Source organism: Durio zibethinus, chromosome 5 (genome assembly GCF_047325235.1).
Source record: "Durio zibethinus cultivar Kanyao isolate XHJ-2024 chromosome 5, ASM4732523v1, whole genome shotgun sequence".
In the NCBI taxonomy this organism is placed as follows: domain Eukaryota; kingdom Viridiplantae; phylum Streptophyta; class Magnoliopsida; order Malvales; family Malvaceae; genus Durio; species Durio zibethinus.
In genome coordinates this window covers 1,316,780-1,525,871 of record NC_143166.1, presented here as the reverse complement: position 1 = coordinate 1,525,871, position 209,092 = coordinate 1,316,780, and the positions used below count along the sequence as shown (strand labels likewise).

Genomic DNA, 209,092 nt, shown 5'->3' with positions numbered 1-209,092 from the left:
AAAAACAAAATTTTTTATTAATAAATTAAATAAAAAAGGTCAGATCGATATATAATCTTAAATGTATTGATTTTCTTTAAAATTAATGCGTATAAGCAAGTATCATGAAATGTTTGATTCATTTCCTATTTGATTCATTTTCTATTGTACAAGCAACGAACTTTGGAGGAAAGTTTTGTGGAAAAGAAAAAGTAAACAATTCATTATTTTCCATACCTTTACAAAGAACTAAAATATTTTTTTCTTTTTACTTTTCTTGAAATAATATCATGATAGTGATACAAAATATGCATAAATAAAGATTTTCAAGATTTTTTTTACTTAATTTATAAAACATATAATTTTTATTGATTTTCAATTTTTTATTTTAAAAATAAAATTAAATAGGTAAACAATCGAGTTATTCGTAAATTAATTAAGTTAATTTAAATATTTAAATAATACTCAAATTTAATTTATTTAGTATTAAACTAAATTCGAATAGTTCGTTAAAATTAATTCAATATTTTGTTTGAATTTTGAAATGAAGCTTAAATTTAAATTTGAATTGAGTTTTAATTTTAGATTCCTTATTTATGTTCATAATAATTGAGTCATTAAGTTGAGCTTAAACAATTATTTACTTTTTACGTGAAAATTTTAAAAAAAAAATTTCTATCTAGATTCAAATCAAACTCAAACTAAACCTGAATTTAATGATATAAGATTAGATTAATTTAATGATATTATCTCATCCCTAAATGAAGATGATAACTTGATAGAAGGTTATAATAATATTTTTGATTTTCTTATTTTTACAAATAATCATAATAATTAGATTTAATAATTTTAAATACGATACGATAACATAATACAAAAATAATATAAATAAAATATATGAAAATTATATAATTTAAAATTTTTATAAAAATCATAAATAAATTTAATAAAACAAAAAATATTTTTTTTAATTTTATATCAATACAAATTATAACACGTAATTTTTATAAAAAATTATTTAAATGTATAAATTATTAATATTTTATATGAAACGAATATACGAATTATTAAATCTAATAATAATATACTTAAATTTTAAATTTTAGTATTTATAAATCTTACTTCATCCTCAACTACGATTTTAATATATATATATATATATATACATTCATTCTCAAACATATACAATTATTATTTATTCAAAGAGCTGGCATGTTCTTTGTCTAGTCACAGTCCACAAGAACCCAGAAACAACTAGCTAGAAGACAAGGCCACCCATCCAATGACTATTTATAGACTAAAGAAGATTTGAATATATTTTCTCTTAACGAAAAACAAATTAAGTCCAATCCAGAATTAGCGTGAACTGAATGATGAAATTCAGGGAAATTTCCTTCTTTTTTTTTTCTTACGAAAATGTAATGTTTTTTCTGATGAAACATATGATGTCGGATCATTAGAGCTTGCCTCATTTTTTTGCGGGATGTTCCTGCGTTTGACGAGCATTGACCGAAAGAAAGACGAAAGGCACTATCACACGCGCCACCCACTCGCGTGAGGCGAAAGTTCCATTACAAAGATACGTCTAAGCGCAAACCTCAGATTACGCGGCTATCAGTTTTCAGTTGGTAATCAGTTATAAGTACGGTCAATCACTCACTTCATGGAGGAGGCAGCCCCCAGGCGACGCTAATTCCACTCCCTGGTGACGAAAAATCCTCACCCTCACAGCCAGCCCGGCGCCGACGTTGTTCATTTACTTCATGGAGGAGGCAGCCCACAGGCGACGCTAATTCCACTCCCTCGTGACGAAAAATCCTCACCCTCACCGCCCGCCCCGCTTCGACGTTGTTCCCGAAATACAAAACCAAAACCCAACGGCCGATCACTGCCATAAAAAAGGCTCAGTTCGTCCCTATGTAATGAAGGTGTATATTCTTTCTCTGGCTTTCTGCTCGAACCATATTTAGCTATGATTTTCACTGTATGCTTGATCTGATAGTGCTCTTCTGCAACTTAATGGTAACAATATAACTTAGCCTTGCCAAGATATGTTAGATCTATACATCTTATCAGTTATTTTATCATTGTGTTTTCAAATCATATGGCTTTGTTAGAACAACCTGCATAAATCAGAACGTAAACCCAGAAAATTAAGTTTTATCGATGAAATTTTTCGTCGGTAATACAACGAAAAAATTCTGTTAGTGTTGTCGGTGATGCTATTTCATCGATGATTACTGATGAAAAATCTATCAATAAAATCCATCAATATTTGCCGATTAATTGATTAACGAGGGTTTACTTACTAAATTTTCATATATCGTATCAGAATGTTTAACAATTCATTCATCGTACCGGAAACAAAGATGCAGCATATTTAGATTTCAACAATGCCATATCGCTTGACATGTTAATCACAATGGTTCTCTTCGTTTCTACTTGTTGTGTTTGGCGAAATTTACTGCAATTCCTTTCATGTTAGGACTGTTGCTGCTTTCTACCAAAAGTGAAGAAAATGTTGTTGGTGGCTTTGAAGAGAGCCATAGCATCACTTGGATCATTGTTGTTGGTTGTTCCTCTTGTTTTAATCCATTTTTACAAATAGAAGATGAGAATCCAGCTGGGCTGCAAACCGAGAGTTATCCCCATATATAATTTACAACGTAGAATCAAAGTTCATTAATTCATATATACTCCCATTCAAAGGCTTAAAAAGAAGGAACACCACAGTGCAAGCTGAAAAATGTGAACATGCATACACATAAAAAGAACTGAAAAACATGCAGGCCTATAAACATGAACCAAACATTAATGAATGGATGTATGTCTGTAGTTTATTTGTTTATTTTTAGAAGTGTTTTAGTTTAATTCATGTTAGGTAAAAAAATTGCTCTATTCGTTTGAGTTCGATTCATTTAAAAGATAGGATATTCGTGTTCGATTTGTATTTAATTTAGTTAAATTAAATTAATTCATTCGTGAATATTAAATAATATGTTCACGTATATATATAAATAAATATATTCATAAATAATAAATAAATTGTAACTAAATAAATTTAAACAAACAAACAAACAAACTTTAAATGAACAAAAATAAATCCAAATAAATATAAACGAACTTTTAATAAGATTAAGATAAATGATAAAAATATAATTTTGTTAGTAATATTATAAACGAACAACAAACGAATAATTAATAAATAAATTTTAAAACAAACTTTAAACGAAAATTTTCACGAATATAAACAAATTAAATAATTTTTTTTTCGTATTCGGTTCAGTTAGGTTAAACAAATTTGTTTATGAATATTAAAAAAATATATTGATGAAAATATATAACTTAATATATTCATGAACAATAAATAAATTATAAATAAATAAATCTAAATAAATAAACCTTAAAAGAATAAAAATAAATCTTAATGAATATAAAAGAATTTTAAAACAAAATTAAACTAAAAAATAAATAATAATTTTATTAATACAATCATAAACAAATAATAAATGAATAATAAGTTAATCAATTTTAAAATAAATTTTAAACAAAATTGTTTACTAATATAAACGAATTGAATGAATTATTTTATATTTAATTCAGTTAACAAATAAATATAAAAATATTACTTAATTATTAAATTTAATAAATGAATAAAAATTAAATATATTTCGAATAATTTGTAAAGAATCATGTTCGATTACACTCGTAAAAAACATGAAGAAAAAAACAGTCAAATAAAATTATTGGATTGTGCTTTCGGATGTTTTTCATAATGATTTTTTTTTTTTTTTTGGTGAGAGGCTACTTTTGCTTACGTAGAGATGGAATGAGTGAGCAAGTTGCCAAGCTATTCAAAGAGACCTCGGATTATGAAGTTGGAGCTGTTCGAAAATTTTTCAAAAAAAAAAAAAAAAAAGTTTGTCTGAAAATCATGCCCGTTGTAATATCTGGGGTCCACCTGATCCAGGAGCGGGGGTGTGGAGGGAGTAACTGCAGATAACAACACCAACTTAATTAATTTTTCCTTTTAATATATATATTAATATTTTTAAATTTTATTTGAATTCAACGTTTTAAAAACAATTTAAAAAATGCATTCTTCAACAATAAAATGCATTTTCTTACTTTTTTTTTTTTTTTGAACCGAAATCTTTGACAATAAAAATATTAAATATATTTAAATATAAACTTTTTAAATAATATTTAAATAAGTGATTTGATACAAATAATTAAGATTTAAAATCTGAATATAAAATATAAATTTTATAATTTTTTATTGATTAATAATTTATAAATTCAAAAAATTTTTAAAGATTTATAAAATTTTTTATAAATCGATGGTTTTCAAAATGACGTAATTTTTTTATTTTTAAACTTAAAAAAAATAAAAAATATATATACATACTTTCCAAAATTTTCATCCATATCCAAAAATTGACCCTTCAAAACCTCTTGTTTCTCTCTTCCATCCTCGGGTAAACCCCTTATCCCCCGATCACTCCCCGGCCCATGTTTCCTTTTTTTTTCATTTACACTGAATAATTGAGAAGCACCACCAACTACTTTTTTCAAAAAAAAATTTTTTTTTTCTCTATCTACCAGAATTATTATCCCTTTACCAAAATTTTCACCCATAGCCAAAAATGGACCCTCCATTTTCTTCCATCTCCATAGACCCTCCTCCCCAGCCCATAATCCCCGTCGTGGCCAACCCAACGACGACAGTTGCCGGTCTGCCTTCGAGTTTCAACCATCCTCCTTACCCAGACATGATATGTGAGGCTATTGAGGCTTTAAAAGAGAAGAACGGGTCAAGCAAAAGGGCCATAGCTAAGTTCATAGAGTCAGCTTACAAGGACTTGCCACCGACACACCCAGCCTTGTTGACTCACAACTTGAAGCGCTTGAAAAATAACGGTCTTCTGGTTATGGTGAAGAAATCTTACAAGCTTGCTTCCACCGCTAGATCTGAAGGTTCGATTCCGGATTCTACTGCTGATGCTTCTCCTGGATCCAAACGAGGCCGCGGCCGTCCTCCCAAGCCCCTTCCTACTGCCGAACCCAACTCTCAGCTGCAATCTGTTTCGGTTACCGATGGGCCTAAGACCTCCGGTAGGCCTAGAAAAAATGGGCCCGTTGGTCAACTTGGGGCTATAAAGGGCCAGGGTCGGCCACCCAAAAGTGGGCCTAAGAAGAGTCCGGGTCGACCAAGGAAACCGAAGACGGTGAGGTCAGTGGCGGGGGCTAATGCGATGAAAAGGGGCCGTGGACGGCCGCCTAAGGCCTTGAACCAGTTACCTCCACAGGCTCTTATGTCGATCCAGGGTCAACCCATGGCTGTTCCCTATGCTGATGTTACTGTTGCTGCTGCTACTGCTACTGTTGCTGATTTACCAAGGCCCAGAGGAAGGCCCAAGGCCGCAGCTGGAGCTGCTGGCGTCGTGATCCCTGGAAAGCGGAGAGGTCGACCACCCAAGATGATCACTGCTAAGCCCATCAGGCCCAAGAAAACAACTGTAAAACCAGGCCGCCCCAAGAAGGTAAAACCACTTCATTTGTCCGGTTTTTTAGTAGAAGACTAGAACTAGGAAGTGTCAATGGTATGACTGAGATGATGTTGTTGTAACTAATGTCATTGTCCTCGGACGTTGTTTTTTTTTTTCATAACAAGACAACTCATGGAGCTGAATCAAAGGCGTTAGCAGCAGCATATGGAGATCTTAAGAGAAAACTTGAATTCTTTGTAAGTCAGATGATTTCCTCATGGCTTCTAGTTTGTTACAAGCAAGCATGCCCATGCCTGGCAGTGAGATGTGTTTTTCTTTAAATTTCAAATATTTATCATCATCATGTTAATAATAGAGAAGACACAAGTGAATAGTGGTAAAGACATGTTGTGAGGGAGACAACTAGGTCAAAGGGAAGCAATAAAATCAGACACCATTGATAGTGATATAAGATTGAGTTGTAGTAGTATGTTGGTATATATAAATATGATAGTTTTATATATAAAAAGAAGAAAAAGGGAAAACTCGTCATTTATGATTTTATAATGTTGATTGCAGCAATCAAAAGTGAAGCAAGCAGTTGGAGTACTAAAGCCTCAGTTCACCGGTGAAAGCAACATCAGTGCCATTGGCGCAATCCAAGAGCTAGAAGGACTTGCAGCAATGGACATTAGTACACCGGTTAAAGAGGATGCTCGACCACCGTTGCTGCCGCTGCCGGCACCAACACAACCACCGGTGTCATAGAATGAAGTACAAGTGTATTAATCCTTTCTTCCTGTATGTTTAGCAAGAGCTGTAGAAATGTTCTGACGTAGACACAACGACATTTCTGTAAAGGGAAATAGGAAGTTGCAGATCTAATTGTTATTGTTGTTGAGGCTTGTTGCTTGTGAAACTTTTTCATGACTTTAATTCTCTCATTCCCTGTACTGATTCCAAACTTTGAATGCAAATTTGAGTACAATTTCATCGTCATTTCTACTCAATGGCAGTTGTTATTTACTGCTCATCAAGATTCAAGCATCCTTCTATACACTTGCTTCTTTAGCAATTCCTTCTGTTTAATCCGAAATACCTTCCTATGGTTTTCCAAGCATTCAGTAATCATCCATCTACTTTGAACAAAGATGTTACGTATCTAAACTTCAACATAGTTATATTAGAATCACATACGAGACCACAGAAAGAGTTGGGTTCAGTCATAAATGGCGTCTAAACGCACCTCTGATGCAATGGAAATGCTCCCTGTCACACTCTCAATGGAGCCTTGGACACATTTACATGTTTTTATGCACCCTTTGACATGTCAAACCTCAGTTCACTCTCTTATATGATGTGATTCTTTTTCTCCATGAAATTGTTGAGAGAGTGAGATGAGCAATGTAGGGAACATTTCTAGGAAAAGAGTTCTATCAAAACGTCTTTCTCCGTTTGGCAATAAGGAAAATCCGGGGATATATACAATCACACACGTGAAACAAATTTCCCTGAAAACCAGATTCTCACGTCAAAATCATACTAAAAGGCTTCAATTTCTTTCCAGTGTGCTTGTAACCGAAAGGTTGCCAGGTAAGTCAAATACCTATGGCCTATAATAAACTCATTAACAATAACCTACAAATTTAGGCCATGCATGCCACGTCAAATGTCAATAATTCTACTATAGTTTTGACGTTAGATACATCACGATCCACCAATTCAATAAAAAAAATAAAAAAAAAACCAGTCACTTATTGAAGCTTGAAATGAACAAAGTACCATGAGGGGTGCCAAATTTTCATTAAATTAAAAAAAAAATAGTGCCTCTCTCTAGATAAGGAGAAAGAAAAATCTAAAAAGCAGTATCAGGTTCTACTTCTACAATGGCTAAAGGGAATTAAATTCCAAAGCTTTTTTCACATAAGCAGCAGGAAAGAAACAAAAAAGGAAAAAGAAAAAAAGCCATAAAGGGGGACCGGGGGGGGGGGGGGGGGGGGGGTTGCCTCTAGTGGATGATACTTACATACACCAATGTTAGTATTACTGTCATAGCAAAATCTCATCCGGACATCAAACCGTTACCCCTTCAACCTTTTCTTCAGCTTCAAATCCAAGACAATCTTACAATCCAAAGGGTGATAATAAAGGTGACGAAAATGTTAGTGCTTCTGAAGAGAGCCACCGCATCACTTGCATCGTTGATGCCCGTGGTTGTTCCTGTTGGGCCAAGGGTGGTGCCACCACCAAAAACTGTTGGAGTCCCTGTGGTTGTCCCTGTGGGTGGAGTCCCTGTTGTTGTCCCAGTAGTTGGGGTTGTGCCAGTGCTACTGCCAAAATTTAGCACAAAAAAATAGAATGTTGGATGCTTTACTGTTAAAAAAAAGCCCTGGTGTATTAGAAAATTTTACAGACCCACTAGACCTAAAAGCACTCGTGCTATGAAAGGAACGTGGAAACATGCTAACATGAGAATATAACAGATGTCCAACAGAAAATGGGGAATCAAAAAACTTTTTTTTTTGGTTACAAGGAATAAAAAATACTTTGATAAGAAAGAAGACAAACAACTTCTGAAATATCAGATCATGACAGCTCACAGCTGTAAACCAGAAACAAAGATGATGCGACCAGCCTCCTTCCAGAGGAATCAAAGAAAGATGATTTCGCTATTTGGGAGGGGCTAGAGCGACTCTTTACTTAATTGATCATCATACAAATTATTTAATGAAAATTGACAGAGTTGTAAATTGCTTCTGAAAGCAAAATCCAGATCATATCTACAATGTTGGTTGTACCTAACAGAAAAATCCCAAAGCTAAGACATAAGAGAAAACATAGAGGATATTTGGAAACTTGATAAAAAATTTTCATTCAAAGTGGCAGATTCTAGTTTTGACAATCACAAGTGTTCACTGGAACATATCAGAAGGGAACTTAGATGTGAAAGCGATTCTGAAACCTCACTGCAGAATCAACAAGCTGAGAGGCATACCTTGAGGGATAGCTGCACGTGGAAGCAATATCTGCAAATTTTGTGCCAAAAAAATTAGCAAAAATCCAAAAATAAAAGGAAAGAAGAAAGAAATATGTGGTAACAGAAAGGATAGGTTAAGGGACTTACTGGTAGGAGGATTAGAACTAACTGTAGCAGCGCCAGAAAAATCACAGCTTCCTGTAACTTGACCTTTGTTTTGGAAATAACTATTGACAGCATAGTTGCAGTGATCTTTCAGAGTGTTGGGATTATAGCAGGCACCATTTTGGAGGATTGCAGTACAATCAGCTCCAGCTCCACAAGCATAATCCAGGGTCTTTTGGAGAGCTTGATCACTCACCCCATCTTTACATAAGCAATAAGTAGCACCTATAGAAAGAAAACGCAACACCCAAAACCAAAAACAAAGTTAGCTTCTAACAGCTCAATCCGAAAAACATTCAATAGCACTATGAAAAATGAAAACTTTTTTCTATTGCATTCAAACAAGAAAAAAAGATACAAAAGATTCTCTATCAAAATTCTTTACAAAAAGAGATGAAAAGAAGAAATCTTTTAAGAAACCATCTGAATATTTCTTAAGCAAAGAAGAGAACCCATATCAGAAATCTTGAGTTATGATAACTCAAAAAATCGTTATATCTAATCTGAAGTTGAAAAAGAACAGAAAAAAGTTTTAAAAGTAAGAAAGAAAATCACAAAAACCAATGAGCTTACTTGAGTGCCCAGTCATGGCAAAGACAAGCACTAGGCAAATTAAAAGAGCCATGGTTGATGCAAGATTTGGAGGCGAAAATTCGAGAAATTAACTGACTTTTAATATAGTTGATTCAAACTTCAATCAAAGATAGCAGAAAGAAAAGAGAGAGATAGAGAGAATGGAGACTTCTAGACAAACAATAAGAAAGAAAGTATGATGGTGGTCGGTGGGTAGTGACTGGTGGTAGTGGGTGTCTGTATCTGATAGATATATATATATATATATATATAGAGGGTACTTATTACAGTATACCAATGTTTATTGTATTGGATACGTTTAAGTGGTCTGGGAAACTGAGCAAAGCCCTTAAACAAAAGGTTTTTGTCATGTATTTGACTGTTTTTTCAGTATTTCTATGTATATCATCCATGTTCATATTATTTCATATATATTTTTTCTCAAACGGTCATTAACCCAAGTGAAGCATCAAAACTTAACCCAACCCAACCCAACCCGGTTCAGGTTGGTAGAGTGAAAGTGAGGTTGAAACTGATGTCCGATGGCCCTGCCATTGGGGGACCCTTTTTCTGAGATCTTTCATCAATGTGCTGTCACGAAGAACTTGCATTGCATATGTGGTGTTCCCTTCTTGTTCAACTTTTCTGAATGGCAGTATAAATTAATGAACTTTGATTCTACGCTGTACATTGTATATGGATGGATGTTGTTTCACGGTATCTCAGCTTCTATGTAACCCACAAGACCCAACATTCAAACAAGATTGTGTTAAATGTTATGAAATTCAATGATTTGTCTGTTTTGCCATTCAAATTCAACCCTTTGAAGTCTTAAGTCTACCTTGAAGGCTCAGCAATGTGCAATACGAGTCAGCACTTACCGCAGATCTAATGGCAACAATGAAAACATTTTAGAAGAAATTATAAAACTTTTGGTGTTTGGTACAAAAGAGAGAAGATTGGACAAAAAGAGAATCAAATTGATCAAAAAGAATAACTTGTTTTAATAATTAACTAGTATAAAATATGAAGATTAATAGAGGTAAAAAAGGGTTGAATCTTTTGATTTAGTCTAGTTTTCTTTTTCAACCGTCACATTTGGCCTAGAAAAATGATAAAATGTCTAAACATATAACAATCCAAATTTAAAAAAATGAAATAAAATTCACATTTATCATTTTTTCTCTCTTTTCAAATTTTAAATTAGACTTGATAATTTGTGTATCGTATCATGTAAAATATAAAAATTTATATATTCATATTATATTTTATACGAAAATTACGTGTCATAATTTATGTCGATATAGAAATGTAAAATATTTTTTTATTTTGTTAAACTCATATATAATTATTACTAAAATTTTAATTTTTATGTCTTATTTTCATATCATATTCGTATTATATCATCATATCATGCTTTGAATTATCAAATCTATTTTGAATTATTTATCATGAAATAACTTGTGATAAAATAAATAGTATGATTTAGAGTCAAATTTATTAAAATAAAACCAAAAAAAAGAGTGAATGAGCCATTAATGCTAATAATAATGCTTTTAAAATATTTAATTTTTTAATTCAAATTTATCTCAATTGAATTTATAAGAAATATCATTTAATGAATCAAATATTCATTCAAATATTAATATCTATAATATATATTTTGGTCTCTAAAACATGATCTCTTTTGAAATATATATATATATATATATAATTTCTTTTGGGGACAAGGCCTTAAAATATTGAATCATATTTCCTAAACCAGGGACATTAATTTATATATTATGGTATGGTTGTGAGGTACTCTCCATGTTTGGTGAGATGTCAGCCAGGCTATTAAACTTCATGTATTATTTTTTTTTTTCATGGAAGCATTTGTTTAAGATGTCAACCTGAATTATTAATTTGAATTGTCATGTGCTGCAGTTTTAGGTTATCATAACTTATTTTACCACTACTCTAAATGATTAGGATAACGCCCCAATCTCATATCAAGATAATCTAAAATTCTATTATAATATATATGTAGAGGTTTAATTTCAATTTCGTAAGGTACTTTTTATGGGATAAAATCGTAAGATTTTTAAGTTAAAATGAATAATACATCGTAAATTTGATGTGAGTCTCCATAAATAGTGTTAAAGTGATCACCAATCAAACAGGAGTTAAGTACTACATAATATGAGTCACATTTAAAATTCTACAAGAGTTAAGTATTATATCGTGAGAACTACCTCTAAAATCTTAACGTCTTGTATGATTTTGTAATCTATGTGTGCTTTGTGTTGAACTTGACCAACATTTAGTGTGATTCAATAGATTTGTATGTGTTATATTGAGCTTAACGGAAACATCAAATTTTAATAGGAAGAGTTTGTAATGCTCAAATCTTATATCGAGATAATCTAAAATTCCGTTATAATATATATGTATGAGATAATCTAAAATTCCGTTATAATATATATGTAAAGATTTAAACTCAAATATATGAAATGAGATAAAATCATAAATGAATAATACCTCACAAATTAAGTACAGATCTCCACTAATAGAGTATCACACCCACTTATTTTTTTCATTGTACCCCCAATTTTAATATTTTTTTAGATTAACAAATCTCTTATTTATGTAGCAAATTGCATTACATTTTTGTAATTATGTTGCTTTTCACAGTCGCCTCTAATTTAATTTAATCCAAGCACTTTTTTTAAAATTAATTTTCCTTTTTATTTGTTTTATAATTACAAATATAATTATAAAAATTAAATTGGTTTATTTATAATTATGAAAAAAATTCTTCACAAGCAATACATTTGAACAATTGTAAATTTATTTTAATGATTAGGCATAAAAGTTTCAAAAAATCTCAAACTAAACTTAAATAATTAAAATTAAATAATCATTTTATTTTTATTTATTTATTACAATCAATTAAGTCATAAAATATATATTTTCACCTAATGAACTTTTATTAGGCTAAAATTTGTTACCCGTAAACATCCATTCCATGTAATCGAGGATTAAATTGAGTGAAAATAAATATTTAAGGACTTAATTGATTATAATAAACCTCTCTTAGTTTCATGAATTTTTCAAGCTGCTTTCAATGGAAGTGAAGTTGTGTCTGGATGCATGGTAATCTTTTGATAGCTTTCTGTAAGCTGCCTTAATCTCTTCCAAGCCTGCTTCCGCTGACACTCCCAAGAACCTGAATGATCAATGTCAATAGGATCAGTTAGGAATAATATTAACTGAACAATTTTAAGTTCCAGGTTTCCATCATAATGATTTTCCATGAAAAAATGGGGACTGGTGCTTTGATTGTTGCTCTATTCTGGTTCTTGAATCATTTTGTTTTAGCCCTTGGGAGAAAACGAAAAGCTTGTGAATTAAAAGAAAATTAATTGGCTTATAAACAACACTTACTGGTAATGAGAACCAAAGGAGTCATTGAGCAAACTTGTTACCAAGGAGATTCTTTTGTTCCTCTTCTGGATTCAGCTTCTCCTTGGTTTGCTGTGAAATCGATGGCCCTCCAATAGACCCTTCATCTTCATTATCCCAGTGGATTCTCGTATCAACTCCTGGAGGTGCTCTTTGGGGTTTGCTTGGCCCTCGTGTTGCAAAAACGCTCAGGCTACTACTGCTGTTTGTCCTTCTAGTTCTTGCTCTTCTTAGGTGTTCTAGCAGGTGAGTTATGTTTTGGGGTTTGAGTAAGAGAGAATATGAAGCTTGAAGAGCAGTGGTGGATGCCATGGGATGCAACTCAACTCAAGATTGGTGGATTCTTCAGAAGTTGAGAAAGCAAAGCCTTCATTGGCCATTGCCTCTAGTTTTCTGTGGCTCAGAATTCTTAAGAGCTATTTTGGGCTTTGGCCATTTGTTATGCCTACTTGGGGAGAGAAAAAAAAAAAAAAGGACAAATTGATTTAAAGTTATAATGTTCGATTTAATTTAAATCAATTTTTTTAATTTGATATAGATTAAATTCGAATATTAAATATATATAATAAATTCATATCAAATTTAAGATCATAAAATAAAAAATATAAAAATAAAACATAATTAAATTATATATTTTTATTAATTTTTTAAATTTTTATAAAATAAAAATAGTTATTTTATAATTAAATTTATTTAAATATATTAAAAATTATCTTAAAATAATATATAAAAAATAAAATTTAAAAATTTATGAACCAAATCAAATAGATAAAATATGATTCAAATCTAATAGTATAAAAATTCGATTTGAATTCAAATCAAATTTTAAAAATTTATAATTATATACATTATAAAAAAGAATTGAACTAAATTTGATCGGTTATTATTATTCCTAATGTTACTTTAATTATATAGAGAAAAATCCAAATTTTTGTTTGTCCCTTTTATTTCTCTGCGTAATTAGGCAAACTTATATGAAAATTATTAAAATATATTTATCAATTTTAAACACAGTAAAATAATAGTAATAAAAAATATAAAATATAAAATATAAAATTTTAATAAAAATTATAAATACATTTTATAAAAATTAAAAAATATATTTCATATTTAATATATTAACATAAATTATAATATAATAATTTTATATTTTGTAAAATATTTAACTTAAAATAAATAATATTAACAACATTAAAAAATATCGAAAGAGAAAAAGTAAGTGTGAAGGGAAGGGAAAATAATTAAAGAGAAGAATAATGGGCCAGGCCCATTAATGGAACAAACAAAAGAAAATTGGCATGGGTAGTACATTTTGGATCAAACACAAAATCCCTAAGCCGAAATCGAAAGAATACAAATTTGTTCCAATTTTTTAAGTTTAATCTGGAAAATTAGAAATATTTTTCACAGACGAGTGAAAAATAAATAAATAAGTAAATAAGAGGGGATGGAGGGTGGATGTGGAAGAGAAAAAGAAGAGGAACAAGATGGCGTTTCTGTACATTCCCCTTGCAAAGCTCCGCCTTCCTCCGCCTCCTCTGTACCTAAGGTCTTTCTCTATCTCTCGGCGTTCTTCTTTTCTCTGTTTTATAAAAATTATTAATATTTTCGTTGATTTTAGTTTATTTTAAATTTTTTATTTAATAGGAGCAACAACAGGTAGAATTGGAGCTGAGGCTATTGGAAGCACTTGAAATTTATCCTCCCGTCAAATTACGAGGTACGTTTTTCGCTTTGGTTTTTTTAAATTTTCAATTGTTTTAGTTTTATTTATTAATTGTTTCTATAAAGAAGAAATTCGTTTGTATTTCAGTTTAAATTTGCAACGTTGCCATGAAAACAATAAAGGCGGAGCAAAAGGCATTATTAAATCTTACAAATTAACTGCAAAAAAAAAAAAAAAGAATTGCATTTTGTCTGAATTCTAAAAGTGAAATATTATGGAAATTTGTCTGTATAATTCAAATTGTGAATTACTACAACATGCTAGTGATAGAGAGACCTTTGGGAAGTATAATCAGGGCATCCATTTCATGCTTTTACCACGTTTCTCTACTGGTAATGGTGTGATCAATTCAAATGTTGATTTCTTTCATTTGCTGTTGTGGAAAATAGTTAAGGAATCCTTTCGCCAAAAGCCCATGTTTTGTGTTGGTCTTGGTAGTAAAAAGTGAGCTTTCATTTCCATTTTTTACTTGACTGTCTATTTGTTCTGGTAGCTTTAGAATCAATGGTGCTTGTCATGTTTATCGTTTAGGGATCTATGTTAAGCATTGAACCACTAGAGCTAGTGCAAATAACTTTTATATAGTAAAAAAATTTGATGCATTTAGCAGTTAATGTATATGTTTATGGTAAAACAACTGGGATTCATTTGCTATTTAGCAATTGGTCTCTACATGAATGCATAACTGCAAACTGATTATGCTTCTCTGCAGGCATGCATCGCCACTTTGTCCTTTATGGTCTGATGGAATTCCTGCGAAGAAGGTTTGTTCTGCCTCCTGTTCTTTGTGCTCCATATCAATCCCCTCTTTTGATGCAAAGCTTTTGGTTGATCTTTATTTTTTGTATTACATTCTCTTATCATTTGCTAAATTTTGTCACAGTCTTGACCGGCATTTTTCTCCAGATGAGGTTTTGCAGTTGCTAGATCGTTTCTACAACTTAGAAGTGCTGGTAACTACTTGTTCAATCATTCATTTTTCATGTCCATCAATTAGTTTGATATTCTGTTGAAGATGAGGTTTTGCATTGATTACTTTCTTGGACAGTTCCATATTTGTATAAATTGATATATTGATGAATGCCTAGTTTGTGATGTGATCTACAAATATGATTATGTAGTGGTTGACTGGGTGCCTAGTTAAATAATTTGTTTTCACTCATTGTGGTTGGATATAGATAGTCTTAAGTCAAGTGTGGCTCACATGTTGATAATGGACGGAACCAGAAAAATTGGAGCATGATTTTTCTTTTTTTATTTCAACAAAAGTATTAGTACCTTGCTGTGTTGTAGACTCATAGATGATGAAAGTACTTTCTAAAACACTGAAATGCTGTAGTTAATGTTTGTTGCTGCTCCATATTTTTTAAAATTTAATTCTAATGCCTAATTCAAAGAGAAACTTTCACTACCCTGATTATTTCTTACCGGATAATTTGATGTGTATTTATTTTCTGCTTTAACTTTCAACAATTGCTTTTGCTTTTGATCATATCAAAAGGCAGTTGTTGATCAGCTCTTGTTTCTTTTGTAAATTTCAGAAACCAGATGATGAAGAGTGGGATATCCTAAATCATGAGGAAGACTTTTGTTTGCCACAAAGTTATTTTGTCAAGGAAGAACCTTAACTCAATTTTGGGGGTCATCCACATTTGTCCTAGACTTTGTTCTTTACCTGATCTGATGCTTCTTGATCATATTGAAGAATATTGTAAAAAAAATAAAAATTAGGTTGCGACTTTGATGATATGTAATTATTGGCTCTAGAATATTTTGAGATCTTATTTTTGAAGAAATCCTTCCATAACTTGCTCTTACTCTTCTTTTTCCTTTTCTGGGATGACAGTCACGAGTCTTTTGGCTCTTAAAAGAGCTGACAGAAAAAGATAAACCTGGTCATGGGGATTGAGTAGCTTATTATATTGGCTTTGAGAAGGAAGAGCGCTTACTCGGTATTCAAATGGTTCACTCAGCTTTTTAGGGAAGGAATTCTTGCAAGATTGATCTTCGATATCTGATGTTTACAAAATTTTTTCTCAGATTATCCTTAAACTTTGGCTTTTCTCATCAAATTTTTTTCTCAAATTGATGACAAGCATGCTTAGTGCCTATCAAAGTATTAACCAGCCTTGAACTGGTATGTTCATCAATTTGCCATCAAACAATGCCATCATGCATGAAGATGTGATAATTTTTTTTATTCATGTTGTGTTTGTTCATGTCAAATACGTGTAAAATACAAAAATTGCCATGTCAAATAGTGTACCTATATACTTATGTATGTTCTGAATCATATCAACTTTCCAACAGGCACTTATTTCATAAAGCCTCCTTCAATTGATCAACCTGAGTTTGAACCATAGAAGCTGTAACACAATATAAGCCAAAAAACAGGGCAAACAGACAATGGAGGAGGATACAATATTAAACAAATTTAACAAAACATACATAATTTAAACAAGTATCTCATATTAGAGAACATTAAATAAAATCAAAAGCAACAAAAGTGGAAAATAACAGTGAAAGGTAAACTATGGTTGGATCAACTGATCCATTTCTTCATCTGGTTTTGGTTTTACTGAAAATGATCGTTTAGCATTGTAAAAGGGCTAAACTGGTTGATCCAATCCTCTTGTGAGAAAAGCCACAAGAACCCAGTTCTGGAAAGTACCATAAACATTGAATTGTGCTCCATGCAGGCTCCAAGATTCCTCATCAATGTTTCTGCAAAAACCAATTAGGCTTTTTTTTGTGTGAGGAAGGTGAAAGGGTAATAAAAAAATAATAAATTCCTAAAGAAGAAATCATTGCAAGCCCTCACCTCTCCTTTTACCTCAGCTTCAGCAGTAGGCTTAACATCGTCACCTTTTACACCGTCTTCACCTGCATTGGTTCATGTAATGTCTAAGACAGGACAACTGGGAGAAGAACTAAAACTCTGTCTATGATGTGATAGGAAGCCAGAAATAATGAAGGGTTAATGTCTTGATAGAATGCGATCTTTTAACTTTAAAAATCTTCAATATAGTTCATAAACTATAAAATTTTTAACTCGTGTGGTACTCACCTGGCTAGCTCCAAATAATAACACATTATTGACAAATAGGTTTACAAGTATCATATTAGTTAACAAGTTCATAATTCAGATAGCATGTTAGAAATTTTTAAAGTTTAGAGGCCGCTCAAAACATTAACCCAATAATGAACAATAAACACTTGTCCTGTGTCATTGCTACTATGTACCCTGTCTTTCTGGTCTTGAAAACTAGTCAGCAAGGTGAAGTTCCTCAATAACTAGACAATGTAGTAAAACCAAGTGATTTACTTCAAAATTATACAATACCTCCATCTTCAGGCAAATCAGAAGTCCACAGGGTAAGGTTGTCTCTCAGAAGCTGCATAATTAGGGTGCTATCCTTGTATGACTCCTCACTCAATGTATCCAACTCCGCAATGGCTTCATCAAAGGCTTGCTTAGCCAAATGACAGGCCCTGCAAGTTTCAAATAAGAAAACATGATATGAAAATGGTCAAGCAATTCGAATATGGAAAACCATTTTGATATATATATGGAGTCCATACCTCTCGGGAGAATTCATTATCTCATAATAAAAGACAGAGAAGTTAAGGGCAAGGCCAAGACGAATTGGGTGGGTTGAAGAAAGATCTGTGTTTGCAGTGGCAGAAGCAGCCTGATAGATGAAAATAGCAACAGAAAAAGAAGGGAAGTCAGCTGAGTCCGCAGCAGAAGTGAAGAGCACTACAATCAAATAGTATGATCTATGATGATCTTTATTTGAGAAAGAGTAACATACCTCATAACCTTTCAATGACTGCTCAGCAGCCTCTTTCCTCTCCTGATCTGTCTTGAACTCAGCAACATACCGATAGTAATCACCTTTCCTGAATCCAATTAAAAAAACCATTAAATTTCCTCAATCAAAAGTATAACTTGGAAATTGATAAGCAAAAGCAAATTCAGATACATGCTGAGATCAATAAAATCTCATGCCCTTACTATCCTCCTTTTATACATGCCTATGACAAATCAAATCAAATCAAGATTAGATTTTGCTACCTGACCAGAAGGATAGGTGTTCCTTGAACCCCAAGGGAAGTGTGTGCACACAAATCACAATCTTACCCAAACTGATTTACTTAGTGATGCCAACGGATCTATTCGAAGCGAATTTTTGTTCGATTGGATTCCAACATGATTTTATTAAATAAATATTTGATCCCATTTAATATTAAAATATTATTTTTTTATATTCGACCCAACTCATATATATTTAAATTCGTAATTAACTTTATTTTAAATTAATTTAATAATTTTAATTTAATATAATATTTATAAAATATTTTTTTAATATAAATTATATCTTAATTATATATAAATATGATATTTTTATTAAGTTAATATCTTAAATTAAAATATTATATAATAATTTTATTAATATAATATATATAAATATAAAATTAAATAAATAATAAAAAAATATTTTTTATAAATATACCGACTCCAATTAATTTAAAACCTGACCACAATTTTTTTTTCAAAAATATCAATATGGCTTAACTCAAAATCTAATTTTTAAAAATAAAAAATCGATTTTATAAAATCAAATCAAATCAAAATTCGACGAATTCAAATATAATTATCATCCTTAAATTTATTCGGTTCGGATTATATCTGGACCTAATACAACACTAGTTAATTGGAAAGGGAAAAAAAACTCACATCTTGTAGTAAAAAACAGTGGCTTCACTGGAGGTAGAAGAAGGGATGAGATGCTTGTCGATGATGCCCAAAATGTCAGTGCAAATCTTGGAAAGCTCTTCCTCTACCTTTTGATGGTAACCTTTGATCAGCTTAACATTATCTTTATTTCCTCTCGATTCCTCCTTTTGCTCGATCGAAGAGATGATCCGCCAAGAAGCTCTTCGTGCACCAATCACATTCTTGTAACCCACGGAAAGAAGGTTCCTTTCTTCCACAGTCAGCTCGCAATCAAGTTTCGCCACTTGTTTCATGCTCTCCACCATTTCTGTTTCACCAATCAAATTCAAACATGCATTTAAAATGCGATCACGGCTATATTTTTTATTGCGTCGTATTTATCATTATTACGGAAGATAATAACAATCATAATTATGCAATCGTGAATTTTTTTTAAATTTTCATAATTTATTAAAAAATAAAGTAAAAAAATAATTTAATATAATAATATTTATTTATGATATTTAATTTTATATTTATAAGTTAAAATTATTTTTCATATATTTTGTAATTCAAAATCAATATATTATAAAATTTATAAATATATTAAAAATATATAAATAACGATCTTAGCGTTATATTATGATCATAATTTTTCATTATATCACTATTTATGAACATAAAACGATACTATCATTAAATAGCAATTATTATATCGCATCGCAGATGCTGAGATTCTTAAACGAAAGAAATTTGAAACCAATGGAATTAGTGTTTTTGATTACCTTCGTAACGTTCAGCTTGTTCGGCGAGTTTGGCCAAGTAAACAAGAGTCTCTCTCCCGTTTTCTATATTAGACATCGTCGATATAGAGATTGAAAGAAAGGGAAAAAAAAAAAAAAAAAACAGAGTGATTCAAAGGAAGAGAAAGAAGAAAGGAACAATGAAAAAAAGAAAAGAAAATGAGGAATGGGAGAGGAAGTGTTAAAGAGGATTGTTTTATATAAAGGAGAGAAAAAGAAGGAGCAATGTTTGGAGGAGACTTTGAAAGACGGAGCGCGCTATTCGTTATTTCTTTGTCATTTCCTTTCACTTAGATTTGTTCAAATCCCTTTCTGTGGGATGGGCTTTTTTGGAATTTAATAATGCTTCCTTTTTTTTTTTTTTTGACACCTTTTACTTAATTTCTACAAATTTAGTCAAACTATTAATTTTTTTCTAGTTATTGTTTAATAATCTTTGGTTAAATTCATCAATATTTGATTTATATTCTATTCTAGTGATAAATTTTTTTTATTATTATTTAAGTTTAAATTTATTCAAAATTATAAGACAATTATTTATTATAAATTTGTTAAATTTAATATAAATATATCTATTTAACTAAATTCAAATAATTATTTAAATTTAAATTTATTAAAAAATTATAAAAAAATAATTTATCATAAATTCATTAATTCTAACCTCACTAAATTTACTTAAACCAATTTAATATATATATATATATATATATATTAATCCTTTTACCATAAAAAAAAATTCCTTGACTAAAAGGGTTCAAATTCATGAACAAAATGTTATTTCTATTTAACGTGGAGTCAAGATACATAGTTTTTATCATTTATATATATTTATTTGATGATTCATATATCTGTATTATATAAAATTTTAAAATTTATATATTTATATTATATTTTATATAAAAATTATATATTATAATTTATATTAACATAAAAATATAAAATATAATTTTTTGACCACATTAAATTTATTTTTGATCATATTAAAATATAAAATATATTTTTTAATTACATTAAATTTATATATAATTATTATTAAAATTTTAAATAATATCACTCTCAATTTTTTTTTATTATATTTATGTCCTGTCACGGATAATGTTTAGGTCGCCGGAAGTAGATGCGGAGCAGGTCCGAGGATGAAATACATTTCCAGCCCTGAGAACTGAAAAATGCACCTCCATTTATAATTTGCTTTCTCCTTTTGCTTTTGGATGGAACTGAAACCTGGTTTCTCTAACTGAAAATGTTGACAAGAAGATTACAATCCCTGCTTAAACCCTTGTCCAATCCCCATCTCCGTCTCATGGCCACCGAGTCAACTCACCCCCAGCTTAGCAAGTCCCAAAACCCTCCTAGCCGCATAACCCCAATCGACCAATCCGTTCTCCTCAGAGTCTGCACCATCCTGTACCAACAGCAGAACTCACCTGACTCACGCCTCCACTCTTCCCTCTCTTCTTCCGCTTCCTCTATCAACCCTGAATTCTTCCTTCAAGTTTGCAACACTTTCCCTTACTTATGGCGCCCCATCTATCGTTTCTTCCTCTACACCCAAAAACTCCCTCACTTCATTCACAACTCCCTCACTTTCAACAAAATGTTGGATGTCTTTGGGAAATCCAGAAACATTGACGTTTTCTGGGAAACTTGTCAAGAAATGGGAAAACTTGGTTTGGTTAATGATAAGACTTTTAGGATAGCTTTAAGGACTCTAGCTTCAGCTAGGGAGTTGAAGAAATGTGTGGAGTTTTTTCATTTGATGAATGGGTTTGGGCTTGGATACAAGTTGGAGACTTTAAATAAGGTAGTGGACAGTTTATGTAAAGATAAGCTTGTGGAAGAGGCAAAGTTTGTGACTTTCAAGTTGAAAGAGTGGGTTAAGCCAAATGGGGTTACTTATAAATGGTTGATATGGGGATTTTGTGATGTGGGTGATTTGATTGAGGCTTCAAAGATTTGGAATTTGATGGTGGATGAAGGGTTTGAGCCTGATGTTGAGGTTGTGGAGACAATGATGGAGTCACTTTTGAGGACTAACAAGTATGATGAGGCAATGAAGGTTTTCCAAATGATGAGAGCTAAGAGAATGGATGATTTGGGGCTTTCAAGTTACAGGCTTGTTATCAAGTGGATGTGTAACAGAGGCAAGATTGAGCAAGCCAATGGGGTGTTCGAGGAAATGTGCCAAAGAGGGATCCAAGCAGATAATTTGACCTTGGCTTCGATTATTTATGGGCTTATAGCAAGAGGGAGGATCAGAGAGGCCTATAGGATTGCGGAAGGGATTGAGAAGCCGGATATCAGTGTTTACCATGGACTAATAAAGGGGCTTTTAAGGCTGAGGAAGGCAAGTGAGGCAACACAAGTGTTTAGAGAGATGATAAAGAGAGAGTGTGAGCCTATAATGCACACCTATATAATGTTGTTACAAGGTCATTTGGGGAAGAGAGGGAGGAAAGGACATGACCCATTGGTGAATTTCGATACAATTTTTGTTGGAGGTTTGATCAAGGCTGGGAAGAGGCTAGAGGCCACAAAATATGTGGAGAGAACGATGAAAGGAGGAATGGAGGTGCCTAGATTTGATTACAATAAATTCTTGCACTATTACTCAAATGAGGAAGGTGTAGTTATGTTTGAGGAGGTGGGCAAGAAATTAAGGGAAGTGGGGTTGTTTGATTTGGCTGATATATTGGAGAGATATGGACAGAAAATGGCCACTAGAGATAGGAGAAGAGACAGAGTGCAATAGAGTCATGCGAACCTTCTTCAAAAAGAAAAAGGTGCGCTGCAACTAATACTATGCTTTTCAAGTTTTCCGAGACGACTTTCCTTTTCTCCGAGGCAAGCTTCATTCATGGGGTTCTGATATTTCTTTCCATGCTTTGGCTAGCCTTTGAATACCACTCAGTGATGCAAGGACTGTAAATGGAGAGCTGAAACAATTTGTGGTCCGATTTTGATCTGACCAAAATGTTAAACAAAACAAGTGTAAAGTACACATAAACCTCAAAAATCCATTGGAGAGAAAGAGACCTTGGTTGATCTATTTGTAATTATCACATTTCGTGGCCATCGCACAGCAATGATGGTTCAATACAAGGTGGAATTCAATGTCAAATAATAAAGAAATAAGCAAACTCAAAATTAAGACCAAGGAAAAAATGGATGAATAAATTGCTACAAATACCTTGACAGAAAAAAAAAATGAAAATGAAAAAGAATTGCAGTACTTTTGCAGCAAACCTCTTTTCTAATCTACAGCCCTCCAGCATGCGCCTTGTTCAGTCATTAATATCAAACCTGTTGAGACTCTAGAGCATATCTCACATTGTGATGCTGCCTATAGTTCATCCTCTGCCCAAAAAACAACACCATCAGTTCTAAGACATAATACCACCTTATTATCTTTTGACAAATACATGTGAGATGAGGCTTCTGTAATTGCCAACACCTAGGTTTTATAGGAAGTCTTAATTATCTTTGTATGTAGTATTTACAACCATTGGACCAGCCATTAGCTCTTCAGCTTGGTCCATGATACCATAGAAAACTTGAGCAGATTCGATTGCCTCCGTGAAAATAAATAAATAAAGAATGGATTCCCTTTCCCTCTAGTGTTCGTAGCATTAAAATCTGGCTAGCTTTTTATTTGCTGAGGAAGCAAAGGACAGCTCTAAGAACCAAAGGCAACTCAGTTCCAATGTCATGAGATATCAACTAATTTAAGGCTCAGCACTATGTGTAACATTTAATTTTGACCATGCATGCATGCGATAGTCACAGAAGGTATTTTGGTAGATTATTAGAGGATTACCAGATCAAAAAAAAGTTTTACACTTCCACAGTCTCGAGACCTTCTGGTGCTAGATCAATCATTTTCTCGCAAATGGTTTCTGACAGACAAGTAGCCGCTTATCACTACCATTCTGAAGGTCAATCACCCTTGCATCCCATCGTATCTGTGTAGCATGTGAACGCGCCAACTCTATAGCTTCCAATTTATCAGAGAGCACAACCCAACCCTGAAAATCAGTTGTTCACATAAGTAATAACTATTTCAGAAACTATTCATTAATACAACATATTCTAGGGCACATCAAATGCAATGGCATTGTAGGGCATTGATTAAAAAATATCAATATATTTTTGTACAGGGGCTTGTTGAGGAGGATTATGATGTTGAGTATAATATAAAAACATAAGCAAAACCAAGAAAATGGTAGTTTTTCCTTCAAACAATCTAACAAAGAGTCGAGAGGTGTCAGAGGTAATTCCAGAATAAAAACGGAATGAAAAAAAAGGACCCTGCATTGAGTTTCAAGCACAATCCCAGAAAAAGTGAAAATACCTCAGGACGCAGAATTCGATCCATCTCTACAAATAAGTCCATCAAACTGCACCTCTCTGAAGTGAGATGTGAGAGGAGCCCATTTGCATGAAGCATGTCATATGTTCGAGGATATGTTGGGAAGGGTTCACACCTGAACACCACCATATATATCAGCTAAAAAAAAAATTTCTTTCAGCATTCAATAGAATGACACATAGATGCATGTCAGAAATAACTAATCTTGAAAAACAAAAAAAAGGAATTTTTGAATATTAAACTGGCACTCAAAGAGAGAAAAACTGTACATACAGACTTCAAATGTAAATTTTATTAGCAGTCTACTAGAGTTAACCATGTTTTACTTGCCACCATGATTTGAGCAAATAAGTCAAATATAGTTCAACTGAAGATTCTTTATATACAGAAAATCATAGGAAACAGTAGTATTCAATTTTAAGAATGAATCCAAACTGAAATAAACTATTTTAACAGAATTTTTATGATCGACAAACTTTAATATTATTTTTTTCCGGGAACAAAATGAGCAAGTTCACTCCTAAAAACTTGTGAAGATATCTATAACTAAAACAAAGGTGTTAAATTTTAAACTCCAAACCAGCTCATAACTATCAACTCAAACTAATTACTTTCATGAAGTTGTAAAAATCTAACCAGTTGTGCAAAACGCCGGGAAAACCTTGGTCTAGAATGAGAGGAAGCGTATTGCGTGCCCAAACAGGCACAACATTCATCACCCACGCTGATTTCTTTTCCTCCAGGAATGCAGCATTTAAACCCCCATAATGAGCGTTCATGTCCATCACATTGAGTACCATGTTAAATGGAGGCAATGGATCTTCATCACCTGGCCTCTTGGGATGGTCAGAGAAAATTAATGGTGTAAGCAAAGACCAATAATTTTTTAAAGCTAATTTCCAAACTTGCAAGTCTTCAAAGAAATCTTCTGAACTGACTCCTGAAAGGATTAATTTACATCAATATGCTAGACAAAGACAGCCATCTACTGCACAAACTGTGGATTGCATGTCGCAACACAACAGCAAAATGAAAATGCAGCTGCAGGGAGAAAAAAAATGGGTTGGAACAATACTTTCCATGAACTTCAAGCTCCGCAGAGCTCAAATATGAGCTAGAGGACCTGTTCTGAATAGGAATCCAGCGTTTGCTGGAAGTTCCAGTAATACATGGCATCAAGGCATGATAATAGGGAGCATCATCACCTTCTCTGCAAAGGGGTACATCATTCTGCTTGCTATATTCAAGAAAAGAAATTTAGAAAGACATTAGCACAGGTATAACTGTTAAAAGTTAAGAGAACAAATATAACTAATTCAAAGTAAAAGGTAAGACAACCTAAAAACAGTTTTACTGAATTAAAAGCCTGTTCCCTAATGCAATTCAATAAAGAGTTATTCAGAGATGAGTGAAAATTATCAGTGTATGCTCACCGAAAAGAATAGCAATGTGTATCAGCAGTTTTCTGCCAGATGAAGGTTTCATCCTGCTGAGCAATAAGACTCCAACAAATTTTTTGAGTGAATTGTTCCAGTGGTGTTAACATGTTTATTTTCTTTGTACCTGTTGCACTTCCACTTGGCTTACTTGCGGGTGAGGTTAAAACAAAATAACCTCCAGGCTTGAGTAACCGATCTACTTCTATAAGAAACATCCCCTCTGTTTTACAAAGTCATAGTTAGAAAGCAAAGCATAAGTAATTTTACAAAGGCAGCTACACTTGCCTATTATTGATTATAGATAGGTACATGCACAATACATTAAGATCATACATACATCTAACAGTAAGACTTTAGACAATTCAGGCCACGTGCATTATACCTTTTCTTTTCCTTTGATATTGTCCTTTTCATCAAAGTTTGGAGGAGGAAGTTTCAGCACTCAAATACATTTCATGGCTAGCAGTATTATTAATCTTAAAGCACTGTTAACAGTGCACTACACTGTAATTTAGTGCATCCGTACAAAGCACTGCACTTTCAACAAAACAACTCTATAATGAAACAGGACATGGAGATTACCAATAAATTACAGAAAGCAAGCTTACTATTAAACTCTGAAAGTACCTTTCTTGTCCCAAACAATACCGCACTGAGCACAATGAACCATGTCAAATGACAATGATGGATATGGCAGCTGTCTTGATATGAAATTTCCAATCATTGCTGGAAGACCTCTCTCAAGTGCTAATTGAACTTGGCTTCTGGTTGCCTCATATGCAGCAATACAAAGAGCCATCAACTTTAGCGAAACTAAATGAGCTCCAAAACTTCCAAATCCACAACCAATATCAAGTACAGTGCGAACCTGTAACCAAAGTAGGAGTATTTAATACCATATAGTGCTGATTGTTTTAGTTCCCCTTGAAGAACAGACAGTATCTTTCTCATATTTGTAGGTATAACAAGCTAAAATATTTTACTCCAAAACTACCAAACTCTCAACGCTCATGGTACCCCAAAAGGTTAAAATTATAAGACATTATCATAAAACAAAATACAGACTTACACCGGCTTGAAAAAATTCAGAGTCACTTCCCAGTCCCATCATCTCTGCAATCTGGCGAGAATAATCTTTGACACCATCAAAGACTAAGCCATATTCAGAGTGAAAAGCAAGTTGATTCTCTTCTAGCAACATCATTCTAGACAGTTTTTAAAAGATTATGTAGGTAACTTAGAAAACTGTTATTGATCACATAACCAACAGAGAAAAAAGAATATATAAGCTGCTACAAAGAACATACACTAGCAAATTCTAAAAGGTAAAGTTCGTAACAAAAGGAGATAAGCCTGATACTTTCTCTACCTACAGAGCATCCAGATGCATTTAATAAATACCTCTTTGTCTTGCTTCCAGAAGAAAGGAATTGATCTTTGGTTATCTTGACATTTCCACTCCATATGACATCTCTTCCAGCAGGCCAACGGAGTGGAATCTTAAAATCCTTCGGAGGGCCAATTAAACACCACTTTCCTTGTCTTGACACTTCACAATGTCGATCAAACTCCTCTCCATCTTTAAACCCTAATAACAAATTTGCTGTGACATTGTAACAAGGAACATAATTTTCTCTTTCTTTGCCACAAAAGCCAAGTTCCCTTTGGCGACTAGCTCCAAAAGAGAGAGTTCTCAGCTCAAAATAATCAACTGCCGCTTGTTCCTTTAGCCTTCTATAGTTTGTATAAATCTCAGGTACCAGAGTGAAAGTTACAGAGTCAAAGGAATTAGAAGATGACGATCCAAAGACCGCAATTAACACAAGCACACTGACAAAGCACAATAACAGCCAACTGATTGGTGGTCTAGGGCCGAAAATGATAGATAGTTTATTGAGGCTGGGGCTTCTCATGTCCAAAGCTTTAAAGAATTGAAGTATGGAAAACCACTAAATAACCAATCCCTTTAGCTTAACATATAAGCTTCTACATATGTTACCATGAATCCGGATTAGTCCAACAAGCATTGAAACCACCTGCTCTACACTCCTCCCCGCACTGTTCTTTCCCCAACCATCACAAGCAACAGATAAACAAACAGTAAAAAATCCAAGATCACTATAAATCCACCATAACCAGTAGTAGAGAAAAACCACGAAAATCAATATGAATTTTATTCGACCCAAAATTGAACTCCTAATCCAAACCAAACCGAAATTTACCGCAGTATCTTTTACCGGCATCCAAACAGAGCCGATCGAAACTCTACTTTGAGCAATGCCAATGCCTGAGTCTCCAGCAAGTGATCAATCACATCAAGCTGCAAATGATCCACCAAAATCAGTATCAAAAAGAAGGAAACTTTGATTCTTTAACGGTCAGTTTGGTAGATGAAATGATGATTGAATCTAACAACAGTTTTCTTAAAACAGAAATTTTCTTAAAATGCAAGGCTTTCCGTTTATAGAATCTCGTTAAAAGAAAGTCAGATCCCAAAGAGGATAGCATAAAAGATCAAGATCATCGAAGAAGCATAAACAAAAAAAGAACAGAAGCCCGAAATTGACAAATGGAGAGAGAGACAGCGCGAAAGAGAAGTGATTTTGATGTGAGAAAAAAAAAAGCATTTTTAAAATTTTTTTATGGTTAATATAATAATCAGATCTAAAGGCTCTCACTGTTAGAAATGATTTTAATTAATTATGATTCATTTAATATGAAAATAATTTTAATAATGGAAATTATAATAATATTATAATTGTTACATTTTATGCGTATTTATATTGAATATATGATGATGTAGTTACTGATTGGCCCGTCGTGTCGTGATCTTCATTTTGTGGGGCCACGTGGAATTAATTATTATATTTGGCCGTCAAAAATAAATAAAATAAAAATTATTTTCACTTTTCACTTATTAAAAAAATGAGTGCCAAAGAGGCCACTAATTATGTAATGTATCCAATTATTTTGGTCTTAAAGCTATTATGTCCACTTGTCTGCTTAATTTAGCCCTTAATTCAACAGTTATCCTTTATTATTACTAGCAAAGATGTTGGTTTTTAGTCTAGTCTTGATTACATGTGTGACTTTAGATATATTAAATCTTTGGAATTTATAAATGAGGAGATAGAAATAATGATATTTACATGTAAACTATATAAAATTTATGTTAAAAGTGTTTTTAGGTTCAACAAGCATTTTGTTCTTTTTTTTTTTTTCATTAGAAATTATCAATAAATAATTAAGGGTATTTTCAGATTTTTGAGCTAATTTGACGATACAAATCGATATGAGATTTTAAAACGATGTCAATTTGGTTATCTCATCAATTTGTCCAACAAGATTCTCTCAATATTGACTTATCATTTTTCAAGTGGATAGTTAACATTTAGTTCAACTTGATCTATCAAGTCACTTCTGATTATAGGATTGACCTTGAACAGTCTAAATTGTTTAAAATCTCTCACCTTCTAGTTATAAATAAGATCATTCAGATAATATTTAGATTATCTTATACTTTTTTACTCTTTATATTTTTCTTCTTATTTATCTCTTTAGTTGATTTTTAATTTAAGCGTCAGAATATAAATGTTAGAAAATATCTCCAATATTTATTCTTAAGTGCTTTCTTTTTCTTTCCTGTAATTTTAAGGTTTTACCCCAATAATTTAACTCAGCACGTACATTTTAAAAACAAAGGTGCAATGTTTTATATTCAAACTTTGAAATTTTTCAAACTTTCTCGTTAATAAAAGAGTACCTTTATGTTAGATTTTGGCCATGGTGATGTTTATTTTTATGGTGAATAATTGTTTAATTACTATATGGCTAAAATATTAAAAAAGCTTTGAATTATTTTTTTAAATAAATTTTTAAAATTTTATTATATTTAAATAAATTTTTATGTTTTGATTTATAATCAAATAAATTCTTATTTCAAATGAAAGAATGATTCATGTTAAGAACTTATTTAGGTACAAATTAAAAATTTAAGGACTTATTTGAATAAAAATTAAAGATTAAAAATTTATTTGATTACAAAAGAAAGATTAAAAATTTATTTGAATGCAATAAAAATGTAAACACTTATCTAAGTAAAATTATAAAATTTAAGAGTTTTTTTTATTATTTTAACCTTATTATAATAAGGAGTAGTAATTTTTACTGTAATTTGATTGAAAAAACCAAAAGCAATAAAATAAAAGGGTTAAAAGATTAAAAGTTACCTTTCAACTTGTTATGCAATTTGGAGGATTGATTTGGTTCAATCCAATGGTTTAGCTTTGCTAGATATCCAATGTACCAGTAGCAGAAAATGAGCTGTGACCACTGTTATGCCCAAATATTAAGGTTAGGTTTGGATTCTATCGTAATTTTGATATGATATAAATGAATTTGTCACATTATAAATTAAATTCAAATGTCAATTTTAATAAAATTTATTTAATATAATTTTTATTAATTTTTTAACGCTTATCAAAATTCCAGGACACTATCAGATCACTCAAGATCTCATTTTCTCCCAGCAAGTTAGTGTGTAGAAAGCAGGGACAACTCAGTTTTCCAGAGACTTTCAACGTTGGCTCATTTGGTAATGCTGCAATCACTTCTCCCTTGTCCTGTTGTACCAAGAAAATCTCAGTTTTCAGGAGCTGGTTTCAATGATCCCTGCTAAAAGTTTGCTGTTCCAAAAACCCGGTAGTGCATCTTGTTGGGCTAAAAACCCAACTTCACTCATTAATGCCGGAACTGTCAGTAAAAAGCATATAAAAGGACCCGAGATGATGAGGATGATAAGAGTTTGATGACACTTTTGATCACTTAAAAGGACGATAGAGCTCAAAATTCCAACAGAATTCCATGTAGGTTCCATTGTCATCAGGTGTGGCAAAAGCTTTCCCTCCACCGTACCCTGGGGAGAGAGAACCATCTGTTCATTACTGCAATAATTGGTATTTGTTCAGCAATCAGCACCATGGGGGAATGGCAGAGCACCTGATTTATCAAACCGACAAAATCTGCAACTCATCCAGAACCCCTGCAATTATGTGCACTACATTATTACTGATTAGACAGTACCTGAACTTTCCTTGAAACAGTTGACATCAAGCACATCAACAGATCCTATAAAAGTAAACCTTGGCTTGTCGATGCTTGGTAAACCATGGCCAATAGGCATACCAGTAAGAGTTCCTCCAATTGCCTGGATAATGGGACCCAAAACCTAAACCGGCCCAACATTATGAAAGGTATAAATCATTAAATGGAAAGAAAACAAATCTAAACCCTAAGACCCAGGAAGCTGAACATTTTGGCAGACAAGCCATGGCCATGGGCAAGGTACTCTTGTTCCATGAACTTATTTTGTCTAAATATTGGGGTCCTTCTAGGACAATGCTGTCTTATTGTTGCTTCACATGTATTTTGGAAATTTTTGTACAAATTAAAGGGCATGTTATATTCATGGTGTCAGGTCCTTTCAAAACCTTAATGTCTTAGACTGTTTTATATTTGAAGTTAACCTCTTCTGATGAAGATGACTTTCCTCACACGTTTTTTTTTTTCGGGTGGAATTGTGTTATTTACAATGGAAGCATAGCCAATGTACATGACTGATTTCTATTCCTTGGAATCAAACTTACAAACAAGGGGCATCTGCGTTCATGTTAGGCTCCAAATCAGTTTCAAGGCCAGTCAGCTCTTCAACTCTTCATTTTCACATATATTTTGAATTATTTTGAATTACAAATGTACAAAATATTATTTTTTTAAAAGCGATTATGTTAATTAATTGAATCATGAATTCTATATATATTATATTTGATTCGAGCAATGTACATGAAAATAAGATCAACCCTTAAACCACTCAATCTTTATAATTCAATTAAAATGATACAAAACTGCAGATGGAGCTGTCTTTTGAATCACATCAATGGCATGAAAGTGGTCCATAAGATTGGAACCAACTTTAAACAAGGCAATTTCTCTGACAAATTCTCTTGTTTAATGTTTAACAAATCAACTTTTAGTGTCTTGCACGTCTGGCATTGAAACAGCTTCCAAATACTCTGAATATTCCAACATTTGTATTTAAAAATTTCATAATAATATAGGTCCAACTCAACCATCATAGTTCACAAATAATTCACTTCATTTCCTTCCATTTGGACTCACTAACTGCCATTTAATATTTTTTTATATTAAAATTATTAAAATTAAGAGTTTGACGTTTCAACAATAAATAAAAAAATTATTGATCTTTTAATTTTTTATTGAAGATTAATAAATCCATTTATTTACTTATAAAATATAATTTGGCTCATAAATTATGGGTTTTTTTAAAAATCTAAATTCATACTATAATTCTTGCATTTTATGAGCCATGCAATCCAATAAAAAATATAAAAAATACAAATTTGATCGTACTCTAATATTTAATTTAGTTATTGTGGATGTGTCATCTTCTTAAAAAATTAAATAAAAAAAAACTTAATCACAGCTTTACATCAACAACAATAACGCTGGCTTAACCTTTTTGCTTTTCTTGAAAAAAAAAAACTTTAACATACTTTGAACAATTAATTAATAAAATTGTCGGTAATTAAGTGTGCGATTTTGATGGGTTAAGGGAAAAGGAAAACGTGTAAGAATATTATTAATAAAAAAAAAAGTACTATGGACCGTGGACGCACCCAAGTGGTTGGATCTTGAAGGTAATTTAGCCGGGTATAAAATCAGTGGAAAGGTCCTGGATCTCCTCATTCTTCTTCTTCACCCAGATTTTCTCTTTTCTTCATTTTTATCCTTTCTTTGATCCAATAGCTCAAGACCCAGATAGGTAATTTGATCTCCACTAGGTTCATTTGTTCTGGGTTTTGGTTTTCCCTATCAAACTCTTTTTTTTTTTTTTTTCTGTTGGTTTATGTTATGGCTTACTTCATTTGTTTTTTGATTTCTGGTATTTGGGTTTTGTTATTTGGCAGATCTGTTGCTGTTTCCATTGTTTTTTTTTTTTGTTAGATCTCATTCTTAAATTTGTTTACCGAAATTCTTGTTTCCTGTTAAAAGGAATTGGTTGATTGACTGCATTTTTTATTAGCCTGTTTATATTTTGGATCTTTAGTCATTGGATCTGACTTTTCTCACCATTTAATTACTATTTGTCTTGTATTTTTTCTTGGAATTATGATTTAAAAACCCAACTTTTTTCTGAAAGAAATTCATTTTTGTTTACTTGAGAGATTGATCTCAGCTAAGTAATGTGCTTACATGCTTCAAACATTGGAATGAGATGTATTTCGGGTTTTTTTTTTTTTTCCTTAAATTGAGTGGTTTGTGTTGTAGGATATCGAAAATGGTGAAGATCTGTTGCATTGGAGCTGGATATGTCGGTGGGCCAACCATGGCTGTCATTGCACTGAAATGCCCAGAAATTGAAGTGGCTGTTGTGGATATTTCTGTGTCAAGAATTAATGCCTGGAATAGCGATGCACTCCCCATTTACGAGCCGGGTCTTGATGATGTGGTGAAGCAGTGCAGAGGAAATAACCTTTACTTTAGCACTGATGTGGAGAAGCATGTTTCTGAGGCTGATATAGTGTTTGTTTCAGTGAACACCCCAACCAAAACTCAAGGTCTTGGAGCTGGGAAAGCCGCTGATCTGACCTACTGGGAGAGTGCTGCTCGTATGATTGCTGATGTATCGAAATCTAACAAGATTGTGGTTGAGAAGTCAACAGTCCCTGTTAAAACAGCTGAGGCAATAGAGAAAATTTTGACCCACAATAGCAAAGGCATCGACTTTCAGATTCTCTCCAATCCTGAATTCCTTGCTGAGGGAACTGCAATTCAGGACCTGTTCAATCCTGACCGTGTTCTTATTGGAGGCAGGGAGACCCCAGAAGGCAAAAGGGCAATTGAAGCATTGAGGGATGTTTATGCCCACTGGGTTCCTGTGGACCGGATCATATGCACCAACCTCTGGTCAGCTGAGCTGTCGAAGCTTGCTGCCAATGCCTTCTTGGCACAGAGAATCTCTTCTGTTAATGCTATGTCAGCATTGTGTGAGGCAACTGGTGCTGATGTGAGCCAAGTGTCTCATGCTGTTGGGAAGGATACAAGAATAGGACCCAAATTCTTGAATGCTAGTGTGGGTTTTGGTGGATCTTGTTTCCAAAAGGATATTCTGAACTTGGTCTATATCTGTGAGTGCAATGGCCTCCCTGAGGTAGCAAATTACTGGAAACAAGTCATTAAAGTGAATGACTACCAGAAAACTCGTTTTGTGAACCGGATTGTTTCCTCAATGTTTAACACAGTTTCAGGGAAGAAGATTGCCATTCTTGGATTTGCTTTCAAGAAGGACACTGGTGACACTAGGGAGACCCCAGCAATCGATGTGTGCAAAGGGCTGTTAGGTGACAAGGCTAGACTGAGCATATACGACCCTCAAGTCAACGAAGAGCAGATTCAGAGGGATCTTTCAATGAAGAAGTTCGATTGGGACCATCCAGTTCATCTTCAGCCAATGAGCCCTGCTTCTATCAAGCAAGTTAATGTTGTTTGGGATGCCTATGCGGCAACAAAGGATGCTCATGGGATTTGCATACTGACAGAGTGGGATGAGTTTAAAACTCTTGATTACCAAAGGATTTATGATAACATGCAGAAGCCTGCATTTGTCTATGATGGTCGGAACATTGTGGATGTAGCTAAGCTGAGGGAAATTGGGTTTATTGTCTACTCCATTGGCAAGCCATTGGATCCATGGCTTAAGGACATGCCTGCTGTGGCATAGAGCATACCCTGGAGCAACATGTACGGTCGTTGGGCTAGAACTGATCATTGAGAGAGCGATGACTCGATTACATATATTTTTTCCCAATTACATTTTGTTTCTTCTAGTTTTAGTATTCTGTTATTTCTACATATATGGGGTTACATGAAACAGTAGTGTTTGGATCTGTCTTTAACCGGTAGAGTATCTGATTTGTTCTTGGCTTAATGTAATAAAACCTTTACCAGAGAATTTTACACCAGTTATCTTGTGCATGATACTTGTATATTCAGAGATTTCCTGAAACTGAAAGTGAATTTTTTAATGATGTTGTATGGAGATGTTACATTATTCTTGGTCATGAGGCCTCGATGAGCTATTAACAGAGGTTTTCTTAATTTCTATAGATTTTTTTAACATTTGAAGTGCTAAATTATGCTATAATCCTAGTCTTCCTCCTTCCCCCGACCAAGTTTAAAAGCCAAAATCTAAATTGAGGTTGTTTCCCTAATCTCTTGTGTTCCCCAAAATTGGATGGAATAAGGGGAAGCTGAAGGACTTTCTGTTCAGGGGTGAAAAAAAAATTTGAAAATCATTTTGAAATTGTAGTGTTCGGTTGGAATCGATTTTTTTTTTATTTAGTTCAAATCAATATTAAATATTGAATGTAAATATTAAATTTGGATTGAAATGTGAAAAGTATAAAAAATTGAATCGAATTTAATTATATATTTTTATTAATTTTTATATTTTTTAAAATTTTTATAAAATAAAATTAATTATTTTATACGTAAATATATTAAAATTATATTAAAATAATATATAAAAATAAAAAAATTTTAAATTTAAAAACTAATCAACTAAAATGATAAAATTCAATTCAAATTATATCGATTTCAAAAATATATCAATTTAAATTCTAATCGAATTTTAAAAATTTATAATACTATACATTATTCATAAAAATTAAATCAAATTCGGTCCAATCTAAATTATTATAACCTTTAATTTTTGTTGATAAGTGTATATTAAGATCGATGTCAATACTCGATAGAATCCTAATGTTTTTAGGCACAGGCCATTATACACCAAAATTGGTTGAGATGAAATGGAAACTACATTATTGGTTTAAGACATGGACAGCTAATATTCTTGTTCTTTGATTTAGCTTTTCAATTGGTTAATAATAGGTACATTTTTTATTTCATATATTTTTATTTTTATATAAAAAATATCATAATCTAAGATTAAAAAAATTAATTGTAAATGTTAAAATTTAAATTCAAAATTTATTTATTACTATATTTTAAAATTAATTACATAAAACAATTGACTTAAATTATAAATTTGGTTTTATTTATCATCTTAAATTCGAAAACTCTAAATAAAATACTAAACTTTAACCGAAAATCCTCGTGATTAAAAAATCCTTTCAATAATTAATATATTTTTAAATTTAAGTACCATTATCTGAGGACTTTTAGGTAATTTCAATGAGAACCGGACCGGTTTAGCATAAAATAAATGGAGTGAAAAACGCAAAAAGCTAAAATTAACCCAATCCGGTTTCCGTATTGGACCGCCTCGTATACAAAAAGCACCCGAACCGTGTCCTCTCTTTCCCTTATCGCATGTTTACCCCTCTTTCTCGATCCCCAACTTAGCCCGAAAATCGATCTCCGATTTTCTCCTAATTTCTTCCTCTAATCTGTAAATCACGTACATATCTTGTCGATTCTCGTTCTTCTCTTTCGATCGATCTATCTTTCTATCGCAGCCGTTGGTTTTTCGCTTTTCTAGGGTTAGGGTTCTTCGATCTCCTCGATTGTGTCCTTTTTGCTGCTCGACGTCTATGGGTTTAGTTTTCACTTCGATTTATGTTGATTTCCCTCTTTGATTTGGTCTAATTTTGTCCGATTGTTCTCGATTCGGTTTCCGTTCTGGGTTTGGATTTGTTCGGTCCTGTTAGTTTCGTTTCTCTGTAAATTCTTAGAGGGTTTCGTTGTTTAACGTTGCGGCGTTATTGTTTGGAGGAGTTTTATGCCGTAATTTTGTCGTTTCCTCGGCCAATTGGGAATTTAGGGTTAGGGTTTTCTTGTAAATTTAGGGCTTCTGCTGGTAGTCAAATTTAGGGAAACCGCCTGTTTCCATAGGGAAATCAATTTTAGTGCGTAATTAACTGCTACCCTTGTCTCAATTTAGGCTTCTTGGGCTTTTAATTGATCCCTGATTTTTTCAGTTCCATTTCAAGTAGCTTAAAGTCAATTCAACACAATTTAGAGGTAATTGATTTTACGTAATTTAAGTTTTTTTTTTTCATTTTTAAGTGGTTAATATATTAATTCTTGCTTTTATCGTTCATAATTGACTATGTTTATTTTAGTTTGTGCTTATTTTTTCAAGTGCTCTTTTTTGTCCGCTATTGCATGTACTTTTTGTCTTACTATGTGTCACTGTGCATTGCCTAGTAAGCCCTGTGATTGACTTGCATATTTATTTATTTTACCTTGTCTTCATAATTAATTGTTCGTCCCACAGGTTGTAAATGGGATTTAAGCGGCCTTTTCATGATGAGGAGCTGCAGGAACTTCCTTTCAAGAATCCAAGGCAGTTTGACTATAGCAACAAGCTGACCCTTTTTGTTGATACAATTCATTGTAGCAATACTCCTCAGAAGCCTCATATTTCAGGTAATGTCTTCTGTGACTGTTCTGCTTGTTTTCATGTGAATGATTCATATTCTGCTGCATGGTTTTAACATTGATGTGATCTTCCTCTGTGTAATGCAATAGAGGTTGAGAGTGGATTTGGTAAATACCAAAGCAATGAAGCATTTGAAAGGGGTGCTCTTAATAATGATGCAAATTTGGTTGACAAGGATTTTGAGACTAGTGCTCCCTTGTCTTTGGTCACTAGCACTTCTAGTGAGGAAGATACAGGTAATGGGGCAGCAGCTATTTCGCATGTTTCTTCAGAATATTTTGACTTTGATTTCCCAAGAACAGCATTTGCTTCTGTTGAGGATGCCTATTCTTTACTCTTGGATCGGTCTCCTCGAAGACAAGTTCCTCTTGGGCCAAATCATCAAGCCAATGTTCCATCATGGGGTAGCCACATAAAGAAGGACAAGTTTGCTCAGAATGATGCATCAGACACCACTGATAATGACAATGAAGAGATTCTGATGGGAACATGTGTCATTCCAATGCCTGACTCAGATTTGTCTGCAAACAACAGTGGCAAAGTTGGTGCCAGCAGAGCTGACTGTAGCTGCCTGGATAGGGGATCTTTTAGATGTGTGCGACAGCATGTGACGGAAGCACGAGAAAAACTACGAAAATCCCTTGGGCATGAAAAATTTGTGAAGCTGGGGTTTTATGACATGGGCGATGATGTAGCATATAAATGGAGTGAAGAAGATGAAGATATCTTTAATGAGGTTGTTTATAGTAATCCTGCATCATTAGGTAAGAAGTTTTGGAAGCACTTGTCAGTGGTGTTCCCATCACGTTCCAAGAGGGAGCTTGTCAGCTATTATTTCAATGTCTTTATCCATCAGAGACGAGCTGTTCAGAACAGATCCAGTATTCTGGACATTGACAGCGACGATGATGAGTGGCATGGAAGTCAACAGGCTTATGAAGTTCAAGCTTCAGAGGAAGATGACAATTCTGCTATTGAGTCTTTTGCTGATCAGGAAGATCTGTTAAATCATGAAGGGCAGTGTCTTGAAGATGATGATGATGACGATGACAATGATGATGATGATGATGATGATGATGATGATGAGAGTGGCGACTCTGATGGTGATAGTGGTGTTGGAGATTATAGCAATGCTGCAACAAGAGAGAATTATGGTGTAAATCTTTTGGTAAAAGGACATGTTGCTAAGTCATTTGATGAGAGCAGGTTTGATCCTGCTTTTCAACAAACAAACAAGATTTCGGGAATAGGGGAGGATTTCAATGTACAGGATGACTCATGCATGTCTTTTGAGTTTCAGCCAAATATGGTTGACTCGCATGCAAAGGCCAATTTGCATGTTAGTGGGGGGAAGACCGACCTTAACAAGTGTTTGCAAGGTAAACTAGATGGGTCTAGTGAGCTGGTGAACCATGTGTATTTATTGGATACCTGTGATGCGAAAATCTGGGATGCTAGGTATCCTTCAGCTTCAACAAAAGGCATCGATCTCCAGCCGACGTGCAACATTATTGAAGAGATTTTTGGACAAGACAGTTGGGACAGCAAGACGAGAAATGAATAAGCATCAGATGGTAGCTCTTGAGAAGTCCCGAATTTTATCCTGAGAGGAGGCTGAAATTTTGGTTTTAAAATTTTTTTCTTACTTTTTTCCCTGTAAATTCATTTACTAAATGTATTTTGCTTCAGCAGTGCTCTTAATGGGATCTTTCTGCTTTTGTAAATGGCACAGCAGCACAGCACTCTACACTCTGTGGTGTCGAAAGCTGCGGGTAGTCTTTTCTTGGACTATTTAGCTCAAATTTGTTAGAATTTTCTGTGAATAAAGTAACTTCGATTGAATGACATTGACTTGTACAAAAATACTGGTGATAGCTTATATAAATATAAATGGCTCTTGTATAGATGAATTCATTACCAAACAATATACCAATGAGAGGCTTTCTTTTTTTGTATTATTTCTTTCATCTTAATTTTTTTTAATAAGAGAAAATTAAGTTTGAAGATGGTTCATGTATTATGGTGATTTTTGGCTTTATTGTGTTAGTATCGGGGATTGTGTTTCTAGGACTGATGAAAGGCATTATGCTGGTTCTAACTTGGCCCTGCTTCTTGTTAAAACGTTCTGGCTGGTTAGACTGTAACCTCAAAGCTGCTGATTGTGCTGGTTCTAACCTGGCCTTGCTTCTTGTTAAAGCATTCCTCATTCTGACAGGTTAAGACTGTAACCTCAAAGCTGCCAACGGATAAGTTAAACCTAAAAGGAGGTTCCAAGCTCTAGTTTTGGTGACAGCTGAGTTTGGGAAGTAAGCGAGAGGGAGAAAGAAACCCTCCCCATTAAGAATAAACCTGATTAGTTCTGGTTTTCAACCGTGTTAGCATTGCGTGCAAAATGGGATGGGTATCGCGTCAACTAATAAGCCTGTCAAGTTAGTAGTAGGAAACCAACAAAATTAGACATTTTGCCAAGTCTTTTGAGAATCATCTATCAGCAGGCCAGTTATATTCATAGTCATACCTTTCAAACTGACTTCACTTTGTTGGCCTCATTATCGGTGGAATCGTCTTCTTATATCCAAAGTCAATCTAATCCGAAGGAAATCGACGACTTGGTAAAACAAAACAAGAAAAGGCTACTCTCTCCCTCTCTACCTTTAAATAACTTCAAAGGGTTGAAGGAGATTCTTACATACGATATTTTCATAATCAACTTTTACATTAGTTATGAATCCGGAGTTTAGTTCAAAAAATTTATATAATTATCTGTAAGAGATAATATTCAATAAATTTGAATTGAAATTCTAACACTTACTATTGATCTTTCATGCAAAGAAAGACTTTGGCACTAGTTTCCACCTGGTGGAATTTATGGGGCAATAAATGTTGGTCCAAGGCAAGCTTCTTGATGAACAAATTAAGTCCTCCGACCTCAGTGCATGCATAAAAAAATGAACCTAGTAAAAGAAGCTACATTGCACGACAGACATGGGGGCAGAGAATACTAAATAAAGAAAAGATGAAATGGACTGCAGCATCACATTCACATTGGAGATCAATACAAGAGTGATCTTGAATGGGATCAAAGAAAGGGAACTTGTTTATCTTTTATATTAAGGCATTTCGGCTGTGAAATTGCAGCCTGAATTTCCAAGTGGACTAAAATGGTTTTATCAGGGTGAGATTTGGCACAGCTAAGCATGGACACTATGCTTTTCAACTACATTATTCCCACTACTCCAAGCCTTGGATCATCAATTTTCTTTTTGCGTAAATAACTTAAGACAATCATTTTGCTATCATAATTTTTTTCTTGCCAATATCCTTTTTTCATGAATGGTTACGGTTTTTGACATCTGGTTAAGTTAGCCATTATAGATAATGGAAGCCAATCACTAGTGATGGCCATGATTTAATGTGTAATGCCTAATCCAATAGTAAGATGCAGACTATTTTTAATCCGAGATACATATGCCCAAAATTAATTTTACAGAAATGACTCAATTGAAAACTTAAATTTAGCTATTTATTTTTTGGTGAAAGTTTAAAAATTTTTATAAAAAAAGATTGTATTTTAAGAATAAAAAATATATTATAAGTATTAAAGTTTGAATTTCATATTTTTATGTCATTTTTTAATAATAATTGTATAAATCATTTAAATTAAATTTTGAATTCGAAAATATCACTGATTGATTATTTTAGTGTAATATAAACATAGAATTCCAAATAAATAATAATACAACAAATAGAAGAAATATATACATATATATTACAAAAAATAAAGAAGAAATGAGAAGAAAGAATAAAGAAAAATTGGAGGGGCCAACCATAATGTAACATCTTTGCATATGCTGATGTGCATGATCCCTTTCAGTGGGGGCAAATGGAGATTCTGACCTTTCACTTGTGTGAACTTGCAAGCAAGACAAAGGCATGGTTCGGCTGTCGCAGCAGCCTCAGTTTGGTATTTGCTATGTAAATGTAATCCATTTATCTAGTACTTCTCACTCGTTGGGATCCTCAACCCCCTAAAAATATGAAAAAGAGCCCTGAAATCTTGACCATTCAATCCATCACCGGATGGTTCTCATTTGAGTACACGTGCTGCCAATCTTTTCTTCCCTTTTTAATCTTTTGCTTCCATGCATGGAAGTCTCCTCCAATTACAACACAAAAACAAAGGAGAGAGAGAGAAAGAGAAAGGGTCATGGTTTTTTGCTTTGATTGTTCTTCTTATAGGCCTGTTCATCGCCATCATTAGCGTCTCGTCTCCTTTAAAATTTTGATTTTTCCATTTCAAAAGCCATTAAAGTATTTTAGTCTTTTTGTTTAAACATTGGAAGGTGTTGACGTGAAAAAAAATGGGATTTAGAGAGGATCTTTTTGTGGGTCGGATCTCTTTGTTGTACTTGAAACTAAGAGCAGTCACATCTCAACTCCTGATTCTCTTCTGATCATCTCCACTGAAACAAAAGCAAGAAACTTTGTGATCTGTTTTTTCTGCTCCCTGATCTGGATTTTAGTTCTCGTTTTCTATGCTTCTTCACCATTCAAGGTGTCTTCTTGCTCACAGCAAAGATCATGAAAAATGCTGTCTTTCGAAGATTTGAGGTAAGAAATGAGCTACTGATCGTATTTCCTTTAGTGGGTATTTTCTGTTTTTCAGTGATCACCCTCCATTGATTTTTAATGGAACAAAATCAAGAGAAGAAGTTTGTTTGCAAGTTTTGCAACAAGAGGTACCCATGTGGGAAGTCCTTAGGTGGTCACATAAGGACTCATATGAATAATGAGAATTCTGCTGAAGCAGAGGAAGGAGCAGCTGAACTCTCCATAAACAAGCTTTTCTCCAGCAGTAATGCAAGAAACATCAAGAGAGCTGCTGAGGCTGAAGCTGGTGGTCAATCTAGTTATGGTCTGAGGGAGAACCCCAAGAAAACCAAGAAGTTTTCTGATTCAGGCGACGCTTCTGCACTCAAAGAGATGATTTGTAAAGAATGTGGTAAGGGTTTCCAATCATTGAAAGCTCTTTGTGGCCACATGGCTTGTCACTCAGAGAAAGAGAGGGCCTTTCAGAAGTTTGAGGATCATTCAAGTAATAGTGAAAAGCAGAAGCTGATAATGGATAGTCAGTCAGATACTGAAACATCGGCTCCAAATAGGAGGAGGAGATCCAAAAGAATAAGGTACAAGACAATTGGCGTTTACTCTAATAATTCAGTTTCTTTGGCAAATGGTTCTTCATCTGTATCAGAGATAGAGCAAGAACAAGAAGAGGTGGCTATGTGTTTGATGATGCTGTCGAGGGATTCTGGCTGCAAGAAAGGATTGAATTCAGTTGCTGACTCTTCAGATAACAATTCTGTCGTTTTGGAAGCCAAGTCATCGTCTATTGATGTGAGGATAACTATTAAGAATGACATGAAATGTGTTCCTAACGGTGGTAAGTTTGTGAAGATGAAAAAACAAAGAGACGGTAAGTTGAAATCTGCTGAGTCTGGTCCTTCTGAGAATTCCGATTCTGGGTATTTTAGGAATGGACCCAAGAAGGTGGAATCAGATGTTTCTGTGGATGGGTTTCTCAAGAATGTTGAATTTAAGAAACTTGAGTCTGGATCTGGATTTGAGGACTTTGATGCAAAATTTAGGAAGAGTTTGAGTAAATTCAAATGTGTCAAAGCTGAATTCCCAAAGGATTTGGTTAGTGAAGTAGGAGATAATCAAGCAGGTAGAGCTTTGACTAAGTATGATTTAAGAAGAAGTGCCAAGAATGATTATCACAGTCCTGAATTTCGGTGGAACAGTTCTCCAAAGGGAAGCAAATATGAGTGTTTGACCTGCAACAAGACCTTCGATTCCCACAGGGCTCTTGGAGGACACAGAGCAAGCCATACAAAGGTCAATGACTGCAGCGAGTCAATAAATGAGAGCGGTGAAGATAGCTTAGCAAATGATTCTTTTCGTGTTCCAATGACTGATAGCAAAATTACCAAGTCTTCACATGGCAAAAGTCTAAGTACTCCTCGTGGTTCATCTGGCAATGCTTGGAAAAGAATGGGATCAAAGAAAAACAAGGGGCATGAGTGCCCATTCTGCTTCAGAGTTTTCAAGTCAGGCCAAGCTTTAGGAGGTCACAAGAGGTCCCATTTTGTTGGAGGTTCCGAGGACAGAACATTGGTGATCAAGCAAGACTCACCAGAAATGCCAGGTCTAATTGATCTTAACCTTCCAGCTCCTGTTGAGGAAGATGCAATGGGGAATTCTGGGTTCATGCCATTGTAGATTGGAAGCACCAGAAGCATGACTCTTGGCGGTGGCATGGTGGGTTTGATCTCAAAATGGGAAAATTTGTGGGCATAGGTTGGTTCATCATGATGCAAGAGATTTTAGAGTGTATAGACAGTCTTTTTTTTTTTTTTTTTTGTGTTTCTCCTTGTCTTCGGAATATTCAAGTTGGTCTTTGCTTTTGAACTTGAAAGTTGTTTTCTTTTTATTTTATCTATGTTCTTGGGTTATATCTTCATTCTTACGACTTTGAATTCTTTGTCTATTTTATCTTGAAACGTTATCAAGTTTGTTTCCTCTTGATTACACCACTTTCCATGTTAATGTACTTTCAGCTCTGGGTTGCTTCAAATCTGTCAAATAGAGTCTTGTAGGAATCAAACTCAAAGGGCCAGCGGCTTCTGTTTATGAACTTGTATGATAAAACATTTACCTTTAAATCTTTGATATTGGCAATCATATTTTGTCATTGATGTAGCCAATCTAACTGTTGAAGTGTTGTTTTAAAAGCATCAAGGACCACCTGCTTTATGAGGGAAACATTAAAGAAAGTGTCATTCTATGGAGTGGAACAGAAGTTTCCTCTAAAATTTACGTGCCCAAGAACTGGACACTCACATTTAATTGCTACATATATCTGTTAAAACTATCCAAACGTTCAGTTGGGTCCATTTTTTTCAACTCTCTTTTGAAACATACTCATGGAAATGCCTTTAATGCTCTCTTCTTTGTAACAAAGGCAAGGTTCTGCCTACAATGGATGAGCATAAGTTCCAAAAACCTATGATAGGGATGATGGGTCATAATTGGATCAGATGAACTTAGTTTATCACATTGTTCTCTTCCATTGAATATAATTCAAGAATTTAGGCCAGCCCCCATACTAGGCAGCTTAGTTGACTTTGTGAAATGAAAATGTTTCTTGTTAAGCTATTGAGGCATTGAAAGAGGGCAATACATGGAGTGGTTGGACTTACTCTTGAGCTTGAATATAAGTTTGAAGATAATGAGTTTTTGGACTAATGAGGAACCAAAGCTCATCTTTCACTTACTATTTCAAGTATTGTGGCTCAAAGGTGGTTGCATTGTCAACTACCATTAAACAAAATCAACCCAAAATCTCAATTGTTTTATGTTTCTTGTGCTTTCTACATTCTAATTTGACAGGGTGGTAGAAATTTTTTATCTTTATTCCATCACACCATGTCCCTTGTCCTTGTGTTTGTTGCTTATTATTATATTATCCTTTGATTGTGTTTGCTTGAGAGAGAGAAACAGAAAGAGCTTGGATGGGCTTTTATTTTGATGGTCATGTGTTGAATCATTAAGCAACTGATTTGAGGCCATTGAATTTTTTTGTCCTATAAGAAGCTTTATCCTTTTTGGGTCATGATCCAATCATAGATGAGCCCATTAGGAGATGATAGAAAATCAAAATTAGGCTCAAAACTTGTATTTGGTAGGGTCAAACCATCAAAATTCTAAATCAACTTTGAAAAATAAGATCTGCTGGCCAGAGAAGTTCCCTTGAACTTGTCCTCAGAGATCTTCAGATTTTTGGACAATCCTAGCACAATACTTTGTGTAGCTAATTATAAAATCACATCAAGTTATGGTTCAAGCTTAAATAACTCAGGGTTTTTTTACTTGGACTTGCTGCAGGAAATGACTAGGCAGACATTCATTGAACCTTGGTAAGAATCTTGCTCACTGTAAATCACAACAATTGTCGACTGTCTGCATAAATCTTGGCAGATCTCAATTCCAGACTTTCCAACTCTAGTTCCTATCTAGTGATCATTTAATCCTTTATAACTCATTGAATCTGGAGTACAATCGTTTTAAAAAGTGACATTCAACGGGTATGATGTTGAACTTCGACACAAATATTAATCCCCGCGGCACAAAGGATCAATCCTCCAGGTCCGGATGTCCCTGGCATATTGATGAATAATAAAGTAATTATCTTTCTTTTTTTTTTTTAATGAAAATCTTTTCTTCATGTAAATATATGTAGTTGAGATAAAAGGGTTGAATCTGACTAAACCATTATTGGACTGGGCTTGGGTACCCCATTTAACAATAAAATCTAAAATTAGAAAGCATTTAAAAAAAACTATAAATTTTTGTCTCAAATTGGGAAAATGCAACAGAAATTCAAACTCCAACGGTCTTAAAAAAGGAGACCTCCCGCAGTTTTGGAAGCTATTGCAAAGGGGCATGCTCTCTTTTTTCGGGGGGCCTCCCATTTGTTTGATCAAAGATAGAGATCAAAGAGACAACAAATCAATAAATAGTAATCAAAATTTAAAAAAAAAAAGAAAACCCTCTCTCCCTCTCTTACTCTTTCCCATTTTTTTCTTGGGTTTGTGTATCAATTTCTTTTTTTTTCTCTTCATTTTTGTTCAATTCCAAGTTTTTTTAAGGTACTCTTTTGTTTATTTTGCTTGTATTTGTTTTTTTTTCCTCTTTTTGTTTGTGGAGAATCACTTGCTTTTATGAAACAATTGCTTGTTTCTCAGGTACCATTTGTCAAAGATTCAACTTTCAAGGTGTTCCTGTCATTTTCCTTCATTGGCTTTTAGATTCCCAAACAGAAAATTTTACACTTGAGAAAATGTTTGGATTTATGAGACCTAGGCAGAAGTCAGTGGACCCACCAGCTGGTTCTGGTTCCAACCCATTTGATTCAGATACTGAAGATAACAAGAGCACTGTTACACCAGCTAGAACTTCTTCTGGGCCTGTGCTCTTAATCCCAGATTTGAATGATGATGACCATGGAAGAAGAAAGCAAACTTCAGCATCTACTAGGCCATCACCAGCGAGAGATAGAGATAGATACAAAAATGATTTCCAAGACTCTGGAGGACTACAGAACCAGACTATGGAAGACCTAGAGAATTATGCTGTCTACAAGGCTGAGGAGACAACAAATACTGTTAATAACTGCTTGAAGATTGCTGAGAACATCAGAGAGGATGCTACAAGGACACTTGATACTTTGCATAAGCAAGGACAGCAAATTGAAAGGACCCACGTGATGGCTGTTCAGATGGATAAGGATTTGCATAAGGTAAGTTCCATATAGCATGTATTTTGCTTCAAGTTTGTATACACAGATCGGCAGAAGGTAGTTGGAGAGGGAGGAGAGTAAGAGACTACAGTTAACATAATGAACACCTTTTAACCTTATAGCCTATTTGTTGTAGGACAATTTTGGTAATTGAAATGAAGCCCAGCTCTCTGATTTGCATTAAAATTTCATCATAGTCTGGATGTTAATCATTATTGGCCCCTTTAATTGCCATTATGTCAGATAATTTGTGTATTTGACATGAAGTAACATGTATATCATCTGTTCATTAATAAGGCTTTAAGTTAATGAAATTGTCTGAGACTCACAGAATTTCTAGGGCTTAAGCATGTTTTAATGTACAAGAAACTGTATACTTTTGATTCTTATAAGCTATTCATATCCACAAGAAAAAAAAAAAAAGTGGGTCAAATTAGACATATTTCCATGTTATGTATAATCTTCTGGCTTTTGGATCATATAATGTTATTAGATTTTCTATATAGAAAGACAGTCCACTACTAGGTGCAATCAAATGATCAAAAGAGCCAAGCTTTTGTCATTTTTGTGTCTATTCTGATTATTATTGAAAATACTTTGTTATTTGTCATTTAGAATTAGAAATAGACTAGCACTTTATTTTCTAAGAACAACTTCTTTTTAGCAGTCAAACTCCTATTTAGAATTCATGTTGTTGTTGTTTTCAAAAAAGAAAAAGAATTCATATTGTTGTTCTTGTGTTCTAAAATTCCTTTTAACTAGATTCTATAAACTTTGCAAATATTAGGGTGAGAAGCTTTTGAATAGTCTAGGCGGCATGTTTTCTATGCCATGGAAGCCAAAGAAGACCAAAGAAATTACAGGGCCTGTGATCACCTCAGGTTTTCTTCTAATACTATTTCTTCTAGTTAGTATTGAAGCTTCAACTGAAATATGCAAATGTTCAAAAGGTAGTTGGATTTTAGTATGACAGATCGTTTATTGCATTGTTTTGGCAGATAATTCATCTAAGGAAAGCGAAAACCGGAAGGAACAGAGAGAAAAGTTGGGTCTGGCTCCTGTACCTAAAGCTCAGCCAGGAAGTAAGATACCTCCTCCTGAACCAACTGACGCCATACAGAAAGTTGAGGTTAGTATTATGATGTGTATACAAATTTTTAGTAAAATTCTGCTTGCAATAAGATTAATTGGTTATCGAATTCCAGCTTGAGAAGACAAAGCAAGACGATGCACTTTCAGATCTAAGTAATATCTTGGGTGATCTAAAAGGCATGGCTGTTGACATGGGATCTGAACTTGAAAGGTCTGTTGTCTCTCTCTTATCATGTCCAAGTACTAGCAAACTTCTGCACTGCTTTGAAATGCTTGAATTGAAATGCCCCTTGCATTGCTTGAAATCTGCATTTCGTGGTGAACTTTTTCTCAACAGGCTTCCCAGTAGTATTTGCAATAAGCTCTTTTAACTTTTCTTTTGAGGGATATTTTCATATCTGTTGAAATGCACCATCAAGGAAAGATAATTTTTCCACCTGTTCTCAGTTACATAGCCTGTCTCATATTATCGTTCAATGATTTGGTGAGTGCAGACAAAATAAAGCTCTTGATCATCTCCATGATGATGTGGATGAACTGAACTCTCGAGTGAAAGGTGCCAACCAACGTTCTCGTCAGTTGCTTGCGAAGTGAAAAGTTGCAGAGCTTACCAAATTCGCTTCACAAACCTATATTTAGAAGTTTTAACATTTCTTTTTCCATTTTCCATCCCATCCGAGAAAACATTTGTCATTAATGATTTACTCCATTGTTTTAAGTGGAATGATACAAGATTTTTCTTCAGTGTTCTTCACATGTATCGCAGCAATAACTCAAGTATGTGCATTTTTGAGCTAGAAACAATCAAATGAGGTCTAGAATCAGGGCATTTTGGGTAGTGACTAGAGTCATTCAAGTTGAACTTACACGCCCTTGACTCCAACCTAATGTAATTTTCAGCTGCAAAAATAGGAAATCGAGTAGGTAGGAAAGAAGCCATTAGAAGAACCTTTTAGTTGTTAGAAAAAAAATTAATCCAATGGAATATGGAACTAAGCTCAATTCGTTTCTGCAATCACCTTTTAAGTGATGGTATCTAACACGTCTAGATTTCAAATATCCATATATGCAATAAAACAATATATACAAACTTTTTAACTTAATTCTATTTTACAATTTAACAAATATGTCCCATAAATTCATTTATAAGATCATGAAAGTATATATTTATATATATATATATATATAAATTAAATTTTTTTTATTTCATTCGATTTTTCACTTTTTGGTCTCCCAATCCACTTAATTATAATTCAAACATTGAAAATAAGACTAAATATAACTTCCTAATTAGGAAAGAAAAAAACTTGTCATCATTTCACTTATCTGACTGAAGGATCTTGAAGTTAAAACAAGAATATCTTGGCATCAATGTTACATATTGATTACGGCATGATCTGCAATTTAGCCAAGATATTTGGCAAATGCCATCAAGGATATCCAATAGAAAAAGTACCCTTTGTTTGATTAACCCAACTATTTTAGGTACAAGTTCAGATTATCATTTATACATACTATTCCTCTGACGCAGTTGGGTTTCCGTCAAAAAAATGGAACAGGGTTTCCAGAAGATAAAAAAACTGGGAGTGGACAATCAATGAAAGTTCAGATCCTGTTTGCTCCATGGATGTTGATGTTTCTACTTCCGAATTCATTTTTCAATTTTAATTAACATGCATATGTACATTCCATCCCCATTTATCTCGACAGCAGCAGCAGGGAAGACCTCGGATTGTCAGCACCAGGCTTGAAAAGCTATGAGGAAACTTTAACATTATTCATCAATGAACATCAACCCTGTCTGATAGTTACTGTTTTACAGGGATATATAAGGGTGGAGAAACCAAGGATGAGGGATTAAAAACTCGGAGAAAAGCACTCGGCGAAAACATGGTAACGGGGTAAACTACAATGAGTTTTTTCTGATAAGTTTTGCAATGGTTGGACTTGGAAAAGTTATAAGTAGATTCACAGGGAGTTCAAAAATTGTGCGGTATTCCAGGATCAGTAACCGTACACCTACAAAAATACGTGACTGATTTGATGAGAAATAATGAAATTTGCCCCCCTATAACTAGCTTGTCCGTGGTCAATTATATCCTTTCATGTGCGTCTTGCCTTGCATTAAAACACTCCCTTCTATCACTATCTTTCCTTCTGTAGTCTCACTCCCTTTGTCCCCCCACTAAACCCCTCCATTCGACAATCACTTTTTTTTTATCTCTCTCACGAAACAGAAGAAGAAAAGGTCTTCATTATCCTGAAACAAGCCAGCCGCCCACCATGTCTTGTTACCGCCTTTTGATCTTTATACTTCTCCTCCTCTTCCTCCTCCTCCTCCAACCTTGTAACTCAACTCCGCCTCGAACTTCTTCAAGAAACCACCCGAACCACCATCTCCACCGCCAGCAACATGACTCCAGGTTCCGTTCTTGTAGTTCTTTCTCTCGCGCACAGCAACGTTCTTTGTGTTTTCAGCTTCAAAGAATCCACAAATTCCAACCTTCCTTTCCATCATTGTCACCAAAACCACCACCACAACCGGAACTCAATGAAATTGATCCAAGATATGGTGCGGAAAAGAGACTTGTTCCCTCAGGACCCAACCCTCTTCACAACTGAAAACCTCAACTCAACCCCATCATGTCACCGTTTTGTTTATACACCATCTTTTATATCTAGTACCTATAATTTCTCCAAGATTTTGCTTTCTTTGCAATTCTTCTTACCTTTCTTGCATGGAGTTTATATGCGGCTGCCCTTTCCGTTTCCTTTACTGGATAATTCAGCGGTAACTAGCAGTCATACCAAGAAAAGGACGTAGGCGGTGATGCTCAATTTAGTATTAGACATTATTAGCTATTTTCTTCTGTTTTTTCACTGTTTCTTTACAGACGATTGCTATTTCCACACTTGTTTTTGGTCTTTGGGTTCTATCCTATTACTTTTAGTGACGAAAAAAGATACAACTATATAGTTGTTGCCATTAAAAGGATAGACAAAATTTGGAGGAGACAGCAAAAACACAAAAGAAACAAGCAAGGAAATGGCGTATCGTTGCTGTTTCTTAGTGACTGGTTCATGTTTCAAAGGGAGAAGGATCAGAGGAAGAGGGGAGTTGAATTCAAGAGAAACCCATGAGTTTCATTAATTGACATTGTGAAGGAGATATTGTTAGGTCTTGGGTAAGACATATGACTCTTTTGTGGAGCCATGTAGCTTTGCAATAAATATATTGATGTAGTCAATGTGTTGTAAAAACAAGGTTAAATCTATGACTATATGGTTTAAATTTTTGTACTTTTTCTTTTAAAACTATTACCTATTATCTTTTTATTTTTTAAAAAATTAAGCTCTGTTTGATTGATGCTTTTACAAAATACGAATGGAAAATATTAAAAAAATAAAAATAAAAACATCAAACAAATAGAGTTTTAATAATTGATAATGAAACTATATATTTTATTTTGATGGATTTTTAGCATTTCATTTACTTAATACTAATGTGATTGTTAAGAGTTGGGTTCTACTAAATAGGCTGAATTAAATTTTAGGCATGTAAATTGGATAAAAAATTAGGTGGCTAAAAATAGTCCCTTTTGATAGGAAACTAAGTGAAATCAATGCATGAAGAAATTTGGAAAAAGGCTAAGTGGTTAGCATGCAAGTTTTGCAATTTTTTTTCTTTAACTTTATTAATTATAAATGGTAAAATCTTACTCTCTTTGTCTTTATTTGTTTGTCTTACATTAACTTTTATGAAATTTAAGAAAAAAATTTTAATTTTAATAAATTTAATATAAATTAAAGTTTCATAATTTTTAATGTTAAAAAAATAATTTTAAAATATAAAAAAATAAAAGTTTTAGATGTAAAAAAAAAAAAACATAATTTTGAGACATTCCAAAAAAAAAAAAAAACAAAAAAATGGAATAGAGGAAGTACCAAATATGTATCCAAATCTATGTAATCATGATCTAGGGTTCAAGTTCAAATTTTTACTTCCTATTTCATAAGAAAAAAAATCTCATTTTAAAAGTAAGAATTAAAATCAATTGAATTCTTTTTATTATAATATGAGAGGTCAAAATATAATTTTATTTATATAACATTTATTTATATAATTATTTTTAAAAAATAATATTTTAACTATTTTAAATTCAAAATTTAACATTTATAGCTCTTTTTTTATTATTTTCAAATTACAATTTTTTCTATAAATGAAAAGAAAGTTTGGCTTATTCCCATTTTTGCTACCCTTATATAAAAATACACAAATTTTAAATCCTATTTTATGTTTGCAAGAATTATAAAATTCTTCTTGTACTTGATTTTTGTTACTTAGTTTTGCTTCCCAAAATTTGTTTTAAAAAATAAAACATAAAAAAAAAATTAGTAAAAAAAAATTAATTTTACTTATGAATTGCTTGTTAGAAATCAGTCATATAATCAGCCAATGGGAGTAAACAAACGGGCCACGTGGAACCTAACAAACAACCGACGTTGAAAAGCATGTAAAAAGCTCGGCCCACATTTCTTCGTCTCAACCAATCAGAAAAATACTAAAAAATAAAATAATAACCGACACATGAGCATAGTTTCCTATTTAGAGTAAATACGACGATTCTATATTTATATAATATGAAATATTAAAAATTATATATTTATATAATATTTTATATAAAAATTATATATTATTATTTATATTAATATAAAATTTTAAAATATATCATTCTCATTTTATTAAATTTTTTATAATTATTATTAAAATTTTAAATAATATTATTTTTATATTTTATTTTTATATATTTATATACGTAATCCTATCATATTATAAATCAAGTGGTATGCATCTCTCGAGGAATGCTTAATTAAATCCAATAAGTGTTCAATTTAAGAGTATAAATGATATATTAATAATAAAAATTTATTCGAATTCGATTTAAATAAAATTTAAATTTGATTCGATTATTATTAAATTGAGTTTAAATTTGAATAATTTGACTTATCGATTAAGTCAAGTTCAAATATTTTTATATTCAATTCGAATAACTCGTGAGTTTAATTAAATTTTTATATTTTAATAAATTTTTATTATTTTAAATAATAAATATAATAAATTCGAGTATAAATAATTAAATTTTTATTGAATATAAAAATTAAATTTATTTTTATACATTAATCAAACGAATTCAAATAATTTAATTATTATTTCGAGTCAAACTTAAACTAAAAATAATTCGATTTAATTCAAATTAAATTTTTAATTTTAAATAAAGATTGAGCTTAAATTTAATATTATGTTGACACAAATTTAATCAATTATACTCCTACTTCAGCCCAAAATCTGTTTAACTCAGATTTCCAATTTTCTCAAAATTTCCCCTTTAACTCTGAACTATGATGTCCTTCATTCTTCAATACCCATAATGTTTTTTTTTTTTTTAAAAAGGAAGAATCTGGGAAAAAATGGCTCTTATATTGGCTCTGCCATTCATTTTCTCTCTGTTTCCCGACCTTTCCTTTTCCAAAACTCTTAAACGCGACGGTAAGTTTCCTGATTTCTTTTCTTAATATTCTTTTTCTTTTTTCTTTTAATTTTTAAATTTTTTGATTTGATTTTTTATTCCTTTTTTTCAATGAATTAATTGAAAGTTATATAAAAATATCTATGATTGTTGCATATGACAGTGATCGAACCTCAAATCGGACGGCTCAAATGTCTGAAAATACTGTATGTTGCCTTGTGTTTCTCTTAGTTTAAATCAAACATTGTATGTTCTTTATTGTTTTGTTATGGAATAAATGGTAGTTTTTGTTAGGTTTTTTGAACTTTGATTTGATGCCATTTCTTTAATTTTTCTGTTTTTGGTTCAGTAATTTGAGGTGGAATAAGTTACAAGATGTTCTTAATTCTGTAAGTAAAACATGCTTTATTAGTTAGAGAGCATGTTTTATTACATGTCGAAAAGCCAACCGGTGGAGTGTCCTGTCATAAACAAGCCGGAGTGAAAATGTCACGGACTTGGAGTAAAATTAAGAATTTCAAATCGATTGAATATTAAAATTGATCTTAAGATATAAAAGTTCATATATTTTTTTTGTTGTGAGTTATTTTTTATAAAAAAAAAATTCTTAGAGATAAAAACGGATAATATTTTATAAAAATATGAACTGTAATAGATAGACTGATTTAGAACATTGAAAAACTATATGTCTTGGCGCCATGGACAGACAAGGAACGAACAAGGGGATATCGATTTGCTTAGTGGGGAGTTTCAAACAGCAGGTTGGAGCTCCAAGATACAATTTTGACTCAGAGCAAGCTTGACTCGCCTCTTTTGAACTCTTCAGCCCAATGCTTGCAATGGCATTGGAAGCAAAATCCCACATCGAGACAGAAAAAGGAAATAATAACACAATGACAACAAAGAACTTTACCAAAGCTGAAAACCCAAAAAAAAAAAAAAAGTCTCTGGCTAAGTGATTAAGTCTCTTGTCCAGATTTTGACTTTATTTTCAATTTAAAAGTTTTATTTTTTATAATTACTTGATTACATTCTTAAGTATGGTTAAGGCAATTAAGTTTGATGGCGCTACAAAGGATGTCAACATCCATTCGACATCAATAAGCAGCATGACCACACTGTGTCATCATGCAAATTTTCACAAACACCTTGTATTTAAGGGGAGAACCAACCCTGGCAAATGGCAACCCATCCTAAATTCTTAACCCCAGAGCCTGCCTGCTGCCTGCAAGCCAAGATGGTTTGCCCCGAGGGGGTGCCACCTAAGAACACAGGTGATTCGGCCTGGCTAGGCCTTGCCAAGCTGCCATGAAAAAGAGGGCAAAATGCTAATGCAGCATCAGCTTGTGTTCTCAGGTCACCCCTTTGGGGTACATCTATCTTTGCCTGTTTCTCGTGTGATTGATATTTGCACCAATGCTGAACTACTATCAGGTAAGGGACAAATTCATATTTAGTTCAATGGTAAGTACATACACTTTCACTCAAAAAGTTCGATTTATATTTTTTTTTCTAAAAAAATAGTCATTTTGTTATGATGACGACATTATTAGTAATGGGTGAACCCTGTTTGTCCTTTCTTCTTTTGGGTCCTTGCTTCTTTTGGACTTTTATTTGCTTACTGGTCAGTAAGGAGCAAATGCTATATCCTTCATACGCCTTTTATTTTCCTGTCAACTACTTCAGGCTACTGGCTGAAACTTGACCACCCATTTGTGTTACTATGACTTCTAGTCATCAATAAATTCTACACCAAGAAGGATAGTTGGCCAAACTCCTTATTGGCCGATGAGTAGAAAAACAAGAAGGTGGTCCCAATTCTATGATGATTTGTGAAATTGGGACGGAGGTTGTCTTCGCCAAGTACCAAAACTCCACGGCATAAGAACAAACGATCCTCACCCATTTTCTCTACCCATCCAGGCTTCAGCTTTTGAATTTCCAGGTTTAGCTAACATGGCAAACTCTGATGGTATCGACTCCCATCTTCATATTGCTCTCCTCCCTAGTTCTGGCATGGGTCATCTGCTACCTTTCCTTCGACTTGCTGCCTTTCTTATCCGCCAACAATGTCAGGTCACTTTAATCACTACACACCCTATAGTTTCCTCTGCTGAATCTCAATTTATCTCTAATTTCTTCTCTGGCTTTCCTCAAGTTACTGGAAGAAGTTTATGCTCCTCCCTGGCTCCCTCTTTATCCCGTAACTGCCAATTGCAATGACCCTTTCAAGCTCTAGTCTCGATCCCCTCATCTCATCTCATCTCATCTCAATCTCCACCCCTCTCGTTTATCATCATTGATATGACCTTAATGCCCTCTGTCATTCCAGTCACTGCTAATCTCTGTTTCCCTAACTACATTCTCTTCACAACACCAGCCAGAATCAATGTTCTCCCGTTTCGCATACTTCCCCTCGATTCCTCTCCAAGACTGAAGGTGGTTCTTCTCAGTTTGGTGATAGAATTAGAATTCCGGGCCTTGATTCACCGATTCCCATGTCGTCACTTCCTCCAACACTTCTAGACTCGAACAGTTTCTTTACAAAAATTTCTCGGTCAACAGTCAGAGTGTCAAGAATATCAATGGGGTGTTGATTAACTCTTTTGAAGGGCTCGTGAAAGCAATCTCTGGAGATGCTTATGGGTAGAAAAGTAATAGAAGGATTGCATCCATTGTTTCCTGTTGGCCATTTTCTGCCCTTAGAGTTTGAGGGGCAATCTTCTTTTGCACCATTGAAGTGGCTCGAGGCCCAAAAGGAAGGGTCAGTAGTTTTTGTCAGCTTTGGCAGTAGGACACCTATGTCAAAACAAAAGAGCAAATAAGAGAGTCAAGCAATGGGCTAGTGCTGACTCAATATATATCCGTCCGGGTGGTGAATAGTAAGGTAGGAGACAAAGAAGAAGAAGAGGGTTTGGATGAGGCTCTCGGACACCAGCTAATGGAGAAGATTAAGAATAATGGATTGATAGTAAAAGAACGGGTGAATCAGCAGGAGATACTAAACTCACAAGGCTGTTGGTGGATTCATAAGCCATTGCGGATGGAATTCCTGTGCTTGGATGGCCACAACATAGGGACCAGATGATCAATTCAGAGCTGATAGAGGTAGGTGGATGGGGGCTGTACATGAAGAGTTGAGTATGTTTTGGACTTCGGTGAAGGGAAAGGAGATTTGCGACAGTACTAAGGAGCTGATCAGGAGTAACATGTTAAAATTGGAAGATGCAAGAATCAGTGAAGAGGCTAGACAGGCTCTAGGGGTTGCTGGAAATTGCGAGAAAATGTTCAAGAAACTTTTCCAAAGCTGGAACAAGAACAGAATGGTATAATCAATTAGCTGATAGGTCACCATGTAAACCCAATGCTAATTGAGGAGTATTTATAAGCTTAGTTAACATCTTATTTGTGTACCTCTTAAGATTAAGTAATAAAAAAGTAAAGCTGAGAAAAAAAATTAAAAATCAATTTGAAACTTTTTCGGGTTAAAAAAAATGATAAATTTAATTAATAAAATTTAAAAAAAAAACATTTTTTTAAATTCAATTCAAATTTTAAAAATTTAAAATATTATAAATTAATCAAAATAATCAAATCTAATCTAATCTTCATTCCATTATCGCTCTTATTAAAAAATTAGACAAAATCTTATATTATTTTGAATAAGATAAAATACATTTATTATGAAATTTTTTTAAAAAAATTCACTTACCCTCTTTAATTTGAAAAATACTCTATTACCCTCATTAATGACACATTTAAAAAATTATGAGATAATATTATTTTAATATGCCTAAATATCCACTTTTTAATCTCTCTAATTTTCTATTGAAAAGCCAAAATTTAACTTAATAGCATTAAATTATAAAAGAAGGGGACTCAAACGGAATATATTGAAATTTAGAGGGCCACAAAGTTACTGACAATCAAATAAAGTTTGTTTTTTTTTTTTTAACTCAAAATACATTTCCGGCCAAAACTAGGTTCGCTGCCGCTAGCTCATTGGCCCTACAATAATAGTTGTATTTTCCACATTAATAAATAAATAAATAAAATCAAAACCCCAAACGAAATTAAAGATCATATTTTATTCCCCAGCTTCTTAATTTCGGGTACGTTCTATTTTCATAAATCGAACTATGAATTTTGATGAGTTTCTTCGAATTTTAATTTGGCTTAGTCAATTGTTTAATTTTATACGAAAACTTCGGATATAGGGTTCCCAAAACGTAATTGCTTAGTTTTTTTAGAGTTAATTTGGTAATTGTTGCTTGTTTTTGTTAAAATTTATTTAATATTGGGTATAAGGGATTGGGATTTCTTGCTTGTTCCTGTATTTTCATGGATCAAATTAAGGTAATTCGATAATTTGGGAACTTTTAAAAAGTGGGTTCTGGTGATTGATATATCAATAGGTTAAAAGGTCTTGCAATTTGTTGATGTTCATTGATAAAGCTCCACTTTTTTGGTCAAATTATAGATTTTATCGCGGTGGGGTTCCGTGTGAATTACCATTGTTTTTTAATGTCCGTTACTTCTTGTGGGTTGTTAAAGTTTGAGCTCATAAAGCACTTCGGGTTCACTACTGTTAGGGACTCTGATTGGGAGCTGCTACAATGCATCGGACAGTGGCTACGGCCACAACCAGGGGGGGAGTCCTGACCGAGAATGGGGACTCTGTTGTGACCTTGGATCAAGTCCCACGGTGGAGTGATGCAGAGTATAGGTCTTATTTGGAGTATGGGAATGAAGATCCTTCATTTTCAAATTCATATTGCCCCGATCCTTTAACGTTTCCTGGGGAGGAGAGTAGTAGCTATGGTATGGTATCGAGGTTTCCTGTTGATCAAGAAATAAACTCAAAGATATACTTGTGGAGGGGACAGCCGTGGAACCTTGAGGTTGATGCTGTTGTTAATTCTACAAATGAGGTAAGCACTGAGTTTTCCCGGCCTTATCTGATCTGTACAGATGCATAATATTTTGATGAATCGTATGAATTACTTTATCCTTGGATATGGAGAACCTTGCATTTTTCAAACTTACACATGTATGTTACATGGTCAAGTGAATATGGAAACAAAATGATGAGAAGAAGTCTGTTAGTAACATTGGATCTGTAGTGAATTGCTATATGAGGATTGAGTTGATAAACAAAATAATATAAAAAAGGACTACCTTTAAGGAGGCTTGATTGCTTATCGCATGGATACACTAAGTTGACCTGCATGTGCCTAACAACTTCATTCAAAATTTTAGAGCTGAACCCAGCTTAGTGTTTTTGTTCCACACATGAGTATATTTAATTCATTTACACTTGCATATGTAGTCCTTTAGGACCTGAACTTTCATCTTTGTATCTCTAACAATGTGGAAAATGTTGTAAATAATGTTGGAACTTTTTTACTTAACTTTTGCATGACCTTTGAGTGAGTAGCTTTGATCCTTAGTTGTTCTTATACAAGGAACTCAATTAATGTTTTAATCCCATCAAGGCTCAGAGTTCCTTACCCAGGAACAAATCATTAATTAAAGATGAAAATATTCTGATTTGTTATTTGCATGCTTGGTTGCAGAACTTGGATGAAGCACACAGTAGTCAAGGTTTGCATGCAGCTGCTGGACCTGGTCTTGCAGAAGAATGTGAAACACTGGTATGCTAAAAATTAATCGGGAAGAAATTATATGGGGACTGTTGCCATGGATGCATTTCATGATCTGTTTCACCACATTGATAGCTGTATTATAAGCTTTGTTATATCGTTTGACAAATCTTTTTTACTCTAAAGCAAGTTGTTGGGAATAAGGAAACCTGAAGCAATAATGACTTGATATACCTTTTATTGACAGGGTGGATGCAGAACAGGAATGGCCAAAGTTACTAATGCATATGATCTTCCTGCTAGGTGCGTATCACATTCTTGCATAACTTGAGAATGTATAGAGATGATGTGTCTACAAAGATATTATTAGACACTTGCATCTACTGCACTTCAATGAAGTTCTCAAGAAATTAGATTGATAATGCATATTTGTTTATATTACGAAATGTAACATTTTCCTATATAATATTTCTTATAATTGTTTCATGTGTCTTTGTTTGTTGATTTCTTCATCAATTATTGTAGAAGACTGAGGCTTATGATTGCATGATGTCATCATTTTCTTTTGATAATGCATGGGTCAGTTGTGATCATGCTGCATGAGCTGTGGTTCATAGCTCACATTTGAGAAGCTGTGCTGACTTGCTTTTTATGTTTCTTATTTTAGAATTTGAGTATTCCATTTGATTCAGTTTGCACCAAAACTGTTATAAGTTGAATTTTAGTCATGAAATCCTGTCTTGACTGAAAACTAATGGTTTTTTGTATCATATTGTTAGGAGAGTCATCCATACTGTTGGTCCCAAGTATGCAGTAAAGTATCATACTGCTGCGGAAAATGCTCTGAGTCATTGCTATCGATCTTGCCTTGACCTTCTCATTGAAAATGGTCTTCAGAGGTTAGTATATTGCAGATGCTATAAAGTATTTCTTGAGTTTGTTCATCTATCTGTTGTTTTATGGGTAAGATGTTCACTATTTTTTACATGTATCATTTGCAGTATTGCTATGGGCTGTATATACACAGAGGCTAAAAACTATCCCCGTGAACCAGCTTCCCATGTGGCTATAAGTGAGAAAATTTTCTATAAGTTACAGCTCTTTGTCTGATTCTGTTGATGTTTTGTGAACTAAAATATCTGGAATATAAATTTTTTTTTTTTACATTTTGCAATTTCATTTCATTATTATGATGCTGTTATTACAGAAAGTGGTGAATAAAAATCCAAGGGAGCGTTGAAATGTTTTTCTTATCAAATGAACAAGAAAAATAATATTATAAGATGTTATATTTTGAATGTTTGCAATGGAGTGACGCCAATTGTGCCTCTAATTTTTCCTAAGTTGACTCTTTCAATGTGCTATAGAAAATACAATGTTTTTGGTGCCATTGACTATTTTGTGTAATGTTCATTTCTTTTGATTGGCATACATGTCATCTGAAATTTTGATCGCTAATGCATGCTTCCGATAAGGGCTAAACCTCTTAAAAACAGAATTCTCTGTTCGCATTTAGTTGCCTGTGTTTCATACATGTTATTGAAACTGTTTTGGATTTTGGATGTTTCTGGGTTCAAACATTTTCCTGTTCTTCAGGGACTGTTCGGCGATTTCTTGAAAAGCATAAAGATAAAATCACTGCTGTTGTTTTTTGTACCAGCACATCATCTGATACTGAGATCTATAAGAGGTACCACTATTATTATTCATTTCTACTACCTTGCAAAGATGGCTTGCTTCTTTGGATGCATTGTTATAATGCCTTCATATCTTGAGGATGATTATTTTTCCTTGTGCTTTTGCTTAAAATGCTATATACCTAAGGTATCTTCTCATTAATTTTGTAAATTGTAGATTGCTTCCCCTTTACTTTCCTCGAGATAAGCATGAGGAGGAGGTGGCCATATCTAAGCTTCCTGCAGATATTGGGGATGAGAATGGTGAGACCATCATTGATGAGCGTAAAATCAGAATAAACCCATTGCCCAAAAAGATCCTCCCAAAGCCTCCCCAAGATCAAGTTGAACTCCCTGTAAGTGATGTAGGTTTGGTACAAAGGTTAGTTAACTCTATTTCATGATAAAATCTTTAATCTTTCCATACTTTTTTAGTATTCTCTTCTTGGCCTTAGATTGATCAATATCATTATGTGCAGATATTGTAATGTAGGTGTATCTATATCATGACCTTGTGTATTTGTTTATTTAATATGCGCTTTTTCCAAATATTTTATTGGTTAATATATCTAAGTGACTAAGTAGTTCTCAAGTGTAATAAATCAACAAGTTTCTTGTGATAGTGAATTTAAGTTATAACCAGAGTAGTCTCTATTCAATATTTTGGATTCCCTTTGAGCATATTTCTTGCTGTGGGCAAGTACCACTTGCAACTGTAGCTGTTTTAAGGAAATTTAAAACTTCTCTGTTTATCTCTTAGCCACTCAGTCACTCTTACATGTTCGCATGCATTTGCATACATGAACTAGTTCAAAAGCTACACACCTTATGAAGGGTGGTTTTGAATGAAATCTGCTTTGCTTTGCCTGTCATTTCTGGAGATTATGCATTTCTCCATCATGTTATTTGATCCCTCTCTCTCTCTCTTGCACAGATATGCACATGCATGTGGACGCATGAATACACACATAAAAGCTTTTGGTTTTAAATCTGTTGGATAACATATGTACCTAGTTGCCTTTCCTTTTCTAGAAATTATGCATTTCTTCATTTTATTTGTTGCCATATGTGGATGTATGCCTTGATATATGCTCTGACCATCTGTGAGATATGTTTTTCCAGTTTTGTGGATTTGATAGGTTTTGAGAAAGATATTATTAAAGCAAGAAGTAAATCTTGTTACTAGTTTATTTATGTTTAGTTGCTAGATAATTAGAATTTGTGAAGTCTATCAAACTCTTGCTTCTCTGAGTTTCCATGTAGCTTTGTGGCAGTTTTCATGTATTCTATTTCCATTATTGTGGTTCTGTTTTGATTTTGCTAAATGATCACAGTCTATTTGGATTTCAAGTCATTAAATGACCTTATTGGATGATGGTTATCCATTTAGGAACTCAAATTACTTGGATACATATTTGGATCCCGCTTTCATGTCCTTGATCAAAGATCCAGATCAGAGACGCCAAGAACAATGGGAAAAAACTGCTGAAGGACGAGGTGGTTGGAATTGTGCTAAGATGCTTGGACTTGGTGACCTCGGTGGACCTCCATTATCTGCTGCTGAAGAATACTCACTTCACTCCAGATACCTTGCTAAGGCAAATTCTCTTAATCTTTCTGAAATCGCAGAGATGAAAATTGTGTAAGTGTATTATGCTGATTTCCTTTCATTTTTTCCCATCTTGAGTTAGCATTCCTTGTTATTATATTTCATTATTTTTGGGATTGGTTAAACTTTATGTTTCCGTTGAATGATTGGGTTCTTTACAATCAATGTCTCTGGAAGCACGTTATGATAATGAACAAACAGTTGAAGTCTTGAGACCTTTTATGTTCAATTTTTATGTCTTGGCTTTATTAACAATATGTGGGACCATGTTTCTTTTATAGTATGAAACTCGTCAATTTCATACATTTTTAGATTTGTCCTGGTCTGAATATAAGGTTTAGACTTAGCTTATTTGTTTGATATCAGTTATCGTGGGGGAGTGGACAGTGAAGGTCGCCCTGTTATGGTTGTTGTTGGAGCACATTTTCTGCTGCGGTGTCTTGAGCTTGAACGTTTTGTTCTCTATGTTGTAAAGGTATTAACTTACTAGTTGCTTTGATTGTACTTTTGAAATTTCAAGACATAGTCTCATAGAATACACATCATTTAAACTGCTTGATTTTGGGAAAGAAATTGTGGTTATGGAGACATTTGATGGTATACTTTTATTGAAAAATTGCTTTTGAGCTAGGATCATCTTTTTGCTTTCTAATTTCAGGAATTTGAACCCTTGATACAGAAGCCTTATACTATTGTATACTTCCACTCTGCAGCATCTTTACAAATGTAAGTATTGTATGGTTATGAGAAATTTGGTTTAATTCAAGCACTTTAAAGAAACTACCAGGGGTTAAAGGTTGGTGGATTTGGCTAAATGTTTGAATTCTTTGAGTGAAAGCTTTTTGACCTATTTCTTCTTATAACAATATTTCCAATTATATGCTAATATCTTAAAACCATTGCTTTTTTAAACAATAAATTCTGGATGCCCATTTCCTTAGAGATTTCAGTATCATAGCTGTTGGCCATCATTTTTTTTCCTGGTGTGAAAGCTGATTTTATCTGATCATCAAAGGTTAAATATATTAAAAAAGATAGGAAGCCAGCCACTGTCAGGGTAAGAAACAGTGCGACACTATTGAAAAATTGAACTTGTTGTACAACTGCATGTGATTTTACTTAACAAGGATCAATAATTTCTTTTACACTTTGGACAGCTGGTCATACAAGTCATTCTCTGAAATTGCATTTAAAAGTTTCTGATATTAGATCAATTCCTAGACACCGAAAGAGATAACAAATGAGGGCTCATAAGCAATTGCATAATTAAAAATGCAATCAAACAAACAAAAAGGTTGTGTCTTGTCTTTGGAAAATAGAATCTAGATTGGGAAATTTTCATTATAATTAATACATACCTCTCTTGGTACAGCTACAGCACCATTATATGGTCTTCGTAGTAAATTGTTTTCAGAACAGTCAATTTGAATGTGAATTTCTCTTTGATACCTGCTCATGTTTAATTTTTATTCTGGAATAACCAGCCAACCAGATTTAGGATGGATGAGAAGATTGCAGCAAATACTTGGTCGGAAGCACCAACATAATTTGCATGTATGCAGCACTAACGATTCTATCTAATCTGAATATTCATATACAGCTTTAGTTTTTTATATTGTCTTATATGTTTTCTATAGGCAATATATGTTCTTCATCCTACCTTTCACTTGAAGGCTGCAATTTTTGCTCTGCAAATGTTAGTGGACAATGTGGTATGTCTTAATTATTTCTCATTGAAAAATGATTTGTCTGTTGAGGAATCTTGCTGTAACTTGATGTTCTTGGAATTTATCTACAGTTGTGGAAGAAAGTGGTATATGTTGATAGGCTTCTGCAGCTATTCACATATGTTCCTCGTGAGCAATTGACCGTCCCCGATTTCGTGTTTCAGTTGAGTGATCTAGTTTAATCTGTTTATTATTTCAAACTAAACATACCCTTGCTTAATCCTAATAATTGTATCGATAGTTCAATTGGTTTATTCAACGATTTTCATGATTAATCTTGTTTTATATGAAATGGTTGTTTGCGAGCCAGTGGATCAACAATCAAAAATCAAAATGATTCTAAGTTTCTGTCGATATGATTATGGCAGGCACGATTTAGAAGTGAATGGGGGAAAGGGTCTTATAGTAGACCCCAGAACGAAATATGTACATCATCGACCCTAAACATTTAATATCCAGTTCCACCAGCTGATCAAATGCCGTTGATTCTTGGTTTGATTTCTCTTCTACTGTATTTTGTAGATAAGTATTTCTCATGTAGAAATAATATTCTGATTTTATTGAGCAATGATTTGTTTGTTTTAGGATAAGGAACGTGATATTCTTTCTCTTGTATCATCATAAATGCTTATTAATAGTATATCAATGTGATCTGAGCTTCTGTTCGAATTCTGCAGTTGACTCTGTAACAATGTCTTATCGTCTTTCTCACAAACACATTCACAGTTTTTTTCAGATTGTTGCACCACCAATATCCTTAGTTTACAAGAATTATGCATCTTTCTGATTTTAGCTGAACTTTGTTCTGGACTGAAGTTTAACAGCAAAAACACGTTTAACTGAAGCCAGTTGCTGTTTGCAATGACCGCCCTTTACATGCCTTTATTTAGATCATTAGCTCAACACCATGCCCACTTCTTAGTCACTGGGCTTCACCATGACCCACTCCCTTCCACCAAGCTCATTGAATCCTATGCCCAAGTGGGTGCCTTTCAATCTTCAAAACTTGTTTTTCTAAAACTTCTCAAACCCAGATTCTTTCACGTGGGCTGTTCTAATAAATAACTGCTTTCAAGAAGCCATTTTTCTCTATCGTACAAAGAAAAACAAAAACCAAGTCCAAATTAGTAACTTCATATTTCCTCCCGTTTTGAGGGCTTGTTCTGGTTTTGGTGATCTGGGTTTGGGTGGAATTGTCCATGGGGCCATAATAAAAAATGGGTTTGAGAAACATTCTGTTATTCGGACTTCATTTCTTGGTATCTATGGTGAAATGGGATGCTTAAGTTATGGTAAGAGAGTGTTTGATGAAATGCCAATAAGAGACATAGTTTCGTGGAGTTTGATTATTTTGAGCTATGTTGAGAATGAAAAGTCAAGTGAAGGGTCGGAGATGTTTCGTTTAATAGTTTTGGAAGGTATTAAACCGGACTCGATACCAATGCTTAGTGTAGCTGAGGCTTGTGGTGAGTTGGGATTTTCAAAATTAGCAAGGTTGGTTCATGGTTATATGAAATGGATCCTAACTATGATGTTTCATGGAATATGCTCATATCAATTTGTACTGAGAAAGGTTTGTTAACAGAGGCATTGACTAAAGCCTGACTCCTTTAGCCTTGCAAGTTCTCTCTCAGCTTGTACAGACACGGGTTTATTTCAATTTGGAGATCAGATACATGGTCATATTATCCAAAGAGGCCTTTCAGATGAGTTTGTCCTGAATTCGCTAATTGATATGTGCTCACAATGTGGTTTAACGGAATTGGCATGCATGATATTTGATTAGATCGAAGAGAAAAGTTTTGCAACATGGAATTCTTATGGTTTGCGGATGTTCTCAAAATGGTAATTCTGTACTCGAACGGTGTTGAGACGAATGGTAGCACCAGGGGTGAAAAAAAATTTTGAAAAAAATGAAAATTGATTTGAAATTATAATATGTAATTTAGTTTAGATAAGTTTTTTTTTATTCGGTTTGGATTAAATTTAGACATTAAATATATATATTAAATTTAGATCAAATTTTAAATCGAGATGTAAAAAATAAAAAATAAAATAAAATCGAACAAAATTATATATTTTATTAATTTTTATATTTTTTAAATTTTTATAAAATAAAAATATTTTTTTAATATATAAATTTATTTAAATATATTAAAATAATATATATAAATAAAACATTTTAAATTTAAAAAATCGATGAATCAAATTTAATTAAACCAATAAAATTTAATTTAATTTAAATCGATTTAAAAAAAATGAATTTAAATTCAAATAAATTTTAAAATTTTATAATATTATATATTATTTAAATAAATTAAATCAAATTTAATCTAATCCAAATCATTATTATTTTTTATATATCACTTTCATAAGCATACTTCAAACATGCTCTAATTTGGGTTATCTTGAGTAAGGATGGTAACGGGTCGGATCGAGATAAATTTTTGTTCACCCCGAATCCGACCCGATTTGATTCAAATTTTTTTATTTTTTTAATATTCGAATTCAAACTCGATCCGATATTATATAAAACGTATTTGATTCGATCCGATCCGAAATTAATAAAATATTATTTTTTAAAAATATAAAATATTATTTTTTAAATATAAATATTTAAATATATAATTATATAAATATATAAATAAAAAATAATTTAAAAATTATTTTTATATTATCAAATCGAGTCGAATCGAATCGAGTTTATCTAAAATCTAAACTCGATATTTTTTTAACATTATTCAATTTGATTCGAAATTTAATTTAAAAAAAAAATTAACTCTATAAAATTGAATCGAAATCTATAAAAAACCGAATTTGATTACCCACCCTAATCTTGAGAAGGGAAAATGGCTTCGCCACAAGCTCCTAAGGAATAATTAAATTTAAAGAGAATAAATAAATGTCAAAAGAAAGAGATAAAATATGGGGGGCCACATTGCAAATAAAAAGTTTAGGAAAATCCAAAAAGTAAAAATAAAAGAAAAGGATGGAAAGGGACAGACAAGTAAGAGTAGCACTCAAAGGAAAGGAAAGTTGAATGATATAATAATAAAAGAAACGGTTGTTTGAAACTGATTGGTGAAAGGTGATTGGGCAAGAGCATGTCTAAAGACAAGGCAATTGACTATCACCAAAGAGATTGGACAGCAAATCAACTCTGACGCCGACACGGACGCTTCTGCTTTCTTCTGTCCTAAGCTTCGTACAAAAGCTAGATCTTCTTCATTCCCCACATTCCCTCTCCACGTGCCCTTTCTTCCGTCTTCCCCACTCTCTGTCTTCTTTCTCTCCTTTTATTAATTTTTTTATTAAAAATTATTTATAAAATTAAAAAGAAAAACAAAGTTGCACATTAAATCAGTCACATAACAGAAAAAAATATTATTATGAAATTTTGATTTTTTAAATTTAAATATAATTTTACACCCTAGTATTTAAATTTAATTTAATGATTAATAAATATTTTTTTTGTTAAAAAGTAAATTTTAAATTAAAAATTAAATATATAACAATCTCTTAATCATTAAAAAAAAAATTACAATCAATGTATAAATTTCGTATTGATATTTTAGATATTATAAATAGTGATAATTTGTGGTTTTCATGGTTACTTTGTTTGAAAATAATGAGAAAACAATAATCGATAGAGAAGTGGATGCAGCTCAACTCAACCAGTGGAAATGGAGAAATGGAGTTTGAAAAATATCCCAATATAGAAATATCAGAAGTGTTGAGAACAGTGCCGATTATCTGTTAAATTAGTTTGCATGTCATTAGAGTTAGCATTGATGGTTAGTCAACCCTAAAATACAAAGAGAACCCATATTGTTTCACTAAATTCACAAACTGAAGGAATGCTGTCATATATCTTGTAAGAAATCATGCGACATTATTAAAGGATAATGCAAGTGTAGCCAAATTTCAGGCTGAGAAATATAGAAAGGCAATCCCCAGGGATCATGATAACCTCGCTTCTCAAAGCCAGTGAAGCAACAATGACATAGTTCCCTCTATAGTATCCTCAATTAATACATTAAAGCCCGTTTCTGGAATTAGGTTAAGGCAAGAGATGGAGGGTTTCCTGTGGCACATCTTTGCCGGCGGGGTCGTCTAGTTGTCTTCCCCCATCCCACTTCAATACTATTAAGTTGCTGCATCAATGGCGTGCAAGTTGTGGCAGCTGCTAAAGCAGGAGAGGAGTTAGTTACCGACCGTCGCCTCCCCCTGCCACAACCGCTTCTAGTGGAGTTTCTTCTTGTCAATCCTGAATGCCATGAATGACCCATTGCTCTCATAAGCCCTCCAAATGTCTGAAGATCTTCTGTTACCTCATGCCTTGATAGGGAAGCAAGACCTGGAAGGATGTCCCTTTGGAAGTCCCTCCGCTGCCTTCCTCGCCTTCCCTGGCCCTTTCGTGTTCGACTTGTTAACAGAGAGGTAGTTCCTGTTTCTTCCACTTTAAAGTTTTCAGGAACCAGAGGCTTGGGCATAAAATCCTCTTCCTTGGTTTCTGGTAATTTCAAAATAATTGATTCAAAAAAATCAATCTCTTCTAAGGAAGATTCTTCTTGATCCCCATCTTTACCTCTCAAAAGAGCCTCGAACTTGCGCTCGAGATCCTCGCCGAAAGAGGAAATTGTCTCGACAAACCAATTAAGGTGGTCTGTCATAGAAGTTTCAGATGAATAGCAATTGACATCATCCAAATGAATGCACTGACCAGATGATGAGATGGCAACTATTGCCTCTACTGCACTCTTAAAAAGTTCATCCTGCAGGCAGTCATCTTTGCTTTGTTCTGATTGCAAAGGTAATTCACATGCCTTTTCCAGTAATTCTTCACCATGAATGACATCCTCAGGCTCCGGAACTACTGGAGCTTCCAAATCTATCCCTCCAGTCATCTTCATACTGGTGCTCAGAACAGAGGGTATAAAAGAAGCTTCATCCTCATCAACACTGGAGTTCAAGTCAATTTGATGTCTGAAACTTGATAACTTTGTATCTCCTTCCTTCTCCATGGCTGAATTCTCTGCAACAATGTCTTGGCTCACATCAGGAACAGTCACATCACAAGGTAAGTTAATATCAAGTAACTTATTTCTCCCCCTATTTTCTGCTTCACCTTCAGGTGGTTGAGTAACAGGTACATACGGGGAGGTACAAGAAGACTCATTCTTAGAAACATAATTCTTTTCAAAAATGGGATTCCCTAGAATCTTTTTATTGCGCAGGCATGCACTTGTTTCACTCCTGCCGGCATCAACATTATCGGAGAACGAAACTGACTTTACATCCTGTGTAAAAATTTGACTTAAACCATTTCCAGTCTCATTTTTATTGGTTGACTGCTTTGGAAAAGATTGAGAGAAGCTCAATTCTCCAGCATTCAAATCCCTTCCTGAACTTGTGGCCTCATTCTTACAAGCAGGCTTGGCTAGTAGCCATGGCAACCCTGGAAGATGGTCCTCATGCTTTCTTCCTCCATCTATTTGAGGACCTCCTTGCAAAACTGGCACATTAGATGAACTGTTTGATAGCACCACATTCAAATTCACATCACTTGTAGACTTCATATCAACACTATTTGAGAGGTTGTAGGGCTTAGTTGAACCATGACTGTTGAACTGCTCAGAGACCCCCTTACTATAATTACTACAGTTCAGATAATTGTAACTGACTGAAGGGAAGTGAATTGCAGGTTCTTTGGACCCTGATGAGGATCCATAATAAAAATCATTTCGATTTGGCAATTCACTTCCAAAACCCGGGTTAAGTCTAGAATTGCTACTCATGTGCCACTTCTCTCCAAAAATCCCATTGCTCTGGGGTGATATGACAGAACTCTTACTAATAGGACCGGATGAGCTCAAAAATGGGTGAGTCCAAAATGACATTGACTTCTGCCTTAAGCTACTGGAAGAATTTTCCCAAGAAGAAACCGAATGAGACAATGGCTTTACCAGATCAGAAGAAGCAAATGTATTCAAACTAGGTGCATTTGAAGTCATGATTGACTCCGGATCGCTGTTATTGGAGATTTCACAATTTCTTTCCAAAACTTCTAAAAAGTGAAGCATTCTTTCTCTTGAGAGATCTGTCTTGCTTTGATCAGCAAGCAAAAACATTGGAGGATCATGAGCTTTGTCCAAAGGAACCTGTACCTGTTGAGAAGATACAGGCAACTTCTGAGGCTGAAAACCTTGAGAAAGAGACTTTGAGTTGCTTTTACCATGCCCTACAAACCAAGATAATATTCACATGAGAATAATAAAAAATAAATTTAGAATTGCAATCTGAAGGACAGCCCAAATATCAGTTTTTCTGTCTACAAGCAAAAATAAAGACAACATCACATAATTTATTTTCTCCACTGACTACAAGCATGCTCAATCATAAAATTGGAAATATGACTGTCCATTATCATCCGTACAAGATGTGGCATAGAAACCATACTACTGCCAACAGGACAAAGCCAAAGAAGATACTACAAGACTTAATAGGTAACAAATGAAAAAGGGAATAGATTGCAAGTTCACAAGTAAGCATTACCTGCTTCAAGCACATGGGAAAAGAATCCTCTAGCATTTCCATTGTTCTCAACATGTATATTGTTTATGGACCTATTATCACTTTGTTGATGAGAATTCACAGAAATGTCTTTTGGCAAACCAAAAGGCTCTTGCTTTGGTTTAACAGAGAGTTCACGGCCTCCATGATAGGGGCCATGGCCTAGAAAGTGCAAATTTGCAGAACTATTGGTTTCTTCAATCTGAATAGGCTCATTCAAGTCAGCCAAACTATTCTTGCCCCTTAAATATGAATCAGATCTTGAAGCATCTCCTTGGCAACCAGTCTTCCCAACATTACCACGAAATAGCTTCACACCACTCTCAGGCCCAATTTTCCCACTTCCATTTGGAAGATAATTTGACATGCCAGATTTTGTATCATCCCTGAACTGTTCTGCTTCTTCAGTATCAATGTACTCGTCTGCCGGCAGTTGAAGATCAAACATTTTCTTTCTCACTTTTGTGGGTCTGCACTCTAGCACCTCAACATCCTTTGAATTACCTCCATTTTGGGACAGAAAGGAACCAACTTGGATGCTGCTTCCCTTCATGGAACTAAGGGGAGAATGACTATCTTCAACAACAGAAACCGATGGTCTACCAGAAAAAGAGTTTGCCACAGGGAAGCTGGGGATATGCTGTTTCTGAGCCTCTTCAGTTGTAATTTGTGAGGCTAACGGACTTGAGGATAATGATGGCTCAATAGGAATCCGATTTTTTTGTAATTCTTTCTTTTTGATTTCATCCATTAAGTCCCTTTGTATCCTGTACAAGCAATGAAGCTCAGACACCTGGATAGAGAGACAGAACTCAGATACTTAATTATCTACAAAACAAAATGAAGTATATAAACAAGCAACTCTCAACTTCATTGAAACATGCCAGGTGAAGGACATGTAAAACAAAATTAAATACAGGCACACAAACTGCAGAGACCTCATTACCTGATTCTTAAATATAGCCTCATGCTCAAGCATTGTTCTCTTCAATACGTCCTTATCATACCTAGGATATGCATCTATACTGGGCCTCGGGAAAAAGCTAGTGTAATACTGACCATTTGTCAAGGTTTTATCCCCATAACGAAGTGGCCAGCTACAACTGTTAGAATCCTCGTTGAGATCCCTCATTGAGTAATATCCTGGCAAATAGCTTTTAGATTGCACTTTTGTTCCCATTCCTGAAATCAGTACAAGTCTAAGTAATTTAGCATATGATGAACAATCATCACTACAAGAATCTTAATACTTAATTGCCTAAGGAAATTACTTGCAGTGTTATCCATTCACATAATTTATCAAACCAGACAAACCATAGACAATGGTTAAACATATTTATCAAAAGAGCAAATCTTTCTCTATATTCTCCAAGTATAAAAGCAATTTAAAGAAAAATGTGAGAAAATTCTCTGACAACGATGCATTTTGTTAAAAAGCCTGGAAGATATTCATTGTAACAGAAAAGGGCACCTTTGTACTGCTAGTGCAGGAATCCTACCCCACCTGAACCCCGAAACAAACAAAATAACATTAATCACAAGCAATTATGAGTCAGTTTCATGCACCAATGGAATCAAAATGAACCTCAGGTTTCCAGGACACTAAGGTGACACGAGAGCAAATACTATAACAATCATAAGTAGGCTACAAAATCCAGGGAAAGGGTGGCATCAATTATGTTAGTCGTGCCAGAGATCAACTTAATTTCTTGATTGATAAGTACTCAATAATAGCAAAGCAAGCTCAAGTTGATGAGTGGAGAACTGGAAGATGAGATGATTACAAGAGCCTGCATAAGGAAAATTCTGTCTCCACAAACTCATTGATAAATCCCTAAGCACTGGCAATATGTGAATACATGAAATACATTGTTTCAGCCAAACGGCAAATTCATAAGTAATGCCGCCAAGGAATATAGCCATTAAACCAAGGAATCATCACACCTTTCTTTGGTAGAAAATCTCCATAGACTAAATACATTGTTTCAGCCAAACTGTAAAAGTTTTTGCTCTATCATCTATGGAAAAGTACCATAATCATAAATTCATAACTAACCACCAAAAGCAGACACGTGTAACCAACATTTAGAAGTATAAAGTAAGCTACAACATCATCAATTAATCACCAAACCCACTTCATACAAGTTGAACTTCCCAGATAAAGACAGAATTTTGCAGAAAAAGGTGCTGACAAAGAAGGAAAGCTGGGAACCCTAGGATCAAGAAAGCAAAATCCTATTCTGTTTGTTAAGGAAGGGGAAAGCAAGATGCTAAAATTAGTAAGCAAAGTTAACAGAGTAGACCCACGTAACTAATACCTAAACTAATATGAGATATTAGCAAATATTAACATCTGAACATATCATTACAAAAGCTATGATCATCCATCAAATCAAAAGTACCATCAACCCCAATCCAGAAACCACAAAAATAGAAGCTAAAAAATCCTGATTAGATGAAGCAAAAAATCAGCAAACATACAGTTAAGAATATAGGTTTAATTAACTCAATTGCGAAGTAACCATAACCCCACAATTTATCAGACTTAAAAATAAAAGAAACTTCAGCAAAAAAGAATAAATAAAACCCAATTAACCAAATCATAATATAATATATATATATATATATATAAAATCAATAAGTCAATTTACCAGAAAGTGAAAAAGAACAATTTTACCTCAGACCCACATCCTCTAATCACCTCTCCTTCAAGATTCTCCCATGGATTTTGCTTTATACTTCCCCATCATAGATAATTCACAGCTTCCAAACTTCAAAGATTAAAGCTTTACAACAACAACAACAACAAAATTACAGTAATCAATACAGCTAAAACAACCAAGTGGGTGTTTTTGTAACACCGTTAAAGGTTAGATTGTCATCAGGTTGAACCAAAAAGAAAAGCAGGAGATTTCGCTCTTCTGGGCCAAACCTTTCTGTCCCTTAAAAAAAAAAAGATACCGTTTAAGTTCTAATTTTTATTTTTGTTTCCGGAGAAAAACCTTTGCTGTGGCGTGCGTTAGAGAGAGAGAGAGAGAAAGATCCCCGATAAGCAATCTTCACACAAACAAAACGGCCTTCTAAGAACGTTGACATGAATTTTGTCAACATCTGGTCTCCTTTTATTCTCTGCTTTTCCTTCACTTCTCTCACAATTCTGTTATTTCTCAATATATATTATTTTTTTTGTTTGAGTAACTATAAAGAAATGGCCTAGATTCTCTTCCTCTTTCTTGCTATTGGTACAGATATTTAACAAAATAATATAAATTCATTATGACGAATGCTTAATTTAATATTAAATTTAAAATTTAATTCAATTAATTCATATATTTATTAATAATATTCAATCAATGTGAAATTTTAATAATATTATTAAGTATTATGACTAATTTATTTATTTATAAAGGCAAGTGAAAATGCAACAAAAAGACTTTGGAAAGAAAGAACAAAATCTCCTAATCATGTAGGCAGTAGTAATTAATTAGCGTTAATTACATTGGAGATTTTCCATTTTAAACAGTGTTTAATTGGCTAATGCTGCAGAGCAGACAGGAAGTGGAGTCCTCCGATACTGTCTGAATGATGAGGTCTCTTGAGGTTTAGGACAGAGATGTGCTGGAGAGAGTTTTCAGTAATAAATGCCCCTCAAAATCAGACATAATTACGATATCATCTGTTCACTTTTTTCTTAAAGAGGCTTTTATTACAGCCGTAGTTGTGGTTGATTTTGATTGGTCGCTTCTCTGTTCACTTTTCTTTAAATAAGATTAAAGATAAAAAAAACTGTTTTGTCAATTTAATTTTTTTTTTCATCAAACACTTTAATATTTTAAATTAATACCATTAATTTTGTATTAATACTTAATAAAAGCATAACATGTAATATAAAAATCTAGTTACAGTCATATCATTTATTTTTATATTTTTTAAGAATAATTTTTGATGATATAACAATAATTAATGTAACGATAATTAAATTTTTATTATATATATTATAATTTTATTAAATATTTATATCACGTAAGTTATTTAACTGATAGTAACATTGTAAGGAATTAAAGTTTTTTTTTACAGTTATAGGTGTGGTTGATTTTGATTGGTTGATCCTTTATTATTTTTTGTTTAAAAATAATAATAGAATAGTTGAAAGAAAGAAAAGAAAAAGAAGTGAGAAAGTGATGAATAAAATCTGAAAAAAAAAATTGAGTTATTCAGATTTGTTTACATAAAAAAAAGGGCCTATGAGAAAAAGGAATTAAAGCTAAACACTTTGGGCCTCTGAGTTTGCTTTTTAGCTACATTATTATAACAAACACTGCTTCTTCCCAAAGGTAACAACGCCCCAAAAATCCATCAAACAATAAAGGAAGAATGAAGTAAAGGGGAATTAAAGCCTTGATTGGCTAAAAAAATTGCTCATATAAATAAGGGATAAGAGTTTAATCTTAAGAAATGAGAGATTCTGGATTACCCTTTTTTGCAAATGAGATATTATATTTAATAATGCCAGCACAATAACTATTATAAAATAATACGTGATGTATTTTAATTTCTCTTATACATATAAAATTTAAAAAATTTTATCGATATATAAAATAATATGATCATACATAAGGTTTGGCGATACGAAAGCATACTTATTTATACATACATAGAAGAGAAATTAAGAAATTTGAATTGTGGCATGCATGTCAAAAGATAGATGAAAACAACATTAGATGTTATAAATTCATAATTTTTTTTTTTTAGATTTAAAGATTAACATCATGTAAATATGATTCGATTAATCGAAGTATCGATTTCATTACTTTATTAAGTATGAGATCATATCTGATTTAGGGCTTTTTGATCTCTAAAAAGAAATTTATGATAATAGTATAACAAAATCAATCTTCCTTTTAAGTTTCTTATGGCATTTAGATAACTATTACTTAACTAGCCTCACTCTGATCAGCCTTTTTTAAATATGTACATACATACATATATATATTTTTAATACGAGATTATACGGATATTTACAAATAAATTAAAATTCCATGAAAATGCAAATTAATCACTTTGTTTTGGCCTTAAATGATTGGTGGCCAAACCTTTTTTTTCTTTTAAAACCATGGCTTTTCACATTAGTTTATATCCATAATTAAATTCTATTTTACTTTTTATCACTTGAGTTAAGCTCTACTTATTATTTTTATTAATATAAAATTATAATTGTGAACTTTATATACTATAATTTTAAAATTATTTTAACAAATTATAGAGATAAAAAATGTAAATAATATTATAAATTTATAAATAATTTTACATAAATAAATTTATATAAATTAATCTAAACATATATCATATATACGGAACAAAACTTAAAAACTTTTTATAGCTTAAAAAAAAAAAAAGCAATTACAGCATGCCATGGCATTGATAGAGGGACATAGAAGTAATTTTAACATTTCAAACCTAAATTAGTAAATTCAACATGGAGATCCCAATATTGGCCGTACACTTTTTTTGTTTTTGGGCTTAGCAAATCAAAGCCTTGCGGCGACACCAACTCTCAAAAGTCAAATCCCTATGGCGATCGTGTCCACGAGTGTTGGGCTGCCAAAAACCAGAAAGAAGCTTTAACTCGCACTTAGGTTAATAACGAATCAAATCGAAATTAATTTTTATTCATTATAAATTTGATTTAATTTTATATTTATTAAATTTAAATTTAATTAAATTTAAAAATTTTTTAATTTTTTTATATTCGAATTCGATTTGATTTAATATTATATAAATAGTACATAACTCGATTTGATTCGAAATTAATAAAATATTATTTTTAAAATATAAATATTTAAATATATATAAATAATTAATTAAAAAAATAATTTTTATATAATATCGGGTCAAGTCGGATTTGTCTAAAATTTTAACCCAACCCAGCCCTAATTTTTTTTTTTAACATTATCCAACTTGACCCGAAACCTAATTTAAAAAAAAAATCGATCTTATGAGATTAGATCGAGTCAAAATTCATCGGAAACGAATTGGGTTACCAATCCTACTCATACCCTCTCGTTTTCCCTAAAATAATGAAACTACCCTTTTTCAATATTCATGCAACGAAATTACCCTGATTCAATTTCATTTAGATGAATTTATATTTGATTTTTTAATAATATATAATATTATGAAAATTTTAAATTCGATTCGAATTCAAATCGATTTTTTTAAAATTGTTTTGATTTCAATAAAATTTTTTTGATTCGGTTGATTAATTTTTAAAATTTATTTTTTTATTTTTTATATATTATTTTTATAAGATTTGTAATATATTTAAATATATTTACATATAACATAATTATTTTTATTTTATAAAATTTTAAAATATATAAAAACTAATAAAAAGAAATAATTTTATTCAATTTTTCATATTTCAAATTAAAATTAGCTCTAAATTTAATATATATATATATTTAATATCTAAACTTAATTTGAATAAAATAATAAAAAATTGGCCTATACTCAATCAAATATTATAATTTTAAATCAATTTTTAGTTTTTTCAATTTTTTTCTCACAGCTAATGGTCTCCAACGTTAAAGTGCAACTAAATTTTCATGAACTCCAAGGAAACGAGGGAGGAGCAAAGAGAGCATCTTTGCTCTACCCAATGGCTTTTTCGAGAAAGTAACTAAAAAATTATGTCCCCGCAGTCTTAGAAATTAACCAGATTTGTATTTTTTAAGCTCACATTTTTCTCAGATTCTATCCTTCTCATTGCAAAAGCTAACGTCCAGACACAAGCAAACACTTCCAAACACTTGCTGTCACTTTGCTGGCTTTTTTCTATATTTAATTTTTTCTTAGTACGATAAAACTCAATTTATATGATTCCTATTGTGATTATTAAACTCTTAGTATTATGTAACTTTCAAATTAGGCAGTATTAAACTTGAATTTAGTTTTGGAAGTAGTTGGAAAATAAAGAATTTGTTCTTTGTAATTGAAGTATAACTACTATAAATTTCGAAAAATTGCTATAGAAAGCTTTGTGCATTAATGGAGATAATTATTTCTGACAGTTGCTCGCATTCTTTACATACAGGTTTTTGAAGAAGCAAAGGGTGGATGAGAGTGAGAGCTCCTGACCCTAATTCGACAAGATAATAGCATAATATTTAGCCTTTTGGAGAGAACTAAATATTGTTACCATACACGTATAGTGAAGATGCATTAATTCTCCATGGATGGATTTCATGGCCAGGGAAACTGAAAAGCTCCATGCTCAGGTTGTGTTATTTCTATGGAGAAACGTTAGGTAAACAGAAGAAATCATGAGAGGAATGTTCTGATGGTTTTTCTTTGCAAATAGGTGGGCAGATCAACCATTAATACTTCCACCTATGCAATACACACAGGTAAGGCTGTGTTACTGGACATGTCCATTAACCTTTGGCCATTTCTTCTGATTGATGCTACTAGGTTTTGTATCACTTTGCTGGTTCAATTAAACGTAAACAATAAGTCTTGGAATGTGTATTTTGGAGAGCTTCTACCGAGACTGATGGAAGCTGGAGATGATGGTAATTGTGGGTTTACTGCTGTTTGCGATACAATTTGGTTGCAGGTATGCCTTTAACTGGTCTGTTCATCATTTCATTGCTGCCAGCTCTTACCTGAATTTAAATTGAGAATCATAGATATAATGAGAATATGGGATGTTTTCAGAAATAATGCACTACGGTAAATTTCTAGCAAAGGCAAATTTCGATAACCCCCTGCAACGTAGACTTGTTCAAAAAGTCGGTTATCTATTCAAATTTGAGGTTTTGTCTAAATTTTAAAAAAAATTAAATAAAAAGAATAAAATTTGTTAAACGAGTTTAGACATAATTTTTAGATCCATTTAAATTTCGAATCAAATCATAGACAAAAAAAATTAAAATGAAACCTAACATAGCCTAGTTTGAATAAATTATATAAAATTAAAATATTATAATTAGATAAGTATTATATATGTATATGAAAATTTATTTTTATATTTTATTTTTTAAAAAAATTTAAAACATTTTTATTATATAAATTAAGTTTAATAAATGAATTTATAAATTTTTTTATTTGAGTTAAATTTTAAAAATTTTGAAATTAAAAATATTAAATCGAACTAAATTTAAATAATTATATAAATAATTAATATCAAATATGTGGGCGACCCGATCCATCCCATGAATACCTCAACTGCAACTTATGAGCATGCCACTAGAACCAAAGTAAACTTCCATTCACATTTCCCCCACTTCATCCTTTTTGTTTGGGCTTGCTACTTCGTATTTGCCATTAAGAAATTTCCTCTTGCCTTCGAAATGTGCATCTAACAGGACAGGTCTAGAGTTGCTGACATATGAAACAGTGGAAGCAGAAGGAAAAAGAGTGTGGGTGTCAAGAGCTAAAGGCCTCGTGTTGCAGCAGGTCCAAATCCTGTATGCAAAATCAAGCCGAGTTTAGTTGCCGGCAATTGGATCATGCCCTTAACAAAGGAAATTCAGGTTGAATACTTGTTGCCAAGGTTTCACTGAAGCGAACATCACCATTTTTAGCTTCCTTCACAATATACCAAGGAGAGGAAGAGAAACCAGTGTGTCTTTCTCAGGAAATGTCCAGTGGTAATGCTCTTCGTCAAGCAGGAAAAAGGGTTCGAATCCGATAACTCTTCCCTCTCACGTGATTATCAAGCAGCATGGCAAGCTTCAAGCTTGTATTAGATCCACATTCAGTTCAGCAAGGACAGCTTCTCTTTTGTAGATTCTTATATTTGTTGGATTATTATTAGAGATGACAGTGGACCGGATTAGAATAAATTTTTATTTGTCTTGAATTCTACTAAATTTTATATATATAAAATTTAAATCCATTTAATTCGATTTTTTTAAAATTTTTTCATATTCGATCCTCTGATTGAATTTGGTATTAAGTAAAATTATATTTAATTTGATTTAAATTTAATAAAATATTATATTTTAAAATATAAAAAATTACTTTTAATATAAATATAAAAATAAATATATATATAATTTTTATTATTACACGATTCGATGAAAACTTTTTAAATTTAGATTGGATTGTCTTCCCAAATTATTAAAGTATAATGGTGTCATTGTCAACTTTTGAGCTGGAAAATTAATAAAACTTGATCCCACCGTGTGAGATTGATTGCATCTTTTAATCATCACTATCATTATATTATAATATTAGAGTGTTATTGTTCAGCATTTTAAATTTAGAAGGATTAAAATTTAAATTTTTATTTTATATTTAAAATGTATATTGAACAAATATAAAGTTAGAACTCTAACATGAAGTAATTTCATGTAACTTTAATTTTATTTATCAAATAAATCCATTTAACAAAATTCTTTTAATAAAATAAATTATAAGTAATTTAAAAAAAAAAAAAAACATCAGACTTGCATTGGAGTCAAATGAGATGACAGTCCACACTCAAATACCTTACCAAATAGCAGAAATCCGGAAAATAACGACGGATTAGCGCTCTCACTGTCATCTCATAATTACAGAAATGTTAATCTCGAGAATCCCACCTTACAAGGCAGCCGCTTTTTTTCTTCTTCTTCACAGTAAAGCCAGAGGGTGGATATTTGTCTCTAGCTTTTCTGCTTTTGGGATTTGTCCTGTGCTTTTGTTCACAACTCTTTAACTCACTCAAAAGAGGAAAGCTTTACTCTTTATTTAGAGAGAGGGAGGAAATGGAGAAAGCATTAACAAAAGTTGGAAGCTTGAAAGTTGGTGGGTTATGGATCTCAAAAAAAGCCAAGGAAGAGTTCTCTAACATTACTGAAGACTTCACTGTAAGTTTTTGTTTTTGCTTTGTCTTGAACATTGTGTTAGTGTTTTTGGTTCATGGATTGTGTAATGTGGGCGGATATCAGGATACCCTTTTGATAGTTTTGTGTCGGTGGTTCGGAATTGCTGGTGAAATGTGAGATCTTGTGGTTTCTTTTTGTAAGGAAAAAAAGTGATTTCAGATATGGGGTGATGAAATAAATGAAAACAGATTTGAAAAAATGTATTATTAGGTGAAAATGTGAAGCTAGAGACCAAAATATTTGATCATTGCTATAGTTGGGTTGCTTTTTTTTTTGTGTTAAACTCGGTGTTGACAAATATTTCTTCATTTCAGATGATAAAGATTGCATTTTGTCTTAGATGTGATTTGGTTTTGGTTTTGCATAATTTCTGGTTTGGGGCCATGAGGGTATTGGTCTTGGGGTAGGATTCCCCCGCTGCCAAATTTTCCCATAAGTTTGCCTGTTACATGTCGAATCATTTCAAACTGACTCTAGACTTTTAGGACAAAGGCCAGTTTATTATTGAATGTTGTTTAAACATGTTGATTTCTAGATATCAAGAACCATAAAAACTTCTGATGTTAAAATTAGTGTATCTTATCAGTAAATAGTTGGGAAAAGGCATCTCTGATTTGAACTTTTGAAGATTCATTAAAGGTTTTATGCAACATATGTTTATCAAATGAATGAATTGAACATTTTGAGTTTGAAGCGACTTTCTTCAAAATCATTTCCTCCTAATGTGTCAAGAAAAGAAGATTCGTACTAACATCAACATTGAAGTGTGCTTGCCGATGCATTATGCATATATAAAGTTTATGCTCCTTTATCTTTCTGATTCTCTGAAGCATTGCTTACTGCAGGCTTTCTCAAATACTGTTGAAGAGAAGGCAAAATGGATTTTCAACAAACTGAAAGGTACAGAAGCATAGACAGCGTAGCAATTTATCGTATATCATCAATCTCTGGATAAGGAATATAAAGAAGATATCTAGTGTGACAGTCAACTATCAAATAATTGCTTACAATTGACCACCCTGTTTGAACGTATCAATATTTCATCATTCATGTGATGTTCGATCTGTGGTTAAAATCCTCCTCTGTCATGCCTCAGCTTCTTTTTTTCCAAGTAGTTTTTCTTTCTTTTGTTTGTTGTGTTATGCATGACTTGATTGTGCTTGCTTTCTTGAATACAATGACAATGCAATAAAGTAACTTCTCATAGATTTCTCCGTCATATGATATGTATTTACGGGTCTTGGGCAGATTAATTCTTTTCAGAAGAATCACTATGTTTTAGAATTCATAAGTTCTTACCTTTATGTATTTATTCCTCCTATAGGAAAGCCAACGAAAAGTTTGCCAGATCTCCTTCGCGATTACAATTTACCACCAGGCCTTTTTCCCCAGAATGTTGTTTGTTATGAATTTGATGAATCAAAGGCCAAGCTGATTGTGTACTTGTCCTCTCCATGCGAGATCAGCTTCAAGGATTCCTCTGTTATAAGGTATGCAACCCGCGTGAAAGCGATTCTCCTTAGGGGAAAGCTCACAGGTATTGAGGGAATGAAGACAAAGGTCCTAGTTTGGGTTAAAGTCACAAGTGTAGCAGTTGAAAGCTATAAGTCCGACAAGGTGTGGTTTACTGCAGGAGTTAAGAAATCAAGGCATAAGGATGCTTATGAAGCACCCCGGGTTGCTGTCAGAGTCGAGGAATTTTGAGCACTGAATATTCGTCACTGCTTTTTTCTTGGGATAGAGGGCATAATTACTGCTAGTTTTGATACTGACAGGATTTCAATCCTGATCACTAGAACTAAGAATCCAGCATTCTATCAATAGATCACATAGCTGTTGACTAACTATTGTTAGTTATTTTCCACCTTTATTTGACAAGATAAATTGCATTACTACTCTGAAATCCAGGTTATCGATCCGATAATCAGTTTATAACTCAGCCTTAATTTATCCCCAGGTCTTTAAATTTATTCCTTAAAATATCAACAGGATTACATGACAATGCGGCTCTGTTTTGAGATAAATCAATCAATAAGCTTTAAGAGGTTCAAAAGGAAGAAATTTAAGTTTTCAAAAAGGCTGATGCACTTTGGGTTTGAGTATGAACGATGAAGAAGCATTGTGTGAAGCAGGTGACACCTTTGTTATGTCTAATTACTCAAATTTGTTGACTCCTTTGTAATTTTGGAGCTGGATGTCCAATTCGGAAATTAGTAGATTGGAGTTGAATTAAGATCAAAATTCAACGACTTGAATGAAATTTACCAAAAGAAATAAAGTCAGATGAGATGTGCATGTCGGATCTCAAGAGGGGTAATTTAGACTTTTGAGGAATCCAAAAGAATGGATAGTTTCGTAAATTCACTATTAATTTAAATTTACCAGAAAGCGGGAATTTTCGAAATTCAGCCTTCTTTTTTCAGTCTTAAACTTCTTCCCTCCGGGCTCCATGTTTGGGTTTCCTTTCCCAAATTAGGGTTTCTCTTGTTCTACCGAATAAGCTGTGATGAACTTTAGAAACTTTCACTTGCTTTTATGAATTGAATTCTCTTTCAAAACATTTGAAATGAACGGATCTTGTTTGGAATTCAATAACCCGATCCGGGACGCGATTTCTAGGATCCGATTCGGGCCGCTGTCCAACAACCTCCTCGTTTCTTCTTGGGACTCCGTTAGTTATAATCTTCTCAGATGGTCTTTTTCATTCTATTTTTGTTTTGAATTGCGATTAATCGCAGCTGGTTTTGATCTTCCCGTGCAGATTCTTCGATTCTACGATGTGGAGTGTTCTCGGCTCAGATTAGAAGCTCCGTCCGAGGCTGCGCTTCTCGACTGTTGTTTCCAGGAGGAATCTGTCGCATTCAGCGCTGGATCTGATGGCTCTATCACAAGGTTTTTCCTTTTAGTTGCTTGAGTGAATTCGAAATCCGATTCAAGCTTTTACTTAATTGTTTTCTTCTTTGATTGTAGTTTTCTACTACTAAGTTGAATGAGCACAACGGAGCTTCTTTAAATATGGAAAACCATTTTTATTGTGATAGCATTGCACTTTGGATGTAATAGTTGTGACAGGCAAGCAATTTGTGTTGATTACTTTTGGAAATTTTTTCTAGGTATGACTTGCATTCAGGAATCAGCAATAGAATCGGAAATCATGATGAAATAGCAACATGTGTAGAATATTCTAATGAAACACGTAAGTTATGCACCTTATTTCCACTGTCATTTTTATTGTTTTTGAGTTTGTGTTTGCTACTTCAGATTTTTGTGTCAATATCTTACTTTAGATACTGGGATAAAACACAGCAACTATATTACAATAATCATAGCTGGAAATAAAAAAATTTTGCATTTATGGAACTTTCTCTTATTTTTATATCCTGCAGCTAATCTTTTTGCTGTCTCAATCAGCTAATCCATCTGCTTTGTGCTATAGATGCCTGATTGTTACTTATACTATGTACCTCTGAGGCCATAGTTTGAACAAGTAATGATGGTTACATTTTGTAATTGAATTTGGTTGCTATTCATCTAGCTAAGAAACTATATGTCGTGCCCTTTTCTTAACCTTCTGCAAACCTTTTAACATATGTGTAGAAGTAATTTCAACTAAGGGCAGTTTGTAATTTGAACCTCTCTGTTATCCTTTGAAGCTCATAACAGTTTAAAAGAAAGAAAGCATCCTAGCCTATGCATAAAGTTTTCTAAAACCTAAGTACTAACAAAACTACTATCCTGACAGAAGGTGGTAAACAACTGAGTTTTGGTTTTTTTGTTGTTTACATAAACTGGCGTTTTAACAGGGCTATGATAAAGAAGTTTTAGCTGAGAAATAATTTGGTCTTCAGAACAAAAGGCTTTTCAGAGTCCTGCTATAGTTTTTATTACATATACCTCATAAATATGCATCTATGTTTGTAAAGAATGTTAATAGTACTATTCTCAGAAGCTCTTTGTGAGTTTATGGTTTCACTTGACTGCACAATGTTTTGTAGTCTATTGGAGGCCATGAAGACTGTTCAAATTGCAAGATATATTCTGATGAACATCCAAAAAGCCCTTTATACAACCTTAGATCTATCATTCACATGTTCCTATTTAGTTCTAGTAGAAGTTAAACTCTTTATTCTTTTATTTCAGGTCAAGTGATTACTGCAGGTTTTGATAAGAAGATCATAGCCTGGGACATGTGTGGAGCAAAACCCCTTGCATTCTTGGGAAATCTAGGTGCAGAAGTGGAGTCCATGTCAATCTCTGGATTTGAATTAACAGTAGCTGCTGGATCATCAGTAGATATTTATGACTTGCGTAACTTAGACAAATCAGTTGAATCAAATGAATCTTGTATGGGTGTTCCAATACGATGTGTGTGCTCAATTCCTTATTCCAAAGGTATTATTTCTTGACTTTGTTAGCTCTACATGTTAGATTTTAAGCATGAATGAATGTGATAGATTTTAAGCAAGCAGCGAATTTCACATGAATGAATCTGATTGATTTTAAGCACAGCCTTCTGTCAGAATTTTGTAATCTTCAAAATACCAACTTTTTGATATGGCTTTCAACTTTCTTAATAATGCCCTTAAAGAAGATTACATGTCCATGCAGGATATGCAGTTGGATCAGTAGATGGACGAGTAAAATTAGAGATCTCATATCTGTCCAGTTCAAACAACATGGGGTCAGTTTTGAAAATTGTATAATTTTAGATCATTGTAGCAGTCGAGCATTGAAAAACGTGGTCTGCATCAACTAATAAATTCATTTCATTTATACATCTTAAAACACTTAATCTTCAAATTTCCTCTAGACCTAAACAGAAAAGAATATTGTTCAAAAGCCTTTTATCCTTCGGCATAAGTATGAAAAAAAAAAAAAATCCAGAAAATGGCTTATTTGACACATTACCTTATACATCTCTTACTTGCAGGTATAGCTTCCGATGTCATCCAAAATCAAGAGATAGAAGAAACCATTTAGTACCGGTGAATGACATTGCATTCAACCCATTGTATGTGTTCTTCAATCAGTAGCCTCTCATAGATTATGGAAATTGTTGCATATTGGCATTTATATGGTACTTTTGTTTTAGAATCTCAGGTGCTTTTGTTACGGGTGATAATGAGGGTTATGTCACTGGATGGGATGCTAAAAGTAGAAGAAGACTCTTTGAGGTAATCTTACGGGTTTCTTTTTCCTTCTTGTGCTGTTACTTGTGATAAGCACATCTTATGATTCCTCAGTCTATTAAATCAGTGGTTTTAGTTTGGGATGATATTCTTATTTAACTGATGGTTGATAGCATAGCACATTTCAGAACAAAAAAAACAGAATATTTTCTGAATCTTTGAGGCAAAAAGGCACATGCTAGATAGCTAGTGTTAAAGAATGCAAGTAGATGATAGTAAGTAATAATTCCCAGAAAATTATGATGTTGACTTTATTTGTATTATTAATTTTTCATGCTAATATTTTGGTCCAACTGCTTTTTTTCCTTAAGGAAAAAAGAAAAGAAAGGGATGTTTGTTGCTATAATAGTGGTAGTACTAAATCGATTTGCTTCGCTGGGTTGAAATCATTTAGATATTTTACGACTGAATGACTTTCACTGCAACACTCTATTTCAAAAGTTCAAGAGTGTCGCGAGTACATTCTGGGCTCTGGCTTTCTCCTACCTCCATACTTGGTCCACAACTTTTTCCAGTAGAAAAATGTTTGTTTGCCAGCTTAATTGTTTCTCTATTCAGTTAACATCTTTTCCCTGTTTTTCCTTACTTATAGTTGCCTAGATGCTCAAACAGTGTTGCATCCTTAACATACAACCATGAAGGACAAATTTTGGCTGTTGCATCAAGCTATACTTACCAAGAGGCAACTGAAATGTCAGTTATTCTTCCATTTCTTGTGCTTCTATCTTTTTCTATCTTTATCATGCTGTTCTGTTTGTTATCATATTCTAAGCAGGTGTCTTTTATATTGCTTGAAGAACTAAAATATTTTGCTTGTATATATGAAGAGATGATGAACTTGCGGGGGCAATATGTTAGTTGTAGAGGACCATAAGCGTTGTTTACTTTAGAGGATAGCAAAGGGACCATAATAAATACGATATAGCAAAGAAGTGTGAGTCACTGAGAGATTATGGTGCAATAAGAGTTTGACTCTTGCTGCTTATATCTTCCACTTCTGCTTGGTGTCTTGTTCTTGAAAGGAAGGCTTATTGCCATGTTAACAATCTTCGCAGGCTGCATGACCTTCCACAATCTGCCTACCGCATTGAGTTCATTAATTGGTGCTAAACATGCTTTTGTCCATAGATTCCAGCAGTTAAGAGTCCTATAAGATATGCTGCCAGCCTGCCACTGATACCATGTTTCTGGACAGCTACGATTTAATTGCATACTTTTCTAATTTGTTTGGTCTTTCTATGCTTTCTTGTCAGTTGTCATTCCAAATCTTTCCTCTGATTTGATCTTGATTTGGTGCTGTCATTTGATTTCTTTAAACCTTGGACCATCTCAAATTTATGGCCCATTGTCTTATCTTTGCTTGATTGATTTTTTTCTCTGTTCATTTATCTGAACTTCTTATCTACCAATCATTTTCTGGATTACATTATCTTGGTTGGCCAATTTTCTATTTTTCCATCAAGCTTTACAGAGTCTGTCACATCTCACAGTCACCTGGTTTGATAACAATAATTTTGAAAACCAAGAGGTAGTGGCTCTGTTCAAGAGTTATTAATTTGTCATCCGCAATTTGCCTGGTAACAGAGAAAAGCCCCCTCAGATATCTGTGTATAAAATGGATGACAACTACATCAAATCACTTTCTGCTGGAAATTCAAGTCGGCAATGACTGAACAGACATGCTTGGCAATCACAGAAATGATCCACATCTACACAATCTTGTATGTACAACTTTCTTCTATCGCATATTCTGAAGATGCTACACAATCTTGTTTGTTGTGTAACTTATGTATTATGCCTTGTAACTGTAATGTTTTGTACCACTTTCATGCCTTGTTACTTTGTTGAACTTCTATCTATGCCTGGGGTGTTCATTTGTTCGGTTTGATAATTTTCAATTAAATTATTTAAAATTACATTAATTAAATTAAATTATTTTATTGTTGTTAACCAAAATATATTTATTAATTTTAAAAATTAATTGACAGTTAATTTTTTCAATAATTAAATAATAAATATATTTAAATTAAATTATATTTTAAATCGATTAAATAAAATTATTTAATAAAATATTCAAAATTAAAATATATAAAATCCATTTCATGTATTTTTTATTTTATATTTGAATTTTATTATATTTCATTAAAATTTTAATTAATTTAATTTTTGAATTAAATTAATCAAAAATTAAAATTTTGTAAAATTATTTTTATTAATCATTCAAAATTAATTAATTAATTAATTAAATTTAATCAATTAATTTGATTAAAATCAAAATATGAATGTTCTTATTTATGCCTGGTGCTGTAAGGGTGGAATTGCTAAAGGCTTTTTGTCCTATCGTTTTCTATTTTCTTTTGCCAAAATCATTAGAAGCATATTGAAATAAACAAAGAAAAACAAAATTCAAGAACCAAATATTTCAAAGGTTGATTTTATTTTCATAAGAAACGTCTCATTTCTCTCTTTTGCTCTTTTGTGGGTCAAACATCTCAAGTAGACAAGCTGAGTATAAAATTTCTTTGGCTTTGGATTATTCATTTGTCAATACCTACGCATACTATTTTTTTTAAGACAAAAAAAAATTAAAATCAATTTTATTACTAAAAAGAATGAAAAAGTGAAAGAAATCACTAAATGAAATTATTCAATTGTTTTAAACGATAGAAAGCAAATAATAAAAATGATAAATAAATATTAAAAATAATATTAATAAATCTGCTTCTTAATATAAAATCAAAATAATATATGAACATGAGTATAAATGTGTAAAATATTTTATGAATGGTTTATGAATATTATTTTTTTATTAAATTTAATATGTAATCACCAAATAATATTATAAAATTTGTTAAATAAATTAATAAATCATAAATATAATAAAATTTATTTATGTTTGAAGATTTAAGTGAATAGAGTAATAATAGTAAATAAATTTAATTTTTGTTTGTTTATTAAATTAATAAATAATTCTAAATAATATTTTAAAATTTACTAATAAAACAATTAATACAACAAAATTCGCTTATACTAAATTTGTTTACAACTTTGCATATCAATTTTTTTTGTAATATAATTTTTATTTCAAAAAAATTAAAATTTTATCATATATTTTATTTATTAATATACTTTTAAAAATACGTGTCACTTAATTAAATTTGCATGCTGAGTTGATGCTAAAATATTCAATTGATGTGATAGTGGGCCCACGGCAGCCCACGTGTAAACATCTCAAGCTCAGCTTCCGTTACACGCAAACGTCAAAGTTAATTTCCAATCCCATCCCGGCCTCACATCGCCAATGATCCAACGGCCCAAACCCATCCACGTACTTAACCCAATTTCCCACATTTGAAAAATAATAATAATAATAAAACCCCTACATTCCATAAATTTCCACCGCCATATAAGCATTCCAGAATCATTCGTCTCTTTTTCACTTTCACTTCTTTTCCTCTCTTGTTTTGCTCATTTCTACTTTCCCATTCGAAGCTCTGATCCTTGTCTCTATCTTTCCCCTAAGCCCTGAAATTTCTTTTAGCGTCGCCATGTCGGACGAGGAGCACCACTTCGAGTCAAAGGCTGACGCCGGAGCTTCGAAGACTTATCCACAGCAGGCCGGCACCATCCGGAAGAACGGTTACATTGTCATCAAAGGCCGTCCTTGCAAGGTTAGGGTTTCCTCTTCTCTGAACTACAACTTTTTTTTTAATCTTTCAACTATTTATGTTTATGATCTGAAAATTTATTTTATTTTAGGTCACCAGAATTTTGTCTATTTATCAAAGTTTTTAGATATAATTCTTAGATCTTCGAAATCGTTTGGCGAGTGAGGATAATTCCTTATTAAGAAAGAAAGATTTAATCTTTGATCCTTTTTTGTTTATCTTGTTCAAACGTTTCTACAGGTTGTGGAAGTTTCAACTTCCAAGACAGGCAAGCACGGTCACGCGAAATGTCACTTTGTTGGAATTGATATCTTCACAGCCAAAAAGCTCGAAGATATCGTTCCCTCCTCTCACAATTGTGATGTATGTTTCGCTCTACCTTGTCTTAGTCTACTGCCGTGATTATTATTTTTGTTGTAGTGTTCGGAGAATTATGGTGTTGTTTGTTCCTGTTACAGGTTCCTCATGTCAACCGTACTGATTACCAGCTGATTGATATCTCCGAGGATGGGTTTGTAAGATCATGCTTTTGTCTTTGTTGATTGGTTTTTGGATTTTTGTGGCTTTAGTCTATGTTTTGATTATAATACTTGTTAATTGATTAGGTGAGTCTGCTAACTGAGAATGGTAACACTAAGGATGATCTTAGGCTTCCAACCGATGATAATCTGCTTACGCAGGTTAGTATTCATGTTAGATGGTATCTGATTTCTATCTTTTTACTATCGTGAAATGGGCAAATTCCTCACAAGTTTATTTGGATTGTGAAAGCTGGTGGTTCTGTATGACTGATGTCTATGTCCAAGTTTTATCCTGTTGTCTCTTCAATTGGTTTAAAAGATGAGCGTTTTCTTTGGTCTATGCAGATCAAGGATGGATTCGCGGAGGGGAAGGATCTGGTCGTGACTGTCATGTCTGCAATGGGAGAGGAGCAGATATGTGCTCTGAAGGACATTGGCCCCAAATAAATATGCCCCGGGCGTCCTTGAGAATGCTCATTGCTCAAGTCCTTGAAATTCTAATGAAACAGATAAATACTAGCTTTTACTTTTTACCGAGGGGTTCTATGTGGGTTTGGATGGTGGGAGTTATGTTTCAGGAACATCTTGTTAAAGAAGTGGCCTCCAGCTATAAATATGATTTCGCCACTATCAATTATCCTTCTATGAGCAATATTTTTGTTATATTGTTCAGTGACTGTCTAATACACGAATTGATTCTGTTTCCCTATTTCTTGTTTTCATTGTGTTGAAATCTATGGGTTTGGAAAATCCGTTGAGTATGATCCTGTCAAAGAATGCTTAAGCAAAGGGGATGACGGAATGGATGCATGGTGAGTTGCTTTGATGCAGCAAACTAACCCAGCAAATGCAGGACGCGGAATGATCGTGCCATAGCCGTGGAATTGGAAACTTGGAACGTTAAGGGGAGAAATTTTGACTAGTACGAGGTGAAAATGATGTTTCTGAGTCCCAATCCAATGCATTGGATTACATGATTCTTTACGGTCAAATATTTCCTAAAAGTCAGGTGCATTGTATCAGCCATATGCCCCAATTCCTGGAAAAGTCGAATAGAATGCTCTCAACAAATTGTATACCTATCTTGAAAACCGGATGATCGTCCCAAGCCAGTCGTCTGGTACGTTACGTCTCAGTTCCCCACTCAACGCTCTCAATGAGTGGCTTGTGGCCGCCTGAAAGTTTACAAAAACGTTGAAGCCAATGAACCAAAGAAATCCATTCTTAAAATACAGAAAAGCATTGAGAGGGACTTGACCTTTACCTTGACTATATAAACGTCAATTCCTAGCTTTGCAATCAGTGCAGCTTCAGATATTTTGGTAGCCATTCCCCCAGTTGTATCATGGCCTGCTACAGTTATCTCAACTGTTTGACAAATCAAAAATTTCAGTCTAGTGTGCAGTCTCGAACGATAATGCATAACTAGAAAAGCTCTTCAAACAAGTAATTATTTGATGTCATTACCTTGCTTATTCATGCTTTCAAGAGTTGGGTTCACAACAGACCACTTCCCATCTTCATCCACGGCTGATATTAGACAAGAATATTGTCATGCCCATCGAGATTTATATATGTCAGATCTGCAGTTAATAGCAAGTGCTCACCGATTTCTCTCAAGAGAACTGCATTCGGATCGGTTGGTGGACGGTCATATACACCCAAAACATCAGTCTTAACTCACATTAATTGGAAAACATGCATGGAAGAACAACGTTTAACATCCATCATGCAGTGTCAATAAACCAATTTCAAGAGGAGAAAAAGGCATCAATCGAATTCACTCCATGGCTGAAGGATACAAGAAAGACGACATATTCAGGCCTCAGGTGCTCTGCCAGATGACGAATTATAACATCTCCACTCAAAATGGTGCATCCCTGATTAAACAAAAAATTAGATAGGTTGAATATGAGAATAACAAAATGATGTTTGATTATGTTTAGAGAGATCATACCAGAAGCTCATCAAGTACTGCATCTCCATGTAAAACCTATAAAGCATGTAACAGATTAACACCATATTAGACAATTTATAGGAACGCTTAACGAGGTTATAGTCTAATAGATGCTGCTTTGTTATCAAGCTGAAGTCCATATAGGACCTACAAACTAATATATCACCTAATCTGTTGTAACTCCAACTAAATATATGATTATGCTGAAATTTGTTCAGTGAAAGGGGTTAGTAGCAGATCAAACACAAGTAACACGTTCCCAGCTATGAAATATCATAGCAGCATACATTTTATTTTCAAATGTCACAGCATTTGACTTAATGAAAGCAAGATTTCTTCATTTTTGTTTACTATATTGCATTTATAATCCTTGTTTTGCAACTATTAAGATTTAATTTACCCCAGTGAATCCCATAGAGTTTACGATATCCTAGAGCAGTGGGTTATTTTGGAAAAGGATTAATGGAACAAGGGGATCTTAAAGCATTGCAACAAGCCATTTTTTAATCTAAATTATAAGGGGGTGGTGGTGGGGAGGTAGAGGAAGGAAATCGACAATTGATTATGTGTGCAAACCGTTTATACTTTCTCCTCATCTTCTTAGAAGAAAATCCTTTTACCATGTCAGAGGATGCACTTTCAGTCAAAACATTGTCATTTGCAATTCTGTAATGTCTACACAACATTCTATGGGGAAAAAAAATTCATGCATATGCTTGCATCCGTACAAAACTGATTTATCCACAAAATTGCAATTAAAATGAAATACCCTTATGCTTAAAATACCCTTATGCTTTCATTTAAATGAAAATACCATTAACAAGTAGTAGATTTCAAACAAACTTACAGGGATAAAGCCTGAATCTATTGCTTTGGCCACCCCTGACAAATCAGCAGAAGCTACCTGAGGAAACATACAGGTCAACGGAAATTGGCTCCATAATTGATTCTGATTTATAATCTAACAAATAAATCTTTATAGATGCTTCTAACATTTCGTTCAGAGGTTGACCATCCACATGTATATGGAGGCATGCCGATAGAAGGAATACCCTCTGCAAGAAAAGCACAAACTTTGTTTACTGACATGTTGCATGTTCAGAGAAAAAGAGTGCAGAAAGATGACATTGGAAAAGCAGATAACTGCAAGTATTCAATGAAAGAAAATTCAGCTCACCAAAGCAGATCCCTAGTTTGTTAAGGTGACAAGGAATATGTATGTAGAGATGATTAACAAGGTTAAGCTTAATTTGTAGCAGCAACATGCAACATAAACAATTCTAGCACATTGAGTAAATCTTTTTAGCAACATCTATTAGACTTAGCATAAATAAAGAAAAACATTTGCAAGACACCCGTAGGAGGATATTGTAGCAAGCTTTTAAAGCAAATGTGTTGTGGTAACTAGATCAGTACCTCTAGCTAGCGCTCTGACAATTTCAAGATTAAGGGTTGTGACCTGGAAAAGAACCACAAGGAAAATTAGCTATGGAAAGAGAAAAAGGTTCATGTCCCTGAATAATCTGCGATAGGACAATGACAATATATCAGAACAAGTTCTATAGAGTGAATAACTGAAGCTTCACTTTCAGTTGCAAGACATCAGGATCTAGATTGCTTAGTATTTGATCTTTTCATGGACTGCAGAAAGCATGTCTGATAAAGCAAAATAACTCCAATAGAAAGCAATCAAAGTTTAGAGAGAAACAAACAGTATATCTTACAGAAATTCGCGTTGCAACAAAACCAGCCTTGACTAGAGGTTGCTTCAATCCTCCTTTATGAACCCCAGATTTGCTAGCCTGAAAATGCCCAAAAGAACCTACAACCAACATAATCACATAAAAAGAAAATTAATTAATTAATTAATAAAGCCTAAACCACCAATGAACATCCCAATTAAAATGAATCTGAACCACTAAATCTAGATCACTTTCAAACCCCAAAAGCTAAATCCAAAAACAAATCTTAAAACATTAAAAAAGGAAACAATCTCATTACTTGTTAACCCATTATCACAACAATCCAACTAAGAAAACCCTTAATCAAAACATGAAGCTATCAAAGCTCACCTGCACCGTGCACAACGACAAATCTACTGAAATCCACGGTGAACTGACCCTGATCACCAAAATCACCTAAACTAGAAGAAATGTCCAAAACGCCATCTCTCTTACTCCAATCCATCCCAATAACCTTCTTTGAACAAGAATCCAGAATCATTGCTTGCCTCAACTGCGATGAAACTGTTTCAAGATTCTCTTCATTGATCTTCTCCAACTCATTCTTACAAGTGATTGCTGAACCTCCTGTTTTACACCCAAAAAACTAGTTAATGAAGGAAAAAAAAGGCAACATTGGCATCAATAGCATGAAAATAAAACATGGTCGAGGGTTTTATGTTCTTGTTAAGGTTGAAAAGTGAAAACGTTTTGTTGGGAAAAAAGAAAAGAAAAAGAGAAAGAGGACGAAACCAAGTTTGACGATGCAACGGATTGTTTGATTAAGGTTGATTTCTTCCATTTTCGATCTTCTGTATACTGTGAGTTCCTGTTCTTCTTCTTGTTCTCTCGTGTCGTGTCCGAATCTACGATGGCGTGGTGTCAAACACTTGACACTGTAGTCTGTACAAAGCTACAAGCTTTGACTTGCGGAACCAAGCCCATTCAGGAATAAGCTTGGCCATCGAGTTAAGTTACAAATGAACCGGATTAAACCGAGTCAAGTTGTTTATTTATAAATAGGAAGAATTGTTGTGTGTGTGTATATATATATATATACACACGAGTAAAATATTAAAAAAAATCTTAAATTATTTATTTTTAAACAAATATTTATATTTTATTATATTTAAATAAGATTTTATTTTTTAATTTATATATAAATAAAATTTTATTTTAAACAAAAAATTAATTTATATTAAGCGTTTATTTAGATATAAAAATAAAATTTTATTTAAATATAATTTAAAATTTAAAATTTTTTTAATGTAAATTAAAAATTAAAAACTTATTTAGGTGTAACAAAAGTATATATTTTTATTTCATTAAAATAATAAATTTTCAATTTTTTTATTATTTTAACTTTTTTTTTTTAGGAATTGTAATAATGTTATTTCATAAACCATAAAGTGTTAGTTCTTTTATGGGATATTATTATATTTGAATGGGTATAAATAATAATTGTATTTTGAATTTATTTACCATGATATTAATTCAAGCCCAATGTTAGCTCCAAATGGCAAAATGGTCAATCACCCCTTAGTAGTTTCTAAGGAAAATGTTCACATTTGACATCTACAAGATTAGTTTTTTTTTCCCCTAAATAATTGATAAAATAAAGTTAATATAAGTACTTAATAGGTTTAGATTGAGATATTTATTATTGTATTTTTTTATAAAAAAAATCATAATTTGAGAATAAAAAATATTACAAGTACTTAAATTTAAATTTTAAATATATTAAATATTATTTTTTTAAATTAATTATATGAACCAATTAAATTTTAAATTCTTTCCTATGGCTTGAACTTTTAAGTATGTAGTACAATATTATATGAGCAATGGGCAATGGCCAATTAGACTTCTTTACTTTATCTCCACCTTGTCAAAAATAACTATGAAAATATTTGTCTTCATCTTCTTTTACTTCTTTGCTTCCACACCATTTCCCCAAACAAATGCACAATTAAAATTTTGTTCCAATATTCTATATTAATGCAATAATATATATACATGCAATTCAATTTGTGATAAGATAACATATTTTGCTTAGCTCAAAGTGAGATCAAGTAGTGTGTATGTGAACCCTTTTACCTTATTTATTTATTTTGGTGAGAAAAAATTTAAGAGAAAAGAGTAATTACTTTATTTTTAAGCTTAGAACAAATCATCAATATAACTAAAATTTACGAATTATTTGAATTTATAAATTATTTACATATGAAAAATTACAAAAAAATTTGAATTCGGATACTTATATACCAAGACTTCACTCCTTTTATCACTTGTGCCAACCCCTTGGTGATCACTCGTTTGTTTCAAATACAACTTCCTTCTTCCTCCCAACCCAAAGCTCCCTCTTCTAGCATTTGCGTGCACAAAATGCAATGGACATTGTAAAAATCTATGGGACACAAAATGATGGGGTGGCCTCTCTTAGTCCCTTGACCAGGGGCTCACCAACCGACAAAAACAAAAACAAAAGAAAAGAAATACAAATAGTGGCCAATTGTACTTGAAAAAGTTTCTCAAAGACGTGTGGGCGGGTCTATGGCCCTACGTGCACCGCACAAACCCTTTCCCAAAGTTGGGGCAGCAGAAATGATAATGATAATGATAGTGATAATAATATAATAATGGCTACTGCCATTTTTGCCAGCTTAGAGCTTTAGACACAAACACCCAATAAGTCATCCAAAATGGTACACGAAACCCTTTCCCCACCCCACGTTTCTTGTCCTTTGCATTGGCATGGGCTTGCCACGTGATTGCCTCTTGGACTTTGCTGGTGCCTGCCTGGTGGGGTTGCCAGTGGCAATGGCGGATCTCTCCCGAGTCTCCTCTTTCAAATGCCTTCCTTTATTGGGGTTAACTTCACGTTTTCTTGCTTTCCCAGCAGGAGTGAGAAAATAAATTAAAAAATAAAAAATCTATTTAAAATTATATCATTTGATTTGATTTTAATTGATTTTTTCATTCAAATTAAATTAAATTTAGATATTAAATATATATAGTAAATTTAAATAAAATTTTAAATCAAAATTTAAAAATTTTAAAAAAATTCAATGAAATAAATTTATATCTTTTTATTAATTTATATATAATTTTAAAATTTATAAAATAAAAATATTTATTTTATACATAATTTTATTTAAATATATAAAAAATTTAAAATTTAAAATTTAAAAACCGAATGAATTAAACCAATAAAATTAAATTCGTATTGAATTGGTTTTAAAAAATAATTAATTTAAATTCAAATCAAATTTTTAAAATTTAGAATATTACAAACTCTCCAAAAAAAATGAAATAAAATATAATTTGATTTAAAACATTATCACCCTTATTTCATAGTTTTACAATTGTAACTTATTACCAAATAGACAGCCATTACCCAATCTTAAGGATTTTCTTTGCCTGGAAAAATTTTCTAAAAAGGGACCAAAAATTGGCTAGTTGCTTGTTTCCTGAAACTGACCAACAAATAGAAGCATGATACATGCCTTCTGTTTTATTTGTATAATTGGAGATTATTAAGTTGTGAATTATGTGATGAAATATTATTTTATTTTATCTTATAAATCTTTCACTTTCAATTTTAAAATTTCAATTCAAAACTACTAAATTTGATTTTGTAGCTTTTATAACTTCTAATCATGATTTGAATACTATTTTTTTTTGTAAAAAAAAAAATTCTATGACATGACCTAAATCTCACCATCCAAAATTGATTAGATTTTCGTTCGGATTTGACCATATTTTTTATATGATATGATTAAGTTTATCGTATTATTAATTAAATTAATATAAATTTTTTATTATATTTTTTAATTATAATTATAATTATTTTTATTAATATTTTTAATTATATTATAATCAATCTCATCATTCATTTAAATGCACCTAAATCTTTATAATAGTGGTTAATTTGTACAATTGCTTTCATTAATAGTCACCCAAAAAGTTCTCAAAAGTCTTACATGTGATCCAATGTTTGAATTTGCAATATGAAAATAAGTTGCAACAAAGGTAAGAAGTAAGAAAATTTTTATAACCAATTAATTCAAACATATTTTATTTACATTTGATTTAATAAATTTATAAAATAATTATTTTTTTAATCTAGCAATTCTAATTACTCTCATCTTCCTCTCCATGTATAAAAATTTTGTGGTTAATGATACAGTTCTTCATGCTCCAATCATGATCTTCGTAAATTTTAATTAAATTTAATGAATTATGCATTTATATTATATAAAATATTAAAATTTATATATTTATACCGTAATTTATATAAAAATTATATATCATTATTTATATTAATATAAAAATATAAAATATATATTTTTTATTTTATTAAATATATATAATTATTACTAAAATTTTAAATTATATCAATTATATCTATTTTATTTATATTATATTTATATCTTATTATAATATCATCCTGTCTGCTTCTAAACCTCACTTGCAAACTTTAGCTGGGATTAAAAAATTGTATAAAAAAGACCCTAAACAAAAATTACCCAATTACTGCCTCAACAACTAAAAACTACCGACAACAAATTCACCCGCTCTTTTTAAGCTTTCCAATTGTCAAACTAAAATGACAGATAAACCCTTATTTACCGCGGTAAAATCTGTGCCCATTTAATGTCAACTGAGTGGCGCAATCGTGATTTCAAAAGTCGTTGGGGATATAAATGGAAATTCATGTGGACTAATCGGCCAATCCGATGGCGCTATCGGACATCATTAAAAAAATTTAGACAGTCCCATAAGAAAGAAAGACAAAAAAAAAAAGAAAAAAGAAAATTGAAAACCGAAAAAGAAAGCAAGCGCTTTTACGTATCTGCGGCGTGGACTTTTTTCACTGAACTCGTTTCAGATCCGCAAACCAAAGACAAAAAGCAAAATGGAAGCTTAGAAATACAGAACCCAGAGAAGCAAAAGGCAGGTTTTTTTTTTTTTGGTTTTAGTTTGATGTTTTAATGGCTGAGAGCCAAGAGCAAAAGCCATCATCTAAACCGTCGAAAACGGTGATGTCTCAACGGCCGACGATTACTCCCCCACCACGGCCTTTCACGGAGGCCTTATTCAACGGTGGACCAGGCTTGATGGGCTTTAGCCCAGGTCCCATGACGCTTGTTGCCAACTTCTTCTCTGACACCGACGAGTTTAGGTCCTTTTCTCAGCTACTTGCTGGTGCCATGGCCTCGCCGGCAACTGCAGCAGCCATCCAAAGACCGAACTTTCCTCCTACTACGACAGAAGAGCAGGCTGATGTCAGCGGCGCTGAAATTGGAGCTAACACAGGGTTGCGGTTCAGGCAGAATAAGCCGGCTGGTTTGGTGATAGCGCAACCGCAGCCTATGTTTACGGTGCCACAAGGGTTGAGCCCGCCGAACTTGTTGGAGTCTCCAGGGTTTAGTGTGTTTTCTCCTGGTGCCCAGGTACTTTTTAAGTATAATTTGTTAAAAAAGGAAGGATTTTTAGGTGGTATTTAACATTTAATATTGACATGTTAATTTATTGTTAAATTTGATTCCCTTTTTTTTTTATGATTGGTTTGTTTGAGAGGAAGAATAATTGGTGTATTCTAGAATTGGTGCTTTTAAGAAGGAAAACCAGAGTTTGTTAATTCCAGGCAAATGGGAATAGCTTTTATTATTGTTGTTGTTTTTCTTATGGCAGTGTTGGCTATAAAGCAAAAGAAGAAGGTTGTGAAATCAGGATTTGGAATCTACTTTGCTTGTGGAGTGAATCGGATTCTTTTTTCGATCTTGCTACTCGAAACCCATTTGATTAATGTTAATTTAAAAGGAACAACTTTTTAAGAATGTGCTGGGCAAAAGGGATATGCAAATATGCTAGGCTTTCTATTTGGAGTATGTTGATTTGTAAGTCTTTGTATGAGCGAGGAGACAGACATCAACGATTCCGGGGATGGTTTGAAGAAGGAAAGGAGAGAATGATATGGCTTTAGACTAAGACAGTGTGTTCTTATTTGTGGGAACATCATGTATTTTGGGAATTATCTTTAATAACTGAGGATTTGATATGTGTATGCTTAATTTAAAATCTGCAATGGTTTTGAAGTCAAAGGTTTGATTGATTGCCACATTGCAATAATAGGCTTAAAGTAGAAAGCTTTGATCTCCATGCTCATTTTGTTGAATATATCTTGATTGAATTTCAATTTATTGCAAGATTAGAAGCTTGTTTTCCAATATAATCTAAAAAAGTATGATGAGGTTATAGCAATTCTACCCCAACCTTCATTAATGCCCATATTATGGATGACAAGATTTTATTTGCTTTAAATGTTCTCCTGGTTGTTATTTAACATGTTATTTTGAAGGAATATACTATCTATGCTCTTTGAATTCATCCTTTATTTCCATGTGTTTGTTGTATATTGCATAGTGCCTGTGAAAGTAGTAGAGCAAGTACAAGCATAGAAGGGCTTAGCAGTCATAGTCTACACTGTATCTCATCATGTGAATGTTGATCCATTTTAACTTCCAAGTGTTTGCATATAAAAAAAATACACATAAATGTCTTTTATAAATATGGTTGGTGAATGGTTATTTTTCAAGTGGGTGATTTAGTTGTCCTGCCATCAATTGATTGAACTCGTCCTACCTACACTGTAAAAATATTTGATAGCTTTTAGTTGTGCAACTGGTAGAGCCTCTGATTCACTCCCTAATTTCTCGTTGTGAAGACTAAAGAAGATAAAAAATTAAGAGAAAATTTATTACTTTGCCCTTTGTTTATAATTATTTAGAATTCATAAATCATTAACCAATTTCAGCTATTTATGAAATGGATAGGGACCTTTTGGAATGACACACCAGCAGGCCCTAGCTCAGGTCACTGCCCAGGCTGCACAAGCCCATTCACATATGCAAACCCAGGCTGAATGTTCATCAGCACCTGCTGCATCTTTGGCACAGGTTTCATCTTTTACTGCCAGTACGACCACAAACCAGCAGATGCTAACCACATTGCAAGACTCCAGTGTTGCTATGAAGAAACCATCAGATGTATCTCAATCCGATCAGAGATCCCAACCTGTTTCATTTATAGTTGATAAGCCTGCCAATGATGGCTACAACTGGCGAAAGTATGGGCAGAAACAGGTAAAAGGCTGTGAATTTCCTAGAAGTTATTATAAGTGCACGCATCCTGGTTGTCCCGTCAAGAAGAAGGTTGAGAGATCACTGGATGGCCAAGTCACTGAAATCATCTACAAAGGACAGCACAACCATCAACCTCCTCAGTCGAATAAACGTGCAAAAGATAGTGGAAGCTTAGATGGAAATCCAAATAATCAAGTAAATTCTGAATCAGCTTCCCAACTTCAGAGTGGCAACTTGAACATAATTAAAGAACGGACATCTGGTTATTCAACGTCTAAGAGGGACCGGGAATCTAGCCAAGCTACAGCTGAACATCTTTCCGGGACGAGTGACAGTGAGGAAGCAGGTGACAATGAAACTGGTGCAGATGAAAAAGATGAAGATGAACCTGAGCCCAAAAGACAGTATGAAAAAATTTCTATATTCCTATTATATGCTCCATTGAATCAGTTATGAGCTCTCTCTTCAACAAAATTTCTTTCTTTATACGCAGAAGTACAGAAATTAGGGTTTCAGAGCCAGCTTCTTCACATAGGACTGTTACAGAACCTAGAATTATTGTGCAGACAACAAGCGAAGTTGATCTCTTGGATGATGGCTATAGGTGGCGCAAGTATGGACAGAAAGTTGTCAAAGGCAATCCTTATCCAAGGTAATGCCTCTGGTTGTGCAAAATAGAAATTACTATCTACTGCCTGTAACCCTGGTGTTAGTTCTTAAAAAGAATTTGAACTTTTTTTAAGCAATTGTGTCTTAACCTTTTTCAATCATAGACAACGGAGACGCTGTATGTTGAATGTTTTTGCCAGAACCTGTCAACTGTTCTGTTCTTTTGGTATGAATGTGTTTATAAATCATATCCATTTTACAACATGCCTGTTTTCCATTCCTAAAGATGAGTATATTTTTTGTTCTCTTGATTATTTGTATTATTCCTGATACATCTTTTTGGTTCCACAGAAGCTACTATAAATGTACAACCCCAGGATGCAATGTCCGTAAGCATGTTGAGAGGGCTTCAGCAGATCCCAAGGCTGTTATAACAACATACGAGGGAAAACATAATCATGACGTACCAGCTGCCAGAACTAGCAGCCACAACACAGCCAACACTAATGCATTACAAGTAAGAACGCAGAATATAGAAACTGTGAAGCATGCTATAAATAACAGGGCAGATTTTGGGAGCAATAGTCAACAGCCTGTAGCACGTTTACAGTTAAAAGAAGAGCAGATAACATAATTTCTTCGAGTTGCAGCTATGGAAGGGGAAGAATCACGAGTACACTACAGCATGGAAATTTACCATGTATCAGTCAAATTCTGTTTTATTTGCCTAAGTTTGTATTTCACACTCAAGGCTGATGTTTTAATGGAGGCCATCAACCCAACTGATATGATATACAAAAGAAAAAACAAACATAAGAAAGAAGTCAGTTTGGAACAAACTCACTTGGATTGAATTAGGAGGCAATGTTGTATGTAAACTAGTTTAGTTGGCATATTGTATTTTAATTATGTTATTCCATGCATTCTTTTGTACATGGAAATACTGAATTAATGTTGTTTCATATGATCGTTGGCCGATAATGTATGGATCTCAAAAATCTTTATGATATATCTCCTGTGCCAAAATTTTGGTTAATTGGTCTGTCAGATTTCCCAAGGTGCAGCCTACTTTATGTTGTTTTGTGATGTTAATCCTTGTTTTAGTGCAATATTTAGATTTATGCCACTGTGACAGAGTCTACATTTGGAGGAAAGTGAACTTTAGCCATGTATGATATGGTTGAAAAGAAAAATGGGCAAATCTCGCAGTAAACTCTCGTGAACAGAAAATTGTCCCCATTGAATGTAAATATATGATTGATTTGTGTATTTATATCGTGTAAAATATTAAAATTTATGTATTTATATCTTATTTTATATGAAAATTATATGTTATAATTTATATCAATACGAAAATATAAAATATATTATTTTAATATTATTAAATTTATATATAATAATTATTAAAATTTTAAACCATGTTATTTTCATGTTTTATTTTTATATCATGTTTTAAATCATGTTATTTTCATGTTTTATTTTTATATCATGTTTGTGTCGAGTCACTGTGCATATTTAAGATTGCTAGGTCTAATTGACTGAACCAAAATAGGCACCTTACAACAAAGATCTGGTGTCAATATTCTGGTAACTGCTGGTGTTGTAGATATAGAAACTACAATGGCAGCAGTAACAAAATAAATGAATGCAAAGAATACTCGTAAAGATGTCTTAGATAATAGTTAGAATTTACCAACAATTTTCACTTATGGATTCAAAAATGAACTTCACATATTTTTCAACAAAAAATTTCTTTTATTTTCATAAAATTCTGCCTTGAACTGTTGGATTTAGATGCATCATTCTCCTGGTGTCTGTTCAAATAATTCATCCTTGACGGTTACAATGGTAGGAATTTGGCCACGATTTACAAAATCAATCTTGTTCAACCGCAAACAGCACAAGGCTTGCTCGGGCAGTTCTTCTGGTTTTTGTGCCTGCCAACATTTTCAATCAGAAACAGGGTGCTTAGCAGCATACAAAATATAATGGCATGAATTGCTTCACCTTTTTCTTTAATTAATTTCCTCCTATTGAAATCCTGGTTGCTTAAAATTACAGAAAGTGGCAAGAACTTACCTGAATAGTCAAACCCAGATTAACTATTCCATTCTTCATACGCTCTAGAAATGATTCAAGTCCTTTCCTGGAGATGTAACTAAAGCGGTGTATATCCAAGTCAATCTCAAAGTAATTTGGTCCCTGGATGAAAAACAACACAGGCAACTTTAATCAATCAGATGTTGAAAAATGGTTCTATATTCAATTTTCTAAATCAGAGAATGGCAGGTGTGGTATCCGTCTGTCCTAGAGCATTACAAAGCCCTGTGATCATGCCCTCTTAGAACTGCCACCACCGCCCACACATGGCTAGAACTTGTTAAATTTGATCATGATATTAGTCTAGAGTGTATATCATTGGACTCTAGGGAATTGAATTCCTACAAAAACTGTCCTATATTTTGAAGATTATTTTTTTTTTTTAATAAAGAAAATCTGACTCCAAACCTGCTAGATGCAAAGCTGCATGAACTAACTGAGCTATGCTCCGGGTCTAAAGTAGAATTTTTAAGAACACGCTACGCAGCTAAAACAGCAATAGAAAAGTTATTGTTTACCTTGTAAAAATTGTGTTGAGGGCGAGAAAGCACCGGCTTATCGTTATAAGCTTGAATAAGCTTCCTTTCAGTGGAACCTAACTGGAGGTCGTCCGGGTTAACCACACCAGCCATAATTTTTAGCCTTTCTCTGAAAGGAACAGTGGACTCTTTTGTAAACCCTTTAACCTTTTCCATTTCATCCTCAACAAATTTCTGTAACAGAGTACAACCATCCATGACCATCAACTAACATGTTTTTCAAGGTGGAAAGAAGATGAATAACCAATATTATGACATATGCCATTTGACTCGGTAAAGTTGTTTGAGAAAATTCGAAAGGAAATACCTTTATGGTGTCCTGGAAGTGAGGGGATATATCTTTGTCAAAAGTATCTGACACCTTAAAATATAAGACAAGACTCAAGCCTTCCCCATTGGCATCACCAAGAAACATGGAGGCAGGATAAGTAGGCACCTGCAAGAAGACTACCAAACAACTTACAAAAGGCAGAGAAAAAGATACAGTAACCAACATGTAAGCAAATTAAAATCAAGAGAATTGTTAAGGTGTGTAAGATATGCACGAACATGAGACAAAGAGAGAAAAGATAACCTGTATATTAACAATCAGAAGTGCAGGTACTTTTTCATGTGGTTTTACATGTGGGAGTTCAAGGTGTTGAGCAATGTGATTCACTTTCCTTGGGCAGACAAATAAATCAACCCCGATTGGTACGTATGAGCTACAGTCTGGAGCAGGGAGCTTCTGTTTATCTCTGCAAGATATGGTTCAACTTCAGTTCTACATATGAACAATAAGATATATTGTGGAATGTGGAACGATCAACAGCAACTAAATGGCTTGCCTAAAATAATTGTCTCCACGGAGCTTGAAAAGTGAAGGAGAAATCTCTGACCAGCTTCCTGGAGTTGGTTTCTCTCCTGAGCAACGAATTAGAAGTCCTGCTCTGGGACGATACAAGTACCTCTCAGCTGCACCTGCTATTAACTTGTTAGTTCTAATCAAAACTAAAACGTATGCAGTTTTATACAATGAATTATAGGTTTTACTTACAAAATTCTGTGATTTCATCCCCTTCAAAGGATTTCCTCTTCACAGAAAGCATGATAACTGTGGATTTCTTTCTGCTCTCTTGGGTTTTCTCTCCCAAATCAACTGTGCCATCTTTCAGGCCCTTAAAGCTGTAACTTTCATAAAATCTTTCATACTTAGACCTATTATCCACAAAGCATGATGCACTTTCATACTGAAGCACTTGCGCATTAGAAATATTCCCAATTGCATTACCTACTGAAGGAAATGCATCTGGAGGCAACAGACAAAGAAAAAAAAAGTGTAAAGCTTTTGTGACCAATCAAACCTCAAAAATCATAGTTGAAAGAAATGATCACTCGGTTGCAATGAGATGCAAGTGCATTACCTCCGTAAACACTACCGGCATCATCATCTGACTCAGACTCTATAATGCTAACAGAATCGAACCATACTTCCTCTTGGCATCTTCCTGCAAAATAATTTCCTTTTTACAGTTGTCAATTGTTCAAAAAGACAGTTGCTTCAACCCCATATCACTTTCCCCCATACATACGTATGTGCGTAAGGATGGACGGATTTATAACTAAAACTATCTCGGGGCATACAACAACGACATGCTAAGCCATATATCCCATACTCTGGGGTCGGCTCTACGAATGACCAAATAAGGGAATCATGTTATCCCGGGGTACGATTATTGGAAATTTTGTAAAAGAGAGAAATGGATAGAGAAGAGACCATTGGCATCAATTTGACTGTGGTTCCATTGCAGCTGGGTTAGATGAAATGTCATATTAGACACCTCAGAGCGCTTGCAGGTGGTTGAAGCACCATTCTCAAAGTCAAGATGAACATACTCACTAACAGCAAAATCTGTGATATGACTCCCAGCATCACTCAGCCTTTTCATACGTACATCAGGAATGGAAGTGGCAACCTTTCCATGGCGCTTATGAAATCTGCCAGAGTGTCTTTTGTGTGGTTTAGGTTCTGCCGGTTCACTGTGGACAGAGACGCAGCCACCCATTATGTCGATGATCCTTTATAAAGACTGCTACTAGTGAAGCCAACCTTAGAAGAAGCAGGCACAAAAGCAGATAAGCTCCAGGGAAACCACTGACCTGTCAAACAATCCAAGAAAAATGAAAAAAAAAATTCAAGCAAATATAGAAATAAAACATCAAAAGGCGGAGATGTCCAGTACAAATTTCGAACATGAGGACCTTAATATCAATTAACCATGCACCAATGCAGCAGACAACTGTTTTCATTTTGACATCAATTATAGTGACCAAAAGGAGGGAATTCAATCTTCTAGAAATGCATTTTCCCTCACCTGTACGTGTGTAAAATGCATGTCTACTTCTACAACCTACACATATTTCTTAAAGCTGATAAATTCATCAGCCGCTAACAACCTTGCAATCCATTGCATGAGAAGGAAATGCACAAAATTATATAAAATCAATGAACTTTACTAACACAATGGCAAATCACTATCTATTTGTTAAATTCTGCGGAGCGTAATTACTACTATGACGTTGATTATTCCTCCTACGCAAAGCAAATACGCAGAAACATTTTCAACTTTTCTTTGCACTTGTTTTATTATCGCTTTATGAGAAAAAAGGATTTAATCCTACCACTATTTACTAAGAATTTGCTCCTTTGTGAGCTAAGTGCATATACCTTCAATTTAAGTCATTCGAAAGGAGACAATAGGCCTTTGGTGCTCCATTATTCAAGCAAAATCTTATCCAGGGAAAGATATGGCATTGAAGAGCTTAAGAAGCTTGACAAAATGAACACTGTCCTACCTGAAAAACAATAATGAGTATAAAAAATATTAAAATAATACTAAAAAAACCAGAATGGTTTTATCATAACTACATAAAAAATTTAAATCCTATGATAAAAACTGCTGGCTAAGAACAAATGATTTTGTCTAAAAATATATTGAAATTCAAAACAAACTAACTTGAAAATTAAAAATTAAAAAAAAATGCAAGAGTCCCCCCACCCTCTATCACATAATTAGATCATTGAACACAAAGAGATCCATAAGTACATATCAAATATTAGTATGAATGTAAAATATAAGATATTTGCAAAATTACTAGAAAAAGATTCAATTTTGACTAAGAAAACTAGGTAAAGATTCAGTAATTTAAAACACGATACCAATATGATATGAAAAAAAAATTATATATAAGTTAACAAAAAAATATATATTTCATATTTTTATATCAACATATACTAAAATATGATACAAATACATGAATTTTAATATTTTACGCTACTTAAATACACTAACATGATTCGCCAGATCCGTAATGTCATCATGAAACAAGAATACATTCAAATGTCGAAGATGAAACGATGATAAAAATTGTAAAACACAACAGAATAAGTAAAAAAGAGGAAACTTTAAACGAAAAAGATAAGCTCCATTGAAGCATGAAATATTAATGAAAACGATCATGTTTGAATTTTGAAAGGAAAACAAAGAAAGAGAAACGTTGAAAGAGGAACCTGAGGAGAGAGAAAGGTTAAAATCCCGGCATGGACGAGGAACAGCTGTTCCTTCACTTCGGAACTTTGAATCCTTTCCCTCTCTCTGTCTCTGTCCCTGTGTCTGTCTCTGTTTTTCAATTTCTATCCGAGACCCAAACAGAGCTGAAAAAAACGAGAGAAACAGAGAAAAAAAAGGAAAAAAAATAGAGAACAAGAATTTGTGAGAGAGTCTCCGTTATAAGCGGATCCTTAGTTTGCAAAAGTCTCCTTTTAAATCTCCTTCTTTCTCTCTGTTTTTCTTTCTTTTTTTCTTCTTTCAATTACCGTCTGTTTTACCTATTTTTAGCATTTTGTTTTGTCTCCTGAGATTTCGCGGGCATTACCAGTTTTGTCTTATCCCACGTGGCACAGTTATGGCTAATACTAAGGAAAGATAGGGATATTGAGGAAAAATTTTAACCAGGTTGGTGAAAATTTTTGTCGGGAATGATTAAATAAAAATATAAATTAATAAATTAAAATATTTCGTTACATAAATTAATAAAATTTAACTAAATTTTAATAATTTTATATATATATATATTTACATAGATATTATAATATTAAAAAAATTTATCATTAAATAAATATTAATTAAATTTGAATTATAAATATCATTTTAAATAATTTTTTATATATTATTAATTTTTACATTGAATTTTTGTAATTTATCGATTTAAGTTTTTTATTAAAATTTTTATTAAATTATTTTTGATAAAAAAATTCACAAATTTCGCTCATAAAACTTTATGTAAATTTTGTCCATATTTAAGTGTATATTAATACCTTAAAAATTATATTTATAAAAAAATTACATTGTTGATATACATTTTTTTAATTTGATAAAAATAACATATTAAATAAAAAATTTAATTAATTTTGATCAAAGTTTATAAATATTCATTAATCAATATTTACATAAAAATTAAAATTTATAATTACAATCAAATGATAAACAATTTATCTTAAATTGCTACATCCAATATAAAAATTAATGAATAGATCAAACAAATAAATTAAGAAATTAGTAGTATGGAGTTAAACAAAATCTAATATAAAATTAAAGAAAATGCATTCATTTTGAATAAGAAAAAACATTTACTTGAACCAAATTCTCAAATTTAATGCAATTTTAAGTATCCAAAAGCTACAATGAAGACTAATTAAATTATGTTTTTGTTATGTTATAATATGAGATTTGGGAGCATTAAAACCTAATATTCCAATCAAATTGTTATTTATTGTATGATTAAGTTAAAAAAATAGAAGCACAAAATGTCTCCATCATGGCAGATGGGAAAGGGAGGATTATGCTTTCTTTGTGTGCAACTCCTCCATGAAAATGACCCCTCCCAACAGAAACCATAACCCCCAAATGAAACAATCTAATTTTAATGTGAGGTCTCTTTTTCTTATGTAATAATGATGTAACATTTATAACAAACTATACTATTTATAAATAAACATGTATAATTTTAAAGTTCGTTTAAATAAGTAATGAGATGGATTTTAAGGATATTAAAAATGATGACAGTAAAATTAATTATTAAAATTATGATATTAAAGTTAATAATAAAAATATGTATTCGAATGTAAATGTAACAATGATAATGAAATTGAATATAAGACTTGATTACTCAATCAAAGATAATAGATTATTATAATTGAAAATCCTTTTATTTTTTTAATTTTATAATAAATTTTGTTCTGTCTATTTACTCAATTAACAAAAACAACTCTCATAATTACTAAATCAATCACTTGACTATTATATCACCGCACATGAGGATATATATAATCCTTGCCACAAAGTAGGCTCATTTGCCCGACTACCTCCACTAACATTTCATTGAGATATTACTTCAAAATAAGATTTCATTGAGATATTACTTCAAAATAAGATCAACTGACCTTTAATTTATTTGAAATCATAATTACTAAATCAATGAATACTCCATTGTTGTATCATCTCACATGAGAGATGATATCTATAATCCTTGCCACAAAGTAGGCTCGTTCGCCCAACTACCTCCATTAACGTTTCATTGAGGTATTACTTCAAAATAAGATCAACTGACCTTTAACTTATTTGAAATCATTAAATGCAACCTACAATCATCCATGTGACTTCTTGTAGAGCTTCACGTAAATTCATTGTCAATCATCAATTATCCTAATCATATTATCGCCTTTCCTCTCATATATAAAATAAAAAAAGTTTGAAATATAATATAAATTAAGTATTATTTTTTCTTGAAGCTTTCTCAGTATTTACTATAAACATTCTTTTACTAAACATTCAAATACTTTTTTAGTTTAAGTGTCCAAATACGTACCAAAATACTAATTTTGACACTTTTTAATCGTACTTTCTTGTTACAGATTCAAATTTTCCTTCAAACAATTACGAGACCACTTCCCTTTTACTAACACCTAAAAACACCATCAAACAAATTCCAAAAGTTAAAATGTTATCCTTCCCCATTTCTTAAAAAAAGAACTTCAAAAGTTCCAAAAGTTTAACACTTATAATTTAGGAGCATACGAAAAGCATGATCATTCATTTACAGACAACAGGATGATCTTTCTCTCCTCCTTTTACCAAGCCTGTGATTACATAAATAATGATTAAATTAGAATATCTCTATAGGAATACAAAAGCAAAGCCTCTAAAATTGGAACTTTAGATGGATGCCCACGCAACCATATTCAAGTAAAATGATTAGTTTACTTTGTCTCTGATGAAGTGCCACCATAATCATTGAGAGCCAAAAGGAAAGAAAAAGAAAATTTATGGCCATTGTTGGAGTACTTCAAGGTGGCCTGATTGAACCAACCAGTGCGGTGGGGAAGTGGTTGAGCCGTAAAGGGGTTTTAGTTTAAGTCAAAGTTTGTCTCCATCTCACCAACTTGTGGAAGAAAGAATCAAATGGTTGAAAGTGAACTCAACTTTCTTTTTTCTCAAGTAAACAGAATTAGATATTGGGAAATATTGAGTCTTTGAATTATGATTAAGTTGAATTAATAAGATATTTATATGTAAAAAATTTCATGACCACGACTTTAGTGTTCTTTGTTTCATACTATAATTTGTGAACACCAAACAATTATGTTTTTTTCTCTAAAACTATCAATTATGTAACTGTTTTGATATGTTTGAGGAAGTTTGATAGATGAGAGGGGATGGGAATTTCAGACCTTGATTTTTTTTTTTTCGATAATTTCAAATATAAAAAAAAATGTAGATAAATTAGCTAGAAGTAGCTAGTTGCAGGGGAACCATGGAATATCTCATAAAAAAACAAAAAGAATCAGTGGAAGAATCAAAATTGTTCAATTTAATTAATCTGTTTGGCAAGAAGTAGACCAAATCCAAAGACTTGATCATCAAAATATATTTTAGGGTAGGGCAAAAGTGTTAGTGGAGGGTCATCTCAAACGCCACTACTTGATCCTAATGAATCTAATAGGATAACGTATGAAACCAGTAATCACAAAGCTGATTAATCAAACAAAACACACACTGAAAACTCACTTACTCAACCATTTTGTCTTGAAACTTAGCTACAACAGCACTGAAACTCTTTTGCAATTCTGCCTGTCGATATCCATTACCAAATTTTGATAAAACTAGTAAAAGAAAAAGGAAAAAAATGGCTAAAAATTGCCTATTCAGAAAGCTCACGAGGACGAACATAATTTAACGTAATTAGTTCATACAGTCTTTATCTATTTTTACTCCAATTATTGCACATTTGAACTTCAGGAGTTTCAGACTGACATTGTTCAGGCCCTGGAGCCTGGATTAAGTCTGCAATTTTTTTTTTTTTTGGAGCTGAGAAATGTGTACATTTAACATGCAAACCTGGCAAATAATTCAAGATCCAAGACTGGAAAACTTTGTTTTTTCTGTCGTGGGAAAAAGTTTTCACCAAAAAGAAAGCAAAGCATTAAATTCCTATGGTGTTGAATTGGAAACGTATGGCTTAATTCCAAAGTGTGGGTTGCACATGGTGAAAATTTTCATTTCAATTTATTGAGATCTGCACTACAAAATCTGAATACTGCTGCCTGTCCTTCAATTCATATCTTTTAGCATTACAAGATTGTCTCCTCAAGCTGAGTTAAATTCATTGAATAAAACTGTCAGGAAACAAGTAGTACAGAAAATAACCAAGTTATACAAAGATCTAAAGGATTCTAGCTAGCTTGTTAGTCTCATTTTTACCATGTTCATGCCCTCTAAACTGTGTACATAAGATATTTTCGGTTAATCCAAAAGATTTCACGATTTTATTTATAAGATTGTTTGTTTTGATTCAAAGGGTTTGCGATTTTATTCATAAAATATATCAGAACATAGATATCTGGGTAGGGTTTATCTTTAAGTTGAAAATAGATAACATTTTTTTCCCTAATGATTGTATTCTCATTCCATATCAGTTTGCTGCCATGCTTGCTGGACTTTGGCCTATGGTGGGACTTTTATTTGACCACTTTAAGGGAGATTTTGCCATTTATTTCATGTTATCTTATCATGCCATGTCCCATCTTCACAAGAATCAAAACATATGTTAAACCCATGCCTCTTTAATTGTTGATAAGTTGTTTTAACTTAGTTTAATCTCAACTACTAAACCAAATTCCAAGAATCATTAAAGACAGTTGTAATAATTTAATTATGTAATTTACTTGCAAGAATAATTTGTGTCATATATTGATAATTTTGTAAAATAATTTTTTAATAATAATTTTATATCTCAATATCAAAATGGATATAAAACCAATTTGTAAAAAATTAAGATTCCATTTAGATAGATAATGAGATTGATTTCGATGAAATTAAAAAAAAATAAAAATTATTATGATTGCACTTAAAAAAAATTTAATAAAAAATTTATATTAAATAAATTTTATTAAAATTAATATTTAAATTTAACTAATACTCAATCACATAAAATTCAAACCACAAAATCACAACAATTGCATAAATACTTTCGAAATAGGCTTTTGGGCCTCTGCTCTGTGAATGCTTTAGGCAATCTTTTGTTTGGGCCTATAGCCACGAGGTCCTGGATTTGGATCCGAACATCAGCCTTCTGTTTGTCTAAAGTTCAATAACGAAGGACATTGCTCCTTCAATCAACAAAGGCCCACTCTTTCATTGCACAAATGCAGAAAAAGAAAGAAGAGGTTGTCATTGTACAAATAGACGTAATCAAAACCATTGTCTGTTTCTGTTTTTGTTAGACAAAGAAGAAGGGTGACCTTTCAGCCCCCACTTGATATATATTAGATAATGTTTAAAATTGAGACAACATTTCATAGATGGCTTGACACTTAACCATAACATGTCTTTTCTTCATCAAACTTTGTCTCTGTTTCTTTTGCTTTACTGTTTCTATCTCTTTTATTCAAAGCTAGGATCGATTACCGTTTGCATCATATCTAATTCAGTTCAATTTTTTTTAATAATATTTAATATTTTAAAATTTTAAATTTGATTTAAATTTAAATTAAATTTTTTTTAAATCAATCAAATCTAAAACGAATTTTAGTAATTCGATTCAATTTGATTTATTGATTTTTAAAATTTATATTTTTTATATATTATTTTAATAAAAATTTTAATATATTTAAAAACTTTTATATAAAATAATTATTTTATTTAATAAAAATTTTAAACAATATAAAAATTAATAAATATATATAATTCATTTCAATTTATTTTTTTTAATTTTTATATTTTAATTTAAAATTTAATTTAAATTTAATATATACATTTAATATTTAAATTAACTTGAACCGAATAAAAAGATTTCAAACCAATCCCTGCTCAAAGCACTCGTTACATGGAGATGGGATTGGACTTTGAAGTAAGCTCAGTCCAATTTATTCAAAGCAATCAGACATTCGTCAGCCCAAAATTTGCATCTAAAGCAAAGCCCACCATGGGCCTGTCCAAGCAGAAACACCGACGTGAGGTCAGCTCAGGTAAACCTGTGTGCCGTGGTGGTGCTTAAACAAAGCTTGGGAGCAAATTGATCTTAGACACTCGGCCAGATGGTTTGACTGCCATGCCACCAATTCAAACATCGGTTAGACAATTAGGTGTCCCAAATTTGTTTTAACAGTCTAATTGCTAGTTTTATTGAATCCATGCCCTTTTTGATCAATTGCATCATGAAATGTATTTGAATAGTATCATGTCCGAAGTTAATACCAATGCTTTTTTTATTTTATTTGAATCAAATAAAATTAAATTAAATTTAAATTAAATTTTAAAAATATATAATTTTATATATTATTTAAAAAAATTCAAATCATACAATTATTATTACTCTTATCAATTATGTCTATTCATATATTATTAAAAAATTAAAGAATTAGAGAATGTACATTTTATTAAATGAAATGTTTTTTCTTTTATCAAATCATTAATCTGTATGTTATCTTATTTATTTATTTTGTAAATGTAAAGAGAAAAAAAATGATGAAAAATGATGTATCGTATTATAAAAATTAATAAGTAATTAATTCAATCAATTAAAATTATTTTTTTAATAAAAAAATTTTAGATTCAAATTTTATTAATTATCATTTGTTTGAATCATTTTGAATATATGATTTATAATTATTTATTTTAAATTATCATTTAATAAAAAAATTTTAGATTCAAATTTTATCAATTATCATTTGTTTGAATTATTTTGAATATATGATTTATAATTATTTATTTTAAATTATAAAATATGACATATCTTATTTTGATCTGAGATAATAAATATCCAAAAAAATTTTTATAAAAAAAAAAAAAAAAAAAAGACAGAGGAAGGAGAGATACAGATTCATTAACGCACTCGACCAACCCTTAGTGTCTAGTGTCAGAAACCGACTTGCCTCGCCGCCTTCCTACGACGCCGTTTCCACTTTTCTTCCCTTTTATTACAACTCTGCCCTCATTGTTTATCTTATCGCAAAGCGTTTTCTATTAGCCTGACGTGATTTTAAGTAAATTTAATGATTCATATATTTATATTATATAATATAAAATATTAAAATTTATATATTTATATTATATTTTATATAAAATTTATATATTATAATTTATATCAATATAAAAATATAAAATATAATTTTTTATTTTATTAAATATATATAATAATTATTATAATTTTAAATTATATCATTTTGATATTTTTTATATCATATCATATTATATTTTAAATTATTAAATTAATAAAAAAAATAAACATCAGCATTCATGCAACTTCGCCATCGTTTTCTGGTACTAATTTTATTGAAATTATTCCTGCATTATTTGATCTATTTATATTGAAATAAGATCTGTGAATAAAACATTAAAATTTTTAATTTTTGTGTTTAAAATTAATTTTTAATCGATTAAAAAATAAAAAGATAATCAATAATTAAATTTTAACCGTTTAAAAAATTTTTAAAACAAGTTGTCACCAAGTCCAAAATCTGACAAGAAAATGCCAAATACAGTTTGCTTGGTTGTCTTTTTCGCTGTTACGTCACTCTCCGGCCCTTTGTCATTAACAGACAAGAATCTACCGTAGCCTTTCTCACCGACCATTTTTACTGCAATCCTCGACAGGCCAACAGTGTTTCTTTCTTTTCTTACCCATCAAATTCTTTTAATTAAGAATACAAATCAAATATTCATGTTATCATTTTTTTTTATGTAAAAAAGTTTAGGAGAGATTACTTTAATTTAAAAATAATATAAATTATTAATTTAATTTAAATTTATAAATTTATAAATTGTTTATCAATAAAAAATTATTAAAAAATTTAAACTTAAGTGCTTAGCATTATCTCTTTTTTTTTTTTGCTAACTCCGATTGATGTTATGTTACCAAATTTACATCTTAATGCATTTTTTTATTATCAAATTAAAGTATATTTCATGTGTAATTGTTCCCATTTGTAGTACTTTTGTTATGATGTTTTTAAGTTTAGATTTTATAGCTTTTTTTTTTGTTATTTGAAATTATTATAAATTAAATTTTAATTCCTGAAATTAATAATTTAGTTCTAATTTTTTTTAATTACAATTTTAATATTTTATTAATGGGTTAAGCTATAAATTTTAAAATTTTTTATATATAAAGCGGCATATAGTTCGAGTAACTATAGCAAAGTGATAACGAAGACTGATGGAGATTATTTGAAGTTTTGGATTCAAATAGAATTCGATATAAAATTCAAGTTTATACGAAATTTCGTCAACCCCACACATAGCCAAAGGGCTAGCGTTTGAAACACATGGCTTGGTTTGTACCGACAAACTGCATTTTCTCCTACACTCCAGCTACTCTTTAATTTAAAAAGGAAAAAAGAAATGACAATTTTTGAAAAGAGAACATTTAATATTAGTAGGTGTTTGTTTACAGTAACCCTCAAGTCTCAACCAAAAAGGGGATGCCATGGGTACATGAGCTTTCAAAGCCATTAAAGAAATGTTGGGTTCCTTCCATTTTATCTTCATTGTACCAATTCCTTTCAACACAAGTATACTCCTCCAGGTCAATTGCAAAAAATTGGGTGGCTCGACCATCTATTCTGTTAACAGAAGAACCTATAAAATGATTGATCAATCTTTAAGTTAAAACAAAATGTATTATATATGATAATCTTAAAAAAGTAATTTTAAATCGTTCATTGTTCATTTGAGATATTTCGATAAAAAATTTTTAGTTGAATTTAAATTCAAAATTTTTATGCCAATTGAATCAACCTTACATAGTGAGCTAATAACAAATTAATTAAATTGACAAGTTGATTTGCATTATGAAATATTTTGGATTCTAAAACTGATGGCTAGTGAATGATTTTTTGAGAAATGAATTAATGTTGAATCAAGGAGCGGAAATCATTTGGAAATACAAAATAAAGAAATTTTAAGACAAAGGGTTGGTGAAGGCAATTAGAAAAGGTTAAACCAAACAACTGTACGTTGTTGCATTGGGCTTGTGACACATGATTTGCCCCAGTGAAAAAAAGGTGAACAGCAGAAGCAATGGAAAAAGAGGAAAAGTAAAAGTTGGGTTTGAAGGTAATTATAGGCATGGAAAGGCAACCAGACTCTCTTTCTCTCTCTTGTTGTTACAGTTGGGAGGTTTGGGACAGATCTTTGGCCAAGTAAAAAAGCTTGACGAAGGAAACAAAGAAAAACCCAAACCCCAGACTAGCCCTTGTTTTTTCCTTCTCTGTCTCTTTCTTTTTCTTTCCTTGCGTGAGACAGGACTATGATTGAGTGAACCAGACAAAGATTACCTTCCTGTCCGAACTTATCTTCTTCATCTTACTTGTTCTTTTTTGTTGTTTTTTTACTCCTTCCATTTTGGTTTTCTGATTAGACCCGTGAAAATAAAAAAGAAATGGGTAATGCTGCTTTTGTTTGGTTGGTGGTCAAGTGAAATGAGTGATCTTTATTTTCCCCGGAAAATAAGGGAAAGTGTGAGAAAATAAGTATAGGCAAAAACCAGCTGGCGAGAAAAACACCAGGATTTTTATTTTCTTGTTTAGTACATTTTCAATCTTCTTTTCCTTCTGTGTTTTTGTTTTACTTTTTGCTGGGGCTGCAACATTTGAGGAGGAAATGAGGAAGCATGGTTGGCAACTTCCTTATCATCCACTCCAGGTGCTTTGTTTTTTTGTTCCTTTTCTTGTTGCCGTTCCTATTATGATGTAAAAATTCTGAGCTTTTTTGTTGTTTCAATTCTGGGTATTGAGCAAAGTTTCCCTTTTTTTTACTTGTCTTTGTGAAGGTGGTGGCTGTTGCTGTGTTCTTGGCACTTGGCTTTGCTTTCTATGTGTTCTTTGCTCCTTTTGTTGGGAAGAAGATGTTTCAATATATTGTGATGGGAATCTATACTCCTCTTGTAAGCCAATTCAACATCTTCCTTTCATTTTTTCTATGTTTTAAGAACATTTTTTAGTGGGTTGAATTGAAGCACTGAGATCTATGTTTTCCTTGCTTGTTTATCTCTGATTCATGTGTTTGTTTTTATCACTCTGGTTCTTTTCTCTAAAATCTGAGGGTCCTTTCCTTTTCTGAGTCATGTTTTTCTTTTGGTAGTTTTTTCTTAATGGACTCTCTCAAACATATCATCAACCTGTCACATTAGCTGATAAGGGCAAATGTGTTACTTGTCTTTTAGCTACTGTTCCTTTTAGCAGGCACTGATTTTGTACAAGAATTTCAAATTTTGTCCGTTAAAAGATTATTAGTTGCTCACTTGATTTGGCGTAAGACTATACATTTCAATTTCTTCAGATTAAGTGCTGATGGTATGCCTCTTCGTTTTGGATCATGCGTTCTTGGATGAAGTAGTTTAAGTTATTGATGTTCAATTCCTTTATGGAAGAAATTAAAAAACATCCGGCTCTTCCCCCAAAAACCTGAATTCCTTCTTGAGGACAGCTTTGATTTTCAAAATGCTGCTTAGGTTTTAACTCTTTCCTTGTAGTCCATTTTCCAATGCTGATCAGAAGGTAACAAGTTAGTTAGCCTGTTTAAGTACATTCCTTTGAACTCTAAATGGTATGCTGTTTAAAAGTATGTGTTGGAACTATAGATGATTAAAATTGGTACGTTGGACTCAAGTTGTGGGCTTTAGCTTAGCATTTTAGTTTGAATTGCATTCATGGAGGTTATGAAATATGCTAGCGATTTTTATGTGCTTGTCCACAAGTCATAATTAATCCTAACATTCAATGTAAGTATGCATGGTTGAGTCATTTCGTGAGTTTTGTCCACAAGTAATAATTAATGGTACTTTAATATTGTGTATAATAGCAAGTTATATATGGAACCCACTGTGGTTCTCTCTTTTATTGCATTTGATAAGTCTTTATCACCTTGGAGCTTTAGTAACAATATTTTCCCTTTAGATTACATGTTGCTTAGGCCTATATATTTGGTGTGCGGCTGCGGATCCTGCAGATCCTGGAGTTTTTAAGTCTAAAAAGTATCTCAAAATTCCCAAAAATGGAAAATATTCTGGACTGAAGGACTCTAAATTAGGTGGAAATTCAACTGCATCCTTGCATGATGATAATGCTACTTTGGCCGGAGGAAAAACTCTGGAAAACGATGCAGCAGCTACAAATGAAACCATGAAAGATACCAGCGTTGAAATTGAGGGAAACAATGCTTCAATGAAGCAATCATCTTGTCTGCTATGGGTTTTCTCTCCTTGTGCATTTATCTCCAAGTGCAGTACCTCAAAAGAAGAATCTTCTGAGCAACAGATGAGTGAAGAGGGCATGTTTTATTGCAGTTTGTGTGAAGTTGAGGTACAGAAGCATTTGACATCTTTAAAGTTCTATCCTTTTTTCTTCTCCTTTATCAGATGATTATTAAATTATGTTCCCTATGTTGACATAGCGTAAGAGGGGATAAAAGTAGCTCCTTAGTCTGTGATTGCATATTAATGGCCTGGTGTTCATAAGTCAACTGTGCCTGTTTTGAATTTTACTGGAAATGTGTGCAAAATGAATTGTGGGAAAAGATATCTTGGAATGACAGCTGCTTTATTTGATCAAATTAAAACATAATGGCTCCGAGGCTCATGGATTTTGCATTTGTAATGTTGATATTAAGATTTATGCTGTTGCCTTTTATTTTGACATCATAAATAGTTTATATTATTATGTTTATTATTCTTGGCAGGTTTTCAAATATAGTAAGCACTGCAGAGTCTGTGACAAATGTGTTGACCATTTCGATCATCACTGCAGGGTACTGCTGGATCTTCATTCGTAGGATACTTTTTCCAGTTTATTAGAGATTCTACTAATGCTTCTTTATTTCCCTTGGCTTTTTTAGTGGCTAAACAATTGCATAGGAAAAAGGAACTACCGACAATTTTTCACTCTCATGGTTTTTGCTCTTCTATTGGTAAGCACTGCCTCCACCTTCTATGTTCAGATCAGATCAGAATCGTCGTATTACATTATGTAATACTGTATATTCCTTTGAGATCCCAGATTCCTTTATAGCAATCTCTTCCTTAGATGCATCTCAGATCCTGATCTTTGAGAACAAAACACCAGGCTTCTTATTTGATAACAACAATATCAGCTCAATGTTCCATTGCTCAATTTGGACCTTACAATTAGCCTTTATTATCTTGTCCCTTAATCTTTCAATCAAATGCCAAATTCATGTATAATTCCTATGCCACATAACATAATGAGATTGCTGCCATGATTCCACAGTTGCCAGAAACGAAGAAAACCCAGAGTAAGCCTTTTATTTTCTAGTCATTTTCATTTTAATTGAATATTGACAGGTATATACATGGTTTGTCCACCTTGGGCTTGAGATTGCAGCTTATTCTACAATGGTCAACTGGAATCCTTGTCCTTATCTGCTGTTTCACTGAGCGGAAGCAGTTTTCTATGGATATTTCATTAAAGTTAGGAAGCAGTTTCTCTTTGGTTCCATTTGTTATTGTGGTTGTAAGTATTCCATTAATATTTACATTAATCCTTATTTCCCCCCTCTTTTTGTAATTAATTTACACTGGTACTGTTCAATGATATATATTACCAATTCCGAATTCTCTTCTAGCTTACTTAAGCATTTAGGAGATTCCAAAACAAATCCATCAATTACTAGCACCCTTGAATTTTAAAATGTTAAGTAGTGTAATTTCTTACTTTTACAGGCGTTGTGCACCATTTTGGCTATGATTGCTACATTACCTCTTGCACAGCTTTTCTTCTTTCACATTCTACTCATAAAAAAGGTAAGCCTACCAATTTTTTTTTTTTTTTATCATGTGAAGGATGTTTTTGTTTTAATGCTCCAATGCAAGAAGACTTGAATTGTCTTCACGTCTTATCTTGTATAAGTAAAATCCTAATGAGTATTAAAATGTAAAGAAACAAAGAAAAAAAGCTAACAAGCTAATTAGGTAATTCCTGAATGTGCCTCAGGGAATCAGCACATATGATTACATAATAGCTTTAAGGGAGCAAGAGCAAGAGCAACAAGGTGTTGGTGGTCAGCAGAGTCCACAAATGTCCCCTGCCAGCTCACTTACTGGATTAAGTAGTGCTAGTTCCTTTTCTACTTTTCACAGGGGTGCATGGTGTACACCCCCACGTCTGTTCCTCGAAGATCAGGTGATTTTGACAAAACCTTCCTCTGCAAGAGAATTAATATGAATATGAAATTGTATATTATACAATTGGTTTATTTTTGCTGAGAGTTGTTTGTCTAATTGGTGCTAGTTTGATGTTGTTCCTCCCGATACTGGATCTGTGAGTTCATTTGGGAAAAAAGTGGTAGGGGAGGAACCAATTAAGAAGAAGAACCCTGGAGCAGTTAAGATCAGTCCATGGACGTTGGCACGGTTAAATGCAGAAGATGTTTCAAAAGCTGCAGCTGAAGCAAGGAAAAAGTCCAAAATCCTGCAGCCTATGGTGAGACGTGAAGTCCCTTTTGAGCTAGAAGCAGATAGTAGCTTTGGCAGCAGTGGCCGGCGAATGTTCCCAAGGCCTGATGGCAACAGAAGACGAGCATCTAAGCGGGTGCGTCTCCCAGCTGACCTACCCCTGGAGCCCTTAATGAACATTTCTTCTAAAGCTGCTGATAAAGGTTTCAATGACACATCAAGTAGTTTGGCACCTCTTCAAAGGGAAGCTCGAAGTGCTTTCCAAACAAGCCAAGCAATGTCAAGCTCTGTTGGGATTATTGCTTCTTCACCTGAGAGCAGTTTAGACTCACCAGATATTCATCCTTTTCAGGTCTCCTCATCAGGAGCTGAAGAATCAAGACAGCTAACTGGTTTACCTGCTGTCAGTATGGCTGGTCTGAAGGGATTTCCATTACCTAGGTCTATTAGTGATGGGTATGAAGCATCTGGTGGGGAAGATAGTGATCGAGTTCCTTCAAGAATTATCCAGAAATCCACGAACTGGGGCAATATTCCCTTTGGTTCTGCACAGGATGAGAGGGTTGTTAAACTAAAAGCACCATCTTCATCCAGCCAGGCTAACAGTAGAATGCTGTGACTGATTGTGAATCAATGAAGTTGGTTGATTTCGGTTAAAAAGTTCATTCTTTAGTTTCTGGTCCTAAGAATTCCAAGTGCCGAGTGACAATCATTCAATTGATCTGAAATTTTGAATATTGGCTTTTGGGATTCTTAAATCAGGCATAATGGGAAGAGCTGACGATAGCTGTAAAGAAGACTTCGGTATCCATCGCGGAAACGCTAGCTACAAGAGTTTCATTGAAGAGTCAGTCATTTGGTGACAAGAAGGAAAGGTTTTTGGTATGTGTTGGGTATGATTCACCATTGTACTTCCGTGTGGGTTTTGATTCCTCATGGATGTCTCTTGAACATTTCCTGAGTTTCTGAAAAAAAATGAAAAATTTGCAGATATAGTCCATGTTGCATCTCCTCTATTCTTACCGTTCACAATGTGTCCCCCAGCTGGTGATCTTTACCCATTTCATTTAGTATAGCATTTTCTTCTTCCCACCTTCCCTTATAAGCTAAGATTTGAAGTTGTTGAAAGTTGAAACAGGCATTTGTTGAGGCGAGGCCGATTGGGTGCTGCAACCAAGCTATGAATACAGAGAAAGTGAAGATGCGGCTGGAGAAGATACAAATTTAAGCTGTTTTGTTTACGTTACTTTCTCATGTTATTCTACTTCATGTTCTTTAGCATTCTTCAAGCAAGGTTTTAGTTCGTACAGATGGATCAGCTCCCATACACCGCAAGTGCCCTCAATTATCTGCTATTAAGACCTAATGTCAAGTTGCTATAAACAAACCAAACTAAGCTACGAGCTCAGTTGTGACGATTGAGTTAAGCAGAGACATACCATCTTCAGCAAGCAAAGCGTGATTACATTCCTGCACACAATCTTCCATCCCCCGAAGCGATGGGGCCTTTAAGTTTTTAACTAACCACACCATCTAACCATGCCTTGGGCGCTGAGCCACTTAAAGATGCAAGTGAACAAGACCCTGTTCATCCCAGATGCACTCCACAAATAAGGCTACTTAACCTAATTAAAGGATGAATAGCAAAGACCAAACGGAACACGATTTCAGAGGATGCTGTTGTTGGAGAAACACGAAGCTTCTTTATACAGATACAAACAATAACCATGGACGGCTTAAATGAGTTTTCTAGCTTATCTTCCCATTTATTAGTCTCGTAGATTAAAACCATCCCCTTTTACTTTGAATCTGCCCAATATTTCAGTCTCAAGATTTAAAAGTTAAAAGATACAGGCGATTAGCTCAAAAGCTTAAGTCGGTGGTAACAGTGTCAGATTCATAATCCCAGATACATGCAAATCTTTCGAGCATGATTTCCAACATAGTCAAGTATGGCCTAGCCATCCAAGTCCAACAACCAAAAATGCCAGGGAAGTAAAGGAATCAGTCCACAAATGTTTCAAATCATAATATGGTCCCATTCAAGCAGCATATCACTCTTCAAATCCAGTTTAAACACATGAAAGAGTATAAACAAAATTAACAAGCTAAACAGTTTTCTCCCATATATATGCAAAGAGAAGCATAACCAACTCATAAACGTTCAACATTTGACTATTCTTACAAATCTGAAACATTTCTTTAACTTGTTCACACATCTTTCTTTTCATATATACACCTAAAACTAGAAATTTTCATCAACCATAAACAACAGAAACAACATGAGGAACTTTCCCATCATCAAAAGGCAAACTTACATACTCTCTTGCAAACTCTTCAGCAATCTCCCCAGCAAGCTCTCCATGTATAGCCTTGGAATACATATAAAAAACTGTAATTGCAGCCAAATTAGAAAGTATAAGCAACATTAAGAAAGTGGAAGTGACCACAATATGTATAACAAATGCCCAACTTTTCCATTTATCAGCAGCTGCTTCATCCCATCCTGCAGCTGAGACCCACGTTAAAATCCCACTGAAGAACCCGTAAAACAGAAGCATCGAAAAAGCAATCCATTTCATGCCTTTAACTAAATTTTTACTTCGTTTCAATGGTTCAAGTCCCCAGCTCGATTCAATCACGACAACAACATAAGCAAATGCCCAATTCACTTGTAAATAAACCACAATACAGCTGAAAATAATTAAGAAAACCAGACAAAGGAAAATGAAATAAGGTGAAGAGAAATTAACTTGGAAGCCTAAAAGTTGGGTTGCTTTGACTAATGAAAAAAGGACTAAACCAAGAATTAAAAGGAACCCAGAAATGATAAGCTCGGATATAAGGCAAGTTGCCACGAGAGGGAAGAACGAAGTGAAAGCTGACTTGATAGCGTATACGAGCTTGACGGGTCGGCCATAAAAGCCGTGGAAAACGCTGTAAGTGATGGAACCAGTGGCGAAGAGAGAGAAGATGAAGATAAAGAGGGTGTAAAGGAGAGTGAAGATGAGGGGTTTAGCGGGTAAGATGGGGGGCTGTTGTTGAAAAGGGCTGAGGAAGCTGAGGTGGGTTTCGATGGTGGGAGTAGAGGATTGGGAGAAGAGTTGATAGACGGCGTGGTAGGCGGAGAAGGAGAAGGAGAGAGGGAGAAGGAAGAGGACAGAGAGAGCTAGGAAGTGGCGGGAGTGGGCGTTGATGATGCGTTTGGATTCGGATAAGATGGCGCAGAAATCGACAGGGAGGGGCAGAGGTGGTGGCGTTGCCATGACAGAAGAAACAGAGGAGGAGATGAGAAGACGGAAGATTGACGCAGGAAATGCATATAGCGATTGAGATGCTTTGTCGGTTCGTCCTTAATACACTCAGAACAAACAAAGGTTTCAAGACATGTCAGATTGCACTTAACAATTGAGATGCCATATCTTCGTTTCAAGGGCCACCTCTCCAAGTCCAACAATCCTCATATTCACTATCAATACAACATGGAACATTGTATTATTTTAACTTTAGTTTTATCAAAAGCCCAATTTTTTATTCCAAAATGGCTCTCACTTGCTTAAAAGTGAGGCTCTCCAATGGTTATAGGCCTGTAACCATCCAAACCTGTTGACAAAAACTTTCCAGAAAAGCCCATTACAAGCTGTTACAGACTAACGAATGCGGGTAACATGGCATGGCCCCCAAAAAATGGCAGCTAACTTCGTTAGGCGTACGGCGCACCCTTTTGCAATGCAATTCAGCCGCGCCCGGGCCAAATCCACAAAACCCAAATTCACACATTTTCTAACCAATCCTTTTCTTGTTCCACCAGGCATTTAATACTCGGGAATTTCCCTCCAATCCCACCATCTTCACGGTTTTCACTTTCAATTCCCTGTTTGAGTATTTTCTTCGTGACTTCTCAGCAGTTACAGATGTGGGTCAAGCTCTTTCAGATCTGATTTACACTTTTGTTTTCTATCGTTTCCATTGTTTACATAGCTGCTGGGGATTGATATTTTTTCTGGGTATTGATTAAAATGGAAAATGCTGGCGTTACTTCTCCAGGAATGAGATTAGATCATTTAGAAAAAGAAGGATCTAAGGAAACTCAAGGAGGAAATTTTGAGCTAGAATCATCCCATGATGTTAGTGATCATAACCACCAATTCCATTCGATGAATGCGTTAGAGATCTTAAGAGAAACCGTTAGGATTTTACGGTACAATTCCTCCAGTTTTATGATCATTGCAGCTTTGTTAATTTGCCCTGTATCTGCGGTCCTTATGTCTAATTTGTTAGATGACCAATCCATTGTGAAGAGATTAACTGTTAGGCTTTTTTTGGTTGCCAAAACCAGTGGAATCCCATTGAGACCTTTTATCAAACAGTCATGCCAACGTTTCGCTGAGACGGCTGTTTCCTCAGCAATGTGCTTCCCTTTGTTCATCACATTGTCTTTGTTATCAAAGGCTGCAGTGGTTTATTGTGTAGATTGTACTTATTCAAGGAAATCAGCTGATGTTTCCAAGTTTTTTGTGATAATCCGAAAGTTTTGGAGGCGGCTTGTTTCTACGTATGTGTGGATGGCTATGGTAATTGTTGCTTGTGTAACAACTTTCTTTGTTTTTCTTGTTGCGGCATGTAGTGTACTTTCTGTTATTGGGTTTACGCCTGATTTAATTGTCTATACGGTGATAATGATGGGGATAGTATTCTCGGTTGTTTTTGCGAATGCTGTTATTGTCTGCAATATTGGGATTGTAATCTGTGTGCTGGAGGAAGTTTCAGGACCACAGGCATTGCTTCGTGCTGGTGTCCTAATCAAGGGGCAGACTCAGGTTGGTCTTTCAATATTTCTTGGATCTACAATTGGGTTGGCATTCGTGGAGGGGTTATTTGAACACAGGGTAAAGACGTTGAGTTATGGAGATGGGTCTTCTAGGATCTGGGAAGGGCCTCTTTTGGTGGTAATGTATTCATTTGTGGTGCTTGTTGATTCCATGATGAGTACTGTTTTCTATTTCAGTTGCAGATCTCTTACCATGGAAGCCTCAGCTGATGATTGTCAATCAATGTTGGAAACCATAGCCTCTGCTGAATCGCTGGGTGTTCAATGACATCATCATGTACATTGTTATGCTATCGGCTAATATTTATTCAGTTCATAACATGCAGTTGGAGCCGCCCTGAATAAATTCAGATATGGTTGCTAGTTCCATTCTTGGAGCACTGATGATGAGTATGTGTTGTTGTTTCGTCAAAACTCCAGCAACAAAGGGTTTTCTGCTCATGATATGCTAACGATGACTCTATCAACTCTTCCAAAGATATTCATTGCTCAGGTGCATAAAATTTCTTGTGATCTACCAATCATGGAATCAAGAATAGATATACAATAATTTGAGTCTCAATATATATGCATATAACCATTCATCACTTATATAAGATAGAATCTTTGATTTAAATGGTTTCATTCAAGTGATTGAACCTTTTCATGTTCCTTTTTCTATCCTTGTACTTCCTTCTGTATTCTTTTAAGCGCTTAATAAAATAGTAAAAAACAGAGCTTAGAGTATTAATTGTTATTAAGAATCATATTGAGCGATGAGAATGAATTGGTGTTGTTGCAGAAGAATCATATGAATCTGCTTGTTGTTGAATAAATGCATTATTCTTTAGTCCAAAAATGGGATTTTAATTTAAATTTGTCTTTGATGATCTGAGTTTGAAGATACAAGTTAGATCGAATTAATCCTCTAATTACCAAGTTCACAGCTTGGGATTTCTTTTGCCCTATAGTGGTCATGTTCCTTGGACATATCTTTACTTTGTATATATTCTAATGTCTTCGGCAGTGAGTTTTCCGATAGTCGTGGACCCCTGAAGTTGCTTAGGTTTTCTAGTGCCAATTAGAGGCTTCGGTGCCTGCCTATTATTTCACTGCCGAATGAAATGGAACTGTTACTTGTCCTCATGACTAACACTCTTCCTGTGAGTGTTGAAGGACAGCACAATGAAATGGAACCACTTACCTGATTCCGTTCGCGGTGCTGCTACCTTTGATCAAGATTTCTAGTTAGAATGGCAATCTTGCAGCGCCTTTTCTTTAATTTGATGGGGTGAGGTGATCGATCCTGTTTGCAGAAAACAAAAAGAGGATATGTGCCATAGCCCCGGAAGCAAAAAGGATGGGCAAACCACCTAGCAATATGAACCATAGGTTATATATTTTTCCCAGTACGAGTTGTACCTTGATTTTGTGAGCAATAGCAGTTTGAAAAATGGGCAGGAGCCAGCAGCCAATCCACCAGCCAAAGTTGTACCTTGGTTTTGTTTCCATTTTTTGCAGTTCCACCATGAAAAGAGTTATTAAAAGTAATTAGAAGCTTGTTTAAACCGTGGAAATGGAGAAATGGGAAGCATGATTTGGGCAAATTAGAGGGAAGAAAGATCTTTTTTACTATTTGCACTGAAACGAGGAAAAATTAATTTTAATTGAAAATTTTTAACTATAATTAATTAATCACGTCAAAAGTTCATGATATATAACTCTTACGAAATCAAATTTGTGAGATTAAAACTCGTTAAACTGACTAAAAATGGAAGAGGTTGGATCTTAACGATGATTTTGGACCAGAATAAAGACATAAATGAATATTAGTCTAGTCACCAAGACCTACGGATTGTTGTCAATTGTCTTGTTTTGCAACACTCGACATTTATTGACTCAATTGACTACAATCAGCAAAAACTAACTCGAAGTGGGCCTAAAAAAGTGATATTTAAGACACTTAGATAGCAAACTTGATAGAATATTGATAAGCTGCATTATTTTTTTTCATTGGTTGTTGATGCAAATCTTGTTTATTAACCTCAAATGTAGCATAAATCAAGCTGCGAGTGAATTATTCAAATACTAACTCATGAAGTAGATAGAAGGAAGATCAAGGGAGCTCCACATTTCATGATGACCAGCTTCGTTGCTCAAAGAAGTGTAAGCAGAAGGTCCTGTCTCTATTGATGTTTCTGGGATCCCATGCACCACCATTTCTTCACCATGTTTTTCCTTAACTTTGTTTTCATGTTCACCTTCTTGATTTGAGTAGCTGTCTCTATTCACGTTAGATTGCTGTGCCGGTTTGTCATTGTCTCCTGATTCATGCTGCTTCAGCCTTAAACAGTCAGGTATTCCGTTGAAGGCGTAAAGAGATGCTGAGAACTTGCGTTCATACTTCATTCTTTTCATCGTCTCTGTTAGCATCGATGGATCATCATCATGAATGTTCTCCTGCTGCTCCATTGGTGGCTCCACCATTTCCTCTGCTATCTTAAATGGAGAACAGTAACAGGATGATCCTAATGAATCCAGAAACTGGAAATCCATCAGGCCCTCCAGATCAATCTCTTCTCCGGACTCAGACTCTTCCCTTTTTTCCTTTCTCTCTCTTTCAATGTAACTGTTGCCATCAACATTGCCCCAGTTATCGTCCAAATGAATTGGTTTGAGATCATCACCATCTTCTGTTTTTGCAAAATTTGAACCAAAAGTTTGCAACATGCAATCACTAACAGTTGTAGAACTAAATGTAGTTATTGTAGAAGTAGAAGAACAAGTGGTAGAGGTATCACTGTTATTGATATTAATGCTACAATCTTCAGGCACATTGAAGAAATCATCAAAGCACTTCACCTCTCCATCACCTGCTTGATACCCCTGTGCGTTAACAGGCAAATTGGAAACCATGGAAGCAGCAGAAGCACTGTTATTTCTCGCTTTGAGCCTAAGCAAGAGAAGATTGGCGATTTTCGAGGGAAGAGCTGGTTTTGAATGAGAAGATGGGGGAAAAGGCCAGAAATTGGTTCGAGTATTAGCTCCACGAAGCAAATAAGTTGCTTCATCGTAAGCTCTGGCAGCTTTTTCGGCAGTATCATAAGTTCCCAGCCACACTCTAATCTTCTGTATTGTGTCTTTTATTCCAGCTACCCATCTCCCAGATGGCCTTTGCCTCACCCCAACAAATCTTTTCCTTGTTCGTCGAGCTGCTACACCTAATGCTGCTATTGCTGCAGCATTATCCATCACCTTTTCATCAACATTGTAATTTCGTTTCTCTTCATCACTTGCTTTTCTCTTCCCCATCATCTTGCTTGGTTTGAAATGGTGTCAATGCACGTATAAGGGAGAGAAAAGAGGAAGCTTCCCAATGGGATGATTGATTGTGAGGGTCTTCTTGTAGCTATTTGTTTGTACTATGCTAAGTTCGGCTTTCCTGTGGAAATTTTATGCATACCTTTCACTTTCATGGGAGGGGGAAATTCAAGAAAAAAGTTAGCTATTGAAGTGAAAATTTTACTTTGACCAAGTCAGAAGAAGGTTATATGTACTGATCTCCTTATCATTTTTCTCTCAACTATGAAATATTACCGTACGTTCAATGATTCACTAGCAGTAAGCTTCACTCACATATGATGGCACATTCCAATATTCTCTATCTTCAATCAAACATAGATTTCATTTGCCTACACTTAGATTTTTGGCCTGTTAACATCATCAAGTCTAGCCTTCTTGATTTTAACACCAAAATTTCTGAGTACATTGTTTCATATGTCCCAATGATTTATAGTTTCAGCATGCAAAAGACGAAATGGCTAAAGTTTCTTAAGAGGGAAGAAATGTGTATCAAAAGCTGCAGAGGCGGTTAAGATTTAGATGCGGGATTATAGACACAGAAAAACTGGAGAGTTGATCACCTGCCAATTTAAAATACGATATAAATACGATATAAAAATAAAATATAAAATAACATGGTTTAAAATTATAATAATAATAATTATATATAACTTTAATAAAATAAAAAAATTATATTTTATATTTTTATATCGACATGAATTATGATACATAATTTTTGTGTAAAATATGATACAAATTTTAATATTTTACATGATACGAATTTATAGATCATCGTCGGTTAAAAATGGTGGGAAAGTTTCCGGAAGAGAAGACGAAGTATCTGCTTCAATATGTTCCAGGGTTGCGTTTATTGTGTTGTTCTTTTGCTTCTTTGAGATTACCACCCATCCAGGATGAACACATAGGAGGACAAATCCAGTTAAACAATGGCATATATAATTTCGCTTTGTTGCAATAAAATTATATAATTATAGGAGTAAATGAATGAATAAATAAATAAGTGAAAAGAAAGACAAGGAGCTGGCACAGGCACATATTCCTGCTGCCAATGAAACTTGAGATCTCTCTAATCTCAGATTCTCCTCTATGTCTTCTAATTTCTTTCCATGATGATCCACAAGTGTAGAGGCAAAACGATATGGAAAACTTTCTCAAGAAAATTGTCAAATTTATCATGTAAAAAAGGATTATTTTTGGCTCATAATATCCTCCAATTCATTTATGCCCCTCAATTTAATAAAATTAATAAGGTTAATTGTAATTTAGTCCTTGAATTATATTATTTTTAACGATTTGATATTTATTAAAAAAAATTGTGATAAAAATTTTGAATTTTGTCCTATCAAATAATTTACATGTTAAATATAATTTTTTTTAATTTTAATTTATTATTAAGCTAATAATCAAGTATTACATTCATATAATCATTTATTATATCACTAAATAATTTACTAATAAACAAACTTTAATTTAATTAAACAACCAACCCACACATAATGACACTTGAATTTAATTTCTTCACATTTTAGGACCTCTTTCTAACCACTAAATCAAGGTCTCATTGGTTATTTAACTAATAATATTGGTTAAAATACTAATCATGTCAAATACTGAACAATAAAAATGTATTATATGTTATGATATTATTAATTTTTTTTAATCACATCAACTTATTATTAACAAAATTAGCTTATGAAACAAAATATTTAATGAAAATATTTGATTTAGTAACTAAGAAGCTCTTAATAGGATATAAAGATTTTGAATTCAAACCAAGACTTCCTCCTCATTTTCATGAGCTATGCTCATTCTATGTATAAAAAAAAAATTGATGAGAATAAAATTTAAATAATTAATCGTAAATATTTTTCTACATTAAATCGTGAAAAATATATAATTTAATAATTAAATCTCAAATTAACTCAAATTAAAAGTAATTAATAAAATTTAAAATAATATTAAAATATTAATTTTAGTCATGTTTGATATATAAGATTACTATATTGTTACTTGTGCGATACATGAATTATTTTTATTTAAATTTAAATAAAAATAAAAATTAATATTATTAAATTATTAATATGTTCAATATATACATAAAATATAAATGAAAAAGAAATGAAAAAATAAATCTACCTTAAATGAAGAGTAATAAAAAAGTAATGTTAAAGTTTGGGAAAAGATGAAATATTGTTTGAAAAATAAGTTGAAGGAAAAGACGGTAAAGAGTCAAGCTATATAATTTTATTTAATCCATAAATGTATTTTAATAATAATTTTAATTATTTAATTATCTTATATTTAAATTGATTTTTCATTTAAATCTTAAGAAATTTTAATCCATAAATATATTTAAATAATAAATTTATCTATAGAGAATATCTATTCAGATAATAATACTTAAATTTTAATATTTTATACTTTTATTTGATAGTTTTTTAATGTTTTATATCTTGACTCTATTCATAACAGATATCTTAAAAAAATTTTACTGCTAACATTTTTATTGTAAAGGTAAACAAAATTTAGAATCTAAATGATTCTTAATAACTAATTTCTCAAAAATATCATAGATTTAGATCATAAAATATTCTTACAATCGTATGATTAAAAACTGTAAAAATTATATATTAATATTGTTTAGCTGCACATGAAAAGCTTAAGAGATGTTGTAAGTGTAGAAGTGTCATTGATGCATCTGGCTTTATTTTATTTTTTAATTTTAAAAATTATGCATTTGCCTTTTTCACTAAGTTGAATTGATCCACTAATTGTTAGATAAATAATTCCCATTTTGTAACATAAAAATTAATCTCTGGTCTTCATTTTTATCAAAGTTTATATGACTGTGTTAGGATATGTGTTTGTTTATTTATATATATATCTTTATATATTTTTTATGAAATATATTTAAAAGTTGAAGATAATGTAATAAGTATTTATAAAAAAATTAAAGATATTAAATAATATTTTTTAAAATTATGATAAATTTAAATATTCATATTAATTTTAGATAAATTAAAAAAGATAAATTACTTTAAAATTGATTTTAAATTAAGATAAAGTGATGTACATGATAAAAGAATTTCATTAGAATTTAAATTGATTTTTAATTAAATTTTAAAATTTTAGATAATTTAATAATTTTTTAAAAATATATATTTTAAATAATTTAAAATTAATAAATATCTTATATGTCATCATAACTTGAAATTTTATGAACTATCTTACATATAAAAAAAAAACCATCCATATAAGCGTTAACGTCAACAATTATTATATGGTTACTATGTATGTTGTAATATATATATATATATATATATAAATGATTGATAAGATAAGATGATAATTATTTTATATTATATTTGATTTCTATATAAAAAAAATAATAAGGATTATAAAGAAGATTAATATTTTTTTGGCATAAGATTATTTAATCATTTCAAATGAAAATTATTATTTTTAATCTATAAGATTAAAGTTGTATATCAAATTATATCAATAATTTAAATTATATAAATTAAAAAAAAGATAAATTTGACAAATAAATAAATTATCTTATTTTAATCTTTTTATACATCAAATATAAAATAAAACAATGTTATTTTATCTTTTATATCACACGTACAAGTTCAACTGGTATATAAACTTTCAGCAAAATAAGTGCAATCGACCGCCTTTGAAGTTTCTTGCTGCTTAACTCGGACCAAAAGAAAGACGGTGAAGTACTTAAAGGGCACAAATCTGAGCTGAGCAGGAAGCGTGTGACTGAGGAACGGATCGATCCTTCTATTTTCTTCTCCGGGTGGAGGTGCGATTTTCACCATTATTAGTTTACTTCTCACATCAAGGTTTGTAGGGATTTGATTTTTCATGGCTCACTTTGATGTTTAAGTATTCCCCCTTGTTAACTCATATCTCTGTGGTCAAGGCGGAGCCTCGGCCACCGCCGTCGATTTGTCATCGGCGGTGTTATAACCTTTTATACCTATTGCTTGATGATGCTTGTCTTTTGATTTATTTGGATGGATAGTGAAATTGAAAATACTAATAAAATTATTATAGTTATCATTAAAACTTTTTTTTGATAAAAAATTTATATAGAATAAATTTTATTGAAATTGATATTTAAATTCAACTGTGATGATGGAGCTTAACTGCATCTGGAGGTGCGGTTGCATCCAAACATAGGCTTCGTAGTGGTATAATAATTTAATTAGTTAATATTAGAATCCCATTGACTGTTTCATTCTTTGTGTTGGTTCAACTGTTCAAGTGCAATCCATTTGTAACTTCTTGGGTTAATTTGCCTTTGTATCCCTTGATCTTTGTCCAATTAAATTGTTGATTTTGCAGGATTGGGAATTTCTAAGCATTTACAGTGTCTTCATCATATCTTCCGGTAATCACTGATTCAATTGCTCGGGCTCTGGAAGCCAAAACACCCTCTGAAGCCATCTCAATCCTCCACAGTGTACTGGAAAATCGTTCATCTGCTCCTGATGCTCTGCGGATTAAAGAGCAGGCTACACAAATCTTTTAGATCTTCTTAGAAAGAGAACCAAGCAGAGGAGCTCAGAAGCTTGCTGACACAATTGAGGCCCTTTTTTGCTTTAATTCCTAAGGCGAAAACTGCTAAAATTGTCCTTGGTGTAACTGATGATGTAGCTAAAATACCAGGAACGTCAGATCTCCAGATTTCTCTTTGCAAAGAAGTGGTGCAGTGGACTCGTGCTGAGAAGCGAACTTTCCTACACCAACGATTAGAAGCAAAGCTAGCAGCTCTTTTGATGGAGAACAAGGAATATTCAGAAGCACTGAATCTTCTTTCTGGCCTAATCAAGCAGGTCAGAAGGGTGGATGACAAGCTGCTTCTTGTGGACATGGACTTGTTGGAAGCTTCATTTCTCTCTCCGAAACCTGCCTAAAGCCAAGGCATCTCTAACAGCTGCAAGAACAGCAGTAAACGCAATCTATGTGCCACCAGCTCAACAGGGTAACATAGATTTGCAGAGTGGAATCCTCCATGCAGAGGAGAAGGATTACAAAACTGCTTATCGCTATTTCTTTGAAGCATTTGAAGCTTTCAATGCTCTTGAAGATCCTCGTGCGGTAGTTAGCCTCAAGTATATTATGTTGTGCAAAATAATGGTTAGCCAGGCTGATGATGTTGCTGGTATAATATCCTCCAAGGCAGGGCTACAATATGTGGGGCCTGAACTTGATGCCATGAAAGCTGTTGCTGATGCCCATGCAAAACGTTCCCTAAAGCATTTTGAGATTGCTCTTCGTGATTTCAGGGCCCAACTAGAGGAAGATCCTATTGTTCACATGCACCGTTCTTCCCTGTACGACACTCTATTGGAGCAGAACCTCTGCAGATTGATTGAGCCTTTCTCAAAGGTCGAGATTGCCCATATTGCTGAACTGATTCAATTGCCTGTAGATCATGTGGAGAAGAAACTTTCTCAGATGATCCTGGATGTCTCATCATATTTGATGATCCCAAGACTGATTCCATCTACCCCGCAACATTGGAAACCATCTCCAACATAGGCAAGGTTGTAGATAGCCTCTATGTGAGGTCTGCTAAGATAATGGCATAGGGTGCGACATTTAGCAACTCTTGACATGTTGCTGCTACTCAATTCTAGCCAGAAACAAATTAGTGTTCAGTGACACAAGTGCATGCTAGACATTACACGTTTTAATGTTTCAACTTAATGGTGTTGCGGCGGAGCATTTGATTTAAATGTGTGGATTTGATTCATACTCTTGCCATTTTCCTTGCTAGATGTTTTGCTAGAAATTGTGTCAGATTGCCCTTTCTTTGATGTAGCTTGTTCACTTTTTATTTGTTGGACGTCATTTTGAACCGGAAGTCCTTGCTTTCGTATGGTCACCAGACTTAGGGGTGTACATCAATAGCAAACTATTCGGATTTAGTTTGAATAAAATTTAAATTCAATTCGTTTATTGTTAAGTTAAAATTAAATTTAAATAGTTTAATTTATTGAGCGAATCGAATTTGAACATTTTAATATCTAAATCAAATAGTTTACAAACTTAATTAAATTATTAGATTTTAATATATTTTAATTAAAATTATTATTTTATCTTTACATATATTAACTTGAACTTGGATTTAAACATCTACTTCAATATAAAATCGAATATTAGAATTGAGTTTATTTTTTATTAAATAAATTTAATTGAGTAAGTTCGAATAATTTAATTTATATTTTAAATTAAATTTAAATTTAAAAATTAAAATTTAATTAAATTTAAGTTAAGTTTTGAACAACAAATTTTAAATTACGTTCGGGCTTAAATTTTCTCGATTACACTCAACTCGTTGAAAAGAAAACATGCTCTAAAATTAGTTGTAGTTGCAGTTTGTGTTTGGTCACTCTATGCTTTTCTCATTTGAATGCATATGATTAGTTTAGGCATATAAAAGGCTTATAACACCAACAATTCTTGAAAAGTGAAAGGCCCATTTTTTTTTTGGTTATATTAATTTTTTAATTATTTTCAATATATTTTAAAAGATACATGTCATTATTCATCTCAATTTATAAAATTGGCACTCAAGTTGATTTTTAAAATTAATTTAGTCATAAAATTATTAAAATTTCGAATAAAATAATTAAACATTAGTTATTTGTTGTTACTACTTAAATTTGTACATCTAGCGGCTTACATCTTATTTTAATTTCGTTTTCCTTTTACCCAAATTTTATCAAATGAGTTTGCTTTCCTTTTCTTGAAAATGATCATTGATTTATGATTAACGTGTTAGGGTTGATAATTCAATTCATCTCCAACAGGTTTCGATCAAATCCGACCTTATGAGATTGAATTTTTTATTTTAATTCAAGTTTCGGGTCGGGTAGGGTAATATTAAAAAATAATTGGGATCGGATTGAGTTTTGATTTTAGGTAAATCCGATCCGACCCGATATTATATAAAAATTATTTTTTAATTAATTATTTAATTTTTTATTTATATATATTTATATAATGATATTTTTAAATATTTATATTTAAAAAATAATATTTTATATTTTTAAAAAATAATATTTTATTAATTTTGGATCGAATCGAATACGATTTATATAGTATCGGGTCGGAATCGGATTCGGATATGAAAAAACAAAAAAATTTTTGAATAAAATCATGTTTAGATTTAATAACACATAAAATTGGATCATTTTAAATTTGACCCGATGTCAATCCTGCAACATGCACACATAAAAAGAAATATTATAAATAATTTCACATGCTTAAGTTTTAGGGCGGATTTTGTTTAAAAAAGAAAATTAGGATGAATTCAGATTATATCGTACGTTGGTTTGATGGAATTCAACTTTTTTTTAAAGGCAATTATAACGTGAGATACATTTAAATAATACTTATATTTTAAAATCAATTGTAATATGAGATGTTTTTGAATAATATTTACGTTATGAATGATTTTAATATTAAAACTTTTTTTGAATCAATTATCTTTTAAGATATATTTGAATAATACTCAATATCATTTTAATTTTTGATTGAAGAAAAATTATTGAATCCAAAATAATTAATTGCTATATATAAAAAAATTAGATTAATTTTAAATAAAAATAAAAATTAAGATATTTAATTTATTATATTTATATTTTAATACATATATTATTACTTATTTTAATTTAATCATTATATTATTTAATCTCACCTAATTTACCTATCAACGTTATTTTCTATATCGAACAAAACCTTAATTGTTCACAAATGCCCTTTTACCACTTTTCTATAATTTTTTTAATAATTACTTTATCACAGTAATAATATTTTAATTATGAAAAAACGCAAATTATAATTTTGTAAAAAATTGGAAATGTATCATGCATTGGCCCCCCCGGACTTTAGGAAGCAATCAAACCAAACCTTTTCTTCGGGTCCCTATAATTTAAATTAAAAAAAAAAGGGCGAAAGTTAAAGGGGATTTTTGTAAATTAAAAAATTCTCACTTTCATTTTCAGTCTGTTTCAGGGCTCCGGTTTGCTTTCCTCGTTCTCCTGTTTCCCTTTTATAGCTCTCAGAGGAAGAAAGAGAAAGAAAAATCCATTCATTGTTGGATCTCACTCTTTCGATCCTCAAAGGTAACTTATTCTCTTCCCTCGATCTCATCTCAATTTCATCTTCTGCGATTTATGCGCTCAATTTCTTTCTTTTTTTCTTTAATTTTTGGAAAAATTTCGTCTTTTTTGGGTATAATTGTATGCATGCATTGAACAGCAGTGTAAAGTTGAGGAAACGTTTTGAATCTTGAAAGTTGACCCGATCTATGAGTCAAAAGCCGTGCATTTAGAATTTCAAGTTGTTTTTTTTTTTGGGTCTATTTTTATCATATTTTATTAATGTTGAACTGGTGTAGTAGATCTATGTTAATTTTTCAGTTGATTAAGCTGCGATCTGTTGAAATGATTAATTTTTTTTTCTCATTTTGTTAGATCTCTTAACCTGTGATAGATGCTTTTGATGTTTGCTGTTGCTAAAGTGGAAAAAGAATTTAGGCAGATAATTTTAGATAAATTTATTTCACTGATTCAAAAGTAAAATTACTCAGGTGGGGTCCCTGTGGCTTCCTTTCTAGCAGTTGATAAATATAGAAAGGCCTTAGGTTCCAGAGAGGATATTACGTAGGAATGGGGCGTCTAAAGCTGCAATCTGGGATCAAGGCGATTGAGGAAGAACCTGGGGACTATGATAGTACATATTCTAACAAAGCAACTTTAGCATGTATGATTAATTCAGATATAGGTGCTGTATTAGCTGTTATGAGGAGAAATGTTAGATGGGGTGGTCGATACATGTCGGGTGACGATCAGCTAGAACACTCTTTAATTCAGTCATTGAAGGTGTTACGGAAGCAAATTTTCTTGTGGCAGAATCAGTGGCATACCATCAACCCTGCTGTGTATCTCCGGCCTTTTTTGGATGTGATTCGATCAGATGAAACTGGTGCACCAATCACTGGTGTTGCTCTATCTTCTGTTCACAAAATTTTAACCCTTGATGTGATTGATCAAAATACTGTTAATGTCGAAGATGCTATGCGTTTGGTTGTTGATGCTGTGACTAGCTGCCGGTTTGAGGTGACAGATCCTGCATCAGAAGAAGTGGTACTGATGAAGATACTTCAGGTTCTTCTTGCTTGCATGAAAAGTAAAGCCTCAGTTATGTTGAGCAATCAGCATGTTTGCACAATAGTTAACACTTGCTTTCGAATAGTTCACCAAGCAGAGAAGAAAGGTGAGTTGTTACAGCGGATAGCTCGCCACACAATGCATGAACTTGTGAGGTGTATATTTTCACACCTTTCAAATGTTGACAACACAGAACATGCCTTGGTTAACAGAATTGGCACTGCTAAACAAGAGGTTATTCTTTGTTCTATTTCCTCTCCATTTTCATTTTTTTTTGGCATCAACCTCTTCTTTCTCTTGTTTTCTATGCCTGCTGGAAGTAGTAGAAAAGAAAACATGCGAGAGCCAAATTGATATTTCCTTCAGTTATGTTTAATTTTTATGGTTATGATTTTCATCAGTACTTCATGTCATCTATTTAGGTTGAGCTTTTTAAGACTGAAAATAAAGTATTCTTTGAATTAACTTTCTTTAGTGAATCTTTGATAGTCAGGCAACATGTATTATTCACGTATGTGTGTCTGTGTTTTTGAAGCTTCATAATTGCTAGATGTTTTTATTAGTGACATATGATGAAGGTGTGCTAGGACCCCATTCTTCAGTTTGATATAATGAGGTGAATGGCACTATTGATATGTTCTTTGGTAGCACAGATAAGGTTTTTTTTTTTTTAATATTTATTTATGGGTTGGGAAGGGGGAGGGGGTTGATGGTAGTAAATTGAGTTACTTAGTTGTGTGGAATAATAAACAAAACTGAGAAATCTAGAGTTTTCTGCTTTGCAGCTTGGTGGGATAGATAAAGATTATGCATTTGGAGCTAAACGACCAGAGAATGGAAATGGCTCTGAGTATGATGATCAAGTATCTTCTGGAAGTTTTGCATCCAATGGTTCTACAGGTTTGGTAGCAACTGTGAGGGAAGAAAGTATAGTAGTTGCTGGTAGTGGAAAGGAGACACTTCCATATGATTTGCACCTCATGACAGAGCTGTATGGTGTCCCTTGCATGGTGGAGATATTTCATTTCTTGTGTTCTTTACTAAATGCTGTTGAGCACGTGGGAATGGGGCCCCACACAAATACCCTAGCATTTGATGAAGATGTGCCACTTTTTGCCTTGGGCCTAATTAACTCTGCCATAGAATTGGGTGGCCCTTCCTTCCGTCGTCACCCAAGGTTATTGAGCTTGATTCAGGATGAATTATTTCGTAATCTGATGCAATTTGGCTTGTCAATGAGTCCACTTATTCTTTCAATGGTATGTAGCATTGTTCTAAATCTTTATCACCATCTGCGTACAGAACTCAAATTACAGCTTGAGGCTTTCTTTTCTTGTGTAATTCTGAGGCTTGCACAAGGCAAATATGGAGCTTCATACCAGCAGCAGGAGGTGGCCATGGAAGCCCTTGTTGACTTCTGTAGGCAGAAAACATTTATGGTGGAGATGTATGCTAATTTAGATTGTGACATAACTTGTCGTAATGTGTTTGAAGAACTTGCTAATTTGTTGTCAAAGAGTGCATTCCCTGTGAACTGCCCTTTGTCTGCAATGCACATTCTTGCCTTGGATGGTTTAATTGCTGTTATCCAGGGAATGGCTGAGAGGATTGGGAATGGATTGGTTAGTTCAGAGCAGGCACCAGTTAGTCTTGAGGAATATACACCATTCTGGATGGTGAAGTGTGATAACTATGGTGATCCCAGTCATTGGGTTCCATTTGTCCGGCGGAGAAAATACATCAAGAGAAGGTTGATGATTGGAGCTGATCACTTTAACCGCGATCCAAAGAAAGGGTTAGAGTTCCTCCAAGGAACACATCTTTTGCCTGACAAACTTGACCCCCAAAGTGTGGCCTGCTTTTTCAGGTACACTGCTGGATTAGATAAGAATCTTGTTGGGGATTTCCTGGGAAATCATGATGAGTTCTGTGTTCAGGTTCTTCATGAATTTGCTGGAACTTTTGATTTCCAAGATATGAATCTGGATACTGCACTAAGACTGTTTCTGGAAACTTTTCGATTGCCTGGAGAATCACAAAAGATACAAAGGGTGCTGGAGGCATTCTCTGAGAGGTACTATGAGCAATCACCGCAGATTCTAGCTAACAAGGATGCTGCTCTGTTATTATCGTATTCACTTATAATGCTTAACACTGATCAGCACAATGTCCAAGTAAAGAAAAAGATGACAGAGGAGGATTTCATCCGGAATAATCGGCATATTAATGGAGGCAATGATCTTCCTCGAGAATTTCTGTCAGAACTATACCAGTCAATTTGCAAGAATGAGATCCGCACAACTCCAGAACAAGGCTTTGGTTACCCTGAAATGACCCCAAGTCGGTGGATAGATTTGATGCACAAGTCTAAGAAAACAGCACCATACATTGTAGCTGATTCTAGAGCCTACCTTGACCATGATATGTTTGCCATAATGTCAGGTCCTACAATTGCTGCTATCTCTGTTGTCTTTGATCATGCTGAACTTGAAGAAGTTTACCAGACCTGTATTGATGGATTCTTAGCTGTTGCAAAAATTTCAGCCTGCCATCATCTTGAAGATGTACTGGATGACCTAGTTGTCTCTCTCTGCAAATTTACCACCCTTCTGAATCCGTCATCTGTTGAGGAACCGGTGTTAGCTTTTGGTGACGACACCAAAGCCAGGATGGCAACTGTAACTGTTTTTACGATTGCGAATAGATATGGTGATTATATTCGCACAGGTTGGAGGAACATACTGGATTGCATCTTACGACTGCACAAGCTGGGGCTTCTTCCAGCTCGTGTTGCCAGTGATGCAGCCGATGAGTCAGAGCTGTCTGCGGACCCTGGTCATGGAAAGCCAATTACAAATTCTTTATCTTCAGCTCACATACAGTCTATAGGAACCCCGAGGAGATCCTCTGGATTGATGGGCCGGTTCAGTCAGCTTTTATCTCTTGATACAGAGGAGCCAAGATCACAGCCCACTGAACAACAACTTGCTGCTCATCAACGCACCCTTCAGACAATTCAAAAATGCCACATTGACAGCATATTTACTGAAAGTAAGTTTTTGCAAGCTGAATCTTTGTTGCAGCTAGAAAGAGCACTGATTTGGGCTGCTGGGCGGCCTCAGAAAGGGAGTAGCTCACCTGAGGATGAAGATACTGCAGTTTTCTGCCTGGAGTTGCTTATTGCAATTACCCTGAACAATCGTGATAGGATTGTGCTTCTGTGGCAGGGTGTTTACGAGCACATAGCGAATATTGTTCAATCAACTGTTATGCCTTGTGCCCTGGTAGAGAAGGCTGTTTTTGGGCTTCTTCGAATTTGCCAACGGCTGCTTCCTTACAAAGAGAACCTGGCTGATGAACTTTTGAGGTCCCTGCAACTTGTTTTGAAGCTTGATGCTCGAGTGGCTGATGCATACTGTGAGCAAATTACACAGGAAGTAAGTCGCCTAGTGAAGGCAAATGCTACCCATATTAGATCCCAAATGGGGTGGCGAACAATCACATCTTTACTTTCCATTACAGCCCGGCATCCAGAAGCATCTGAAGCAGGTTTTGATGCACTGTTTTTTATTATGTCTGATGGGGCTCACTTGCTTCCAGCCAATTATGTTCTCTGCTTAGATGCTGCGAGGCAGTTTGCCGAGTCTCGTGTTGGGCAGGCAGAGCGATCTGTGCGTGCATTGGATCTTATGTCAGGTTCTGTTGACTGTTTGGCAAGGTGGGCCCTTGGGGCTAAGGAAGCAATGGGAGAGGAGGATGCTGCTAAGATGTTTCAGGATATTGGTGATTTATGGCTGAGACTTGTGCAGGGACTGAGAAAAGTGTGCTTGGACCAGAGAGAAGAGGTCAGAAACCATGCTCTTCTATCATTGCAGAAGTGCTTGACAGGAGTGGATGGGATCCACATTTCTCATGGTTTATGGTTGCAATGTTTCGATCTTGTAATCTTCACAATGCTTGATGACTTGCTTGAAATTGCTCAGGGACACCAAAAAGAATACCGAAACATGGAAGGCACACTTATTCATGCCATGAAGCTTCTTTCCAAAATGTTTTTACAATTACTCCATGAGCTCTCACAGTTAACTACATTCTGCAAACTATGGCTTGGTGTCCTCAGCCGAATGGAAAAATATATGAAGGTAAAAGTCAGAGGTAAGAAAAGTGAGAAGCTTCAGGAGCTAGTGCTTGAGCTCCTTAAGAACATCTTGCTTGTAATGAAGACAAGGGGAGTACTCATGCAGAGGAGTGCGCTAGGTGGAGATAGTTTGTGGGAACTGACATGGCTACATGTGAATAACATTGCGCCATCTTTGCAGTCTGAGATTTTCCCTGATCAGGATCCAGAACAATCATTGCTTAAGCATGGCGAAACTGGTAGTGTAGTGTCTGGAGAAACGGTTTCTGTTCCTTCAAATGAAATGCCCACCCCTGAAGGGGCTGGTGCAGGAGGTTAACATTGTGTACAGTTGGATGCTTGAAAAGGGTTTGTCATTGCATGCCTTAGATTCACACGTTCAATAAGTTGCTATTTTTGGAGGTGATCTGCATTGAGATTCGCAACATCCTAGTATTGTTTGGAGGTGCTGGATGCAAAATGGTGAAAGGGATGGCAAACTAGTAGAGGGAGCCTTTACTAGAAATGTGGATAAGTTGATCAGTTTATACTTCCCTGTTATTCTAGATTTGGCTAGTGTTCCTTCTCATTGCTGCCCCTATGGAACCTCGCCAATGTGCTGTTTTAAAAATCAGTATTCCTTAAGAGATGTTGCGTAGTTCTTAGTCTGTAAACAGTGTTTCTGCAGTGAGAAGGATTCATCCAATTCATTTCAATGAGTTGGAAAATCTGGATGGGAAAAATCTGAATTGTCTCCGGGATGTAACCCTATATATTGCCTTTGCTCATTGATGTATAGAATTAGAAGATTTTACTTGGAATGGTAATGAAGCATTTTCTTCTCACTTAGCTTTGCTATATCACCGAATTTTCCCGAAAATGCAACCATGGTAAAGTTGGACATAGTTGTTATGATTGGATACCAAATGCTATCTGAAGGAATCTTCTTAGTTATCTTTCTGGATGATCACCCCATTAAAAAGATTTTTGATAATTCAATCTTTAATGCAGGAAAAAGAGTTGAAAGGTTCCATGTTTCAACTTTTACTGAATGTCCCATTTGAGGTTCAATCTTCCTTGTTTCCCTATTTACATGCTTTGTTTGAACTTCTCTCTAATTATATCGGTTTTAGAAATTACTTTTACATAAAAGTACTTTTATGTAAATCCATTGAGGTGAAGCTCTTAGTCTCACATATATTATTGCATTCAAGGCCGAGCCATCTTATGGCGAAAGCATTACACTGTCGGATATCACCATTGAAGATGATGAGTGGAGTGACTCTTACAGAACCTGTTGAAAATTTGGGCTTGATTGGCTGCAATTAAGATTTGGACCGAACCTATTTGAAAATATTAATGATATTGCTTGTTTTCTAGTTTTTGGAGCCTATTTGAGAGAAACAAGATTCTCGGATTCGAGTCTCGGATTATGTTTGACTTTCCCCAAGTCCCAACACCTGCAGCTGGACCCACCTTGTAAGAGAAAAAATCTGCCACATTCGTCAGTTAAGGAGACAGAGAGATTCACAAAGCCAACTTCCCTTCTCCTTTGGATTCCGTCTTGAACGCCATTGGATTCGGACGAGTTACCCTGAAAGTCTCTTAGACTGAAAGAAACCCACAGCCAAAAAAACCCATGGATTCCCTGTCGTCAGTCTCTCCATATATAGTTCTTCCTCCAAGCAACCTTTTGCCCACGCAACGGCATGGTCTTCAAGTCGCTGTCTTTTCCTTCGCCACGAATAGCCGTCTTCCTCGCTTGTCGTCTTCTTCTAAAGGGAGATTGAGTCGAGTTGTAGATTGTAAATGCAAATTTAACGGTGGGGAAGCGAGAGCAGATCATGATGGTAATGATGATGATGATGATGATATTGTTGTTGATGATGAGAAAGAGGAGGTTGAAAGGGCGCTTCATTTGGACGGTACGATTCCAACTACTTCCGGCGAGTTTCTAAAACGGGTTTCGTCTCGGGCGTATGATATGCGGAGGCATTTGCAGCAAACTTTTGATAGTAGCAGCTATGATGGTAAAAACTATTCTTTCTTTATATTCTGTTTGTACTGCATATTTTGGGTTTTTTTAATTCATTTTTCTACTTTCTACCGTTAATTGCTTGCAATTTGAATTCTATCTTGAAGTTGTTGGAAGTGGTAACTTTAGCCTTTAGGCAGAGCCTTTTATTATGTTGAATTGCGAGTCCATTGCCTGGAATGTTTGCTCGGATAATACTTTGTTAGCTAATGAGAAGTGTGGTTGGCTCGATCCTGTTATTTCTAGTAGATTTTCTTTGAAATGGTCCATTTCTACTCCATGTATTTGTATTTATAATTGAAACTGAAACCTCAAAGTTGGGGCACCGACCGTTCTGCTTTCTTCCCAATTTCCAGGATTTTTATTTGGTGGCTTTTGTGGATTCAACTTGTTGACAATTCGATATCCTTTAGTATACGTGAAAGATCTGTGTCCTGTTGTTTTCCTTCCAAATATTGATCAGAAATTTGTTGAACTTGTACCCGACTACATCATGTGTTCATAAATGATCTTTACTAATGATCACTTCCATAGAATTAACCAATCATGCTAGCAGCATAATATTGACCCTTTATCTGACATATCTAGAGATGAGTTTCTGTAAGTACTTGGTGTGCAATACTGGAATTTATTGATGCATATTTCTAGTGTGGGTAATAGTTGTAAATTATTTTGGCAACTTGTGTTGTTTCTTCTTGGCTCCATGGTTTGTTGATTATATAGTACCAAATCTTTTATTTTGTTTTCTTTCACAAAGCTTCATTGCTTTTCCGAATTTAATCTTGTTCAGTGCTGGAGGCAAATCCATGGAGAGATCCTTCAAAACCTGTATATGTACTAACTCACAAGGAAAACCAGTTGTGCACAATGAAGACTTGAAGAAACCGCAGGTCGAGTTTAGTTTTGAAACCTGTATAGTATTTTCTTGAATTATTTGTATGGTTGCCCTGCCTCACATTCTTTTTGTGTAGCAGTGAAGTTGAAAGGGAACTTGGATTATTGTTTTCTAAAGGAGCAAAGTGGAGTTCTGGAATTGGAAACAAAACTAAACAGCCTAGATCTGGTTTCAAGTTTCAGATGCTTGTGGAGGATGTTAGGGAAGGAGTGCTTGTAAGTGTTTAATAATTTTTTTTTTTTGTATAACTGTTTGGATATTTTTCAATGTTTGGTGTGTGGTGTCAATTGTCAAAAGGAAATTAGGGGACTTCAAATATGAATCAAATTCTGGCCTCCAAGACTTGATATTCTCATCATGCTCTTTGCATGGTTAAAATTTAGTACTTTATGCCATATGGTATGCCTCCATTTCCCCTGCTACCAAGGCACTGGTAACTTCTCAGAGTTTCATCGTGCATGCAGTTTTCCCAATGTAAATAGTTCAAGCTGGCATTTTTACCTTATGGTAGTCACTTTTTTTCTGTTGTTTTATCGCAAGTGTTTTTCGGATTCATCTCTGGTTATTATCTTGAAGACCTTCAACTCTTGTCCCATAGGTATTTGAAGACGAGAGTGAAGCAGCAAAATATTGTGACTTAATGCAGGGAGGAGGCCAAGGATGTGAAGGTGTTGCAGAAATTGAAGCCTCATCAGTAAGATTGACACTGAACCGTCTTCCCTCCTGTACCACTAAATAGTTTTTTTTTTTTTAATAGTTACGTCACTGCTATTTCTGAAGGTATTTGATCTTTGCCGGAAGATGAGGGCTCTGGCGTTCCTCTTCCGCCGGGGGAGAACACCTCCTCTACCTAGTCTCGAGCTCAACTTGATAGCCCGTAAGCGATCCCTTGAAGACCACGAGGACTTGATATGAAGTCAGTCAAGAGTAAATGTATGAGAAACTGTGATATCAAGCCCAAGATCAAAACCATACAGGAATATCATATTATAAGTTAAGCATTTGATTCTACCTAAAGTTTATGTATGTTTCGTTCATAAAGCAAGTTAAAAGAAAAATTGATTCGATATTTTATAAATATATATAAAATATAAAAATTATTGTATCATAATTTTTATTAATGGATAAATTAATCACTAATAAATGCTAAGGATAAAATCAGGATTTTTGCCCACACTTTTGACTCAAGCATCATTCAAACTTATTTACTGAGAATTGTCCACTTGTCATATAAAACGACCCCCGAAAATGCTGAAAACGGTTTTCTTTTTTTTTTTTTAAGTCTAGAAATAGATTAAAGAAAGCACATCTTAAAGTCAAAGTCAGAACAAGTCGGACACAAAAGGGAATAAGAAGCCTATAGATATGCCGACGCTGCCGCACCGCCTCACGGGGTGACTCCCTCCCCTCATCGTCTTCCCCAGTGGTATTCCTACAATTTATCAGTTTAGAATAAATCTTTTCCTTTTATTTTTTCCTTTTAATAAAAACTAAAAGGAGGAAAAATAGAATTTCTACAGTACAAAGAAATCTGTGGAAAAAGTAAAACAGAGTAACTGATAAAAAAAAAAAGCAGATCCGATCAGACCGAACCTGAAAATTTGCCCTCTATCTGATCAGAAGCGACAAAAAAAGGCGGATCTTTGGCCATGAGCTCAGACGCATGCGGCGGAGAATTGCCGGGGCAGGGATCGAGTGGGAAGGAGAGCTCGACATCGTCGGCGAACAAGCAAAAGGAGAAGGCGAGAGTGAGCAGGACTTCGATGATCTTGTGGCATTCTCATCAGAACGACGCTGCCGCTGTCCGCAAGCTTCTCGAGGAAGACCCGTCTTTGGTCCACGCTAGGGACTACGACAACCGTACCCCTCTCCACGTTGCTTCTCTCCACGGCTGGATCGACGTCGCCAAGTGCCTCCTCGATTATCGCGCCGATGTCAACGCCCAAGATCGCTGGAAGAATACGGTGCCACTTCAATCCCCATTTTGTCTTCATTTTTCTAATTTCACTGTATTCATGGATTTAATGTAAAATTTTTTGCTTTTTTTTTTTTTTTTTGGTTTAGCCTTTAGCTGATGCAGAGGGAGCTAAGAAACATAACATGATTGAGCTATTAAAATCATATGGTGGATTATCTTACGTAAGTTCAGCTTTTTACTTTGTAATTTTCATATGATTGAGCTATTTACTTAGTCTAAAATTAGAGTAGTTCTTTAAAATCCATGTTCTTTTAATTAAATTTCTTCATTCTAATGAGCCTTAATGACCAGCCTTACCAGTATGGTGGATGATTAGTTGCTGCATATGGCACTTTGACTCTGAACTTTTTCTTATCATATTTGGCCTGAATAATTATGGAGCACTTAGTTATTGGGGCTGACTCGAAATCGTGGACGGCCTTTAACTTTCCATTCAAGTTTCCTCTTTTTTTTTTTTTTCCTTAAATCCATCTTAAGAGTTATTTTGTTTGAATTCCTTGAAGAACATCTTAGTATCATTCATTTGAAGTTTGCTAACATTGTCGAAGGTATATCATATTAGAGATGGCTGCTTGTTCAGAATGTTTTATGTGAGTTTCCCTATCCATATTGATGTGACAATGGTTTTTTTTTTTGTTTGCAGTAATTCATGAACAATTTCCTTGAAAAGTGAAAGACACATTGATTTTAGCTCTTAATGCTTGTTCATTATCTCTTCTGATCTGATTGATACTGGAGATAGTTAAACAAGTTTAATTGATGGAAACCCTTTAAGACCTTTTGACTTTTGCATTTTAACTGATTTTATGGGCTAAAAGTTAAAGTTTTCATCGTTGCAGGGCCAAAGTGGAAGCCATTTTGAACCAAAGCGAGTTCAACCTCCTCTACCAAACAAGTGTGACTGGGAAATTGACCCTTCTGAGCTGGACTTCTCCAGTTCAAATATCATAGGGAAGGTGTGATTTCAATTTCTTAATATTGCTAACAATGCAGAGCAGAGCTTGCTTGCCATGCATGCCAACTGTTTTAAGTGCAAAACCATATTGGGAAACTTGCTTGTTTCAATTTTTGCATGATGTATCTGTCTTGATTTTAGGCTTTGCTTGGTAAGAAGAATGGAAAAGGAGAAGCCTAAAATTTTTATCTAATGGTTAGGTTTCATAACCACCTTTCAACTATGAAGCTTAACCATTAAATTTAAACTTTTTCCTTCCTCCTTTCAATCCTCCCAACAAAGCAAAGCCTTGATTTTTTTATCATAGCAAGGATTTAATGTCTTCTATCGTTGGTGTCAAAAGTGCATGTGATTGTTAGTCAAATCAGAGAATGCTTATCATGGATGTAGATGTGTGGTTTTTGCCAATTAAGAATATAATATTCTCCTGTGACTATCTGGCAAGATGGTAACCATTTGATGAAATGGAGATTTAATATGTTGGAATTTGACAACCACCATGGACAAGTACATCAATACTGGTCCTAGTAATGACATGGTCTTTATAAGTATGGTCCCATTTCTCTGTACTCGGAGATGGCTGAATGTATACATTCTTTTCTGCTTATTAGAAAGATTGATTATTATTAAGTTGATATTTCTGGATATGTTTCTTTGGGATAATGTAAGTTTGAATTAGTTGTCAAACTTCTATGGGTGGTTTTAGATTGTTGTGTGTCCCTTTGATGTGTAAGTTCCATCTGTCAGTTTGGAACTTGAATTCATATATAAACTGCTTAAATTATGGTTGTCAGAAATTCAGCTTGGAAGTACCTGGTCTATTTTCCTTGCTATCTGGAAGATGTGCTTTCACTGATTATATCTCATACTGCCAGGGGTCATTTGGTGAGATTTTAAAGGTTAGTTGGCGAGGAACTCCGGTAGCTGTCAAACGCATTCTTCCATCACTTTCAGATGACAGATTGGTGATGTAAGCCCATTCTTTTTTGAATATATCTCTATATTTGGTTTCTAAAGCTATATCCGATGAATGTTAGCTTTCTTTGATGTATGTCATATGCTGAAAATTATGTTCTCATTGACATGAATAGCAACCGAAGGAAAAGACATAACTGACATGAACTCACCCAAAAAGGCAAGAAACATTTTTTTTAATGACTCATACCTCTCCTTGGTGTAATTAGCTTCAATTTTTGAAAGTTGCTTCCTCATTTTACGGGGTTAATCTGATGTTTGGTGTAGCTATGATTAGGTTCCTCCCTCTCCAAATTTTTATTGTATTAAAAAATGCAATTCTTTGTGTGTTCTGCTGTGCTGCTTCAGTCAGGATTTCCGGCATGAAGTGAATTTGCTCGTAAAGCTCCGCCATCCTAATATAGTTCAATTTCTTGGAGCTGTCACTGAGAAGAAGCCTCTTATGTTAATTACTGAGTATTTGAGAGGGGTATGTGAATGCATATATCTGTCTCATTCCCAATAGTTTAGTTCTCTCTGTAGAATAATCTATTAGAAAACTTAAACTTTAATTACCCTTTCTTAATCTTATCATTATATGCTATTGCAGGGTGATCTTCATCAGTATCTCAAGGAAAAGAGTGCACTTCATCCATCAACAGCCATCAACTTTGCATTGGACATTGCTAGGTATATAAGAAAGCTTCTGTTTTAAGTTGTATAGTTGGTGCAGCTCTATTTCTCACGCTCTTGGCATCTAAGTAAAACTTGGAGAAAAAGAGTGTGAAAAATGTAGAAGCATACCATAATTCATGTTGCTTTTCTTAATTAAAATAAAATCATTAATTTTCTTTAGTTTTGAACTACAACTTCCTTTCTTTTGACAGGGAGCTACACTACAGAAAATGTATTGGCCATGTAACTGCATTTAATTTTCTCTTATATGTGTGGCTATTTTACTAATCTGGATTTTATAAATTTTGTGGCCAGGGGCATGGCTTATCTTCACAATGAGCCAAATGTCATAATTCACCGAGACTTAAAACCAAGGTGAGTCAGTTTCAATTTCAGTTTTGCTGTGCAAATAATCATGTCTTTTACTACTAGCTATTGGTTCAAGGCTCTACGCATTTCATTGACTGTGCACTTATGTTGTGGAAATTACTTTCTGAATTTTGAATGCTTAATGAACTTTGGCTATTTTCTGAAAGCACAAAATAATATCCCCATTTCTCCAGTTGATTTCTTTTCTTTTTTTCCAACAATGATTGATTGCATTAACTTTTTCTTGTTAAAATTCGTTTCTTTTTTTTATCAGGAATGTGCTTTTGGTCAACTCCAGCGCAGACTATTTGAAAGTTGGAGACTTTGGACTGAGCAAGCTCATCAAGGTTCAAAATTCTCATGATGTCTACAAAATGACTGGCGAGACGGGGAGTTGTGAGTGTCTCTTACAGATTTCTTTTGGATAAAATATGATCCTCAGATACTTAACCTTCTTTACCTGGAATTGAAATAGATCGTTATATGGCTCCTGAAGTTTTCAAGCACCGCAAATATGATAAAAAGGTTGATGTTTTCTCTTTTGCAATGATACTTTATGAGGTAAGCTTCTTCCTCTCTTGAAATGATATTGATCATGAAGTATTTCAGACTAGTTCTAGTGCATGATATTCTTACTTGGAGCAGATGCTTGAAGGAGAACCACCATTCTCAAATTATGAGCCTTATGAAGCAGCTAAGTATGTTTCAGAAGGACATCGGCCTATTTTTCATTCAAAATCATACCTCCCTGAACTAAGAGAGTAAGCCATCTCTAAAATTTTCTACCGCACTATAAAGTTTTATGGTTTGTGTTACACCATGTATATGGTCCAACCATAACTTGAGTTTTAAAATGATAAAGTTTGTTACATAAATTATCATGTCTACATGAAGATTTGCATAGTGTTGGTAATTATTTATAACTAATTCGCATCTTAACACCTGCTACACCTTAATTTTGCCTTGGAGATCCTAACCTTTTAACCCTCCCCAGACTGACTTGAAACTCTTGACCTTTCTCGGAGATCATCGAGAAGCCTTCAGGGCATCAACATGTGACCAATGATATTCATGCAAACTAATTTTCATTTCTGGTTTTATGGATACCCTTTCCTCCACTGCTTCTTATATAAAAAAATACATTCTCCATCCTCCTAGCCTTCTGGCTTTTCCAATCTTTTAACTGCAAAGTCTCTCTTCAATGATGTTTACTAATTGATGCTAATAAAGTTTCTTAACTGAATTCATCTTATGTTGGAACAAACATTTGGGCTGTTGGACTTTGACATGTGGGGTTGCTGATTGTTTTCTTCTTGAATCTTTCTTAGCTTAACAGAGAAGTGCTGGGCTCCTGACATGAACCAAAGGCCTTCTTTCTTGGATATTCTCAAAAGGCTTGAAAAGATCAAGGAAAATATACCAACAGATCATCACTGGAATATATTCAATACATGATCTTCAAGATTTGATGAAATCGATGGTACACATCCTGTTTCCACGATCAACTCCAGCTTGGCCATTTGTGCAGATGGTATTGTGAATAGACTCACTAATTAGCATGTGATAAATTTTTGCCACGACTGGATTTCCTCTATTCTTGCCAAATTCAATCATGAAAATAGGTCTCTGCATTTCATCTCTTATGATTTTGAACAGTAGCAAGTGAACCGAGGTCACCCAAATTGACATATATGTTTCCTCATCTTACAGAGTTTTATTTTTCATCTTTCAATTGTAATTCCTACTAGAAAAGCAAAGTTCTATGTTTTTTTTGTCTTTCTGGAAATGGTTTGGCGAAGTCTTCTAGTCTTTAGGCTGAATTTCTTGTATATGAGGAATTTGTGGACTTTGCAAGGGATAACTTTTGAATCATGGGAATCTTAAAATGGGAACCTTAATGGAAGGTTTTCTTGAAATTTACCCTATTAATTACTTTCATACTGTTGTCGTTATTTCACCACATTCACTCCCTGTTTTTTTCTCTTCTTCTTTTTCTTCCAGATTGGATCTATGAAAGATAAATCTACTAAATCAAAGACAATATAACATAGTAAATTGAGAAAGAGATAGGGAATGAAAAAGAAAAGAATAAAAACAGAAAAAACCCACAGTTAGAGAGGTGTGGAGAGCTAGGTTTAGACTTCAGACCAGATGGAGAGAGCAGGCAGGCACCAGGAGAGGGCAATCGAACAGGGCAAATAATGACCATTCCAGCATCCCCAGTGGAAATAAGTTTTCAAATGAGCTTCTTTTTCTCGATGAAGGTTTTCAAGTGCCAAAATTGTAATCCTGCTACTGATAAGCAAAGAAAAAGTGAGAGGAAGGACAACCAGAATATTTTGGAGGTAGTAGATTTGTTCAGCTCCTTCATTTATTCTTCTCTGGAAAAATCATATACAGAAACAAAGGCTCGTCAATAAAGGCATATGATTCCTTGAGGAAAAATATTGGTTAGGTATACATTCCATGAGTTTCTGTGACAAAGAAGTTTCTTACCTTTCCCGCAAATAAAACATTTCCTCATCAATGGAGGTAACATATAATATAGTTTCTTCGGTTCTAGTTCTCCGGAATTTACAATACAAAAAGACAATGTTTTTTTTTTCATCTAACATGACTCTAATGCCTTAGCATTGAGGAGAGAGAAAAGGTTAATATTATATTTCCAGTGAAGGATCGAGATTTTATGCAGCTTGAACAATATTTTCATTTTTCACCTGTTTTGTTTCCTAAGGGCAAACAGCTCTAAACATAAACATGTAGGAGTGCATGCATCTACTATAAAGAAAGGTGATGTATGGCTGAAAAGGTCAATTCTTATACATAGAAAAGGCCAAAGTGCAAAGAGATCAGCCTAGTGAACTTCATAATCAACATTTAAGTAAAGATGGCAGATATGCAGACTCTTCCAGGAAATGAATGCCTATAGGTTTCTCCAAACTTGTCTACAGGGCAACCAGACTTTTCCAGGAAATGAATAGCAATGTTCCTTTCTTACAACTATTTAGCCTTCTCAGCAGGAAAGAGCTATCCCTACCAAAAACAGACAAATGTGAAGCCAAACAAAACCTCAACCGAATCATTTGTAACGAGGAATAACGAGGCTTATGGAATTGTAGCACAAGAGAGGGACACCCATAATACAACAGCAAACCTTCTATCTAACTCTAGCGAGCAGCACGAAAAACATCCAATGAATTCCAATCAGCCCTAAATCTTCACAGCACGTTAAAATCTTACTGACCACGTTCAAAAATCTTAACCAAATTGCCTTCAATGGCTTTTAGAGGTATGGCCCTTTTGCTCTAGTAAACAGATATAAGCCTGCTCGTCAAAGAGTTTAACCCACCAGAACTACCCCCATGAAAAATAAGCTCAAGGAAAAAAAGAAATTAAACCAAAAAAATGTTCTTTTTAAAGGAAGGGCCAGAAGATTTACATCGACTTGGCCTTTCTTGGCAACACTAGACCAGTCCTTAGCGTGAACTCCAGTCCTCCAATCAAAATCAACAGTCAGCGTAATCTGCGGCGAATGATCCGGCGCCCAAAAACACGCTATGTAATCTCCATCCTCATACGCTGTAAATGCAAACTGCCCTGTCCCCACTTTCTCCACCCAGTGAGAGCCATTACCATATGGCGACGTTACCTGTATTCATTTGCACCACAAACCAAAACTTCTTATTATCCTCAAATTTCATTCTAAAAATATAAAAAAAGAAGATTGGTTTTTTTTTTTGGGTACAGTACGCTAACAGTGAGCTTGTGAGAATCGGGCAAAGGGCGATCCTCGTTAGGATTGACAACGTGGTACTTTCCGAACATCATTGAATAGCTTTTGATGTCTTCGGTGATGTCCTCGTTAGTGTGTCCCGATTGCAGCTCGAACAGTAATGATTGTAATGCAGGGATCCCCAATACCAGAACGACACTCTATGGCGATGAAATTGATTGATGAAACTGAAAATAATAATAAAAATTATTATAATTACGATTAAAAAAATTAATAAATTTTTTTTATTAATTTGAGTTTATTAAAATTAATATTTAAATTTAATTGAAAATTTGATAAATTTACTTATATCGTACTAAAAATGCGATGAAATCCAGAGTGATCGAACAGTCATAGTCAACGACTCAACTGCTACACAGACAATGGTTAGAGACAGACAAAGAAAGGCTTTAGGGAAAAAAAACATGTAAAGGTCAAAATTAAGTCTGCCACGTGGTGAGAGATGATTGGAGGAGACAGGTACCTGCGAAAACTAGATACGCTGAGGCTGGCTGTCCTGTCCTGTTTCCCTGATCCGTTTTTAGTTTAGGCTAAGGCTGTCTGTGTTTACATTGGATCCGTGTTTTAATTCCATTTTTTTATCTCTAAAAAGAATAATTTTCTTCAAAATAGTATGAATGTTTAGTTTCACATATCCAGTTTAGTTTAGAGCTAAGGCTGAGTCGATATAGAAAAACGATGGAAGTTGAGTTTGATTTAAAATTTATTTTTTTAAATTTGAATTGACTTTGATCAAATTTTAAAATTTAAATTTAACTTTAACCCGAAAATAATGTCAAGTTTTATTTATTTGGACATAAAAATAATTTTTTTTAATAAATTTATTTGTTTTTTTTTTTTTTTTTTTGTATTTAACACTTTCACATAATTCTATGGTTGAATTAATCGATATTTGTACAAATTTCTTTGTCCCTAGGTTCCTCAGGTACCTTGGGCAACTGATTGATTTCCACAATTTCCAAATCTATTACACAATGTTACAAAATGAATGCATCTAGTTGCAAAACAAACCAATTGAACCTGCAGCATGAGAAATTCGATTATGTTCAACTCCATCCAATGGCAGAAGCGAGCCGGACCACCGATGATCTGTCTGGTCTGAGGGAGATCTTGTGCAACATGTCGTAAATCCAGATACTGGAGACTTATGAACCATAGCTTTTAACATTAGAAGCTTTTTCAAGTCAGCCAATGACTATGACCAGCATTTCCTACATTTCTGATACTGTGTTGTGCAACATGTCCAAAATCCAAATGCTGGAGACTAACGAAGATTCTTAGTGCTGCAGGATTGCCTTCCAGGACTTGCATTTGGATTTAGGTGGTTAATCACCCTTGTTAGAGTCCTCATCATCGTAATTGAAAGGAAGAGGAACTGATTTAAAGGCTCGGTACTTGCCAACATTGTTCAAGTGTTCATACTCTAACCTGATTAAACATGATCCATTTCTCGGCACATACTAAATGATGAAAAATAATTATGGCCTCTAAAAGTATTAGCAATTTTCAGCCTGTCTCGATTTTTACTTGCCACACTTATGAATAGAAGAATCTCTAGCATTCCATTTGCTGTTGCAGTGACATGGTGACAGTAATTTTCATATAATGATAAGGGATGAACAAAGTTAGACATGCTAGTGATTTCAATACATCCTGCAGATGAACATAAATGTGTACTGCCTACTTTCAAGAGTGGTTTAGTACCTGAAGAAGCTCCAAATACCACGACGAATTGTTTCTAGGCAGGAAATGACAGTTGTTATGGCCATTTTATGAAGTGCATGCAAGTTAAATTCCAGCACCATCTGCATCCAAGCAACTCTTAAAACCATATTCAGGGCCTGAGTGATGAACAAAAATATCCAGTTAGTAATATTAATTGTGAAAAGAAGTTTGGAACACCAAAGTTTTGTCACTTGACATTACCATAGATGCAAAGTACACACTTTTGTGTGGAACCATAAGTTTATCTCTCAAATAAAGGTTCTTCGAGTGCCTTCGCAAAAGCCCCCAGTCCATGACAATATCCCATTATGTATTCATTATTGTTGCAACAGCTGAGCTGACCAAGGCCAGCACCATCCAGGTCATTCCCTTCTTTAGCTCAGAAGCAGTTCTAATGATAACTGCAACAATTGTCAAGAAGTACTTTAAACCGTTGTATCCATGCACCACATCTTTGTCCTCAAATAATCGACGAAGGCACTACAAATAAAATGACATACACTTCTGTCAGTGAATTTGTTGACACAAATAAGAGTTTCTTGCCTAGTTTTGCTAAAAGAGTTGCTTTGCTTTGTTTAAAAAAAATAATGAACACAAAATTTGCATGATAAGTTAAAACATGAAGCAACACCTCCATGCAAAAGTGGGCTGAGATAATTGCAAGCTTACATTGCCACTTTATTTCAATATGCATATGTTATAAATAGCTATATCAAAATCTACTCCCAGACACGCATATATATAAAAAGTGAACAATAATTGGGAGCTACAATGTCAAGCCTGGTAATGCAACTCTAACATGCAGGAGAAGACTTTTGGTTAGCACATAATATCAGATGCTGTGGAGCACTGTGTTATCCAAAGATTGAAACTAAGTCAATACAGAAGTGATGGTAATTGCTGCAGAACACCATTAAAGACAGATAATCACACCAAACATTTTGAGTTGGATAACCAAGAAATTTATTCTAGAGCTACACATATATTCGCGCGGGCACATTAGCAATTGACTTTGATGAATCCAAACTGTGTTGACGAGACGAATTGCTTGCATATGGTAGGGACAGATAAAATTAAAAGATTGAAATGTCATAGAGATCCTTAGAACCTCCCAAAACAATGCAATGCATTAATTGTTTCATGATTCTCATCTCCACAATAAAAATGATCATTCAGGGACACTGTTTCCTCCACCAAAAGTTGCAAGCGTGTAAAACAAGAGAAAAGAAATGAAATAACCTGTAGGAAACGGAGCCAAAATGGTATCACAGCAACAGCAAAATAAAGAACATTATAAACACCATGACCATGACATTTGTTTTGCCATAGCGAGAATTCTTCCAAACCATAGTAGCAAATATAAACGTCAAGACTCCTTATTTGTACCTGAGATCAAATGATTTTTCGATTTAGTTAATCATTGTCATTTTTACTTTGATAAAGTATGTAAATACTATGTGAAACCTGGCTGGTAAGATGATCGACCAAGAAAAAATCTGGAAGTGTAACCTGCATAAAGACAAACTAAAATGATATCAAGACTATATTACTTGTCACATCCACATATTGTTATTTTGATTTTCTCCATTTCATTACCATGTAAAGAGGTGCACAAAGGCAGTGAAATAAGCACTTAATAAAGAAGAATCGAGTTGACCGATATATGATGTCAAAAGGACAAAACATATGACTTAAAAGAGAAATCTGCAACGTAAAAGAGAAATCATATGACTTAAATTGAGCAAGTATAAAGTTGGTAATGAGTCACTTCCTTTTTAGCAGCAATATCAGAATCGAAAACTAAAGCTACTTCTAAAATCTTACTGCAACCTAGCCCAAAGGGAAAAGTTCAGTTAATGTCTTGTAATTCCGAGTTTTTGAGCCTAAATCCAAGTGCAAGTTTCCCAGGAAACAAGTTAATGCAAGTACAGCAAGACCTGTACTGAGGAGGAAAACTTCTCTATAGCCCAACTCAGTTCCTTGCTTGAAACCAAAGATAAATGGATAGTTGATTCGATAACTCCTCCAAAGTATATATCAGCTGCATATGTGAGCATATGCAGGACAGAATATGCAAAAAAACTGCAAAGAAATTAAAGTAGCTCTTAGTGTATATATGTGGGCTAAAATGAATTCCAAAATTAATGAACAGAAATTTCAGAAAACTCCATAATTAGTTGCCTGTAAAGTGGGAAAATGTTAACCATGTAGGAGGAACCCTCCTTATCCATTTGATTCCTTTTTTCTATTCTTAAAACAACAGCAACGAGTAATGCAATTGAAAAACCAGAAAAGAAGCCCGAAGACAACAAGACAACAACAGTTAATAGATGAAGGTTCTAAATTTGGCTTTGCATGTTAAATACCTTAAAAAAGAATTTCCTGGTATGGCAAATTAAGCAGTAAGTTAAAACTTACCAGAATAGAATCTGACACTGTGCTTCTCTTTTTTATGTTTTGGTCTCAATGATTTCATGCCTTCTCATATATTTGAATTTGAAAAATGCTTGATGAAGGTAACTTCAACCCTTTCCAACGGATTATTTACCTAGAAAAAAACATAGCTAGTCAGTTAATAGGAAAATTTACTTAAGGTAGATAGATGACATATGTAAGAATCAACTGCTTGTTTTCAATTCTCTATTCATATATGGACCTTATTTTGCAAATAAATAGGACTTAACGTGCTGACTGAGTAACCAATTAAAGGACTAAAATTCACACTAGTCTTGTTGGCTTGAACAGAGTTTCATACTATTAAAATCAATGCTTCCATTCAAGGCAAATAAATGATGATAGAGGCTACAAATAAGAGCTTTGCTGGTCAAACATATGACTTTCTCATATCCTGTTAGGCTATATTTGAGAGGTTCTAATATATGATAATTTTATGAGACTTGAATTCAATGAATGAATTGAAATTCTAAGTCAGGAGGAGGCCAAGATGGTCTAGACAACTTGTAGCAATTTTGTCTAAGGGTGTATTTATGATTTTTGTTAATGAAGAATGAAGCATGAAAAAAATGTGGCTCACTAACATATATTGTAATAATAAGGTAAAATGTTCTAGTAACTGGGACAAAACCTCATCACAACTGCCAATAAGAGTTTTCCACCATTTTCATGTATGATCTTGCTGCCCTTCTTGATGTAATCTGCAGTGATGCAGAGTAAGAAACAAGTGACAGATTGAGATAAAATTGAAGTGCCATTCTTTCTGCTTCTAAATGTCATAAATGCAACCTGGATATCTGTAGGAGCATTTGACTTCTGATTTCATGATCCTGGATAATGCTGAGAGATTCATGAAACTGGTTCGACCTTATGACAAGACACATTTCAATGACTAAAAGAAAAAACATCTACATGATATATAGTAAATTAACACATCGTTTAGCTGTTTATCACCTATAGTGCTTTAGAAGCTGAAGCTTCTGGTAGAATTTAATAAACACCATTCTCAGCCTTTCTTCAACTTTCCTCAGCTCATCCTTTGTGAAACACAAATCATCATCTTTGGAATCCTTGAAGACACCTTTTATGGTTGATAGAGGAGATTCAAGTGTATTGTTGATCTTCACACGGTCCAGAATTTCTAGGGGATCTTGTTGGTTGGCAGAGCTGTTGCGCCTGGCCACCATTACTCTCCTGAATATTTTCGAATGGATTGAATTCTGGGACACTAGTGGATTCTTCATCTTGATTAATCCTTTGCAGAATCACATCCATATTTTCACTTCCTGCACATTCAGAATAAGATTGTAAGTTCAAGGACACAATAGTTTCCTTAAGTATCAGAAGATTGTCATTATCATGAATCAGAACTACATCACCACTATGAGAGTTGGAAGATTCCTTTATGGACTTCTGCCTCGCATCTCCACTTCAGATCTTGAATCCATAAATCCCATTCCTGCACCTTCAACATACAGGAAGGATGATAAGTATTGGTAGCCTTGAGCTGCTTCACCTAGTCTAAAAAAAGTAGATTTTAATTGACAAAGAAGTTTTGGCAGTTGCATTTCTTCCAGTTACTCTAGCAAGCGCTGTTACAAAAGATGTTTTTATACTTTCATATAATTTACCATGAAAAACAGATTGCCCAATCTCTTACCAAAATGATGTGAAGGTGCTGTATCAGCTGCATTCTAATTTCATTACCAATAAATTTGGATAGAAGTTGTTTAAGTTGTGCAAACAACTAAATGATATTAGTTCTGCACTTACCCTGAGCAGTCTCTCTCAAGGGCATCATAATATGATATCTCAAACTAGCACCATTACCACCAGAGCTTTGTACCTTGATCCGCAACACAATCAAAGTGTCCATTTGTTTATTTAGTACAGTTGCTTCATCCATCACTGCCTTTACCTTTTCCTTATAAAATGTATTGACCTTGTTGAGCTCTTCATCAAGCTTCCTAGAGAATCCAGCCTCAAGGACTGTGTCTTATACAACTGTTCAGAATCATCTTTCTGCAATCTGTTGACATCGATCACTTGGTTCTCTACATCTCCCTTATTCATGAGATGTAGCCCACTGAGAGTTCTGTGCAGAGATAATTTCTTCCTTAAGGATCTCAAGGGTGTTTCTGGTTGCATGCTTTGCTTGTATTGCAATATCTCTTGTAAAATACTTTTAAGACCATTATAATCCACATAGGCTTCTGTTCACTCAGGCACCTTTTGTTTCTTAAAGTATTTGCCAAATTTCATCTTTACGTCTCTCTACTAACAAAATTTATTGTCCTGAGGTTTTTCTAGTAAATCTTTGATTATATCTCACTTGAACATCCAGGAAATCTTAAGCTTAATAATAATCATAATAATAATAATAATAATAATAATAATAATAAAACCTTTAGCTGTGCTGCTGAATTCACAGATACCTCAACTAGAAAACTTAGCTTTAAAGAGCATGCCAATGGAACCATGAAAAAGTTATAATACCTACTAAGGAATGATCAAAATGCAAGCCAACTTTTCCTAAACTCGAAATTGGAGTTCTCTTGCCTGAGCATCAAAGAATTGTCCGCCTTCTTTTGCATGGTTTTTCCATCTTCTGTCTCCTTTCTCTTAACCGGAGAACAAGATATGAATGAGCTAATCCTTTTCACCACCAAAAATACACGTCTCCTGCTGTTTCCTAGATGCGGTGGGACAATTGGGGCAACACGCGTCTTCACCTAGGCAAAAAGAGGTGATGATGTGCTAGTTTCTGCAGCATTTGATAACAGTAAATCGGCGTTCATTGGACTATTTGTCTTTTTTGATAAATCCCAGTTTCCCATCCCATCTGTTACTTGAAAATGTATTGTCATTTAGTTTTCCTTCCCCTTGCTGAAACCTTACTTATTGGCTTATGAGTTGCTTTTTTCCTAAATGACATTCAAGGTTTTAATTTCCCTTCACATCTCCTTATCTTGATAGCTAATCTTCATTTTATTTAAGCTACTGAAAAGGATACCGAACGCTGTTGCAAGTAATTCATCAACATTAGCATACCATCAGGTTTGAAAGAACCTGCCTGGAAAGGCCGCAAATAATGACATCAAAATTATAAAATGTTGAGAATCCCTAACAAGATTCCACTTGGGAATTAAGCTAATTGGAAGTAGATTTTCCTTCTTGTAACATTGAGGCAGAAGATGTTATTACAGTATCAGTCTCAGATGGTTCTGCCGCTTGAATTGATGTTCCTGAATTGATGTTCCAGAATGGGTTGTCTGCATATCTTCTTTAATGGTAGGTTCCCTTAAATTCTAGAGCACTTGGCAAGAAAATAAAACCTGTTATGCCCATGGACTCAGCTTGGCCATCGTTTGATCTTACAGTTATGATGTTATTTTTTATTAACTGCTACTAAACCAAAAATTAGAGACTTTTTCGGGTAAATGCAAATGCAATGACAAATCCCATGATGCAAATTAAGAAAATTAAATTCAATTTTATGACGGTACGTCAGTCAATAGCCCCAGATGCATCATTAACATAGGCATAAAGCAAAATATATTATTAATTGATAAGGATCAGACTTAGTAAATTCTAGATTTCTATAACAAATTCTTGATACATGAAATCCTTACAATGTTTTACTCAAAAAAATTGGAAAACTACTTATTTATCTCTGTTAGCACACTAACAGAACAAACAACATGCTTAACTGGATGAATCACCTTGTTCACTGGTCTGTCCTCGATCTCCACCGCAACAGAAGAAGTGTGGCAGCTTAACACGACCACAGCTCCTGCAATAAAGCTATGGATTGTAACTACAAATATGTTGATTTTAGCTATGACAAATTTATTTGTTTTGTAGGAAGATCATGAAGGGCACATGTTTTAAAATGTAAGAAAAATCCTATGAGTATTCCATTCAATTCAATCTCTTTTAGCTCAGGGCTTTCAAATAATGACAGGGTTTGACCTGGCATTACCATTTTCTTATCATGCATTATAGGTATGTGTAAAGCATTATAGCTAAGCCTTGTTGATGTGCATATGGGAGGAATGAGAGAGAAGCAAAATATTTGGATGCAAAGCTCCAATAATCAGTGAGCTGCCATTCCTATTAAGATATCTAAGTTTCTTTTCCTCTGAGCTGCTACAACCCATTTAACAGGTTTAAAGAGCAAGTCATAAACTCCCTACAAAGTTTATACACCAAGGTTTCAAAAGCATGGAACAAATGTACCAAGTATGTTCCTGACCAAGCAAGGATTGAACATTTACAAAATGATGAACATCTACTGCTACATAACCAATGGAAACACAAAGCCAATAAATGTTTGATGAAAAAAAAAACAACTGACCTAAACTAAACTTTGTTCATTACTAATTCAGGCAATTACAAAGACAAATATGAAACAAGAATTGATAAACTAAAAACACTTACTTGCATCTTATAATCACCGGAACAGGTTTCAAAGCCTTGGGTCCATTTCTTATTCCTCTCTTATGGCGACTCACCTGCAAAATAAATAAAACTTTTTTTTTGGACATGTAAAAAAAAAAAAAAAGATACAAACTTTACTGCTTGAAGAAACTTTGAAAAAAATATATCTTTACTTTCTTCTTTGGAACAGCCATGAGCTCCATGGATCCTCCAAAGTGGAAACTTGGTAACCCAAACCCTACGTCGTTTTCACTGTTGCTGTCGAGAATTTGATCAGACTCCGGCAAAACCAACGGTTGTGATGCGGTGGGCTGACTGATGGGAGCATCCAACGGTGGAGGGAGTGCTGAAGCATGAAGCCATCTCCTCAGCCTCAAAAGTGCACCGGAGTCTGCGCCGGTGCATTTCAGTATCGCTAGTCTCGACGCCATTTTTAGATTAGACAGTGGAGGTGTACTACCTCCGTTTAGGTCTTTTGGTTAAAAGTGAGCGGAAGAAAGAGTTTACATCAGAAACGACGACGTTTTCCCGACCCAAGGAAAATACAGTTTGGGTTGGGCTAAGATTCAGATTAAATGGATTTGGGCTTCATGGGTAATGGCAGAACCGCAAATACAACAATCTAAGCCACGTTTACGTTTGACCGTGGCACACCCTTACCAAGCATTTGATTATGTTTTATAATTTCTTTTAGAAAAAAAAATTTAGGAACAAAGGAGATTATCTAATTTTTAAGATCAGGATAAATCATTAATTTATAGTTGAAATTTATAAATTTTTTAAAATTTTTTAAATTTAAAAATAATTTATAAAAAGAAATCATAAAATTCAAATCTTAAATCTTAATCCATTGTGTCAATTATATTCGGTATTATTTCACTTCACCTTTTATTTTGCACAAAACCCAAGAAAAAATATTTTGGTATAAGTTCAATTGTGTTTGATTTTGATAGTTTGCTAGACTGATGCGTATTTCATGTGTAACTGTGAAGCTACCTTAATATGTAGAATTTTAGGTAAATATACTTATTTTTCTGTTTAAGGTTTGAGAGATTAAGGTTCTAAATGCTTGTGAGAGTTCACAAATCAACCCTTAGAACAAAATGGCCTAAAAGAAAAAAATTTACCTTGTCAATTGATATTTGAGACAATGATACCGCTTGAGTGTTGAGACATTACTTGTTCAACATTTCCTTTACTTGGTATAATGTCAGTCTTTATTTCCACCATTGAACATCTTGTTTCCTTCTGTAGTTTGAAAAGAAACTACGGTCATGATTATCCTGGCCGAAAGATTGAAAAGAGAAAGGTAAAGGAAGATTTGGCTCATAATCCTAAGCATATGTTTCTTGAGAAGGAGGGAAATAATATCAATCCTCTTTATATCTGGATCACTAAAGAATAAAGATTTCACTAAAAGATCATTCTTCACTGCACGCTTTCACTGTTCATGTTTGGAAAGAGAGAAAGGCAGAAAAAGATAGAAAATCCAAGTTATATGGGCCCCAAAAGGCATTCAAAGAAGGGTTTCAAACCAAAATCATGAATAAAGTTTCAAAGTTAGTGAAATTAAGAGACTTTTAACTCTAATCATTCAAAAAAGGGTTTGGATTTTTCGTTCTTAATTTGCTATAAGAAACGTATTGCATAGCTATATATATTTTTTTCTAGTTAATCATTTGAGCTTCACTATGGCTTCAGCCATTTCTTCAATTTTAGCTGAGGAGAAAACGGCAAGGTTACTTTTTCTTTCTTTAAATGGAGGGCAGGGGACCCTTGTCTCTATCTAAAGTTCATTCAACGTGTCGCAGTGTAATTGCTTAGTAATCCACCAAGCATAGCTTATCTAATCCGTTAACAATTCTCCAGCCATGGAAGGTGCATCAGCTGCTGCTATATCTGCAACTTCCTCTATCCCAAGAACAACTGTTTCTATTACCTTTGCCTCACCATGGCCACATACCAAACTCAACATGCTCACTTTTTATGCTCCAAATCCTAATACAAGATTCAGCGCACTCTCTATCAGTCGCTGTTCCACAAAACCAAACGCTGACACTAACAACGAAACCGACCAAAATTCAACCTTTGAATCTAATCCATATCTAAACACTGAAAACTCGTCGACAACTATTTCAAATCAAGCAATTTCCTCTTCTTCAATACCCTCTTCTTCTCTTTCTAGAGGTTTGGTGCTTGATTTGGGTCCTGTGGGTTCTTGGGACTGCAAAGAAATTGGATCACCTGTGGTTAAAAGATTCCTCAGTGATGAGGAAGAGAGATGGTATATGTGGTACCATGGAGTTTCCAGTGGTATCCCATGTTCAGATTCCATAGGATTAGCAATTTCAAGCAATGGGGTAAGTTGGGAGAGAGGTAAAGGTGCAGTCAAATCAAGTGTAGACGTTGGTTCGGTGATGAATTGTGGTAATGATTGGTGGGCGTTTGATACTGAGAGCATTTTCCCTGGTGAGGTAGTAATCATGTCTAGTGCTAAAGTGAGAGCTTCAAGTGCTGTTTATTGGCTTTACTACACCGGATATAGCAGTGAGAAGGTGAATATTTTAGCTAATTCTTCAGGATTTAATGTACAAAACCCAGAAAGATATTGTGTTGATAACACTGACAGTCAAAGTAGCAGAATTGGCAAGATCTTTCGGTCTTTACCAGGTTTGGCAATCAGTCAAGATGGGAGGCATTGGGCTAGAATTGAAGGGGAGCATCATAGTGGAGCATTGTTCGATGTGGGGTCTGAGGGAGAATGGGATTCATTGTTTGTCGCATCACCGCAAGTTGTTTTCCATGGAAATGGTGATCTCAGAATGTACTATCATTCATTTGATGTGGAAAACGGGGAATTTTGCATTGGCATTGCAAGGTCAAGAGATGGGATGAAGTGGATAAAGCTGGGGAAGATAATGGGAGGAGGAAAAATTGGTAGATTTGATGAACTTGGAGCAATGAATCCTTGTGTAGTCAAGAACAAGAAAGATGGAAAGTATATAATGGCATATGAAGGTGCAGATGCCGATGGACGGCGAAGCATTGGATTGGCAGTGTCACCTGATGGATTGAAAGATTGGAGAAGGCTTCAAAATGAGTCAGTGCTAAAGCCAGCAGCGATGGACTATGGGTGGGATAGTAAGGGGATTGGATCACCTTGTTTGGTGGAAATGGATGGTGATGTTGATGAATGGAGATTGTATTACAGAGGCCTTGGTAATGGAGGGAGAAGTGGGATTGGCATGGCAGTTTCTGATGGAAGTGATATTACAAGGTTTAGAAGATGGACGGGATTTCAAGTATAAGTTAAATTTCTGTGTGTTGTTGCTGCCATTCTCTGTCCTAATTTGATTGCTGATTTTATAAGATTATTGTTGTGAACATGTAATAGGATTACAAGAATCACTTCATGGCTGTTTGCTGTTCACAGTTGTTGAACTGAGCTGATCAATTCAAACAAATGCAAATATTAAAAACATGTTTTTTCAGCATTTGGTTACTCAATGGCATGTTATAATTATTGAATATAAAACTAAGAGGAAACAGAGAAAGAAAAAAATGTCACAAACCAACCAAATTAGTTTAATTTTTCTGCAATTTTGCAGCTTTTCGGGCGTTACCATGACTCTACAGCACAAATTGAACAGGGCAATGACAAGACACTCCACTTTGCAATATTGCTTCTTCCTTACTGTCATGCTCCCTTAACCACTTTCTGCTCATTTTTGTCAATTCTGATGGCTTGACTCTGTCCATAGCTTCATAACCACTTTCTGACATAATTAATGAGGCAAACTCAGGAATCTGACAGATAACACACTCAAAACTATAGAATCCTGATGAATGCAGGCAGCTGGTCCGCAAGTGGCAAATTGGTGACCATGTAATTGAGTAGTCGTATATATGCTAATTGGATTACAGAAGGGATTTTTGCCGCAACGTCACGTGGTTTTGAGAATTCAATGTATCTGCCATCTAAACGAAGCACGGAATCGTACCTGCATGTTAGAATTGAAGCATGGAACTGTTGAAATATTAAAGAATAATATCTTATTTTGATCCTTAAATTATTATACATTTTTAATATAATACCTCAACAAAAAAATTTTTAGTTAGATATTTAAATTATATTTTTGTATATTAAGTTATCACAATTCTTTAACATCATTAAAATAGCATTAATTTAACATTTAAATACTGATATAAATGATATCTGACTATCATATAATTATCACTTATTATTTTTAAATAATAAAAAAAGTTTTTAAAATATAATTTTTTTTTTAAAAAATTTTATTATTTTTTATTTTTTACAAATGATATGCGATAATCATGTATAATTCACGTTAATATTTAAATATCACATCATTATTATTTTAACAATGTTAAAGGATTGGAGTAATTTAATACATAAAATTAAAGTTTAAGTACATGATTAAAAATCTTTTTAATTTAAATATCACAATAAAAAAATTATAATAATTCAAGAGTCAAATGAAGTATTATCTTAAATATTACAATAATTTAGGTACTATAAAAAGCGTGCCTCCATAATTTGTTTGTAATTTGTCAAAGGAGAATATATGATAAATTATTTTCAATTATAACATTTTTTTTTTGTTAAGATTTGCAATTGTAATTTAAAGAAAAGAATTTGTCTTACATATAAAAAATCCAAAACTTGAATTTAAGGTTCTTTTTTATTTTTTGAAATTAAATTTGATGTCATGAATTAAGTTATAGAAATTAAATTTAGTTGGTGAAGTTATTAAAACATAAATATAAATTTTTTAAATGAAAGAAATAAATATCATTCAATCTTTCAAAAAGTGAATATTTTTAATTTTGTTATTTAAATTTCACTGCTTTTAATTTTTCCACATTTAACTTAAAAAAAAAAAACTTTCCATTTTTCTAGGTAATTTCACCACTTCTTTCTTCATCCATCTATATATTTCCCCTATTTTTTTTCCCTCCTTCACCCAAGTAATGAATGTGTGCAAAAGTCAAAATTTATAATCCCATAATACCAATTTCTTATCATGGCCCGACCATGCAAAACCTTAACTTCCAAATAATTTCCTAATTTTGGTCATACAATTGACTAGAAAAAAAAAATTGGAAATAGGCAAATAGCAAAATGGATACTTATTTATAAGAATGGTAACGGATATTCACTATTTTTAAAATATCTGTATCTAAATTTATTTAATATTTATAGTATCCAAATTTGTTTAAATATTTGTTTAAGTTTAGTAACATTATCCAAATTCGAATTTATTTAAATAAGTATTATTCATTAAAATATTCAAATTCGTTAAAATATTCATTTATTTAAAATTTTTATCAAAATATAAAATAGAAAAAAATTTAACTTAAAATTTGAATTTACTTTTAAGATTAGTTATTGAGATTCAAAATAACTTTTCACAAATATAAAATTTTATATATTTTACATATATAAATGAGTAACGGATTTGGATTTGGATATTCGTTACTATTAATTAAAATTTAAACGGGTTTAAATATTGGATACTCATAAAATATTATATGTATCTTATCCAAATTTGTTACGATAGTAAATTTATTATTTAAATCCATTAATTATCCGTTTATAACTATCCAAAATTAACATAAACAAATTGCATAATGATAAATATTTATTTATTTACTATATATTGCCATCTTAAGCCTAATACCTACGTTCCCTAATAAATGTTTGATATTTGTTCAATGGATATCCCCTGCTCGAACGGGTAACCAAAATCATGCACCGATATATCCGAAAAATCTTCTAGGATGTTTCCTGTTGCAGCAGTCCAATGATACGTTGTATCATGCAAAGACATCGAGTTATCAAATCTTTCATTTAATTTTGGCATTTGGTAATTTGATCTGTCGTCATCCAACATTAACTCATCTTGAGCAATTCCTCCAATGCATGTAGCTGAAATAACTGCTGCTGAATCAAGCTCGTTTGCTGAGCTTTCGTCGCATCCGATGAAGATGGGGATCGAGTTGTTAAAGAATGTCGACCGTGGAGGCTCGAGATTGTTATTGGAGATGGCGAACATGCCAGCAGCTACGCTTTGCCATGCTTTAAGTACATCAAGGCACTGTGATCTAGCCGATGGAGCTGACGCTTTGCTACTTTTCAGTACACCATCTTGGAAGCCTCGCTTATAATTATTCTCCGGGGATGGTTTTGACATTAGTTTTTTTGATTCTCTGACGAACCTGGCTTCTGCTTCGAGCCGAGCCCTCTCCCACTGAGCCATGTGGCTCAGTGTTCCAGGGTTTCGGCCGACAGAGCTGAGGAGGTTTGATTTGGGCTTGTGGGTGGTGGGATCAATCCCCATTTTGGTAAACCTTTTCTTAATATGTGTGTTCCAGTAGTTCTTAATCTCATTGTCCGTTCGCTTGGGTAAGTGTGCTGCTATGGCGGACCACCTACACAAAATGGTAGATATATATATATATATATTGTTATAAATAATGATCAGAAAGAGGAAACAATTTAATGCATGCATGCACTACCATTCTACCAATTCCTTTCTTAAAATATATGCTTCTTCAACGTAAAATTACAGTCTAGTATGTAATATTAATGTTCCAATTATTACCAAACAACTACGGAATTAACAGTACTGGAAGAAGGCTTGAAGCTGAAATGCCCAAAGATCATATAAAACCAGAGATGACTAAAGAACAAAATGTAAATTAGTACTTGTTTGTTGGTTTTCCTTTCACCTGTTTCCGAGAAAAGCATGGAGTTGAATGATGGTTTGTTCTTCCTGTAAACTGAACTTTCCCCTCTTGACATCAGGTCTTAGGTAATTGATCCACCTCAGTCGACAGCTCTTCCCACATCTTTGAAGACCTTTAAGTACACAGTACACCAGCAATGCCAGACAAGGAAAGAAAACGAAAATGCAAAAATGAATATGTAAAAGAGCCATATTTACAGACCAAAATTGAAAGAGATCATATATTTTCTTTGTCAAAGTTAATGCATGAAACATAGAGAATCATCACCAGCTTTCTCAGGCAAGGTACGCCAGTTCCCAAAGCCATGTTCTTCAATATAAGCTAAGAGCTTCTGGTCTTCATCTGGAGTCCATGGCCCCTTCTTCAACCCCATATTCTCGAAGCATGCAGACCGTGCCATTTGTAGCCAATAATTATCATCAAATAGCAGATTATAAGTCCTTTAATTTTTTTTAATATAAACTAGTATATATTGCTGAAAGAAATAGAGAAGAAGGACCTGGACACGGGAGAGAAAATGTATTTGGGAGGGGGACAAGTGAAGGTGAAAAGTGATTTCAGCTATTTATCGATCTACTTAGGGTTACATTTATTAGTAAGCCTGAAACTCTTGAGACTGACAATGAGTGGTCCAAAGGCTTGAAGGGACAGCCCTTAACTTCTTAACTCTCAACCCCACATCGATAGCTAGGGTAACAACTGGTCAACATTTAAACCTTTTCAATTTAAAGTGACACCGAAAAATAATATGGCAAACGTAAATCAATGGCAACCATTCGGAGATTTATCATGATCCAACTAAGAATTATACATGGCTACTATGGAAAATGAATAAACAAAATGGGTACTTCACTTCAACCTGTTGCATGCTTGGTGGTTCATCAGTGGATTCCCTACTCAATTTACCCATATGCACCTCATTGGTCGACCCAAAATTAGTTAATTAGTGGCAGCGGTTTAATTTTTCCAATTTCATGTCTACAATTATTGTCTCCTTTGTTTCTGTACTTTCTGCAGTAGCTTTCCGGTGGATTATATAAATGAGGCTCATAAAAATTTGTACAAAAGTCGAGTTCTATAACTATATATATTATCAGGAAAAATAAGTAATTTTATTAAAAAGGTTTGTGTTAGCATGTTTCTTATAAGTATTTGATAAGATTGATTAAAATTTTATTTAAAAATAACATTCCATTAATGTAAATTTTCATAAAAAATTGAATACATTAATTATTAATTTTGTTTGTATAAAGTTCTCTCTCTCTATATATATTATAATTTATATGGGTCTTCAGCACATTAATTTGAGAAGAACCACACTCAATTGAGAATGAGATGAAGTTCATTGGCATCCCTCATCACCAAATTAACTCAATTGAGAATGAGATGAAGTTCATTGGCATCCCTCATCACCAAATTAAGTATTAAAAAACCAAAACTAAAATTATTATAAGTGTATGCATTCTTATTAATTTCTAAGTACTACAACTTTGGCCCTGTCTGGATTAGTGAATTTTATCATCAAAGAACACAAGCCATGGGCTAAAAAAATGCTGCCCTATAGACAGGCATGCAGGGCACAATTTCATGCATTGTGTAAATCATAATTATCACAACTACCAACACTGCTTACATTAAAGGTGAGACAGATCTTGTCAGTTCGATTCTATCTCTTTCAACGCCACAGCCTGCAGCCCAGTGGTTTGTCCTTTTTTATTGTTTGCATATTTATTTATAAGTGATGGTATCATAATTAAATTTGTAAAGATATGTAATAACTTATAAGTTAATATTTATTTTTATACAAAAGTTTTATGATTTTATTTTATAAAAGATATTTAAAAAATGTGGATTTAAATTTATATATATATTATATTATATTTTTATATTTTATTATTATGAGATTGGTGTGTCATAATTTTTTTAGATGAAGTTTAACATCTTTGTTAAACTTAACATAAAATACTCATAAATTTATAAAATTAGAATCACACTAAATATCGAGATTTTAAAAATAATTTTTATTATGTAACATTTAATTCTTTTAAGATTTTAAAAGTAATTTTTATGATATAATATTTAATTTTCGTCTAATTGATTATCACTTTGATATCATTGGTGAGAATTTACATTCAATTTATGAAATATTATTCATTTTGATCCAAAATTTTTATAATTTTATTTTATAAAAAATATTTTATAAATATAATTTTAAATATATATACATATTATATTATTATATTCTTCCAACATAAGATTGAGGTCTCATAAAATCATCAATTTTTTTTAATAATTTTCAAGTTAAATCACTTCAGCTGTTGATAATTTATAATTAGTTTTAGTAATTGGGTCGTTGAGAAGTGAGATTTTCTTGGATGGAATGGAATGAAAAGCTTTTCACTTTGCAGCCAATAGAAGAAGTTACTTTAATTTTATAATAATAATGTACTCCAAGTGTCAACATCGATATTGTCATCCGTCGATCAAGGTCTCAAAGGCAGCATTCAAGATTTTGGTTCTCTTTATGTGGAGACAAATCGGGTTAATTATACACTAGACAGCAGCTGCTGCAACAGAACAATTATTCACTTTTATTAAAGCAATAACATGGTCCAATTCCCAGTTCCGCATGCTTGCTGAATCTGATCAGAGCCTCACCAAATTGTTTCTGCTGGATCTTGGTCCATAGAATTGTTCTGACGTATTTCCACAGCAATTGGTCTATTATGCCCATATTAAATACTACTACAATATACCGCCAAAAGATTTAGACGAAGATATTCAAGTAAAGTTGGTAAAGTTTTTAATTAAAAAGAATTAAATTAAATTAAAAATTAAAAATTAAACTTGATGAATTGAAAGATTTTATTATATAAGTTAAATATACAAAATTTAAAATTTTTTAATTAATTTTGATATATATTATTATATAGATATTTTTAATAAAAATATTGATATAATTTTTACTGTTAAATAAATATCGATTAAATTTAAATTATAAATAATATTTTAAATAATTTTTTATATATTATTGATCTTCATATTAAACTTTACCAATTTATCGATTTTAATTTTTAATTAAAATTTTTATTAAATCATTTTTTTTTTAAATTTAACAAACTTTATCTATAAAATTTCATATAAGTTTTCTCATGATACATCACCATCTGGATTAATTTTTTTTCTTTTGGTTTTCAATGCATTGAAACTATGACATTAATCATGTACTATAAATAGTATGTTAACCAATCTTTATGTTATAATGACACACGTCAGTAAATTTCACGAGTAATTTATATATTCATGTGGTACCAACGGCCCAACAGATTGAATATTTTGGCCCAGGTAGTCCCATTGGAATAAATTACTAGTACTGAATTCGGGACTGGGGTGGGGTAAACAAAAAAACCCTAAAAAATTAAACGCCTTCATTAATTAGAATCAATATGTGAACCGCAAGACATTTCTATCTGTATACACCAAAAAAGACATCTATGCTTGTGTGATTTTTGAGGAAATAGTACAAATTATAAGGAATTGTGAGATGTTATAGTTAAGGGCTACAGTGAAATGCATTAACCTCTTTGATTGTGGCCTTCCATTAATACATTGAATCACTTTACCGTGCACTAGTACGAATATTCGAATTGTATGTTAGCTTTTATAAATGAAGTCATATCTTAAGAAAAAAATTATAGATGCTGAAACACTTTTACAATGATTATATGAATAAGTTAAATTATAAATCAATTAAATACGTTGTGATTTTATTGATCAAGAAATTTTTTTTTCAAAACTTATTCATTTCATATAAGAAAACAAGAGTAATACAAATGAAATATTTTGTCATTTAAAGATCATTTGGAAGCACGGTGAAAATGGGTGAGAAGGATTTTCACTATACGTGTTGAAATTATATTACCTTTTGGGGTGATTATTGTGTTGGTACTCAATCTACTTAGCTATTTAGAGGTAAATCATCAATATGAGCCTTTTGATGAAGATCAACTTGATATGATATAGAACTCGATGCGAAGGTATGTAGGTCGAGTACGTGTAATAAGACAAATAAACATGTAGACAATGTTTAAGTTATAACGGGTACTCATTGTTTAAAACGCTTCCAAATTAATATATAGTATCATGTATGCCATAACCATCAATCACCCGTTGTTGGCCACTTCAACCATGATCAAACCTTGAAAGCTAGAAGTAATTATGATCTTCGCTAACTTAATTTCGTGAGAATTAACCCCATTCCGATGAAAGAATTAATAGTTGAAAGTGATTCGATTGTTGTTACCTCCTGGCTAAAGAAAATCAATGATAGTTCCTAGAGATACAACGCGATTATTAACAGACTTCTCAACTTCTTAGCAGGCATAGAAAAAATTTTCTTTTGTTCATATATATATAGGAAAGCTAGCTAATTTTGCAGATTCTTTTACTAAGGTGTGTTTCGCGATCATGACTTGGTTGCCTGGCTATAATTTGTATCCATCTTCTCAATAAAATTTTGCTTCAATTTTCAAAAAAAAAATTCATGAGAACTATAACGGAATTTTGACATGATTTAACTTCGATCACAAGATTTTGATGCATAATTATCACTATTAGCAGTGAAGATCTTGTACGACAAACACACAGGAGGTATTAATAAGTTAAAATCTTTGCCCCCAAAGTGGCTTAGTTTCTTCAGAGATAGTATAATTATATTCGGAGAATAATAATTTTACTCTCCAAAATCATGCATTAATTCGCCTACTGTTGTTTTAATTTAAAATAAAAAAGAATAATATAAACCTTGTTTGAGTTACATGGTCGAACATGCATGTTCCAACATTTATATTCTTGTACCTACTTCTTCCATGTCCATAACTAGTACTATTTGCATTAGTAGTATTTTCATAAAATGGATTTCTATTAGATTATTTAGATAAGTATTTATTATCCAAGAAACAATAATCACTGTTACAAGCACCAAGTACAATAATGTCTCACTTCCTATACAATAATATCTCTACTGAATTTCTTATTATTATATCTCAATTTAATTCCCATTATTCTCTCAAATTTTGATTTATTCGATCATTAACTATATTGCTTATTCCTACTAATCTTAGCTTTACTACATTTCTGATCTGCTTCACTATCAGTCCACCTACCATTTCCTCTTAATTGTAGAGTCTCTTATTCCTTTTTGCCCAGAGCATATATATGTAGGCTCCCCAAGCTAGCCTCAGCTATTGGAGGATCATAATGTGTGCTTCAGGGGGCCTTGGTCCCCCAAAATTTTTTGAAACCATTTCGGGAGTGTGTGTGTGTGTGTGTGTGTGTGTGTGTGTGTGTGTGTGTGTGTGTGTGTGTGTGTGTGTGTGTGTGTGTGTGTGTGTGTGTGTGTGTGTGTGTGTGTGTGTGTGTGTGTGTGTGTGTGTGTGTGTGTGTGTGTGTGTGTGTGTGTGTGTGTGTGTGTGTGTGTGTGTGTGTGTGTGGTTAACTAAATTTAAATCGACCTTTAAATTAAAAATATTAATTAAATTTTTTTTTATGATTTCATAATTTAATTTTGTTACTTGCAATCTAATTAAGGGATTAAAATTACATTACTATTTATCTTTTTATTAAATCCACTAATCATTATTTAGAAATTTTTAAAATCAAAAGTTTTATTATTTATTTTAAATCACGATAATGTGATTTTAATTTTTTAATTTTTTCGACAATATCAAGTGTCATAACATATAAATCCGTAAATTTATAACTAAACTTAAAAAATGGAGTCATCACCAATATTTTTCTAAGTGTGATTAGTCATCTATTAAATCTATCCCTTTGAGGAGATCCTAAGCTTGACTAAGAGTCCTTAAAAGAATATGTTTTAGTCTACTAATCAGAATAGAGTTTGAGAGTTCAATTACATGTAGAGAAGGTTATAGCATCCCTACATGCTCATATAAAGGACGGTACTATTTTATTTTAAATTATCCTAAAGTCTCGATTCTAATAGTATTAAATTTTAATGTTTAAATATTGAAAGTAACTTTTAAGATTTCTTTATTAATCTGGTAGATTGTTTAAAAATTATGTCATCACCTCAAGAGTATTCAAGAATTTCATTTGTTTTATTGAAGAGGCTTCCTCATAGAAAAAAAAAGGTTTAATCATTTTTTTATTGAGTTTTGTTTTTATTAAAAATATATCTAATTCATTCACCATTTGAGCCAAAATTAAAAATATTTTCTTACTTAAAAATTTTTCAGATAATCAACCTTTTGCGATTACTGAGAATTTCATCATTGAAATTTATTTTTACTTCACAAGTTTTATTTCTAAATTTTTCACAATTTGGATCAATTTAAAATTTTTTTTTTGTCTTTGAAAAGAAAATAATATGATAATTATTGTTCGAAGTTTCATTTAAATTCTTCCACCATTTGAGACATATTTTAAAAAAAATTTTCACCTAGAGATTTTTTTTAAAAATTTACTATTTGAAATTTCTAAGAATCTCATCATTGGGTAATTATCAAATATTTTCCAACCAAAAAAAAATTATTTGAAAAAGAATACAATTATTTTTATTGAAATTTCATTTAAATTATTTCACAATTTGAGGCAAATTTAAAGAAATTTCTCACATAAAGATTTCTTAGAAAATTTACTGTAGACACCCTATTTTATCCGGGATTCTTTGTCAATTGAAACTAATCCAAGTTCGGTTGTAGGGATTTTTATTTATTTTTATTTTAGATTTTTTTTATTTCATATTTATCATTTTTATTTTTATTTTATGATTTATTTTCTTTGTTTTTTCTCTTGATTGTCTGATTAATTAAAAAAGAAAAGAGGGAAAAAAGCTGAAAGATTGAGATTAGGCTTGGTGATTGTGATAATTATTATCTAGATGCTAATCTTTAGCATTGGATGACTAATTGAACTTGAATTGAAATTCTATCAGTATGAATCTATATATCAACAATGAATATACAAGAAAAAAGAGGAGGAGAAAACAAAAGCAAAACAAAAAGGGAAACCCACATCGCCACCAAGCCCTCGAGGCTTCCTCTTGGTAGGAAACCTTCCCTTCATTGACCTTGACCTTCACTCTTACTTTGCTGTACTAGCTCATACCTACGGGCCAGTTGTGAAACTCCAACTTGGAAGCAGGATTGGTATCCTGGTGACCTCTCCATCTATGACCCGAGAAGTGCTTAAAGACCAAGATTTGTCCAATCTGATGGAATTGCTCTAGGTTTGAGGAGAAGGGGACCTTCTTGGAGATCTAGAATGTCTGATGATTGAGATTTCCCCGTATTTGGTGCTTTTAGAAATGGGCAAGTTACTTTAAAAATAATAAATACATATCTAATAATAGCTTCTTCTCTCAGGTCGTGTTTCTAGTTTTGGCATTTTATTGAATAGAGGAGATCTGTAGGAGCTGAGTTGAGTTGTTTTATCAGAGCTCTGTCAACGTTCCCATTCAATTCATCGACAGAGCTCTTTCACTTTTTTTTTATTGATTTCGTGATGCTTTTGATTTTTTGTGGGGCCTGTTTTGAAGCTGGTTGTCTCTAATTGTATTGAAGATTTGCGTAGGCTTTGTTGTTGGCCTCTGTGTCTTTTCTTCATTTATTTTTTGAGCTGCATTGTGTTTGTCTGGATTGAAGAAGAAGCAAGATTATATGTAGTTAGCGAATGGGGCAAAATAGGGATTTTGAAATTTATTTTTGGTATGAATTTACCAGCAACGGCAACGTAAGAACAAGGCAGAGTTTGTTGCCCGATAGGATTCTCCAATGGGGACGGTGACATTGGAAAATTTATATTATTTATGATTTCTGACCACCCTTTACTGTCTTCATCTGAGTCTTCCTCTGTGGTGGTGCATTGCCATGGTACTTCTGCTCGTAACTTGCCCTCCTTTCACTGTCTCGTTGTAATGTGTCTTTTTCTTCTTCCATGTACGATGGGACCCAAACTGATTTTCTTGAGTTAAAAGGCTAACAAGAAGAGGATCAGGAAGAAACCGCTGTCTCTGCTGGAACTACACCACGTTCTCCTTTGAAACCTTTTATCTCTTTTGCACATTCCCTTTCTATTATTACCTCAAGACAGTTGTATTCTGCTCCCTCCTTCCCTATCTTACTTTTTACTGAGCGAGAGCCTTCCTCCAGCTCTTTTCTATCCACAATTCGACTAAAAGCTATGGCAACGAGGCACTGTAGCCCGATAACTACCAGCGAGCGATGATTTCAACCGACATCCACCCGTGAAGAGGGAAAGATTTGAAGAAAGCAAACCTGAGTCACATGCCCTTCTTTTTTAATTGTTGTAAGATAGCTTGTGATGTGCCAGGTCTCTTCATGTACAGTAACATAATTTGACAGCATTAAGGATGGCCAAAGTTTTAAAAGCACATCATAAGGTGAGACGTGTCTATTATCTAGGCTTGCCAAGTCATCCTGAACATGGAATTGCCAAGCAGCAAATGATAGGCTTTGGTGGTGTGGTCAGTCTTGAGGTGGATGGAGATTTGATGACCACCATCAAATTTGTTGATGCATTGAAGATACCATACATTGCTCTATCCTTTGGTGACTGTAGAGCATTGTGGATCAACCAGCTATAATGTCATATTATTTTTGTCTATGAGCCAAATTATTAAATCACTTTTTACATCTAAAGTCGCCTTTTGTGCGGAGCTGTGTTGAATTCCTCAAGCCCAGATATTCTTTTTTTTGGTATTTTATTTATTTATTTATTTGTTTTTTTATCCGTTAGTTATTTTTAGGAGTATTTTTTTTTGTAAAAAATAAAAATTTTCAAAAAGAAATATTTTTGAAGAAAAGTTGAAAGTATCAATTTTTCTCGAAATAAAGTTTCAAAAAAATATTTTTGGAAAAAAGTTGAAAGTATCAATTTTGCTTAAAAATAAGTTTTCAAAAAAAGTTTTTTTAAGGAAAAGTTGAAAGTATCAATTTTCCTCGAAATTAAAGTTTCAAAAAAATATTTTTGAGAAAAAGTTGAAAGTATCAATTTTTCTTGAAATTAAAGTTTCCAAAAAAATATTTTGGAGAAAAAATTGAAAGTATCAATTTTCCTTAAAAATAAATTCTCAAAAAAATATTTTTTTGAGGAAAAATTGAAAGTATCAATTTTCCTCGAAATTAAAGTTTCAAAAAAATATTTTGGGAAAAAGTTGAAAGTATCAATTTTCCTCTGTACAAAAGCAATCATTTTTTTTCTTTTTAATTTCTTTTGATTTTCTTTAATGTTAAATAATCTGACGATAGAGCCTCTGTAAGTGAAACAATAGTTTTCTTGCATATTCTTGAGGTGAGAAAATTTTTTTAATTTTTTGCTAAAAGTATTAGAGTTAATTGAGAATAATTTCTAATAGTTAATTAATTGGTAAATTTTTAAGGCTTATTAGATAACATAAAATTAAGCTGGTACCATCTTTTGATGGGCGTTGTGAGGATGTTATAACCTTTCTCACACGTAACCAAACTTCCAAACTCTGTTCTGGTTAGTAAACCCGAACCTATTCTTTTAAAGACCCTTAAACTTAGGTGTTCCCTAAAATGATAGATTCCTTAGATGGCCAATCGCACCTAGATAAAAAAAATTGGTGGTGACTCCTTTAAGCCAATATCTAGCGATAGATCCTCGGATCTAGACGTTATGACAGCTTGACAACTCCGTTGGGGAAGTCCGAGAGTCAGGCCAGTAAATAAATTTATGTTATCCAAAAGCCTAATAAAATTAAACCTTTTTGTATAGATTTTTTATTCATTCATGTTTATTTACTTTGTTAATTATGTCATTCATATGCATATGCATAACATGAGCTCTATACCCAAGCTCCGTCCCTTTAGGAGAGAGTAAAGTACCTATTGCTTTCATGAAGTTTAATGCCTCCACAGTGGCTAGCGAAATACTCCCATTCAAATTGAACCTTTTTCGCTTGTAACCTGTAATGGGTAAGGATTAGGGTGCCTTACTAGTCTGTGATGGAAAATGATATAAAGAGTAATTTGGAAACCTTTAGACTTTAACCTTGAACCACATATAATGAACCTTAGAAGTGCCTAAACCTAAGATAGAGCCCTTTTTACCCAATGATAGGTATACCCTGAAACTAGAACACAAAAAAAATGTTAATCTAATCATTTTGATAGTCTGACTTTGTGCATCATTTTCATTATCATATGTAACATTATGCATCAGCATCACTTTCAGTTCATTTGTGAAACTAACTATGTTGTTTGTCTGATTTTGTGCATCTACATTATTTTCATGATCATGTTTTAACACAATCATTTGCATCCATTTCATATTAGATTTCATCCATAAAAATGTACATTTCATTCGTGTATCAACGAATCATACATAAAGCATAGCATAACATTTCTAATCATAATTATGGTGCTAAAAGTTCAAGGATAGCTCCACCAAACAATCCCACTCATCAATACAATACAAAAGCTCAAGCTAGACTAATGGAACAAGAAAATTTCAATCGTCTCGAGAAAGTTCAAGAGAAGTTAGAAGGGGAGTTGAATAAGATTTTAGAGGCTTTGAACAAGTTAAACAAGGGGAAGATAATAGAGGAGAATGCTAGCCAACAATAAGAGGATAACCCACTGTACCCTCATAGTTTCAAGCCACATCAAGTCCAACCTGCATAAGGTCCACCATCACAGCAGTTCACCTATCTTATAAGGTATACATATCCAGAATGCCATGAGATTCAAATAAAAGACAGTACCAAAATTATATAAATTTTATTTTTATCGAAAAGGCAGTAAAACTAATACCAGTCCCTAATTTGGATAATCTAAAAAAAAAAAAAAAGAAAAATTGAGGCCCAAAGGGAAGGAGCTTGTAGAAACCTTAAAAGCTGAACAAAAGATAAACTTGTTAGAAGAAAGGCTACGAGTAGTGGAAGGAGTGAGTTTCTATGGTTCTGTCGATGCTGATGGACTTTGTGTAGTCCCGAATGTGGTTATCCCTCTGAAGTTTAAAGTGCCAGAGTTTGAGAAATATGATGGTACAAGGTATCCAAAAACTCACATTACTATGTATTGTCAAAAAATGACTGCCCATGCCAATAATAGAAAACTCTTTATGCACATTTTTTAAGATAGCTTAACAGGCTCTGCTGCTAGATGATATGTCCAGTTAGACAGGACACGTATTTGTTCTTGAAGCGATATGGCTCATGCTTTTATTAGTCAATACCGATATATAATAGACTTGACCTTTGATCATCTTTTTTTACAGAATATAAAAAAGAAAGCAATTGAATCATTCAAAAAATATGCTCAGAGGTGGAAGAACATGGCTACTCAGATGCAACCTTCTTTGACTGAAAAGGAGACCACCGTATTATTTGTCAGCACTTTCAAATCCCCTTATTATGAAAAAATAATAGGAAATGCCATAAAAAATTTCGCTGACATGATGATTTCAAGTGAAATAATTGAGAATGTCATTAAAAATGACAAGCTGAATGGAGGAAAAACCAAGAAGGTACCTAAGAAAAAAAAGACTTAAGCTCAAGCTGTAGGCTTTGACAGATAGTTCAGGGGATATCAACCCTATCTACCCTCAGATTACCCTCTATACTATCATACTGTGAACAATACTTCATCTTATCCATACCAACTAGCCCTACAACCACCTAATTCATCCATATACCAACCCGTTTTTATCCCCTAAGCTCTCATATATAGCATTAACAGTCAAACTCATGTAAAACCCTAAATTTATCATATTAGCCTGAAAAGTAGTTCACGAGAGCAATGGACTATTCGAGAAAAACTTGTATCTGATCCAATCCTCATGACTTATATGAAGTTATATCGAGAGCTCTATAATAGTCACCTGATTACTTCCAAGTCGTGTGGACCCGTTCAAATCACCTTATCTTAAGTGGTATAATCTTACAGCTCACTGTGACTACCACTATAAAATTGTTGACCATTGCACTAAAAATTACACTACTCTAAAGCATGAGGTGCAATGATTAATCAAGGATGGAATGGTAAGTTTTGATCAAAGAAGAGCAACAATGAAACACGAGTACAGAGATTAGGAAAAGATCATAGAAAAAGAGAAAAAGGCTTCTAAGACACTGGTTTGAGGATGAGAGTGAAACTAAAAAAAAGGGGAGAGGCAAACTGATTTAATATGGTGGTTCAAATTTTGAGTCGAATGTTACTCATTGACAGTGAATGGAAAGAGCTTGTTCTCAAGAAGTGAATTTCAATTATCTATCCTACAATTGAACAGAACATTAATCATATTTTGGTAACTATAGTTGAAGATGTGGAGCTTGCGATGGCTGCTGCTCAGAGAGCTTTTTCTAGAAACAAAGGTAAAGATTAGGCTTCAGCTTCTGGCATTATTCGTGCCAAGTATTTACGGACCATCATTTTCAAGATAACAGAGAGAAAATTTGAATTAGCAAAGCTTGAGCAATTGATTGCGAGAAACCACTTGATGAAGCAACTTGAGACATTGATGATGTTACTGCATGTTTTGAGTACTATACATACCTTGCTGAAGGTTTGGGTGTGAAGCAAGAGGTTGCTATCTCTTTTTCTATTGAGACATTTAAGAGTTATGTGCTTAAGAAACCACTTGGGGTCGTTGGATTGATTACTTTATGAAATTATCTACTGTTGATAGCCATCTGAAAAGTAGCTCTTGCTTTGGCTACAGATTGTGCTGTAATACTGAAACCTTTCGAGTTGGTATCTATCACCTATTTGGAGCTGGCTAACGTGTGTAGGAAGTTTAGTTTTCCTCCAGATGTCTTGAACATTCTGACTAGATCGGGCTCGAAAGTTACGATTCCTTTGGCATCTCATCCCAATGTTGACAAGATTACCTTTACCAGAAGCACTACAATAAGGAGCATGATAATGGAAGCAGTCGCTCAAATGGTCAAGCTTGTATATTTATAACTCGACAAAAAAATTTCAATCATTTTGTTTGAGGATCAAGAATATGAAGAGTCACAATGAATCACTGGGGTGAGATAAAAATCCTTCACCTGATTGCACAGAAGCATGATTTTAAAGAGGATGTTAAAACTGGTTGAATGCTACTTGTCATTTTAAGAGTTCTTTTAAAGTAATGTTAAGATTTCTTTTTTGCAATATGATTTCACTTGTTATCATCTTAATAAAGGCAAGTTAATACATTTCATTACATTTTTTCTTTCACTCGACCATTATTTCATGCCCTGTTACCTTTCACAACTTTACATTCCCATTTTTAAATTTTGGATGATGAATATTTAGACAATGATAACAATAATTTTGGAATTTAATTTTGAGAACTCATCCACATTAATATGAGGAGATCATTTGAGCAAAAAAGTAAGCTGTTACCAGAGATGAAATAGATATGTTTTGAAGATATACAATCTTTTATACAGGTTCATGAGCTTTGTTCAATAGATGATGTTCAAAAAAAGTATTCACAATTGAGATGAAAAATGGTCATCTTTCTTTTACCATTCAAAAAACCATTTATTGCTATCCCTTTGAGCCTATTATGATTTTTTTTTCTGAAGAGCCTAACCAATGATCACCCTCTACACTGTGAGGTAATTTTTGAAAAAAATATCACAAAAGGTCTCAAAGATGGAAAGAGAAAGAAAAGCAAAAGAAAAAATAAATGCCACACATGATTTGGGGTAAAATAATGAGAATCTTTTGTGTGAGAAAAGAAAAAGTAGTGAAATGATGTAAGGGTAAAATGCCAAGTCGCATCAAATAATCCTTTAGTCTTGAACCTTTTTAATACATGTTTTGAGCCTATTATATCCATTTTTTTTATGACCCTTCACCTTGGCCTATATTATAACCTTGAAAAGTTTATTTGGATCAAGTGTGAATGCTCAACTTAAATGATTATATGTTGGGAGAAGGCATGCTCATGATGAAACAATGGAATCATGCTACATTGCTCTAAAGTTTGATGTGTGGAAAGATATCAACAATGGATGAAAAATGAGAAAAAAGAAAAGAAGATGATGAAAAATGAAAAAAAAAATGGAGAAAAAAAAAGAAAAAAAAATGAAAAAAAGATTCAAATTGAAAACCTGAAAAGGTGATTTGGGTAAAAAAAGATCTAGGTCAAATGGTTCACATGGATGGAAGATCAAAGACATCTGAAGATCCCTCAAAGACTGGGGTAAAGTTCACCAAGCTCAAAATGACTTCAATAGTAAATGGAATGAGTTTTTAAAAAATAATCCTAGATTAATGTTGAGAATTGTTTGAATATTCATCATTTGGACATACCATTCATCCCAATGACATGTATCCAATTTATTTCATTTTTCATTTGTTTTATACCAAAATAGATCTTCATTGATTATCTTTACCATAATTCACCTTGTGTTCTCTTATTGTTACACCCCTAGAATGAATTAAGAAAATGCTTGATTGCATTGTATTTGTCAAGAATTGAATTCATAATGAATGAATAAAAATGTGCATAAAAAAATCTTGCATTCTTTTAAAGAGAAATCTAAGATGATGGTGGTAACAAAATGAAGAAATGGTAGAAACCTAAAAGAGATGATTTGAAAGGATATATGATGTGACCAAATAGAGAATATGATGATGAATTGGATAATAAAATAAAGATGGGACAAATCTTGAAAAGTGAAATAACCAAGTGATGAGTACAAGGATGAATTGGTCGATATGACTTGCAAGTTATGATTGAATGATGAAAATAATCAGTGGATAAAGTTTATTTTGGAACGGTTAATGTTGAGACACTTATAAGTAATGACCTAGTGATGGTGGTTGAAACTTGTTCTGAAATTTGTTAGTGCTGAAAAGTATATGAATGGTGGTCAAGTGATGATCAATTGATGAAACTTATTCCAAAGTATTGAGAAACTAAACAAGGAAGACATACGAAATGGTAAAGTTTTGAGAGCCATATTACCAGAATTATTTAGAATTTTATGACATAGACGTCTGCATTACATGCATCAGGGGGGCATCATTGCTTGAATAATATATGCACATAATTCGATGAATTAAACTTTGTTTGGACATGCATGGCACTATGAGAATATGGGTTACCACATTTGCATCATTAAGAAGGCATTTGCTTCTTTGGTCATAACATTCATTCATGTAAATTTTTGAGTCACTTGAAAAAATTATGAATATTTTGATGAGAATTTTTGAGAACTCAAATGAGAATCTTTGAGTTTCAAAATGAGAATCTTTGAGGAGTGAAACCCTAAAGTTCGTCAAATGTGAACCTTCGAACTAGAATGAAAAGTTTTAAACTTTTGGATGGGAATCTCCAAAATACAAAGCTTCAACTTTTTAGATATGAATCTCTAAATTTTTTAAAATGAGAACCTTTGAACTTAGATGTGAAACTCTAAGTTTTATTGCTGAGCCTTTGAACTTAAATGAGAAGCTTTGAATTTTTGGATGCGAATCCTAAGCTTGCCAAATGCAAACCTTTAAAAAGCCTCAAACTTTTGGATGTTAGCCTTCAAAATTCAAATGAGGATCTTTGATGTGAGTCTTGCAAGTTGCAAATGTAAATCTTGAGATCTTGCAAATTTAAACAAAACTAAAATTTTGAGAATCAAATTTCAGTAAATTCTTATGAAGTTGAAAGGTTCTTGCCAATCTGAACCTTTGAATGTTGAACTCAAATTGTAAATTCTTGAGTTCCCATTACAAAATTCCTTCAGTCATGATCTATAACTCATTTGAACATGATTGTTAAGGAGTAATTTATTTTTCAAAGTCGTTGTTGCCTCTATTTAGAGAAGCAATTTACTTTTCAAAGTTGAAGTGCCTCTGTTTAGAGGAGTAATTTACTTTTCAAAATTGTGGTACCTCTATTTAGAGGAGCAGTTTACTTTCCAAAAGTTACGGTGCCTCTATTTAGAGGAGCAATTTACTTTTCAAAATTGTGGTGCCTCTGTTTAGAGGAGTATTTATTTTTAAAGTCATGGTGTTTCTGTTTAGAGAATTTGTTTATTTTTTCAAGTCGTTAAGCCTCTGATTAAAGAAGCTATTTATTTTCCAAAGTCGTGGTTGCCTCTATTTAGATGAGCAATTTACTTTTCAAAGTTGTGGTGTTTCTGTTTAGAGAGCATTTATTTTGAAGTCATGGTGCCTCTGCTTAGAAGAGCTTTGTATACTTTTCTCAAGTCGGAGTTGCCTCTGTTTAGAAGAGCTTTGTTTATGTTTCTCAAAGTCGTTAAGCCTCTGCTTAGAGGAGCTTTGATCAAATTAAAAAAAAAATAAAAAAAATTACCTCTGATTAGAGGAGCCATTTATTTTTCTAAAGTTGTTAAGCCTCTGCTTAGAAGAGCTTTGATCAAAATTTTAACAAAAAAAAAAACAAAAAAAAAACAAAACAAAACAAAACAAAAAAAAAGGTAAAAAAAATAAAAACAAAAAAAGTGTCAAGTTGAGTCTTGAATGGGTGTTTACGTCTTTGCACAATTCCTGCTTCGCAGAGAATGTGCAAAAAGGGGTAGCTGTAGACATCTTATTTTATCCGAGATTCTTTGTCAATTGAGACTAATCCAAACTCTGTTGTAGAGATTTTTATTCATTTTTATTTTAGATTTTTTTATTTCATATTTATCATTTTTATTTTTATTTTATGATTTATTTTTTTCTTTCTCTTGATTATCTGATAAATTAAAAAAAGAGAAAAAAGTTGAAAGATTGAGATTAGACTTGGTGATTGTGATGATTGTTATCTAGATGCTAATCTTTAGCATTGGATGACTAATTTGATTTGAATTGAAACTCTATCAGTATGAATCTATATATCAACAATGAATATACAAGAAAAAGGATGAGGAGAAAATAGAAGCAAAATAAAAGGGAAAACCCCCATCGCCACCAAGCCCTCAAGGCTTCCCCTTGGTGGGAAACCTTCCCTTCATTGACCTTGACCTTCACTCTTACTTTGTTGTACTAGCTCATACCTACGGGCTAGTTGTGAAACTCCAACTTGGAAGCAGGATTGGTATCATGGTGACCTCTCCATCCATGACCCGAGAAGTGTTTAAAGACCAAGATTTGTCCAATCTGATGGAATTACTCTAGGTTTGAAGGGAAGGGGACCTTCTTGGAGATCTGGAATGTCTGATGATCGGGATTTCCTCGTATTTGGTGCTTTCAGAAATGGGCAAGTTACTTCAAAAATAATAAATACATATCTAATAATCACTTTTTCTCTCAGGTCGTGTTTCTAGTTTTGGCATTTTATTGAATAGAGGACATCTGTGAGAGTTGAGTTGAGTTGTTTTATCAGAGCTCTGTCAACATTCCCATTCAATTCATCGACGGAGCTCTTTCACTTTTTTTTATTGATTTCGTGACGCTTTTGATTTTTTGTGGGGCCTGTTTTGAAGCTGGCTATCTCTGATTGTATTGAAGATTTGCGTAGGCTTTGTTGCTGGCCTCTGTGTCTTCTCTTCATTTATTTTTTGAGCTGCATTGTGTTTGTCTGGATTGAAGAAAAAGCAAGATTATATGTAGTTAGCGAAAGGGGGCAAAATAGGGATTTTGGGATTTATTTTTGGTATGAATTCACTGGCGATGGGAACGTAAGAACAAGGCAGAGTTTGTTGCCCGATAGGATTCTCCAATGGGGACGGTGACATTGGAAAATTTATATTATTTACGATTTCTGACCATCCTTTACTGCCTTCATCTGAGTCTTCCTCTGTGGTGGTGCATTGTCGTGGTATTTCTGCTCGTAACTTGCCCTCCTTTCGATGTCTCATCGCAATGTGTCTTTTTCATCTTCCATGTACGATGAGACGCAGACTAATTTTATTAAGTTAAAAGGCTAACAAGAAGAGGATCAGAAAGAAACTACTGTCTCTGCTGGAACTACATCATGTTCTCCTTTGAAACGTCTTATCTCTTTTGCACATTCCCTTTATGTTATTACCTCAAGATAGTTGTATTCTGCTTTTTCCTTCCCTATCCTGCTTTTTACTGAGCGAGAGCCTTCCTCCAGCTCTTTTCTATCTATAATTCGACTAAAAGCTATGGCGACGAGGCACTGTAGCTCGATAACTACCAGCGAGCGATGATTTCAATCGGCGTCCACCCGTGAAGAGGGTAAGATTTGAAGAAAGCAAACCTGAGTCACATGCCCTTCTTTTTTAATTGTTGTAAGATGGCTTGTGATGTGCCAGGTCTCTTCATGTACAGTAACATAATTTGACAGCATTAAGGATGGCCAAAGTTTTAGAGGCACATCCTAAGGTGAGCGTGTCTATTATCCAGGCTTGCCAAGTCATCCTGAACATGGAATTGCCAAGCAGCAAATGACAGGCTTTGGTGGTGTGGTCAATCTTGAGGTGGATGGAGATTTGATTAGCACCATCAAATTTGTTGATGCATTGAAGATACCATGCATTGCTCAATCCTTTGGTGATTGCAGAGCATTGTGGATCAATCGACTGTAATGTCCTATTGTTTTTGTCTTTGAGCCGAATTATTAAATCACTTTTTACATCTCAAGCCGCTTTTTGTGCCTAGAGTCGCGTCGAATTCCTCAAACTGAGATTTTTTTTTTGGTATTTTATTTATTTATTTATTTATTTTTTTTATGTGTTAGTTATTTTTAGGAGTATTTTTTTTTGCAAAAAATAAAAATTTTCAAAAAGAAATATTTTTGAGAAAAAGTTGAAAGTATCAATTTTTCTCGAAATTAAAGTTTCAAAAAAATATTTTTTGAAAAAAGTTGAAAGTATCAATTTTCCTTAAAAATAAGTTTTCAAAAAAAGTTTTTTGTGAGGAAAAGTTGAAAGTATCAATTTTCTTCAAAAATAAAATTTCAAAAAAATATTTTTGGAGAAAAGTTGAAAGTATTAATTTTCCTTAAAAATAAATTTTCAAAAAAGGTTTTTTTGAGGAAAAGTTGAAAGTATCAATTTTCCTCGAAATTAAAGTTTCCAAAAAAATATTTTTGAAGAAAAATTGAAAGTATCACTTTTTCTTAAAAATAAATTTTCAAAAAAAGATTTTTTTTGAGAAAAAGTTAAAAGTATAAATTCTCCTCAAAATTAAAGTTTCAAAAAAATATTTTGGGGAAAAGTTAAAAGTATCAATTTTTTCCTGTACAAAAGCAATCATTTTTCTTTTCCTTTTTTATTTCTTTTGATTTTTTTTAATGTTAAATAATCTAACGATGGAGCCTCTGCAAGTGAAACAATAGTTTTCTTGCATACTCTTGAAGTGAGAAAATTTTCTCAATTTTTTGCTAAAAGTATTAGAGTTAATTGAGAATAATTTCTAATAATTAATTACTTGATAAATTTTTAAGGCTTATTGGATAACACAAAATTAAGCTGGTACCATCTTTTGATGAGCGTTGTGAGGGTGCTATAACTTTCATCACACGTAACCGAACTTTTGAACCCTGTTTTGGTTAGTAGACCCGAACCTATTCTTTTAGGGACCCTTAAACTTAGGTATTCCCTAAAAGGATAGATTCTTTAGGTGGCCAATCGCACCTAGATAAAAAAGATCGGTGGTGACTCCTTCAAATCAATGTCTAGCGATAGATCTTCAGATCTAGACGTTATGAAATTTACCATTTGAAATTTCTAATAATTTTATTTTGGGTAATTATCAAATATTTTCGAACCAAAAAAATTTCTTATTTGGAAAAAAAATACAATTACTTTTATTAAAATTTCATTTAAATTATTCCGTCTTTTGTGACAAATTTAAAAAAATTTCTCACCCAAAGATTTTTTAAAAAATTTACCATTTAAAATTTTTAAGAATCTCATCCTTGGGTAATTAGTATTTAATTCTAAAATTTTATTAATTTTTCTAATTTTCTATTTATTTATTTTTTTTATTATTATTTTTTAAATTGAAAATAAATATTAATCATTGTTGTTGAAACTTTATCTAACTTATTTCATCATTTAGGATAAATTTAAAAAAAATTTCTCATCGAGAAATTTTATAAAATTTTATAATTTGAAATTTTTAAAATTTGCATCATTGGATAATTATTATTTATTTTAAAAAATATTTATTTTTGTTTTATATATTTTATATTTTTTCTAAAATTTAATCATGCAAAAATACTTAAAACAAATAAATAAATAGAATAAATAAAATAAACAAAATAAAAATAATAATAAAAAAACCAAAATAGGAAACAACTTGGTTATGAATGGCTTGGCTCGGTTGCAGGAAAAAAAGCTAAAATGGCTTAAAAAGCGGCTCGGCTCAGTTGCTAGACTTTGGTTGAAACGTAAGTTATAGAGACGGGTCGACACTTGGGTCGATCACCTAAATAGAAACACACAGATCTTGGGGGTTGCTTAAGGCAAAAACTGCGTTGTTTTGGTAAGTTATAAATTGGCCAAAAATCCTCTTTTCTATCACATTTCATTTGCTTCCTCTCTTTTCTTCTCTTTTCTCTCCCTCTCTCTCTATAACCCCTAAGAACACAAATTAAATCTTCATCAAATTTTAAAAATTTATGCTAGAATTTGAGTTTGTTCATCGAAAAGTTGCCAAAAATTCATCGATTTCTGAAAAATTGACGTTGAAAATTGGGAACCTTATTGGAAATTAGGATTCTCGTCGGAAAGTCATTGAAAAATTAAATCAGATTCTAAAAACTTTTCAAAAAATTTTCAAAAAAAAATCTTTTAAATCTAAAAAATCTTCCAACAAACTACCTTTCGTGGGTGTTTTTCTCTGTGCTTTTCTATGTATACTCTCTCTTTGATCTGTGTGTTTTCTATGCTTGATTCAACTTTGTATTTATAGGGAATAAGTCAAAGAGTTTCTAATTGACAATGAATCCATCGTTGACAAGATTTTTATATTATCACAAAACATAATATTTATCCTATACATATTGAATCCAACTATAATTCTGCACTCACAGCAAAAATTATTTTTTTTTATTTTTCAACTCTTTTTTTCTTTATTATTACTATTATCCCATTATCTTAACACATAATTTAATAACAAAAGATAAATCAAATAAAAAAACAACTGAAAAATCAGAGATAAACAAAAAACAAATAAATGAATAATCAACAAAAATATAAAAACCAAAATAAATAAATAAATAAAATATAAAATAATGTGTAATTGGGCTTAATAATTTGACTTTATTGAACCTGGCCCAATGAATTTAGGCCTAGACCAAATATGGTATCTACACTAAGTCTTTAATCAAGTATTAAATATGATTTTTTGTCAAGAATTGAATTTTTAATAATTGAATTTTATTTACTAAAATTAAAAATTCAATACTCTACCAGCAAATTACATAATTATTGACATTTTTCCTTTTTTTTTAGCACAATTATTTTTGTCCATATCATATTTCACTTTTAATTACTCTAAATTTCTATGTCATGTTATCTTATAATATTTTTCTTACACAAAAATCATATTCGAATGTTACTTTTAAATGTGTGTATAGTAATTTTTCTTTTATAATTTTATAAACTCATTCTTTAATATATTTTTATACATATGTATATTTATATTAATAAATATGATTAAATATATTTTTTCTATAAAAATATGATTAAATATGTTTTATAAAAAATGGATTAAAACATAATATTAATCGGCCCCCTCAAAACGGAATGTCAAGATCCGCCACTGGCCATAGCAGTAATAAATCGAACGTCTTTCCTTTCAGCCATCGTATTGCTCACTGAAACTCCTCCTCCTATCGTGTCACCTCCCTTTGCAGGTTACAAAGCTGTAGAATTTGTTTCTAAATTTTCTTTGAATATGTGCAACTGAAGAAAATATGATTTCTGCTCTCCCTTTTCCGTTTACAAAGCACGCGGCCTTCATCCACAGATATCCCCATGATAGCAGTCGATCCTTTGTAGGGAGTTTGTTAAAAGCAACCATAGCATGTTTAGGAATATGGAGTTCGCACCAAATGAGCCTCTGCCAATCCACCTTCTGCTTTCTTTGTCTCAGTTCCTCCCAAACACTGGTTGTGGAGTAACTTGTGATTATTTGGTAGTTTTACTATATCAGATTTTAAAGAAAAACCCAACATAATTTACAAGTACAAATGGTCAACTTAATCATTTTGGTGTTTTACTGTACATTAGATCAGTCACACTTATAGGCCAGCAGGAGCATTTGATGGATCAGATGTAGTGTAGCCCGGACCAGATGCTAGCTAACTTAGCTAACCCTGTCTGGCTCTACACATGCATTGTACAACAACATTCCATTTTGTGATTTGCTTGAGATCCGAGATTTTAGAGAAGATAATGATGCTGCTATTAGCATTCAATGGAAGAAAAAGAAAAAGAAAAAGAAAAAGAAAAAGAAATATATATATATATATATATCAATTAGGATTGTAATCGAATCAAAATACAATAATATTCAAGCATACATATCATAATGAATATCGTATAATTGTGTTGCATATATATCATTAATAACATTAATTCGTTACATCAACATCTAATAATGTGATCATCCAGCAATTAGATTAGCAGAATTTATCTATACCAATTACCACAAAAAAATATTATTGATTTTTGGTATAATTTTATGGAGGGTAATGCATTAATTAATCTTTAAGAAGTAATAAATATAAAAAAAAATATTGGTAAAAAGAAGACGAAGGTATTTAATAATTTCAAGATACTTAAAAGTGCCCAACTAGATTAGAAGGTGTAGGCGATATTGCCATTATTACTACTCGATAACCCTAACAAAATTGATTTACGTATGAAGCTGATAAGTTCGACAGATACACCTATATCACTCGATCTTATTCAACCACCCTCTTTCTTTCTTTATCAAAAACATAATTATAAAACATTGTTTCTCTCTCTTTTTTTTTTTTTTCAAACTTCAGTATTCATCTCCAATGGAAATTGACAATTTCACTAAGGAATAAAAAGGTTCTATGAAACAGCAATTTTTTATGCTATATATTGCTTTCTCCAGATAATTCTAGATTGTTTGGCTTTTAGCTGACTGAAATGACTACTCCAGGCCCCTTGTCAGTAAGGCCAATATACTTTGCACAGAAGGAATGAAAGCAGTCAGGCATGGGAAAGAACATGCATTGCTTTTTGGGAGACTGATCATTATTCTCACTCTCAAAACGTATATCTTCCATATTCACTCTTCATTGCAGTCATCATCGATCATTGTGCTTATCAAATTGAATATAGTTCAAATTGAACCTGTTAATATAGATTTGGTTCAAGTTATTGACATGAGTGAGGATTTGGCAGAAAATTAGAGGTTCTTGGTTCGATAATGAATAATATATTTTTTCTTTCATTAATAGGAAGGGATATTTAACGATTAATTGTAGAACACATGTGAATCAGATGGTGAATTCTTGTTCTCCTCGATCGAAACTACTAGCAGAGCATGTTAGTTAGGAGCCGTTGATGAATTTTGCTGATCGCCAGAATCACAAACCATTATACCCGAATAATAAGTTTTCTGCCCTGTATGAGTCTTGAAACCATGCATCCTCTGAGGAGAAGGACATTTCATGCAATCCCATTGAGTTATCGAATCTTTCCATTAACTCCGGAATTTGGTTTGATTTCTCCAAACATTTCCAATCATTTCCACTACTGTCGACCTTTAAAATATCCCCACCTTCACAGGTAATTGATGAGTCCACAACAAAGTTGTCATTGAATCCAACAGACGAGATTGGCAACGTGTTTTCCATGAAGTTCAAAGTTGAGGTTGGAGACTGGAGGTTGTCACTGTTGAAAGTGAATAAACCGGCGACTACACCTTGCCAGGCTTTGAGTACGTCAAGACATTGCGATCTAGCTGCTGGAACCACAGCATTGTTAGTGAGTTGTGGAGCCGAGGAAGAAGAGGAGCCAGCAAGCTGGTTTTGCGAAGGGTTTGAAACTAGTTTCGACTCTCTGACCAATCTAGCTTCCGCTTCTAACCTAGCACTCTCCCACTGAGCCATGTGGCTAAGGTTAGCGGCATCCTTGGGGTTACCACTGGTGGAGCCGAGGGCATCGGATTTAGGCTTGTGAGTTACGGGATCGATCCCCATCTTGGTCAATCTTTTCTTCAGATGTGTATTCCAGTGGTTCTTGATCTCATTGTCTGTTCTTTTTGGTAAATGAGCAGCTATAGCCGACCACCTATATATTTTTGGCATAAATTTATTCCAATTATAGAGGTCCAATGATCTCATCACAAACTTGCATTAAGCAATCATGATGATTCAAATGATACATCCACAAAGAGAGAACAAAAATGTTTGAATGCTAAAGCAAAAGTAATGCACTTTGGTCGGTTCTGTTTACCTGTTTCCAAGAAGGGCATGGAGTTGAATGATGGTCTGCTCTTCCTGTAAACTGAACTTTCCTCTTTTGATATCAGGTCTTAAGTAGTTAATCCACCTAAGTCTACAACTCTTGCCACATCTTTGAAGTCCTACATATATATATATGTATAAAGTAAAGCTAAATCAAACTTGACTTGTTACAAAAAATGAGGCTATTTAAGCATGGATTAAAGGGCAGCAAAGTAGGGATGCAAATAATCACCAGCTTTTGCAGGCAAGGCTCGCCAGCTTCCATGGCCATATTCTTCAATGTAAGCCAAGAGTTTTTGATCTTCTTCTGGAGTCCATGGCCCTTTCTTCAACCCCACCTTCTCGCAACATGGAGACCGCCCCATATTCTAGGAAATTGAGCCAAATCAAATCGAGAACTTTTTTTCCTTTGGAACAACACAATGAAAGAGAGAGAGAGAGTACGTAGCTGAAAGCAAGGCAAATGTCGGTTGAGATGGTTGACGTAGAAATATAAGTGCAATATATAGGCGATAGTACTGCAGTATTTATGATTAAAACTATAAGATCATTATACCCTTCATTATAAATAATTTTTTTAATTAATTAATAAATTAATTATTGATAATGTGATTTAATATTTACATATTATTTGTTGATCATAATTAAGATTCGCCAACATTCGAATTTTTTAATCAATATACATATGCCTCTTTGAAGCTATAGCAAAATTACAAATGCTACAAAATGTGGTCCTTTGGGAAGTGGGACATCGGAGAAGTGGAAGGAACCAACCCAATATATATATATATATATATATATATATATATATATATATATATTCTAATGACCTAAAGGCCTTAAAAAGATCCAAAGGGTGAAGGACAGCAGTGTTTAGAAAAATGCAATGACATTTGCAACTATGGCAGTAAGTACATAGATAAATTCGAGCATTATAAAAGAATTTTTTGGTGATTATTCTTTAAATTTTAATATTTATAATTTTTTTTTTAATTTTTACACTGTGGCTAAAAAATGTATGTTTATTTGGAGTGAAAGCCATGGTCCAAACACAAATTAATTCGACTGACTATTTGATTAAAGCTGAGGCTTCACACAGATAAATGCTACGAATTTATTCAAGACACCTATAGATTTTAATCCTATGTAAAAGTTTGTCTGAAAGGCAGCTTTGAGCAATATCTGGTAGAGGAAACAAAACAGGACTCATCACTCACTGCCATGAAAATCAAAACTGCTGATTTAATTGCAATAATAATGTTAAAAACTATAAACTGTTGAGAATTTGTTATGTACAATAAATAAATTAAGCAAAAGCAACCACACTGAGAGGGAAAGATTTTTCATGAATTATGCATTTAAAGTCAATGATCCGATTCGAACTGGTGAAATAAAATTGTGGATAACAAAATTAAAACTTGGTAAGAAAAAGTGATTAATTTTTAGTTTTGTTGTTGGGTTGAGCCGTGGCCTATATTTATTACTACAATTGTTCTATTAATCAATTAAAGGGTATTGGCCAATGCCGACCTCATCCTACTTACTGTTTTAAATGTAGAAATAAAGAAGCAACATTAATCAAAATCAATGGTGACTGGTGAGGGCAGCCGTGTATGGTTGTGAGGGGTGAATTTTTCCTATGAATCTCTCTTTGACACTGATTCTAGAAATAAATAAATAAATGTCTTGAATTAATTCTTCAATTTGAGTTGACGATTAATTCTTCACGTGCCTATCAATATTTTGTCATTCATTTCTTAATTTTTAAATTAAATAATGGTCATAAAGTTTTTAGGAAGAAGACATACTTAGGTCATTAATTTTTCAGCTTCCCCTTGGGATCGGAGGGAATTCTATATTTAACTTAGCCTCTTTCTCGACACAATCCTTTGCTGTGATTAATATTTAATACTTGGATAGCATCCATATTTACTATTAACATGCATGACCATTGGCAAGTTGGGTTACAACTTAATTATAATAAATTTTTATTGTAAAAACAAGTAGAGACTTGCAATATTATGATTGCAATTTCTTCCAATCTTAATTGCAAATACCAAATCCATTTATATGGCTAAATACTTGAATTCAAAATAAAAAAAAATTTCATCCATAAACCCAAATCAAAATTTGAATCACTTATCAATTGCTCCCTTTGGTGAATTCAGTACCATTAGAAACAAATTTAACAATGCATCTTAATAAATAGAGTTGATCAGCTATAAAGTGAATAATAACTCATCATAAAACAATAGAGGGTTGTGAATTAATCAATAAGAAAGAAATAATGTTGAATACATACATACATATATATATATATATATATATATATATATATCCAAACCCAATACTTAGAATGTTTATGATTTTCCTGTTAACCACCACCATATACTGTGTGGCAACGCGTAAGATTTAATTTTCACTTCATGGCCTTTACTATTGTAAGTAAGATCAGTTATTTGTAGCAACCATCAACCCCACACAATTGGATGCATAGCCTACTAAAGTCTTCACTGCTAGCTGGTGCAGGATTGAACCAATCATGAATGTCGAAACACAGATTTCATGATGACCATGAGAGTAAGGGTTTTTTACTTGCGCCAAAAGCTAGCTAAAGCTTGTTTACATTGTTTACCAACACTGGTTGTGAGGGATTTCTCTCCACTACCAACAAAATGTACTTGGCAATCATGACCTAATTGAATCAACATTTCAGGTAGCTTTTAATATTCAGCTACTTCCTTTAATGTGCCTTCTACTCTGAAATCAATGATTTATAAAATTGATACTTCTGTGTATATTTCAACTGGATTGTTCTACATAAAAAAAAAAAAAAAATCTAGTACTATTATAATATATACATAGAGCACATGCAATCATATAATCTGATGATAAAGTATTCAAATTTTAATTTTAATGATTAAAACTCAATTTTCATGGATCTTAACAATTTTAAATACAAAAATATTATATATATATATATATATATATATGCTCAAATTCTCACAATGGACTACCGTCACTAAATTATTTTATCCAAAATGGAATTCTATTTATTCTTGTTTTGTATATAAATAGTATACAAATCCAATTCAAATTGATCAAATAATCAGTATTAGCATAATTTGTTCGTACTATGTTTTGAGAGACACAAAAAAGTTGTGAGTTATAATTTGTATATAAGCTAATCTATTACAAATGAACACTGTACACATTTTAAATTTTGGTATTGAATTAGGTTGAGAAAAATCACTAATTGAGTGAATGTTAATGTGGCTATTGCATGGGATAATTATCTCGGATTACCAATGCTTTGAGAGAGACAAACACTTTGTTTTAAATGTTTGAAGTGGAATAAGGAAATATGCATGGAATACTAGCTTTTGAAGAATTTAGAGGCCCATGCCATACGGCTTTAGAAAAATGGTTTTTATATTTACGCTCTAAATAAATATGATGAATAAGATAATAATTCGAAAAACAAGGATTAATTCCAATTAAGATTAAAAGTTAGAAAGCCTATTTTTGATAATTTTTGTTGTATAAAAATTTGAAGAAAAACAGGTTTGCAAATTAATTATTAACCCTATTTTAGTGCAAACTTATATTTCGTGGACGTTGTTCATTAATGTTCAATTAAAAGACCAATAAAACATAGATGATTATGAGTGTCAAAGTTGATGTTTTGAGATTTTAAGATACATTCTGACTCTCAAATCAATATTTCATAACAAATTAAAATAAATGAAAAAGTAAAATTAATAAAGAGAAAATACCTCAACTTCTATAGAGACCAGCTTACCTTTAAATATGAGGAACATAGGATACCAAAATTACCCTAATATCTTTAGGATAATTTATCTGTAATTTTTTAATTCTAGCCTTAAAGAGGACAGGGAATTTTTTTTTAATTCTTTTTTAAAAAAGAAATAAATGGAAATTGATCTAATTTGTCTAGGATAGTTTTGATTAAAGAACCTTACTTTTTTTTGGTTTGCAAAAGATCAATACAACAGCAAAAACATTTACTAATGTTAAAACATTATTATCAGAAGACAGGCGAACCATACGGAGAAGAATTCACCAAGTTGAGTACACTATCCCAGCAGTTACTATTCTCCACTATGTTGCCACTGCCACTTTCATTCGATTTCTCAACAGCCGTTAAGGGATCAGAATTAAAAATTAAAGCATCTGACAAACCCTCCATTATATTTGCAATAGCTACATTTTCATTTCCTACATCAAACACTGAGTCCTCAAACCATGCATCATTGCTGAAGCCCGTCCTTCCATTGCTGTGTAATTCCATTGCTGTTTCTCCCCATCCAGCTGAAGTACTCTTATCAAATCCCATTTCACCATCTGTAGATCCAGTGGCAGTGAGTCCAATGATAGGGGCTCGAACTGTTCCGTCTGGGAAGCTAGGAGTTGAGGTAAGGGACCCAAGATCCTGGCTGGAGAAGGCAAACATGCCAGCAATTACACCTTGCCATGCTTTGAGTACGTCAAGGCACATCGGTCTGCCTGGTGTAGCCGTAGAATTGTTGCTCAGCCGCGTCAAAAGGGGGCGGGTAAGCTGGTTCTTTGGTTGGATAGGCTTTGGCACAACCTGTTTTGACTCACGGACCAACCTGGCTTCAGCCTCGAGCCGAGCACTCTCCCGCTGAGCCATGTGACTCAAATTTGAAGCATATTTGCCTGAACCAGATGGGAAACTTGAGGCATCTGTTCGAGGTTTATGAGTTATAGGATCAACACCTATTTTGATTAGCCTTTTCTTTAGATGTGTGTTCCAATGATTCTTGATCTCATTGTCTGTTCTCTTTGGCAGGTGAGCTGCCATTACCGACCACCTAAATAAATTGACACAAGCAAAAGGCGACAAAAATATGATCTATAAAGCAGTAGTAACGATGACTATATAAACCGAAGATAGAAACGTAGCTAAAAAATGCTGAAGATAGAGATTGGTGAAATGAACGTCATGATATTGAATATTATTATAAACTGTACCTATTTCCGAGAAGGGCACGGAGTTGAATGATGGTCTGCTCTTCCTGTAAACTAAACTTTCCTCTTTTGATATCAGGTCTTAGATAGTTAATCCACCTCAGTCGACAGCTCTTTCCACATCGTTGAAGTCCTACATATATATAAAACCAAAAACAAGGATTTTTTTCAGTCAATTTCGTTGATATTGCTACTACAAAAGAAGACATATAATAATAAATCACCAGCTTTCTCAGGCAAGGCAGGCCAGCTACCATGGCCATGTTGTTGAATGTAAGCCGTCAGTAGTTTGTCTTCTTTAGCTGTCCATGGTCCTCTCTTCAAAACCACCTCTTTCTTGCAATTTGGAGACCGCCGCATTTTGCACAAAAACTGTTGGGAATATTGACTCAAATCCCATAAGAGATTTGTTAGAGATTTGTTTGAGATTTGTCAGATATTGCTTGATGAATAAGAAGACTTGCAAAAGAAGAATTCCAAGAGAAAGAGGATTCTTAATAGGTAAGTTTAACTTGCAAGAGAAGAATTCTAAAAGGAAAGGGATTCTTAATAGGCAAGTTTGACTTACAGGAGAAGAATTCTAAGAGGAGAGGGATTCTTAATGGGCAAGTTTGTATGGTTATAAATAGGTAAAGTCTCTACAGGGTTAGGTATGAGAAAAAGATGTAAGAGAGTTGTAGGATTTTATGGGATAGACACCCCATAAGAGTATTGGGGCTCTACGTCTTATGGGTGTGTATGTTTGTTTGTGAGTGGACTAGAGGAGACTGAGAGGGTCCACATAGGTATGATGTATAGGAGCATATGGGTATGTGTTTGGATATGTTGAAAGAGTGCACAAGAGTTTGGGTTTGTGTTTGTTTGGGTTGAGAATACTCTATAGGACTAGAGGAGATTGAGAGTGTCTTATGAGTATTGATTGTTGAGTGAGGTTGATGATTTGATGTAAGTTTATAATTCTCTATAACCAGTGGATCTTGTTTCTCATCCGTGGATGTAGGTCAGTTGAACCGAACCACGTTAAATTGTTGTCTCTTGTGTGTTTGATTTATTGTTTGATTTCGCTTTCGCTGGTGTGATTGGATTGGAGGCTTTTAGCCCAACAAATGGTATCAGAGCTGTGGTGTTTCCCAACAAGTGGTATCAGAGCTGAAGGTTTGAAACGTGAGAAGAGTTGAAGATTCAAGATGTGAAAAGAGCCGATAGTTTGAGGCATGAGAAGAGTTGACAGTTTGAGATATGGGAAAAGTTTGGTTTAAGACATGAAAGAAGCAAGTCCAGAGGAGCTCGATTTAAGAAAAGAGTTCGAGTTCAAGTTTTGAAGATTGAGGATTGGTTTGTATGAAGCATGAAGACACAAGAGAAGAGAAGATGATTGTAAGACTTCCATTGCAGGTGGAGCCAAGCATGTCTAGCATGAAGACAGATGATTGATGGAATTTGAGTCAAGGTGGAGATTGTTGGGAATATTGACTCAAATCCCATAAGAGATTTGTTAGAGATTTGTTTGAGATTTGTCAGATATTGCTTGATGAACAAGAAGACTTGCAAAAGAAGAATTCCAAGAGAAAGATGATTCTTAATAGGTAAGTTTAACTTGCAAGAGAAGAATTCTAAAAGGAAAGGGATTCTTAATAGGCAAGTTTGACTTACAGGAGAAGAATTCTAAGAGGAGAGGGATTCTTAATGGGCAAGTTTGTATGGTTATAAATAGGTAAAGTCTCTACAGGGTTAGGTATGAGAAAAAGATGTAAGAGAGTTGTAGCGTTTTATGGGATAGACACCCTATAAGAGTATTGGGGCTCTACGTCTTATAGGTGTGTATGTTTGTTTGTGAGTGGACTAGAGGACATAGGTATGATGTATGGGAGCATATGGGTATGTGTTTGGATATGTTGAAAGAGTGCACAAGGGTTTGAGTTTGTGTTTGTTTAGGTTGAGAATACTCCATAGGACTAGAGGAGATTGAGAGTGTCTTATGAGTATTGATTGTTGAGTGAGGTTGATGATTTAATGTAAGTTTATAATTCTTTACAACCAGTGGATCTTGTTTCTCATCCGTGGATGTAGGTCATTTGAATCGAACCACGTTAAATTGTTGTCTCTTGTGTGTTTGATTTATTGTTTGATTTATTGTTTGATTTCGCTTTCGCTGGTGTGATTGGATTGGAGGCTTTTAGCCCAACAAAAATGAACCGACGAATTTGGGCTTAGAAAAAAGGTTATCTGTAAATTATTAAAAGAGATAACATAGAGATTTGATAGGGAAAAAAACACAATACCAAAAGAGAACAATCGTTGAGATTGAAGACTGATGGGTAACATTGAAAGCTTTGGTGGCAACTATATATAAATTAACAAACTCATTGTAGACGCTCCAATCTGTCTTGGGGTCTACAAGATCAATTCTGACAATTAAAAAATTAAAAAAATAATAAAAATAAAAAAACAAAAAAGGTGTTTGAGTTTCATAAAACTGAGCTGGTAGAGTTTGGATTTGATTCAAAGATTAAATCCCAATCATAAAAAGGAATTGAGATTGATAAGAAACTCCTCTAATCAATCCTTATAAATAAACGTTGGAACACACAGGAAGCACATAGAGAATAGAAAAAAGAGAAATGCAGAAACATGGAGAGAAAATTAGAAGCAGAAAAGAGAATAGATAGATAAGAAACATGGCAAGTAGAAGGAAAAAAAATTTTAAAGTTTTGTTAAAGAGAAGAAAAATTTTTTTGAAAAATTTTCAGATTCCAGCGAAATTTTTCTCGAAATTTTTCGACATTGGTTGAATTTTTCGATGAGTTTTTCGATGCCAGTTGAACTTTCTTGCAGACTTCCCATATTCTGGTTAGCTTTCTAGTTTTCGGCAGCTACTTTCCAGAAACCAACGAGCTTTTCGACGAACAACCTAGATTTCGGTAAGAATTTTCAGAATCCAGTTAAATTTAACCGATGTTCTTGGGTGGATAGAGAGAGAGAGGGAGTAGAGGAATTCTGACAAAATAGGCTAAAACTCAGGCTTTTATAGTCTCCACAAAATGACGTCGTTTTGGGCGTTAATAAACCCAAGATCTACGCGTTTTGCCAAGATCTGACCTAACCTGAGCGTCAACCTGAGTTCGTTGACTTGTACCCCTACCTTTGGTTCAGTCGAGTCGAGTCGCATATCAAGTCATCCAGCCGCTTTTATCTCTCAAGCTAGCCGAATCCAAGCTGAGCCGAGCCGTTTCAAGGTTTTTTTATATTAATTATTATTATTATTATTATTGTTATTATTATTTCTAAATTAGAATTATTTGATATTCCTTAATTTTTTTAATTTAAATTTTTAATTTAAATTTTCTTTTTAATGATTTTCCTAAAATAAAATTTCAAAAAAAAATATTTTTAAAGAAAAGTTGAAAGTATAAATTTTTCTTGAAAATAAAATTTTTAAAAAATATTTTTTGAAGGAAAGTTGAATGTATCAATTTTTTTTAATAAAAAAATAAGTTTTGAGGGGAAAGTTGAAAGTATCAATTTCTTTTGAAAATAAAAAGGTTAAAAAAATATATTTTTAAGGAAAAATTAAAACTATCAATTTTTCTTAAAACTAAAATTTATAAAATAAAAATTTCTAAATGTATTTTAGGGGAAAGTTGAAAGTATCAATTTTTCATGAAAATAAAAAGGTTTTAATATTTTTAGGGAAAAGTTGAAAGTATTAATTTTCCTTGAAAATAAAATTTCTAAAATAAAAATTATCAAGAAAAGTATTTTGAGGAAAAATTGAAGGTATCAAATTTCCTTGAAATTAAAATTTTAGAAAAAAAAATTTAAGGAAAAGTTAAAAGTATCTGTCATAACGTCTAGATATGGAGAGTCGCCACCAATATTTTTTGTTTAGGTACAATTGGCTACTTAGGGAATCTATCATTTCAAGGTAAACCTAAGCTTGACTAAGGGTCCCTAAAAGAATAGGTTTCGGTTTATTAACTAGAATAAGGTTCGAAAGTTCAGTTACGAGTGAGGGATGTTACAGCACCCTCACAACGCCTATCAAAAAATGGTAGTAGCTTAATTTCGTGTTATCCAATAAGCTTTTAAAATTTTATCAAGTAATTAATTATTAAAAATTATTATTAATTAACTCTAATACTTTTGACAGAAAATTAAGAAAAATTCTCTCATCTCAAGAGTATGCAAAAAAACTATTGTTTTACTTACAGAAGCTTCATCGTCGGATTATTTAATATTAAAAATTTTCAAGAAAATAAAAAAATAAAAAAATGAGGAATAATTATTCAACTTTTGATGCAAATCTTTTTCTTTTTATTTTTTTTTAAAAACTCATTGTTTTTATACAAGAAAAATTGATACTTTCAACTTTTTCTTAAAACAGTTGAAAATTTTTATTTAAAAATTTTCATTTTTAAGGAAAATTGATATTTTTGACTTCCCCCCCAAAATGTTTTTTGAAAATTTTATTTTAGAAACTTTTTTTTTAAGAAAAATTGATATTTTTAATTTTTCACCAAAAATATTTTTTAACTTTTTTATTTTCAGAAAAATTGATACTTTTAACTTTTCCTTAATTTTTTTTTGGAATTTTTTATTTTAGGAAAATCATTAAAAAAAATAAAAAAATAAAAATAAGAAATACCAAATAATTCTAATAATAATTCTAATAATAATAATAATAATAATAATATAAATAATAAATAAATAAATAAATGAAGAAAGAAAAAAAAAAACCTTAATGTGGCTCAGCTCAACGGCTGGAATCGGCTTGACTCCAGGAAGAAAAATGGCTCGAAGGTGTAGCTCGACGGGAAGCGCTTCGGCTCGGCTCAGGTCTAGGGGGTCGGCTGGCACTCGGGTCAAAATAGGTTGACGCTCAGGTCGGGTCAAACCAAACAGAAACGCGCGAATCCTTTAGGTTTACTAATGCCAAAACGACGTCGTTTTAGCATGGTATATAAGGCTAAAAACTCAACCTTTTCAGTAGATGCGTCTTTCTTTTTCTCTCTAAAAAATCTCATATTTCGGTTGAATGTTTTATTGAAATTTATAAAAACACGTCAAAAACTTCAAAGTTGGCCAAAAAATTCGTCAAAAAATTTAAATACCATTGGAAAATTCATCGGAATCTAGAAAATTTTCAAAAATTTTCCAAAAAAAAGTGCCCAAATCTTTCAAAATTTTCGTAAAAATTTTAGAGCTGCCTTCGAACCTTTTTTGCTTCTGTTTTCTCTTCGTTTTCTTTCTTTGTGTCTTTTCTATGTATTCTAGCATCTACTTATAGGGATTAATCAGAAGAGTTTCTAATCAATTTTAATTCCATCTGGGATTTGGATTCAATATTTGAATTCAATCCAGACTCTTTCAGTCCCCAAATTCATGGCAGCATTTATTCCAATTTTTTCTTATCATAATCTCCTAATCCCAACCGAAAATTGATCAAGAAAAAGATGATGTCAAAAATAAATAATAAAAATAATAGATAAATAATAAAATATATTAATAGATAAATAATAAATATATATAGATAAAAAATAATAATAGATAAATAATAAAATATTAATAGATAAATAAAAATAATAAAAATAAAATAGGCCCATCTTGCCCCATTTGAACCAAGCGCGATTGCTTCAAGCCTGAATTAAATTGGGTGTCTACAACTATCCCTTTTTGCACATTTTCTATGAAATAGGAATTGTGCAAAGACGTAGACACCCATTCAAGACTCAACTTGACACTTTTTGTTGTGTTTTTTTTTATTAAAAACTTGATCAAAACTCCTCTAATGAGAGGCTCAACAACTTTTAAAAAATAAACAAGGCTCCTCTAAACATGGGTTTAATGACTTTGAAAAAATAAATAAGGCTCCTCTAAACAAAGGCTCGATGATTTGAAAAAATAAACAAAACTCATCTAAGTAGAAGCTCAATGACTTTTGAAAAGTAAATTGCTCCTCTAAATAGAAGTACCACAACTTTTGAAAGTAAATTGCTCCTCTAAACAGAGGCACCACAACTTTTAAAAATAAATTGCTCATCTAAACAGCGGCACTACAACTTTTGAAAATAAATTGCTCTTCTAAACAAAGGCACCACAATTTTTGAAAATAAATTGTTTTTCCAAAGAGAGGCACCATAACTTTTGAAAATAAATTACTTTTTGACAATCATGATTGAACGAGTCATAGATCATGTCTGATGGAATTTGTAATGAAAACTCAAAGTTTCACAATTTGAGTCCAAATTCAAAGGCTCAAATTCGCAAGAACCTTTCAACTTCGTGGGATTCACTGAAACTCAATTATCAAAATTTCAATTTCACAAGAATTCAATTTTTACAAGATCTTAAGCTTTGCATTCGTAAATTATAAGACTCATATCCATATTCAAAGAGTCTCATTTAAATTTTGGAGATTCACATCCAAAAGTTTAAATCTTTTCATTCGAGTTCAAAGGCTCACATGCCATAAAACTTAGAGTTTCACATATAAGTTCAAAGGTTCTCACTCAAAATTTTAGAGATTCATATCCAAAAGTTCAAAGCTTTTCATTCGGGTTTGAAGATTTACATTCAATAAACTTTAGGGTTTCACACCTCAAAGATTCTCCATTGAAATTCACAGATTTTCATTAAAAAGTTCACAATTTCTTTCTAGGTGACCCAAAACTTTGTATGAATGAATGTCATGATGAAAGATGTAAATACTTTCTTAATGACGTAAATGCAACCACCTAGATCCTCATAATGTCATGCATGTCCAAACAGAGTATTAACTTATCAGATTATGTGCATGTATTATTCAAACAATGATGCCAATGCGATGCATGGAATACAGATATTAATAATGTCATGAGATCTTGTGGTACTCAAGTTTCTCAAGTCTCTTTTTCTTGGGCCCCAAATCTCCTTCAACCTTTGAGTGCTATGGCTAAATCAATGTAAGTCTAGATCATTTCTCCTATTTAATTCTCATTTTCTCATTTTTGAGAAATTCAATATACGTGTTAGGAACTGAACATCTCAAATTTGCCCTTATCACTCTCGACATTTCCAATGTAATGTAAAAATCTTTCATGTTATTATTCATTTATCAATCATTTTTTCAATCTTAAAAAGTAAGAATGTATTCACATATTTTTTCCATTGTAAAGTATTAAGGAGAAAAGAATAAGAATGATTAGGAAATAATCAATAGAAGAGACACAATGAATGAAATAAAATATTTTTTATTAGCAAAAATGCTAGCAGACTTTGGCCAAGAAAGAATTGCAAAAATAGGTATGGGGAGACAATGCCCAAAAATGAAAATTGGACAATCATAAAACACATCTCGAGGTTTTTTTCAAAAAACTCAACCATCCGATGCACTTAACAATTTAAAGCTCTTTAGAATTTGCTAGCCTCAATGCCAATGAATTTTTAAATTTGATGTTATATTCTCCTTATCTAAGTTACTTTTTTAGGTTTTCAACTTAGATAAACCCTTTTTTTTACTCAAACTATCTTATTAGGGTTTTCGGCTTGAGTCTTTTTTTTCTCATTTTTCATTTTTTCATATTTTTCATATTTTTCATTTTTTTAAAGCATAGTACTTCTTCATAGCATCAGAATTTATAAGATGGGGTAAATCATTTTCATCCATCTCAGCCAATATCAACGCTCCACCCGAAAAAACTTGTTTCACCATATATGGTCCTTTCCAATTCGGAGTCCATTTTTTTTTTATTATCGTGCTGGATTGGGAGAATTCTTTTCAAGATCAACTTTCTTTCTTGAAAGCAACGGGATCAAACTTTTTTGTAATGAGCCCTCATCATCTTTTTTTGATATAGCTGACCATGGCACAATGTAATCAACCTCTTTTCCTTAATGAAATTCAACTGTTCATAGCACTCTCGAACCCATTCAGCCTCTTTTAGTTTAACTTCCTTCAAAACCCTTAAGGATAGGATCTCTACTTTTATTGGCAATACAGCTTCCATCTCATAAATCAAAGAAAATGGAGTTTCCCAGCAGAGGTGCGTATTGACGTTCGATATACATGTAATGCAAATGACAACTTCTCATGCCAATCTTTATAGGTTTCGATTATCTTTTCAAGAATTATTTTTATATTCTTATTATCTGCCTTAACTATCCCATTCATTTTTGGACAGTATGGCTTCGAATTATGATGCTTGATCTTGTATTGGGCATATATTTCTTATATCATTTTACTATTTAAATTCCTGGCATTGTCCAAAATGATTCTCTCTGAAAGTTTATATCTGCAAATGATCTTCCTTTTTATGAACTTACAAACCATAAATCATATTACATTTGCATATGATGTTGCCTCCACCCATTTCGTGAAGTAATCTATCATCACAAAAATAAACTTATGCCCATTAGAAGCCTTTAGGGTAATAGGGCCAATGACATCTATGCCCCATATAAAAAATTACTAGAGTGGTACTAAAACATGTAAAGCAGATGGCAGAGCATGAATCTTATTAGCATATATCTGGCATTTGTGATATTTTCAAGCGTAATTAATGCAATCATTCTTCATTGTCAACCAGTAGTATCCTGGTCTCATGATCTATCTTACCATCATATATCCATTGGCATGTGCCCCACATATTTCATCATATACTTTTTCAATGATTTTTTTTGCTTCGACCTTATTTACACACATCAACAATACTTGATCATGGCTCATTTTGTACAGAACATCTCCATCCGAGAAAATGCTCATAGCTAATCTTTGGATGACCCTTTTATCATTTTTTATTGCTTGAACTAGGCATTGTTGGTTCTTAATGTACTATAATATATCATAAAACCACGATTTTCTATCTTCTTTTTTTTATACATTGAAGCAATGAGTTGGTATATCCTTGACATCTAACCTAATAGGCTGAATATCAGTATTATCACTAATTCAGATCATTGTAGCCAAAATAGCCAAGGCATCGGCAATCAAATTTTTCTCTTGAGGTAAATGATCAAACTAGATATCTTCAAACTACTTTATCAACTATAAAATATACTTATGACGTGGAATAAGTTTTGAATCTCTCGTCTCACATTCTCCTTTCAATTGATATATAACTAAAATTGAGTTCCTAAACACTTTTTTGTGCTTTAACTTTCCTATCTATAGTAGCTTGTAAACCCATGACACATACCTCATATTCAGCGATGTTATTTGTGCAATTGAAATTTAACATCCATATTATAGGATAGTATTGTTCTTCTGGAGAAATCAAAATTATCCTAATTTCATGTCTCAAGGCATTGGCAGCTCCATAAAATACATCTTTCAATATTTTTCTTCATGCTCTCCCTTCTCTAATTGAAAAACAGCCATCAGATCTTCATTGGGGAACTTTAATCTTATTGGTTTGTATTTTTCAATAGTACAATCTGTAAGAAATTCAGCTATAATACTCCATTTTATTACTTTTTGGCTTACATATATGATATCATAATCCGAGAACATTACTTGCCACTTAGCAATTCTCTTAGATAAAGAAGGCTTCTCGAAGATATACTTAATTGGATCTAGTTTTACTATAAGCCAAGTGGTGTGATAGAGCATGTATTGTGTGAATCTTTTGGCAATCCAAGCTAATACACAATATATTTTCTTCAAAGAACAATACTTAGACTCATATTCAGTGACTTTTTTACTCAGATAATAAATAGTTCTTTGTTTTCGACCATATTAATCTTGTTGCCCCAGCACACATCCCATTAAATTCTCATATAATGTCAGGTATAAAATTAAGAGTTTTTCTGTAACAGGTGGCACCAACACTGGAGGATTTGACAAGTATTGTTTAATTTTATCAAAAGCCATTTAGCATTCCTCATTCCATTCTCCAGGATTATTCTTACGAAAAAGCTTAAAAATGAGATCACATTTATAAGTAAGCTGAGATATGAACCACGAAATGTAGTTCAATCTTCCCAGAAAATCTCAAACTTTTTTTGGTGTACTCTGAGGCGATAAATTTTGAATGGCCCGTATTTTGTCTAGATCGACTTTAATCCTTTTTTCACTGACCACAAGGCCTAGCAATTTTCCTAACTTTACCTCGAAAGTGCACTTGGCTAGGTTCAACTTGAGTTGGAATTTTCTCAACCTCTCAAATAACTTTTTGAGGTTGGTGACATGTCTTCATTTTCACAAGATTTTGTAATCATATCATCCACATACACCTCAATCTTTTTATGCATCATGTCATGGAAGAGCGTCATTATAGCTCTTTGGTATGTTGCCCCAGTATTTTTTAACCCAAAAAGCATAACTTTGTAGCAAAAGATTCACCATATGGTCACGAAAGTGATTTTTTTCATATCATTTATAGCCATTTTTATCTGATTATACCTAGAGAATCCATCCATAAAGGAAAACATTGAATGCTTAGTCGTATTATCTACCAATGTGTCGATATGAGGTAAAGAAAAATTATTTTTTGGGCTAGTCCTATTCAAATCACGATAGTCTACACATATTCATACA

General features: G+C 33.2%; 29 protein-coding genes, 1 long non-coding RNA gene and 10 pseudogenes across 50 annotated transcripts; 23 read left to right on the top strand and 17 right to left on the bottom strand.

Moving 5' to 3' along the window:
* The first annotated feature begins 4,514 nt into the window (after positions 1-4,514).
* Positions 4,515-6,467, top strand: LOC111282134 (uncharacterized). Its single transcript, XM_022870094.2, has 3 exons — positions 4,515-5,522; positions 5,654-5,725; positions 6,048-6,467. The coding sequence occupies exons 1-3, from the start codon at positions 4,626-4,628 to the stop codon at positions 6,234-6,236; spliced, it is 1,158 nt and encodes a 385-aa protein (XP_022725829.2). The 5' UTR covers positions 4,515-4,625; the 3' UTR covers positions 6,237-6,467.
* Positions 6,468-7,470: 1,003 nt separating this feature from the next.
* LOC111282649 (PLASMODESMATA CALLOSE-BINDING PROTEIN 2-like) lies at positions 7,471-9,418 on the bottom strand. Its single transcript, XM_022870833.2, has 4 exons — positions 9,184-9,418; positions 8,593-8,835; positions 8,464-8,494; positions 7,471-7,798 (listed from the first exon to the last, which is right to left on the bottom strand). The coding sequence occupies exons 1-4, from the start codon at positions 9,233-9,235 to the stop codon at positions 7,576-7,578; spliced, it is 549 nt and encodes a 182-aa protein (XP_022726568.1). The 5' UTR covers positions 9,236-9,418; the 3' UTR covers positions 7,471-7,575.
* Positions 9,419-12,039: 2,621 nt separating this feature from the next.
* Positions 12,040-13,050, bottom strand: LOC111282801 (NAD(P)H-quinone oxidoreductase subunit T, chloroplastic-like; annotated as a pseudogene). Its single transcript, XR_016342450.1, has 2 exons — positions 12,610-13,050; positions 12,040-12,391 (listed from the first exon to the last, which is right to left on the bottom strand). The product of XR_016342450.1 is annotated as an NAD(P)H-quinone oxidoreductase subunit T, chloroplastic-like (transcript).
* An 874-nt stretch (positions 13,051-13,924) lies between these two features.
* On the top strand, positions 13,925-16,170 carry LOC111281464 (uncharacterized). Its single transcript, XM_022869211.2, has 5 exons — positions 13,925-14,176; positions 14,275-14,347; positions 15,066-15,117; positions 15,237-15,306; positions 15,895-16,170. Exons 1-5 carry the CDS (start codon positions 14,075-14,077, stop codon positions 15,979-15,981), a joined length of 384 nt encoding a protein of 127 aa, XP_022724946.1. The 5' UTR covers positions 13,925-14,074; the 3' UTR covers positions 15,982-16,170.
* A 590-nt stretch (positions 16,171-16,760) lies between these two features.
* LOC111281463 (14-3-3-like protein GF14 iota) lies at positions 16,761-20,104 on the bottom strand. Its single transcript, XM_022869210.2, has 7 exons — positions 19,859-20,104; positions 19,095-19,401; positions 18,169-18,256; positions 17,936-18,045; positions 17,697-17,845; positions 17,175-17,236; positions 16,761-17,077 (listed from the first exon to the last, which is right to left on the bottom strand). Exons 1-7 carry the CDS (start codon positions 19,932-19,934, stop codon positions 17,069-17,071), a joined length of 801 nt encoding a protein of 266 aa, XP_022724945.2. The 5' UTR covers positions 19,935-20,104; the 3' UTR covers positions 16,761-17,068.
* Positions 20,105-20,953: 849 nt separating this feature from the next.
* Positions 20,954-22,925, top strand: LOC111281462 (Pentatricopeptide repeat (PPR) superfamily protein). Its single transcript, XM_022869208.2, has one exon. It carries the CDS (start codon positions 21,120-21,122, stop codon positions 22,626-22,628), a length of 1,509 nt encoding a protein of 502 aa, XP_022724943.1. The 5' UTR covers positions 20,954-21,119; the 3' UTR covers positions 22,629-22,925.
* On the bottom strand, positions 22,897-28,295 carry LOC111281461 (putative methyltransferase PMT5; annotated as a pseudogene). The gene is made up of 9 exons (XR_016342057.1): positions 27,086-28,295; positions 26,754-26,889; positions 26,312-26,552; positions 25,679-25,904; positions 25,316-25,482; positions 24,882-25,185; positions 24,228-24,360; positions 23,694-23,901; positions 22,897-23,233 (listed from the first exon to the last, which is right to left on the bottom strand). The product of XR_016342057.1 is annotated as a putative methyltransferase PMT5 (transcript).
* A 4,023-nt stretch (positions 28,296-32,318) lies between these two features.
* Positions 32,319-34,725, top strand: LOC111282451 (UDP-glucose 6-dehydrogenase 1-like). Its single transcript, XM_089760517.1, has 2 exons — positions 32,319-32,525; positions 33,032-34,725. The coding sequence occupies exon 2, from the start codon at positions 33,042-33,044 to the stop codon at positions 34,482-34,484; it is 1,443 nt and encodes a 480-aa protein (XP_089616643.1). The 5' UTR covers positions 32,319-32,525; positions 33,032-33,041; the 3' UTR covers positions 34,485-34,725.
* Positions 34,726-36,017: 1,292 nt separating this feature from the next.
* Positions 36,018-39,070, top strand: LOC111282306 (uncharacterized). Its single transcript, XM_022870334.2, has 3 exons — positions 36,018-36,745; positions 37,002-37,153; positions 37,256-39,070. Exons 2-3 carry the CDS (start codon positions 37,009-37,011, stop codon positions 38,728-38,730), a joined length of 1,620 nt encoding a protein of 539 aa, XP_022726069.2. The 5' UTR covers positions 36,018-36,745; positions 37,002-37,008; the 3' UTR covers positions 38,731-39,070.
* A 2,235-nt stretch (positions 39,071-41,305) lies between these two features.
* LOC111282842 (uncharacterized) lies at positions 41,306-43,716 on the top strand. The gene has a single exon (XM_022871103.2). The coding sequence runs from the start codon at positions 41,856-41,858 to the stop codon at positions 43,446-43,448; it is 1,593 nt and encodes a 530-aa protein (XP_022726838.2). The 5' UTR covers positions 41,306-41,855; the 3' UTR covers positions 43,449-43,716.
* Positions 43,717-45,379: 1,663 nt separating this feature from the next.
* On the top strand, positions 45,380-48,511 carry LOC111282614 (putative SNAP25 homologous protein SNAP30). Of its 2 annotated transcripts, XM_089761442.1 has the most exons (6): positions 45,380-45,877; positions 45,974-46,527; positions 47,315-47,408; positions 47,526-47,656; positions 47,733-47,830; positions 48,114-48,511. In XM_089761442.1, the coding sequence occupies exons 2-6, from the start codon at positions 46,069-46,071 to the stop codon at positions 48,211-48,213; spliced, it is 882 nt and encodes a 293-aa protein (XP_089617568.1). In that variant the 5' UTR covers positions 45,380-45,877; positions 45,974-46,068; the 3' UTR covers positions 48,214-48,511. The 2 variants fall into 2 exon arrangements, with proteins under 2 accessions (XP_089617568.1, XP_022726502.2); XM_022870767.2 differs by lacking the exon at positions 45,380-45,877 and having other exon boundaries at positions 45,901-46,527.
* A 1,294-nt stretch (positions 48,512-49,805) lies between these two features.
* LOC111282962 (CLAVATA3/ESR (CLE)-related protein 9 pseudogene) lies at positions 49,806-51,002 on the top strand (annotated as a pseudogene).
* A 3,327-nt stretch (positions 51,003-54,329) lies between these two features.
* On the top strand, positions 54,330-64,431 carry LOC111282171 (uncharacterized). Of its 6 annotated transcripts, none has more exons than XM_089760515.1 (15): positions 54,330-54,581; positions 57,740-58,078; positions 58,724-58,801; positions 58,998-59,053; positions 59,530-59,649; positions 59,752-59,822; positions 60,347-60,440; positions 60,605-60,808; positions 61,817-62,068; positions 62,402-62,510; positions 62,694-62,761; positions 63,520-63,589; positions 63,673-63,747; positions 63,834-63,925; positions 64,131-64,431. In XM_089760515.1, the coding sequence occupies exons 2-15, from the start codon at positions 57,764-57,766 to the stop codon at positions 64,204-64,206; spliced, it is 1,680 nt and encodes a 559-aa protein (XP_089616641.1). In that variant the 5' UTR covers positions 54,330-54,581; positions 57,740-57,763; the 3' UTR covers positions 64,207-64,431. The 6 variants fall into 6 exon arrangements, with proteins under 6 accessions (XP_089616641.1, XP_022725889.2, XP_022725891.2 ...); XM_022870154.2 differs by lacking the exon at positions 54,330-54,581 and adding an exon at positions 57,217-57,259; XM_022870156.2 differs by lacking the exon at positions 54,330-54,581 and adding an exon at positions 57,217-57,259 and having other exon boundaries at positions 57,628-58,078.
* Positions 54,968-56,614, top strand: LOC111282612 (UDP-glycosyltransferase 708G1-like; annotated as a pseudogene).
* A 192-nt stretch (positions 64,432-64,623) lies between the features above and the next one.
* LOC149518639 (putative pentatricopeptide repeat-containing protein At1g69350, mitochondrial) lies at positions 64,624-65,548 on the top strand. Its single transcript, XM_089761432.1, has 3 exons — positions 64,624-64,747; positions 64,797-65,335; positions 65,435-65,548. The coding sequence occupies exons 1-3, from the start codon at positions 64,624-64,626 to the stop codon at positions 65,546-65,548; spliced, it is 777 nt and encodes a 258-aa protein (XP_089617558.1).
* Positions 65,549-67,603: 2,055 nt separating this feature from the next.
* Positions 67,604-73,477, bottom strand: LOC111282286 (uncharacterized). 2 transcript variants are annotated; one of them, XM_022870303.2, is made up of 5 exons: positions 73,338-73,477; positions 73,013-73,121; positions 71,282-71,517; positions 70,318-71,128; positions 67,604-70,003 (listed from the first exon to the last, which is right to left on the bottom strand). In XM_022870303.2, exons 3-5 carry the CDS (start codon positions 71,513-71,515, stop codon positions 67,818-67,820), a joined length of 3,231 nt encoding a protein of 1,076 aa, XP_022726038.2. In that variant the 5' UTR covers positions 71,516-71,517; positions 73,013-73,121; positions 73,338-73,477; the 3' UTR covers positions 67,604-67,817. The 2 variants fall into 2 exon arrangements, with proteins under 2 accessions (XP_022726038.2, XP_022726036.2); XM_022870301.2 differs by having other exon boundaries at positions 73,013-73,477.
* Positions 73,478-79,924: 6,447 nt separating this feature from the next.
* Positions 79,925-82,099, top strand: LOC111282780 (uncharacterized protein At5g01610-like). Its single transcript, XM_022871016.2, has 3 exons — positions 79,925-80,189; positions 81,053-81,107; positions 81,532-82,099. Exons 1-3 carry the CDS (start codon positions 80,088-80,090, stop codon positions 81,909-81,911), a joined length of 537 nt encoding a protein of 178 aa, XP_022726751.2. The 5' UTR covers positions 79,925-80,087; the 3' UTR covers positions 81,912-82,099.
* A 538-nt stretch (positions 82,100-82,637) lies between these two features.
* Positions 82,638-87,273, top strand: LOC111282794 (Transducin/WD40 repeat-like superfamily protein). 3 transcript variants are annotated; one of them, XM_089761439.1, is made up of 9 exons: positions 82,638-82,878; positions 82,969-83,099; positions 83,321-83,403; positions 84,348-84,599; positions 84,816-84,888; positions 85,138-85,218; positions 85,300-85,381; positions 85,989-86,089; positions 86,981-87,273. In XM_089761439.1, the coding sequence occupies exons 1-9, from the start codon at positions 82,774-82,776 to the stop codon at positions 87,063-87,065; spliced, it is 993 nt and encodes a 330-aa protein (XP_089617565.1). In that variant the 5' UTR covers positions 82,638-82,773; the 3' UTR covers positions 87,066-87,273. The 3 variants fall into 3 exon arrangements, with proteins under 3 accessions (XP_089617565.1, XP_089617566.1, XP_089617567.1); XM_089761440.1 differs by lacking the exon at positions 86,981-87,273 and adding an exon at positions 86,452-86,952; XM_089761441.1 differs by lacking the exon at positions 86,981-87,273 and having other exon boundaries at positions 86,009-86,089.
* Positions 87,274-88,799: 1,526 nt separating this feature from the next.
* On the top strand, positions 88,800-90,294 carry LOC149518638 (eukaryotic translation initiation factor 5A-2). Its single transcript, XM_089760514.1, has 5 exons — positions 88,800-89,067; positions 89,305-89,427; positions 89,523-89,579; positions 89,670-89,744; positions 89,931-90,294. The coding sequence occupies exons 1-5, from the start codon at positions 88,945-88,947 to the stop codon at positions 90,030-90,032; spliced, it is 480 nt and encodes a 159-aa protein (XP_089616640.1). The 5' UTR covers positions 88,800-88,944; the 3' UTR covers positions 90,033-90,294.
* Positions 90,295-90,375: 81 nt separating this feature from the next.
* On the top strand, positions 90,376-90,663 carry LOC149518637 (uncharacterized). Its single transcript, XR_016342056.1, has 2 exons — positions 90,376-90,514; positions 90,609-90,663. It is a non-coding gene; the product is annotated as an uncharacterized LOC149518637 (long non-coding RNA).
* Positions 90,471-94,250, bottom strand: LOC111281867 (Amino acid kinase family protein). Its single transcript, XM_089760513.1, has 12 exons — positions 94,017-94,250; positions 93,615-93,851; positions 93,267-93,364; positions 92,959-93,001; positions 92,536-92,597; positions 92,390-92,446; positions 91,543-91,578; positions 91,388-91,465; positions 91,193-91,259; positions 91,053-91,115; positions 90,850-90,953; positions 90,471-90,760 (listed from the first exon to the last, which is right to left on the bottom strand). Exons 1-12 carry the CDS (start codon positions 94,063-94,065, stop codon positions 90,665-90,667), a joined length of 990 nt encoding a protein of 329 aa, XP_089616639.1. The 5' UTR covers positions 94,066-94,250; the 3' UTR covers positions 90,471-90,664.
* A 3,798-nt stretch (positions 94,251-98,048) lies between these two features.
* Positions 98,049-102,026, top strand: LOC111282073 (putative WRKY transcription factor 3). The gene is made up of 4 exons (XM_022869997.2): positions 98,049-98,716; positions 100,100-100,812; positions 100,902-101,060; positions 101,369-102,026. The coding sequence occupies exons 1-4, from the start codon at positions 98,255-98,257 to the stop codon at positions 101,649-101,651; spliced, it is 1,617 nt and encodes a 538-aa protein (XP_022725732.2). The 5' UTR covers positions 98,049-98,254; the 3' UTR covers positions 101,652-102,026.
* Positions 102,027-102,672: 646 nt separating this feature from the next.
* LOC111282148 (uncharacterized) lies at positions 102,673-107,502 on the bottom strand. 3 transcript variants are annotated; one of them, XM_089760511.1, is made up of 11 exons: positions 107,207-107,502; positions 106,364-106,491; positions 105,413-105,795; positions 105,060-105,143; positions 104,693-104,944; positions 104,484-104,619; positions 104,231-104,393; positions 103,964-104,092; positions 103,636-103,830; positions 103,097-103,219; positions 102,673-102,954 (listed from the first exon to the last, which is right to left on the bottom strand). In XM_089760511.1, the coding sequence occupies exons 3-11, from the start codon at positions 105,699-105,701 to the stop codon at positions 102,817-102,819; spliced, it is 1,509 nt and encodes a 502-aa protein (XP_089616637.1). In that variant the 5' UTR covers positions 105,702-105,795; positions 106,364-106,491; positions 107,207-107,502; the 3' UTR covers positions 102,673-102,816. The 3 variants fall into 3 exon arrangements, with proteins under 3 accessions (XP_089616637.1, XP_022725850.1, XP_089616638.1); XM_022870115.2 differs by having other exon boundaries at positions 104,484-104,616; XM_089760512.1 differs by having other exon boundaries at positions 104,484-104,610.
* Positions 107,503-116,225: 8,723 nt separating this feature from the next.
* On the top strand, positions 116,226-121,693 carry LOC111283227 (putative protein S-acyltransferase 22). The gene is made up of 9 exons (XM_022871688.2): positions 116,226-116,897; positions 117,025-117,138; positions 118,151-118,555; positions 118,932-119,000; positions 119,088-119,159; positions 119,594-119,722; positions 119,932-120,012; positions 120,203-120,391; positions 120,500-121,693. Exons 1-9 carry the CDS (start codon positions 116,856-116,858, stop codon positions 121,280-121,282), a joined length of 1,884 nt encoding a protein of 627 aa, XP_022727423.2. The 5' UTR covers positions 116,226-116,855; the 3' UTR covers positions 121,283-121,693.
* A 1,070-nt stretch (positions 121,694-122,763) lies between these two features.
* On the bottom strand, positions 122,764-124,076 carry LOC111283231 (uncharacterized). The gene has a single exon (XM_022871692.2). The coding sequence runs from the start codon at positions 123,927-123,929 to the stop codon at positions 122,922-122,924; it is 1,008 nt and encodes a 335-aa protein (XP_022727427.2). The 5' UTR covers positions 123,930-124,076; the 3' UTR covers positions 122,764-122,921.
* A 113-nt stretch (positions 124,077-124,189) lies between these two features.
* Positions 124,190-129,008, top strand: LOC111283229 (uncharacterized). The gene is made up of 5 exons (XM_089760510.1): positions 124,190-125,987; positions 127,529-127,639; positions 127,771-128,145; positions 128,305-128,545; positions 128,626-129,008. The coding sequence occupies exon 1, from the start codon at positions 124,683-124,685 to the stop codon at positions 125,760-125,762; it is 1,080 nt and encodes a 359-aa protein (XP_089616636.1). The 5' UTR covers positions 124,190-124,682; the 3' UTR covers positions 125,763-125,987; positions 127,529-127,639; positions 127,771-128,145; positions 128,305-128,545; positions 128,626-129,008.
* LOC111283228 (uncharacterized) lies at positions 127,562-128,798 on the bottom strand. Its single transcript, XM_089761431.1, has one exon. It carries the CDS (start codon positions 128,786-128,788, stop codon positions 127,562-127,564), a length of 1,227 nt encoding a protein of 408 aa, XP_089617557.1. The 5' UTR covers positions 128,789-128,798.
* A 612-nt stretch (positions 129,009-129,620) lies between the features above and the next one.
* LOC111282789 (26S proteasome non-ATPase regulatory subunit 11 homolog) lies at positions 129,621-134,683 on the top strand (annotated as a pseudogene).
* A 2,135-nt stretch (positions 134,684-136,818) lies between these two features.
* LOC111281800 (ARF guanine-nucleotide exchange factor GNOM-like) lies at positions 136,819-142,992 on the top strand. Of its 2 annotated transcripts, none has more exons than XM_022869485.2 (3): positions 136,819-136,983; positions 137,451-138,264; positions 138,816-142,992. In XM_022869485.2, the coding sequence occupies exons 2-3, from the start codon at positions 137,530-137,532 to the stop codon at positions 142,485-142,487; spliced, it is 4,407 nt and encodes a 1,468-aa protein (XP_022725220.2). In that variant the 5' UTR covers positions 136,819-136,983; positions 137,451-137,529; the 3' UTR covers positions 142,488-142,992. The 2 variants fall into 2 exon arrangements, with proteins under 2 accessions (XP_022725220.2, XP_089616632.1); XM_089760506.1 differs by having other exon boundaries at positions 137,335-138,264.
* Positions 142,993-143,126: 134 nt separating this feature from the next.
* Positions 143,127-146,503, top strand: LOC111281803 (uncharacterized; annotated as a pseudogene). Its single transcript, XR_002689161.2, has 6 exons — positions 143,127-144,177; positions 144,973-145,072; positions 145,157-145,292; positions 145,676-145,771; positions 145,858-146,070; positions 146,360-146,503. The product of XR_002689161.2 is annotated as an uncharacterized LOC111281803 (transcript).
* On the top strand, positions 146,360-151,732 carry LOC111281802 (serine/threonine-protein kinase VIK-like). Of its 3 annotated transcripts, none has more exons than XM_089760508.1 (12): positions 146,360-146,471; positions 146,698-147,041; positions 147,142-147,216; positions 147,895-148,011; positions 148,805-148,980; positions 149,334-149,454; positions 149,575-149,654; positions 149,955-150,014; positions 150,283-150,404; positions 150,484-150,569; positions 150,654-150,769; positions 151,337-151,732. In XM_089760508.1, the coding sequence occupies exons 2-12, from the start codon at positions 146,727-146,729 to the stop codon at positions 151,461-151,463; spliced, it is 1,395 nt and encodes a 464-aa protein (XP_089616634.1). In that variant the 5' UTR covers positions 146,360-146,471; positions 146,698-146,726; the 3' UTR covers positions 151,464-151,732. The 3 variants fall into 3 exon arrangements, with proteins under 3 accessions (XP_089616634.1, XP_089616633.1, XP_022725223.2); XM_089760507.1 differs by having other exon boundaries at positions 146,362-146,503; XM_022869488.2 differs by having other exon boundaries at positions 146,365-146,503; positions 146,654-147,041; positions 148,886-148,980.
* On the bottom strand, positions 151,467-153,962 carry LOC149518636 (uncharacterized). The gene is made up of 5 exons (XM_089761430.1): positions 153,759-153,962; positions 153,448-153,657; positions 152,181-152,389; positions 151,950-152,034; positions 151,467-151,634 (listed from the first exon to the last, which is right to left on the bottom strand). Exons 1-5 carry the CDS (start codon positions 153,834-153,836, stop codon positions 151,467-151,469), a joined length of 750 nt encoding a protein of 249 aa, XP_089617556.1. The 5' UTR covers positions 153,837-153,962.
* Positions 153,963-154,668: 706 nt separating this feature from the next.
* LOC111281805 (phosphate transporter PHO1 homolog 10-like) lies at positions 154,669-157,352 on the bottom strand (annotated as a pseudogene). Its single transcript, XR_016342053.1, has 6 exons — positions 157,123-157,352; positions 156,991-157,035; positions 156,766-156,912; positions 155,728-156,006; positions 155,506-155,642; positions 154,669-155,370 (listed from the first exon to the last, which is right to left on the bottom strand). The product of XR_016342053.1 is annotated as a phosphate transporter PHO1 homolog 10-like (transcript).
* A 356-nt stretch (positions 157,353-157,708) lies between these two features.
* On the bottom strand, positions 157,709-160,346 carry LOC149518634 (phosphate transporter PHO1 homolog 7-like; annotated as a pseudogene). The gene is made up of 5 exons (XR_016342054.1): positions 159,360-160,346; positions 158,935-159,266; positions 158,770-158,837; positions 158,612-158,681; positions 157,709-158,074 (listed from the first exon to the last, which is right to left on the bottom strand). The product of XR_016342054.1 is annotated as a phosphate transporter PHO1 homolog 7-like (transcript).
* LOC149518635 (phosphate transporter PHO1 homolog 10 pseudogene) lies at positions 159,728-160,242 on the bottom strand (annotated as a pseudogene).
* A 1,172-nt stretch (positions 160,347-161,518) lies between the features above and the next one.
* On the bottom strand, positions 161,519-162,897 carry LOC111281804 (Ribosomal L32p protein family). Its single transcript, XM_022869494.2, has 3 exons — positions 162,594-162,897; positions 162,421-162,494; positions 161,519-161,773 (listed from the first exon to the last, which is right to left on the bottom strand). The coding sequence occupies exons 1-3, from the start codon at positions 162,849-162,851 to the stop codon at positions 161,686-161,688; spliced, it is 420 nt and encodes a 139-aa protein (XP_022725229.2). The 5' UTR covers positions 162,852-162,897; the 3' UTR covers positions 161,519-161,685.
* A 1,169-nt stretch (positions 162,898-164,066) lies between these two features.
* Positions 164,067-165,935, top strand: LOC111281801 (Arabinanase/levansucrase/invertase). The gene has a single exon (XM_022869486.2). The coding sequence runs from the start codon at positions 164,292-164,294 to the stop codon at positions 165,726-165,728; it is 1,437 nt and encodes a 478-aa protein (XP_022725221.2). The 5' UTR covers positions 164,067-164,291; the 3' UTR covers positions 165,729-165,935.
* A 2,196-nt stretch (positions 165,936-168,131) lies between these two features.
* Positions 168,132-169,628, bottom strand: LOC111282788 (transcription factor MYB16 pseudogene; annotated as a pseudogene).
* A 22,887-nt stretch (positions 169,629-192,515) lies between these two features.
* Positions 192,516-194,068, bottom strand: LOC111281991 (transcription factor MYB106-like). Its single transcript, XM_089760505.1, has 3 exons — positions 193,799-194,068; positions 193,556-193,685; positions 192,516-193,390 (listed from the first exon to the last, which is right to left on the bottom strand). Exons 1-3 carry the CDS (start codon positions 193,929-193,931, stop codon positions 192,685-192,687), a joined length of 969 nt encoding a protein of 322 aa, XP_089616631.1. The 5' UTR covers positions 193,932-194,068; the 3' UTR covers positions 192,516-192,684.
* Positions 194,069-197,449: 3,381 nt separating this feature from the next.
* LOC111281990 (transcription factor MYB16-like) lies at positions 197,450-200,959 on the bottom strand. 2 transcript variants are annotated; one of them, XM_022869840.2, is made up of 3 exons: positions 198,804-200,959; positions 198,583-198,712; positions 197,450-198,422 (listed from the first exon to the last, which is right to left on the bottom strand). In XM_022869840.2, the coding sequence occupies exons 1-3, from the start codon at positions 198,937-198,939 to the stop codon at positions 197,615-197,617; spliced, it is 1,074 nt and encodes a 357-aa protein (XP_022725575.2). In that variant the 5' UTR covers positions 198,940-200,959; the 3' UTR covers positions 197,450-197,614. The 2 variants fall into 2 exon arrangements, with proteins under 2 accessions (XP_022725575.2, XP_089616630.1); XM_089760504.1 differs by having other exon boundaries at positions 198,834-200,959.
* Positions 200,960-209,092: the final 8,133 nt, after the last annotated feature.

Excerpts from the sequence above, each read along its gene's own strand:
- LOC111282134 (XM_022870094.2), top strand. The coding sequence starts at position 4,626 with ATGGACCCTCCATTTTCTTCCATCTCCATAGACCCTCCTCCCCAGCCC. Across the intron at positions 5,523-5,653 it reads AACCAGGCCGCCCCAAGAAG|ACAACTCATGGAGCTGAATC; the intron begins GTAAAACCACTT and ends TTTCATAACAAG. Across the intron at positions 5,726-6,047 it reads AGAGAAAACTTGAATTCTTT|CAATCAAAAGTGAAGCAAGC; the intron begins GTAAGTCAGATG and ends TGTTGATTGCAG.
- LOC111282649 (XM_022870833.2), bottom strand. The coding sequence starts at position 9,235 with ATGGCTCTTTTAATTTGCCTAGTGCTTGTCTTTGCCATGACTGGGCAC. Across the intron at positions 8,836-9,183 it reads TGCCATGACTGGGCACTCAA|GTGCTACTTATTGCTTATGT; the intron begins GTAAGCTCATTG and ends TTCTTTCTATAG. Across the intron at positions 8,495-8,592 it reads TAGTTCTAATCCTCCTACCA|ATATTGCTTCCACGTGCAGC; the intron begins GTAAGTCCCTTA and ends CAAAATTTGCAG.
- LOC111281464 (XM_022869211.2), top strand. The coding sequence starts at position 14,075 with ATGGAGGGTGGATGTGGAAGAGAAAAAGAAGAGGAACAAGATGGCGTT. Across the intron at positions 14,177-14,274 it reads CCGCCTCCTCTGTACCTAAG|GAGCAACAACAGGTAGAATT; the intron begins GTCTTTCTCTAT and ends TTTATTTAATAG. Across the intron at positions 15,118-15,236 it reads ATGGAATTCCTGCGAAGAAG|TCTTGACCGGCATTTTTCTC; the intron begins GTTTGTTCTGCC and ends ATTTTGTCACAG.
- LOC111281463 (XM_022869210.2), bottom strand. The coding sequence starts at position 19,934 with ATGTCTAATATAGAAAACGGGAGAGAGACTCTTGTTTACTTGGCCAAA. Across the intron at positions 19,402-19,858 it reads ACAAGCTGAACGTTACGAAG|AAATGGTGGAGAGCATGAAA; the intron begins GTAATCAAAAAC and ends TTGGTGAAACAG. Across the intron at positions 17,846-17,935 it reads ATAATGAATTCTCCCGAGAG|GGCCTGTCATTTGGCTAAGC; the intron begins GTATGGACTCCA and ends TGAAACTTGCAG.
- LOC111281462 (XM_022869208.2), top strand. The coding sequence starts at position 21,120 with ATGTTGACAAGAAGATTACAATCCCTGCTTAAACCCTTGTCCAATCCC.
- LOC111282451 (XM_089760517.1), top strand. The coding sequence starts at position 33,042 with ATGGTGAAGATCTGTTGCATTGGAGCTGGATATGTCGGTGGGCCAACC.
- LOC111282306 (XM_022870334.2), top strand. The coding sequence starts at position 37,009 with ATGGGATTTAAGCGGCCTTTTCATGATGAGGAGCTGCAGGAACTTCCT. Across the intron at positions 37,154-37,255 it reads TCAGAAGCCTCATATTTCAG|AGGTTGAGAGTGGATTTGGT; the intron begins GTAATGTCTTCT and ends GTAATGCAATAG.
- LOC111282842 (XM_022871103.2), top strand. The coding sequence starts at position 41,856 with ATGGAACAAAATCAAGAGAAGAAGTTTGTTTGCAAGTTTTGCAACAAG.
- LOC111282614 (XM_089761442.1), top strand. The coding sequence starts at position 46,069 with ATGTTTGGATTTATGAGACCTAGGCAGAAGTCAGTGGACCCACCAGCT. Across the intron at positions 46,528-47,314 it reads TGGATAAGGATTTGCATAAG|GGTGAGAAGCTTTTGAATAG; the intron begins GTAAGTTCCATA and ends TGCAAATATTAG. Across the intron at positions 47,831-48,113 it reads ATGGGATCTGAACTTGAAAG|ACAAAATAAAGCTCTTGATC; the intron begins GTCTGTTGTCTC and ends TGGTGAGTGCAG.
- LOC111282171 (XM_089760515.1), top strand. The coding sequence starts at position 57,764 with ATGCATCGGACAGTGGCTACGGCCACAACCAGGGGGGGAGTCCTGACC. Across the intron at positions 59,650-59,751 it reads ATTGAAAATGGTCTTCAGAG|TATTGCTATGGGCTGTATAT; the intron begins GTTAGTATATTG and ends TATCATTTGCAG. Across the intron at positions 60,441-60,604 it reads GATACTGAGATCTATAAGAG|ATTGCTTCCCCTTTACTTTC; the intron begins GTACCACTATTA and ends TGTAAATTGTAG.
- LOC149518639 (XM_089761432.1), top strand. The coding sequence starts at position 64,624 with ATGACCGCCCTTTACATGCCTTTATTTAGATCATTAGCTCAACACCAT. Across the intron at positions 64,748-64,796 it reads TGAATCCTATGCCCAAGTGG|ATTCTTTCACGTGGGCTGTT; the intron begins GTGCCTTTCAAT and ends TCTCAAACCCAG. Across the intron at positions 65,336-65,434 it reads ATCAATTTGTACTGAGAAAG|ATACATGGTCATATTATCCA; the intron begins GTTTGTTAACAG and ends TTTGGAGATCAG.
- LOC111282286 (XM_022870301.2), bottom strand. The coding sequence starts at position 71,515 with ATGGGAACAAAAGTGCAATCTAAAAGCTATTTGCCAGGATATTACTCA. Across the intron at positions 71,129-71,281 it reads AGGCTATATTTAAGAATCAG|GTGTCTGAGCTTCATTGCTT; the intron begins GTAATGAGGTCT and ends CTCTCTATCCAG. Across the intron at positions 70,004-70,317 it reads TTCCCATGTGCTTGAAGCAG|GGCATGGTAAAAGCAACTCA; the intron begins GTAATGCTTACT and ends CTTGGTTTGTAG.
- LOC111282780 (XM_022871016.2), top strand. The coding sequence starts at position 80,088 with ATGGAGAAAGCATTAACAAAAGTTGGAAGCTTGAAAGTTGGTGGGTTA. Across the intron at positions 80,190-81,052 it reads ACATTACTGAAGACTTCACT|GCTTTCTCAAATACTGTTGA; the intron begins GTAAGTTTTTGT and ends TGCTTACTGCAG. Across the intron at positions 81,108-81,531 it reads GATTTTCAACAAACTGAAAG|GAAAGCCAACGAAAAGTTTG; the intron begins GTACAGAAGCAT and ends TTCCTCCTATAG.
- LOC111282794 (XM_089761439.1), top strand. The coding sequence starts at position 82,774 with ATGAACGGATCTTGTTTGGAATTCAATAACCCGATCCGGGACGCGATT. Across the intron at positions 82,879-82,968 it reads TCGTTTCTTCTTGGGACTCC|ATTCTTCGATTCTACGATGT; the intron begins GTTAGTTATAAT and ends CTTCCCGTGCAG. Across the intron at positions 84,600-84,815 it reads CTCAATTCCTTATTCCAAAG|GATATGCAGTTGGATCAGTA; the intron begins GTATTATTTCTT and ends ATGTCCATGCAG.
- LOC149518638 (XM_089760514.1), top strand. The coding sequence starts at position 88,945 with ATGTCGGACGAGGAGCACCACTTCGAGTCAAAGGCTGACGCCGGAGCT. Across the intron at positions 89,428-89,522 it reads CCTCCTCTCACAATTGTGAT|GTTCCTCATGTCAACCGTAC; the intron begins GTATGTTTCGCT and ends TTCCTGTTACAG. Across the intron at positions 89,580-89,669 it reads ATATCTCCGAGGATGGGTTT|GTGAGTCTGCTAACTGAGAA; the intron begins GTAAGATCATGC and ends TTAATTGATTAG.
- LOC111281867 (XM_089760513.1), bottom strand. The coding sequence starts at position 94,065 with ATGGAAGAAATCAACCTTAATCAAACAATCCGTTGCATCGTCAAACTT. Across the intron at positions 93,002-93,266 it reads TTGTTGCAACGCGAATTTCT|GTCACAACCCTTAATCTTGA; the intron begins GTAAGATATACT and ends GTTCTTTTCCAG. Across the intron at positions 91,260-91,387 it reads CTGAATATGTCGTCTTTCTT|ACTGATGTTTTGGGTGTATA; the intron begins GTATCCTTCAGC and ends ATGTGAGTTAAG.
- LOC111282073 (XM_022869997.2), top strand. The coding sequence starts at position 98,255 with ATGGCTGAGAGCCAAGAGCAAAAGCCATCATCTAAACCGTCGAAAACG. Across the intron at positions 100,813-100,901 it reads GAACCTGAGCCCAAAAGACA|AAGTACAGAAATTAGGGTTT; the intron begins GTATGAAAAAAT and ends CTTTATACGCAG. Across the intron at positions 101,061-101,368 it reads AAAGGCAATCCTTATCCAAG|AAGCTACTATAAATGTACAA; the intron begins GTAATGCCTCTG and ends TTGGTTCCACAG.
- LOC111282148 (XM_089760511.1), bottom strand. The coding sequence starts at position 105,701 with ATGGGTGGCTGCGTCTCTGTCCACAGTGAACCGGCAGAACCTAAACCA. Across the intron at positions 104,945-105,059 it reads TGCCGGTAGTGTTTACGGAG|ATGCATTTCCTTCAGTAGGT; the intron begins GTAATGCACTTG and ends TGTTGCCTCCAG. Across the intron at positions 104,394-104,483 it reads CGTGGAGACAATTATTTTAG|AGATAAACAGAAGCTCCCTG; the intron begins GCAAGCCATTTA and ends CATATCTTGCAG.
- LOC111283227 (XM_022871688.2), top strand. The coding sequence starts at position 116,856 with ATGAGGAAGCATGGTTGGCAACTTCCTTATCATCCACTCCAG. Across the intron at positions 117,139-118,150 it reads TGGGAATCTATACTCCTCTT|ATTACATGTTGCTTAGGCCT; the intron begins GTAAGCCAATTC and ends TTTTCCCTTTAG. Across the intron at positions 120,392-120,499 it reads GTCTGTTCCTCGAAGATCAG|TTTGATGTTGTTCCTCCCGA; the intron begins GTGATTTTGACA and ends AATTGGTGCTAG.
- LOC111283231 (XM_022871692.2), bottom strand. The coding sequence starts at position 123,929 with ATGGCAACGCCACCACCTCTGCCCCTCCCTGTCGATTTCTGCGCCATC.
- LOC111283229 (XM_089760510.1), top strand. The coding sequence starts at position 124,683 with ATGGAAAATGCTGGCGTTACTTCTCCAGGAATGAGATTAGATCATTTA.
- LOC111283228 (XM_089761431.1), bottom strand. The coding sequence starts at position 128,788 with ATGATGGGGAAGAGAAAAGCAAGTGATGAAGAGAAACGAAATTACAAT.
- LOC111281800 (XM_022869485.2), top strand. The coding sequence starts at position 137,530 with ATGGGGCGTCTAAAGCTGCAATCTGGGATCAAGGCGATTGAGGAAGAA. Across the intron at positions 138,265-138,815 it reads TTGGCACTGCTAAACAAGAG|CTTGGTGGGATAGATAAAGA; the intron begins GTTATTCTTTGT and ends TCTGCTTTGCAG.
- LOC111281802 (XM_089760508.1), top strand. The coding sequence starts at position 146,727 with ATGAGCTCAGACGCATGCGGCGGAGAATTGCCGGGGCAGGGATCGAGT. Across the intron at positions 147,042-147,141 it reads AAGATCGCTGGAAGAATACG|CCTTTAGCTGATGCAGAGGG; the intron begins GTGCCACTTCAA and ends TTTTTGGTTTAG. Across the intron at positions 147,217-147,894 it reads CATATGGTGGATTATCTTAC|GGCCAAAGTGGAAGCCATTT; the intron begins GTAAGTTCAGCT and ends TCATCGTTGCAG.
- LOC149518636 (XM_089761430.1), bottom strand. The coding sequence starts at position 153,836 with ATGATGTTCGGAAAGTACCACGTTGTCAATCCTAACGAGGATCGCCCT. Across the intron at positions 153,658-153,758 it reads CTCACAAGCTCACTGTTAGC|GTAACGTCGCCATATGGTAA; the intron begins GTACTGTACCCA and ends AAATGAATACAG. Across the intron at positions 152,035-152,180 it reads TGTTCGATTGCCCTCTCCTG|TAGATTTATCTTTCATAGAT; the intron begins GTGCCTGCCTGC and ends TCTTTGATTTAG.
- LOC111281804 (XM_022869494.2), bottom strand. The coding sequence starts at position 162,851 with ATGGCGTCGAGACTAGCGATACTGAAATGCACCGGCGCAGACTCCGGT. Across the intron at positions 162,495-162,593 it reads TGGCTGTTCCAAAGAAGAAA|GTGAGTCGCCATAAGAGAGG; the intron begins GTAAAGATATAT and ends TTTATTTTGCAG. Across the intron at positions 161,774-162,420 it reads CCGGTGATTATAAGATGCAA|GAGCTGTGGTCGTGTTAAGC; the intron begins GTAAGTGTTTTT and ends GCTTTATTGCAG.
- LOC111281801 (XM_022869486.2), top strand. The coding sequence starts at position 164,292 with ATGGAAGGTGCATCAGCTGCTGCTATATCTGCAACTTCCTCTATCCCA.
- LOC111281991 (XM_089760505.1), bottom strand. The coding sequence starts at position 193,931 with ATGGGGCGGTCTCCATGTTGCGAGAAGGTGGGGTTGAAGAAAGGGCCA. Across the intron at positions 193,686-193,798 it reads AGCCTTGCCTGCAAAAGCTG|GACTTCAAAGATGTGGCAAG; the intron begins GTGATTATTTGC and ends ATATATATGTAG. Across the intron at positions 193,391-193,555 it reads CATGCCCTTCTTGGAAACAG|GTGGTCGGCTATAGCTGCTC; the intron begins GTAAACAGAACC and ends AAAAATATATAG.
- LOC111281990 (XM_022869840.2), bottom strand. The coding sequence starts at position 198,939 with ATGCGGCGGTCTCCAAATTGCAAGAAAGAGGTGGTTTTGAAGAGAGGA. Across the intron at positions 198,713-198,803 it reads TGCCTTGCCTGAGAAAGCTG|GACTTCAACGATGTGGAAAG; the intron begins GTGATTTATTAT and ends ATATATATGTAG. Across the intron at positions 198,423-198,582 it reads CGTGCCCTTCTCGGAAATAG|GTGGTCGGTAATGGCAGCTC; the intron begins GTACAGTTTATA and ends CAATTTATTTAG.